This window comes from Hippocampus zosterae, chromosome 6 (assembly GCF_025434085.1).
Source record: "Hippocampus zosterae strain Florida chromosome 6, ASM2543408v3, whole genome shotgun sequence".
NCBI lineage: Eukaryota > Metazoa > Chordata > Actinopteri > Syngnathiformes > Syngnathidae > Hippocampus > Hippocampus zosterae.
This window is the reverse complement of record NC_067456.1, coordinates 953,644-1,225,159: the sequence shown is the minus strand read 5'-3', so window position 1 is coordinate 1,225,159 and position 271,516 is coordinate 953,644. Positions and strand designations below refer to the sequence as shown.

The window sequence follows — 271,516 nt, the reverse complement described above, 5'->3', positions numbered from 1 at the left end:
GCACCACAAAGGTCATCAAATTTGACCCGGCACGGGATAAGCGATCGCCTATCAACGGACACCACGTGATAATCGCTCAGGATCTTTTTGTCATTGTTGTTGATATCAAATATGTTTTCATTCGGCGTTTGGGAGAGACGATGGTGCTTGGTATCAAATCAAAACGATGAGAAATTAGGACAGCGCTGAAGAATGTCACATACGACCGTTGAATAGAAACAGATGTGGAATACAATGGACAAATAAAACCTGTCAGCGTGTCAACAATTAGCTTGTTAAATGCGCTCCCAATGGCAGCAGCGTGACTCACACCGAGCACGCTAACGGAGCTGTGTGGGTGTGCGCGCACACAAGTGTGTGCGTGTGTGTGTGTGTGCGCGCGCTGACATCTCAAGAATGATGTGGGCCCTCACTGGACTACAAGGTTATGTCGACACAACTCCTGAACGCCTAATTGCAAAAAACTTAACATGAATCTGAGTGTGTGTCACTTTTTACCAGAACTTCCCTTCCCTAATGATCTTTTTTTTTTTTTAATTTGTGGTTTTCTTTTACTTGTAATCATTATTTTATCCACCCCCCTTCTACTGAAGTGCTGGTGGAAGGACAAAACCTGCCCAGCGCAGGGAAGCTGCGAGGAGACACACACACACACACACACACACACACACACATTCCTGTAAGACTATATTTGTGAGGTCCGGGTAACTCCAGATAGGGAGTGAGGACCACCCTTTCTGATAGGTTTAGAGAGGAACTAGTCTTAGATTTGTACACTAGATGTCACCCCAACTACTTTCCCCACTTCAACTTCTTTAAAAAACAGAGCAATAAAAAGTAGACTTGAAACTGAAATCATAGCAGGAGTGAGGACTCTGAATGGGCACATTCAAAGTCCTCACTCCTGTTGTGACTTTGGTTAAAATATCTTATCTTTTTTGGTTTTGTTGCAGTTAAGCATACAAATCAACTTTTGGTATGGCCTTCAGAGTTTTTCCTCTCTTATTAACCTGCAATTACACAGCAGACATTTTGTATTTTAATTTTAAAAAGTGTGAGTAGTCTGTTTTATGAATAATTTGATAGTTTCAACTTAAGATAAGCAGAGTTCCTCATTTATACATTATATATCAATCACAACTTGAACCGATTGATTGCTGTACAATTACTACTACAATAAAAGTGACCCATGCTTTGGCCAATTAATTTACGGAACTAAATCAAATATATTGTAAAACTTTATAAGTACATGTCAACATTAAATCTCACCTCAAGTAGAACATTTTTAACAACACTGCTCAGGAAGAGTAGAAAAGAATTGAAAAAATACTCCAGCAAGAAAATTTAAATTTAAAAATGAAGAACTCGAGAAGCAGATCTTTTCTTGAAGTTCTTTACGTCTTTACAGGTTCTTTGACCCAAGGCCTGCGGCTCTTTCATTTTGCAGTCAGTGCATTGTTCTTGCTTGACACCCTTTTATAAGTCTCCCCAGGTGTTTTTCCACAGCAGCCTTTTCTTCTTCATTCCATGGTCTCCTCAAATTTGCTCTGGGAGACCCTAAATATGATGACAATTGCAATTTAATGATACTCACAAAGACCACCTTGTGATAGCTTTACAATGTGGATTTTATACGTAAAAAAAAATAAAAGTACTTGTCTTTTTCTCCAATTTAGATTTTGCCTGCTCTTTGGGTGTAAGGTTTTTTCCATCCATCCATCATCTACCGCTTATCCGGGGCCGGGTCGCGGGGGCAACAGCTTTAGCAGGGAAGCCCAGACTTCCCTCTCCCTAGCTACTTCTTCCAGCTCTCCCCGGGGGATCCCGAGTCGTTCCCAGGCAAGCTGGGTGACATAGTCTCTCCAGCGTGTCCTGGGTCTCCTCCCGGTGGGATATGACCGGTACACCTCACCGGGGAGGCGCTCAGGAGGCATCCGAATCAGATGCCCAAGCCACCTCATCTGGCTCCTCTCGATGTGGAGGAGAAGCGGCTCGACTCTGAGCCCCTCCCGGATGACTGAGCTTCTCACCTTATCTCTAAGGGAGAGCCCGGACACCCTGCGGAGAAAACTCATTTCAGCCGCTTGTATCCGGGATCTCGTTCTTTCGGTCACGACCCATAGCTCGTGACCATAGGTGAGGGCTGGGACGTAGATCGACCGGTAAATTGAGAGCTTCGCCCTTTGGCTCAGCTCCTTCTTCACCACGACAGACCGATACAACGTCCGCATCACAGCAGACGCTGCACCGATCCGCCTGTCGATCTCCCGCTCCCTCCTACCCCCAATCGTGAACAAGACCCCAAGATACTTGAACTCCTCCACTTGGGGTAAGATATCCTCCCCGACCCGGAGGGGGCACTCCACCCTTTTCCGACCGAGGACCATGGTTTCAGATTTGGAGGTGCTGATTTCCATCCCAACCGCTTCACACTCGGCTGCGAAACGCTCCAGTGAGAGTTGGAGAGCCCCGTTTGAAGGAGCCAACAGCACCACATCATCTGCAAAAAGCAGGGATGTAATACTGAGGCCCCCAAAACTGACCCCCTCAACGCTTCGGCTGCGCCTAGAAATTCTGTCCATAAAGGTTATGAACAGAATCTGCGACAAAGGGCAGCCTTGGCTGAGTCCTACCCCCACTGGAAACGATTCCGACTTACTGCTGGCAATGCGAACCAAACTCTGACATCGGTGGTATAGTGACCGAACAGCCCGTATCAGGGGGTTCGGTACCCCATACCCACGAAGCACCCCCCACAGAACTCCCCGAGGGACACGGTCAAACGCCTTCTCCAAGTCCACAAAACACATGTAGACTGGTTGGGCGAATTCCCACATACCCTCAAGGACCCTGCTAAGGGTGTAGAGCTGGTCCACTGTTCCACGGCCGGGACGAAAACCACACTGCTCCTCCTCAATTGGAGGCTCGACTTCCTGACGGACCCTCCTCTCCAGCACCCCTGAATAGACCTTACCAGGGAGGCTGAGGAGTGTGATCCCTCTGTAGTTCGAACACACCCTCCGGTCCCCCTTTTTAAAAAGAGGGACTACCACCCCGGTCTGCCAATCCAGAGGCACTCTCCCTGTTGACCACGCGATGTTGCAGAGGCGTGTCAACCAGGACAGCCCACAACATCCAGAGCCTTGAGGAACTCCGGGCGGATCTCATCCACCCCTGGGGCCTTGCCACCGAGGAGCTTTTTAACCACATCGGTGACTTCAACCACAGAGATAGGAGAGCCCACCTCAGAGTCCCCAGGCTCTGCTTCCTCCAAGGAAGGCGTGTTGGTGGAGTTGAGGAGGTCTTCGAAGTACTCTGCCCACCGGTTCACAACGTCCCGAGTCGAAGTCAGCAGCGCCCCATCCCCACTGTACACAGTGTTAGTGGTGCACTGCTTCCCCCTCCTGAGACGTCGGATGGTGGACCAGAATTTCCTCGAAGCCGTCCGGAAGTCCGCTTCCATGGCCTCACCGAACTCTTCCCACGCTCGGGTTTTTGCCTCGGCGAACACCGAAGCCGCGGTCCGCTTGGCCAGTCGATACCCGTCAGCTGCCTCTGGGGTCCCACAGGCCATAAAGGCTCGATAGGACTCCTTCTTCAGCTTGACGGCATCCCTTACTGCTGGTGTCCACCAGCGAGTACGGGGATTGCCGCCACGACAGGCACCAACCACCTTACGGCCACAACTCAGATTGGCCGCCTCAACAATAGAGGCACGGAACATGGCACTCGGACTCAATGTCCCCCGTCTCCCCCGGAACATGGGAAAAGCTCTGTCGGAGGTGGGAGTTGAAACTCCTTCTGACAGGGGATTCCGCCAGACGCTCCCAACAAACCCTCACTATACGTTTGGGTCTGCCAGGACGGACCGGCATCTTCCCCCACCATTGGAGCCTACTCACCACCAGGTGGTGATCAGTTGACAGCTCCGCCCCTCTCTTCACCCGAGTGTCCAGAACATGCGGCCGCAAATCCGATGATACAACTACAAAGTCGATCATCGAACTGCGGCCTAGGGTGTCCTGGTGCCAAGTGCACATATGGACACCCTTATGTTTGAACAAGGTGTTCGTTATGGACAATCCGTGACGAGCACAGAAGTCCAATAACAAAACACCACTCGGGTTTTGATCGGGGGGGCCGTTCCTCCCAATCACGCCCCTCCAGGTATCACTGTCATTGCCCACGTGAGCATTGAAGTCCCCCAGCAGAACAATGGAGTCCCCAGCAGGAGTACTCTCCAGCACACCCTCCAAGGACTCCAAAAAGGGTGGGTATGCTGAGCTGCTGTTTGGTGCATATGCACAAACAACAGTCAGGACCCGTCCACCCACCCGAAGGCGGAGGGAGGCAACCCTCTCGTCTACCGGTGTGAACCCCAATGTACAGGCACTGAGGCGGGGGGCAATGAGTATGCCCACACCTGCTCTGCGCCTCTCACCGTGAGCAACTCCAGAGTGGAAGAGAGTCCAACCCCTCTCGAGAGAACTGGTACCAGAACCCAGGCTGTGTGTGGAGGCAAGTCCGACTATATCCAGTCGGAAATTCTCTGCCTCACACACCAGCTCGGGCTCCTTCCCTGCCAGAGAGGTGACATTCCATGTCCCAAGAGCTAGCTTCTGCAGCCAAGGATCGGACCGCCAGGGTCCCCGCCTGGACTCGAATCTGCAATGAAATGGGACATCCCTGATTTGACACTCATTGTCAAATACGTTGCATGCATTTTAACTGGTTAAATTATGAAAAAAGAGATATAGTTCCTCATCCAAAGCTTACCATCCAATTCAGTCTTCCCTCTTTTGGAGAGATGCTTTTCCCTTTTTGGGGCTAAAGGTCGATACCACCACATGAAAAGGAGAACAAAGTGACACATTTTACTAAATCAGTGTTGAACAAAAATATGCTATCAAGGCATTCATTTAGTAACCCAATTCCAGTGAAATTGGGACATTATGCTCATCAATCAAAACAGAATACAATGATTTGCAAATCATGTCCAACCTATATTTAAGTGAAGCATTACAAAGACAAGACAACATTCAATGTTCAAATTGGTACATTTAATTTTTTTCCAATAATATTTAACTTAGAATTTAATGGCTGTAATGTGTTCCATAAAAGATGGAACAGCTAGCAAAAAAAATAATGTTGAGAAATGCTCATCAAACCCCTGTTTGTCACATCCCACCGGTGAACAGGCTAACTGTGAATGGGTGGGTGCCATGATTGGGTCAAAAAGTAGCTATCCTGAATTCACAAGCAAAGATTGGGTGAGGGTCACCACAAGTTGAATCGTTGAAGGACAGAGTTTCACAACGTATAATTGCAAGGAATTGAGGGATTACGTCATCTTTGGTCCATAATATCAAAAGGTTCAGAGAATCTGGACCAATCAGTGCATGTAAGCGGCAAGGCCAAAAACAGATAACATTCAAAGGCCATGACCTTCGACCTATCAGAGAGCACTGCATCCAAAACCACCTTGTCCCAGCTTGTTTGGAACGTGTTGCAGCCATCAATTCCAACATAGTAGTGTAGCCAATTACCGTATTTTCACGACTATAAGGCGCCATTAAAAGTCTTAAATTTTCTCCAAAATGGACAGGACGCCTTATGGTGCGGAGCGTCCTTTATATGCGCTGAGTTCCAAAATCTGACTGACAGCCAACACGCTGTTTATATAGAGAAAAGGCGGAAGTGACTGTGAAAGAAGTCGGCCAATCAGAGAAGGGTGGGCGTGTATATATACATATATGGAGAGGGAGAGAGAGAGGGAGAGAGAGGACAGACAAGCTAGTCCGCCAATGGTGAAGGGTGGGCGTGTAAGTGGACGCCTCAAGCCAGTACCAACACTTGTATAGCGTGTGGCAATGTGCATTGTTGCAAAACAACTCCGGTTTTGGTTTCCAAGAACCCCTGAAAATAAATTCGACAAAGAGACATGCCTACGAAGCTCAGTTAAAACTTAAAGCCACCGGTTATGCTTTTGGCATGCGTGACCATCTCACAGCAGCGGTGAAAAATCAAGTCAAGCAAATGAACTCTGAGCTTGCCGTTATTCCCGGAGGCTTGACTAAAGAACTCCAACCGCTGGACATTGGCATCAACCGGGCGTTCAAAGTAAAGTTGCGAACAGCATGGGAACAATGATCGATGGCAAACACAACTTTACAAAGAGTGAGAGGCAGCGCTGGGCGAGTTACGCCACAATACGCAACAACGAGAGGGAACGCGGCGTTTTTGATGGATTACGGTACTTGCACAATTGTTCAATTCTTTCTACACACACACGCGCTGCCACCATGTTTCGCTCTGTTCTTTACTTTCAAATGTGGGAAAGCTTCACACGAGAGAAATGTTGACTTTGCTGTTGCTACTCCTTCTTTCCGCTCGGCAATGCGTAGCAACTCACACTAGCATGTGATGCATTCAATGACAACTGAGATGTGCAGTCCTCTGCTTCTGATACAGAGGATGAGGACTTTGATGGATTTCTGGGTGATGATTGATCGAAAACGTGAGAACATTGTACGATGGCTAAATAAAATACACCCGAACTCAGTTCTGCTTTCGTTGCCTTTTTAAAAACTTGTTTTTATCTTATCTGTATGTCTTGGCATGCTACCGTATGCTTCAAGCTAACGTGTTAGAGTGCGCGCATGCATGCCGTATGTTTAAGCTGGCGTATGTTTTACCACTGTAAAACTGCGGCTATTCGTACGATGCGTCCTGTGTATGTGTAAAATACAGAAATGTCACGCATTAATGAGACTGCGGCCATTAGTACGATGCGTCGAATAGTCGTGAAAATACGGTAAATAGAGGTTGAACATGACATGCAAATCATTGTATTATGTATTAAATACAAGTTCGTGCTTCCATTAAGAATAGAGAAGATTTACTGGGCAACATATAACATTTGAAAGGTATGTTACAAGAACATGTTGTATGATTTCATGCTAGTCAGTGTGAACCAACCGACATAATTACATTTTGTTAGACCAATGCAAATATTTGGCAGAAATAAAATACTGATTCCTGATTCAAAATAACTATCATCCATAAATTATCTTCCCCCTTCAAGTGCATTCCAGTGGCAGCCAGTGAACGAGCCTGGTCTCTATTGAACGCGAATAGCAGGGGTTTCGAAAAACATCTTTTATATTGATAGATTACATTGTCCAGTGTGGGCAATGCATTTGATAAATGAAATGGTAAGAACATGAATCTAAATACAAAAATACCCAAAACAATGCTGTAATCGATCGTGTAATATTGTACAGTAGAAATTTTTGTTGTATGTCATTTCATAGTGCTTTAGGTGCTAGAGTGAATTTACGCCGCATTATTTCCCCCAAGAAACATTTGATTTATAACGGCTAAAAATACACAAGGATTAAATATAATTTATATATGTTCCTCATACTGCGTGACAACTGACCGGAACAAAATATGGAGAAATTAAAACTCTTGACATGTCCATTCATCCGTTCTGCCCCCCCCCACCCCAAAAGCCGACTGCCCCCATGTCGAGCGTTGCCACGTACAAAGTTACACCAGTGTAGCCCCTGAAAACAGCTTAAAACGGAGCAAATGTAACCCTGCTCAGGAGGTGGTTTAAACATTTACTCTGGAGTAAATGCTAGTATGCGGGGCAGCACCGATATAAAATGGGACGTGTGAACGCTACAGGAGTAGACTTGCTACGCGTGAAAAGAGTTGATTAGATACGGGTAGAATGTGTTGCTTTCGTGCTCGTTTGTACTTCTGTCATCTTTCCTTTTGTAGGAGACTGCACCGTCTCAGAGTTGATTGTGTAGTTTGTTCCTTTATGTGTTCACAAACCCCCCCACAGAATTTATTTTGTGATGCCTTATGTTTCCTTTCCAATTGCCTTGCCATCTTTAAATTTGATTGGCCACAGTAGAAGCAATAATGACTTCTGTGCCAAACTCGTTTGCCTTCCCTTTTTGTAAATGCTTTTATGGTTAAAGAAGGATCTTCTTTGCTCATCTTTTGTTTTTACATAGGTTAATGGGTTACTACCTTCTTTACGAATTGCAGACATGACTGTGCTCCTCTGCTTCATATGTCTGATGACTTGTAGAGTCTTCACTGGATGTATCATAAGAACAATTTTTCTACCTTTGGATGGAATATCTCCTCGTCATCACTCGACTCAGAGGATGTCTTAGTTGGTTTGTATTCCTCATCTGATCCAAAAAGACTTGAGTCAGAATAATCACCATCTTCAGTGGGATTGTCCATCTGTTATTTAAAAAAAAAAAAAGATCAGAAAATACCATTGCAATTAATGATGTTAGAGAATAGTACTGATAATTCAGGCTTACATGACAATAACTGGTTTGACGTTTGAAAAGTCAAAGTTTCAATCACCACTAATTCGGCTTTGCCAATAAGGATATTTGGGATCAATAAACGATGAGCGAGTGTGGTTACAAATCGCAAAGGTTGATGACAGTGACAATGTATGTTGTCACAAAAAAAATCATCAAAATGTCCCCATAAAATAGTAGAAAGCTTAACAAACATAGAAAATATGCATCTCTCCTCATATAAGTGGGGGGGTTTTCAGCCCAAAATGCATAGGTTTTGGTGATCCACACATTTAACCTTTATTATTGTTTTTTATTCATTTATTATTTAATTTTAACTTTTGTGTTGATAATGGTTCACAGTATAATATTTCGTTCAACCCACTTTATCTGTAAATTGCTTGGTATTTTACATCGTCTTTTTGCAGTTACTTTCTGTATATGGAAAGACACTGGTTCCATTTGCAACTAATTCTCTGCTCAACTAAGATGGCGGCGGCGGCGAAAGACGCTGGGTCATTTGCAACTAATTTTCTGCTCAACTAAAATGGCGACGACGACGACGGCGGCGGGGGGGGGGGGGGGGTGTTAAAACTTCATTTTACCACACCAACGGCCTATTCTGTGGCGCTGTATTGTGTGTCTGACGGCCTATTGAAAGTTTATTGTTTGAGAGGAAACTTTCTATCTTGGTGACAACTCCTTAGGTACAGCATAGTAGAGTTATTCATATAGTTGGTTTCACTCTAATGCTGATATAACACGAACCTTTGAGCCTGCCCGAATTACTTAGAATAACTAACTTGTAAGAAAATATTCAAAACTTGAGTGTCTTACCTGCTTTAATTCTGAAGTATTTGTCACTTTCTGGGGTTTTCTCGATGATGCTGACTCGTACGCTCACTCTTCTCAACGCCTTCCTTTTGTGCAGGTAGCAAAGCGCGCGTTTCCTAATTGATGGTCAGCGAGTGTGATGTGGGGGAGGGTAGCTGTAGAAACTCGTTTCCTGCAACGTAACTGTGACGTTTTGGGGTGTGAAAACAGCCCCGCCCCTTCATAACCAAAACTCCTTCACTTTTCCTCTGAGGTCCGTTTTGAAGTGGGGCATAGTAAATGTCAAGCAATATCAACATATTTTATGAACTCTTGTTTACACCAATGTCATGTACTCCTAAAATGAGCACAGCATATATACATGTGTGTGTATATACATACTGTATATATATATACAGTATATACACACACACACATATTTTAAAAACGACTTAAAATATTGTAATTGTTCTGAAAGCAACATTATTCCCAAATGCTAATATGGAATTGTGATGAAACATCATTATTATTTACTTATTGGATGCAATTCGTATTATACAGTTTCGATGTCCAAAGCAGAATAAAACGAATTAGATTTTCTGGGGACACGACTGCAACACTCAACTCTTCTTGCAAAGCTTTGTTGCTGCTGTATGAACCGCGCTCCTAGTTGATCACGTGCTCAAACTAGTGTGGGGGAGGGGAGCTGAATAAACTAGGTTCAAACAGTGCAACTGCGAGGGTTTGGAGCTGGGAACAGCCCCTCCCCCCTTCATGGCCAACGATAAACTAAAATTGCTCAGCCTTTAACTTTTATTTTACTCTGCGGTCTGTTTTGAGGGGAGCATGATAAATTTCAAGCAACATCTATATGTTTCAGCAACTGTAATAACACAAATGTATATACCTGTTCATATTTTTTAAACCAGACTTAAATATTATAATTGTTCAATGAAACATAATTACAGTAAGTATTGCCATCTATTGACTTCTGTCAAACGAAAATTCCCTCACCCAGAATAAAAATCTATGCATTATACATTTGAGTACGATATTACATTATATGATTGCTTCAGGAGTATGAGGTACCGAGTCCCCTGATGCGGGCACTTTGGTCCCTCCACCACAGATGTCAGAATTTGGTTCACATTACCGGCAGTAAGTCAGAATCGTTTCCAGTGAGGGTTGGACTCCGCCAAGGCTGCCCTTTGTCATCGATTCTGTTCATAAACATTACGGACATTGGCAATTTCTAGGCGCAGTGTAAGTGTTGATGGGGGTCCATTTTGGTGGCCTCAGTATTACATCTCTGCTTATTGCAGATGATGTGGGACTGTTGGCTCTTTCAAGCAGGGCCCTTCAACTCTCACTTGAGCGTTTCGCAGCTGAGTATGAAGTGGTTGGGATGAAAATCAGTCGGAAAAGGGTGGAGTTCTCTCTCCGGGTCGGGGAGGAGATCTTGTCCCAAGTGGAGGAGTTTAAGTATTTTGGGGTCTTGTTTGCAAGTGAGGGCAGGAGGGAATGAGAGATCGACAGGCGCAGCGGTGAAGCGGCTGCTGCTTGCTCTGCGCGCTTTGTATCGGTCAGTCGTGGTGAAGAAGGAGCTGAGCCAAAGGGCGAAGCTCTCAATTTACCGGTTGATCTACGTTCCAACCCTCATCTACTGTCATGAGCAATGAGTCGTGACCGAAAGAATGAGATCCCAGATACAAGCGGCCGAAATGAGTTTTAAAGGTGTTCCGGGCATGTCCCACCGGCAGGAGGCCCCGGGGACAACCCAAGACACGCTGGAGAGACTGTGTCACTCAGCTGGCCTGGGAACGTTTCAGAATCCCCGGGAAGAGCTAGGAGAAGTGGCTGGGGAGAGGGAAGTCTGGGCTTCCCTGCTAAAGCTGCTGCCCCTGTTACCCGACCTTGGATAAGCGGTGGAATATGGATGGATGGACATTACATTAGTGATCGATTCATAACAACGGACGAACGTTCCGATACCTGGAACCTGGAAGCCATACGGAAGCTCGAATTAGAGCAAACTCAAGCAAGTCCCGTTCGATACCGCGGAATAACTGTCTGCACCACTTTTTACTCTCTTTGGCACAAAAACAGCAGAATCTCTCTATTAGCATGAGTTTACTGGAATCGTGAACGACTTTCTATTCCATTCATTTACATTTACGTCCTGTCGATCGTTGCATCCAAACAAAGGAATGGTAATGACTGTGGAAGGGAACATGGAATGCATCCGATTAGATGCTCAAAGCAAGTTGCTTGTGGCTCGACGGACTGTAGAGTAAATGAACGTTTCCTGGAATGCTTGACCTGCTATCATGCTAACTCAACTCAACATTATTTATAGAGCACTTTCAAACAGCCATCGCTGCATACAAAGTGCTTTACATGGAGCAATTTAACATATACAACAAACAGTAACGCAGTCTGTAATAAATACGGTAGAAAGCACCGAACAGCAAAACCAAGAACAAATCTAAGTCATGGTGAGTCAAATGCCAAAGAATACAAGTGAGTTTTGAGGTGCGTTTTGAAGATGGGCAGCGAGGAGGCTTGCCGAATGTTCAGTGGGAGGTCATTCCAGAGAGAGGGACCAGCAACAGAAAAGGCTCCATCCCCTCTGAGCCTCAGTTTAGTTCTTGGTCCTTCTAATAATGTCTGGTCCGCAGACCAGATGAGGTCAGCGAGGTAAGGTGGCACGAGGTAATTTAGAGATTTGAAAAGGTCATTTAGAGATTTGAAAACAATTTGCGCTAACTGGAGCGCTAATCAGAGAGAAGGCGAGTTCCATCGCGCTATGGGCATGGAGGACTTTGAAGGGTCCCGTGGATGCCTTCAGACATTTGTTGCACAACATCAGCTGAGCAACGCTGTCTTGGGTGGTGATCGAGGGGAGGTCAAGTTCGAGATAGTGAGTGATTGGAAAGAAAAGCCACCAGCTGTTATAGGTCTCATTTTGGAGCAAAGAGCCCTCATTTTGTGACTACTCTTGTTATAATGTATTTTGTTCATATACCTGTACAGTATACTACCGTTTTTGTGTTATTTGTGTTGTTGGAGCATATATTTTTGCATTTTACTGCTTGTGTTCTTACACATGTATTTTGTTAACACACTTGCATGTTCATAAAGGACGTGTACCGTAGTCATGTCCCACATAAGGAAATTCTGTTATCAAGACTGATTGAGCAACGCAAACATGATTTCTTACTAAAGAATACTTACTGTTGTTACTTATTGGATGCAAATCATAATGATCCAGTTGAAATGTCCAAAGCAGAATGAAACAAATTGGATATGCTGGGGACACTTCTGCAATACAGTACCTAATTCATTTTTTCTTGCAAAGCGTTGTGGCTGGCTTCTGCGCAGCTCTGCTAATTGAAATGTAAACAAACTCATGTCTGGGGGAGGGGTGCAGCAAAAACTTCGTTTTGGAGCAGGTAACAGCCGCTCCTCTTCATGGCCAATGACTAAGTCAATTATCAAAATTGCCATAGCCTTTTTGAACTTTGAGGTCTGCTGTGAAGGCGAGCATGATAAATTTTGAGCAACATCTACATACAGTATTTGAGTAACTAGGCTCACCAATGTCACATACTCCGCGCACACACAGTATATTTAAACTGACTTACAATTTTACAATTGTTTTTAAAGCAACATAATTCCAAACTCTAATATGGAATTTAGATGAAACAATTATTTACTTATTGAATGCAAGTCATATTTTCCAGTTTCAATGTCCAAAGCTGAATGAAATAAATTGGATATGCTGGGGACACTTCTGCAATACAGTACCTAACTCATTTTTTTCTTGCAAAGCGTTGTGGCTGGCTTCTGCGCAGCTCTGCTAAATGAAATGTAAACAAACTCATGTCTGGGGGGAGGGGTGCTGCAAAAACTTCGTTTTGGAGCAGGTAACAGCCGCTCCTCTTCTTGGCCAATGATTAAGTCAATTATCCAAGTTCCCACAGCCTTTGTGAACTTTGAGGTCTGATGTGAAGGAGAGCATGATAAATTTTGAGCAACATCTACATACAGTATTTGAGTAACGAGGATCACCAATGTCACATACTCCTAAAATAATTACAGCAAATAAAATTATATATATGTTCACAAACACAACCGTACACACAGTATATTTAAACTGACTTAAAAATTTACAATTGTTTTTAAAGCAACATAATTCCAAACTCTAATATGGAATTTAATCGTTTCTTGGTTTCTTGGAATTGGAATTCTTTACTTATTGAATGCAAGTCATATTTTCCAGTTTCAATGTCCAAAGCAGAATAAAATGAATTGGATTTTCTGGGGCCCTCCGTGAGTCGTCACCTTACCGTGGTGGAGGGGTTTGTGTGTCCCAATGATCCTAGAAGCTAAGTTGTCTGGGGCTTTATGCCCCTGGCAGGGTCACCCATGGCAAACAGGTTCGAGGTGAGGGGCCAGACAAAGCACGGCTCAAAGACCCCAATGATGAATACAATAAATGGATCTAGGTTTCCCTTGCCCGGACGCGGGTCACCGGGGCCCCCTTCTGGAGCCAGGCCTGGAGGTGGGGCTCGTTGGCAGGCGCCTGGTGGCCGGGCTTACACCCATGGGGCCCGGCCGGGCACAGCCCGATGAGGCAATGTGGGTCCCCCTTCCCATGGGCTCACCGCCAATGAGAGGGGCCAAATGGGTCGGGTGCAATGTGAGCTGGGCGGCAGCCAAAGGCGGGGACCCTGGCGGTCCGATCCTCGGCTGCAGAAGCTAGCTCTTGGGACATGGAATGTCACCTCTCTGGCAGGGAAGGAGCCCGAGCTGGTGTGTGAGGCAGAGAATTTCCGACTGGATATAGTTGGACTTGCCTCCACACACAGCCTGGGTTCTGGTGCCAGTTCTCTCGAGAGGGGTTGGACTCTCTTCCACTCTGGAGTTGCTCACGGTGAGAGGCGCAGAGCAGGTGTGGGCATACTCATTGCCCCCCGGCTCAGTGCCTGTACATTGGGGTTCACACCGGTAGACGAGAGGGTCGCCTCCCTCCGCCTTCGGGTGGCTGGACGGGTCCTGACTGTTGTTTGTGCATATGCACCAAACAGCAGCTCAGCATACCCACCCTTTTTGGAGTCCTTGGAGGGTGTGCTGGAGAGTACTCCTGCTGGGGACTCCCTTGTTCTGCTGGGGGACTTCAATGCTCACGTGGGGAATGACAGTGATACCTGGAGGGGCGTGATTGGGAGGAACGGCCCCCCCGATCAGAACCCGAGTGGTGTTTTGTTATTGGACTTCTGTGCTCGTCACGGATTGTCCATAACGAACACCTTGTTAAAGCATAAGGGTGTCCATATGTGCACTTGGCACCAGGACACCCTAGGCCGCAGTTCGATGATCGACTTTGTAGTTGTATCATCGGATTTGCGGCCGCATGTTCTGGACACTCGGGTGAAGAGAGGAGCGGAGCTGTCAACTGATCACCACCTGGTGGTGAGTAGGCTCCGATGGTGGGGGAAGATGCCGGTCCGTCCTGGCAGACCCAAGCGTATAGTGAGGGTTTGTTGGGAGCGTCTGGCGGAATCCCCTGTCAGGAGTTTCAACTCCCACCTCCGACAGAGCTTTTCCCATGTTCCGGGGGAGACGGGGGACATTGAGTCCGAGTGCCATGTTCCGTGCCTCTATTGTTGAGGCGGCCAATCTGAGTTGTGGCCGTAAGGTGGTTGGTGCCTGTCGTGGCGGCAACCCCCGTACTCGCTGGTGGACACCAGCAGTAAGGGATGCCGTCAAGCTGAAGAAGGAGTCCTATCGATACTTTATGGCCTGTGGGACCCCAGAGGCAGCTGACGGGTATCGACTGGCCAAGCGGACCGCGGCTTCGGTGGTCGCCGAGGCAAAAACCCGAGCGTGGGAAGAGTTCGGCGAGGCCATGGAAGCCGACTTCCGGACGGCTTCGAGGAAATTCTGGTCAACCATCCGACGTCTCAGGAGGGGGAAGCAGTGCACCACTAACACTGTGTACAGCGGGGATGGGGCGCTGCTGACTTCGACTCAGGACGTTGTGAACCGGTGGGCAGAGTACTTCGAAGACCTCCTCAACTCCACCAACACGCCTTCCTTGGAGGAAGCAGAGCCTGGGGACTCTGAGGTGGGCTCTCCTATCTCTGTGGTTGAAGTCACCGATGTGGTTAAAAAGCTCCTCGGTGGTAGGGCCCCAGGGGTGGATGAGATCCGCCCGGAGTTCCTCAAGGCTCTGGATGTTGTTTGGCTGTCCTGGTTGACACGCCTCTGCAACATCGCGTGGTCAACAGGGAGAGTGCCTCTGGATTGGCAGACCAGGGTGGTAGTCCCTCTTTTTAAAAAGGGGGACCGGAGGGTGTGTTCCAACTATAGAGGGATCACACTCCTCAGTCTCCCTGGTAAGGTCTATTCAGGGGTGCTGGAGAGGAGGGTCCGTCAGGAAGTCGAGCCGCCAATTGAGGAGGAGCAGTGTGGTTTTCGTCCCGGCCGTGGAACAGTGGACCAGCTCTACACCCTTAGCAGGGTCCTTGAGGGTATGTGGGAATTCGCCCAACCAGTCTACATGTGTTTTGTGGACTTGGAGAAGGCGTTTGACCGTGTCCCTCGGGGAGTTCTGTTGGGGGTGCTTCGTGGGTATGGGGTACCGAACCCCCTGATACGGGCTGTTCGGTCACTATACCACCGATGTCAGAGTTTGGTTCGCATTGCCAGCAGTAAGTCGGAATCGTTTCCAGTGGGGGTAGGACTCCGCCAAGGCTGCCGTTTGTCACTGATTCTGTTCATAACCTTTATGGACAGAATTTCTAGGCGCAGCCGAAGCGTTGAGGGGGTCCGTTTTGGGGGCCTTAGTATTGCATCCCTGCTTTTTGCAGATGATGTGGTGCTGTTGGCTCCTTCAAACGGGGCTCTCCAACTCTCACTGGAGCGTTTCGCAGCCGAGTGTGAAGCGGTTGGGATGAGAATCAGCACCTCCAAATCTGAAACCATGGTCCTCAGTCGGAAAAGGGTGGAGTGTCCCCTCCGGGTCGGGGAAGAGATCTTACCCCAAGTGGAGGAGTTCAAGTATCTTGGGGTCTTGTTCACGAGTGGGGGTAGGAGGGAGCGGGAGATCGACAGGCGGATCGGTGCAGCGTCTGCTGTGATGCGGACGTTGTATCGGTCTGTCGTGGTGAAGAAGGAGCTGAGCCAAAGGGCGAAGCTCTCAATTTACTGGTCGATCTACGTCCCAACCCTCACCTATGGTCACGAGCTATGGGTCGTGACCGAAAGAACGAGATCCCGGATACAAGCGGCCGAAATGAGTTTTCTCCGGAGGGTGTCCGGGCTCTCCCTTAGAGATAAGGAGAGAAGCTCAGTCATCCGGGAGGGGTTCAGAGTCGAGCCGCTTCTCCTCCACATCGAGAGGAGCCAGATGAGGTGGCTTGGGCATCTGATTCGGATGCCTCTTGAGCGCCTCACCGGTGAGGTGTTCCGGTCATGTCCCACCGGGAGGAGACCCAGAGGAAGACCCAGGACACGCTGGAGAGACTATGTCACCCAGCTTGCCTGGGAACGGCTCGGGATCCCCCGGAGAGAGCTGGAAGAAGTAGCTAGGGAGAGAGAAGTCTGGGCTTCCCTGCTAAAGCTGTTGCCCCCGCGACCCGGCCCCGGATAAGCGGTAGATGATGGATGGATGGATGGATTTTCTGGGGAGCGGCCTGGTGAACTAGTGGTCCGCGTGTTGACCTCACAGCGCAGAGGTACCAGGTTCAATTTCAGCTCCGGCCACCCTGTGTGAAGTTTGCATGTTCTCCCCAGGTCTGTGTGGGTTCTCTCCAGATCCCACATTCCAAAAACATGCATGGCAGGCTAATTGAACAATCCAAATTGTCCCTCGGTGGTGAGTGTGAGCGCGGATGGTTGTTTGTCTGTGTGTGCCCTGCGATTGGCTGGCAACCGGTTCAGGGTGTCCCCTGCCTACTGACCGAAGACGGCTGGGATAGGCTCCAGCACCCCCCGTGACCCTTGTGAGGATAAAACGGATCGGAAAATGACTGAATGTATGTTACAATGAGAACTCCGACATGCCTGAGGGCGTAAATATGCTTACAGCTTTAACTTTTTTAATTTAATTGCACTTTCCTATTTCTATTTAATGTGGTAGTTTGAAAATATAAATAAGAAGTTGTTCACCAATTACTCAGTACTTGTGATTCTTTCACTACGTACATTCATTCATCTTTCGAGCCGCTTGATCCTCACTAGGGTCGCGGGGGTGCTGGAGCCTATCCCAGCTGTCTTCGGGCAGTAGGCGGGGGACACCCTGAATCGGTTGCCAGCCAATCGCAGGGCACACAGAAACGAACAACCATTCGCACTCACACTCACACCTAGGGACAATTTAGAGTGTTCAATCAGCCTGCTACGCATGTTTTTGGAATGTGGGAGGGAACCGGAGCACCCGGAGAAAACCCACGCCCGGGAGAACATGCAAACTCCACACAGGGAGGCTGGAGCTGGAATCGAACCCGGTACCTCTGCACTGTGAAGCCGACGTGGTAACCACTGGACTACCGGGCTGCCCCACTACGTACATATTTACTCTTATTCAAGGACTCTTTTTTTTTTACATGTCATATTTTTCAGAAGTAACACTAATACAATTGAGTGCACATTTATTCTGCCACCTCTGTCCTTGTGTCCTTATGGAAAAGATGAGACTGATGCCCTAAATATAATAGTAAATAATAGTTCCATCAGTAGTATACAATAGAATATAAAACATTACTCAGTAAAAATACTCAGAGAGCTTTGCTTAATGTTAGAAATGTGCACTTCAAATTACAAATGTGGAGCTATGAAATGACAACTAAAACCTCAATATGTCACAAATGGAATAAGTGTGTACTTCACTAAATTATTTTAGGTTTTTTATTTAGTGGTTTGATTTAAGATGTAATTTCGTGTGGGTCTGAGGCCATATTCCAGATTTGGGTTTGCATAACAAGTTCTATTTCATAACAAGATGTTTGTTAAAAAAGTTAAACTTAGACAAATATTAGATATAATAAAAAATACATCATTGTTTTACTTTCTAATAAGCCCATGAGACTGTTTTCTATAGTTTCAGTTTTGTTGGAACAAAAATATTTCAGAAATCAATAGGTGGCGGTAGTGAGTAAAAAGTGTGTGTATTGAATTTAAATGAAAATACACACAAAAAATCATTTTTGGTATATTTGTGAGGACCTCTCTGAAACTTTGAGAGATGCCTATATAAACCCTCTAGAGGCCTTTAGAATGAAAAACTTGTGAGGACTGGCCTAAATGTCCTCACTTGTCAAAAATGTCCTCACTACGTTGGTCTTATAATCACAGTGGTCCTCACAAGTATAGCCGTACAAACACACACAGACCCTAGCTGCTGGCTGTGTGTGGTGGTGGAGGCTTCCTTTAAAGGAAGCAGTGGGACACAGCTGTTAGTTGGGGGCATGGAAGTTGTCAATGTGCGTGCGCGTGTGTGCGGGAGTACATCTGTGTGGGTGTGTTAAAAGTGTGTTATTGTCGTCGTGTGTGTGTGTGTGTGTGTAAAGGGCATTTGTCCACAGGTCTTTGTCTCGATTCGACTGTATTTCTCGAGCGCTTGAAACCAACCTACAAAGTGCTCTACATAGAGCAAAAATCATTCACGGCATAAAACAATAAATTAATAGCAAAGGCGGTAAAATGCACAAAAACAGTCCAACAGGTAGGGCCAGGCCATTTCAAGATTGGAAAACAAATCGGAGGATCTTGAAAAGACCTCGAAAATGGGAGCCAGTGACGCGATGCAAGAGTAGGAGCGAAGCGCTCCCTCTTACGAGTAGCAGTTAAAAGGCGAGCGGCAGCATTCTGGCGCAACTGGAGACGCTTCATGGAGGATTGGCTGACTCCAGGGATGAATGACACTTTCATTGTGCCGTTGAGAACGCAGAGGTGTCATTTTAGCCAGCTGCCCAAGATGAAAAAAGCTCCCTTTGACAACGGCACCAGTCCAGCTTTTTCCATCCTCGGTTTGTAAATGTAGTTTTGGATGTAAAATGTGTTTCGTGGGGGTTTTTTTGTGTGTCTGCATGGACATACAGTGTGTATGATGTTGATGTTCCCCTCCGGCAGGAGCTGGATAACGATCCCGATGATTTGAATCAAATGTGTTGGAGGAAGAAAACTTAAAAAGATGCAGGGGTAGTGGCCCTCGAAGACCACATCTTCTGTGGGGGGGTGGGGTGTGGGGGGTTCTGTGTGTGTACAAAGGCATCTCCGCATGTGCAGGGGGGCGTGCACATTTGTTTGTGTGAGTGCCTAAATATTTTGCGCAAATGTGTATGTTTATCCAAAATGTGTTTATGTTCAAGTGTGTGTGTGTGTGTGAACTAAAAAGTGGTCCCCACAAATCACATAAACCGGTCTGTGTGTGTGTGTGTGTGTGTGTGAGTGTGTGTCAGATGGCTTTGATTTGTTGTTTTGGTGTGCGGCAGGTTAGAACGAGGTGGCGGCGTGTCACTCGGGCAGCTGATGTTGTTGTCGTACGCGAGGGGCGTCCGGGGCAAGGAGCCGCCGGCCCTTCCCGAAGGCCCGCGCGGCTCGTCATGTGTCACGCGGCTTCCCGGCGCAGCATCAAAACAAGGCCTGGCTGGCGCGCGCAGGGGCCCCGACGGCCACGTTCAAACGAGCTTTGTCATGAAAATGAGCTCAGCGACGTGAAGCGCTACACCAAACGTGCAAAAAAGGGGACAATGAGAGGCTGGTAGGTTTGAGCAGTTGTTGTTGTTTTTTATGATCTCGCTTTTCATATACTAGTCAAAATAACAATAATAAAAGACGTCATAATCACCAGAGATGCTGGTTGTGAAAAGTATTTATGTGTGCAAATGGCCGCAGATGTGTTTTCCAGGTGTGGAACAGGTTTGCTCTTGACAACCAATCAGTAGATGGAAAAAGGATGATGTCATCAAGGGGCAGCGCGAGGTTGGAATTTGAAATTGGAATTCAATAAAGAAACAGTCCCGATGCCAAATGAGTTCAAGTGGGCAGGCCGTGGGCAGATTACATCGCCACGGCAACACAGCATGAAATTTGATTGGCCGATTAAAAACAACTTGAAGGCGAGCAGGAATGTTTCGCCAGAAGACTCAAAGACAACCCGGCAAACCATTTTTGACACAAAATGGCATCTATAAACCTAAAACATCTATAAATACCAAACATTTCTTTAATAATTGTCTAAAAAGATTTAAACTTAAGAGCAACCAACTCCTCAGTCTGTTGACATCATACATCCTGTCAAAAGTCTGACCTTCCAAACAAAAGCTCCTATTATAATAACACGGTTGCACCACATTTTCCTGGGCCGCTAAGTGAGTTTTGTAACCGTCGCCGTCAATCAACAGGCATCAAATAGCTCGAGGGCGACTGCAAAAGAAGCTTCCACGGGGGCCAAAGAAAATGTGGCGAAGCCGTTAGAATTGTGTGCTTTTATTTTGAAGGCACAACTTTTAATGAGGAAGTTTGTGTGCGTGCGCGTGCGTGTGCGTGTGTATGACGTTGATGTTGCCCGGTAAAAATCTACTCAAGTATTTGTACCGGGTTACTTCCCACCACTGTTGTCGCGCCCACTTCCGAAAGACATTGAAGAAGAAAGTTTGAAACGCAGTCGGAGCGAATCGGCCCACTTGCGCCAGACGAGTCGACGGCAGGGATGGGCCGGGCGGTCCTGACATTGGCAGACGTGCGCCTTTTGCGCGCGCGCGCGCGTGTGTTTTTGTGTGTTTTATGGAGGACGCCCCGAGGCCAGAGAGGCTTGGAGACATTAAGTGTTGCCACGGCGCCTCAGTGCACCCCTCAGCCTTGAGCCGCTCTGGCAGCTGGACTGGGAAAGATGGGATGCGCGGGATGGATGGAGGCTCGGGTTTGAGGAACGAAAAGGAAGGCAACAAGAGGACAATCTACCCTGAAGGAGGTCCCTATATACACTTGACCCTTTTTTTTCCCATTACACAATTGTGCTTTCCAAAAAGCAGATATTCTGATTTTTTTTTTTAGATCCCGTATCCCTTTTCTGGATTTTCAACCTTTTTAATTGACAGATTAATTAAAAAGGTTGATTAATTATCTGATTAATCATCAGATTGTCCGTATTAGTTCCGATGAGAGCATCCCTTCAAATCTGAGTGCGTTAAATGATGGTGTTGTGTTGGCTGTGTGTGTGTTATTTGCATTGATGTCTGTCCGTTGCTTTTATTCTATATACTGTATATATTATCTTTTCGCAAGTTCGATTTGTGTGCGTGTGCGCGTGTTGTGGAGCTTGGTGAGCCACCATGTGAGCGTCTTTCATTACCAACCCCCCCACCCCCCAATCTTCTTCTGTGATGATATGAACCCTCGCCAGCCTTCCTCACTCCTCAAGCAGAGCCCCCCCCCCCACCCCCACGTCCCCACCGTGCTGGGGCCTGGTTGTGTTTTTGGCAGTTGCCGCTGACCATCACGGACGTCATTGCCAATTTTAGTGAAAAGTGGCACATATGGCAGCTGAAGTGCCATATGTGCCCTACACAATATTTCTTGGCCGCGTTCCCCCTTTTGGATAAATCGTCAGTTTAAACGGGGGGGGGTGTGTGTGGGGGGGTTGCGGGGGTTGAGTGGTTTATTATTAATTCATCTTTTTTTTTCTTAAATCCCCTTTTTTCCTTCCTCTGAGGTATTTCGACGATTTGCCTCTGGACAACTGCCAGTCACCCTTGATGGGTTCATCATATTTGTACACGCAACAAACGCAAGCATTTGCTTTTAAAATTAGTATTATTAACATGGCATCCGTTGATCCATCGTGGTACACAATTGGTCAATTAGTACGTACCTAATTGATCACAACATACCAGAAAAACAACATCATACTAACAGTCAAACATGGTGGTGGTCATGCATTGGTTTGGGGCAGCTTTGGTGCTCCTGGACCTGGACGACGTGCTATGATTGATGGAAAACTGAATTTCTGCTCATTAACAGAAAAATCCTGACGGTGAATGTTTTTGGGTGTCTGTTTGTGACCGCAAAGTGAAACGAAATTGGATTGTCCAGCTGGACAACCACACAAAGCATACAAGGAAGTGTTCTATTTAGAGTTATATTTTTTGAATTTGGGGTGTTTGTTTGAAGTTTGAGTGCTCTTTGTGTGTGTCTGTGCATGTGTTGTACTCTATGTCTGCTCTGTGGGGGTGTTGTATACGTGTATACGAGGATATTTTTTGATTTGTATGACAAGTATGCTTCGGTAGCACTGGATTTTTTTTTTTGGGAGGGGGGGGGGTCTACATATAATTAAAACCACACGAGCCGCTTTCGGGAGCATTCTGTTTGTTTGGCCGTTTTGATTTATTTAGAATAATCCCAAAAGATGAAGGTCTTATTTGTTTATGCGGCCCCGCCATTGATCTGATGGATTTATGATGGAACACAAGGGCAAACACCTAAAAGGACGAGACATCTTCAAATTGTATCATTAGTCGCCTCAAGAGGATCTTGAGTGGAAATTATTGAGCTAAAAAAGTGTGTGATTACACTTTAATACCATCATCAATTTGTCATCATATTCCTGCCTTTAAAAGTGCTTATGAATCATGCACTTGACATCAAGGTATTAAAAAAAAAAAAAAAAAGGAAGGTGTGTGTGGGGGGGGGGGCTGACTCGCCTCACACAGCCGGGAGCATTATACGTTGGCGCCCCCTGAGTGCGCCTCCGGGTATTGCCGGAGAGCGGACCGCCGCCTCCACGTCTCCGGCGGGATGCTGAGCAGAGCAAGGCCGCGTCGGGAGCCTCCTGAGTCGGCTTCGGCCGGCGGGCGGGGCCGGAGGTGGAAACTGGGATGGAGGAGAAGATTGTTTGGCAATTAGAGCATCGACGTGTGTGATAGAGGTCATAAACGCTCAAATCGGATCAATATTTACAATGATCTATGAAAATAAATCGACATACTGCTCGGTAGCGGGCCACCGTCCATAAGTGGCGAGATGCGAAGCTGAGAGAGGCCGTCCGAGGAGCTTCCGGGTGTTCGGGATGGGGAAGGTTGAGGCAATTCGAACGTAATAAAAGATCGAGTTCGCTCACTATTATTTACGGCTTATGGTTTTCGATGTTTGGCAAGAAGGGAGTGCACCTAAAAAAACGTGGCCTTGGACTTGCGTTACGAGGCTCCTGGGCCGGCTTCGGTGGACTGCGGTGGACCCCGAATAAATTTGAGATGTACACAGTCACGACTTTAGGCAAATTGAGAGTGAGAAAAGCCCATTTGAGTTAGTTCGAACGCGTGAAAATAAATAAAGAGGATTGACTTTAGTGGCCCGCCGCCGTAGCACTCCTGCGGGACGCTGAGCCGAGACGCGCCCGCTTGCGGAGTCCCCTGGGCCGGCTGCCGCTCACGGGCTGGATCGGCGCCCTGGATCGGGATCCCGCAGGCGGAGAAGCTTCATATTAAAAAAAAAGACCCCGCCTGGTGGTTTGGCATCGCGTAATGAGTGACTAAATTGGTACGCACACAGTTCGTGGACTACCACCAGTCCGGCAGGATACGACGCGGGACATGCCGGCTGACGAGTCACCCGAGCCGGCTTCCGTTGGCGGGCAGCACCGGTGCAAGGAGGTGGAGATGGTGGTGGTTGATCAAAAGTCTAGTTACCTCCGTCGTCATTACGAGACGGTTAAGAAGATAAATAGGAGCAAGAAGACATTTCCCGGGTGAAATTAGACTTAAAATTCCATTTACCCCAAAGTGAGTTAGTAAGCATCAAGGCTTTTGATGAGAATTATAATAATAATGAGGGGTGGGGGCGGGTTGATGGGTGGAGTGGGGGCGCGAGGGGCAGGGGGTGGTGGTGGTGGGGGGGGGGGTTCCCATCATAAGAGGCGTCAAGCGGCAGTCGGCCAGTGAAGAGTTAAAAGGAGGAGACGCGGAGTGACACGCCTCATTGGGGAGATTATGCGCGGCCAACAAAACCCGCGCGTCGCCCCGCGAGTCGTCCGCAGCATCCCGACACGTCGCCCGGGCGCGCACCACCGGGACAGAGCGCGACGCGTCCTGCTTCTGACACGTTGAGGAAACAAACGCAACGTCCTTCCCTTTTTTTTACCCCCCCACCACCCCTTTGCAGGCTTTACTTATTCGTCGCTTCTTGTGGCTCCGCTCCGGTTGTGGATTATTTGGTTCCGAATCTGCGTAAAAGGTAGGGGCTGAAGACGCAGAAACAATCATCATCATTATGAGAAATAGAATAATAATTGTAATAATTATAATAATAGGATGATGATGATGATGGGGTCCGGGGGGGTGTCAAAAGGCTGATAGGCCGAACAGGGGTCCGACTCGTCCTCGAGCACCCCGAAACCGTGATTCCGATCACGGCTGTGCTGCACCGCGGGGAAGCTCCTCGTCTCGAAAAGCAGTCAGGTTCCGTGCCAAGTCATATCAAATTTCGAATCCTTTTTTTTTTCGACCTCAGTTTGTGTCAAAGCTGACGAAAAGTATTCCATTGATGATGAAGATTTTATTTTATTTTTTGAATGACGGTGTTTCCTCGTGTATTTTTAAATCGATACATTTTTTTCCGCCGTTCTACCGGTGCGGAAATCCCCGCAAAACGGTCAAATTCTAAATTTTCACACAAAACCGCATCATTTCGGCACTCGTTCCGCCATTCAAATGAGTTTCATTTCATTTGAAATAAACGCTCGAGTAAATAAAGCGATGATTGTTGTTTCTTTTGAAATGTCTTGTTTGTAGTTGTGATGACATTTTGCGCGTGTTTTAGGGGGGGGGGCAGGTTTACGCGAAGGGTTTCGCGCTGGGGGGGGGGGAGAAAGAAAAAGAAAAAAGAAATAAATCATCATCATGATCATCATAATGAGGCGTCGGTGCTGCTTTAATTACTCTCTCCCATGTCGGGTGGGAAGTGGCGGATTATGCAAATGAGGCTGGTGGAAGGAGCGAGGAAAAGAGGATAAAAAAAAAAGAATGCACGCCTTTATGACGGGATCAGGATTAAAACGTCATATTTTTATTTTTCTTCAAAGAATGAAAATCCCGCACGTGCTTTTGTATACGGAAGCCTGTCGCCTACAATAATATATCAATTTTAAAAAATTATATATATAGATATATATGCAAATAAAATGGAAAAAAAAGATGCAGCAATGCAATTTCAAAAATGTTTGGTTCATTGCAAAAATACACTCAGGATGGAACGGCAACTACACGCAATTGCTTGAAAATTGCACCCCATAATAACGCAGATAAAGTTCGCCTTAAACTGAAGAATATTGCACCGAATAAAGTAGAAAAGAAATCCTGCACATTACAGCTTATTGCTCCCATTTTTGGGGGGAGTTATAATTTGCGATGTAATTTACACGTGACGCAAATCCCAATGAGAGCCATTTCAGGAGTTTGTGCGGGTCCGTGCGTATTTTGAACGGACTTTTTTTTTTTATCAACGTGTAAAAACACAAATAAGAGCAAGAAGAATTGTTACGTTCATCGTCGTTTTGTGTGTTTTTCAATGAATGTTTGGAACCAATGTTATGACCTGTTGTTGTTGGTTAAAAAGACACGAAATCATCAGCATATTATCATTATTTTTTATTTGCCGTGATGAGGTTGAATTTGCAGTGACGTTTGTTGTCCCCCCCCCCCCTTTTTGGGTGTCTGAAGAAGCGCTTTTTAAATGTCTCCTTCGTTAATATTGTCATTTGTTTTTATTATTCGGCGCGCAGGGAAATACAAACACTTCTCATGTGTTTCGGTGAACCAAACCAAAATGATTGTTTCTCTTTTGTGGTCGCGCAAATGAGGATCTATTTGATTTCATTTTTGTCTTGCGCTTCCTAAATGCACGTGAACACGCGCTTGTTTGTGTGCCACGCAGAGGTCGGCGGCCATGGAGGAGTCGAGCTCGCAGCACAAGGCGCAGCTGTGGGACGGCGATGCCAAGGCGGTGCAGCAGTGTCTGACCGACATCTTCACCAGCGTCTACACCACCTGCGACGTGCCCGAGAGCGCCATCTTCGGGCCGTGCGTGCTCAGCCACACGTCCATGTACGACAGCATCGCCTTCATCGCGCTCAAGGCCACCGACAAGCGCACCGCGCCCTACATCTTCCGGGTAAGAAAAAAAAAGTATACCGTCACACCGCAAAGACGTGTTTTACGGGAAACATTAACTAAGCGTGTTGCTTGACTCACCGTACACACACACAAAAGTTTATTATCGCCTTATATGTTATGAATGTACATTTTAAAATAGTACGTTTACGTGTTACGTGATTACGTTTTCACGTTAAAACTTTCACTTCCGCATTTGGTAAAAATCAAAGGAAGTCGTTGCTTTCGGTTCAGGTGACTCGCGGAGGTCTTGCTTTAAATCCTAATTATTTCTAAACATCCAGCCTCATTTTCTTTCTCAGCACCTTTTGTGTTTTTACAGTGTTTTAGAATCGCGGCAAAGTTACGTAACGCCGAAGTTTGATTAAACGGTACAATAATGACTTCCGCTCGTCACCTCAACCGGAAGTCAAACTAATCAAATGCTAACGTGACACTTCATCGTGTTTTACGTGATAAATTGTCTCGTTAAAAATGGACATTTATCACATTTAAAATGTGAAAACTGTGAAAAATGTTTAACTGATCACGTTACATGCAATTTATCATGTTGAACTTTATTTTTCCTGCCATAGGAACGGAAGAGTTATTTGCGATATTTTGCCAGTCGTGACATCACGATACGGCAAAAGAAGGGCAAAATCTTTTTTTTTTTTTTTAATTTATTTATAAATTTAAAATTTTCAATTTTAATTTAATCTCAACCCACAATATCATAACAAGATTTTGCTCTTCTGAAAATCATGGTATTGTGATAATTAGTACTGTATGCCAAAAAAAAAAATCCTATCATGATATGTAGGCGAGAAAACAAAACAGTCTCATTTTATGATATTTGGATAGTTTGCTGACAAAGATATTCCGACTTGGGAATGACGTGATGATGGAAAGCAACTATTAAGGCAATGGAATATACAGTTTTTCAATATTTTACCAGGAATTGTAGCATGATAAGTGACAAATAATATATTTGGGAAGGGCGGGGGGCATCAAGATATTTAATTAAGTGAACCTATCTCATGTGACCATATTTGGATAGTTTGACAATGCTGCTATCGGGACATGGTGACAATCTTAGTATAGAAAATACATGAATGATATGATGCAAAAGAAAGGAGGAAAAATGTAATAATTCAATATTAGGGGAGTGGAAAATAAAGTGTAAATTGTGATATTTTTGCAATATTTTGACAAAATAAAATCCTGATTTTCAAGTCAAGTCGTGAAATACATATGGTGTCTGGTCTCGCTTTTGTCAGGTGGACACGTCGGCCGCCAACAGCACATCGGAGGGCCTGATGTGGCTGCGCCTGGTTCAGTCGGCCCGCGACAAAGATGAGCAGAACCTGGAGGCCTACGTGAAGAACGGTCAACTCTTCTACCGCTCGCTCAGGCGCATCGAGAAGGACGAAGAGCTGCTGGTGTGGTACGGAAAAGACCTGGTGGAACTGTTGCTGCTCACCGCCGCCAGGGCGCCCGTCAAGAGCAAAGGTGCGATTTGCAGCCACTACAAAGTGCTTGCGGAGCAACAGCGGGAAGGGAAGTGGTTTAGATCCGTTCAAAAATACTGCTGGGAGGTGGAGGTTTTGGTCGCTATGTGATCTAAACTCTCGAGCGGGGGCGGGCAATTCCGGTTCTGGAGGTCTGGAGGTCGGTTCTTGGTGGTATTTATACGCCTCCCTGGTCCGACCCACCTGATTCGAATGATCAGGATGCTTATCCCGCTTCTGCAGAGCCTGGAGATGATCGGAGCATCCGAATGAGGTGGGTTGGAGCGGGGTGACATCGAACCCTCGAGGACCGGGATTGTGAATCCAAAAATACAGTTTTCAGGCGTTTGGCAAAGAAGGAGAAATGATTTGGTGGGTGAAAGTATGACGTGTCATCAGACAGTAATGATACTGCAAAGTGCTTGCGGAGCAACAGCGGGAAGGGAAGTGGTTTAGATCCGTTCAAAAATAATGCTGGGAGGTGGAGGTTTTGGTCGCTTTGTGATCTAAGCTCTCGAGCGGGGGCGGGCAATTCCGGTTCTGGAGTCTGGAGGTCGGTTCTTGGTGGTTTTTATACGCCTCCCTGGTCCGACCCACCTGATTCAAATGATCGGGATGCTTGTCCCGCTTCTGCAGAGCCTGGAAATGATCGGAGCATCCGAATGAGGTGGGTTGGAGCGGGGCCACATCAAACCCTCGAGGACCGGGATTGTGAATCCAAAAATACCGTTTTCAGGCGTTTGGCAAAGAAGGAGAAATGATTTGGCGGGTGAAAGTATGACGTGTCATCAGACAGTAATGACGACGTCTTTGTCTCCAAAAAGGTTCATCCCAGCACTCGTGTCCGGACTGCAGTCAGAGGTTCCAGTTCGAGTTCCCGTTTTTGGCGCACCTGCGCTTCCGCTGCACCAAAAGACTGCAGAGCTTGACGGGACTAGACGAGGTGGAGCAGCCGGGCAGTGAGCGCAGCCCGGAGCGGCAGAACACGACGTCCGGCAGGTGCAGCCCCAAACGCGGGCGCGGCGAGGGCGACGTCGGCAAACCCTCCACGGACTTTCACAACCTGGCTCGGGACATGGAGAACAACCGGACCGGCAGCCCGCCGAGCGACAGGGAAGCCGAGGTGTGCAGCGAGAGCTCGGGGAAACGAAAGTTCTCGTCCGCCGACGAGCGGGACTGCCGCCGAGCGGGCCCGCCGCAGTCCAAGTCCAAGGAGGAGTTGGCCACGTCGGCGCAGAACTACCGAGGGGTCTACGGCTTGGAGGAGAACCACCAAGTCCGGTCGCTTTCCTCATCCGGTTCCTCCGAGACCAAATGCAGCGCCTTTACCGAAGTCAAGAAGGCGGTCCAGACGCTCAAGAACCACGGCGGCAGTAAAAACTCTGAGAACAAAGACCGTCCCGGCGGCGGGCCCCCGGACAAGCACCCCAACGTCCGTCAGGTTCTGTCGGAAACGCAGCCGCCCCAGAGCCTGCCCATGGCGAGCGCCTTCACCTCGGTGAGCCAGGCAGGCGGCGGCGGCGGCGGCGAGCGCAAAAGCGCCTTCAGCCAACCGGCCCGATCGGGCTACTCGCAGATCTCGCCCTTGGTGATGGCGCCCAAGCTGCTGGACTGCCACCCGGCGGTGGGCGAGGCCATCTCGTCCGCTCGCCTCTACCAGGCCGACCACCTGGCCGCCAAGCTGCAGGGCGCCGAGCTGGGCGCCAACTGCCCCGTGCCGGGGGGCGTGGCCAAGCAGAGCCCCTTCGCCTACGCCGCCGCCGCTGCCGCCGCCGCCGGCGCCACCTTCTGGCCCAAGAACTCTGGCGGCTCCGTCCAACTGCAGATGCCCTCGGCGCTCACGCTGCTGCCGCCCTCCTTCACGTCCCTCTGCCTGCCGGCCCAGAACTGGTGCGCCAAGTGCAACGCCTCCTTCCGCATGACTTCGGACCTGGTGTACCACATGCGCTCGCACCACAAGAAGGAGTACGCCATGGAGCCCCTGGTCAAGCGCCGGCGCGAGGAGAAGCTCAAGTGTCCCATCTGTAACGAGTCCTTCCGGGAGCGCCACCACCTATCTCGTCACATGACCTCACACAACTGACTCGGGGGGCCCGGGAACTGACGGCAGGGAGTCGTCATGGATTGGGGACTGGGGGGTGGGTTCGGGGGCGGGGCCGGGGGGGGGAAGCTCTCTGCTTTTGCGAACCCCCCCCCCCCCCCCCCCCCAAGAAACAACAACAACCACAACTCTCAAATCTGCAATGGCCCCCCTATCAGTTATGTCCCCTAAGAGGCTCGGTTCTCAAACTTTTTGAGGTTTTTCCCGATCGTCGATGTCATCGATTGGAAAAAAAAAAAACAAGCAGCCAAAGTGTGTGTGCGTTTGTTTGTACGTACAGCGAGCAAAGACTTTTTCGTTAAGTTCTTTCCCGAACAACCTAGCTAAAACGCGGCTCCTCCATCTAGTGTCAATTGGGATACCGCTAGCAAAGTTGGACGCGATTGCACTTCCATCTTGGCGGAAAGAGCGCAAAAATAGCCGATAGGCCATCGTCAATCGATTAATTTTTCAGTCGAGATTTAACTTTGATATTTGTGGAAAGCTAAAAATTCCCAAATGCGATATTTAGCCATCGCTCGATCACGCACCAAAGCGCATTCGACGTAGCCCACGTAGCCGTTTGGTGGCTCAGTTTTGCTTTCTTGATTGGCTTTCAAAAATGTGACGACGCAGCAAAAAACTAATTGGCTTCAATTTCAGGGGAGGGGGGGGGGGGTTGAGTATTTGGAACTATCTCTTGGAGATGGGAAGTAATAAGCGAATTAGCACATTTCCTGCGCCTGCTCAGCCGTGGCTCCTTGAGATTTTTTTTGGGGGGGTGTATCAATTCGCGAAAGACACGCCTACCCGAGGTAATTTATTGAAACAAGTTTTAGGCGGTGAATTGTCAAAAATCGCCTAAAATACGTCAGGCACACTTTTTCCGTCATGGCTATTTTTGGCGTCTCTCCTCGCGGTACGGCGTGTCGACCAAAATTCATGCTGCTCAAATAAATTTTGCTAGCTTGCGATGGGGAGCTAAATTTAGCCCGGGTCGTTAGCGGAAGACGTTCTGGTCATTCGTTGAGCGTGTCTGTTTTTTTGGGGGGGCTGCTTGCATATGAATTTGCTGACTGTCGGGGTTGCGTCGGGGTACTCCAATTTGAGAACCACTGCCTTAGCGTCATCATCACTGACTTCACCGCCCTCCTCACGGCGACCCTGCCCGACCCCCTCCCCCGCCGCCCCCACCCTCCTTTTCTGGAAGGCTCCTTTTTATAAAAAAAACAACAACAAAAAAACCCAAATGTCCCGTTTAAAATGAATCTATTTATGAAGCACTTACACGTCTACTAAGAGAAAATGGAAATATGTGTAAATGTACAGTGAGTTGTATTTTCTATCCTACACGAATATCGACACCACGTGTGCGAGTGGGTGCATGCACGACGACGACGACAAATCTTATCCACGTTACAGAGTGTGATAATGATATTAATCTTGATAATAAGCATATTTTGTGTCCGTGTGGGGGGGTGGTGGGGGGAGGATTTCGGTGTTTCATTTCCGTTTGCCGGGAAAATTTACTACGTATGACAGTTGATCTAATCATGTTGAATGCAATGACAATAAAAAAAATAAATAGCTTTATTTTCAAATGGCACTCCGCTCTTTTTTCCTCTTTAGGAATTTATGGATTTTTTTTCATTTTTTTTCTTCACACAAAAGGAATTCTGTTTAATTATGACACCTTCTTTCTGACTTATTACGCGACAGATCGTTAAGCATTAAAATGATAATGACGCAAACCGGGAAATGCTTGTTGCCTGTTGATGCATAATTATCGAGCTAATTATACTGCACGGCGACAGGACTAATTAAAGAAATGCTACGTTCGATTCTAATGGTTCATTATATACAATTAGTTGTAATGACGATACAGCCACCGCTTCGAGCATTTTGAGACATTTATGTCGTGAAATAAACAAACAAAAAAAACTGTTTTTTTATTCATGAAAAATGCTGAGGGAAAAAATTTCATTCAACGTCATTATAGTTACAAATGATGCATCACTCAATGTATTCGAAATGATATGGCCTCATAATTTATATATAATATTACATACATACAAAAGATTAAATATACAAAAATAAACATGTAACATTCAATCGTGATCCTAATCGTACGGTAATTTTACGTCGAAAGATACAGTGAACTCTTCGTTGAAAATGTAACCCAACATTTAACATCTCTAAATGAGGCATTCGTAGGAATCATAAAAAAGTCGTTTTTTTTTAATCGCATACAAAGACCGTCATTTATCATGAAATATTATGCGAGTGAAATATGTCTTTATTACACTATTAAACATCTTTATTATGATACACATTCGTAAAAAAAATAATACAATATGCAGGTTGCGCAGCGGAACATTAAACATTTCGAATCTCATGTTTATTTACAGCGAAAAATGCAATATAATCAAACCTGACGCCTGAGGACAGAATTTATTTTTTCACATTATAAAGAAACGCAAGGTCGCATCCTGGACTTATGATAAACGACACCATAAACGTTTTTTTTAATACGTACTATATAATAACAGCGTTCAGACACGAAAAGAAAAATACATTTTCATCCATTTAGAAGGCGTCAAAGTGACCGACGTTGTGGCGACGACCAAAGCACGGGGAAGAAAGGAGTGGAAAAACAGATCAGCAGCGCCCTCATGCGGAAGATAAAGGAAATACAGTCAATATACAAACTAGTATGTGCAAGTTGGTATAATTTAGGCATTTATAATTTATGTGTGCTTATAGTATAAGCACAAAGTCCGGCCCGCGGTCGAATTTCATCCGGCCCTCGGCCCCTGTCATAAAATCAGTGCCGTCTGGCCCGCAGGTTGGGCGCAATGGAACACGTGTTGCATTGACTGAGGTCTCGTAGACTGGTGAGTGATGTTTCATGGAGTACTGCTTCCCTCTAGTGGCTAAATGAGTAATAGCATTCACTAAATGAGTAATAGCATTTAGACACTAGAGGGCATCACTCACGAGTTAACAAGACATTACTGCGTGTTTATATTGACTGATATGTCATATTTCAAATGATCCTTTCCAGTTGTGGATATGTGTATTGCTTGTTCATTTCCCTGTTGTTCGAGTCAAAGGTTTTGTGACTATTGAAAAGTCATGGTGATACATCTTATGTTTCAAATCAATCAATTTGCACTCAGGAGACTTCTGTTTAAGAAAAAGTCAAGTGAATAAGCAGTTGCATGTGATATACCTGTTTCAAATGAACCAAAATAAATTCTTAATATTGTTGAAATTAAAATAAAAATGGAAATGTGAAACAGACTTGCTTACTAAAATTTGTTGAACAATATTGTTGTTCAATGTAAAGAATGCCAGCCAAGGTCGGCCCCCCGACATTTTACCACATAAAATATGGCCCCCTTGGCAAAAAGTTTGGACACCCCTGGCTTATACCATATATATATATGGTATATATATATATTTTTACTGACCTTCCACATGCAATTACATATGCACGCTCACATGCATACACACAATCTCTCCCAAGTGGCAACCTCAAGTCGACGCACCCACAAACAAGCACGCATGGCCGGGTGATATTTGGTGACCTCGTGCTTTGTGGCTTGTGTCATGGTCCGTCCTCGGCACGCCAACGCGAGGACACGTTCTATCTGTGCTAAGCTGGCACTTCCATTTGGCCCCTGGCCCTGGCCGCTCACGCTACATTTTTACCCCCCTGCCTCCCCCCCCACTACCACCCACTGTGCTGACGCGGCCTAACGTCTCCACTCCAGCAGGTTGCCAGACCCAAAAATACAACACCTGCGACAACACACACACACACGATGAAGCGTCCTGCTATGTTGGTCCTGTTTTTACAATAAAATACGTTGTTGTGCTACGACGTCACGCTAATGTCACACAATACTGTCATGCTGGCCGATCGTGATGTCATCGTATGAAAGTCATTTTTTTTGCGATGAGCATTTGTTGTTGTTCAGCTGGCGAATGTCACATGACAAAACTCAGAAACCAGCTGAGTGGCGTTTGGTCGTTACCTGAGCGCCGAGCAAATGTGATGTCATTTTCAGTGGACGGCAAGTGACAAAATGGCCGCCCCTTTTGAGATGGATCAAAATGGCAACATTTGACTGCCTAATTCATTTCAAACGGGTTCATTTCTGAGCTCGGTCGGGCCTTCCTGTGCTGAGTTAGCGGGTTCTCCCCGTGCCGGCGTGGGTTTTCACCGGGTGCGCCGGTTTCCTCCCACATTCCCAAAACACGCATGGCCGGCTGATTGATCACTTTCAATTGTCCCTAGCTGTGAGTGTGAGCGCGGATGGTGGTTTATCGAAGTTGGGTTGGGAGTCATATTTTTATATCACAAAATCTGGGGGGGGGGGTAGACTTTGGGTGGGGGAGACGCTTGGCTTCGTAATGTGATACAATTTGTTGTCAGAATTTGATTTTTGTTGAAGAGACCTTTGAATCAGCAAAACACACTCTGGGTGAATGATGAGTAAATTTAAGGTGTGTGGGGTCGGAGGTCAGGGGGGGGGATGTTTCGGGTTTAACGGGATGCTTTTTATAATTGATAGAAATGCACTATGTTCTATTTCTAGCCTGAACTGTCATGATTTGGTTTGGGACCAACAGGTGGCACTGTAGGGTTCCCACTGCAGTTGCGCACCTGTTGGTCATTATGTCATTATGAGTTGTATAAAAGGACTCCTGCCCGAACACTCAGTGTTTTATCAATACACCCTGCTCCTCCCCCCCCCTGCCTGCTTTTTGGGGTCCACCACCACCACCACGCTATGTGACAAAGACAGAGCGGGGGGGGGGGGGGGATGCTACGAGCCGCTCGATCAATTTCATGTGATTGGACAAGATTCCCCCAAGTTCTTCCTGAGACTCTACCCGACATGAGCCTCCTGCAACACCCAAAAAGTCTCGGATGCAAAACCGGCCAGCGGGGGGGTGTTAAAAGACGGGCTCAAGCGGGGACGCCCCTTCTTGTTTACATGACCGGGGTGGGATTAGCCTGGGGGCTAGCGGAATGGCGCTACATTCGGAACAGTGGCTCGCTGTTTACATAGCGGGCGATGCCGACCCAGCCCGACCCAAGCTCAGCTGGCCGCGGACAATTAGTTTAGCTTTGTAATCCAGCGCAGGGGGGGGGGGGATTGAAACTTGTCTGACAACAGTGAAAGACCCGCTTTGAAGAACTTGTGACACTGCAGGATGGTTTTTGGTTTCCTAAGGAAACGACAAAATCGAGTTTTGAGGAGATTACGTCATCATATCAAGTCAGATTGGGTAAGCAACGGCGGATCGGGAAAGCATTCGTCGCCGGCTTTCATGCGAGCCGTCGCTCCGTGTGCTTTGTCACGTTCTTTTTATGAACCGCTTCACACCTGCGACGCGTGCTACCCGCTCAACAACGTTCCCTCTCGTCTTCCACGCGTCCGAGCATTCACACAAACGCCGAGCATTCAACGTGAGCAACATGAGATGTGCGCATGACGGCCAAACTAGGATCACACCTGTGCAAAACATCACATCGCAACACCTGATATCAGGGGTCACCAACGCGCTGCTCCAGGACACCAGGTACCCCCCCCCCCCCAAGGAAAACATGAGTAGCCTAAGGGCCTGTTCAAAAAAAAATGTGATGGCAGATTATTTTTTCGGGATGTTGCATTTGAAAATGTGAACCCTGGGAAAGATTCCTGAAAATAGTGTGTGTGTGTGTGTGTGTGTGTGTGTGTCAACGTATGCGTCAAAGCATGGAAGAACAACTGAGTGGGCACCCTCAGTCGTGCTCCTGAAACCGTCAGGGAAGGGGGAATGGTGTGGTGTCCAGTTTGCAGATTGGGTGGAAATAAAGGAAAGCGTGTGGAAATATAACGTGTGTGTGCGTGTGTGTGTGTGTGTGTGTGTGTGTGTGTGTGGTTCGGGCCGTGTGACATCACCGGCGCCGAGAGGGTGAGAAAGGTGTGCAGTTGCCTCGAAATGACAATCACAGGTTCCCATCGGCGTTGCATGTAGTCCGTGTAACCACGTGACCATGACGTCATTACGCCAGTTCAGGACTGAGGAATGCTTGAAGATTTTTGTTTCCTGGGATTTGAAGCGAACTTTTGTAAGGTTGTTTCTCGTCCATGCGTCCATTGCGCAATCTCTGAAAGCTTTCAGTCAAGTCAAGAAGTTTTTTTTTTTTTCTGAGAAGTGCCCCGCGCCTGAAATTACGCAGCGGTGCAGCGTTCAACTGACAGTAAACACGTCACACGGATGAACTGGAGAGCGACGCGCACGCAGGGTCTCGTCGACCCCCGTGCGCCCGGCCCGGCGCGCGGGAGGCTTTGCACACGCGGCGCTCCGGCGGCCGCCGGCGGCGGTCGCGTTCGGAGGCATGCCCGGAGCGGTGAGATCATCAGCGGTATAAATATCCGCTGACGGCTCGGCAAGTGTGCGTGCGCGCCCGCGGGCGAACGCGCGCGCGCGCGCGTGTAGGATTTCAGCCGGGTAATGCGGAGGGCTTCGACTGGCGGGTGGTCGAGCATGAACGTCCCGCTGTTGTACCTGCTCACCGTCGCGCACTTGGTGGCCGCGGCGCGTGGCCCGGCCGCGGCGGCGGCGGCGGGCCAAGAGGCGGAGGAGGAGCAGCGGCGGCGGCGGAGGGAGGAGGACGAGGACGACGAGGAGGAGAGCCGTTCGGGGCGCAGGACTTGCCGGCTCTACTGCAGGGTGGGCATCGGCTTCCACCTCCAGATCCACCCGGACGGCAGAGTCAACGGCAGCCACGAGGCCGACCGTCTGAGTGAGTGGACGCGCGCGTCGCTTGCGCGTTACGCGCAACCGTTGGCGTGACATGCGCAACACCTCGTCTTTTGTTTTGTTTTGTTCCCTTGCATGAGGCGAAACGTACTTCACACTTGGGAGCCCACTGACGAGACTAACTTCAAAGTGGGGGTTCGATTTTTTCAATTCCGACCCAAGTTCGGAACTCACCGGAATCCAGTCTCGAGGACCGAGACTTAACATCCGCCATGACTTTAAAACGCAAAAAAAAAAAAAAAAAATGGAATCCAAATGGTTTGAATCTCTTGAATTCTGTCCGAAAACCATACTTTGGAACAGCAATCACAGCTTGCAGCACGACACCTGACTATGTCCCGAAACCCCAAGGCTCAGAAACCCCACTTTGAGGCTTGAGCCCTGTTTGGAAACCCTAATCCTTTTCCAGCCACTATTCCAGGTTTGAAACCTTACTTTGAAGCCCAAACGCTCCTTTGAAACCCTAACCCTTTCTTTGAAGCACTAATTAAGTTTTTTTGAACCCCGCCTTGAAACCCTGATTTGAAACCCTCCCCTCTTCACGAAGAGCTCATTTGGGCTTGAGGCCGACTTTCAAGGCTTAACTTTGCCTTGAAAACGCAACATTTTAAACGGCACTTTTTCAAACAGCTAATCCAGTCTTGAAATCCTTTGAAGCCCGAACCCTGCTTTGAAACCATAACATTTGTTTTAAACCCTAAAAAAAAACCATTCACCAATGATGGGCAAGTTAGCAGTATGGCGCTTTGATTTTTACAATATTGGAGGCTGCCACCGAAATTAAATTTTAATTTATTAATTTTTAAAATTTAATTAATTTTAGGCAAAAAAAGAAAGAAAGAAATCTCAACGAGAAGATTGTCATCTAGTGGCATTTTGTCTCTAATCCTAGAAATAAATAAATAACAATCATAAAAAAATAGTCATGTGACTTTTTTGCAATCGTTTGTGATTGCAGGTGTTCTGGAGCTGTTTGCCGTGTCCCAGGGCGTGATTGGCATCCGAGGAGTGTACAGTGACAGATTCCTGGCCATGAATAAGAAAGGACGCCTCCATGCCACTGTGAGTGCTATCACAATGCTACGCTAACATGCTACGTCGGCTAGTTACAGCAACCTCCGCTCAGATATTCTCGCTTTTGGCATTAAGCGAATTTGCATTTTTATTTTGGAGCCTGACCTCCGTTATTTGCTGGAAAAACATTGATTGCTAGTGTGCTGTTTATGGCTTGAAACCCTATTTTGGAACCCTAATCCTGCTCTGCAAGTGTTACCCGGGCTTAAAGCCACATTTTAGCAACACGCCAGCAAATTCAAGAAAAGTGTTTTTAAAAGCGCAATTGATGAAAGTTTACGATTCTATATTTGGCTTCAAACCTGGTGTAGCGTAACGTAGCTTAGCGTGGCTTAGCATAGCATAGCGGCGGGAATACGGTCGGGCGAGCGGTCCCCCAGCTAGCTTGTATTTGCGGGCAAGGAAGATTAAAGCCTGTCTGGGATGTTTGATAAGGCGCGGCTATAATGGAAGTCAATACACAGCGAGTAAAGACGATTAGAGGGGAGGCCCCCCCGGGAGCCCTTACGAGCATCCCGCTTTTATAGCAGCAAATCCCGTCAGCCGGGAGCCCGGCGGCCACTTCAAAGGTCTGGTCACAAATTGACATGAATTCAAGTGGTTTACCGATTCAACGTCATCGGTAGTGTTGAAAACAAAAGGGAATTTGGACGGCAACTCGGACAACTTTCATGGAATTTTTATTTTTTTACCGCAGTCAAAAATGTGACATTTCTCTTCTAATTTATAAAAATTAAATTTTTCTTAAACTGGATTATTTTCTCCCTAAAACTCATTTTAAGGCTATGATTAAAAAAAAAAAACATTCATTATAACTAAAAAAAATATATTTTTCTTGTGTAAAAAACAAACTTTCTCTCTCGCTCTCAATTCAACTAAAATGTCGTCACATTTTGTTGTGAATGCTCCAATTTAATCTTTTTTGACAGCTTGACTTTGTCCTTTACTTTAAAAAAAAAAGACATTTTCCGGTCATTGCAGGTGAACATAAATAATTTATAATTTATATATTTATATAATTTATTATTTATGTATAATGTATTCATTCATGTATTTATTTATAAACTAACTAACTGCGACTTTAACGCTGTAATATCGTCGGCCATGTTTCTCCGCCGCCGCCGGGGCTTCAGTTTCCGCTTGGCTGCGCGTGAGCGGCAAACGTTTGTTTTGTTTCGCAACCTCCGGCACCAAAACGGCAAGAACACCCACGGTTTGGTTTGGTTCCCACCGGAGCTATTTTTAGCCTCCAAACAAATAGCAAACACGAGCGCGCGGCGGGATGATTCTAGCGGTTTGTGTTAGCGGTTAGCACGCTGAGGGCGCGCAATTAGCTTCTGTTTACGATTGGGGATAATTTGCCTAATGCGGGTTAATTAGGAGGGAAATGTTTGCGAGAGTGTCGGGTAGCTTCCAGAGCTCCCTCGTAAATGTGGCGATCGTGGACGTGGTCTTTGCCTGACTTCGTAGCGCTTAGCAAACGGGAAGCTAGCACGAGTTTGCCTTGGAGATGGCGTGAAAACGAGACACAAATGTACGTGAGGATGAGAAATAAAAGGAATATATGGGGAATGAAAAGTCCTAATCGAACAAGGTTAAACCTAAAAAAATAATAAATTAATTTTAAAAAGCCAGGTTAATCTTTTAAAGTTTAGCCTGCCCCCCAAAAGTGACATTGTTGTGATTTATTTTTCCCCTTAAAAACATGATGATTCTATTCCTCTCATTGGCTGCGATTTGATCTAGACGTCATTTACGGACGACTGCAAGTTCCGCGAGCGTTTCCAGGAAAACAGCTACAACACGTACGCCTCGGCGCTCCACTGGAACCGCAGGACCGGCCGCCAGTGGTTCGTGGCCCTCAACAAGCGAGGCAAAGCCAAGATGGGCTCCGGCCCGCGGGTCAAAGCCCAGCACGTTTCCACGCACTTCCTGCCCAGACTCGACGACGATGACGACGACGGCTACGGACGCGGCGAGCGGGGATTCGCCGTCACGGACGGGAAAGGTGACGAGCGGAAAAAAACGCCGCCCGACCCGCCGTTGCCCAAAGCCAAGGTCCAGGTGGGGACACGACCCAAAAAGGTCAAGTACTGGCCCAAATATCGCTTTGGATAGAACGCGGTGCTTCAGAAAAACTTCACGGCATTCCCGACATCGTCAAGCTCAAAATGTCTTTGGTTTGTGACGAGGACTGATGTGTCGACGCTTGCCAAGTTTTGTGACGCTCTCCGATATGGAAATGGTAGCTATGGGGGGGGGGGGGTGGACTGTTTTGTTGCAATTCGGGAAACTAACTGCCATTGTAAAAATGGGTCCAAGACATAAAAAAAAAAAATGTAAATCCTATAAGGAAAACCTCCCATCTTCAAAATCAAACTTACTCGCTACATCACCCCCTCCCGAAAATGTTAAAAAGGATTTTTGCTTTGAGAGAACCCCCCCCGATATAACTATATAACTCATAACTATATTATTATTATTATCTACAAATATTTTCTTCTATTATTTTATATTTTTGGGATAGAAAAAAATATATGATTAATAATACATATTTTCTCCGATTATTTCATATTTTTGAAAAAAAAAAATGGCTGACTATTACAGAACTATAATTGAGATTTTTCAGTACATAAAATATGCATTTGCCATTCAGCTCAAATCAGGTTGTCAATATTGGTGCATGAAAGGGATAATTAAAAACAACTTTTTTTTCCTTCACAAAAAAAAATATATTTTTAATAGGACTGTAAAATAATGACAATATTCTTACCAATGCATGATTTTTTTTCTCTTCATTTGGTCCAGATAATGCTATGGGAGACCAAATAAAAAGTCAAATTAAAAAAAAAATCAAATCAAATACCAAGAAAAATGTGCCTGAAAGAAGGTAAACAACCTTTTTAGAGCTTTTATATTTTCAAAGTGAAAATCTCACTGCCATGATGTCGACACATAACTGCATGTGAAAATTTTTTTTTTGTACTCATGTTTTATAAATAAAAACATTCAGATGATGTTGACGAAAGCCTTTACTTTTCTTATTCGTTGTGGCTGAGACCTTTGCGATAAAATCAACCCCAGAAAAAAAAAAGAATAATTGAGAGCATCAAGATGGAAACGCTTCCCACAGAACAATCAACAGCTGGCCTAAATGAGGTGTGACGACTTTCATAAAAAAACACAAATCCAGGATTTGGGTGGCCACCGCCACATGGAAAATTCGCCTTTTGCTCATCTACTTAACCAGCAGTTGAACAACCCCAAGGTCAAACCCCCAAAAGTTCGTATTGCACAATATCGTAAACAAATACAGCATGGATCAAAAATATTTGGCTGCTGTAAATTGTAATATTACAAAAATAAGATTGTCATTTTGAGAGATTAAAAAAAATGTAATATTACAAGAGTACATTTTCAGTTTCAAAAGAAAAAAGTCATAGTATTAAAAGATTATTCAACTTTTTAAAGAAAAACACTCCCATTTTAATAAGAATCAATTCAGATTTTTTTTAAAGAAAATTAAAATATCACAAGAATACAGACATAATTTTCCTGAGAAAAGCAACATTATGTACATTAGAATAATATTTTTTACATTTGTGTAGGCCTGGATTCATGCTATTGGTCACAGTTGTTCAGTATTTCACACCACAATTAAAGTTCACAGTGCAACTATATCAAAAATAGATGTAATAACAGTCAAATGAAACATAGGTCTGACCTAATTGTTTACATACATTGATAGGAACCCCATATTTGGATTGTCTGTTTTGAAAACTTTGCATTCTCGACCGGGCCTCCTGATTGGGCCAGGTGAATCCAAACTTCTGCTTCCGGTAAGCCGTAAAGTGTCGTAAAAAAAAAAAGGGAAAGTGATTGCCATGGCAATTGTACAACACACACCGGGAAATGGAGTCAAACACAAGTGATCATTTTCAAAAGCCGGTGAGCTCCTTTAAGGACTACGAAGAATATTTGGACTCCAAGGTGACGCCGATGGATTTGCTTTTTCTCACGGTGAGTCGCGTGTGTTTCTGTTTTTAATGTTGGTTTGCTCGCCTAAACCAAACTGCGTTCGCTAAACTGCGGGATGAAGTCACATTTTGTAATATCTATCTCACGATGCATACACCTTCTGCCGATAAAATGAAAAGTGAAGTTTTCTGAAAAGACACGCTTAAATTCGGGCTGTAATGCTCACACATGAGCCTTTTATTAAAAAAAAAACATTTTCAGGTCAGCTACAGCTGCTTGTTGCCTAATAGCTTCTGCGTCCATCCTTGGGTATGAACTGTGAACATAACTTTCCGAGAGTTTTTAAACATATAATTATCGTATAAAGTAAGCCTTATTGAACAAAAGTTACAGAAGATGGTGGAATGATTTTAATAGGACACGCTGTAGTGGTTAGACGCTACAGATTTGGAGGCAGCTGTAAAATCCCCCCCGATTGTCAACCGACTCTGGCAACGCGAGACCGTTTTGTCGATGTCATCTTCCGATTAAACGCTAGAGGGAGCAATTGTCCGATTGCAACAGAACGGCAGCGAACGGCTCCTCTGTGGTGCATTTATCTCCACTGCCACGAGATGGCGCACGCGTCAATGATGTCCTGGCGGGCTTTGTTGGAACACCTGTGTCCACACTGGGCACCAAACCGGCCCTATCTGACCTGCTAATCAGCTGTCGTCAATCACTGTTTAACTGGCTCGGGTCGGCCGGGTCACCACCACGCCGACGAATGGCCGCCTCTGATACGTCGGCCCGACCGCCTCTGACCTGTTTTTCCTGGCCGCCGCTCTTTGGGGCTTTTCAGATCGGCGGGAGAGGTCACGTTACAAAGTCATCACCTCGGCTGCGCCAGGATGGATGTTGCGGGTAGGCATCCAGCATAAAGGGGAAGCGGGTTCGGGGCCAACTTTGGGACTAAGGGATCGTTTCTGCTGGGCCGCATCAAAAGAGCAGTTTTGGGGGTGGGAGGGCGGGGTGGGATACGGGCTTTCCGGATGGGAGCAGCAAGCTGACAGGCCGCAGCAGTCAAACTGACAGCTCGGTGTGCAGTTTGGGCGCCGACGTCAATGACGCTTCGGCCCCCCCCAGAGCACCTGCACGGAAAGGCAAACAAAGCGCTCCGTTCAGGGTTTGAAAGTACAGTTTGTGGGGAAAAAATAGCGCTATTAGTCCGTGTATTGTGGAAAACAAACAAGCCCAGAGTGTGTTTAACACGTTTCAGAAATTAGCCAAAAATGTCAGAATGCTCCCCCCCCCCCCCCCAAAAAAAAACGTTTGCAACCGGAGCAATCACCTCAAAGACATGGGCGTTTAACTCATTTAATGCCAGCCATTTTTTCCCTTACATTTTTGACCATTTAACCCATTTTTGAAGGCCTACACAAAATTTAAGATAAGATAAGATAAGATATCCTTTATTCGTCCCACAATGGGGAAATTTACAGCCTCCAGCAGCAAGAATGTAATTAATTACTAATTATTAATTGTGTCTATATAAGCCTGCAACCTACCAAAGGAAGTTAAAGGTAGTTTGCAAACCAACTAAAACCAGCGCCCCCTAGCGCCCCCAGGATTTTTTTTTCTAATGTATGATTTGTGTAAAAAGATTTATTCAGGCTCCGGGGATCAAACTGGCGGGGGAAAAAAATGCTCCATAACGTTAGAAAGTCACTCAGTCCGGATTCATTCAACCAACAATGTTTTTTTGGGGGGGGTGGGAAAAAAAATGTATGATGTGACAACACTAAGTGTTCCAGCTGGATTTGTGAGATACATATTGAATCGTTTTTCAAATAGAGACGTTGCTGAGAATTTGTTGGTTTCTTTAAATGTAATGATTTGGAAAAGATTAGGCTTTGGGGGGGGGGGGCTTTTACGTGTCTGCAATAACCCCAAAATAGGTGAATATATAAGACGAGATGTGTTTGAGTCATTAGCTAGTTAGCTAGCCAGCTAGTTAGCCGAGGTGGCATGAACAGGCCACAGCGACTCACTGTTGCCTCTTGTGGAACAAAAACGCACTGCACGTAACGCTTGTTAACCCAAAAGAAACTCATAAAACCGCCATCTTTTTCATCAATGAAAGTTGTGATTATTATTATATATTTTTTTGTGAATGTTTTATTAAATACGGCTTCAAATGGACAATTTTACTCTCTTCCAGAGAAAGGAGTCCGCTCGCAAGCTGGTGGAGCACGGACACAAGGGCACTGTGCTGAGTCGGCAGGAATTTGAGCAACGCAAAGCGGCATCGCGCATCGGCGACCCGCGACCACCGGAAGCGGACCACGTGAGTTTTACTCTCACGCGAAGGCGTCATCCGGCTTGTGACTAAACGCGCGGAAAACCGCCCGTGACATATCTGGAAGCGCTTTCACGCTGTGAAATCTTGATGTGGCTGTGTCTGACTATTTGCGTGTGCGGATGCAGGAAGCCGCCGGGTATCAGTTTCCGCAACTCTTTCGCTTCCAAATACAGTCGCATGACAGGAAACCGACAAAACGGTTTTGACGCAAATACAAAATACAGTAACACTCTTGGACTGTGGGCCTTTAGTGTGCCCCATTTGTTGATTGGTTGGTTCGTCCATGGACAACTTTTGGGTTTTCTCCGGAGCACCCGGAGAAAACCCACACAGGCCCGGGGAGAACATGCAAACTCCACACGGGAAGGTCGGAGCTGGAATCGAACCCGGTACCTCTGCACTGTGAAGCCGACGTGCTAACCACTGGACTACCGGGCCGCCCTTTCGTCAATAGTTGAGTCAGTCAATAAAACGGGCGACCGGTTGCTTAGTTAGTTTGCGTGACACGCTTTTGCCTTCCTCGCAGTGGCGCGCGGGCACTTGGAGCTGACAACAAGGCACTCTAAAAGCGGCAACATGTCGTTTCAACATGTGTTGTCTTGTATTATTTTATGTTATCTTTTCTTTTGATGGTGGCGCGGGGCACATGCGGTTGCTCTTGTTGTCTGTTTAAGAGGGAGGAAATTTCACAATAAAGTTCTACATGACTCACCAGGAACCACTGCTGTTTTAAAAAATAAAATAAAATAAAAATGATTGTCCTTCCGGCAAAGCTCCCTCGTAGCACCTGCCAATGGATCACGAAGCGCTCCAACACAAAGAGAACTTTTTCCTGATGGCTCCACGTTGTTCTTGTTGTTGTTGTCGTCAAGCCTTTTGCACCTGCGAACACCAAAGCCCCCCCCCCCCCCCCCGACCCCCCTCGCCCTCCACCTCCTCGCCCTCCTCCGCCCTGCTGTTCGGGGAACGTCTTTCACCTTCCAGCCTGGTGTCTTTTCTCACCATTCTGTCACAGTTTTTTTTTTCCTCTGCCCCCCCCCCCTTCTCCTCCCCCCCCCCCCCCTTTCCATCCATCGTGCTCTCCCGGAGACCTTTAGTGCCTGCAGGTGTATAAATAGAGCTGTTTTCAATTAAGCCCGGCCCGTAGCGTGCATCTGATCAATGCGTGCGCCCCCCCCCCCCCGCACCCCCTTCTCCCTCCCTCTTTTACCCCTTGCACCTGTGGTAATAAAATACGCGGGGGAGTGGAGACGTTGCCCCGGCGTTGGCCCGCTCTCCTCTTCTCTCCTCTCAAGGACGATGCACTTCTCCCCCCCCCCCCCTCGCACGCTAAAGAGTGGATGAAGAAGAAGAAGGAAAAAAAAAAAGACAAAACAAAGAAGCTTCCAGGGCAGTGAAATTCAATAGCAGGGAATGAATGGGATGCTTAGTCGTCGTCGTGTGCTTATTTGGTTAGCAAAAAAAAAAAAAAAAAAGGAGCGGGGGGGGGGGGGGGGGCTGCGCTACGACGGGAATCCGCTGCTTCGACTTGGGATGGGAGCCCGAAATGGAGCTGGAATTAAATAAATACCATCGCCTTTTTATCCAGGCACGTTCAACCTGGAGACCACCTAGCGTGACTGACGTTTCGCATTTCTTCCCCCCCCCCGCCCCTCCCGTGCAGCTTTTTTGCTGTGTCATGGAAATTGTGTACGGCGGGCCGCTACATGCGATGGGATAATCACGTCCTTTCGACAGGTCGCTGTAAACGAGTGTATGTTTGCGATCGCCAGCCGTCGCCACGGCTACGGAGAAGGCTGACGGCAGCTGCCATTTTTCTTCTTATTTTGGCGGGATAATCGACTGACGTTTCTGGTGAAAGGATTTCAAGAAGGGGTTTTAAGCTAGGTTCAGGTTTTGGACAAAGCTAAGCGTTTCGAATGAGGCTCTGTTGCCAGGATTGGAGTTTCAAAATCGGGTTTCAAGCCCGAGATGGGATTTTCAAACGCGGCACAATGAGTATCGGTATCGGTATCGGTATCGGGCTCTCGCGGACGCTGCCGATACCAGCCACCGATACAAAAGCTCCAAAAACTTTTCTCATCTAGTGAGTCCTCCTCGGCAGTCGTTGACAAAATACTGTTGCAGTCTGACATATCAATGATTGATTCAATGAACTTTTAGCCCCTTCCTCACTTTTCGGCTCGCTGGTGTGGTTTCGAGGGTTTCCATCACGACTCGCCCGTGAGTCCACACCACAAGGTTTGGTTGCTTGCCTGTGTGCTTTGGTCATCTGTTTTGTTTTAATTGATTTTGCTGAAACAGTTGTTTGTTTGGGTCTCTCGATTGGCCGATTGCAATGTTCACCAAAGCAGCGGGTTCAGGCGGGGGGGGGGGGGGTGGGGGGGGGACGCAGCATTCAAACAGGCCCTAGTGCAATCAGTCTATCTTTCCTACACAGCGATGCCTCTGGGGAAGCTGTCCTCCACCAATCCTGTTCCATTCGGTGGATGTGGAATCCTTTGGGCCTCACCGGGCCCACCTCTAGAGGAGGAGGAGGAGGAGGAGGAGGAGAAGGGGCAGTAAAACAGGCACCCGTGTAGTTAGTCCACTGTGGAAGTCAAAGTGTAATCATGACATGACTGACGCAAAATCCACATTGTGACCCCGAATCCATTCGCTAGGGCTCAACTGGAGCCGTTCCTCCGCAGTCTGAAAATCTGGCCAGGCTCCCCCCCCAAGCAGATTCCTCATGATGGACAAGACCATGTTGAACGCTCGGCAAGATTCTTCCATCTGTGTTTCTTCAAGCTTCTTTGTCATGTTTCCACTTGTCCTTCTCCATTTCTCCCCCCCCCCCCCTCTTTTTCTGTAGTGATTTAGCAGGGATTATTTTTATGGTTCCCAAAATCTGATGCCCCCCCCCCCCCCCCCCAGCCCGCGCGCCCCCGCAATCCCTCGCCGGCCTCAGTGGTCTGGATGAAGGGCAGGAAGCGGTTTCCACATCTTTATAACGGACGAGCGGCCTCTTCTGCGTTTTGTCTTTCAAGTGCTGCTGATGGAGTCTGACTGATTGACGCCGTGCGTAATTATTGCCACCTTGTTGTTTTTATTGGGTTTCAAGTGTTGCCGTTTAAGGGCCAAGGAGTGGGGGGTGACGGGGGGTGGGGGGGAGTTTTTTTTTTTTAAATCGGGCTCTAAATGAAATCGGGTGTCGCTAGATAACGAGCTGACGAGGCGCAAAACCGCAAAGATCACATCTGTGACGCAGGCTGGGTTGTGCTCTGTCGTCTTCTTCTCGGTTCATTCTGCAACGGTTGAAAAGTCTCACTAGTGACGCCGACAGGCCTCGAGCTGAACAGCAGCGGCACTTTTGTGCCACGTCAAGCGGATGGCGTTGACTGTAGCCTACTTCCCCCGCCCCCTCCGTAATAATTTCACGGGCCATCTGCTTTGACGGCGTTGCGGCGCAAGCTAATTAGCAAGTCGTTAGCCGCTAATAATGCTAATAACAACCGAGCAATGTCAACATGAGCCTGTGTTTTTAAAAAAAGAAGCAAAAAGGGGGTGTTTTGCACCGGTGCCGTTCACTGGCCGTGACTTTAGAAGTCCCCCCCCCCCCCCCCCCCCCCGCCACCTTGCCTCCTCAACACCTGTGTTTACTTTGGGGCCGCTGGAGCACCACCTGGTGCACCCCCTGCCCACCCCCGCCTGACCCGCAACAAGATGGCGTACGCATGCAGCCTTGCAACTATTTGCTACCACTGCACTTTTTTCCTTCAAAATTTTTTTTGGTAACCAGCATGAGACTCCCAACACGCAAATAAATCGCAAAGTAGTTTGATTGCTTGTTTTTGTTGGAAGGTGGAGGGAGAAATGTACAAGATTCAACAATAATCTGTTCCTGTCGAAATGTTATTGATCCAAGATGTCTAATGATAAACAAACCACCCAAATCACAAGAAATATTGTGCGAACTATCGTAACTGTGTAGCGGCAGCTCGCCTTCTACCTCGCGCAGTAGCCGCTGTCGCGCGAATGCTAAAAAACATGCTAGCACGTCATGATTACAAACACGCAAGTGTTGATTTATAACGTTCACATTGAGCGACGAACCAAATGCTGCGTCAGCTGCTGTTCAACTGCTCGTTCCAACATGCTAACTACTTTGTACTTCTTCAAGGACACTGGCGAGCTCGGGATGTGACATCCGGGACAACTTCCTGAAGGAGCTAGCCCAGCGCGAGGAAGCCAACCGCGCTGGGAAAATGACGGTGAGTACGCTCACATTCTAATTGTCTCGTGAATTTTTTTGAAGTTTTGGTTTAACTTTTGACAGTTTCAACTATGTAGCACTGAGTTGTTGAGATACTGTATTTCACCGTTTGTTTTTTTTTGGGGGGGGGGCGCTGCATGAGTTGCCCCTCCCCAGCTACAGTAAACCACCCTCCGTTGTGGTTTCCAGATTTGCAGATATATGCAAAACTCATGTGGTTTTATTTTCGGTGTGATTCCACTTTGGGCCACTAGATGGCACCCATTGTTCGCCGCTGTGTACATTTGAAAGAAGAAGCGTGCAAAAAGGAAACATGTCAAGATCATCCTAGTTTTTGCTGAATGTTAAATCAGCTGGGAAGGGGCCATTTTAACGCACTAATAATTTTTAAAATTGAATGATAAGTTTCAGGAAAATTGAGTTTTATCGTTGAGCAAGCGCGCGGGAAGAGTGTCGCTTTTATTTTGCGGTCGACATGGTGATTTTGATTCCACACACAATGTGACGGCTCAAGTCCGTTTTCGCGGCGCAAACTTAGCATTGGAGTGCCTTCAGGGGGAGGTGGCGTCACCTCGCAGTCGCCAACTTCCCGTTCTGTTAAAGGAAACGCTTGCGGCAGCGGCGTGCCGGGATGCCCGCGACGCGTCCAAGTGGAGGTAAAGCCCCGGACAGAATGTCGGGCAGGAGAGGCGGGGGGAGTCGCATATTTGGGAGGTGGCAAGTAACAACATTGGAAAGCTGCTGTTGGGACAAGGACTTGCCCGCAGGACATTGGAGGTGGCCCGCCTCTTATTGGTGTGCGCTGCTGCACATTCCGGAAATATTCCCGGGTGGCGGGAGATTTCCTGACGCACGTCGAGCGTAGCTGTTAACTCGGCAGGTGATTTCCTTCAGCCTGGCCGATTAAAAAAATAAAAAATCATATTTATTCGGCAAGGTGATTTTTATTATCTGTATCTATGTATTATTAGTTCAATGCGTGGACTATTTTGAGTCACTTTTCTTCACCCGTTTCTGTTGTGCAAGATGCCAATCACTGCAGATTTTATCTGACTTGTGTGGATTGTTCAGTTTTTCTTTCATATCGATGATCTCCACTGTACTGTTGGTGTCATATTTGGTTCATTTTGCTTCCAACCGTTTTCGAGTTTCATTTTCGGTGATCTTTCAAGACCAAAGACAAGTTTTTTTTTTGCATCCTTTCTCAATCATCAATGGAAAATGGGTTGGTTTCATCCGATATGTTTTTTCAAATTTTCTTAATTTTTTTTTTTTTTTTACAAATGTTTACAATTTTTATTTTAATTTTCAAAATATATTGTCAATTTTTTTTTCAATTTTCACTTTTTCCACACGTTTTTACAATTTTAATTTTTTTTCACAATTTACTATTTTTTAAATTATGTAACGTCTTATCATTTTTTTTAATTTTTCAGTGTTGTTGATTTTATTTTTAGCATTATGTTTTAATTTTTCAAATCATTTTCCTCCATTTTTTTTTTTTAAACCAATTTCTTTTCCTTTTCCATTTTGACACATCACCTGTAGCGGGTGCTGCAAACTCCAACCGCCGATCATGTCGAGTGGCCAGTCCATCCGTCAGTCTCGGGACTGACAGCCGGATGAAGCCCCCGTTTGAGTGTCCACAAAGGACGACTTTGAGGCACAATAATTGTCATTCCTCGCCTCCGAGGACACTGCCATTGTTGCCGCTTCGTGTCATTCGTCATACTTTTGTCCCGCCGCCTTTCAACAAGCCGGTTTGAAATTACAGCTGTCAGTTCAACTGTTGCCTCAGTGCAGCGCCCCCGCGCCCTCTACCCCCCTCCCCCGTAAACGCTTCATTCCAATACAGCAAATTCATATTCATGGTCTGGAAGCTCTAATTTAGAAATTGACATCGGATGTTCACGTAATGTTGTCGTCTGTAATGTACTGTCCACGTGTGCATCATAGTCACTCATTCATTATGGGCTGTAATCTTCTGTACACATTGACATCATATTTGTCGTACTTTTGACTCGTACATAAAGCTGCCCCCTGAAAAACATCGCCTTTATTTGCACAAGGTTCGAAGCGGCTTAAAAAAAAAGAAAAGGAAAAAAACTTTTTCCATTTAAAAATTCTTCAATCAATTCAGGTCGCACCTGCACGGGGTGCCCCAGGGGGTGTCCATTGTTTGTCGGGAGGGAAGGCGGGGGGTGGGGGGGGGCGCGTGTGAAACTGAAGGTGAGCTTGCCTCCCAGCAGGACAGAACGACACATTCAAAGGCGGTTCGGCTTCATTGAATAGCCTCAGTAAAGTGGAGTCAACACATGTAAATTGAGCCTGAAATGGTTGCCTTTCTATGGCTTCTTGAGACTTTTTTTTGCGGGTCTACTCATGACAGACATACACACACCAAATTTGATGTTAAGTTGAGCCGGCCTTTGAGGTTTGAATTTGCAAAATTTTTGTGCTTGTCTTTGAAAAACACTTGATCAACAGCAACTCGGCTTCAAACCAAAATAGCTTTTTGCTTGAGTCTTTTGGGAAAAGCCTTTTTTTGTGCGGCTCGACTCAAAGTGATATTTTTGTCACAGAAGAGGGCCAAAAATTAATCGCTACTTAAAAACAAAATGGCTGACTTCTTGTGGTCGTCAGGCTGGTCTTTTTGTAACTTTTTTTGCGGGTCTATTCCGGATAGACATTTTGACCAAATTCCATTTCGTCATGTAACACTGGCAGACTTCCTATGAGACTTTTTTGTGCGTCTACTTTTGATCGACCTGCCTGCCAAATTTCACGTTGCGACATTGGCATCGGTGGCTGAATTTTCAACATTTCTCCCGGTGGAAATCAGCTTTGTAGGACGTGTGGAAACCACCAAATGTTCTATAAATATCCGCTTCGAACCAAAATATCAGACTTACTGCATCTTTTTGGCGTGGCTTCTTGAGACTTTATTTTCGGTCTACTCCTGGTAGCCCTGCCTACCAAATTTTTGTTGCAAAGTGAAACGTGGATCCGAGGCTGGATTTCCAAACATTCTCTTGGAGGAGTTTCTCTGGAGAAGACTTTCTGTACCGTTTTCAGGCATTATTATTTCTTGAGACGTTTTGGTGGTTCTACTCGTGATCAACATCCCCACAAAATTTCATGTTGCTCAGGGCAACGTTTTCACAATCTCTTGGAGTTGTTTGTCCCTGGAAATACTGTTTCTAACCCAAAATTGAAGATTTTGGTTTTTTTTGGGCATGACTTCTTGAGATTTTACGATAGACACGTCTTCCACATTTCACGGTGGTATGTGAGACTGGTTTCAGGGACTCTATTTTTGAAGAATCTCTCGGTGGAAGCCGTCTTTGGGGGGGAAAAAAATGAAATCAAAGCCTAAAGTGTCTTTTCAGGCATAGCTCTTTCAGATTTTTTTTGTGGGTCTTCCCATCATAAACAGGCCAGCCAAATTTCATGCTGCTAAATGATACATTCGGGCATGAACTTTCAAAAAAATCCTGGTTGGTGTTACCGGGTCAATTTCCTCTGATTAAAATGTATTTTTGTTCTGCTTGGACCACTGTAGGGATTTTTTTTTTTTTTTGGTCTCCCGTCGAGGAATTTGTCAGCTGGGCCTGCGCGGCGTGTTCCGTGCCCCGAGGGGACGCGGCGCATAAAAGAAGTGTTTGTCTTTCAGGGAGGCTGTGCGCCTGGCGGCCAGTCGTGTATTGATAAGCTCCTGTCACTATAGATAATAAGCTGCTCGCTCATGCGGCCCGCAGATCAAGTGTAGCATTGAAATTAAAGAGGAATTCCCAGCGCTATTGCGTTACACGCCCCTCCGTTTGTGTGTGTGTGTGTGTGTGTGTGTGTGTTTGTCCTTTGCGGCGGCCATGGGCAGTAAAAAAACAACAATGGCAAGTTTGATTTCAAAGGCGAAAAGGTGCAGGGCTATCATGTGACCTTGACTTGAATAGCATCATGGAGTGATCCTGGAGTGGGCGGGATCCAACTCATCCACAATCATTTTTTAAAAAAGTGTTTTTTTATTAGACTTTTTCCAGTTTTTAAAAAATTAAGAACTTTCTCCATTTTTTTTTACGTTTCTTCCGTTTTCTTTTTTCATAAAATGGTGTTTTCTGTTTTGAATATTTCTATTTAAAAAAAAAAAAGATTTTATTATTATTATTTTTACAAGATCAAAATGATCATTTTGAGAGCAAAAAAAAGAAAAACATGATCCTGGAGTGGGCGGGATCCAACTCATCCACAATCATTTTTTAAAAAAGTGTTTTTTTATTAGACTTTTTCCAGTTTTTAAAAAATTAAGAACTTTCTCCATTTTTTTTTACGTTTCTTCCGTTTTCTTTTTTCATAAAATGGTGTTTTCTGTTTTGAATATTTCTATTTAAAAAAAAAAAAGATTTTATTATTATTATTTTTACAAGATCAAAATGATCATTTTGAGAGCAAAAAAAAGAAAAACATGATCCTGGAGTGGGCGGGATCCACCTCATCCACATATATATATATTTATATATTATAATCATTTTTTTCATTTTAAAAAAAAGTGTTTTTTTATTAGACTTTTTTCAGTTTTTAAAAAATTAAGAACTTTCTCCATTTTTCTTTTTTCGTAAAACGGTGTTTTCTGTTTTGAATATTTCTATTTTTTAAAAAGGATTTTATTTTTATTATTTTTACAAGATCAAAATGATAATTTCGATAACATCCCCCTAATTTTGCTGATTTAACGTCAGGCCCATGTATTCAATAAAAACCCTTCCTGCACCAAAACAGTGGATACAGGTGTTGCGATGGCCTGTGGATGGAATTACTTCCATTTCCATGATGTCCCACCGGGTGGGGGTGGGGGGGTTGGGAAAAGAAGTGTTCCGTGATTGTGGATCATGGGTTTTCAATCGACTTGACGTGCGTCTGGCCCGCAAGTTCCATGTGTCCTCAGGCCAGGAAGGGTAAATGGAGGGCCTGCTTGCGACGTGTCTTTGGCGGAACGTTTTCCCCGCGCGCATCAAGGTCGCGTGCAGATGTAATCTTGGAAGCATCCGCCGCTGCAATCCATCATCATTTAGGCTTCCTTGCACTCACTTTCTACAAAATGAGCAAATGTCGCTACTTTTGTCATTTTTTTTTTTTTTTATGCTCGGGTGCCTCTTTGCGATCCTCGACGCGGCCCTTTTACGCTCCTCCACGTGCCACTTGGCGCTCCTCCATCCGCCCCTCTCCCTCGTTTGCTGCTTTGCGCGCTTTCCTGGACGTGACGCGTCTTGGGTGACACCGTTGAACAGAATATTCCAGTACTTGTCTAGGGTGGGGGGGGGGGGGGTATTGTTTTGAACGCAAAGTGTAATTAACCATTCCTGTGCAAAATAGATGACTGCAAAGGGGGGGAAAAAAAACAGCCAAATGGAGGAATGTCTTATTTATCGGCGGAGCGAAACCATCTGCCTCGCGGCCATGACGGTTACGCGCAAACACGCCGAGAATCTAAAAGCTAAACCATTAGCTCAAATCTTTGGTATTTTAGCACAAGGGCACCCACGTTCACCTGACAACCCCATAGCAGGTGTGTATGTGTGTGTGTGTGTGTGTGTGTGTGTGTGCGCGTCTTGAGTGGGGTGAGTATGTGTTTTGAGTGGTTTGGAGTGTGTGCGTGTTTACATGTGCGTTGGGAGTGAGTGAGTGTTTAAGAGAGAGCGACCGCTGTGCACTATTTACTCAGGTGGAATAATACACTCCGGTTTGCGTGTGGTGATAAAACAAAAGCGGATTCCCAAGAATGCGCTCCATATGTTGTCCGCAGCAAATCAGCGGCGGGCTCAGGTGGCCGATTGCATGTCATTGTGTTCACCCCCCCCCCCCCCCCATGGAATTCGACTTCCTTAGCCGGCATTACAAGGCCAGGCCTTAGCGACGCTAGGCTAAAACACATCGAAGAAAGACCAACGAAGGCTCAAAACAGTGCTAAGAGGGTTAAAAGACACATCGCGTCTGTTGCATGACCATATTGACCAAATTAAGGAAAATAAAAATACGCTTTGGATTCACATTTGTGCTTGCTGGTGTGGCCTTGATGATGTCATCAAAGACTTCCTGTTGTGAAACATTGTACAGATTGTCTTTGTGTCTTACGGACACAAAGTTTGACTTCAACAACCCTTCACATTCAAAATCTGTCACAAGATTCGTCATTCTCACCCAACCATTTTCCCCCTGGAAGCTTTGTTTTGCCTGTTAGCCTTTCTCTTTGTTTTGTGTGTTTTTTCTCTCACTTAGGCAAAAGTTCAGCTAATTAGCCTTTGTTAGTCTTAAATCACTGATGCTGTAGTCGTACACTCGCTGGACTTGTGTGCGGGCAGCCCTTTAGCCGATGTTAGCCTCTTTGTTTGGGTTTGCAGTGTTGTTGAGTGCGTTACTCTTTTTAGTCCGTTTTAGCAATGCGCTAGCCTCTCTCACTCTCTCCCAAGCTAGTACCGTATTAGCCTCTCAGCTGCGCTGTTTGCCGTGCGTTTCTATGCTATTGTTGTTATCGGCGCTTTGTGTTAGCCTCGCTCAGCTGTTTAAGTCAAGTTATGATCCATCTTTATTTCCTGTGTGTCTCCATTAGCCCTCTTAGCCGAGCTTTAGCCCATATTAATGTTAGGCTGAGACACCGGGCAGGGGTTAAGATGAGGCTAAAATGGGTGACAACACAGCGAAGCGGGGGTAGCCGTATGCTAGCCCCTCTTCGCCGTGTTTTCATCCATGTCACGTGTTTGCCTCTCTTAGCCACGATAGCCTCATGTCGGTGTTTGCGTTGTTTGAGAACAAAGGGACTTGCCATCTTATCTTTGAAATAGAGCTTTTAAAACTGATAAAACTTTAATGAGCTGCGAAAAAGCTGGATTAGCGCACGCCTGTGTTTGCCGGAGCAACAATATGTCACTTATTTATCTAGTCTGTTGAGAGCAAATCATGTGCGCACTCTTTATATCACAAAAAAAGGATATGCTAGGCTTCAAAGCATGTATTTGACCTTAAATAGTAAATGAAAATGCTGGATTGAAGATGAAAGCTGCTCATTTACAATATATTTGGTCACAAAAAAGACCACAAAAACACCATGGTAGCAAAAGGTAATATTGGAACAAATAAAGCACAATTTGCCCATAAAAGACCCAATTGGACTATTAAAAAAAACCCGATAATATATCATAGTCTGCCTTAACAATTAAACATTATTACAAAGTTTGATTTTTGCTATACTGGAATGGTTTATGATCTAAAAAAAAATGTGTTCACAAAAAGACGATTCAGTGCAAAGGCTAATTTGACTACAAACTTTTTTTTTTGCCTGACAAAATTATTTCCAGTAAAATGCTAGATGTGGTATGTGGCGGTAGGTTTTTCTGTGTATTGAATGATATATTTGGTCTTTTTAAAAACGATTATGGGTTAGTCATCGTAAAAAACAAAAATCACCTGTGCCATTATTTGCAATTACAATACAATACAATACATGCTGATTTATATAGCGCTTTCACATCAAAAGTAAAACACTATTCACAAAAAGCGCTCTTATTTGACCACATAAATTGTCTTAACGGGCTTTAAAAGACCCTATTCTGCGATGTACGGGCTAGTTTCTGGAATTAACGCTTATTTAAGCCATTAAAAACATGTTTGTTCACAAAAAGGCTCTATGAGTTGACCCCCAAAAATGTATTTGTATTTGCTGTGTCAACACCGTGTGTCCAGGTGCTCTCATGTAGTGTTTACGCATTGCTCCAAACACACCTTCTCAGGAATCCTCAAACAGGAAGCGCTGCACTTTTACGTAATCTTGGACATCCGGATGAATATTTGGACCGCTACTCTTTCCTCGCCTTTGATGTTCTCCCCCACTTGTGATCGTGAAAAACTGCCGACTTCTCTTCCGCAAGCCACCTGACGGTTCAGATAAAGCTCCAAGCTCCCTCCTGCTCGCATCCATCCTGCTTTCCATCTCGTTTATCAGTGGCGTAGGCCCAGACGCCATCTGGGCTCGCTGATAGCATGACGGCGGCGACCGTTCACTTCGTGGAAATCCCGACCTTTATCTTATCGCTATGCTCTCCCCGTCCGAGTGTCGATAGCTCGGGAAGGACCAGATAAAAAGCTGTTATGCTTTAAAAATTGCATATGCTTTAAGAAGCCAAACTGTTTTTGATGTTAAAAAAAATGTTAGCTTTTCATGCTAGGTCATGCTAGGTCAATCTTTACTTTGCATCATCCAGAGACTACGCTCTTCTTTTAACCTCCTCGCTGCCCATCTTTAAAGCCCTCCTCAAAACTCGCTTGTATTCTTTGGCGTTCGACTCAGCATGACTTAGATTTGTTCTTGATTTTACTGCTTGGTGCTTTCTACCGCCTTCATTACCGATTCGTCTTACTGTTTATTGTGTACGTTAAATCTCTCTATGTACAGCACTTTGTATGCAGCGATGGCTGTTTGAAAGTGCTCCAGAAATACTCTTGACTTGACTTGACTTAACAAAAACGTGTTTGGGATTTTTTTATTATTATTTTTTTTAATTTTTTTTGTAAAAATGCATTCATCAGGGTAATAAGTGACAAAGGTGTCTTTGATGAATACAAATCAAATGCTAAATTCCTCAACAACTGAAATTGGAGCCATTCAAGGTGAAATTGGCTTTGTTCCTTCCAACTACTGTGAATGAGAGATCGATCGAAGACTCAAAATTGTCTTTGATGTTGATCAAAGTTAACAAAAAACATCATTTCAGATCTTTGGAATTTCCTACTGAAATGAAATGGCTTTTTTTGCCAGGCTAGTAGCTCTAGGTTCTTGCGAGCAATTTATGCGGAATCTTTGCCGAATCCTCTCGCTTGTGTGCTTGGCGAAGCTAATCATGTTTGGACACCGGGCGACACGCGTTATCTTCTTCCTGGCTCACTTACGTCTCCGTCTTTGATGATAGCAGCAGAGTAGACATCCTTCCCCCTCTGCTTGGCCATCACTGGACTGCGAGACCGCTGCCCTCCTGGCCGGCAACGGCGACCATATTTGCCTTGGCGGCGTTCCGGGCAATGAGGCCCTGCGGCGAGGCCTCCTGCCTTGAAACGTCATGCCCGAGTTCTCCGCGATAATGCTGACAAGTGCTCGGACCCGCTGGGCTTGATAAAACAAGGTTTTGTTTAGTTTTTTTGGTCGTCAAATACTAATGGATGACTTCTGGAGTCTTCCAAGAGGTTTTTTATCAACATCAAAGACAATCAATCAAACATCCTCTACACCAACATAATTAAGTCAAGTCAAGAGTATTTCTGGAGCACTTTCAAACAGCCATCGCTGCATACAAAGTGCTGTACATGGAGCGATTTAACATATACAATAAACAGTAAGACGAATCGGTAATAAAGGTGGTAGAAAGCACCAAGCAGTAAAATCAAGAACAAATCTAAGATTGTCTTTAATGTCATCAAAGACAATTCTTAAATCTTCAATGAGCCTAGCATGTGTGTTTTTATAATTATCTAGGAATTTAGTTTTTCGTAAGCCATTTTTACTTTTTATTTTTATTTTTATTTTTATAAAGATTGAAAATGTTTTATCGGAACATCAGAGACACGTTTGTCTGATTGATCAAACATTTCCACTGAGACGCCCTCCTTGTCATTTTCTTTCCGGTATGCATTTTTTTTTGTAAACTTCAAATTGTTGTAAACAATTCAAGACAAAACGGCCTCTCCAGCGAATGTCAAATCTCACGGGAGCAGAGTTGCATACATCAAAGATGAAAATGACAAGGTGAAGATAAAAAAAAAATCCTGCGCTTCATTACGATCAATTGAGATGAGCTGACACTTCCTGGCCTTGTTCATGAAAGAGCGACGCTAAGCTACGTTAAGCAGGCCCACCGCAAACGCTGTTTCCTTTCCCGACACGCCGCTCGCTGACACTCATTAGCCGGCTCGTAGTCGATCATAAAATCATGCCGGACGGGAGAATTGAAGAGTGTGGCGGCGTGGAGTCGAGGCGCTCTGCTTTGTGTCACGCTGCGCAGCGGCCATCTTGTGTTTGCTCAAGAGGTGGGACCACTTGACACGGCACCGTTGGGTCAAATCCCCAAAGAATTTTAAGCCGCTCATTAATGGCCACCGCGTATTTGTTTACGCTCGCTTTAGGGCCCTCCGTCAGTGGACGTCACTCCGGAGTTTTAGCAACAACTTATTGCTTTGCTCGTTGATTACATCCAAGATGGGCATTTTTGGAACCGTGATAGAAACTTTATCAACATAAAAAAATTATTTTGGGGGTGGGGGGGGGGTAAAATCAAGGTCATTTTGTCAACATTCTAAATGGGCTGTCACGTATGTGGCGCTTCTCAACCTTTGGTACACAAAGCGCTTCGCATTGTTACCCCAGTACCTACGAATGACGTGGCATCACTAGCAACTGGGGTGTCGGTATCTTGCTCAAGGACGCTTCCACATGGTCACACGTCGAACCCCCAACCTCTGGTTTGGGAAGATGCCGTCCCCCCCAACATCAAAGACAGCAAACACCCATCCATCTATTTTCTGATCCGCTTTATCCTCACAGGGGTCTCGTGGGTGCTGGAGCCTATCCCAGCCCGTCTTCGGGCGGTAGGCGGGGGACACCCTGAACCGGTTGCCAGCCAATCGCAGGGCACACAGTGACGAGCGATCATCCGCGCTCACACTCAGACCGAGGGACAATTTGGATTGTTCAATCGGCCTGTCGTGCATGTTTTTGGAATGTGGGAGGAAACCGGAGTACCCGGAGAAAACCCACACAAGCACGGGTAGAACTCCTCACAGGAAGACCGCAGGTGGAATTGAACTGTGAGGTCGACGCGCTAACCACTGGACCACCGGGCCGCCCTTCAGCCAATGTTTTTTTCGTATACCAAGACTGCAGACTTTGGTCCCGCAAATCTTAAACTGTGACAAATGAATCAGATGCTGATCATTTAATACTTTTTCGGGGGGGGGGGGGGGGGGGGGGTTGCTCTCCAAACTTCAGCTGCAAGCCGTCCATCACTCCAATGCGCAAATGTTTGGCATTGGCCCCTTTCACTTCTCTCTGCTAAGATAAACAAGGGCGTCCAGAGAGCTCAAGTTGGGTTTTTTGCTCTCGTGGAGCTCGTTACGCAAATGTTTGTTACGCAAATGTTTCCGCTGCAACTTAAGCCTCGTGTTAAAGAGGGAGCTCACCCGACCGTGTAACGTTTTAACTCAGGAGGAGGAAGAGGAGAAGAGGGGGGGGCGGCCCTCTCGAGTAAACACGACGAATAGCGGCCACTCCAAATAAACACTCGCTTGCTTTAAAACAAAATGGCGTAGCTAAAAGGGCTAGCTGAGCGGCGGCGACTTGGAGGAGAACCTAGCATGACTCGTGTTTTTCTCGGGGTGGGGTACACAACCCCCTTGACATGGACTGTTGGAAGTGTAACGGCTGTTAGTCGGGATTCATTTCCGATATCAAAGATAATTCATAGCCTTTGATGTAACCAATGTCAGTGTTTGTAAATATCAAAGACAATTTCACATTCGATGACCCAAAACATTAAACACTTGACCCTAGTAGATAATTTTTTTCAAACAAGAAGTCTGATGAAACAGAATGTAGTTTTTTTTTTTGTTTTAATGTAAACATTTGAAAACATTTGTTGTCTTCGATGACACTAATGGGACAGTGGAACTAAGCCTACATGTTTGTCTTGAACATCAAAGAAAATATCAAGTACAAGCCGCCGCTCGAAATAAACGTCCAGCATAACGTGAAAAATATGAGCTAAAACAAACTAGATTTTGTTGGGGGTTTTTTTGCGTAACGCTGCCATTGCTAAGGCTAAAGCTAAAGCGTCCATCAACGCGGGTGCACGCGTCACCATAGGGACGGGTCAAAAGAATTAACCTGGAGATCAGCGCTTTTGTTTGGAGGCGCCGCCCACACTCGACTTGATGATTGGGCAGATCGCTTTGGTATGTTTGACATTTCCTTGTTTCACGCTTTCTTTTTTTTTTGCACTTTCACCCGTTCCACCGCACTGCAAGCGGTTTTACAGAGCGGGTATCTTTTATTTTGAAATTCATATTCTTTCGACAGGGCGGCTCGGTAGTCCAGTGGTTAGCACGTCGGCTTCACAGTGCAGAGGTACCGGGTTCGATTCCAGCTGCGGCCTCCCTGTGTGGAGTTTGCATGTTCTCCCCGGGCCTGCGTGGGTTTTCTCCGGGTGCTCCGGTTTCCTCCCACATTCCAAAAACATGCATGGCAGGCTGATTGAACACTCTAAATTGTCCCTAGGTGTGAGTGTGAGTGCGAATGGTTGTTCGTCTATGTGTGCCCTGTGATTGGCTGGCAACCAATTCAGGGTGTCCCCCGCCTGCTGCCCAAAGACAGCTGGGATAGGCTCCAGCACCCCCCGCGACCCTAGTGAGGATCAAGCGGCTCGGAAGATGAATGAATGAATGAATTCTTTCGACAAGTGTGGCCACAAGTTGGATGCTTTTACTCTGAAATAACTGGCCTCACCACATTTTGGTTTGAAAACACGAGGATGCTTTTATTGTTGGGGGGGGTTCCCACATATATTGACCGTGGGCGACCCGGTGGTCCATTGGTTAGCGCATCGACCTCACAGTGCAGCGGTACCGAGTTCGATTCCAGTAAATGACCGATTTGCCATCCAGTAATATTTGGTTTCTGCTTAAATGTCGATAAATGAATATTCGGGTGACATTGTCCATCTGTACTGTGAGGCGCCGTCCAATGAGTTCTGAAGCATTTGGCTAAGTATGAGCAGATCCAGATGTTCCCCGAAACACTTTGGTAATTATCCTGCTGCTTTTGTCAGCAGTCGAATCGTCAATAATGACAAGATAACCCGTTCGATTGGCAGCCAGACGGGCCCGCATCACGGCACTACCGACACCGTGCTTCACTGTCGAGGTGGTACTTAGTGTGTAGTGTGAAGATTTAGCGCGTGCTAAACTAGCCACTTTGATGTGTTAATGATGTTTTGGTCAATTTGAGATCGTCTGGATAATCTCCAAAACATTCAGTTGGCAATTTGACCAAGCCCGCATTCTTTGAAGTCGGGATTTGTTTTGGGTCACGGCAGGATTTGCAAATCCAACACTTGGTCTTTGAATCGAGGGGATCGTGATTTCAACTCGACGATCTGTCTTTAGACAAAACTGGTCATTTTTTGGGACTTCAGGATTGGGATTCAAACCAAACAGAGAGTCTGCAGACCAAACGGTTTTTCGCTGGACCTGGCGTCCCGTGTTTGGATCAAAAAGGCCTTTAAGGAGTGTCATCAGGAGCCCGGACTTTGGCTCCCATCAGCCAGTTTCCACTTCTCTATGCTCTTTGCAGGTGTTCTCATTTTGTATTTGTGTCTCATACAAGGTACTGCTCCATCATTTAAAAAAAAAAACATGGAAGAATATGTGGTGCTTCAAAGATATCTACAAAGAAAAAAATACAAACTCAACCTAAGTCCTTAAATCCCGGAAAGTCTTGACTGACACAAAACGCGGTCCAAGACAAAGCGGTGCACCTTGCTGAGCTTTGTAGTACCCGTGTTTGAGCAGAAGTAAACCACAGGTCAACTGCAGTTCGAGTCCTTCCCATCATTGCTGCTGCCCCCCCCCCCCCCCCCCAAGCCCCCTTCTTTCTCTTTGCTTCTGTTTTCCACACCTGTGCTCCAGGGAAGATTTTTACACCTTGGCCGCCTTCCTCGCGTTGTTGAGTTGTTTGTCCGACATTTTCTCACATAAACTGTTGCGGTCCACCTACGCCCGGCCAATGTTTGGAGGCTTTCGCACCACTGCTAAAAGATGGCGAATGCCAAAAATTCATTGTTCATTGTGCTGAGCGGTCACACTGACAAGCAGTTTAGGCTAACGCTATCAGTTAGCATGTGAAAATAGAGGTCCTTAGTGGTCATGTGGTTAGCGAATGCTAACAGTTTCTGCACTGTGGTGACTCTGGCTAATGGTATCCATGTATGTAAAGTACAGTTACCTTGTGGCAGCGTTGAGTTCCCTGGCTAAAGCTAAAGCTAACATTTGTGTCATGCCAGCTGCCTCAAGCTATCGCTTACTGTGTCAGCTAATTAGCTAATGCTACGTTGTATCTGCGGTCATAGTAGCTGGCTACGGCTAACTGTGTTTGTAACAGAGGTTTGCGGCTGAAGCTAATTGTGTGTTTGGTATATCCCGTCTCGAAAATGGCAGTCCCGTCCATTCTTACGTCCTTGCGAGCTCATGGAACGTCATCGGTTGTAAAACAAGCCCTGCTCCAATTGAACGTAAACATCTACCAAGAATGGCGTGGATGCGCGAGCTGGTGACTTGTGAATTCTTGACTGGCAAAATATCCCAAGACGCATTTCACACGGCTATCAAAATGGTTCCTAAGACTGAGAAACCACTTATGTGAGTTGGCTAAAACTCATGCTAGCCTATGGAAAATAGAAGTGTGCTTTTGTTGTATCCTCTGGCCAAAGCTAAGAGTATGCAAATTAGAGGGCGTTAAAAGTCGAGGTAACGTTAACGTCTTGTAGCGGTATGTAAAATGGAGAAGCACGATGTCGGTTACTCTGCGAGAGCTTTTAATTGACGCCTTTTGATGTGTCCTAGCCAACTTCATGTCGTCGTCTCCTCAATTGCGGCGACTGCTCCCGGGTGACAGTCCCATTTGGAGTTTCCACGCTTGATAGGTCACCCTTTGAAATGACTCTTAGGGTCGCAGATTGGAATGTGTTTACGTTTGAAGTAAGCTAGCGTTAGCAACCCGGCTACCGTGTAATTTGGGCCTCTGATGGCTTTATGAGTGTGTGTCGCCCACGGGGGGTGACACTGACAAGGGGAGTTATTTCAACTTTGTTCATTGCGGAATTTAACCCCCAAAAAGACAAATTTTAGCGTTGAAAAATATCGACAAGTGAGAATAGTTGCATGGGACGATTTATTCAGTCTGACCAGAACTGTAATTTTAGTTGCAATGATGTCAAGCGACGTGGAATGGCAAGAACCAATGACAAAGTGTGATCATTCCACCAGGTCACCGATATTTGATACCAGACAGAGTGAAAATATTGCCGTCAGCGAGAGTAGCGATCTTATTTTTTTTCAGACGGTCATAAACGACTTCTTTTGGATGAGAATAGATGAGCGCCGAAAACCAACGCGGCTACCTTTAGCGCACATCAAAGAAAGAATGTGTAGGAAACGATGTCTTGAAACCCTCGTAGGGTCATTAAATTTTGCGAGCCAGGAAGGACGAGCGAGGGTCCGGTTCGTCCTCTCTCCGTCTCTTGTCCGCCGGATGATGGACGCTCCTGGCGACGTCGTGCAAACAAGCGGCGCTGGAGTCGGCCAAGGCGCGGGCGCTTTGCCGGCGTCAAACCGCAGTGCGGCACCTGCCTGGCACACGCCCCCTTTTTCACATGCGTGTACCACAGTGCGGGGTGCCAGAAAACAGCAACCGTTGTCCGCAAGGTCCGTGAGCATGCCAAAACCATCCATCCATCCATTTTCTGAACCGCTTAATCCTCACTAGGGTCGCGGGGGGTGCTGGAGCCTATCCCAGCCGTCTTCGGGCAGTAGGCGGGGGACACCCTGAATCGGTTGCCAGCCAATCGCAGGGCACACAGAAACTAACAACCATTCGCACTCACATTCACACCTAGGGACAATTTAGAGAGTCCAATCAGCCTACCATGCATGTTTTTGGAACGTGGGAGGAAACCGGAGCACCCGGAGAAAACCCACGCAGGCCCGGGGAGAACATGCAAACTCCACACAGGGAGGCCGGAGCTGGAATCGAACCCGGTACCTCTGCACAGTGAAGCCGACGTGCTAACCACTGGACTATCGGGCCAAAACCTCACTGTAAAAATGTTTGGGGTGTTTTTTTTTTTTTTCGATAAGAGCTTGAGCGGGAAAGAGATGAAAACATGGGAACGGGAATAACTGCAGCCTTTGAAATTTTGAGAAAAATGTTTGTGATCCTTCTTCCAAGTAACTGTAAATTATTGCGTGTTTGTAATCACGAGGCAGTTCCCGTTAAGTCAAAGGCCTTTTTTCCAACCCGAAAAAAAGCGACAAACTGCATGTTTGGCGATCGACACACGTGCGGGACAAAGGCACGGCTCCCCCCCGCTCTTTTCCCCCCACGTTCAAAGGAAAAGGCGCAGCCCCATCACGCGTCGGGTAAATCCATCGCCATAATTCCCTTCCCTTTTCTGCGGAGCGGGTATTTTGGTCCCTGGACTCGTATTCGGCTTCCCACTGGTAATTTAAAAGCCAGCGGAATGTGGGAAGGATTGTCGGAGGCGGGGGGGAAAAAAAAAAAGATACGGCGGCGAATGGCGTAGGACGCTTTTGCGCAGGGACCGCATGTGCCGAAGTCGCCTGCTATTCCCGACGACTTGGGCATGCCACACGTTTACTTTTCTCCTCTTTTTTCTGTTCCGGTGCTGGAATGGAAATGATGCCGCCCGTCAGCCTGACAGCTTATTTGGCAGCCCCAAAACACTTGTGAACTTACCCAGCTTTCCCGTCAGACGATGGTATGCTCTCACCTCAGCTCTCAATTCAAGCAAGCAGCAAGCAGCAGCATTTTGGAGCAACTGGACACGGTTGAGGGAGTATTGGCGGACTCCGAAATTAAGTACATTACAGTCATTGTCCACTTTCAAGGCCAGGTTCAAAACTGTTGGCTTGAGATAAAGCAGCGGGAGGCCCAAGTCAACAGCGCGGGATGAACAACTGGGACCAAACACAATAATGTCTGTTTTCTTTTCATAGAAATCCAAGAGGTTAATTGCTCTCCAGACCTTGATTTCCTCCAGGCGGGACAAAAGTGGCCTTCGGGAAAAAGAGTCCGTTTGGCTCAGCGGGACATAGATCTGACTGTCATCTGCAGAGCAGTGAAAGCAAATACCCTGCTTTCTTAAGATGGAACCAAGGGGCGGCAATTGCAATGAAAACAGCAGGGGCCCCCTAATTGAACCCTGTGGAACACCGTAAGACAGTGGGGCAGAGCGGTCCTCAGACTAGGCTAACACAAAAAGTCCCGCCCGCCAAGTAGAATCTAAATCACTTGAGAGCACTCCCGCTAATTCCCCACCTTCATCACAGGTGGTCATAATGTGGATTTACCGAGTTGCCATATCAGTTCCGTTGTCATAAAGTGGATTTACGCGGTTATATCGATGCTTAGATGAAGTGAATTTACATCATATTAATAAGTTGTCGTCAAACATATTTAGGAGGTTCCTTTTAGGCGTTACGCCAGCAGTTATGTGGGTATCGTATTGATTTGTTGTCGTATGTCGGCAGAAAGTGGATTCCTCCGATCTACTATGTTGCAATACGGTGGATTTACCCGATATTCAGCATTGTTGTGTTTCCATAAAGTGGACCCACAAACGTGACACAGGTGGAGGAAGAAGTTGTGGAAGTTTTAGCAGGGGAAAAAAAAAAAAAACCTTCCCAAAAAAAAGCCATCTAGAAATGAGTGATTGCGAGCGGCCTGTAATTTGGAGTGTGTGGGTTCAAGTCTCTTATTTTCTCACCGCGACTTGATGGGTCGCTCAAAGGCAAAGAGCGGGGTCTGATCCACCAAATGTCTTTTTTGGGTGTACGTGCACGGCAGCCCCGCAGGCTAACAAACCTCAGCAGGACACCTGCCCAACAGACGCAATGCACGAATCCACAAGTGCGCTGCAAAAAGTTGCTCCCAGAACACAACATCACCTAAAGTCACCGGATCTCCACATTTGCATAAAAACACGTCGTGAGTCTCCGTTGAGATAAAAGCTTGTCGCCACAAATATAAACTTTGCGTCACAAATTTGGACAACAGAGGTATAAGTTCAACTTTAGAGGACAAAAGCCTGTGAATTCAGTTCAAAACTTGTGTGAACTTATATAACAGACCCGTTAGATAACTCTTTGTACGCACAAATTTATTTTATAGATATAGATTTATATAGATATTTATTTTGGCCCACAAATTAGACCAGAACTTGTGATGGTGAAAAACATTTTGAAATAAAAATAACAAACGGGAAATTAAAAAAAAAAAAAAGGATTCTGTTCAATTTCTGTTCAATTTAGACTAATTTTAGTTCGTAAAATCGAGTACGGGTAGAAAACAAAAGACAACATTGTGAATTTTGATCAAAAACTTGAATTTAGATCGCCAACTTGTGAATTTCCATCGCAATAGCGTTTAAGTCATGTTGCTTATTTTTTATGTATGCAAATTCGAAGGAGCGCATTTGAAAGCGCACGCAAAAATAAGTGCGAAAGTATTTATGTGTGCGCTACGTGTGGAGTGCAGATAAAAACCTTTGGCAACCACAGTGCAACAAGCAGCGAGGTCCTTTTGAAACATCCTTTTTATTTTTTTATTTTTTATTTTTTTTTTGGTCCGCATTTTTTCTGTGCGCTGCCAAGACATCTGTCTACTGACACACCCTGTAATTACCAATGCCCGGATAAAAATACCCTCCCATTATTTCACTCTCCCGGCGCACAGGCGGAATACTTTTGTTGGTCATTCAAATACTTTATTTATTTCGATATTTATTTTGGCCCACAAAGTGAAACAACGCAAACGTATTCTGCATTTGTTTGTAGATGTCGAAAATAAAAGTGCTTTTGCAGTCGTGTGGAGGCTAACATAACATTGTGTTGACAAAACAGGCACTCTGGATTTGATGACGCTTGTTGTTAGCCTGAGAGAGGCAGCCTCCGCGCGGGTGTGGTTAGATCACAAAAAATGGCGAGATCGAAAACCCGTGAGCGTGAGTTTAGATAAGGCAGGTTTCGAAAAACGATTTGTGAATGTCATTTTAGATTTTTAAAAAAAGGTGTTAATTTAAATGCCCAGGTTTAGATAACAAATAGCGCATTTCGATAACAAACGTGTAAATTCAAGTCAAAATAACTCGGGAACTCAAATTTTAGTTTGCAAAAAGTTGCGAATTTAGATGGCGGACTCGTGAGCGTGATTTCAATAATGTCCATTTAAATAACAAGTTGAAGTCAAATAACAGATTTGCGAGCGTAATTTGACATGAAAACATGTTGATTTAGATGCCCGGGTTTAGACGACAAAAAGTGAATTTCGATCACAAAATTTGTAGTAAAAACTTTTGAGCTCAAATTTAGACCGCAAAATGTTGTGGATTCGATTGGAAGACTTTTATGCATGATTTTGAATAAAAAATATGTTCATTTGAAAGCATAAGTGTAGGAAACAAATACTTGTGCCCACAAATTTAGCGAACAAAAACACAATCATAAATGATATATGATATACTTGTCCCTGTGACCATTCATTTCGATGGAATGTGATTGTGAATTTAGATCACAAAAACTTGTGGGGGGGCAAATTTAAATCTTCTAATTTCACATCACCAAAATGGGACTAGTTTTAGTATTAGTTTTAGTTTGCTTGTTAATACATGGAAAGTGCACGGAAGAAGTCAGTGAATTTAACTTTGGCGCTCACGACTTTTTATGATCTAAATTCATAAGTTTGGGTTTTCTAAATTCACGCTCACAAATCTGTCGAGGTTCAGGATTTTTTTTTCCATGTCCAAATTAACAATTTATTGTCTCAAATCACACTCACGAGTACCTAAATTCACAACTTATTTTACCCACATTTGTGTTTAGATTTGATCTCAATTGCAAATCTTTTTTTTTTAATTTCATTAAATTTAAATTTTAAATTTAAATTTCCCCAGTGTGGGACGAATAAAGGATATCTTATCTTATCTTAATCGTAATGTCCAACGTTTTGTGACGTATACTCCCCCTCACAAGTCAATAGTGTTGGATTTCTGTGTTTGTTAGCGCATGTTTGCCTTCTGTCTCTGGGGTTTACGTAACCTTCATCTTGAAGGTCACGGCCCCCGTGGCGTGTAAGACGAGCGGCCATCTTGTATTGGGTGTCACAAAGAGCGAGAAGTCCACCTGGGACCTTCGCCTCGACGGGGGGCCGGGCAGGGTTGTGAGGTCACTGCACCTGTTTGAGTTAATTGGCGGCAGGTGACGTCAGGCGTGTTGCCATGGTAACGGGAGGGCAGTCAAAAACAACAACCCGACCCTGTTGTTGTGTTTTGCAGACCTCAGCCAAAGGCAAAATAATCCCAGATTTTTTTTGTAAACTTGAATGTCAAACGAAAACTCGAGACACTCTCGAGCATGAATTGATATCACAAATTTGACAGACGTTTGAGTAAGATTTGACACAAAAACGTCTGATTGTGACTTTCAAAAACAAAAGCATGAGCACAAATTGAGATTCAAAGCTTGTGAGTCAAACGCACCCTTAAATGGTCCGAAAACCACCTCGCATCCCCCAAAGCATTCCCAATCCTCGAGTTTGTATTTATGGATTGATGTTCTTCCATTTTTTCGTGTGTGGGAGTGGGCCTCGCCGACGCGAGCCGTCAAACGCGTCTGCCGCCGCGCTTGCCGGCCAGCAGACCTTTAAAGCAGATGCTATGAGTGTAGCGTAAGGCCCCGCCTGCAGACAGACGGATGCACGCACGCACGCACGCCGGCCAGTCGTTCCCGTCTTGAAAAGTCATCACACGCGACGACGGCCCGGCGGACTCCACAAAACATGCAACGCATACAAGACTCCAAAACAGTAATCAAGTCATTTTGTTGTTTAATGTTGTTCTTTGAACTCCTACCTTGATCCCCTAAACCTGTCTTGAATCTGTGACTTGATACCCTAACCGTGGCTCGAACCCCTACTTTGAAACCCAACCCTAATTTGAAACACCAATTTTTTTGGGTGAATTTTTTGCGCAATGTGCAAAAACTGCACCGAGCAATTCGGAAAATGGAGTTGGCCCACTCTAGTTCTGATTGGCTCATTTAGAAACCCTTACCCTTGTTTGAACCATTAATCCAGGTTTGAAATACTCATTTCGAACCCTTGACTTGAAAAGCAAACCGTTGTTTGAAACCCTACTTTGAGCTCCCGGGTGCCAGAATGGGCTAACTTGATTTTTCGCATTTCACAAGAGAGTGCAAAAACGGCGCCGATTGGCAAAGGGCATCAGTGGGCCAGCAAAAACTGAGTGAGCCCTCTCTAGTTGGTGAAATTAGAAACCCTGACCGTTGTTTGAAACGTGAACTTCAAAGCGTATTCCTTGGAAACACAAATCAAACCACTGAGAGGTAGAGTGGGCTAACTCCTAAAAGTCAGGCCCGCAAGAATAGACAACCAAAAACAGAATCAGGCCACTGTCGGCGTCTCAATTAGAACAGCAAACCGTTGTTTGAAACCCTACTTTGAGCTCCCGGGTACCAGAATGGGCTACCTTGATTTTTCGCATTTCACAAGAGAGTGCAAAAAACTGCGCCGATTGGCAAAGTGCATCAGTGGACCAGCAAAAACTGAGTGAGCCCTCTCTAGTTGGTGAAATTAGAAACCCTGACTGTTGTTTGAAACGTGAACTTCAAAGCGTATCCCTTGGAAACACAAATCAAACCACTGAGAGGTAGAGTGGGCTAACTCCTAAAAGTCAGGCCCGCAAGAATAGACAACCAAAAACGGAATCAGCCCACTGTCGGGGTCTCAATAAGAACAGCAAACCGTTGTTTGAAACCCTACTTTGAGCTCCCGGGTGCCAGAATGGGCTAACTTGATTTTTCGCATTTCACAAGAGAGTGCAAAAACTGCGCCGATTGGCAAAGGGCATCAGTGGGCCAGCAAAAACTGAGTGAGCCCTCTCTAGTTGGTGAAATTAGAAACCCTGACCGTTGTTTGAAACGTGAACTTCAAAGCGTATCCCTTGGAAACACAAATCAAACCACTGAGAGGTAGAGTGGGCTAACTCCTAAAAGTCAGGCCCGCATGAATAGACAACCAAAAACGGAATCGGCCCACTGTCGGGGTCTCAATAAGAACAGCAGCCCCTTGTTTGAAACTTGAACTTGAAACCCTATCCCCTTGTGAGTAACCCTAATTTGCAAGACAAATTGAACCACTTAAAACCTGACCCCTTGTTTGCCACCAGCGACTTGAAAGCCTCGGTCGAAATGGCAGCCTTGGCTCGAAACCCAAACGTGAAAGCCTCAACGTGGTTTGAAACCTGACCCCTTCCTTGAAAGACTCATGTCCAACCCCATCCGATTTTGAAACCCTCCAAGCGCTAACCGGAAGCCTGTCGCGTGATGGCGGTGGGGGTCGATGGTCGCATGGCTAAATGCTGTTTGGGGACATTCGTGGGGAATCTGTGTGCAGCCGCGGCCTTTTTGACAGGCGTGAGTGCCGGTCTGGTTGCATCTTTTCCTGTTTTTCTCCTTCTTTTTTCCCCTTTCTTGCTTTTCTTCTCCTGTCCTCTTTTTTTGCTCTTACTTTTCCCATCTTCATCCCCTTTTCATTTTCTTCTTCTGTCTTTTTCTTTTTGCTCTTTTCTCCTGCCTATCACATTTGTTTTTGCTTTTTAAATTTTTCTCTTTCCATTTTCAAACTTCTATTTTCATTTCTCTTTTCATATTTTTTTTGTCTTTACTTTTGTCATTGTTGTTTTGATGTTCCCCATCCTCATATTTTCCTTTTCATTCTTTCTTCCTAAGCTTGGCCCATCCTTTTTTCTTGTTTCCCGTTATCTTCCCCCATCTTTCTTCTGCTTGGCTTTTTCTTCTCCCGTCCTCCTTTTTTCATGTCTTGAATCATCCTTTTGTCATCCCCCCCCCCCCATCTTCCGCTTCTTACCTTGCGTGTCCGCAGTCGCTGATCTTCATCCGAGACGTCAACGCTGCGGGGCAGGAAGTGTCTGGCTATATCGACTACGCCCACAGACTGCAGATGCAGGACTTTGCTCCGTATTTCAGCGGCAGAAAGAAGCTGGTGCCAGGACCCCGGGATTTATGGTGAGTCCTGCTCGGACGAGGGGGTCCGCAGGGGCCGGTGGGTGGCGAGCCGACTTTTGAAGGGAAGGAAGGAAATCTTATTAGTGGACATTGAATGCGAGGAGGGAGCGGACGCAGCTCCGGCGCCGAGGCCGAGGCGCTCGGAAAAATGCGAGAGGGGGGGTGAACGGTTTCGAATAATTTCAGTCACTCTTTCGCCATATACAAAGCCGATTACTTATGAGGCATTCTTGACACCCTACTTCTCTTGAAATTGAAATGTTTGTTGAATCTCCGATCGTGGGATGTTCAAACCTTCAAAGTGGTTTCAACTTCTCCTCGTTTGAAACCCAAGAACTATTTGAAGACCCGAATTTGAAAGCGTGTTTGGAATAGCCAACGCTGACTTTTCCATGAATCCAAAGCACAGATTTGAAATCCTTCGACGAAACTGGCCTTGAAATAAGTATTCCGGAGCTGGACTTAATTGCCTCAACCTAATTTGAAATGTTACGTTGAAAGCCGAACGCCGGCTCAACTCAACCCTTTGTTTTTACAACCTTGCCTTAAAATCTGGAACCTGGGGAAGAAAAAAATAATTTCTGGAATCCCAACCCTGTCTCGAAACCCTAATTGGAAACTGAAACCATAAATCTGAAAGTCAAATTTGAAACCCTCAACCTGTCTTGAAACCGCAATTTCGAAAGCCTAACTTTTCGAAGGCCTTTGAAACTGAAATCTCAACCTGAACTCAGGTTTCAAATTCTAACTGTGGCTTGAAACACGAACCCAAAAATCCCCCAAATCCTGTCCTGGAACCACATTTTCAACGCAAGCCTTTGTTTGAAAGCTAAACACTGATTTGAAATCTTAAGTGGAATCTCTCACCTCGTCTTGAAACCCTACTTTGAAATCCTAAAACCTGCCTTGAAACCTGAAATAGAAATCCTTATTTAGAACCCTACCACTGCCTCTTGACCCAAACTTGAGACCTTCACCTTGACTTGAAACCCAAACCTCAAATGGTTGCCTTGTGCGAAAACCATAACGCGGTCTTGAAACCCTACTCCGAAACTCAAAGCTCACGTGTGGATGTGTACACATTCTTTTAATGGAGTCCCGCGCGAGTTCACGTCGAGTTCACGGTTGTTTCAAGCAGTAAAAGCGAAGGAGCGCTGGTGTCTCGGCGTGACGCCGTTACCTCATCGCCGCCGCCGGTTGCTCTTTTCATTTCAAGGAGCTAGCGGTGCGACGCGGCGCAGCGGCAGCTCGCTCGTCGGTTGCACCGAGAGGTCACGACGTGGTCTGCTTCCAATTTGGGGCCGCGGCGCGGCGAGCATTAAAGCTAAGCTGCGGCTAATAAGTGCACGAAACCAAAGAAAGGCTCCCGCTGCTCAATAAATCCGCCTCCGTTTTACAGCCCGCAACTTGAAACCTGATAGGAGGGATGAATAATTAATCGAGTTCAAATTGACATTTCAGTGGAGTAAAATGCAATTTAGAAGAAAAAAAAAATTTATGGAGCGGCGAACAATCGCGAGTGTCGCATTCGCAAAGAAATAACCGGCTGCTCTCTGGCCTGCCGCCATCTTGTTTCATCACCGGACGCCAAAACTTGATTCATTTCAAGAAAACTTTACTAGTCTTCGGGGAACAATTGAAGGATGAAACATTTCTTCTGCCTCGCGTCCACTGTCGTTTGGAGACACGTCATTGCTGAGTCACGATTTAGAGGCTCATCCGGAGGTTCTGAAAATTCAGACCCGGAAGCCGCTTTTGACTCAGCAACATGACATTTGGAAGGCATGTCTGTCCCAAGGAGAGCCACAAAAAAAGTCCCAAGAGGCCATTTTCGGAAAAAACATGGCACGGGCGCCATTTTGGTTTGAAGTGGCCCTTTAAGAGATTTCAGGAGGCCTTTTCCTAGGGGTCCTTCAAGAAAAAAAAACTCCTCTTCGATTTTGGAAAATTCAGCTTTTCTTTGTTCCATCAAATTTGGTGAGTACATTCGCACAAAAAAAATCTCATGAAACAATCCGGGCAAGGGCAAACATTCTAGTTTCTGATTCATTGAATAAATGTCATTTTTGGCGAGTTGCAGAGGTCACCCAAGAGAGTTTTGGAAAATTCTGGGCCAATAAAAAAATGACATTTGGTGGGCATGTCTATAAGGAGACCCACCCAAAAAGTCACAGAAAGTCCCCCGTGTCTGTTAAAAGTTATTACGCCAAAGACAAACTCCTCAGACCAAGTTTTTGAAACGTTCACATTTGAAGCTTTTTGAAGGAAATTTGGTAGGCATGGTTAGAAGACGAATGAAAAGTCTACAAAAACGTGCCCAAAACCACACAAGAACTCTTTCAAAAAGCAACTCCTCTGAAAGAGTTTTTTTGTAAATCCAGCCAGCCCGTTTCCAGTTTCAAGTGGCAGGATGAGATTTGGCTGGCATGACAATCATGAATAGACCCACAAAAAAAAGTATCTGAAAGCCGTCCCTGGAAAGACACAGGAAGTCCGACGTTTTTGTCGGACGCAGCCGTAATGCGTCTTTTGCTACCAAATTATGAAAAAGGATTTTGTGGGCGGAGCATGCCGGCGATGACTTGCCATAAATTGCGAAGCCCTAACGAGTCCACTCCACATGGTCAGCGCTTAACCAAAATTCCTCCGCCCAATGGAAATCCAAGAAGGCTCAAAAAGAATGTGAAAACACGGCCGGGAAGCGGAACGCTGACTCGGCAAACTGACGCATGAAATTATAAGCTGGTCGAGGTTGGCTGGCCCAGCGCGCTCGCTCGGGTGGCTCGGGAATAGAACGCTTGCACTGCACTGGCCCAATTGTGGAATTCTAATTAAGGTTTTTCCCCTTCAAGGAAAATTATATTGTCTGCGACGAGTCCGCGGACGCACGCACACTTGGAAGCCGAATCTACGAAAATGTCATTTCTTCGGCCGGACTACTTTTGTTCGACGGTCAACCGCTTTGCGAGGCATTTGGACGGATGGGGCGTTACCATGGCAACCACCGGAACGCTCCCGCAGCTGGGCAGCGCCACACCCGGCGGTAAAAAAAAAAAATGTGACGGGACCGTTTTGGTGGAAACAATGACACAGAGGATTCCTGAGCTTTATTGTTTCCAACACCTGCACGTTTTCACCATTTTTTTTTTAGGCAGAGGCATCAGATCATATTGGCCGTGAAACTTTGTACACTCGACATGTGGACAATGCCAAATTACCCTCCAAATGTTGACTTTTGGTCAACGGTGTGCAAACGTTTTGATAACTCGCCTTCAAACTCAGAAGCTCCTCCGCACGTGGAATATTTTCACCTCCCCGGCAAATATTTATCAATCCGGTGCCACAAAGTGGGCCGAAAAATTCCCATTAATGCCGTGGCGCAACGCCGGAGTCCCACGGGATCCGCCATCGCTTGCAAAGTTAATGCGGGAGGACGGCGGCGCAAATGTTTTCACAGCGCGGAATGAAGCCAGGCACGCAGGTGCACTGCGGCCATGTGCTGTTTGTCAGCGGCCAAATTTCACGCCAAGCAAGCGAGCTGCCCCCCCCCCCCCCCCCGACCCTCCACCTCCCAGGCCCCCTCCGTCCGACCACAACGACCAGAAGTGTAAGTGTAAAAGTAGAAATATCAACTCTACTCATTTACTTACTGATGAAGCAAAATGGAGTCAATTCAGCCCCCAATTTTTTTTGTGGGTATAAGGTCAAGTCAAATCCGGTATGTTTCTATTTCGGTTCTACTCACGCTACCCAGGCCTCCCGAATTTTGTGTTCCTCATGTGAAACAGGCTTTGGGGTGGGGGGGGGGGGGTGGATTTTCCAAAGATTCAAAAGATGGCCCCAAAATGGCGGCTTTCAACTAAAATGGCTGCCCTCCCGTGCCTCTTGAAGTGGCTTCTTGACATGTTTTGGTGACTCTACTCATGGTCGACGTACCTTCCAAAGTCCACGTTCCCTACGTGAAACTGGCTTTGGAGGCTCCGTTTTCCAGATTCAAAGGACTCCTGGAAATCCCGAAATGGCTTCTTTCAACCAAAATGGCTGCCTTCTCATGTCTTTTCAGGGCAGGAGTTCCCAAAACATTTTTGTGGCTCTAGACATGCCGACCGAATTTCCGATGTGAAACGCTTAACAAAATGGAGTTGTGGGGTTTTATTTTTGTTTGTTTTTTGTTTTTAAGACCTGGAATTTATTAATAGCATTTCACTTCATTTCAGTGGCTAACACTGATTTGAGATCAATGAAAACGGTTATGGGCTTGGTCATAAGTCAAGGAAGTATTTTTAAGTATTTTTAAGTATTTTTATTGTGAGGCGGCCCAGTGCTCGACTGGTTAGCACGTCTTCCTCACAGTGCAGAGGTCGTGGGTTCGATTCCGGTTTTCTCTGTGGACTTTGTATCTTCTCCCCGTGCCTGCGTGGGTTTTCTCCGGGTACTCCACTTTTCTCCCATATTCCAGAAACATTGCACTGCAGGTTAACGTAACACTCCAAATTGTCCTTAGGTGTGATGGTGACGCAAATGATTGGCTGGCAACCAGTTGCTGGCTGCCTGAAGACATCTGGGATAGGCTTTGGCAGACCCCCGTGAGGAGAAGTGGTTGGGGATAATGGATGGATACTTCCTACCACTGCCGACAACCCAGAGGAATCTCGCGGAGGTTGCTTTGTTTTGCTTTGCTTTGCCTGCTTGGCGGAATCTTCAGCGAGAGACCAAAATAGTCGGCGGGGCGATTGTTTGCTCAGAAGGAAAGGGTTTTAGGTTCGACGCGACCGAGTGGGCGTCAGCCGCCGCTCGCTCACTCGCCGGCCAGTGGGCAGCGAGTGCATAAGCAGATGTTCACAAAACACCAAAGACGCAACGCTGATGATAAGCACGGATGCAAGTCATGAGAGCGACACAAGATTGGCAGGCCGGAGGGAGACAAAATGGCTTATGGTTACAAATGGGGGGGTGGGGGGGGGCAAAAAAAGGAGATCTTGGATCTCACGTGTCCGGTTTTGAAAGACACTCGGATGTCGTGTGAATGGTTTGATACATTTGAGTCCATCTCATCTGTTAGTTAGCGTGAAGTTGTACAGCGCTACGTTAGCTTCTTACGCTCTCAGTCAATATGTGAAGCAGCATTTTGTGTAGAAAAAACTCGGATTGTGGCTTCTTTACAACTGCGTATTGTGTATTCCAGTTGTTTAATCCTACTCGGGGATGTGACTGCTTTCACTTTGATCGATTTCGACCATCCGTTGGCTCCCAAAAACTGTTGGCAGAGAGTGTTTTTGTGTCGCGTTAGCTTGATGCGCTAGCCGCTTACGACTTGACTCGGATGTGGATCATCTTTCTTGGTGTTGATTTGGAGTCCATCTCCCCAGCGGCGTTCCTCAAAAGAAGGAGCGGCGCGTGAAGGGCTAACAAGCCGGCGTCCGCCTGTCAGCGGCCAAGTGATCCGGCCGGCCGGCGCGCCGGTGCGGCTCTCTCGCTCCGCGTTCTTCGTGGCTGCGGGAAGGAGGCGGAGAGACGGGATTGCGAGTGCGTGCGGTTTGGGGGAGTTTAGTGCAGCGAGTGGGCAGCATATCCAGCAGCATCTGCTCCCTCTTAACGCCAACCACATTACTGTTATTGTTCCCCAAAGGGGCAAGGGGGGCGGGCGGTTTAAGGGGGTGTTGGGGTTTGGAAGGGCCGGAAGTTGACATAGGAGCATTGGAAAGAGGACTGAACACAAGGTGAAAAAGCTTTAATGACGATTCCCTGTCTTGAGAAGCAATCGCGTTGATCTCGTCATCTGAGAAATGTCCTCAGTCATTGTCAGAATCTATTTGGGGTGTTGTTGAAAAGCCGTTTTTGGTACCGGCTAACTCCTCATACGTGGAGTTCAAGTACTGATACCGGGTAGCGGTATTGGGCCAATACTTATTTCAAGTTGTCGGGACTCGTCAAAAAAATTTTAAAAAGTCAGACGTCAAATGAATAAAGTGGTCGGTGAACGGTTCCGCAAAAAGAGTGATCAAAACGAGGTTACATGATGGGCTTTCTTCAGACAGCGATAGCATTTTAGCAACAGGCTTTGGGTTTCAAGTGAACTTTCAAGTCAACTTCATACCCGGGCTTCAAACCGTGGACGGTGTTTTAGATTTTGTTCTTAAAAGGGGGAACGGGGTTTTACGGTTTTCAAGCCGCAGTTAGTCTTTGAATTTAGAGTGTCAAGCTAGCTTTGGACAAGACAGGATTAGGGTTTGAAATGAGGATTTCCAATAAGGTTTCATGATTGGGTTTACAGTTTCAAGACAAGGGTTGGGCTTTGAAATAAACCGAGGTTACAAGCAACCGTTTGGGCTACTTGAGAGACGGCGAGAACCATGTAACTGCTTCAGATTCTGCTCTAGCGGCAGCTCCAAAATCAATAGCCTTCTGGCTAGCGGCTAACTGCTAACTGTGCGCGTGTGTGCGCGCGCCTTGTCGTCTGGCTGAACTCTTGAGCTGCCAACTGGCACTTGACCTCGGTGGCATTTTTAGCAGGTTAGCGAGATGTTGGCGTCGGGCCGCTCTCTGCGTTCCCGTGCGGAATGTGTCGGACGTTTTTTGGCCTGTCCTCGCACCCCCCTCCAAAAAAAAACGTTTCATGTCTTTCCACCTGACGGGATTTTTTAGCTGACGCGTGCAAGGTCGTCAGTTCACGCGGCCCGCCGTTGGCCAAGTGACACCGGCTTGAACTTGAGACGCGCGCACGCAAGAAACATGTTTCCAGGGAACGGGTACGGTCTTCAATTAGGGTTTTTAAGATGGGGTTAGTGCTTGAAATTAGACGCTGGGTGTTTAGGTCAGGTTTCAAGGCGTGATTAGGGCGTTTCCAATAAAGATTTGACTCATTCATTCATTCATTCATCTTCCGAGCCGCTTGATCCTCACGAGGGTCGCGGGGGGTGCTGGAGCCTATCCCAGCCGTCTTCGGGCAGTAGGCGGGGGACGCCCTGAATCGGTTGCCAGCCAATCGTAGGGCACACAGAAACGAACAACCATCCGCACTCACACACACACCTAGGGACAATTTAGAGCGTCCAATCAGCCTTCCACGCATGTTTTTGGAATGTGGGAGGAAACCGGAGCACCCGGAGAAAACCCACGCAGGCCCGGGGAGAACATGCAAACTCCACACAGGGAGGCCGGAGCTGGAATCGAACCCGGTACCTCTGCACTGTGAAGCCGACGTGCTAACCACTGGACTACCGGGCCGCCTAAAGATTTGACTTTCGGGTTTCAAACACGGGTTAGGGCAGCGGTCTCAAACTCATTTGGGAAACCGTACAAATGTTTAATCACCTCCACAGATTACATACGTAGCGCACAACAAATGGATGATCGAGATGGATAACTCGTTTTTAAATCAGAAGTCAAAAAGAATCACGATTATTGTGGATTACATATGACAATTTGAAATTTTGGGGTCAGAATTTAGCAAGCATTGTGGAATTTGACATGCTTGATTTGCTTTCGCCGGCCACATAAAACAATGCGGCGGTCCAGATCTGGCCCCCGGGCCTTGACTTTGACACCTGTGGATTCGGGCTTTAAATGAGGGCTTTCGAGCAATATTTTGGGAATCAAACCGAGCGGGATTGCAGCGTTAAGTTTGATCTTCAAACAAGTATTTGAAAGTCTTTGTATGTTTGCTTGTTTTGTTTTTGCTTTTGCTTTTGCTTTTGCTGGCAGTTACTACAATTGGAGCACTCAGGCGACGGCTTCCACGTCCAGCTCCAACTACGACGTCGTTTACGACCGACCCCGCGCGCTTCTCTTCAAGAGGAAGACGGACGGCGGCGTCCTCGACGTGGACCCGCGGGTGAGCGTCGCGGGAGGTGGTGGCTTTCGTGTTCGGGTTTGAGTCCTTGCTCAGGCTTTCAAAGTGGGCTTTTTAAGACAAGTTAAAGGGAAAGTCCCAAAAAAAAAATGTTTGACAAGAATCTCTTGACTTTTGATTTGTCCCGACGTCTCCCTGCGTGGAAGCAAACTCATTCCGATCAAGACCCTGTGCCCGCTTTGTGTCGCAGGTCCGTCCTGGCCGAGGCGTGCGGAGGAGCGCCGTGCAGTCGGACCTTTATGAGCATGTTGTCATCCTGGACCACGACAGCACACGCGCCAGAGTATAATTTGACGAGTAAGAAAGGAAAAGGTCGGACATGCGGGCGGGCGGGCCGACGTATCTCGCTTGCCATCAGGGCGGAGGCACGGCAACATTCCCTTTTTAACTCGCATATCACCGTAATCGTCAACAATGTTACTTCCACAATGTCAGAAGTTAGCATCAGCCAGACTCGCCTTTCATCTTTTCGCCCCCTTTTTTAGCGCAATTGGACTATTTTAGTCCACAATCAGACCCCGCAGAGTTGAGTTGGATGTTTTACAGCCAGTCATCAAAGCTTCCCCCGCGCCGCCTCGCTCACACGCAACGATGACAAATGTTTTGTTTTGCTTTTTGTCGGCGGGGGAGATGATTTTGTGTCATTTAGCTAGCTACGATACCGCCTTTGAATTTAGTAGCAATCTTTTGGGACATTTGCGGCTTTGCGAGGATAAACTGTTCAGATAATGGAGGGATGGAGATTCTATAATTCTATAATAAAAAAATCAAAAAAAATTTAAAAACGACTCAAAAGAATGTAATTGATTTGTCATTTGCTGACGTTTTAATTCAGTTGTTTAATTTTGACACCCATGCAATCGAAACGAGTGCACTCACTCAATCAATGTCAAGTTTTTTTTGTTTGTTTTGTTTTGTTTTTGTTTTTTTAGTTTCCAATTTAAGACAAGCATCACATTGCGTGCGCTGTTGTGGTTGTTTTGCGAGCGTAATGATCACTCTCCTCCGTCCCGTCCGTCTTGTTCTTCCGTCTTCGCCTGTTCCTGCTCAATTGTCTCTACAAAAATGAAAGACCAAAGTGCCCTGTGAAAATGGCTGAATGGTGGGGTGTGTGTGGGGGGGGCGGGGGGGGGTTGGTTCAGTTCATCAAATCTGTTTGTAGTTCTTTAGTCAGTCAGTTCATTCAGCTCGTTTGTCAGTTTGGTTAGTTAGCAACACTTTGCGGGTTGCAAATGATTTCAGTCGGCCCAATTGGCCTTATTTTAAGGAAGTAGTTCATCGCAAACGTTTGTTTGTTAGCTTGTGTTAGTTCACCATTTAGCTAGCTGCTCCGCGTTTATGAGTTAGCTATTAGTTTATTAAGTCATGTAGGTTGTGAGTAAGCTATCTAGTTTATCAGTTAGTTAGCTCGTTTGTTGGTTCGCTAATTGGCTCATCCGTCCGCTATTTCTTTCAAGTTTGTCCGATGGATTTACATCGCCGTGCTTCCGCTAGCTCATTCAAATTTGTTCTTGCTTGTCTTAAACTGTCCGAGCAATCGCATTCCATGTGCCACGTACTCATTAGCTTCCCCCGCGAGTGGTTTTCTGCTGTCCTTAGAAGTTTGAAAGGTCTTTGAAAGGCAGTCGACTCTCGATGAATAACGCGATAAACTGGAGCAACGAGACTGAGCGCTGCATTTAAATAGAAGCACCACAAAGAAAACCTCCGTGCTGGCATTTCCTGGTTGACCGTGCATTTGGAATTCCCGCGGCAATCGTCTGATGTGGCTAAGAAGCATCTGTGGGTCGTAGCTCGGAAAGAGTCCGTCTCACGTGGATGTAAATTGTCACGATTGGACAATAAAGTCATTGCTTTTTTTTTTTTTTGCTTTTATTGCCTCTTTTTTTGTGTGGGTGGTGGGGGGGTCACTTTGACTGAGTGACACTAATGACGCTGCCCACAGATGCAGTTCACATACTTTTGCTTTACAAGAAAAGTTCACCTTTTAAATTTAATTCGACTTATTTAGCTTGTTAGCTAAATAAGTCGAATTAGCTTGTTAGCTTGTTGAAGTGACAAAACGACTTGTTAGCTCGTTTTGTCACTTCCTTTGTCAGTCGCCGAGCAAATTTATTGTCCAAGATACCTTTTTCCACTGAATTAGTTTTCCCTTCATGAGTTTTCGTAACGTTAGTCAGTCATTTCTTCAATAAGCTACTTGATTAAGTTATCAATGAGATAGTTTGTCATTTCTTGAGTTAGCTTGTGCTTTAGTTGTTAGTCAATCTTTGGTTCGCTCGCTAATTATTTCATTCTGTTAGATAGTTCTCAAGGTCAACAGTTAGCTTGCTAGTGAGCTTTGCTAGTTCACGAGTTTATCGGCTAATTCTTTGGCTAGCTTTTCTTTTATGTATGGCTCGGTTCGTTGGCTAGTTTGTTAGTTGGCTAGTTTGTTAGCTGGCTAGCGTATTAGCTCACCGGTTTGTCCGTTATCTACTTGGTCTATGGTTAGTGTGTCAATTCACTCGTTAGTTAGCTTGTGCTTTAGTTGTTAGTCATTCTTTGGTTCGCTCGCTAATTATTTCATTCTGATAGCCATCGATAGTTCTCGAGGTCAACGGTTAGCTTGCCAGTGAGCTTTGCTAGTTCACGAGTTTATCGGCTAGTTCATTGGCTAGCTTTTCTTTTATGTATGGCTCGGTTCGTTAGCTAGTTTGTTAGCTTGTGCTTTAGTTGTTAGTCATTCTTTGGTTCACTCGCTAATTATTTAATTCTGATAGCCATCGATAGTTCTCGAGGTCAACAGTTAGCTTGCCAGTGAGCTTTGCTAGTTCACGAGTTTATCGGCTAGTTCATTGGCTAGCTTTTCTTTTATGTATGGCTCGGTTCGTTAGCTAGTTTGTTAGCTAGTGCTTTAGTTGTTAGTCATTCTTTGGTTCGCTCGCTAATGATTTAATTCTGATAGCCATCGATAGTTCTCGAGGTCAACGGTTAGCTTGCCAGTGAGCTTTGCTAGTTCACGAGTTTATCGGCTAGTTCATTGGCTAGCTTTTCTTTTATGTATGGCTCGGTTCGTTAGCTAGTTTGTTAGCTGGCTAGCGTATTAGCTCACCGGTTTGTCTACTTTGTCTATGTTTAGTGTGTCAATTCACTCGTTAGTTTAGTAGCTTTGTCTGACTTTTGCAATTAAGAATGAAGAGCAAAAAAAAAAACACTGCCGAGTTGCTCCTCGAAGTCAACTTGCCGAGCTGTCATGGTGACATTCTGCGCACTTTGTTGTGACATTTTCAGGCCTGTTTTCCACAAGCTGAGTGGCTTTCCACTGTTGTACAACATTGACGGATGCGCTTGAGTCGCTCCAGCTGGACCCCCTTCTCAAACCTCCTTTCAACCTCCTCGTAGCCCCCCGCATGCGAGGGCCCTAAACGCGTTCAGTGTGTGGACGACGTCGCATGTTCAAATTATTGCAATCAGATGTCAGAGACGAAGAAATGGCCTCATCGTTTCCTCCCCGGCGCCCCTGAAAGAGAACACCAGTTGCGGGAGGGGGGGGGGGGGGGGGGGGGGTTCGCGGCATCCGGACAGGAGTGTGATGCTGCAGGATGTGTGCGCTTAATGCCATTGAGGTGCGCTAAATGAGAGGCCGAGCCTTTAATGCGGACAATAAGCTGCTGCTTTCACATGCGTCAGGAGGGGTGGGCGGGGGGGGGGGGGGGAGGTCTGTCTGTAGGCTCGGACTCTAAATGTAGACTCATCCATGGCTTGTTTTCACTAAAAGGGGGTGGCGGGGGTGCCATTGATAGATTAAAAGTTATTGTCAGTGTGGTGTGACAACTACAATTTTGGTCAATAAAGATGCGTGCTTTGGAGGGTTTGTTTGTTGTTTTTAAGTGTGTGCGTGTGTGTGAAGATACCACTAAATATTTTTGGGAGTGTCTGCGAGTGGGTGCGCCAAAAGTTTGAGAAAGGTGTGCACCGGTTCTGTCGGGATGTTGACCTTGCTCAAGATTGGATGGAACATTTTTGGAGGGTGTCTGTGAATAATCGGTGGTGCGCTGAATGTTTTTCCCCAGCGTGTGCGGCGGTGCGCCGACTCTTCAGGTTTGGGGTTTTGAAATGACTATTGAACATTTTTTTCAACATCTCTGTAGATAATAGAAGGTATGTTGGGGGCGGATGCGACATCTCTGTTGGCATCTTGTAGCTGGTGTTGGAAAGATTGTACTGATTTTTTTTTTTGTGGGTACGTGCAAGGATGAGGTTTTGGATGAATATTCAAATGCTGCGTGGGAAGGACATCTATATTTCTCCCAAGTGTGTTGCATGGGACGAGGGATGTCGAACTGGGATTGGAAAAGACTACGAAACATTTCTGGAGGGTGTGTTCAGTTGATGCGGGTTGCGCCAAATGCTGTTTGTGAGGGTGTGCGGGGGTGCGCTTTGTAAGAAGTGGAACTTGCTACACCAAACACTGTACAAAACATCCTTGAGGGTCTGTGCGGATGACGCGTGGTGCGCCAAATGTTTGCAAGGGTGTGTGGGGGATGACGGGGTGCGCCGCCCTCTGTCGGGATGTGAAAGCAGTGCACCTTTTTGAGAGATTGCCCGCATGAGAGGTGGTGCGCCTGATGTTTGCAAGGGTGTGCGGGGGGGGGGGGGGGTGAAGTGGTTTTGCCAGCTCCGTCAGGGATTAAAGATGGCTTGAAAAGTACAACGAAATTTCTTGGAGGGTGTTTCAATTGGAGAGGGGGGTGCGCTGCTAACTCTGTCAGCATGTGGAAGATGTTCAAGTTTTAGAAGATATATATTTTTTTCTAAATATATTTAGAAAATATATTTTTATTTTGATTGCACAACTTTGTGAGAGGAGCGACAGGCGTCAACAAATATTTAGGCATGTGGAAAGAGGTGAGCATGTATTCAACTTAATGGATCGGCTGCTTTTCAAAGAGAGAGAGAGAGAGAGAGAGTGGGGGGGGGAGAGGGGGGGGGAGAGAGAGAGCTCGGACTACCCAGCTGGTCCCAGCAGCCTTATAATAGCGAGCTGAAGATCGCGCAGTTTCAACGCAAGCTGAGCCTCGGACCGGTCGGCTGCCCCCCCCTCGCTGCTCGGTTGGCCGCTCCTCACATCAGCGCGCAGCCGCCCGGGAGTCAGACGGCCCGGCCTCGCGTCTGCTTTGCGACCACCCGCGCTGGACTCCACCCCGGCTTGTGATGGTTCCCCGCTCGGGTGACACCCAGCCCTGCCGGAGATAAAGAAGCTCTTCTCGAAACTTGCGTGAAACTTCTCGAGAGCACATTCAGGTAGTCATTCAGGCTTCCGCCCCCCCACTCCTCCCCCCCGGGATGGCTTTTTTGGTGCCGCTCGCGCTCTTGGCGTGGACCTGCTGCGCGCGCCTCGGATACTGCGCCCTGCTCCCCGCCGAGGGGGACTTTACGCGCGCGGTGGTGGTGGTGGAGCGGAGGCAGCCGGCGGCGGCTTCCCCGATTGCTCCCGTCGCGGTAGCGGGGAGCCAGGGGGGGCTGCTGCCCCAGGACACGGTGACCGAGCACATGCACATGCTGTACGACAAGTACAACAAGGCGGGATTCCCCTTCGAGGACGGCAACACGGTGCGCAGCTTCAAAGCGCACTGGGGTACGTCGCACAAGCTCCATTTTTTACGCACGCACGCACGCACACACACACACACACACACACACACACACACACACACACACACACACACACACACACACACACACACACACACACACACAAAACTGTACAACGCGCCACGAAATGCATTTTAATGCACAACAAGTTGACTCTTTCTGCAACTTGCATGTAGTCCGTGAGTCACGGACGCTCATCCACCTGTTGCGGTTTGTTGCCTTCAGGAGGACAAATGCCCTCCGCCAGCAAAGCGCTCTCGAACCTTCTCTCCCCTCACATTTTTTTTTGGGGGGGGGGGCATGTTTGAAAAGGCTTGCATGTTAATTCCCCCGCATAGCTTTTCATCTCATTTTCTATGTTATTGATTTCAATTTAGATTTAATATATATGTATGTATGTGTATATATATATATTTTTAAATATATATCTATATATTTTATATATATTATTTATATATTTTTTTAAGTGTTCTTTACGATATCACGTTGGGTTTTGTGAAAACAATTCAAATCGAGTCAGTCGCGACGGCTTCTCAAGTCATTTTGCTTTTGGTTTTCTTGGCCTTTGCTGCCCCCTGTTGATTGCTACGAGACGTGCACTTTTGTTCGGGACACCTGCTTCTCTCAGGGACGTCCTAATATGACAAAAAAATAAAGAAGTGTCCTTGTGAAGATAATCCATGGCGGTTGTTTTATAATCTGACAATGAAGCGACTGATTGCTAATCTTTATTATTAGTGTGGTCAAAATGTCATCTTGGTTTGTTCGCAAGGGTGCTGGAGCCGATCCCAGCCGTCTCCGGGCAGCAGGCGGAGGAACACCCTGAACAGGCCGTCAGACGATCGATTGCAGGGCAGGCAAAAACAAAACTTTGTTTAACCCGCCATGCACGTTTTGGGGGGGAATGTGGGAGGAATCCGGAGTACCCGGAGAAAACCCATGCGAACTCCCCACAGGAAGGCCCCAGAATCGAATTCCGGAGCCTGTTCCTGTGAGGTGGACATGCTAACCAGTTGCCCACCGTGTCGACTACCTAAAAGAAGCCAAAAAGTTGTTGCGGTCCTTCTGTCCTGGATGTCATCTCTGACCGTCCCCGTTTGTACTTTCAGGCGTGATCAACAAGAAGCAGCTTCAGATCTTCAACCTGACGTCACTCACCAAGTCCGAAGACGTCCTCTCTGCCGCGTTGCACTACTACATCGGGGACCTCCGCAACGGCAGCGGGTACTGGACTCGACCCCAAGGCCGCGTCCTTCACGGCCCCCGCAGGCGCAGCCACATCCAGGCCGTCATCTGGAGCTTCGCCCCCGAGGCGGACCGGATGAGGACTCTGGGCCAGTTCCGCATCAATGTGTCCACGCACTACCAAGACTTTATCTCCTGGCAGTGGAAGGACATCACCCGGGTTGTCAACCAGGCCAAGGCGCACCAGCAGCTCCTCATCGGCATCGAGGTGACCTCGGGCGGACCCCGGCCCTGGAAGGAACTCTTGGCCGACCGCTCCCCTTACATCCTGGTGTACGCCAACGACTCTGCAATCTCGGAGCCCGAGAGCGTGGTGGCGACCCTCAGGAGGAACCCCTCGGCAGGGGACCCCAAGGCGGGGCAACGTGGGCGGAACGGGACGGAACCGCAGCGGAGTTCTTCCAGATCCAAGCGCTCCGTCAACCTCCCGCTCCCCCTGCAGAACAACGAGCTCCCCGGACCCGAGTACCCCTACGAGACCACCGGTTGGGACGAGTCCAGTCCCTACGAGCCCTTCCGGAGCAAGCAGGCCCGCCGGCCGCTTCGGAAAAAGAGCCGCAAGAACCCGAGGCACAAGATGCCTCTGCTGCAGTTTGACGAGCATACCATCAAGAAGGCCCGGAAGAAGCAGTGGAACGAGCCCCGCAACTGCGCACGGCGCTACCTCAAAGTGGACTTTGCCGACATCGGCTGGAGCGAGTGGATTATTTCGCCAAAGTCTTTTGACGCCTACTACTGCGCCGGATCCTGCCAGTTCCCCATGCCTAAGGTGGGACTTGCTGCCAGTCTCCCTCATTGGCATCTGTCTTGCGTGACCCCGCCTTTTAGCATCAAGATCTTTTAGTCGTGTGACGGAAAAGCCAGCGGAGAACTGCACATGACACCGAAATATTTTTTAACTTCCTGGTTGATGATTGGTGGGTAGATAGATCTGTCAAAATTGCTCGAAACCCGTTTGGAAGGTGGGTTGCTAAGACTTATTACTGGCCTGCTACTGGGTCCTGCTAGTTCCCCGTTAGTACCTCTTTTGGGGACCTGTCTGACTTTGCTGGTCTACGATTTTGCGTCTCGATTGGATATGCTGTACTTCGCAGTCTACCGATGATATCTCATTTTAAGACGCGCCGCACACCGAACGACATACCTGAACTCGACGCAACCGGACTCTGGCAAACGATTGACAGGACTGCGACACCGAGCAACTCGGTTGGTTGGGTGGGGAAGTCTAAAGGTCATGCCGACTCTGTTTAAACGTCAGTCCCACCTTGACCTTGCATCGCAATGCTAAGTGACGACATGCTAGCATGATTGACGTGACATCATGATGGGTGGCTGGATTTTCGAGGGAGCTAGGTGGCTAGCCTAGTAAATAGGGAGGTTGAACGTCGATCGGTGGCTAAGTAGCTAGCTTGTTTTGGTACAACAGCGAGGCGCCAACTAACATTCAGGAGGATTGGTGTCACAATGCTAGGTAGCTACATGTTAGCATCACCAATGTCACACATTTCACCTGAAATAGTCCGATTTTGTACATGCGCTCAAGAAAATGATACATTTGCGTCGCTATACTGGACAACAGTAGCATGTGGCATCATGCTAACAACCACGTTTCCGCTTTGAGCCCATGTGGCCCCCAATCGAACGCTCCTCAAAGGCATCCTGTCATGTTTCTCGTTAAGCAAAGTCAAAAAACACAAACGGGCTTCCGATCTGATAAGACGGCAAACATTTGAAACGTGGCCGGAATGTTGCGCCGCTTAATTCCCTCCCTCTTGGAGTTCCTGGCCTTTGTAGTGTGCGCTAATTCTTCCCAGGAGTGCCCTGAGGCGTGGCGCTCCTCCACGCCCGCAAGGGTTGCTGTATCAAAAAGTGGACTCGCCCCCTGAAAAAGCGCACCGATGGGTGGGAAAAAGACGCAAAGATCCACTCGCAGCATTCCGCAACGTTGACTGCAATTTAGTCAAGGCTGAACCAGACTTTTGAATCTGTCGGCGCACCCCTTTTCCCTTGCACACACCTTAAACTTGAGTCGTTGCGTACCATCCTCAACATCCTGATCGAGTTGGTGCACCCCCTCTCTGATGCTCACAGTTTTTTTAAAAAATCGATCGAGAAAAAAAAATTCTGTCGAGGTGCGCACCATCGTCACACAAATTTCACATACCGATAACCCGCACACACGCGCACCCTTACTTCTCCCCGCAGACCCTGAAACTCACATGTATGTTAATCGCACCTTTCCCAAACACTTGAATCCATGCATCCCTTTTCGACAGGCCAACAAAGTTGGCGCACCATTCGCACACACTCAAGATAGTTTTGTTTCTAACTTTAGTAGCTGGCGTTTAGAGCTGGCGCACACCATTAAAAAATCGTCGTGTCACTAAACTTTTTCTTTGTGGGTGGGGGGGTGCGTTTTACTTCCAGGCCCTGAAGCCTTCCAACCACGCCACGATCCAGAGCATCGTGCGGGCGGTGGGCGTGGTGCCCGGCATCCCGGAGCCGTGCTGCGTCCCAGAGAAGATGTCCTCCCTCAGCATCCTCTTCTTTGACGAGGACAAAAACGTGGTGCTCAAAGTCTACCCCAACATGACGGTGGATTCGTGCGCGTGCCGATAGTTCCCTTGGTGCACCGCCCCTTTTCACCACGGAAGCAAGTCCCGGAAAGATTCTTTCCTCTCCCGTTTCTTTTTGAAATGCCTCACATCAACAAAGGACCCGACTGACTGGGCACTGCGAGGTGGTGCGCAATGCGGTTCCGGGTGATCGGGGTGCGGCGGCAGGAAACGACGGCGTTTCAAGGAAGGCGACGGCCACAGGATGGAGGAACACTGAAGGGTGAATCCATCGGACAGGGTGCACCTCTTCCCATCGGCCGTGTCCGTCTTACCCCAAAGTTTAAAACCACAAACTTTTTGATTATGCAACAATGATTGAGTGGACCTGAAATAACAATTTTTATCCTTTGCACCTCCAGGGGTACGCATCCCACGGTGAACCCCGTTTTGGTGTACGTTTCCCATTCACGCTACGTTATTTTATTGCGTCATTTTGCCGATTCGAACGCTGACACAGACCGATGGCCCGAAAGGGGTGCGCCTCACCATATCAGCTGTCAACGTTTGAAGCCGCAAACGCCAATCCGGCTGTAAAGTTTTCAAACGACGCACCAGATTCAGAGTTGGTGTATCATGCTCAAGTAGAATTCAAATATTTCCATTCTTTTAAACGCACACACCCCTTTCCTTGACATACTTCCTACATACCCGCATAATCTTAAAAAAGCTCAAAACAAGGCCAATATCAAGGCAATCCAGTGGAATTCAAACGTGGCTTTTAAAAGATACCCGCCCCGGATGTGCGAGCACCTCTGTTTTCGCCACGTCAGCAAGTATGTACCATTCATTGTTACATAACTTTATCGCTCAATTTCATCGTTTCAAAAACTGAAAACAAGACCTGCGGTCCCCTTTGGCCACTGCACTCCCCTCCTCCCAAACATCGGAGAGAAAATGTTTGTCGTGGGCGCACCACTGTTTGCTCGATGTAAGAGTTCGGAACCGGTTGATTCAATATAGGAATGTATTTCACTCTGATCGGGATTCAACTGATACGTTGGGCCACTGCCTCTGCGGGGGTGCACCTCTCACGTTGCTAGCTTAGCCTTATGGTTGGTGTACCCACATGCCCCCGAATCAAGACATCCCATTCAATCCCGCAAAGGTGATTTTTTTTTATCCACACCTTTTGACATTTTATCCGCACCCCCTCAGTGAGGTGCGCTCCACCAATTGGAACCCTCATGTCTCATTTGTTCAACTTTATTGGATCATCTAACAAATTCCAAAACGGTGGATTCCTCTTCTTATCTTTTTTTTTTTTAATACTCATCCATGCAGCACCATAATGTAACGCACCAGCACCCCCCCTTAAAAAAAACAAAGTTTTTCCTCACTGAAACCAACTTAACGAGGCAGGTTATCAGCTTTTTTGTTAAACTGCTAAAGCAGCGCACCCTCGCCAACATCATCAGCCCCCTCCACCCCCCCCCCCTTTTTTGTCATCGGGTTGTATTGAAAGCTAAACACACCAAAACAGCTATTTATGCAGACCAAACATTCCCCGCGCGCGCTCTCTTGTACATTTGACTGTTGACAAGTGCCTTTTGTTTCCTCATCGGATTGTGATGAAAAGCTTTTATTGTGGAATTTGTTCAAAATATATATATTTCAAATAATTTTAATCCTTCAGAGAACCTTTATTTTGTGTTTTTTTGTTTGGGGGAGGGGAGGGGAGGGAGGATAACTTTTATATATTTTGTATGTTTTGTTAGCGAACGCATGCCAAAGACTCACTGTGGCCTTTTGTTTTCTTTTGTGTCAATGTTAAGAATACGCTTGTACAATAAGCTTGCTAAAGTATATTTGTACGTGGAAATGTCTCCAAGCTATTTATTTTTGTCGATCCGGTGGAGGGGGTGTGGCCTGGTGGATGAGGGAGGCGGGGTCTTTCCACGTGACTTTGGCCTCTCAGCCCGGGCAACGCCCAAAACTCGCAAAGTATTCAAAGTAACGAATAAAAGGATGCCAAAGTCAAACGTTCACTTTCAAATCGTTTGTTGTGTGCGCCCGAACGGAGAAAATTGATCCGGAAGAAAATTTCCACATCAGTGATCCGATTAATTTTCTCCAGGAAACTAAAAGCCACATTTTTATGTATTTATTCGTCACGAAAAGAAAATATTGTGTCTGATGATTTTTTTTCCTTCCCTTCTCATTTTTGTTGTTGTTGTTGTTGTTGAAATGAACAGGTCCTATTTACAAAACAATCCACTCTGACACTTCCACAAAGGCGACAGATGCAAAAAGATTTCCTCTTCCTCTTCTTCCGTTTTCGGCGTCGTCACGGGATGACGAGCATGGAGGAGCTTGGAAATCGGCGTCCCATCCTGAGAGCTCGTCGGGAGGAATTTTGTCATCGGGAGAGGATACACGTCAAAGTGCCTGTGTACACCTTTATGTAATGTGTGTGTGTATGTGTGTGTGAGTGTGTGTGTGTGATGACTGTCCGTGTGTATGTGGCGCTACCGCCAGACGCTGAATGAGCCCACCAAAGATGGCGGCCGGCGTTCAATCAATACGCGTCACAGGGCCACGAACGTGCATGATGAGCAACTTTGCTCAAGTCACCTCCCAGGAACAAGCACGGCCTGGAATATTGGGGGAAAAGTATTCCGGAACAATGTCCAACGTAACCTGTCGAGAACAACAACAACGTTGATTAAGAATAAAGGCACATATTTGGCGTGTGGCGTGTGTGCGCTGAAAGCCAAGGTGACATTTGGCGGAGTCGTCAGACAAAATGTGTGAAAAAATATCGGCAAAATGTTTCTTGGAGTTTTTAAAAAGGTAATTTCTTGAAGATGGCAAGTCGCTTGTCGACCTTTGGACCCCTGCCCCCTCATCTTGTGTTTCCAACGGGTGCTGTCGGGTGATGTCGTCACAGCATGGGGTTGGGGGGGCAGTGGCGAGTGGTTTCATGCAGTGACATATTTTGGACTTACAGGGGGCGCCAAATAGCCATTTGTCGATTCAAGTGTTACTCGCTCCAATGGCTATTTTTTTTCTTCCTGAATAAAAAAAGAATTTCACATTCGTCATCACACGTCGTTGATAAACACATTTCGATGTTTTACGTCTGATCTGAACGTGCCAAATTAAACGGAGTTGGACTGCGCAGTGTAACGCCAAATTACGAAAACAATGGCTTATTTAAAAAAAAAATGTTTAAATCTTCTCATGATATTGTAAGATACATTTTAAACGCACATAATAGCAAATTCAATTGCTCAAACACATTTTTCTTTTGCATTTGATTCCAAGAGAACGTATATTCAGATGATAAATATGAACATGTAAATTGTCTCCCCGAAAATGAGGTAATCATTTCATTTCCGTTCCAGTACATGAATGTCCACAATTTACATTACACTGAAGAAAAAAGGCAAAATAGAAACAAGGAAAATCATTTATGATCACCTTTTAAAACTGTAACATATGAAGATTAAAAAAAAAACGACAGCCTGTATAATTACATGTAGCTGTTCTAAACTATAGCATTTAATAACCACCAAAAAGTCATTTCATCTTTTTTCTCAATTAACTCTCTCGGTGACAACAAAATCGTTTCTGCGTTTGTGAGGCTGATGAAGAGAAAACACAAAAACATCACAAACTTCACAGGAATTCAAAACGTGAACTCAAAATCCTCCAATTGAGGTCATAAATAAGGTCAACGGCAACATGGTAACTCCACATCAAGATGCATAAATAAAACCTTTTTTTGACATCAAGGATGTTTTCGCAACAAATTCAACGAGCGCCACAATTGGCATCGAGATGCTCAAGCTTATCCACTGTGTTGTGACGCTAACATGCTAGGTTAGCATCCGAGGCGTCTCTGAAATGCAGCCCGCGCGTTTCATTGATTAAAAAAAAAAAAACGGTACCCACCAAAAACAACAGCTGGTCTTGGTTTTAGCTGTAGCGGTGTGGCCCGCGCTAGCTAACCGGCAGCTAGCGTGCGGCTCTGCCCTTCGCAATAAAGCGGGCGAGAAAAGTCTTCCAAAGAGGTGAAAAAGCAGCCGTTAGCCAACGCGGCCATTCGCGCTAACGCATCGAGGGGCTTTTGCGGAGGACACTTTGCTTCTGGGGGGGGGGGGGGGGGGTGGGGGATGACATCTCGGGTCGTCTTCGTGTTTATGCTTGACGTAGCAGCGTGGATCTGCAAAGACCACCCGAGACAAATAATCCGGGTCAATTCGACAAATGGATGAACAAAGATATTTTGAGTACGCTTTACGGCGGCACGGATGGCCGACGATAATTACCGAAGCGACTTCCATCGGTCCTTGTCGACGTTGTTGTCGGGCCCTTCGCTCTCGTACGACGCCAGACACAACGCTACAAATAACAACGAGGGGGGAAAACGTCGTGAGAAGAAACACGAGCAGAAGCCCGCCTGATTTTTTATTTTTTAATTTTTTTTGCTTCCAATGAAATGGCAGAACGACTTTGTGGGTGTTTGCTCGCGCGCGTGCGTACCGTCTTCGCTGTAGACGGGCGCGGTGAGCAGGTAGTGCAGAATCTTGCGGTCCTTGTCGAAAGGACACTGGACGGCCTTCCAGCTCATGAACTCGCTCACTTGCTTGGCCAACTCCCACAATTTCTACAAAGCACAAAATCAAAATTTAAATAAAAAAGTCATTTCATAAGACGGAGCCGTTTTCGGCTTTTATGCGGGTAAATTTGTTTTTTTTTTTCCTTCGTGTAAAATGAACCCTGTGTTTTCTCAACCCCATCAGGACTTTTTCCATCACCCGAAGATTCGATCGCACAACTCTATCAAAATCCTGCGCGCTATGCGGGTGTTCGGCCGCGCCGTTTTTTTGCCCCCCGCGACGCTCGGGTTCGACGGCGGGTATCGTCCGAGGCGCACCCTTGGGGTCGCCTCTATCGGCCGAGCAAATGACAATTTTTACCCCCCCCTCAGCCCCCGCTTGTAAAATGAGGACTTGTGCCTCAATGTCAGATTTGGGTGTCTTTCTGTGAACAAAATAAAGGCCATAGAAATCGAAAACGGAAGCTGACGACGACTGGAAAAAACGCCCCCCCCCCCAAAAAAAAAAGTCCACACACGAGTGGAAAAGACCCAAAGTGTGACAAAGGACTTCTCTTTTCTGCGTGGAGACGCTCTTTGGGGAAGTTGACGTTTCAAGAGACGGGAGGAAATCAACCCCCTCCGCCCCCCAGCCCAATGAAAGCCCCATTTTGGGGTGGGGGGGTTGTTTTGTTTTGTTTTGTTTAGTGTGGTCACCTGGAAGTTGATGTGGCCGTTGTGCAGTCGGTTTGCGCAGCTTTCGTTGAGGAAGTAGATGTCTTTGATGAGCAGGCTGAAGAACGGGATCACCATCTGGACAGACGGGCGAGAGTCACGCGCGACAAAAATCAGGGGCGGAAAACCACCGAAAAATCACCCCCCCCCCCCTCCCCAAAAGGTCTAATAAAGAGTCCAGCTTGACGTGTTGGCGGTCACGGTGGCGGGTTGTGTCACAGCGAGGTCACGCGGGCGTGTTTGAGAGCCACGTTGTAGTTATTTTGAAGACAAGGCGGTATGACAGGACGGCGCGTTGCATAAGCGGAGCGGTCGCTCCGGCCGGACGGCCGTTGCCGCGCGACCAAACAAACAAAACAAAACAAAACAAAACAACTGCCAATTCTCATCATGTGAAAATGTCAAAGTGGGGACGAGCAAAGGTTCCGTTCCTCCTTTTTAACGATAAAAAAAACAAAACAACTTTTTTTTCCATCAACAATTTAAAACGTATAATTGCTTAAAATAATTTGATTATTTTTTAAAATAGTACTGTATTTTTTTAACATGTAAAATAATGAACATGCGCTTAAAATTATACATTTCTGTGTGTAAAAAATACTTTTGTAATTAAGCTAAACAGATTTTTAACGGAATAATTACAAAAACATTTTTTTAAACATGAAATAATTTGTTCAAATCATCAAAAATACAAAAACAATACGAGTGAGTTTTGTAATTATTTAAAAGAACATTGAAGAAAAAAAAATATTTGACAGAATAAACGATCTTAAAAAATCTAAACACAAAATTAAAACTATTAAAGAATTTACATTACACATTTTTTTCCTAATCACTAAACACAAAAATATGAGAATCAACATTTATGTCAAAAATGTTTTAACCTTAAACATTACAAATGTGGAAAATTACATCTAAAAGTTGTAATTATTTGAAAAAAAAACTATTCATCAAAAGATTCACACATATAAATCGAAGGTCTTACGGGTGGCAGCAAGAGGAACGTAGCAGACGAGCCGGAACGTTCCACTTGGCGACCCCTGACCCCTGACCCCTGGCCCGCTTGCGTAACCTGATCTCTTTAAACAAAGCCCACATTCCTCATGGGGGGGGGGGGGGGGGGGGGGCGCAGGCACAAGATATCCAAAGTGTTCCTTACGTCGTGGCTTAAATCAAAATCAGCATGTGATCCAATCAGGGGGGGGGGCACCATCCGTCTTTATTTTCAACGAGCTTCGGTTTTCTTTATAACGTAACTTTCATTTCCCCGACCATTTGAGATCGTGGCGAGAATACTCCCAATTTTTGAAATACCCGCCGCGCCGCGTCGCGTTTGCGACACCCCCTCACCTTCTCCCTGCTGCTGTTGGCGGTGACGGAGCGCTGAGTGGCGCCGCGCAGCGCCGTCCTGTAGTTGTAGAAGTTTCCGGAAGGATCCATCTGGTGCTGCGGAGAAGCAGGGGAGACAAAAAAAATGGCACCGTTGTAGACAAAAGTATTGGGACGCCGCCACCGCGTCGACGTGTGACACGGACGAAAAAAACGGCGCGGCACCTCCAGGATGTCGAACTTGGCCGTCTTCACTTTGCTCCACGTCTTCTTCAGGCGGGACACGGGACTCATGTTCATCCCAGCTGCCACGAACAATGAAAAGAGATATGCGTGTCAAACACCCCTTTTTCTGCCACATGGGGGGGGGGGGGGGGGGGGTGCACATTATTGGTCTTGTAATGGCTTTTATAGGGGTTAGCAGACTTAATGGTAGAGACATTTCGTTTGCGTCTCGCACACTCGGTCACTCATAGGCAGCTGGGGTCGGCGGCCCCGCCTCCACTTGACACCCCCACCCAGAAAGAAAAACATCTTGACCCCTTGTTGCGTGCGATCGGACTTTCTCCGAGCGGTGTTGACCATCTGCTTTTTGATTGTTTGCGCACCCCCGCCCAAGGCTGTCCAGATGTCCAATGCAGTCACCCCCCCCCCCCCCCCCCGTCCCTCCTCCTGATACAGTGAGCTCAGCACCAACAGTGTAGATCTCATGTTCTTTGGCCCTTTTTCAAAAGCCGGGGCGCGCTAACCCTCCCGATGAGTACGGGGGGGGGGGGGGGGGGGGCGGCTGATGAGCAACTTACAAATGATGGCCATGAGGGAGTTGAAGTTGCCGATGTTGAAGCATTCGCGCGCCACGTCGATGAAGAACTCCACCACCCGCGCGCGCTGCTTCTTCTTCATGGGCTGCCAGGAAGATGACGCCCCCCCCCAAAAAAAAAACACATCGGAGAAAGAGAGCGTCAAGCGACAAACCAAACGCAAGAGTTTGATCATGCTAAACCCGATATGTCAACAGGAGACTCACCCGCAGAAATAAAGTAAATGTTAAAACGTTTCAGCTAATTAGCGAAGAAAACGGCCATAAAGTCCGACACTAGCGTTTCAAAGCTAATGCTAAATGTCTAGCAATGCTAGCCAAACATTCAGCTCATTCAGTAGCAGCCAATTCTAGACCAAGTCTGAAAAGACGTTTAAAAACGACAACTACAATCACATTTTTAAAAAAAACGTGATTAGCTTGAAAGCTAATGCCTTTAAAGTTTATGTTGACTGTCTGCGAAAATGCTAACCACAACAGAAATGAGACTTTTAAGCGGGTCATGAGTCCGATTGAAAACGAGTTAGCGTTTGGAAGGATCGAGTTCTTTGACTACTTTAGCGCCGCGATTCAACATTAGCTCCAAAGTGAACGCCTCAAAGGTAGTGCTAAATGTATAGCGATGCTAGCGAAACATTAACTCATTCAGTAGCAGCCAATTCTAGACCAAGTCTGAAAAAAACGACAACTACAGTCACATTCAAAAAAACGTGATTAGCTTGAAAGCTAATGCCTTTTAAAGTTTATGTTGACTGTCTGCAAAAATGCTAACCACAACAGAAATGAGACATTTAAGCGGGTCATGAGTCCGATTGAAAACGAGTTAGCGTTTGGAAGGATCGAGTTCTTTGACTACTTAGCGACGCAATTCAACATTAGCTCCAAAGTGTAATGCTAAACATCCGCTAAGACTAGCCGCGACTTACGAGTCAATGCGCCGCAAGTAAGCATTCTGGGCATTGACGACCATTAGCGGCGGGCGTTACGATCTTTAGTCCCTCACCATGCAGATCTCCGTCGCCACCAGGTAGCTGAGCCTGTTGAACCAGTCCACGTAGGCCTCCAGGTTGGCGGCCTTCTTGCGCTCGCCGAAGTGGCCCTGCACCGAAAACGGCGACACAAACGTTGAATTTCCGCTCATCTTCTTTAGCTTAGCATCGCTAAGTGCCATCGGAGGGAAGAACAATAGAGACTGGAGTTCATTCCTTTGGGTGAAGAGTCCAATTGCACACATTCCTTAGGCCTCGCACCTCTTGTGGGGGTGAGGGGGGGGGGCACCTGCCTTTTCTTGTGGGGCTCATTGGGGGCAACGCGGCAACCTGGCCCACCCCTCCTCCCACTTCATTAACTCGCATCCCAAATCAGCCTGTTGCCTAGCAGCCCGACAGCCTGACCAGACAAGCGCGCACCCCCCCGCACCCCCCCCCCGGAGGAAACTGTGGTTGCCAAGCGATGCCCATGTAATCCAAGATCCCGCCGAGGCTGGAAGGAAATTTCTTCTTTCCGTTTACACGAGCTCGGCAGCGGATGGTTCTTCGGTCTTCGGTGCGTTGGTGTCATCCGACCCTGGCGTGAACCCGAGACGCTCGCCCTGCGTTTGTGGGCTTCTTTACCTTGTCGTTGTCCACCGGATCTTTTTGGACGAACGCTTGGACAAACTCCTCGGGGCCGATGTAGCTGAGTCTCTCCTAAGAAAGAAGAAGAACAGCAGCCTTCAATGAAACTTCAAATGTTTTTGTGACGGCATTTGGGTCCCTTCCATGAACGACTGAAAACCGTCGGTAAAGCTTTTGCGATTTGGGAAGTCACGCTTGGTTGTGGTTTTGTCTCTCACCAGTTCTATGTGGGTCAGCTGCTGGGCCAGGGTGAAGGGGTCGTTGCAGACGGACAGGATGTCCCTGTGGACGTGGGCTTTGGTCTTGAGGACGGTCAGACGCTCAGCCGCCGTGGCGTTGATCTTGACCAGAGCCTCCTCGTACTGGCTGAGGACCGTCAGCCTACGGATCAAACCTTGGCTCAGCTGGCTCGCCGCCTTCCTGTAAATCTGACACATGGGACGGGGAGAGGGGGGGGGGGGCATTCAGTCAGGCGGTTGCGCCCCACCTTGGTCCGATCAATAATGAAGAGCTCGTGCGCATGTCAAACGGTTCAGGATAGTGAAGGGGGTCAACATTTCTGAGACCGCAAGGGGTGAAGGAAACCACTTGAAGCCTTGCATCTGGTCCTTCCCCCGTTCCCCGTGACACACTTCATTTGGTTACATAAGCGGGGGGAGCGGAAAAATAAAAAAAGGGCGGGGGCGCACACATGTTGGACTTTGTGGATTTCTCACCACCACATCCTGCCCAACTCGGAGGCCAAGTCGGGCTTCCCAAGTCTGCGAAAACAAACCCTCGCTAAGACCGCGTCAACAACCTCCACCGGGGGAGGAGCGGCTGCAATTTTATTATTTTTTTTTGTGTGATGACATTTTGAGCCAGACTCTGCGCTTTCCCATCAAAGGCGGGAGACTTTGGTGATTCAAAGTGGGTCCAATTTCCCAAGATGGGAACTACGGGTTGGACTGGATGTCGCGGTCTGGCCGCACATCGCAGCAGATGTTTGCAAGATGCATAAAATGGCTTCCAAAGAAGTCGCCAACGGGAAACAACGTAGTAGTACTGATGGGGGGGGGGGGGTGTACGGGGAGTTCGGGGGCGGGGGGTCTCCTATTTTGACATATGGACGTTTGCCTTCCCCATCTGCTCTTTACAAACTCCTCCTGCTGCTTTATTGTTCTCATCCGACACCCCCGAAACACACGCGATCAACAAACAAGCGGCTCCCAAAATAGAAACGCACAGCGTGTGCTAATTAGTAGCACAAGGCTAACCGGTGACTTGATGCGGATGCTACTGCGCTGAAGACTACTTGTTATATGGCTTTCAATACATTTGGTGAGCAGGCTAGCTTAGCATTAGCATCACAGGTGGCTAGCAGATGCTACTGCGCTGAAAATAGCAAAGACTATTTGTTATATGGCTTTCAATACATTTGGCGAGCAGGCTAGCTTAGCATTAGCATCACAGGTGGCTAGCGGATGCTACTGCGCTGAAGACTACTTGTTATATGGCTTTCAATACATTTGGCGAGCAGGCTAGCTTAGCATTAGCATCACAGGCGGCTAGCAGATGCTACTGCGCTGAAGATAGCAAAGACTATTTGTTATATGGCTTTCAATCCATTTGGCGAGCAGGCTAGTTTAGCATTAGCATCACAGATAGCTAGCAGATGCTACTGCGCTGAAGACTACTTGTTATATGGATTTCAATACATCTGGTGAGCAGGCTAGCTTAGCATTAGCATCACAGGTGGCTAGCGGATGCTACTGCGCTGAAGACTACTTGTTATATGGATTTCAATACATTTGGTGAGCAGGCTAGTTTAGCATTAGCATCACAGGTAGCTAGAAGATGCTACTGCGCTGAAGACTACTTGTTATATGGCTTTCAATACATTTGGCGAGCAGGCTAGCTTAGCATTAGCACCCCCCCCCCCTCACCTCGTCTCCAGTGGAGAGCCGATGCGTGAGGTCCTTCAGGCTGCGCATCATCCGATCGTCCCGGAAGTCGTAAGGGAAGGTTTCCGTCCACTCCGTCAATAGCTGAAGGATCTTCGGAGCGATCTTCCTGAGTCGTATCTGGAACGGTATCCAAGATCCGTGAGCGTGGGGTTGGCTAAACGGTGTCGGTCCAAGATCCCGAGCGCAGTGCCCACCTTCTCCGCTTGGGGATCGCCGAGTCGTTGCTGTTCCACGCACAGGTGGCACACCTTGGACATGAGCTCGTACGGGTGGACGAAGAGGCGAGAGCTCAGCAGGAATGTGAAGATGTAGGTCCTCTGCGGGGAAAGAAACAAATCGGGTCACAAAGGGCAAACGCTGGCCGTTTTTGACGGAGCCCTGGAAATGCTCAAAATGGAAGACTTCCTGTCTGACCCCAGGCATGGCTTCTTGACACTTTTTCAGCGACAATGGACTCTGGCAAAAACTGTTGGCAGAGAGCCATCAAAACGACTCATAAATACGACAAAAATGAACCTAAAATGGCCGTCTTCTTGCGTCTTTTCAAGCACGGGCTCTTGAGACTTTTTTGGTGGGTCCACACACACGAGAGGCACGTCTCCCAATTTTAATTTGGCTTTGGGGGCTGCATGATCAAATCCTCCAAATGACAGCTGAAAAGGATGAAAAGCAAAAATGGCAGACCTCCTGCGTCTTTTCGGGATTGGTTGTTATGACTTTTTTTGTGGGTCGGGTCATAATATATATAAATGGCTCCAAAGTGGCATGTTGCTCAACGAAACTGGAGGCAGATTTTTTATTTTTTTGGGTTTAATGATGACTGCAGTTGCATTCCAAGTTTTGCAACAGCTGCTTCAAACCAAAATAGCAGACTTGCCGTGTCTTTTCGGGCAGGGCTTTTTTTTCTGGGCCTACCAAATTTGCTGCCAAAATCAAACAGGCTCCGGGGGCTGAACTTTCCCCAAAAATCTTGCAATCCGATCACACTCACATCTGGATAATAGTCGACTGTGGGCAGCAGGTGCCGTATGAGGGCCTCCAAGGATCCGGATACCAGGTTGTTGTCATGGTAATAGAGTCCAGAATAGAGCTCCTCCTTGGCCTGGTAAAAGTTTTTGTTGTAGCCTCCGGCGCTGTGCGGTGTCTGAGGCATGTTGTTGTTGTCGTCCTGCAAAAAAGCAAGACAAGCGGGGGTCAGGACCGCAGACGCTGACGCAGGACGGTCGGAAAAAAAAAATGAACAGCCAGCGTAGATGATTTTGTTTGGGACGCATAGTGGACCGCGTTTAAGCTAACGGCCTTTCGGCTTTGCTTTGTTTGAAAAAACGTCAGTTTGCAAGAGCAGGAATGCCCCGCCAGATTAGAGATCGAGCACTATTGCGCCTCGGAGCCGTCCAGTCAAACTGAACCCTATACGACCTCCCCGATAAACCGCAACTTCCGCTAGAAGCTTAACGAGGACCAGCTGATGCGCCAAAAAAAGGCAAAACAGACCCCCCAAAAAAGACTCCGAACAAATGACTGTTTGCTCTTTGGCACAAGAGACCCGTTAAACGCACCCGATAAAGTTTAGAGTTTTTAAAAAAAAAATTGGTAACTCAAAAAAATTTTTTGTTATCCAGATTTTGCCCCAAATTGTGGAAATCTTTTTGTTGTTGTTTATGGTGACAGCTAACCAAGCAAAGATGTAACCAAATCTCGCTCGTACACGATATAGAGAAAGATGAAAATTCAAAAATCCTGATCGCTCACAGACCAAAGAACAATCTGACAGTCTTGCGTTTCATGTACAATAACTTTAAGCACGGGTGAAGTTTGCTAGCTAGCTAGCTAGCTCCGAGTCAAGAACCACGGGACGTTAATCCGAAACATTTTCAACAACGGCTGTCCGTCCGGCTGTCTCTTTGGGCTTTGTTACGCTTTTTATCCACTGGTGCAGCAGCTATGCTAACATGCTAAATGTTAGCATGTCAACAAAGAGGCGCTGTTTTGTTTTTTAACATTGCGTTCTAGTTTGTGCGAGCGTAGCTGCCGCATGACATGGCAGATGTTCCCGCCGCCTGACTCCCTTTTCTCATGGAAATGTCCCGCACTGGAGACGCACGTGGACTTCAAGATGTGGGTAGTGTGTGTGTGTGTGTGTGTGTGAGGGGGGGGGGGGGTTTCATCACGTTGTTGTTTGTGTTTGAAAGGGTACATTGGTTGGCTTCATACAAAAACACTCATGACTTAACACTTTTTTCAGTGTTAGGTCTCAAGCCACGTTTTTCAGGCTTTTTGCGATATCTTTGTGGCTCGACTAGACATGTGGACCAAATTTCATGTTGCTGAGTGAACCTAAATGTGAGAGCTGCATTTTCAAATCATAGCCACAAAAAAACAACAACCTGAAAATGGCCATAAAATGACACCTTCAAACCAAAAGGCTCGACATCATGTGTCTTTTCAACTATGGCTTGCTGGCTTTTTTTGTGGGTCTTGTCATGATAGATATGTCAACCAAATGTCATGTTGGGTTTGATCCCCCACCCCTCCAAAAAAAAAGAAGAAAGAAATCAAGTGATCCTGAAGTGCCCGATTCAAACAATGTCAGATTTCCCGCGTCTTCAAATCTGACACCTAGAGACCTTTTTGTTGGTTTTCTCATGACAAATTTACTACATTTCTTGTTTCGATGTGAAAAAGTGGTTTCGAGAACGGAACTTTCCAATACACCCTAAGGACCCGTGACAGTGATGTGATTTGGGCCTAAAATCGGCTTCGATTCAAAACGGCTTCCTGAGCGTTTTGGAGCACGGCTTCTGGAGACTTTTTTGTGGGTCTATGAATGATAGCCACGCCTGCCAGATTTCATGTTGCTTAGTCAAACTAGATTGGACACGACTGAATTTTCCAAGATGAAATCACCCCGAAATGCCCAAAGTGATCATAACATGACCGCTTCACCCAAATTCTTGATAGCCTTCGGCGCGCTGAGACTTTTTTTGTGGGTCGAACTCATAATAGACACGCCAACCAAATCTCACGCTGCCGAGTGACGCTGGCTGCGGTGGGGATGAATTTTCTTGGACCCAAATTTTTCTGGGACGAGGTCTCAGGTGTTGCATTGTTCTGTGCTTGTTTGATCCGGCCGAGTGGAGGAACCCCAAAGGGAATGTCGTGTGTGTGACATCACTCTGGACGGAGAACAATCGCAAAGCGCCTGAGGCTGGATGATCTCATGTGAAGATAAAAGTGCTTTTTGGACACACGACACCACCTCCTTGGATTGGATCAGGTGTCGTACTTTGATCGAAGGCCTCATCCAGTGGAGATCAATAGCGCCATGAGACGACCGTAACAAAAAGTCTTTGTTTGAGTCCGACGTTACGCGGTCAAAGGAGTTTTATTTTCTTTCATCTTTAAAATGTCAGACTAATGTCGCTACTTTTGTGGTCATACATAAACTGAAATGGCAATTAAAACGAGTCAACAGGTGCTAGCTAATTAGCATGTGGCTACCAGGTGTTCGGGGGAGGGGGGGGGGGGGCTCGGGTAGGGGTTATAATGGCTTTCGGGGGTGGTGCCTCGAGATTGACGAAAGCTTTGTTTCGGCACGCTGCTGTTGCTTTTGCTGGTGGGGGTGGGGGGGGGGGTTGTTTACATTGTGTGTGTGTGTTTAGCCATCTGACAAATTGGAAGCATTGTGATTAGCGCCCGGGTTCAAAATTTAAGAAATTCAACTCACATAACTCAATTTTGGAAAATACAAATGATGACGTTAACTTTTTTCACATGAGTGAAAAGTGCTGAAAATGTGCCGATCATTTGAATTGACTTGAGGACCGCAATTGATCCGAAAGTGAAGCGGATCTATTTTCAAATGGCAAATATGAACATCCATGTTACTTTTTGGAAGAGGATTAATTAGCACTGAACAAGTCGAATTTTTTTTCCAAGCCAGTCCATTTTCTTCAGCGTTTTGCAAGCGCATAGAAAATGAAATGTGCCCAAGTCGAGACGATGTTGGGGATTAAGTTGCAGGCGAGGTGACGGGAATCCTCTTAGCCAGAAGGTTGTGTGTGTGTGTGTGTGTGTGTGTGTGTGTGTGTGTGTGTGTCTCCAAACAAACACGAGCATTGAAAACACACTGCCATTGATTCAAATTACAGTACGCGTGTGTAATTTGTCATTCAAGTGAACTGCGGTTAAAAAAAATGAGTGATTTTGCATCACTACGGAAGCCCAGAGTGACCAAAAAGGCACATAATCAATATGCTATTAATTTAAGGGGAGGAAATTAAAATTAATTTCCACCCGGTGCTTGATACTCATTTTATTTGATTTCTGACTTTTTCCTCTAAAACCTTCATTTGATTTTTTTATTTTAAAAAAAATTGTATTTTTTGCCTTCACCTTGGTCCTTGCTATTTTGTTTTTCTTGGCATTTATGCTTTGCTTACATTTTCCTTTTAAAATTTGGGTTTCTCCCCTCTTTATTTTCTATATTTAGTTTTTGTTAATGATTTAAAAATATTCCCTGGTACATTCTTTTGGTTCCTTTATTGATCCTATTTGTTCTTAATTGTATACTGCGCCTTTCCATTTATTTGCATTTTCCCTCCATTCCGTTCAATGCATATTTTCGCTTCTTTTTCCCACTTTCTTCCCTGCAAACACACTCGCACGCACACAAATACGTGTTAATCAGTTTACCTCAGGTGCAGGCAGCGAGTGCGTCCTGTCCCCCTCCAAAAAGAACCTCCGAGTGTCCCAACACTCCTCAGGGTACTTGCTCGGCCGACAATGCAACCAGAAAAAAAAAGATGCCCCAAAGTCAGCGTGGTGACCGCCGAGTGGAAGCCACGTGAAGGTGCGCGGTGTCCGGCGTGCAAGACTGAAAGAGCGGCTGAGTGAGTGAGGGGAGCGATGGCGCCCTCCCGTGCGTGTCTCGCGCTCGCTGTGAGCTGAGCGCGACGCCGCCGGCTTTTAAGTGCGAGGGCGGCAGCCAATCAGAAGAGAGATAAGTCGTCCGGCCACGCCCCCTCCCCCTCGCCAATTGGTTTCTCTTTCGTTCTATTGTTTCGGTGTTTTTTGCCCCTTCGGTTGGTTTTTCCACCACTCTCGCGTCACTTTTCCTTTACGTGCCAGTACCTGTTTCACCAAATTAATTCCGAAAGAATTGGTTCTGCAAAAAGGTTTTAAAAAATTGCGTTAAAAACATGCTTGCTTTGTTTTTGGTGTTTTGGGGGGTTTGGTTCCCAGTGATGACAAAGTGAGATGACTTAATCCTAATTTGGACACATTTCATTTGTATTTAGGAGAGGCATTGCTGCATCCAGTGTACATGTTGCATAAAATGGTATTAAACAGTAGAGATTAATCACCGCAGCACCCCCCCCCCCCCCCCCAACGTACAGCAAACAGAATATTAGACGAGTCCTCCCGTCGGTAAGGACACCTGGAAAGGGATGAAAAAGAGCCACTTCAAACAAAGACTTCCCGTCTTTTGGGCTATTGCATCTTCTTGAGACTTTTTTGTGGGTCTGCTCGTGAAAGATGTGGCGACCAGATTTCAAGTTGTCAAAGTAGAACTGGCTTCAAAATATACGGAAAAACGGTCTAAGTGACCATAAAATGGCCACTTCCAAGCAAAAACGGCAGACATGTTGATTGAGATTTTTTTTTTTGCAGGACTACTGATGAAAAGCAATGGGGGGGAAAACGGTTGCCGGTCTGCGAACATACGCTCGTTTCAACTGGTCTGTGATGCAAAAAAGGTGGCCACAGACCCCCCCACCCCCACAAATTTGGAGTTGCTAGGTGAAACTGGCTTTGGCTTTTGGTGGGTGACCATGACATGGCTGCCGCAAAACCAAAATGGCAGAAATTGCTTATCTCATTGGGCATTATTTTTTGACAAGTCTACCAAATATCACGTTGCAAAAAAACAAACTGGCTCCAGGCGCCGAGTTTTCAAAAACTGGGACCGTGACACGGCTGCTGCAAATTAAAATGCCGTTTTTCGCCAGGCATGAGAATTTTTGGAGGACTACTCTGCGGTTCCTAGTTTGGGTGTAATGAGGCCAAAGATGACCCCAAAATCAGCGATTTGGAACCAAAATGAGAACATTTTGAAAACTGCGGGCGGGGTCGACCGCCGCTGCTGACTTTTGACGGCAATACGGATCGACATCGACATCGACGTGGCGACCCGGACGGAGTCGGTTAATGGCAACAAAACCACATGAGCAGTCGAGTCAGTCGCGCTTGTGGCGTTTAATGTCCGTCCACGTGCTCAAAGGGGACATTTGAGGCCAACGGAAATGTCAGTTTTCGCCTTTGGTGTAAATGTGGTGGAATTGGCTGGACACCTCGGCGGCCCGCGCGCTGGTGGTGTTGGCGACGCCGCCGCCCGGGCATTTGCACACCTGCTCGCGCACCAGGCAGGTGAGCAGCTCCAGCACCTGGATCTGGTGCTCCATGTGGGCCTTCTCCCGCCTCTCTTCCCTCTCGGCGGCTTCCCGCTGCCTCTGGAGCCACTGGCTCAGGAGCTCCTGGTGCCAGCTGGCCTGCTCCTGCCGTTGCTTCTCCAGCTGCGCCAGGAGGGCCCGCGTCTCCGAAAGCAGTTGCTGGTAGCAATGCGCCAGGTGCTGCAGGGCGGGCTCCAGCCGGAAGTCATCGGGGGGGCGGGCGGCGGCCGCCGCGCCGTCGTCAGCGGCGGCGGCTGCGGCCGGGTTCGCCACGACTGAGGCCGGGGGAGGAGAGCTGGCAACTTCTAAGGGTGGTGCTGAGACACGAGGAGACAAAAAAAAAAAGGAGACAAATGAGTATTCTGCCCCCTAGTCTCCAATTTGCCGCATTGCCCGGTTTCCGCCCTGCCCTCGCGCAGAAGACCACAAACGGAAGCAAACGAGGGGACCGGTGGCCCCTTTTCTGTCGCAGCGGGTCTTCCTACAATGGCAACGATGGTCAGGAACAGATGGAGCGCCCTCTCCTGGTCGGGGACGGGATCTTCCGCCAAGCGGAGGAGTTGGAAGTATTTTGCGGACTTTCGGTTTGCCGCGGCGAAGGAGTTGAGCCAAAAGGCCAAGCTCTCAATTTACCGGTGGATCGTGGGTTCCCGCCCTGCCCTCGCCTCTGGTCACGAGATCCGGGTCGTGACGGAAAGAACGGGATCCCGGATACAAGCGGCCAAAGTGAGTTGCCTCCGCAGGGGTGTCCGGGCTCTCCCTTAGATATAAGGCGAGGCTCGGTCATCCGGGAGGGGCTCAGAGTCGAGCCGCCTATCCTCCACGTCGAGGAGCTCGATGAGGTGGCTCGGGCATCTGATTAGGGGGGCGTCTCCGGGGAGGTGTTCTGGGTACGTCCCGCCGACAGGAGGCCATGGGAGGGTCTGATGGAAAGCATCCGGTGGAGAGCTTACGTGTCCCCGTTGGCCAGGGGGTGTCTTAGGATCCCCGGGGAATGGCTGGGGGAGGTGGCACGGGAAAGGCTGAGGGAGGTGGCTCGGGAAAGGGATGTCTGGGCTTCCAAGCTAAGGCTGTCGCCCCCACGACCTGACCGATAAGCGGTAGAATAGGGATTAAACATGGTCGGGTCACTGACTAAGAGCCAAATGTGAATCACAACCTCCATTTTTTTTGGGTTTGAGTACAAGAAGGAGTGGGCATAAATTCGATTTTCATTCAGCCGTGAGGCAAAGCAAGACGTCTGCGGTTTTGCCAGTTGCGTGAGCTAAAGCTTCCACGAGTATCGTGAAATAGACGCGCTCTCGACCCGATACCAATTCATACCTGTCAACTTTTCGGAGCGCCAACCTGTATGTACCAAAAAAATCCTTATAAAGTACCAAAAAATCCTTATAAAGAGCAAAAAAATCCGTATAACATACCAAAGCATGCTATATGTCAAAATAACGGCATTTCCAATGATATTTTTTGTAGATCTCCATAAAACAATGTCTGGTTAATGTCTACTCCTTGTATTCCTGCGTTACTTTTTTTCACCAACTCCAAATACTGACCCTTCGGCTCGAAGTTACAGCATCCGTTCATATTTACTTTGCACTGCAAAAATGATGTTTCTGGTGCAAGCGATTTTCGGATATCTGTGTGAAGAGAAAGTTACCGGAAATGAAAGCATTCGAGTAGACAAAAGCAAACGGAACTACCTGTTAGGGGGGAAAAAAATAAACGCTGGAAATTTTCAGTATCCGTATGATTTGTGCGATACGGTGCAATATACGTAAGATTCACCACAAAATCCGTATGAACTATGGCTAAGCCGTATGAGTTGACAGGTATGCTAATTACTTGTTATTTGTCCCAGTCAACATTACGGGGAGTCGGTGCATGGCGGCCATCGCATACCAGTGCCGGTCACGAGCTTCTTTGCCTTCGCCCTGATCATCGCAGTAGTCCGCATTCTACTCCGACTAATTTGCAACGGCGAAGGTATTTATAAGGATGATGAGTGCTTTCATTCTTTCCTAAACAGACACGTCATCGCTAACATAACTCGTGACATCATTGGTTATTATTTTTTTTGTCATCGACAACAAGGCCTTGTGACCTTGGCTATTCATTAAACGGGCCGTTTTGGGCTAATGTGAAAAACCGTCGGCCATCGTTCTCCTTAGCCTCTCGCTGCGCTTCCGTGCTTTGGACGCCGCTGGAGTTTTATGCTCCGTAGTATCCACTTTGTTTTATTTAATATGATTTATTTCGATTTTTAACTACTTGTCTCATAAGGCAAAGTACCACTGAATGAAACGAATTGGAAGTGTTTTGTTTTTTTACACATCAAAGGATGAAAGACTTACCAGCGGGTGGAGGAAGGACAGTCGCACCCAAATCGAGGTCCTGCTGTCTCTCTTGCGGGGGCTCCTGGAATCCGGCATCGCTGAACTCTGAATCTTCGCCGTTTTCCATCTTGACGTGGAAGTACGACGGCCACGGAGGGCGGCTTCCCTTTTCAGAGGAGGAGCTCAGGTGCTCTCTCAATTCGTGATCGCCAAGTTCCGGCACCGGCGCACGGAAGCGAGGATCACCTCGCGAGCTATCCGCCGGCCTCCCCAACACCGCGTCCATTTCATCAAAGTACTTGAAGGTGCACATCTGGGATGAGTCTGAGCTCCTCTGCAGTTTGGCCCTGGCGTAGTTGGCCTTCAGCGTTTTGACGCGAAGGCGGCACTGGTGGGGACTTCGGGAGAAGCCCATGTCGCTCATGCGGGCCGACAGGTGCTTGAAGACGTGACGGTTGCGCAGATTTTCCGACAAACTCTTTTGAACGCGCTGGTCGCTCCAGGCGCAAAGCAGCACGGTCGTCTCCTCTGCCGTCCAGTTGACCGAGCGCTCTGCCTCACGCTTCCCTAATTAAAAAAAAAATGGAATGAACACCTATTACACACGAGTGCAATATAACGAACAAAATCTGGGCTATTATATCCGAGCAAAAATATTTTAACTTAAGGCAAAAAAACAAAAACAAACATGCATTAGTACCTTAACAAATAGACTATCCGCATACAACTCCAACAGGAAAACACCTACTTCAAATTCGAGTAAAACACGCGGGTGATGATCACGTTTAATAAAGCGTTCGGGGGTGGAAGGGGTGAATATTGATCACAAAATGTCGAGAAAAGTAACAAGAAGTCTCGCTGCTAGCAGTTGTTAGCACAGTTAGCCGCATAAGTCGGCGGAACAAGAAGTCTCGGTGCTAGCAGTTGTTAGCATAGTTAGCCGCATAAGTCGGCGGAACAAACATTAAGTGTTCAGTTTGCAGGAATAATGATGAAACATATATATGAATAAAAGACATGCTTACGTCTCGTGTTGCACACAGAAGTGGTGCAGTTGATGGTCGGTAGGTTCATTTTGGGACGGCGAGCTCCGGGGAAAGTAAACACGAGCGCCGCTACTTCCGAGTGAAGGAGGCGAGCCTGCGACGTCATCAGACATGCGACGGAACCAGTAACCGCACACGAATACGTCAAGTGAAAATGGTTTTTCAGTCCTGTATCTGCCCCGAACGTATATTTTACAAACAAGAAACCTTTATGTTTGCCTTTGTCTTTTTATCTCTAATAACTCAAATATATAGTGACTGTCCCCCCGCCCATGTTGAGATATTTTTTATTTTGTGTTTCATATCTACTATATTTTGCTTTATTCAACATTTCATTAATTCATTCATTAATTTACCGAACCGCTTAATCTTCACTTGGGGGGGGGGGGGGGTGCTGGAGCCTATCCCAGCTGTCTTCGGGCAGTAGGGGACTGAAAACTGAAAACCAAATTCCAAATAAAAATGTTGCCGTATGACACTCTGGCGCACGTACTAGTTGAATCCAGTTAACACCGCGGCAGGGTATATTGGCAGGGCAAAATCGCTCCCTGCGGGGGGGACATCTAAGACAGAAGAACAGGAATCATTTTGGTCAGGCCGGACCCTCTGCCACATTGAGCAGAAAAGGCTGCAGGCCCATCTCCTCAACACCATCTTTTTGAAATTATAATCCTGTCTTCTGCTAATTAATGTTAGTTTAGCAAGTATTGAGGATATTTTGGGTCTCCTAATTTATTCCAGAGCTGTGCATGATATAGATTTTATGGGTGCCACATTTTAAAGGTTAGTGGATGTGTGGATTTTTATTAAATAAAATATGGACATCTTTTTTTTTAAATGTATGCCATATAAAAAAAATACAATTGTAATGACATGCCAAAAGGCTTCATTTGTCCAATTTCTCATATTCAGCGACACAAGGCAAGCGAAATCAAGCCGGAAGGAAAGTGCGAACCGCAAAGCCGCAAGAATGCCGGCCATGCGCATTTATTTCCATTTCTTTGTGTGAAACGACGCTTGCAGACACACTTCCAAATGCGTGTTTTGAATATCAAGGAAGGAAACGTCTCCCGCGGGGGGTGTGAATGGCTCGTCCCTCGCTGTCTGAGACGTGTCCTGCTGCAAGCCCCCCCCCCCCCCCCCCCACTTGCAACACCACAACCTCCCAAAAAAGCGAGACCCCCTCTTTCCACAAACAATTGGCCTGCGGGGAGGCGCAATTAAGCGAGCGCGTCTGATCTCCCGCCGGAACATTTGCATGTTCGCCATTCGGCATATCTTCTGTCGATCAGCAGGTGAATCTACTTAACCCCCCCCAAAAAAATGTTGACATGAAATAACGTGGCTTGGATTAGCAAAATAGCATGCGCAATTTTAAGTGAATTCTAAGGCAACACCAAACGGACGATTGTAATCTGCGGGAGCAATCTGAAAGCAAGCGGCAGGCCCGGATTGACCTTAAAATGGGGGAGGGGGGGGGCACCCTGAATTGTGACACCATGAAAGACAAACAAGCGTTCACACTGACATTCACGCCGAGGGCCACCGGATTGTGTGCAACCCCCCGCCCCCAAAAGAAAAAAAATCCTTCTGTGCATTAATTGTTGACATCTCACTGTTTAAACCCTCCTGCCAAACGGTTGGGGGTATAGCTCAGTGGTAGAGCATTTGACTGCAGATCAAGAGGTCTCCGGTTCAAATCCGGATGCCCCCTTTAGCCAGAAGTGACAAAGTGAAACTCCCCAATGACATTTTTTGCAAAATATGCCTGAGCTCTATCAAGGTTTGGAAAGACTCCAAGTCAACAAATTCGGGGGCGCATCAAAGTGACCGCTGATGGACTTTGATCCAATTGCGACTATTTACGATCCAATTTGACCCTTTTCCAATGTCATCGCGCCAAAGCCCCCGTCGGGTGGTCAAGCCGAGTTGAGCATGAGGCCGTCCCTGCAGGCAACTCGACAATTCTCGGCAAGCCCTGAAAGAATTCCGTGAATGCGGAGGGGGGTCTTAGTTGTCTGTTTGTTGTGGAAACTGGATCCAAAGTGGGCCGAGGAGCAGGAGGAGGGCTGATGTTTTTTGTTTTGTTTTTTTTTCCCTCACAGCGGGACAAAGATTCTCCCGACCAAAATTTTTTTTTTTTTTGTCGGGATTACAGGTTTGAAGTGACAAGCAAGCTTTGTCAGACTCTGTGGCGCAACGGTAGCGCGTCTGACTCCAGATCAGAAGGTTGCGTGTTCAAATCACGTCAGGGTCATTTCGCCTTTTGATGGGGGGGTGCTCGAGAATTCTTTGGTTGGAGTCCAAATGTGGCAGCCGATCAAAAATGCTCAAAGCGCATCGTTTCAAATTTTCGATGCGACTGAGACAAGCAACTTTGAACAACAGCTCCAAGTAGATTTTTGCTCTCTTCGAACCTCACGGATTTTTCACATGAGCAACTATGAGTCTGGGGGGGGTTAAAAATTTTCTAAACTGACCCTGACGTGATTTGAACACGCAACCTTCTGATCTGGAGTCAGACGCGCTACCGTTGCGCCACAGAGTCTGGCGACGGGTGAGTCCATGTCGCGAACGACACACACGACACACCACCGACCCACCCACCATTCCATCGACCCAACAAAGCCACCATCAATCTAATCTTCCCACCAAGACAACCCCCCCCCGCCCCGCCCTCACCACCCTGGAAGGTTGCGTGTTCAAATCACGTCAGGGTCATTTCGCCTTTTGATGGGGGGGCGCTCGAGAATTCTTTGGTTGGAGTCCAAATGTGGCAGCCGATCAAAAATGCTCAAAGCGCATCGTTTCAAATTTTCGATGCGACTGAGACAAGCAACTTTGAACAACAGCTCCAAGTAGATTTTTGCTCTCTTCGAACCTCACGGATTTTTCACATGAGCAACTATGAGTCTGGGGGGGGGGTTAAAAATTTTCTAAACTGACCCTGACGTGATTTGAACACGCAACCTTCTGATCTGGAGTCAGACGCGCTACCGTTGCGCCACAGAGTCTGGCGACGGGTGAGTCCATGTCGCGAACGACACACACGACACACCACCGACCCACCCACCATTCCATCGACCCAACAAAGCCACCATCAATCTAATCTTCCCACCAAGACAACCCCCCCCCGCCCCGCCCTCACCACCCTGGAAGGTTGCGTGTTCAAATCACGTCAGGGTCATTTCGCCTTTTGATGGGGGGGGCGCTCGAGAATTCTTTGGTTGGAGTCCAAATGTGGCAGCCGATCAAAAATGCTCAAAGCGCATCGTTTCAAATTTTCGATGCGACTGAGACAAGCAACTTTGAACAACAGCTCCAAGTAGATTTTTGCTCTCTTCGAACCTCACGGATTTTTCACATGAGCAACTATGAGTCTGGGGGGGGGGTTAAAAATTTTCTAAACTGACCCTGACGTGATTTGAACACGCAACCTTCTGATCTGGAGTCAGACGCGCTACCGTTGCGCCACAGAGTCTGGCGACGGGTGAGTCCATGTCGCGAACGACACACACGACACACACGGCACACCACCGACCCACCCACCATTCCATCGACCCAACAAAGCCACCATCAATCTAATCTTCCCACCAAGACAACCCCCCCCGCCCCGCCCTCACCACCCTGGAAGGTTGCGTGTTCAAATCACGTCAGGGTCATTTCGCCTTTTGATGGGGGGGCGCTCGAGAATTCTTTGGTTGGAGTCCAAATGTGGCAGCCGATCAAAAATGCTCAAAGCGCATCGTTTCAAATTTTCGATGCGACTGAGACAAGCAACTTTGAACAACAGCTACAAGTGGATTTTTTTCACACGAGCAACTATGAGTCTGGGGGGGGGGGGGGGTAAAAATTTTCAAAATTGACCCTGACGTGATTTGAACACGCAACCTTCTGATCTGGAGTCAGACGCGCTACCGTTGCGCCACAGAGTCCGCCGACAGATGAGTCCAAGTCGCGAACGACACACACGACACACACGACACACCACCGACCCACCCACCATTCCATCGACCCAACAAAGCCACCATCAATCTAATCTTCCCACCAAGACAGCCCCCCAACCCCACGCCCCCGCCCTGCCCCTCACCACCCTGGAAGACGACGTCTAAGGAATTTCCATTTTGACTTCTCATTTCCTTCCCGCAAAGAGGAAGCGCTGCAAGAGGCTAAAACGGGAAAGAGAAGTTCTAAATTTACACGCCGGGCCCCAGAAATGTCACCATGTTTGGAGAAAAATCTTCTTTCTTACATAAGAGCCTTTACATAATCCAGGAATGTAGGTCGGACCAAAGGCCAGACTCCACGCTGGCGGCTCACACGGCACAAAGCGGTCAACGTTTTCCTTCGTGTGTGTATTTAAATATATATTATTTTTATTTTTTTTAAGAATTAAAAGGAATATTTGCCCCTATTTTTTTGTCAAGAATGGTTTAAAAGCTCGTTTAGTCGTATAATTTCCAAGGAATTAAAAAAAAAATTATGTATTGATTTATTTCAGGCGGCCCGGTAGTCCAGTGGTTAGCACGTCGGCTTCGCAGTGCAGAGGTACCGGGTTCGATTCCAGCTCCGGGCTCCCTGTGTGGAGTTTGCATGTTCTCCCCGGGCCTGCGTGGGTTTTCTCCGGGTGCTCCGGTTTCCTCCCACATTCCAAAAACATACATGGCAGGCTGATTGGACGCTCTAAATTGTCCCTAGGTGTGAGTGTGAGTGGTTGTTCGTCTCTGTGTGCCCTGCGATTGGCTGGCAACCGATTCAGGGTGTCCCCCGCCTACTGCCCGAAGACGGCTGGGATAGGCTCCAGCACCCCCCCGCGACCCTAGTGAGGATCAAGCGGCTCGGAAGATGAATGAATGATTTATTTCACATTGAGAACCATGTTGTTCTTCTACTTCTCCCTTTCGTAATTTTGCTGCTGTAAATTTCTCCATCGGGAGACAAATAAAGCTTTTCTCATCTTATCTTCTTATTAGCGTGTTAGCTCAAGCCCAACAAAAGCCGTCCGGCTTTTGAAACCTGGCAAGGTGGAACGAACAAATTCCGACAAAAGCAATTGTACCAAAATCCAATCGCTGTTAGCATGTTAGCTTGTAGCGTGGCAAATTGAATCGCATGACCGTCGGTTGAAAGTTGAAAGAAGGTCAAGCGTCCCGTCAAGTGGACGAGGACGTTCGCGGAACGCACGCGCGCATTCTTACATAAGCGAGTACTAACACGAATCACGCTCGATATTCATACGCTGAGCCGATCGTTAATGAGATTAGCATGCGGCGCGTTATCGAGGCTAATCGCTTTAAGGCGGACGGCCAAACGTCGCCCCAGCAAATTCATTTTCCGGAGATTGAAGACAGAATCACGTATTTTCACTTAAAGGGGAAAAAGAATAAAAAATTGAAATATCACAAATGAAAAACACGGAGGAATCGATTTGTGTGCATCGTCTTTCTGCAAAACGCCCGCTTGCAAGCAAACACGCACACATGCACACACAGTGTATGAATGTGACATTCCCAGCTGGCTAATTCCTTTCTCGTGCTTGAGTGTTTATGTGCAGACACACACACACACACACACACACACACACACACACACACACACACACATTCCTGTAATTGTGCACAGTGAGGACCAAGTTTAAAAAAAAAGGTTGTTCAGACACAATCAGCTTGATGCCGTTACATAACCTGTGCTTTCAGACCACTCTGTCCTTTTGCCTTTCCCACAAAACCCAACAGAGGCGAGATGTTAGCACGTGTGTTGCGATACTGCACAATATTACGCCAATAGATTGTTGGACAACGTTTGACCTGGTAACAGATTACGAGAAAAGCTCAGCATTGACCTTCTCGACCCCCGTCCCACCTTTCACCCGGTTACACTTCGCCGTGCCGTTCCACTGCCTGTTTCCCCACGTGGCAATTTTTACCATTTTTGGTGATATGTATGCTAACATATAGCGGCGCAAGTAGATGTGCCATTGATTAATTGGTTGATTGCTAGTTTTTTTTTTACCTTAATCTGGTTGGACATCTTTCATTTCATACTCCGTGCACATGTGCGCGCTCACACAAACACGCTCATGTGTACACACACATGCCACAAATCAAGCAGATTGCGATGATGCCTGACGGATTAGCAGCTTTGCCTGCGCTGTTTATGGATTACAGTTTTATGTGTGTGTGTGTGTGTGGTTATGTAATGTCCAGCCACTCCAATTCCACGTCAAGACATGACAAACGAGGAAAACACAATCTAAGGAGTGACTCGTCGTCTCTTCACAACAGCCTGTTGCTTTTTCTTTGGTTTTTTTTCTTTCGCTCCATTTGGCCAGCTTCTCTTTTGCCTCATTAGATTGTTTCAAAAAGTAGTCAATCGCAAGCCACGAGGGCAAGCGAGCGAGCACATGGAGAGAGAAGAGCTGTCAATCAGCATCCTCTTGCATCCTTCTCATGTTGCCATGGCGACAACTTCAGCATCACCAAACAAAGACCGACACAACACGCCGTGTGAGGAGGAGTCCTTACCTCCGGCATGGGAAGTGCACATCCCAAGACTTCTGCCAGAAACTTTGCCATCATGGAGCACCCGAGAAAGACCAGGAAGAGCGACAACGTGATGACAATGATATTGATGATAATGATGATGATGATGGATGAAGAGCATCTGTCCAATCCTCCCCGGTGGTTATGGGTGGGGCCGTAAACCTACAGGGGGGGGGGGGCTGGAGGCTGTAAAAATAATGAGAATTAATAATAAGTATGTGTGTGTGTGTACGCGCGTTCGTGTAGCTGCTTCAGAGAAAGTTAAATGAAGCAGCATTTAGAGCACAGCTATGAGGATAACATCATTGAGTCGACCAACAATCCTTTAAAGCTAGCATGTCACAGCAACCTCGACATATTTAGGGGTTTTGATTTCGTTACGTAACTCTTATTGTATATGATATATTTAATATTTTTAATATTAAGAATTAAATAAATCAAGTGATCATTGCTGTGTTTATATGGTTATGAATATATGTAGAATATGTTTTGTTACCGAGTACTGTAGTTCACTTTTAATCACTTTTTTTGTTGAAAACAAATCTGTGTCCACATGATCACTGACAACAGACAGCTGTCTCCCTCTAGAGGCACAAAAGTTACACTACAACTCTTTACCGAGAAGTGGTGTAAATACAGTATTCAAATGTAATTCACAGATGTTCTTATTTTATTTTTAGTCAATAAAAACACTTTTATTTAATAGTGGGCTAATTACAAATATTTGAACTAAACGAGTAAGACAACGGTCTCTGTTCGGACGCTGGTATGACGTTTCATACTTCCGCATCAGGTTTTCCCGCCCCCTGAGGTCACCTGACTGTCAACAGTTTGTTTGCAAACAGAGCTCCGCGATGGACAGACAGGAAGGTGACGACCATGCGGCGCAGGAGGAGCAGCACGTCGGCGAGCACGCGGTAGAGGAGCTGGATGCCTTAGCCGTGTCCACAGAGAGCCTCCTGGCCGCCTCGGACGACGTCGAGGAAGAGGAAGCTCACGGGGGCACGCAGTCCTCGCACCGGCTGCTAGCCTACAGCGACGCGCTGCTCTCCATCATCGCCACCGTCATGGTACGACAATGAGCTGGGCACAGACCCGGAAGTGTGTCGGGGAATGGAGAAGCCGCCCAATGGCGAGAAGCAGGTGCTTGTGACGTAATAAAGGCGTATGTGTATATTTAGGGGTGGCTATACAACGGCGGGAGAGTCGAACGTTTTCTTGCAAAGTTTCCACCTAAAATGGCCGATGTGCTGTTTTGTGTAATATCAAATTTGATTATAACTCAGTTTTATGTAATGGTTTCAGTCTTTCTTTCAGTTGACTGTACGTCCAAAATGGTTCACATGAGCTGTGCGTCATGACACTTTAGTCATACTATTCACGATTCATAAACTCTCTTTTAATATTTTTTGCTTCCTTGACATCTAGTGTAGCCATCATGAGCAACACTGACAAATGTGTGTGTGCCGGCAGATTCTTCCCGTGGCCCACACCAAGATGGAGGTCGACGAGGTAATGCGTGACATCATCGATGTTGTCAAACGTTACCGTGGTAACGATGTCTCCATTTCAGGAGCTAGATGACAACCTTCAGCTTCTGCTGGGCACCAAGGTGGCCGTCTATCTGATGACCTTCCTCATCGTCACTGTGGCCTGGGCGGCGCACATCAGGTGGAAAAAAAAAAAGAAATCCTCATCGCAGCAACGGCAGCTTCCTGTTTCACACCTTCATTGTTGTCCAGTCCAACTCTGGACATTGCACTTGTTCTTTTTCCACTTTGAGTTGTTCTTGTTCCTGCCCAGCTATTTGTCTCCCCTTTTTACCCAAAGTAACCTTTTGTAGCTCCCGTCTGACCCGTTCTTGTTCCTGTTGCAGGTTATTCCAGGTGATCGTGCGCATCGACGACACTCTCGCCTTGCTTAACCTTGTGAGTAGAACAACTTTGTGCATGACCCTTGACTTGAGGTTCTTGTTCCAGGCATGTTGTTGTTCCTGACGCAATATTCTTAATGTTTCGATGTTGGGGTTTCAGGCGTGCATGATGCTGATCACCTTGCTGCCGTACACGGTCAGTCTCGGTCCCGCCATTTGTTGACAAATGACATCACCGATGACATCACAGCAGAGGTTTTCTTGTCCTTGTAGTTTTCGCTGATGGCCAACTTTCCAGCGCACGTTCTGGGAATTCTTCTGTTCTGCGGCTGTGTGATGGTCATCGGTCTCATTCAGGTCTGGTGTTAGCATGAGCATCTTCGATTCCGCCTCGTCACTGACGCCGTCGTTGTCGTTTTTGTTTAGTCGGTGATTGTGTTGTACGCCTTCGGCCGTCCATTCCTGCTCCAGCATCAGATCCGATCATGTGAGGATCGCTCCGTGTACAGACATCACATCCTCAAAGTCCTGCTGAGGGTTCCTGTCATGTGCCTCCTGGCTGCAGTTTGCTCCTTCTTCTGCTACCAGCTGGTTGGTCCCGCCTCCCCCGACCTCATGTTGTTGTTCCAGAAGTGAGGTGGCTCCAATGTTGCTGTTCCTGATGATATGTTGCTCCTCATGCGTTACCGTTTCTGGTTTGACGTCGTCATTTCAGACTTGTGGTTGTCGCTTCTGATGTGAGGGTCCCGATCCTTCCATGAGGTTGTTGTTGCTCCTGACTCTCTTTAGTTCCTGATGTGAAGTTGTGGTGTTGTTTTTCCTGACATGAGGCTGTACCGGATGTGAGGATTTTGCTGTTCCTGGTGTGCTGATTTGAGGCTGTTCTTGACGTGATGACTTTGTGGTTCTTGACCTGATGTTGTTGCCCAGGATGCGATTTTTGTTCTCTTTCTCGATGTGATGTTATCCGTGTCATGTTGTCCCTGACGCCGTGAGGTTTTTCTCTGTGCGTTTGTCAGTCGTACGTGTTGCTGGCTCTGGTCATCTTCCTTCCATACATCTCCCAGGCCATCCTGTGGTGTCGAGACAAACTCCTCGGTAAGCGCCATCTTTGTTTCTCCCGACGACAACTCTCTTGAAAATAATGTCCGTCATATTTGAAGTGTGCGATTGGGATGTTTTCGAGGTCCTGCGCAGGAGGATCCGGAACAGGTTATGTTCTCCACCTTCCTACCCAGCGAAGCCCTAAGTAAAGAACGCGTGGAGGCCTTCAGCGACGGTGTCTATGCCATTGTGGCCACGCTGCTCATCCTGGACATTTGGTTGGTACCGAAAATCCAATTAAGAGTCTGGATTGTTCATCGGCCAAATCTTTTTTTTTTTTCTTTTCTGTTTTGCAGCGAGGACAACGTCCCCGAGCCGGCCGCCGTGCAGCAGCGCTTCAACGGCAGCCTGGTGGCGGCGCTGCGTTCGTACGGGTCGGTGTACCTGGCCTACCTGGGCTCCTTCGCCACGGTGGGCCTGCTGTGGTTCGCGCACCACTCGCTCTTCCTGCAGGTGTCTCGGGCCACGCGCGCCATGGGCCTGCTCAACACGCTGTCCCTGGCCTTCGTCGGCGGCCTGCCGCTGGCCTTCCGGCTCACCCACGAGCTGCCGCTGGCCGAGCTGCGCGCCGAGCGCCGCGCCGTGCAGGCCAGCTGCGTCCTGGTCTTCGGCGCCGGCGTGTTCCAGCTGGCCACCTGGGTGGCGGCGCTTCAGGGCGGCGGGCGGCGGACGCTGCGGCCGGCCGTGCGCTACGGTGGGCCCGAGCACGTTTTCATGCTGGCCAAGCTGGCGCTGTACCCGGCCGTGGCGCTGGCCGCCTTCCTGCTCACGTGCGTGCTGAGCCGCTTCAGCGTCACCATCTTCCACCTCATGGAGATCGCCACGCCGCTCGCGTTCCTGCTACTCCGGTTGATGGTGAGATTTGCCTCGGCCCTCCTCCGACACCTGTTTTGGCCGCAAAGCGGACAACCGGACAACGGCGAAGAAAACGTCCAATCGAGGGTGCCGTTTAATCCGCCGGTAATCCAGTGACACGTTCCGTAGGCTTAAACCCGTGGCACCGCTATGCACTGCTAGTACACTAAGCGGTATTTGTATTTATGAATTTATGAAAACATTTAAACGTCTAGGAAAGCATAAGGTGGAAGAAATGTACACTAAGGCCGTCAGCGGAGTATATTTGTTTTCCGATAAATGCAGTGCACAAAATAAATTTACAGCCGATCCCCCGCTGACTCACGGTTTTGGCACAGATACATTTGCATATTTTTTACCGCCCCCTAATATTTAAAAAAATATTTGTATATTTTTGCAGGGGGTGTCTCTCCATGTACCTCCAATGTAAAAACACCAACATCCAAATAGTTACATTAAAAAAAAAAAACACGAATCCTGTAAATTTAACGAGTTCTACTACGTACAAAGTATGAACCCCTGGAATTTGCGACAAATGGCTGCTTACCTTCAAAAGGGCAGACTTCCTGTTCGGTTGAAGGGTCCTTCAGACTTTTTCACGTCTCGTCACAATCAACTTGTCCGCCCAATTGTGTGTTGATGGCTGAAACTCAAGAATTGACACAATGATAACGAAAGCGCCATAAAAATGTCATTACGCCATCGCATCAAATTGCACTTTTCGGTGAAATATGCCGAATTTGTTTCCCGTTTTTGTTTTGGAGGTGAAATTGCGCAATTATAAACGTCCACCGGTAGGGGTCGTCCACAAATGACTTCAAGATCAAAAAGCACTTTAAATATCAGATGTTATTGGTCGATGTTGTTAAAATTGACACGGTAATTTTAATGTTTGCTTTTTTTATTTTAAATTTTCAGGCATCTGGAATGTTTTTCAAAGTGAATTTGGAGATTTTGTGGCATTGTTTAAAGCACGAAATTTGTCTCGTTTTTATGTTCTGAAATGTTTACATTTCAATTTTTTTTTTATTTGTGTGGAATAAAAATGTTACAGTAAACAACAAAACACAAGTGATTTTTAAAAAATTTTTTTACCCCGTGTTCATCTCAAACCCATCATCATCATTTTTTTTCTCCATCTTAATATTCAAATTAAATGCTCACAATGATAAATAAAAAGCAACACCGTCTCTAAATGTTCCAGTTCGTGTTCTTAAAATTATTCTGTCTGAAGGAAATAAAATAAAATAAAATAAAATTAGACAGAATAATCAAGTCAACTGACACATTGTTATTGTGCGAATCTGTCAGGACAACAGAAATGCACATTTTGGGTCCAAAACATACCCTCCACCTCCTCCCAGCAAAGACGCACTTTTCCTCGATAGAAGAGCTTCCCGAGCTTAATATTACAGGGAACCGTCTGTCACTTCTTTTCAAGTTTAGGTGGGAGTTGTGACAAGCAAGAAACAAGACTACTTTATAAAAACATTCCATAATGACATTGAAATTATCTTTTTTCCTCCTTCATTTCATGATGCTGTTTCTGGTGTTGACACCCTGGCCATCCAGGGGCAAAACAATAGACAGGTAAAGATGGAAATGGGGACACAACACCTTCATAAACTGCAGTATTATTCGTTGAGAAGAAAAAAGATTTTTTATGTCTACATGTATTGCTTCACCGTTTGTGTTAAGTATCAGTTGCTCCAGAGGTGAAAACAATGTGACACGGATGGTATTTGTTGGCCCGCCTCTGCTGCTTTTGTTTGTTGAAAACAAAGCGTCATTTAAGATGCAAACAAAACTGGCGAGATGTGCCCGGCCGTTGGCTTAAAGTCACGAGTCTTGTTTCTTTGTCACATCTCGTAATGTTTTTGGCTCAAGATTTCAATGCTAATTTGGGTCAGGAAAGCCCGCTCGCTCTGCTTTACATAGGGGGGGGGGTCTTCAATCTTGTTCCTCGGGGGCTGCCGTCCTTACCTGTTTTCCATCTCTCCCTGCAGTAAAGACCCAATTTAGCGATATACTTTTTGTTCTTCTACGTGTCCCTTTCATAATTTTGCTGCTGTAAATTGGGAATTTCGATACAAATAAAGGTTTTATCTTTATCTTATCAATTCAAATGATCATGATGGTGATTCAACTTCTGCAGACCTTAGCGATTACCTAATTGGTTGAATCACAGACATGTGACAGCAGGGAGATGTGGAAAAACTGGCAGGATGGAAGAGCCCCCCCCCCCCCCCCCCTGCTTTACATCAATAGCCACACATTCAAAATCAACTCAATGGGCAGTTGTGACAGGAGGCGGCATTCTTTTACAATAAAAGCCCCTCATGTGGTCCCAGTAGCACTTTTCAAAAATCAGTCCATCTGTAAAACAGCATCTGAAGTTCAAAACAATAACAACAACAACAACAACAAAAAGGCTTTGGTAAACCTTTTCTCCATGCCCCCCAAATCGAACATTTGGAGAAAATTTGCATAAAATATCTGCAAAACATTTTGCGTTAAACATTGTTTTCATGGCAAACAACATTCATAAACATCCTTAAAACATCTTATTTCACACAATAAAACCCTCTCAAGAAGTGGTGCTTCGTGCGGTTAGCATTGTTAGCAGGTAGGGACATTTTAGTGCTTCTTCATCAGTAGTACAATGCCAACGGGTTAGCAGTTAGCAGCCAGAATAGCCTTATGCCACACTCCCCCCCCGCCCCCCACACACGCAAAAACTCCCAATATTTTCAACTGAACAAATTAGCGCGTTGGGGATGTAAGTGACAAACTAGCAGTCAAGAAAATGTTATTTACTGAAAATCACAAAGTGGAGAAAAAAGTGCCTTTTAGCTTAGCACACACGTGACTCGCTATTAGCACCCGTGGTGCAAAGCGGGACAGCAAGCCATAGCGCAACCTTGTGCTAAATTGCGAACGCAAGCGACTGTTTCAAAGCTTCCAAAAAAAAATGTATAGTTTGAGTTGCTTGATATCCTCTTTGCATGGCTACTAATAGTTAGCATGTTTTCGTGCTCGGTGTGACTAGCGAACATATATTGCATCTTCAACAGTAGAATACTACTGGGGGAATTCAGCGGTTAGCAACTCGACTAGCCTTGCACACGCACGCGCACAGCGACTAAGCTATATGCAAGAATTTTCCCACTCCAACATCGAGCTACTCTGAAAATATATATTTTTAAAAATTCCACCTTCTTAATGTTCAAATCTACTAAATGCGTCCATGCTAGCTTGCTACATACTGTACATACATTTTATTTGGTTTTTTTTTTGCTATTATCATCATCAATAGTATATATTAGCTCAACATTTCCTTATGTACATTAGCATGTAGCATGCGTGTGTTCTACTTTGTTGACTTTAAGGGCACACGGGCTAAAGTGGGCCGTCATTGGTTAGCGCGTGATAGGCCGCTAACCGACGAACTTGATTCATTGGCGGGTCAGTGCAATGTGGGCTTTGACCGCTTCTTGGTCAAAGATGGCGGTCGGATGCAATACTCCAAAACCGGCGGAAGACTTTTTATAGACTACATTTGACCCCCCCCCAACCCCCCTCCCTCCATTTTTATTTTTCAAGTCGGATGGAGAGTTACCAGGATCACACAAGATGTGTTGTTGTTGTGTCTATGTTGTGTACGTAGTTTTACCATCACACACAAACACACACACTCTTGCGTCAACCCCCCTTTTCATGCTGTGGGGGGCAACAGGCCACGGTCCTTCAGGTGCGAGGTGAGCGTGTTGAAGATGCTAAGTTGCTGCTCCGGCTGCAGCATGAGCAGCTGCTGCAGGACTTTGCTGGGATTGGGGCCCCTGGGAACAAAAAGAAGATTCGACCCAATTGACGGACTTCCTGTCTTTTAGAGCACAGTTCCTTCAGACTTTTGGTGGGTCTTCTCATGATCCTCTACAAAACCAAGGACATTTCAAGCTGCTGAATAAAAAATGACTTTGACCTGATGAAGCTGGCGATGTAGACGTGGGTGAAGGTGGCCATCAGGTACTGACAGTCGAAGCGGTCCATGATGCCTCCGTGTCCCGGGATGGTGCTGGCGAAATCCTAGCGTGGCGACGTCGACGTTCAGCACCACAAAAACTTGACACCGGACTATAAACACTTGATGCCGTAATGGCACGAGACGGAGCCGGCAGGTGGACGTACTTTGATCTTGAAGGCTCGCTTGAAGCCGCTGGCGAAGAAGCCGCCAAAAGGGCCGATGAGCGATGCGAAGGATGACAGGAAAATGCTGTGGATCTGGAACGGGTACAATGTCACCGTTTCCTGAGAAGGAAAGACCAGCCAAAAAAAAAAAAAAAAAAAAACGTGTTACCTTTTGAGAATGGATTGTTTCATCTAATTCTGCTTGATCAGAACAAATGCTACAATGCAACATGCAACAATTTGGCTCCCTGATTCACTGAAATACTATGCATTTTTTTGGGGGGGGGGCATATCAATAATAAAATCAATATTTATCTACTCGAAAAAGTGAGGTGAATAAATGACATTGAAATATATTGCTTTGACACAATTTTAATCTTTTTTTTCCAATTGAATTTGGAAAAAAAATTTCATCATTTTTAAATCTTCAAAACATTTGTTTTAATGACATTTATTTAACATTAATATTAATATGTAAAATAATAACATGAATATGTCATTATTTAATGACATTTAAACATGTGTTTTACTATTGGTCTTGGCTGTACAGTGTCCTTGAGTGTTGTGAAAGGCGCTTACAAATGTGATGTATTATTATTATTATTATTATTATTATTATTATTATTTTCTGTTTACTTCAAGTATATCTACTTTGGTCAACTTAGCAAGTCAAGTATTTTACTTTACTTTACTTTAGTAAATAAGATAAGATAAGATAAGATAAGATATGATATCCCTTTGTGGGACGAATAAAGGATATCTTATCTTATTTTAAACTTTAGCAAATAAGATAAGATAAGATATCCCTTTGTGGGACGAATAAAGGATATCTTATCTTATCTTATCTTATTTGCTAAAGTTTAAAATTCTTTCTATTTTTATGTGTTCATTACCTTCTTGACGTTTTGTTTTTTGTTTATTATTATTTCCCCCCCCCCCCATCCATTTTATTGTCCATTCCCCATTCCATCAACGAGATACGAGGAGCATTTTCAACAAGTCGAGTTCCGCCCCGCCGAAAAAAGATGCGCCCGCAAACACGTGGCAGAGGATCGGCGGCCCGCCGCGAGGAGCTCACCCACGACAGCGCGTTGCGGACCAGCGCGGGCAGTTTGTACTGCTGCAGCACAAACAGGTCGGACGGCTCGCATTCCACCGTGAACAAGCTGCCGCTCTCGCTGCTCAGGCCCACCGGACACACAAAGTACTGGAACTGGGACAGCAGCGACGACAACTGCGCAACACAATGCCACGCATTCATCATATAGGAAACACAACGCTCAAAACGTTTTTTACGGCGGTTTCCATCAACCAAAGGTGTCCGTCAAAAGAGGCCGTAGAACATCATATTGATTGATGACCCTCGTATTTTGTTGCATGCATGTCGGATGTGGTTGCGTGTTTCCGTCAGTGGCGTGTCAAGGGGTAGGTACATTTTTGTAGAAATGGTGTCGATTGGTCGCGGAACGTTGCCAAGCTGCACTCACAATGAATCCAAAAACGACGGTGGAGAAGTAGCCTCCGATAAATCCTTCCCATGTCTTCTTGGGCGAGAGCTGCACACACACACACACACACACACGCCATCCGAGTCAAACTCCCGGCTCGCAACCCGCCGTTGTCTCGTCATCATGTCACCTTGATGAGTGGCGTGCGTCCAAAGAAGAAGCCGAACAGGTAGGCGCCAATGTCGTTGCAGATCACGATGGAGATGGGCACGATGAACCTAAAAACAGAATTTCATTAAACTCTTGCCATGTTCAAGCCACGTAGCGTGACCCCATACCCCCCCGCCCCGCCCCCCAACCCCACTCTCACATTCTCCAACTTTACTTTGTTTGAGTAAAATGCTCGCTCGCGCATTTGTGCGGCGTCACGTCCGTTTGTGCTAGCGCTATGATGCTAACTATCAATATTGATTGGATTTGAAGCCATTTTGGGGCAGGGATCGGCGACCGCGACCCCTTTTTGTGGGAGGAGTCAACGACTCGTAACCTTTTGCCGCATTGTGTTGAGCTTACCAGATCATTCCTTCAAACAGGTTCTGAATGACAAGGTGCGACTGAGTCACCACAATCAACAGCGTCACATGGGTCCAGGCAAACTGGAATGGCAAACACACATCCAAACAATCACACACACACACATAGTGTCACAACATTGGAATGTGGCAACACGCATTTCGACCCGATATTTGAAGACAGATGAGTAAAAGCGTATCAAAAGCACGACGATATACAGATTGCACATCAACGAATTATTTGCTGGAGTCGGAGGACATTCTTTGCCAATCAATGAGTCATTTCATTTGTTATAATTCATGACATCTCGTGTAATTCCGCTTTATCATAACAAATGCTGTGAGTTGGGCGTTAGCGATCGAAAAAATAAAGATGGAGGCACGTATGTATCGCTGTTTGTATACACACCATGTAAAACTGGAGGCGGTAATGTTTCTTCACTAAACTCAGCACAAACATGCAGAAACCTAAAAACAACAACAACAAGAAAAAGAACAACATGCCATCAGCATCATTAGATAACCTCAAATATGTCCAAGATGACATATGTGACAACATTAATGACAGGATATATGATGTATGTTTCTTTCTCGTGGAGCCTGTTCCACACGGTATCGCGTTTGTAATCTGAGAAGACGAAACATACTTTTTTAAACGGGAAAGTTAGCTTTAGCCGGCTAGCATAGCACACCAGTTAGCCTAAGTGCAGTTCAGTTAGCTTCAGTAAGCCATACCTCCGGATTTACATACACCCCCGGCGTTAGCTTTAGCTAGCTAGCGCAACCACAGCACACAACGCCAATCGCTTTAGCAACACCGCATCTCTATTTCACATAACGTGACCACAGCTGGCTCGCCTGTATTTAGAGGGTGTACATTGTCAGCGTTAGCTTTAGCCAGCCAGCATGACCACAGCGCAACACACCTTTTTAATTAGCATTAGCCAGATAGCCACAGCGATTATCTATCTGACATAAACCGGTAGTTTGAGACCGATACAATGACAACAGCGTAGCACATCATTCATGCTAACTGGAGCTAGCTAGCATGACCACAACATACATCTATTTGACATACAGTTAGCTAACTTTAGCTAGCTAGCATAACCACAGCGCACACATTTGGAGAGCGTAGATAAGGATTTTTAAGCGTGAAAAGTGAACATTTTGACTTAAAATTATCAAAAAAAAGTGACCTCGCTACCTTTGTAAAACTAAATAAATAATAATAATCAAATAAAATGCGGGCATGGGTGTGAGGTGCACCCGTTTGCTTACCTGCCAGGTACAAGGCAAAGGAGATAAACCTGTGGTAGCGAGATAAGAACTGCAAGGGCTCCTCCCTCCGCACCAGCGCGCCAAAGTAGTCGGCCAGCGTCTCACCGTAGAAGAAGTAGTTGACGCACACCAGGAAGTACCTCAACACAACGATACGTACACCTTTACAATCACATACTGTACATCAGGGGTGTCAAATTCATTTTTGTCGGGGTCCACATTGTCAAATTTTGTCGTTATGGATTAGATATGACAATATGGAATTTTGATTCAGACTTTAGCAAGCATCATGGAAGTTAGCATGCTTGATTTGCTTTCGCGGGCCACATAAAATGGTGTGGCGGGCCAGATCTGGCCCCCGGGCCTTGGCTTTGACAGTTTGACATACATAATACATTTATAACCTTCCCACAAGACAACGCGGTAATTTGAGTTATTCAACCATCTTCTACGTGGACATCTGTACACTCTCCTTGACTTCCAACACAACAAGTGATCTTTGAACCCGTTGCTACACGCTACACTACCGTGTGTGTGTGTGTGTGTGTGTGTGTGTTCACGTGCGAGGGCTCCTCTCCTCACCAGCTCAGAGTCCTGAACCAGGGCAGGTCGTATGAGCGATAGACCTTGTAGCCGATTGTAATGATTTCTTGGAAACACTTGATTTGCACCGTCATCACCTACCACCACAAACAAACATGTTGTTAAGCCCAACCAAAATGTTTTGGTTACAACAGTCCTAAGATTTCAAATTGCACGAGCACAAGCAAAAATAAGAGGTGCTAACAATAGCTCAAAATGTAATTAAGTCATTGGAATTCCAGTATGATAAAAGGAAAGGGTGCGTACGATCAAAATGAGAGCAATTGGTCCCAGGTAGATGATAAGGAAGAAGCCGCAAATCATTGCGAGAGACAAAACTCCTCGGATCCAGTAGTTCTTCCATCTGTGGGCAGCACAGAATAAAAGAAATGTCATTCATTTACACTCAAGAGGGCAATAACAAAGCGAGCTGACATTTCTGTCCTGTAAGAATAATTCGTTTTTGGATTTGGTCGCGTATTTAAAAAAAAAAAAACTGTCAGTGTAGTAGCTTAGCGTCGACTAATCAGCGTCACACTAAAACCTAGCAAAACATTTAATAAAAGGCATGGGTGTAATGTGCATGCCAGGCCACTAGTTGGCGATTAGTAAAGAAACAGGTGAAAACACCAATTTGTGTTTGCCTGTTCATGCAAATGCATGAAAACAAATGAAAAGATCCAAAACGATCCCGGTTTTTCACACGTGCGGTGAAAAATGGTCTGGTGTCTTGAGCACAGACCTTGACCCAGACAAAATTGTGGCCACCAACGTTTGTGATGCCGCCCCGCACGTCCGGGTCGTAAACGAAGACGTGGAGGCGTACCTCGGCGGCAGTCCCTCCAGGGCCTTGTTGAGACACTGCGGCGTGTTGTCGGTGTCCGCCGTGGACGCCGGCACGTCGGCGGCGTCCGCCTTGGTGTCCACGTCGCACTCTGCCTCCGTGTCGCCCTGCAGGCCCAACAACCTGTCGTCCTCGCCCTCCTTTGCACCCAGACAAAACCAAAGTTTGAGTGAGTGACATTTACAAACACATGAGCGCCACGCTGGCTATGAGGGTGTCGTGTCGTTTTTAAATATTTTGAGGTGCCACAAGAGCAAAACCTGTTAGCGCAAAAGTCACAGTTTTGATGGACTCAGTCAAAGCGTTTGAGATTGCAGCCGTCTTTCCGCCATTTTTTTTTTTTTGCTTTCATTTAAGATGCAAAGACGCCAAGGACTGCCTAGCATGGTAAGATATAAATTAAATCTAATATAAAATGCTAAACAAAGCAGATAATGTTAGATTCTTTTCATCGAGACATAAGCAGTACTTTTAAAACCTCGCTTGAAAAGTGGTAGGTCGCGCCCAATGCCATTCCACTCCACTGCTGCGGGTGGCAGTAATGTGCATAACAAAGCAAACAAAAGCCTCTGCTTTTGACTCCTTCAACACTTTTTTTTTTGTTTCCTTGCACCAAGCGTGTCCAAAAAAGGCACACCGAAGGAACAGGTCCAGTTGGCTGGTCACATTTGACAAATTAGCTCACTCACTGGAGCTAGCGCTAACGCTTGACTGCCGCCGGGATCGCGTCGGGCGGCCAGAGACAACCTAAAAAGGGAGGTGAAGCAAGAGCCGGGGAATTAGCGCATGGATGGATGGACATTATCTCTGACTAAATATAGAAATACATATTTAAAAACTCTTGTCTCCACGGGTTTTGACTGAAAAAAAAAGGTTGGATTGACCTGCTGATACTGAAAGTTTTTTTTTTCACCCCAGAAATTTGTAATATGAAGAGTAATATAAAGACTTTCAAATTCACAAGGTCCTGGTTGCTTTAAAAAAAAAAAATCTTGGAAAAATATGACTCCGAAAACATGAATGTTCTGACTAAATTGCATCGTTTTCGCAAAACACAAACTTAAAAAAAAGTGTCTTCGGGTGAAAACTCCCATGCAAACCACCCACCAAAAAAAAAAAAAAAAAAAAAAAAACACCCCTCCAAAATCACAATTTGTTTCAGAAAAAAATACATTTTTGCTTGTAAAATACAACTTTTTTTGTTTCTAAAATAAATTAATAAATAAATATTATAATAATATAATTTATTTATTAATTACAATTAAATTAAAATATAATAAACTTTTTTTACAAAAAACTTTTAAACCATTATTCAAAAGTTAATTTCTAAAATTAAAAACAACTTTATCAACAAAAAAAAACCATGAATTGTCTCAACCTTGCGACGATACTTCTCCCGCAAAAAAATGGAATCAAGTCAAAGATCGTTCAGCTGTTACAATACAATACAATCCCCACCGCACTTATTCATTCATTCCTTCTTTCAAACATTGGAGTCTTTTCATTCCAAAATGAAGAGCGCAAATCCTCGATGATGTTGCCACCATCACATGATATGTTCACCAAAGTTTCAACACAAACAGCCATCAGATGACGACAAGCACTCAGGGCCCCAAAGAGCGCGCCGTCGGCTCACGGGCCACGCTGCGGATTTTCATCAACTTCCCATTTTTGCATTTTTTTTTTTTTTGCGATGTTGCTTCCTATCTGAAAACAATGACCATCTGACACCGTTGTGCCCAACCGTGACGAAATTTTGGCGCACGCGCGCTCCTCATGACGGGGCGCGTGGAAATGATCACAGAAGGGATTTTGGACGCTTGCCGTTTGGACGGAAGGAGAGAAATCTTCTTCAAGAGTCTTCCTCACTCATCTAACTGGTACAAAGGTCGTTCAGTCAACGCGGCACAAGCAGCACACCCTCCCGAGCGAGGGGTAAAAGGTCAACACTCAGCATCCCGCCAACTCTTGAATGCGTTTCACTGATATCGATGACTCATGATCACTGGGCTCATTTATCATTACGATGTGACAACAGGACAGGACAGGACAGAATAGAGCAAATTATGAAATATGAAGGAAGGCTTAATTAGTGGCGCAATTTAGCTTTTCCAGCAGCAAAGTGGAGCTGACTATTGTGACGATAGATCATAATTCTTGTTGTTGTTTTAAAAATGGATTTTTTCATAAAATAAATATTTTTTCTCTCGCATGATTGCACATTTTTTACAAAAACGATTTTAATCCTTTAAAATACATGCAAAAAAATATGACTTTACAACTTTTCTAGCCCAAAAAAATACTTGTAAGGTTGCAATTTCTTAGAAGAGTTTTACTTTTGACTTTAAAAAAAAGTAGAAATTATTCTGGGAATAGTTTATATGGTTTTAAGGGGTCGGGGGGAGAAAGGGGAAAATGATTGTAATTTGATAAAATTGTGACTTGAAGAAAAAAAAAAGGCAGCCAACATCATGACTGTGACAGTTTGGGCTAGAGACAAAACAGAGGCGCTGCATGAGTATATTTATTATTATTATTATTTATTGTTTTGCTTTTTCAATTGTACTGCACTGTTTAGATATACAGTGGGCCCCTGCATACTCACGTTTGGCACCTGTGAATTCACCCAGTCGGAGATTTTTTCTGAACATACATTTTTTTGTTTGTTTTTTCTACAGGAATTTCTTGTTGGGGGTTGAAACAAGTTAATCCAATGCACTATGGTTCACTTACATCACGAAATGTCCTTCCACACCCATTTGTCATGTCCTTGTTTATGATGATACTAATGCAGCGTGTTATACCGGAGACGAATTCCTTGTGTGTTTTACATACTTGGCCAATAAAGATGATTCTGATTCTGATTGTGGCAAACATGATGTTAAAGTTAAAAAATTCAATTTATGAGATAATGATAAGGCGCGAATGTTCACTAATAACAGGGGTAGAGACTACTTTTTTTTTTTAATAAAGTTTAGTGGAGTCTTTGAATTGTTGTTCGTAACTACACTGAGACAACAATTTCAGAGATTTGTTTTCTTATTTTAACAACTACAACAAAATCCATCTTGGTATGTAAGGTTTCGTGAGTAAATGGTGTGGAGTTTGGCATATTTGTGAGGAGGATGTGTTGTAAACATTGAATCAAAGCGAGTGCGGCTATTTTTAAACCAGCGCAGGGATTAGCCACTTAGCTCGCTAACAAGCTAACAGGCTAATAATTCGCCTCCCGTCCCGTCCCACTTCGGTTTGACAAACTCGACCACCAACTCGTCCAGCCGACGGGAAGCTTTTTGATAATTAAAATAATTATTTTCACCTTGTCAGTCATGTTGTCAGTGCTGTCCGGGTCCTCCCCGCCGCCCCCTCGTCGCCGGAGCTCGGTCATATTGCTTCCGCCGCTTTCGAGTAAACCGCCCCCCGAGGAGAAGTGAGGGGACGCGGGAAAGTAGGGCTCGCAAGGACGGTCACCAGCTTTCTCGCCCTCGCCTGGGTTCCTCTTGAACGGTTGGTCAAAGGTTTCGCGGCGTCAAAGGCCACGGGTAGCGAGCGAGCGAAGCGAAGTCAGGGAACCAGAGGTTGTCCGCTAACTATGTCCAAAAAAGCTCCACTGACGTCCCCGCAGACTGGGCTCAGACTGCGTGTTTGTGTTTATCACTGCAATCCGTCATCAAGACAGCGTCACTGTTGCGGAAACCAAACCCTAAATATGCGGACTTTCAAAGTAAAGCAATCGGCTATGATAATGCCTTAGGCGCAGATTTCATTTAGTGTGTGAATCAATGTTCGCTTCCCGTATGGCGCTACAAGCGTTAACTTGATCCGTGGTTGCGGCAGTTAATCCTGACTGCAGATGATAACTGCGCGTGCGCGAGACGCTTTTGACGTCACTTAGCAACCAAATCAAAACACTCCATGAACGGAAATGTTTGGTGCTTATTGATTATTTCTTTGATTAAACAATATAACCCGAATAAATAATTATATACAGGTATATGAATGACGAGGAACTTGTTATATTCTCCTAAAAAAAAGACAATTTTTGTTCATGTGACCGCTTAAAGTTAAACAAAAAACGCAACGACTTGAAAATGACTTAAAAACTAAAACATTGCGGTTCCTTTGAAAGTATTTTTAAGGAGACTTTGAACAAATAGTACTTATTCTTGAAAGGTGGACTTTCTTGGAACTGTACGACTGTATTTTAAGAAATTAAACCTTTTCTTTACCGAAAAAAAATTACTGATTTAAAATGGCTTAAGATTTTTTTTTTCTTGAAAAGTATTTTCCTTCAAATGTTTTTGTCCAATAAAAATAAGGGTTACCTAATAATGTGACTTTCTTTCAAAAAATCAACAAAAAAAAAGTGAGTTAAAAAAAATTCATCTTACTTTTAAATGTTGAAATGTTCTACTTTTTTCTTATAACGTCTTTTTTTCTTTGAAACTACGTTGCTTAAAAAGTGATGCATATTTTTTTTCTTGAACCTTTTGACTTTTTGTTGAAAAATGTAAATGAACGAGACATTTGGTGGTAAACAGCAATTATTTATTGAAAGGCTAAAGAATAAGTATCAGCTCTATTGCATTATTGTAACATCTTGTTTCCATGAGGACAAGGGAGTAAGATTTGTTCTTTTTTGTTGTTGTTTTTACATGATTTGTGGTGTGTGAACACAAACACACAAGAAGAAACATTCATGTAGCACGGATTGCACAGCAGATACTCGCAAAGTGTTCGAATAGCAGAAGCCCCACAAGCCGCACGCTACCGTCTTTTTTTTTTTCCATTTTCCAGCGGGCCATGGGGTAAGTCCTTGTGAGTGTCAAGTGTCGGGCCCAGCCCACCAAAAAGTGTCTTTTTCTTGCAAAAATGTGACAAACACACACACACACACGCGCGCGCGCGCACACACACGCACACACACAATAACAGACGACAATGGCGACAGGAAGAAGAAAGTCTCGTTGTATGCAATGTTCATGCAACAATCTTTCTTAAAAAAAAAAAAAACAAACAGTCATTGCATAAATACTTTGTACAGTGAAATGTCATCAGGGAATGCGCAAATATTTCATATAAAAACAAAAAAGTCAACAACAACAACAACAAAAATAAAGATTTTGTACACTGCGGATTGACAAGGACGCCTAATGCTATGACATCATCAAAAATGGCCACCGTGTTCGTGAACCTGGTCATTTCGTCTTGCCAATCAAAACTATGAGGTGACCACCGCATCTTGTGTCAATCTGCTTTTTGTGCTGAGAAACACGATTTAAAAAGAGGCTCAAGTGTGCACTGTGATCTGGCGACACTTTGATTTTTTTTTTCAAAACAACATTTGAATAGTATGTGATTACAGTGAGATTTTTCAGAGGAAAAAAAGTTGTGATATTACAAGATTAAAATTTGCCTAGAATAGAATTGTAACACTCCAAGATGAATTCTATTTTTCTTGAATCAAAATCGGCATGTCATGATGAGATCAAAACCACATTTTTCAACAAACGTGGAACCTTGATTTTTCCAAGAGTTATGTTTAAAAAAAAGTGAATACAAATAGAAGACATTTTGAGAGCAAAAAAAAAAAAAGACTCGTGACATGATTCGTTGTAAGATGAATAAAGATAATTGGGAATTTCTCCATCGCGAGACAAATAAAGGTATTCTTATCTTGGAAAGAACAATCTGAGTTTCTACTGCTAAAATTCCAACTTTTGTTTTTTTTTTTGGGGGGGGGGGAAATGTATCTATTTTTTTGCTAATACTTGATTCTTGTACGGTACGGATGTTTTGTTCTCACTGTGACTTTGTGTCATTCTAGTCAGTGATGGTGTCAGTGCTGTTGAAAATGGATGGATGGATGGATGGATGGAGTCTTTCGTTGATTTTTGGCACTCACAGTAGGCGGCAACCAGGTTCCGAGCATGCAACCCCTCGCAAAAAAAAAAAAAGATTAAAATGATAAAACCTAATAAATGACGTGTTTAAATGTGTGGTCATTCCTTCTGTTTGCAACCGAAACAACATGTTTGTTTGATGATGATGATGGCAATGAGAATCCTGCCCGTGGGCCCGGTCAACAAATTATATTTTTATATTAAAAAATAAAACAAACAAACAAGAAAAACAAAAAAAAAAAACATACATCGAAGAAGAAAAAAAAATCCCTTTTGGTAGAAAATCCTGTACACTAACTCAAGACTGACCAAGACATGATTAATATTAAAGTTATTTCAACAGATAAGATATGAGACTCCAACATGTCCGTCCAGTCTTTTCAGGAAGCAGCAACTCAACAATTTTTGAAAAAAGAAAAGAAAAATGGTGGACACAATTTTTGCATAACGAGTGACATTATTATTCATGAGTGACATTCATATCTCTTTAACGTCCGCCTGCTCGCTGCTATGTTACATTTGACCTTGTTTTTGTTTTGTTTTTTGTTCAAAAGGCCGTGGATACATGTATGTACACTATAGACACCTTGAGGAGGAGGATGATGAGGATTGGGGGGCGCGTGGGTGCGCTCAGTTCTTGTGCTTGTCGCCGGCGGCCGTGCGCTCCTCCTGCAGGTTGCAGTAACAGTTCTGGCACACGCGCACCGGGGACGAGATCTTCAGCCGCTTGATCTCCGACTGGAAGCGACTGCACCTGCAAACGGTCAAAAGGTCACAAAAGGTCAAAACGCGTCACAAAGCTTTGCCGTTTTATTTTTTTTTTTAAATATTGGAGGGTGTGTGCGGGGTGACACGGGGTGAGCAACCGTCTTTCAGAACAAAAAAAATGCGACTTTTTGAAAAACTTCCTTTGCCCCCCTAAAAAAAGTGACACGTCTTGCGTTCCCCTTGAAAATAAGACGTTTTTTTTTTTAAATGTGCCTTTTGACATTCTCTCTCTCTCAAATAAAAAAAATTAAACAAACCAATTAAATGTTGTCTAGTCTTACAAAAAATGTTTCACACGTGTTAAAATCAACCCCCCCAGCACAACCGCTTTCCAAAATGTGACTACTTTGCTTGAAAAATAAGACTTCCCTTCAAAATAAGACATACTTTTTCCTTGAAAATTTTGATTTTTTTTTAATTGAAAATGTTTTTTCCCTCGAAAAATGTCAAATTGGTTTCAACTTTATTAAACTTTATTTTCTTGAAAAATGTATTTTGAAAATAGTACTTTTTTTAATGACTGACAAATTTAAACTTTTATTATTAATCCTTAAAATAAATGTTTACAGTGCTTTTCTTCCTTCCTTCCCTTTTTTCTGTTATTTTCTCCTTGGAAAGACGACTTAATTTCCAAATCATATTTTTAGGGGTGTGCGCAAAAAAAAATAAGCCTTCCCAAAAATTGAGGGTGGCTATCTGCCAACTCATGAGGGAAAAGAAAATCCATTCAGAACGATTATTTATAATTTGGGGGCTTTTCCATCCAATTTTGCGCGACACTTACTTCTGACAAAACAGCTGTCCGCAATTGCGGCAGTGGTGGCGTCTCTCGGTGAGGGAGAATCGCACGGCGCACCCCGAGCAGCTGTCCACCACCTCGTCCTTCACCCAGTGGTCCGCGGCCGAGCGCCCCGGCTGGTCGCTCACCGACCAGCTGAAGACGCGACCGCGCCCGTCGCCCACCAGTATCTTGCTGTGGTCCCTTGGAAGGAAAGAACGAAAAAGCTGACTGGCGGCAGATGCGAAACCATCCATGCGCTAGCTAGTACGGCTTTTTTGTCCTCATGACTAAGACAAAACAGCGCACCACTAGAACGAAATTTCCATTACCAGTGCACATTAGTTTTGTGTCCACTTAGAAGCCAAAAACGGATTGAGTAGATAGTAGTGTAAAAAAAAAAAGACAAAAACAAAACGTCGGCTCACTTGGAGATGGCGAGTGCGCTGATCTCGGCGGGGTGCGCGTTGTCCTTGCGGTCAAATGCCGTGTGCATGGTGAGTTTGCTGCGGAAGACCAGCTGGCGCTCCCACCTGTAGCCTGTCGACACGCGTTAGCGAGGTCGGGGTTAGCAATTTTGACTGACTGTCGAAGGGGCTGTGAAAGATATTCCGATAGCTTAAAAAAAAAATAACAGCTATCCCAAATTTTTAAAAATCGGTTATGGTTTTCTTCCTGTGCTGTGGGAGGAAAAAGGTTGCAGCATGAAGGGGGTGCGCATCTTAAAATTGTTGGCAATTGTGTTTGTTGGAACAAGCGCACGCACCCCCGACAAGTCAATAACAATACCCACCTGCCCGGAGCTGGTTCAAGGCACGCGCCTCCACAGCAGGCGGGTTCAACAGCTGATTGCTGGTGCTCCCAAGACCGTGGGGGTGCGCGTGGTGGGGGTGCGCAACCTTGTGTTGTCCTTCCGAGTAATTGACAAACACGAAGCCGTCCTTCTCGTCGATGCTCAGGCTGTCGGACCAGCGGTGGGAGTCGTCCGAGCCGCTGTCCATCGACCATGACGCACCACCTCGTGCGGATGGACCTTGAGGGGGAAAAAAAATGTTGACGCTTAATTTCAGGCAACCGCTGTGAGTACGGCAAGGACCCCCCCTTGGTGGTTGGAATGTTACATATGATCGAGTAAATAAGCTTTGTTTGAATTTTTGTGGGTAGAGGTGGGTTGTGGTGACCGGGAAAGGGGTGCGCCAATTCCGTTGGTGTAGGTGAAGCAGGCGTGCACTTAAAACTAGCAAAGACTGCTACAAATTGAAATCAAAATAGAGGCTTCCATCATTGTTTTCTATTTTTGTTTGTGTCTGTGGGATTGTGCTTGGAAAGTGGGGGTGCACCCCCCCCCCAAAAAAAACCCCCAACAACTCCCCCCCCCCGCTAATCGCAGAGATGAGCTTTTTGCCGGGTGTTACCTCGAGGTCTGTGCACGGTGCTGCTCGGTTGGCTCCCCGGCTGACTAGATGGGTTGCGTTCCGCTTTATGTTCCTGGCTCAGACTATTTCCTGTTCCTCCTCCATCTTCTCCGTCTGATTCGCTGCTGTCCTCATCACCGCCCTCTGAAGGACCAGAGGGGAAAAAAAATCACATGATACATCCTGCCAAAAGGTGAACACTTAAAGTGTTTTGTTTTGTTTTGTTTTTGGTTTCCGGACTGACCGAGCTTGTCGTCTCCGCAGCAGTCTGGAACATCGGGTTCGACAGGTTCGGGAGCGGGTGTCTCTGGCACTTGGAGGAACTCCATCCTCCAGAACTACAACAACAACAACAACAGAGCGCTCATGTTTACGGAGGCACCTTGAACTACCCATTCCAAATTAGCTTCTGGTGTTAGCCGGCATTTTTTTTTTTTCATTCCGTTTTTGCACGCATTTACCCTGACGACGCCGTCCGAGTGTCCCGTGACGATGACGTTGTGCGTGTCCCACTCGTTCATCTCGGATACGCAGCAGCACGAGATGTTCTGGCTGCGTCCGGTGAAGGTGTTGGCGCTAGCGATGGGGCTGCCGTTGATGCTCCACACGTGGATGTACGTGCCCGCGCATGACACAATGTCACCCTGCACACCCCAGCTAGCATTAGCATGTTAGCAATCGTCACAGTTTTATTATTTTTTTTAGCATTTTAGCATTAGCCACAGGAAGGCTTTTGGGATGCAATTAAAACACAAGCTTCTTTAAATCATGGTCTCCCCCCCATATTTGTCTTTGCGCCCACCGTGAGTTCGTTGATGCAAAGCGCGGCGACGGGAGCGCGGTGCCCCCGTAGCTGCGTGATGAAGCAAAGCTTGTTGAGGTCCCACACGATGCAGGTTCTGTCCCGAGAACCGCTCACCACGATGTGGTACGCGGACGAAGCCGTCAGACACGTGACGGCGTCCGTGTGGCCAAGCAGCGCCTGCCGAGACACGCGGGAGGGAACGGCGGGTTGGGGGGTATTGTACCGTGGCATCGCGTGGTGAAAAATCACAAGTTTTTTTTACCTGCTTGAGCGTGAGCGTCTTGGCTCGCTCTTTGGACGTGCCCGTCTCCCAAACGCAGATGGCCGTGCTGGTACCACCTGTGATCACCAGCTTGGGGTTGGGGCAGATGGCACACAAGATCTGACCCCACTCGGACAAGCACTCGTACACCACCAACGCCTGGGGGGGCAAAAAACACCATGCGCCGCATATGGAAATGTAAATTATTTTTGTTGAGCTCCGGACCAAAGTACCTGCTCAGATTGTGCCCCATGCGCATTTATTTTTACGACTTATTCTCTCTTTATGGATGCTAATGTAGAAAGACCCGCCACTGACCTTATCGGACTCGTAGTTGGCCAGGCGGCAGCTGAGGTCGGCGTAGCCCCACGCGAAGGTCTTGTTCCACGTGGGCGGAGTCAGCACTTTGTTCTCCTCCACGGCCAGGATGCCTTTGTCGGTGCACACGATCTGACCCACCGGCTCCTTCAGCTCTGAAACAAAAAACAAACAATAACATTTGGAATATTTGGTGTTGTTGTATCGTAGGCGTGAGTATGTGTACCTTTGACCGGGGCTAGCGAGGGTCTGAGGTTGTCCAGGTGGTAAAAGAAGATCTTCTCGCCGGTGGAGCTCGGCGGTATGTTGATGGGGTCACCGTTGGCTTTGCTGCGCACCCGTTTAGGTGGGTGGGGCTTCTTAAAGAGCTGCGGCACATGCGCGTCACACGTTTGTGATATAAACATTGGCCAGAGCGGCGGTGTTTGGAGGTTAGCATTAGCCACCATACAGTTGCTGTGGCGCTATCGTTCGCTAAAATTGCATTTAGACTGTGGCAGTAGCAGCAGCGGCATTTTGCGCCATTAGTGTCAACTAGCAATAGCCTTAGCATTGAACAACACTTTAGCATTGATTACATGACACATTATCATTAGCGACAATAATGTTTTTAGGCTGTTAGCATTAGTGGCAATAGCAATTGTCTGACACTGGCCGGATTTCATGACTTTCTGTCATTTAAAATGGAGGTTTGGAGGTTAGCATTAGCCACCATACAGTTGCTGTGGCGCTATCGTTCGCTAAAATTGCATTTAGACTGTGGCAGTAGCGGCAGCGGCATTTTTGCGCCATTAGCGTCAACCAGCAATAGCCTTAGCATTGAACAACACTTTAGCATTGATTACATGACACGTTATCATTAGCGACAATAATGTTTTTAGGCTGTTAGCATTAGGGGCAATAGCAATTGTCTGACACTGGCCGGATTTCATGACTTTCTGTCATTCAAAATGGAGGTTTGGAGGTTAGCATTAGCCACCATACAGTTGCTGTGGCGCAATCATTCGCTAAAATTGCATTTAGACTGTGGCAGTAGCGGCAGCGGCATTTTGCGCCATTAGTGTCAACCAGCAATAGCCTTAGCATTGAACAACACTTTAGCATTGATTACATGACACGTTATCATTAGCGACAATAATGTTTTTAGGCTGTTAGCATTAGTGGCAATAGCAATTGTCTGACACTGGCCGGATTTCATGACTTTCTGTCATTTAAAATGGAGGTTTGGAGGTTAGCATTAGCCACCATACAGGTGCTGTGGCGCAATCATTCGCTAAAATTGCATTTATACTGTGGCAGTAGCGGCAGCGGCATTTTTGCGCCATTAGCGTCAACCAGCAATAGCCTTAGCATTGAACAACACTTCAGCATTGATTACATGACACATTATCATTAGCGACAATAATGTTTTTAAGGCTGTTAGCATTAGTGGCAATAGCAATTGTCTGACACTGGCCGGATTTCATGACTTTCTGTCATTTAAAATGCTACTTAAACTAGCCACGTTAGTGATAGTTCCTTGTATTTTATTCTTTGGCTTTTGACTAAGCATGAGAGTTGATTTTTAGTTGAACTGTTTTTGTGCTTTCTACTGTCTTTTGTTATTAATTTGATTGTTTGAGTGTTTGTTGTTGTATATATGATCTGAGTTGAGTCATGAGGTGTCGGCATGAGCATGAACACCTGCTTTGGGATCTGCCCAAAGTTGTTGATGAAGCCGATGGTGGCGGTCTCCTTGAGAGGGTCGTTGATGTTGTAGATGTCAACTTGGCCCTCGTAGAAGAGATGGTGGAAAACGTTGACGGCCTCCACGGCAGGAGGACCTTGCTGCTTGTAGCCAAAGATCAGGTCAATCCACTCGTGGAGGTGCGCCGACACGTACTCGCATTCCAGCGCCTGTACAGAAAGATGCGAGAATGAACGCAGAATAATCACAGGCAAAAAACCCCAAAATGTTTGACATAGAACAGGCATCCTGAACCGTGAGAGTGCGTGAGATTGAAAATATGCTAACGGCGCACCTCTCTGTGCACCCGGATGAACTCCCGGGGGTCGCCCTTGGCCCACGGAGGCAGGATGACGTCGCCCAGCTTGGTGCCATTCTGCTTGGCGCCTATTTGCGTCAAAGAGATAGCCGTTAGCATCACTGATGCTAACGGTTTGTTAGCATGTTAGCCACTACTGACCCAGATCAAAGTTGTTGGAGTTGAGCAGAAATTCTGGCAGGTAGAAAAACTCGGGAATGAGCTCCTTGACGTCGGCCATGTTATGCTTGGCGGCGGACAGCCAGGCCTCGCGCACGCTGTGGAACATCCTGTCGGCCAGGTCAAAATGGCCGCCCTGGAGTGTGGGGCCCGTTGTGTTAGCTTAGCGGTGTTATCTACGCTTTATCCAAATAAGGATTTCCTCACCTGTAGTCTAAGGAAAATCTGTGTGAAAGGCTCCATGCGCACCAGGTAGGAGGCCACGATCATGGCGGACGAGTAATGTGTGCCATAGTGATAAGCGGGGGTTTCGCCTGCATGGGGGGAAAAAAGTAAGTGGACGGTCTATGTGTCGCTCATTCGCTCGGTGTATCCAGTCAATGGTCGGTGTACTTGTCAGTCATTACCGTTGGGGTCCTCCCAGTCCTTGTAGCGTTTCTTGTACTGCGTCAGCCTGTCGTCCGTCTGTGCCCCCATGGGCTTGGCGAGATTGCGGAAGGTCTTGGGGTTGTTCAAGTCCAGCTCCTTCGTCACATAACAAACCGGAGTCAGCGCGACAGGCTTCCAGACAGATGCCCGGCTGCGCCGCCGCACAGCACACCTCGGAGTCAAAGTCGGCCAGGATCCAGGGGAAGACCGGGTACTGCATCAAGTCATTGTAGGAACGCCCCGCCAGTGTGTTGAGGTGCATCAGATACTGGAAGTTACTGATCTCCCCTCGCTGGAAAAAAAACCCCCAAACAAGTCAGGTTTGAGGATGAGGGTCTGACACGAGACACCAGAGGCTTCTTACCTCCCAACGCTGAGTCACTGACTTCTCACCCACCAAAGTGCTGAGGAGACCAGACCTGATGACATGACGGACACACGAGACGGTTAGCCTGATTTGAGCATTAGCAACAGTTGTAGTTTTTCTGTTGCGAGCAATAGGAACCGTATCAGGATTTTGCATTAGTGGCAGTTGTAGTTTTACTGATGTTAGCATTAGCAACAGTAGTGGTTTTGGGATGTTAGCATGAGTGATATAACAGTTTTTGTTGTGTTAGTATTAGCGGCGGTAGCCGTATTTTGTATGAGTTTTATTCAGTTTCAAATCCAGGTCTGTTTACCCCTTTCTGTTGGCATAAGCGGTTTTCTTATGTTTTGTGAGTTAGCATTTACATGTTCGTCCGATGTTAGCATTAAGAAAACCTTTATTAGTCTTGCAATGGAGAAATTCCAGATCATCTGGATCATATTTTCTTGTTACTAGCATGAAAATAGGTTGTACGTTTTCTGATACCAGCACGAGTGATGGATGCAGTGTTGCTATTGTTAGCATCTGCGACGGGCGCATTTCTTATGCAAACAAATGCGCCAGTTTTAGCATTAGATGTTAGCATTAGATATTAGCATCAGTTACCATTAATGATTTGCAACATTAGTCGTGGTTTTGTGACACCTTCATTACAATATAATTTCAGTTGTTAGTGAGCTGCGGTGCAGTTTGCTGCATATTCCCCCCCCCTTTCATCTCATAAATATGAATAAAACGCACCCTTGCTCCACGCTGGTGTTGGGCCTCTGTCCTGATACCGACTCAGAGCTGTCGGCCAGCGACGGCACCACTGCCAGGAACCTACGGGGATCGGTATTATAAATAATACAGTGGCCACTCAAAGTGGAAAAATAAGGGTGCGTTCAGTACCTTTGATAGACTTTGTTGCGCACCCCTTTCTGGAAAGCCAGTAGGTAGTTCCTCCCGTCAGCGGAGAACACCTCCACCGCCATTGGCTGCCACAGAACAACGCAAGACCCTTTTTTTTTTAAAGCCACGCAGCCCCGTCAACACCCTGACAGAAATGGCGCACCCCCATAAAGCCAAAGAACAAGTCGTACCTGGAGCAGGTAGCGTCGCTTGTGCACCTCCTTGATGTCCTCGTAGGCGAAGATGCTGCACGTGCGCTTCAGCTGACTCTGACCCTGGCGCGCACCCCTGGGGATGATGGCCTCGTGCAAGCTAACGCACAATGACAGTCACAGCATTAGATTGGCTTTTTTTTGCCAGGTGCGCGTGGGAGACGGGGGGGGGGGGGGGGTGCACCACCACAGACTACGAGACATTTTTGAAAGCTCAGTTTAGTGCAATGGGTGCATCAAATCTATTGGTATGCTGAAAGGGTGCCCGCGTTTTTTGGGGGAAGGACTGTGCCATGCTTTTTTTTCAGGGTGTGAGTAGGGGCAAGGTGGTGCGCCACATGCTTACGATGTTTGGGGGGGGGAAAAAAAGTAGTCAAGTGCAAAAGTACTTGGGCGGCAGCGTGTCGATGTCCCTGATCTCTCTGGACACGGTCATAGTGTAGCCGTCAATGACGTAGAAGTGTTCTTTTCCAAAGAGGAGCAAACCCTCGCTGGTGTCCAGACCCTGAACCCGGGCACAGCGGTACATGTGCTGGATCTAAACACACACACACACACACACACACACACACAAAATTAAAACTACAACAATAAAATGACATTTTATTCTAGTAAATTGGCACAAGACAGCCGCCAAGCTGACCTTCTCCCCTTCCTCCAGCAGTCGCAGCAGAGCGGTATTGTCAGTCCGCTGCTGCTGCTCCTCCTCAGGTCCGCCCAACTCCGGTGGCTGATCCTGGATCTGATCTTGAGCGTCCTCGTCGCCGCCGTCCGCCGTTGATCGCGAGCGTTTCAGCGGCGCCTTCACAAGACCTGAGAAAATAAAAGCTCTTGTTTAAAATAGACGGTACCGGTCGCCCTTTTTGCTCATTTGCGGTCTCAAGCGCCTGACCTTTGACCCTTGCAATGGTGTCCTCTCCATGCTCGGGTTCGTGCCGGGTGGTCTCGCCCTCGCTGCTGTGCTCCACCGAGTGTTGGTACATCCCCGGGTTGCCCGACAGAAGGCGCATGTAGTATTCTTTGCTGTCGGCGCTGATGGCGCGACGGTAGCGAACCGGCTTCTGCTCGGGAAGGAGAGAATGAAAAAAATTACATTGAACCTTTTTTAAAAAATTATTATTCATCATGACATCCCATTTCTTTTTTTTTTTTTAATTTTAATTTTGATATTTGATAGAAATGCTGCTGGTGTGGAATGTGCCCATTTTTGGGGGGTTCTTTGGGGGTACCAACAATGGTGCCTAGCAACAAGTGGCTAGCTGGGCATAGCTGAAATGATTGTTTTAGAAGTCTTTAAAGTAAAATTAAAAAAATACAAAGAGATGAGTGGTATACAGTATGTCATTTATGACAACGATTTTGGGTCTATAAAAGCGTTTCCTAGCCGGAAGGCGCAACCGAGGGACGCGCAAATGGTAACGCTAGTTACTTGACGGTGAGAAGAAAGACATAAAAGGCGCACCTGTGCCGAGTTGGTGTTGTTTTCCGTCTCGGGGATGTAAGGGTAGTGGATGTAGAACATGTCGTTGCGCACCATCTTCTTGCGCATGCGGCACGGCCCCTCGGTCATCTCCAACATGAACTTGTCCAGGTGGGAGCCGATGGGCGGACCCCACAGGCCTCGCTCGCGAAGAAGCTCGTACTCGATGGACGCCCACTCCTCTGTCACGTACTTGAGCGCATTCTGCTGCCGCTGGGAGACGACAAGACGCAAACGCCGCAGATTAGCGGATCGCATATTCTGCCTGTTGTTAAAAAAGGGCCCATTTTGGACAAATTCTGTCAAGCAGGAAAAAAGGCCCGCAGGATGTGACGAGTATCTTGCAATTTTGGGGTGCAAAGGATGGTGATTCCGCCTAGCAACAAGTGACCTAGCGGTGGGTGAAGGATATGTGTCAGTTTTCTATTTGTCGTTTGGTGGAGCAATAAGTGTGACCCAGAGGAGGGCGACTAGCATAACTTGAAGAATTTTGGGACATTCCACGATCCATTGTGTATTTTTGCACATTCATAAAAGTTGTTCAAATCGGAGTAGCTACCTCTTGATGCTCTTTGTACTGCAGGGCCACCAGGTCTCTCACCACGGCGATGTGCGTGAACATCCATTGGAAAGCTTCCTGCGGTGTCAAAACAAAACAACGCAGAGTGACATTTCAGACTTTGGAGGCCCGATTCGGATTTGGACTTGAAACTGGCCTGTGCCGAGGGGCTGTTCTTGTTCAGGTTGTTCTCCTTCTTGTGCCGGCGCACCCCCGTCAGCTTGGACAGGCCGAAACCGCTGCTGACCCTCGACAATTTGGACTGGGTGGCCGCGGCCGGCGCCGCCGCCTCGCCGCGGCTGATGCACTTCTTCTCGTGGACTGAAAACGACCACACTTAGGTCCTATGACTGAGTAGGGGCTGGGCGGGTGTGTTTTTTTTTTTTTTTTTTTTTTAATTGAGTGGAGCCCCGAGTTAAAATTTTCAACTACCAATCTGAACTACTGATTTATACACCTTGTCTTGCAAAATACGAAATTGTTCCTCACCCAGGTGGTTCTGCCAGCTCTTGAGCGCGGGCTCCTCCAGGGCGGGGCGGGCCGTGGCGATGTCCACGTGGCCGCGGTCGTTGCAGGGCAGCGACACCTTGAAAATGTCCTCCAGCATCTGACGCTTGCTGTGCATTAGCTCCGTCCACACGCGGTTCACCGCCTTCAGCAAAAGCTGCCGCCCTGCAAAAAGCCAATTCATTCCCGTCGAGAACCCCCACTCGGGCCAACTCCATCCATCCATCCATTTTCTGAAGCGCTTTATCCTCACAAGGGTCGCGGGACTAAGGCCAAGTGTGCTCTCAAAATTCCCCGGTCTTACCTTCGCTGACGTCATGGTTGTGCGTAGCGTCGCTCTCATTTTCGGGTGACATCATGACATGCCACGTGGTCATACGGGCTTCCGCCTCCAGTCCAAAGCCCTCCACGCTGCTGCACACACGCACACATACACACTTTAGAACCGGACCAGAGATGGGAATGTCCAACTATACGATGTAGGATTGAGCACTGATTTGAATTTTTACAGCAATATTTACAAAATTATACTAAATCACTCAAATTCCTTTTTTTAATTTTCTTTGTATTTTTTAAACAAATTATTTGTATCATTTTGTTGTGTGTTAATACAACATAAAGGACAGTCACCAGTCACGCTCACAAGGTCAGTCGTCTCCCATAACCAATAAATCGGTATGAAATAAGCAAATACATTTGGCAGACTCTCAGCCACTGTGTCACTTGTTGCTAGGCAGAATTAGTTGAGCACCATCATTCATGCCCCACTGACCAATTAAATATTATTTACAAGTTGCTCATGCCCATTAGGTAGCTTGTTGCTAGGCAAAATGCGTCACGCCCCGAAAGACCAAGAAATACTTGACGTATAATAAAAGTCAGTTGTTGGCCAGCACAGTTGCGCAAGCGCCATCATTTGTGGTCCAAAGACCAATAAAAAAAAAAAAAAATGCCGGTTGTGACACCAACCAGGTCGCTTGCAAGCACCAATGACCAATGAGAATGCTTTTTTTTTTAATTTAACTATAGCTCCAAAGAATTTAGCAGTATTTCGTTACTGTACGACAAGAATGAGGAGGCTGTGATAAGCCTGGAGCTACCTTGCGGGAATTTCAAGCGAAGCAACAGACTGCCCCCGAACGCGTCAGCATCTGCCGCGGCCTTACCTGCCGGCGTGCAGGCAGATGAAGCAGTGCGCCAGGCAGGCCACAAAGTCCTGGTCGTGGTTGCCGGGGCCGAGCACCAGGTTGCGGTTGACGGTGAGAACCCGTAAGGCGTCCAACAGCGCCACCTGCTGCGCTACCGTCTTGTGCGGCCGGCACAGCTGGTAGAGCACCGTGCGGTTTAGGCAGTGGTACACCGCGTCCAGGGACAGACCCTGAGATCGCCTCTTGGACTGAGGACCAGAAACATGTGCAGTATGTTCATCAACCATGTGCGCAACTCGGGCGAAAATATCGTTTTTCTTGTGTCTGTCCGCACCTGTCCGATGAGCTGCACGATGAAGTCCACCACCAGCTTGGAGTCCTTGTTGAACATGCCCTGCCACAGCTTGTCCACCACACGCTGGCAGAAGTAGAAGACGTTGTGCACCAGGATCTGGTAGCTGCCGCCGCTGCTCAGGGGGAGGGACGAATCCTCGCCTGCGACAAGGGATTGCCGTCACAACTTGTTGTCTTTTGGGCCAGAGCGGGGGATGCTCGTGCCCAAAGACAACCCTGCAGGGGGGGGGCGGGTGTGATGGTCATGGAAGACCATTTCATCGCACGTGGATTCGCGCGTCGACTGCGTCTCACCCAGCAAAACGTCAGCGGCCAGCAGGTGCTCCATGACGCCATCCAGGATGTTGGACTGGAACTCCTTCTGCTGAGTTCTGGTGGAACGTTCAGGAGATGCCTTCGGAAACACAAAATAATCGGGGAACTTAAGAGAAGGCAGAACCCCGTCAATGTCAATCATTCAGAACTAAGATAAGATAAGATAAGCTAGGATAAGCTAAGCTAGGATAAGCTAAGATAACGAATAAAGGATATCTTATAAACTAAGATAAGATAAGCTAGGATAAGCTAAACTAGGATAAGCTAAGATAACGAATAAAGGATATCTTATCTTATAAACTAAACTAAGCTAAGCTAAGATAAGCTAGGATAAGATAGGATAAGCCAAGATAAGCTAAAATAAGATAAGATAAGCTAGGATAAGCTACGCTAGGATAAGCTAAGATAACGAATAAAGGATATCTTATCTTATAAACTAAGCTAAGCTAAGCTAGGATAAGCTAAAATAAGATAAGATAAGATAAGCTAGGATAAGCTAAGATAACGAATAAAGGATATCTTATCTTATAAACTAAGCTAAGCTAAGATGAGATAAGATAAGCTAGGATAAGCTAAGCTAGGATAAGCTAGGATAAGCTAAGATAAGATAAGATAAGCTAGGATAAGCTAAGCTAGGATAAGCTAGGATAAGCTAGGATAACGAATAAAGGATATCTTATCTTATACACTAAGCTAAGCTAAGCTACGCTAAAATAAGATAAGATAAGATAAGCTAAGATAACGAATAAAGATTATCTTATCTTATCTTATAAACGACGCTAAGATAAGATAAGATGAGATAAGATATCCTTTATTCGTCCCACACTGGGGAAATTTACAGCCTCCAGCAGCAAGAATGTAGGTAGAAAGAAGAAAAAAACTAGAAAGTGCAATGAAAAGTGGAAGAGATGTTATGGAGTGAAAACAAAAAAAAACAAAAAAAAAACATTTGCACAGGCGGCTCACCTCGAGCAGCAGGTCGATGACGGGCGTCTGCTTGGTGGCGGGCGTGACGCACATGTTGTCCATGATGAGCGCCCTCATGAAGTCAAAGACGTACTTCTTGGCCGGGTGGTTGGTGAGCGACGTCTTGGAGCCAACGTTGCAGTACTCGGATTGGCTGCGGTTCATGCCCGAGTCTGAGCCGAAGGCCTTCAGCTCCTCGATGGGCGAGCCCGCCTCGTCGTCCAAGTCACTCACCTGGGAAACGGACGCACGTTAGCGCCCGTCGGCGTCTTTAGTAGCACTGCGCTCTGCTTGTGCGTAGCTTCGCCGTGTTAGCATTGAAGGAAAACGAAGGGAAGAATGAATAAGAAAAAGTGACTCAACCGAGTCATGAGAACCTCAGTTGGATAATTATTACGTTCAATATCTTGTGACCTATTTTCATCTCACACTTGACAAATACCCCACAAATTATGCTAATAAATTAATACTTATTAATTTAAATTTTAATTTAAATCTGCTGTCAGGCTGATGAATAAAAAATAACAATCATAATAATAATAATTAAATGATGTGAAGGAAAATTGTAAATAGTACTGCGATTTATCCATTTTGTGTTCACATTGCACTTAATTGAAAGATGTTTGTTGTTTTTTTTCTCTTTCTACATACATTCTTGCTGCTGGAGGCTGTAAATTTCCCCAGTGTGGGACGAATAAAGGATATCTTATCTTATCTTATCTTATCTTAATACTAAAACTAATAAAAATGAAACTAAAACAAAGCATTAAAAAACCAAACAAAAATCTGATCTTAAAACCAATTCAACGGAAGCATATATTCTATTATTGTAAACGTGATGGGAAGACATACAGCGCCCCCCCCCCCCCCCCACTCCCCTCACACAGAGTTTCTCGTCGAGAGGAGCGAGGCGCCGCGTGCTTCAAAGTCAACGTTACCATCTCGGAGTACGGCCTCATGTTGAAGGGGAAGACGGCGGCGGCCAGGGCGCACAGGAAGTCGGGACCGTGCCACATGGGGGCCAAGTCGGGGACGTTGTGGTACAGGTAGCGGAAGAACTGCATCAGCGTCACCGGGTACTCTCGGAGCCACGAGCCCTCCTCCTCCGACTGCCACGGCTGCCGCAAATTCCGGAACCGTTTCATCAGCTTTTTTTTTTTCTATTTCAGATTTTTGCCCCCCCCCCCCACTCCACCCCCCCACTTTTTTTTTTTTTTTAAAGTGGCCCCCTAATGTATTGACGTGTACTTTGGTCTCACCAGGTTGAGCATGCTGCGCAGCATGGCGAGCAGCAGGAAAGCGGCCTCGGTGCAGACACTGTGGACGGAGCCCACCACGGTGGCGCCGGACGCCGGCACGCCGAAGATGAACGTCCACATGGAGTCCAGGTCAAACTGGGCCACAAAGCCGGGCGCAATATTTCACATGAATATTCATGAGGGGCATTCATCTCATTCGTGACGATGTCGCGGAACCTCCAAAGCTGAACGGCCGGGGGACATTTTTTTTTTTTTGCGGGGCTGGATGAAAAAGAACAGTCCTGATATTGCGATTGTTCCGAAAATACACGAGAAGAGGACTATAATCAAAATAATAAGGGAAATAATCATTTTAAATCGCATTTCTATATGTGCCCAGCCACTTCTGCCCGAAGTCAGCAGGGATAAGCTCCAGCAACTCCCCGTGACCCTGTTCAGGATAAGCGCTTGTTGAAAACGGATGGACGGACGGTTTGGCTCTATTTGAAAACGCTTTTGCTTTTTTTTTTTCTGGCTTTAGTTTGCGTTCCACTCCGGACATCCCGCGTCATCATAAAATAGTAGAAAAGGAAGGTTTGCGGTACTGACATGTACCTGCAGGCTGTCCGGCAGCTCAGTGACGGGCTGCTGCAGGAAGAGGGCCATCAGCAGGAAGTAGAGCTCGGGTACGTTGGTGTGCTTGGGCAGCAGCGTCTGCAGCACCGGGAAGCCCGGGAAGTGGCACGCGTCGCGGTTGATCTCACGCACGGTCGAGCGGCCGCCGGCGCTGCGGCCCACGTTGAAGCCTGGAAAACGCCGCCGCCGCGGGGGGGGGGGGGGGGGGGGGGGGGGTTAGCTACTGGCGTACTTTGACTCGAGTTTCAGGGTTGAGTTGCTCGTGATGTTGCGGCTAGCAGGGAACGCACAGGCAACATCCAAAGTATTCAAGCATAAGGCCCCCGGGGGGTGGGGTGGGGGGGTAATTTTTCCAAACTACAGAAGCAATAAAAAAAATGACTCAAAATAATTCTGGATCCATTTAGCCGGTGTGAGTGTTATTTTGCTTTCGGAGCTAGCCAGTGACATTTCGATGCGGCCGAGTGGCCACTCGGCCATTTACACTCAACGCAAGCGTTAGAGGACGTAAAAGTCGTCACAGTGTCGCCGCTCAATGCACGTCGTCACGGGGGGGGGGGGGGGGGGGGGGGGGGTCTATTTTAAGTGCACGACAGCAGGAAACTACGCGGGATGAAAAGCGACACTTTTCGACTCCAACATCGGGGCTCTACGGCGGGGTTGGGAAAAAAATAAAAATAAAGTGACAAACCAACCCATGTCCATGCGGTGAACAAACCGGGAGCCCAAGGAAGCCCCCCCCCCCCCCCGAGACCCAGTAGGTCGCCACACACTCACCAAGCACGGTGCCGATCTTGTTGGTGAGCACCGAGTCGGTGTGGTCCAGCCAGCCTCCGCCGCACGCGCCCTCCTTGAAGCGGTGCAGGACGGCCGCGTTGGACAGCAGCACGGTGAGGATCCACAGAGCCGCCGCCACCGTGCTGGAGTGAAGGTGCTCCTCCATGAACATCAGCAGCCAATCGAGGCCCAGAGTGCGCACCAGGTCCTCGCACGCCCTAAGGGAGGCCGGATGGAACTGAATCGCATTCCCGATCGCAATGCAACTCAAGTCTATTAACTGCAACTGGACCGTATTGCATCAAACAGCCATTGAGGATTTAATTCGGGTATCGTAACTGGAGAGGGCCGCAACTCATAAAATCAGTGCCGTCTGGCCCGCAGGTTGGGCGCAATGGAACACGTGTTGCATTGACTGAGGTCTCGGAGACTGGTGAGTGATGTTTCATAGAGTACTGCTTCCCTCTAGTGGCTAAATGAGTAATATCATCCACTATATGAGTAATAGCATTTAGACACTAGAGGGCATCACTCACGAGTTAAAAGACATCACTCCGTGTTTATATTGACTGAAATGTCATATTTCAAATTCCTGTTTCAAATGAACCAAAAGAAATTCTTAAGATTGTTGAAATTAAAATAAAAATGGAAATGTGAAACAGACTGGCTTACTAAAATTTGTTGAACAATATTGTTGTTCAATGTAAAGAATGTCAGCCGAGGTCGGCCCCCCGACATTTTACCACATAAAATCTGGCCCCCTTGGTAAAAAGTTTGGACACCCCTGAACTAGGGTCATTGGAATTCATTTCTGGATTTCAAATTAGGATTGCGGTGAATCGTATCACCGTTCGTGTGGGTGGCGTTCTAATCGGAACGTATCCTATGACGTGACATTAGCGTCGTATCGTATTACCTTGTCAACACGATTAGTGAGTCAAACCGCATTCCAAGTGAAGCGAATCGGATCGCGAGTGGTGAGCAATGATGGGATGACCGTAGTTAGAACGATTCGCATTTGCTCTTACTGCGCGTTGACGGCCGTCTTGTCCTTGGTGGTGAAGAGCAGCCTGAGCAGGTTGTCCAGCAGCCTGTTGCGCAGCAGGATGAGGTTGGCCGAAAGCAGCCCGCCAAAGTCGTCCTCGGCGCCGGCGTCCGTCTTCTCGTCGTTGTTGATCTCCATCACCACAAACTTCTCGCACACGGCGAACGTGGGCAGCGTGGACGAGAGGAACTGACCGAACCTGCCGTGGGGAAAACGCACTATGTCTTTGGGAGGTCGATATGATCATTTCTTGACTTTATTTTTTTTTTTGAAACATGAAAGACATTTAGATTTTTTTTTAAGACATTAATATTTTAAAGGTTTTTAATTATTCATATTGAAAAGTAAAATCCCTGTAAAATGTTGTTTTTCACCTTTCTGCTTTTTAAAATTTATTTTATTTTTAATTCATTTATTTTTCTTTGTTTTACTTTTTATTTAAGACAAAACATATATGAAAAGTATTTTATCGTGTTGATTCGGGTCTTGTTTTATTAGATTTTTTTTCAGACCCCTTTTATTTTTCCTTTTTCTATTTGATTTTATAAGTAGCATTTTTTTGATTTTTCTTTTTTTTTTGCATTTTAAAACAATTCTTCAGAGCTTTCGGATTTTTTTAAGACAAACAATAAATTATTTATTTATTTATATTAATATTATTTATTTATTTAATAAATAAAATACAATATTGTTTGAAGAGTTTTAATTTGTGTGTTTTTTTTAGATCTTTACAAATGATCTTTTAGAAATACATGAAAATGAAACCAAAATGTTCTGACTGACAATCGAGTCGGCGTCGAAACGTGTGTCTGACCTGAGCAGGTCGTAGGGGTTGGGGAATCCCTGCAGCAGCAGGCTGAGCACGTTGCTGATGGCGGCCACGGTGGCCTGCGACAGCGACGCGTCGCGCAGCGTCAGCAGCAGCCTGGGCACCAGCTGGAACTCGCGCAGCAGCCTGGCGTTCTTGGCTGCCTCGCTGCGAGCGGACGGCGCTACGATCAAGAACGGAAAACGCGGGGACGGCGCGCGATCGGCGGGAGAAGGGGGACGCACCTGGACTCGGTCAGAAGCTCGATGAAATGCTCGAAGAGAGAAAGGTGAAGCTCGTAAGGGGCGTGCAGCCAGACCTGCAGACACAACGCATGATGCGTTATTTACATTACTTGAGTTTATGTTGGATTAAAAATTAAATGTGTCTTTTGGTCTTTTGGGGTTGCCCACCTCAAAGTCGCAGAGGAGGTCCTGGAAGGCGGTGGAGTTGGGTATGATGGAGGTCTCGTGCCCGCTGTCCACCGTGCCCACCAGGGAGAAGGTGAGGTGCAGGATGTGGCTGTTGAGCAGCGAGCGCTTCTTCTTCAGCAGCATGGCCAGCAGCTGCAAAAAAAATAAAATAAAATAATAAAAGAGCACATCAGTCACTACAGTGCGTTCGTTCTTAATCAGCTAGCTTTTCTCTGCACCAAAAGTCGAGGCGTGACCGATGTGTCTCACGGGGCATCGGTCACGACGACACTTTACCCAACCAGCCAGTTTGAGAAGGAAAAAAAAATACTCAATCAGCGATAAAATCAGACGTTTACGCAGTCACTACAGTTCAGTATTGAGTTGCACATCAGTCACTACAGTGTGCAGCTACTTGACAGAAGGGCCAGGTCACTCCAAATTCGGAGTCTTCTTGTCAAAGCTTTTGTAGCGGTCACTGTGGTTGGTGGCTATTCATGATGAGTCTTGTGTCAAATGTTGTGCATCAGACACTACAGTAAAAAAATTTTATGAGTAATGATGAAAAGCAAACATAGAAGAGTTTTTCCTCCGTCGTGACCGATGGCGTCGCGGGTGCCCAACCTGGTATCCCTTGATGCGCTCCATCTCCTTGCTGGCCAGCGGGTTGCTCTTGACCACGCAGACCAGCGCCTTGACGGCGGCGTACAGGCCCTCCACGTCCGACGCCATGGCCACCAGACCCAAGATGGCTGCCGCCCCGCCCACGTACTGCAGGTTGGTGGCGACCAGCTTGGGCGAGAAGGCGCGCACCCCTGGGAAAAAAAAAAATAATAATAAAGTTACCACAACCAAAAGCTTGTCAGCTTAAAAAAAAAGCCTGTTAGCTTCATTAGCGCCGTTTGCGTCATTAGCTTTGTTAGCGTCGCGCGTTTCATGAGCTCGGTTGGCCTTACCCAAATAGCCAATGACAGCGGCGCCGATGGTGCGTGCGGGTCCGTTGAGGTGGCCGGCCGCGTTGTGGATCAGCTTGACCGGCGTGGCGTTTTCGTGCGAGGACACGGCCAGCTACAGGAAGGAAGAAGAAGCGCCAGAAGTGCTACGCCATTGTAGACGAGTAGCCTATAAATCGGAAAGGCCGTTTGCTGGCGAGTAGCGAGCGTCACCTGCTTAGCGATGGCCTTGCTGTCCAGCTTGTTGTAGACCTTCCTGATCTTGGCCACGGTCAGCGTGGAAACGGAGACAGCAAATAGGCTGAATGACACCTTCTCCTCGGGCACCAGCGCCACCGGGGCGGGCGGCGCCACCTCCGCCTTGGACTCCTTACCTATACGCGGGGGCCGTGAGAGACCGTCAAGGGAAAAAGGGGGGCTAACCTGAAGGCGGGGGGTTGGGAAGGGCACTCACAGGGCAGGTAGACGGCCTGCAGGCTGCCCACGTTGGTGGGGCCCAACTCGAAGATGGCGGCCACGCTAGCGGCGGGCAGCGCCTCCTCCAGGAAGTGGCACGGCCCAAGACGCCACACCAGGCCCGATAGCTGGCGCTGAGCGGGCGGCGTGCCCACGTAGCCGTAAACGGTGCTGGACACGGGGGGGTTGGCTGAGCCCGAGCCCCCCGGCACGCTGTGCACGTAGTGGAGCTGCAAGACAACCGCCGAGATTATCTCGAAATCGGTAATCATTCGCAACGGAACTTTCTGTAGGCGTAAAAAGCAGGATTTCAGCACGTGCTTCCTTCTTGATGGCACTCGCAAAAAAACTTTTTTTAAAAAAAGCACAAATGCGGCGCAAAAATGAACAGGATGGAATTTTCCATGACCATGGCATAAAAAAAACGGGTTGTCAGCATGTTGCTCTTATCACTTTGTCCCGACAGGAGGCGGAGTCTCGCCGTTTGTCCGGGAGACAACAAAAGACACATCCTGTCCACGCCGGCCGACCAACAAAAACTCTTTGGGGGCGCTTACCTTCACGGTGTTGACGAGCTGCCCGTCCAGGTAGAGCGAGGCCATGCTGTTTTTCAACATGCCCTTGCTCATGACCAACACCAGGTGGTGCCACTGGCCCTCGTCGATCAGCTCGCTGCAGCGGAAGCGGGCGCAGCAGGGAAGGATCTCGTAGAAGGACGCTTCTTCGCTCGACTCGTCCGCTGGGGGGGGGACAATTTAAAATGAATACCTCTTCCATTACATCCCTGACGTGGAACGAAATCAACCAAAAAAATGTCGAAACGATCGAGCGAAGGCCTCACAATAGGTCTGCAGCAGCTCCTCCTTGGTGGAGACGGTGAGCGAGCGATCTTTGGTCGACAGCACCACGGCCAGGCACACGTAGTGCTGCTCCGACGACGTGGCCCGCCGCACCACCGTCAGCAGGCGCACCGGGTGGTTCTGCGGCGGTGCGCTGAAGCGCTCCACGCAGAACCAGCTGGAGTAGCTCAGGCCCGACGGCGGGGGGAACAGACGCTCACCTGAAGGCAGACGCGCAAACGACAAAGCTTATCGTCAGCACTCCGCCAAAGCTGCACACTCAGAACTCATTCACTCCCAAAGACGTATTCCGACGTCTTTTCAGAATCCTCGCATTCAATCCCAGGTACTCGTTTTTTGTTTTTGCGAGAATTAGGGTAAATTCATTCATTCATCTTCCGAGCCGCTTGATCCTCACTAGGGTCGCGGGGGGTGCTGGAGCCTATCCCAGCTGTCTTCCGGCAGTAGGCGGGGGACACCCTGAATCGGTTGCCAGCCAATCGCAGGGCACACAGAAACGAACAACCATCCACGGTCACACTCACACCTAGGGACAATTTAGAGTGTTCAATCAGCCTGCCACGCATGTTTTTGGAATGTGGGAGGAAACCGGAGCACCCGGAGAAAACCCACGCAGGCCCGGGGAGAACATGCAAACTCCACACAGGGAGGCCGGAGCTGGAATCGAACCCGGTACCTCTGCACTGTGAAGCCCACGTGCTAACCACTGGACTACCGGGCCGCCCTTGAATTAGGGTAAGAAAAAAGCAAGAGGTGATGTCGGGACCACGTAAGGGGATGAAGGAGCGGCTGAAAGGTGTGTATTGCGGTGGCCGGGCCAGTGATGTCATCAAGGCGCGCCGGGCAGTACCTGTCCCCATGCCGCTGATGACGTCGCCGTCGCCGACGCATGACGAGTTGCTGTTGTTGCCGGGCGCGTTGTGGGGAGCCAGGCTGGGCAGGAACAAACACCTGCACGAGGCACACACACAAGTGGAAAGGAGTCAGTCGAGCAACTGGAACGACAAGAGGAAAAAAAAGAAAAGCGGCGCTCGCGCTATTAGCATCAATATTTCATGCTGCCAGATGGGAGAGCGGGGAGGGCTTTGTGTGCGTACGCTGCCGCTGCGCAGAAAGTGGGCCAGCGCCGCCGTGTCCCCCGGTGCTGCTCCTAAACGTTATCTTGCATTCGGTGGCTATGAAAACACTGACGCATCCGCGCACGGCAGCAAAATAAAAAAAAAAAAGATAAAGAAAAAACAAACAAAAACGTGCTTTACGCGAGCTTCCGGTGCTAACGAGGTGCGGCGCGCGTACGTACCCGAATCCCTCGAGTGAGGCGTCGAACTCGACGTAAGCGGGTGTGTCGGCGGAGCCGTGCAGGCGGATGTCGTGCGGCGTCGTCATGGAGACGAGACACTTGACGCGGGTGAGCGGCACGGCGCTGGCCTCGGCCGAGCGCACCAGGCTGCGGCTGATGCGGTACTGGTCGCCGTCCTCGGCCGGCGTGGCGAACACGCTGTCGGCGCCGAAGCCCTCCAGCGACGTCGTCATGCTGCCTGTTTTGGGTAAAAAAAAAAAAAGACAAAAATTAAAAAAAAAATGTGTCAGTGATTCAATTTTGAGAAAAAAAAAAGAAAAGAAAAAGGTAATCTTATTCACTGACTGATTAATTGAGCGGCCAGCATTAGCTGGCATATTTTATACAATCAATTAATAAATTTTATAGAATCTAATTAATTATTATATAATATACTATATAATATATAGTTATAATTACAATAATTATAATATAATAATTATAATAAGTATTATATAACTATATAATACTATATAATTAATAATTAATAGACTCTACTTATTGACACCCCCTCATACACACATTAAAATCTAAGACAAACATTCAAACAAATACCAACGCCACCAAAAAATTTTTGCCAAAAAAATAATTAATAACAAAAAAAGTTATAAATTGCTCTGTTGTAGGGTATAGAACAAAATATTGTAAAACCGTTGATCATGTCTTTATTTGTTATAAACATGACGGGACCATTTTTATCATCAGTCCAAAAATCATTTAGCGCTATTGCCAAATATCAAAATTGGCCACAAACAATCCATATTGGTCAGTTTTTTTATGAACATCATTGTTTTTTTTTTCAGTCATTTCTATGCCACCTTCCGGATGCAGTCTGGCGCCACAAGCTGCAACCCCGCCTGTGCGCGTGAGTGCTAATTAGCACCATTTTTAATCTCCGCTCAGCGGCGGCAAATTAGCGTCTTGCGCAAACTCATTAAGACGCGCTGCCTCCGTAATGAGCCACGTCGACAGCTGTTAGCGTTAGCGTCTGCCTTTGACTTAAACGCGGGCGGTAGGGTGCCCACTTCAACCGGCGTGCGTGCGGGCGGGCGTCTCACCTCGCGCGTCGCCGTCGTAGCTGAGCGAGCTGGGCTTGTGTACGCGGTACTGCTTGAGCAGCTTCTTGTCCCAGGCGCCGCAGTTGAGCGGGTTGCCCAGGCGCAGGAACTCCCTGCCCAAAACACACACACACACACACACACAATAAAAAGTCAGCATCGGCGTTTCGGTGGAGTAGCACGCACATAACAAAAGATGGTGGAATAAGCTAGGCGTGGCGATGCATGCGCGTACCTGAGCGCCAGGGGCTGCAGCGCCTGCGAGGCCAGCCTCTCGAACGTGCGCTGCAGCGGCGGGTGCAGCGGGTGGTCCTCGTCGCCCAGCGCCTGGCTGCAGCGCTGCAGCAAGCGCTGCGGCAGAGACGCCTCGCATAGCACCTGTTGGTTGCGCTCGCTGTTCACCAGCAGCTGAAGGATGTTGGCCACCGCCAGCTGGAGGTCCAATGCGTGCTGCCGGGAACAAGGAACCGGCGTCACTCGTCGGGCATGAGCTCAAGATATACGCGAGCGAGGAAAGTCGGTGGAGGCGGCCAATCTCGCCGGGTTACGCACTCCCTTCACCTTACGAGAGCTATTGGGCTAGCTAGCTTCCGGCCTCCCGCCCATCGAGGCGGAAAACTAGTCGGGTGCATTTATTTCCAAGAGATATCACTGCCCTTTTGATCCGCTGGGGTTTCAAGCTATGCGACATCCCGTCGAGGCGTCACTCGTCGGGCATGAGCTCAAGATGTACGCGAGCGAGAAAAGTCGGTGGAGGCGGCCAATCTCGCCGGGTTACGCACTCCCTTCTCCTTACGAGAGCTACTGGGCTACCTTCCGGCCTCCCGCCCATCGAGGCGGAAAACTAGTCGGGTGTGCATTTATTTCCAAGAGATATCACTGCCTTTTGATCCGCTGCGGTTTCAAGCTATGCGAGATCCCGTCTCGACGGCGCATTGTATAAATTCCAACATTGACAGGTCATCAAATGTCATCAAATATCTTTCCGTTCACGTTGAGGTATTGAAAAGCCCGTTTAGGCGAAAAACGAGTCTAGTATGAGGTCATTCTGCTCACATGGCACACAAGACCTGCCAACCTCATTCCACTTAATTGACATCGCTTTCCGTATTACTGCCACAGAGCACGCTCTTTGGCAACCCGTTTAGGCGGCCAACCCGTCGGGTACATTGAATCCGCAACATTTCCAAGATGTCCAGCGATATTCATCCATCAGCGACCGCAGCGCCCTCACCTCAGGCTGGCTTTCGGAGCAGACAGAGGGCAGCAGGTCCACCATGGCCAGCACGGCACCCGGGTGGATGACCACCATGTCGCCCCCCGAGGACGAGGCCGTATGGACGGGGTTGGAGGCGTGCAGTTTCGGCTCTGTCAGAAGCTTGACCGGCGCCGGGGGGCCCGATGAACCGTGGTAGCCGTGCCTGCTGACGAGGAACAGGGCAAGTCGGCTTGCGTTTATTTCCTCTTTTTTTGGGGGGGGGTGGGGGTTGTTTGTTTTGCTCAAAAGTTGTCATCAAACATCACTCGCTAGGGGGCACACTCATCTAAACAAAAAAAAAAATCATCAAACCTCACTGCCTTCATGTTTAGGTTGATATCACGCTAGTTGGCGACCCGTCTAGGCAGGTCAACTGGTCGGGTTTGGAATTATTTACCAACAATTTTTAAAAAACTGATCATTTCCCTCCAAATCAATTGAGCAATCAGTCAGGTCTGAAATTTATTTCCAACATTTACAACCAACTTTCTTACTTCTTCATCTCCCTCTTCCTGTCATACATCGATTTCAAGCTGTAGGACAGCAAACTAGTCGGGTATGCACTTGCAAGGAACACCGTTCTAGTTTCTTAAAAATGTATAATCGCATTTCACTCTCTTCTTATTCACTTTGCTCTATAAATACTGTTGACTTGACTTGACTTTGGTTTCAAGCGCTCAAACTTCCCATTTAGTCGGGAAACCGCTCAGGTCCGAATTGTGTGCATAAGGCTTGGTGGCTGAGGGTGTGTGAAAAGGGGTGAGAAGGAAAGGTGAGGGCGGGAAAAAAAAAAGCAGCAGAGAGCCAAGCAGCTAGCTACTACCTCTTGCGGGCGAGAGCGGGCGTGCCCCAAGGCGAGGGCAGCGAAGTCTCGTGAGTCAGGCACGGGGGAACGTGCTCGGCGCGACTGACGGGCGGACATGGATACGCGGGGTTAGAAGAGGAAGAAGAAGAGGAAAGAAGAAAAGTTAGCGGGGCGCAGGAGAAAAGACGACGAGCAAGGAAGCCTCGCCGCTGGCGTACCTGTCAAAGGAGTCTGTGGCCATTTTGTACAGGAAGATGAAGAGCTTGGCGCAGTGTCTGAGGGTGGGACACACGCCGTCGCCACCGGGGGGCGCCTCCTCCTCCAGAAGCCTCTGGAAGGGCTCCGAGTTGGACGGGAAGACGGCGGTGGGGCCCAGCTTCTTGTTGTCGGAGAAACAGCCCAGCAGCCTGGCGGAGGGGGGCCGGCGTCAGAAAAGGAGGCGGGCGGGGGGTTTGGTTTGGTATTTCGCCAAAGCAAAACACCAAGCGTGGGTCGCAAGAGTTTTCCAGGCCAAAGTACCTGACGGCGTCGGCCAGTTTCTCGTACTGGATCTCGGTGCGGAAGAAGTGCGAGTTGGCGGGCTCGTAACGCATGGCGGCGGTGAGCGTGCAGAAGACGGTGTGCAGTAGCTCGAACACTTGGTTCTGGTTCCGGATGGGGGACTGGCTCTGGTTCTGGTGGTTGGCGAGGTGCCGGGAGGCGAGCGGCGCTTGGGCCGGACACAGGGAGCGCTCCATGGCCACCAGCAGCGACGTCACGTATACGAAGCCGCCCACCTTGCGGAAGACCGTCCGCGTGCGGTGGCTCTCGCGCAGCACCGACAGCAGGGCCTGCGGGTGAAAAAAACGGGCAGCATCTTAGCATGTATCGGAGCGGCGGCTGAGGGTGGGGGGTTCAATGTAGGGTTGTGAGCCTAGGGTAGGGGTTTAGGTTTCAGGGTAGGGTTCCAAGTCAGCTTTCGGGCTTCAAAGCCTGGCTTACAGGTTCAGAAGGCTTTCGAACCCCGGCAAGGGTTTTAACGTCTGGTTTCAAGCACGGAGTGGGGTTTTAAAATCGTGTTTCAAGCCTGGGTTATGGTTCCAAAGTGGGGTTTCAAGTGAGAATTGGGGTTTTCAATGACATAGGGTTTGGGTTTCGCTAACCCAAGCCAGGGTTAGGGTTTTAAGCCTGGGTTAGTGTTTCAAAGTAGGGTTTCAAGCCACGGGTAGGGTTTTAAACCTGGGTTAGTGTTTCAAAGTAGGGTTTCAAGCCACGGTAGGATCCCAAGCCAGGGTTAGGGTTTCAAGCCTGGGTTAGTGTTTCAAAGTAGGGTTTCAAGCCACGGTAGGATCCCAAGCCAGGGTTAGGGTTTCAAGCCTGGGTTAGTGTTTCAAAGTAGGGTTTCAAGCCACGGGTAGGGTTGCAAACCTGGGTTAGTGTTTCAAAGTAGGGTTTCAAGCCACGGTAGGATCCCAAGCCAGGGTTAGGGTTTTAAGCCTGGGTTAGTGTTTCAAAGTAGGGTTTCAAGCCACGGGTAGGGTTGCAAACCTGGGTTAGTGTTTCAAAGTAGGGTTTCAAGCCACGGTAGGATCCCAAGCCAGGGTTAGGGTTTTAAGCCTGGGTTAGTGTTTCAAAGTAGGGTTTCAAGCCACGGGTAGGGTTTCAAACCTAATTAAGGTTTCAAAGTGGAGTTTCGATTTCGACTTGAGGTTTAAAATGTGGCTTTCAAGCCACGGTTAGGGCTTCAAACTCAGGTTGCGGGTGTCAAACGGAAGCTTGGATGGCTTACCCTGAGTATGTCGGCCTTGAGCTGCAGTTCGGCGGGCGGCGCCGAGTGCATGAGTCCCAAGAGCGTTCCCATGTCGTCGTCGCCGCTGGGCGACAGCACCAGCTGCTGGATGATGAGCAGCGCGTGCTCGCGACACTGCCGGTACTTCACGATGTTGTGCACGCACCGCGCGCCCCCAAATTCCCTGAACAAGGCTGCATGAGCGGAAAGTTAAAAGTTGACTGTGAAAAGAGAAAACATTTCAAATGAACTCAGTCACTCCCAAAGACGTTTTTAAACGTCTTTTCAGACTTGGTCCAGAATTGGCTGGTACTGAATGAGTTAAAGGTCTTGATGAGGACTCTCTATTTTGGTCAATAAACTTAAGTACGGTGACCCCCAAAACAGTTCTTTTTAACCCCCTGAACCCCTCCCTAAACAAAAAAAAATAATAATAATAATGTGTCACCTGCGTTGGTGTTCATGGTGTGTGAACCCTGCAGTAACACGGTGAGCGTCTCCATCACCAACCAGGCCAGCTGTTTCTGCTCCTCGGCCACCGAGTTGTTTTTACACTCGGCTGCGCAAACACACACACACACACACACACACAAAACACACACACACACACAAATTCCTGTAATTGTGGCACAGTGAGGACCAAGTAAAAAAGGCCTGCAAAGCGAATGATTTATCTTATTAGCGACACATGTACAAGTGGAAAAGCAGCTTTGTCTGAGTCTTATTGATTTGATCCCACCCCCGAAGCAATCTGCAAATATTGACTGTTTTTAACGAAAATGCACTCAAACGAGACAACCTTTTGGACTTTTCGTCGAGTAAAACTAGATCGAAACGATCAGGAATTGGAACAACTAAAATGTGACGATAACGAACGAGCATTTTTGCCCAAAGAGACAAGGACCAAGAGAGCGCCGTGTAAAACGCAGCCGGATTTGCGCTCACCCTGGTCGTTGTGGTGCTGCTGCTGTTGCTGGGCGGCGGGTTCCTTGAGGAGGGCGGCGTACTTGTGCAGCAGGTTGACCAGCACCTCCAGCAGGCCCACCTCCCTCAGCACGTCGGCAAAGACGGGGTCGTGGCGGGCCATCCTCAGGAGGGCGCGCACGGCCGTCACGCTGCAGGCGTGCGAGGCGCTGGCCTTGAGCAGCACGCTGACGCTGAACAGCTCCTTGCACGGCACGTAGTTGAGGCTGAAGACCACAAAGTCCAGCAGCCGGAAGTATTTGGCCTGCGCCTCCTCGGGCAGGCGGGCCACGCGCTCGGCGAACTGCGACAGCGTGTGCTGCGACTCCAGGATGAAGTAGTTGGCCGGGTCGGCGGCGTAGACGCTGCCCACCGCGTCCAGCAGGGCGCAGGCCAGACGCCCGCTCTTGGCTTGGAGGAAGGCGTTTTGCAGCACCGAGAAGGCCTGGATGTTGCGCACCGTTTGGCCTGCGCGCGACATAACAACAACAAAGAAGCAATCTGCCTGCGCTCGCCAAACTGCTTGGAACGATCTTCAAATGCTAAACTGAAACCCTACCGCACGTTGCAAACGCCAATTTGAAACTCTGCCGTGGCTCCAGAGCCTCACCTTTACCTTTTCCAGAAGGCTGCGGGAGGACGAATCCCGGCAGCAAGAAGGGCGCTCCGGTGGTCAGGCCGGCGGGTTTGAGCTCCGTCACGCCGTAGGTGGTCAGACACGTCACCAGGTTGACCAGATCCTTCAGGGCGTCCCTGGACTCGTCCTCTTTGGCCTGCTCCAGCCTGGTGTCACCCCCACGACAACAAAAACGTACCCTTGAAAAACACTTGAGAAGTGTTGTGAAACTCCGCCTCTTTTGTCACTCTGCGGGAACCGCGCAATATGATGTCAGCTCAGGATTGCGACGATGGCGTGTGTGTGTGTGTGTGTGCATACTCAAGGCCAGCCAGTCAGTCAGTGCATGATTTTTTGTTTTTGTACTGCATAACTAATGACTCTAAGGGTTGAGGAAGATGATGTAAGCACAATTAAAGATTTAACACACAACAAACATTGTTTGTGAAACTCCGCCTCTTGTTTGTGAAACTCCGCCCATGCTGGTTTGCATCAGTCAATGATAGCAAGTATGATATGAACAGCGCAATGTTTGGTCAATCAAGATAACGCCGACGGCGGCAATATTTAAAGGAAACCGAACCATTTTGAGGTGGCTTGGGCATCTGATTCGGATGCCTCCTGAGCGCCTCCCCGGTGAGGTGTTCCGGTCATGTCCCACCGGGAGGAGACCCCGAGGAAGACCCAGGACGCGCTGGAGAGACTATGTCACCCAGCTTGCCTGGGAACGACTCGGGATCCCCCGGGGAGAGCTGGAAGAAGTAGCTAGGGAGAGGGAAGTCTGGGCTTCCCTGCTAAAGCTGTTGCCCCCGCGACCCGGCCCCGGATAAGCGGTAGATGATGGATGGATGGATGGATGGATGGAACCATTTTGAATTCAATCAGGTCAGCTCTGCTAGCTTAATGCTAATTTATCGTGCCGCAGAAGGGCTAACGTATCCATGTTCTGCAGAAAAAAAAATTCACCTATTGCTAATTTCCCCTAATGTGGCATAAATGTCTCCAAATTATTATTCCCCCCCCCCCCCCCATTTCCGCAGCAAAATCCCATCCACAGTACGGATACCTGAGCATGAGGTTGCACAGGAAGTTGTAACCCTGACACATGCGGAAGTCGTCCAGCAGCGTCTGCGACACGTCGCTGGAGTCCTTGAGGAAGCAGGAGAGGCCGGCAAACATCTCCACGATCTCCAGCGGGGAGAGATCGTCAGACTGCTGCATGTTTTGCACGCAGGTGGACAGGCATTTCTTCTCTATGGACACAAGAGGGAGCAATTTCATTCGGGTGCGGTCTAAAGGGGCTGCCAAAGAAGAGGGAAGCCGTGCCAGTGTGCTCGGGCTTCGAAACAATCAATCATCGCGTTGATTCATTGTGAAATTATATACGTGATTTCCCCCCCCCCCCCTCCACCATTAAGAAAGGGCCACGCCTACCGTGTATGTATTTGACCACGTTGACGCTGAGTCCGTGTCGCGAGATGGTGGTAAGCACGTCTCCGGCGCTCCTCCTCCAGGGCAGGTTGTGGGGCGGGCACCAGGACGTGATGGCGCTGAACAGCAGGTGCAGGTCGTCCTTCTGGGCCAACTCCTCCGCCGGAGACACAAAGGTGCACAATTTCACCAGGATCTGAAAAACGCACAAAATCAAAGCGCCGTCCGGAAACCCTAATCCGAGTGGGAAATCCTCATTTGAAGCCTGAACCCGTCTTGAAAAACTCAGCTCTTGTACCTGGACAAAGACTTTCTGCAGCAGCGCCCTGCGATCGGCCAGCGGCAGCTCCGTGGGAGGTTGGCCAGGGCCCGACGTCTTGTCCTGGGAGGGTGGTGGGGAGGTGGGCGGAGGCGGGGGCGGTGGGGGCGGGGCGGGGCCCACCGGGGCCTCCGCCATGTGCGGGAGGTCGAAGAACAGGTAGAGACATTTGACCAGGGTGGACGGCACAGACATGGTGGTCATGCAGTCCACCGTTTTCTGAAAAGAAAAAAAGCAACACGTGGGGGAGCGCACGCACGCACGCACGCACGCACGCACTCGCGTTACAAAGGACGGACTGACGGAATAAAATGTCGCTTGGTCATGAGTGAGGAAGGAAGGAGGCAGTGACAACAGCCTGAATGCAGGCCAGAGACTGACAGACTGCTTTGTTGGTTTTACACACACACACACACACACACGCACACACACACACGCACACACACAGAGTCCGAGAGTGACTGGAGAAAAAGATTGTCGTTGTTCTTTGAAACACGGAGCCATCTGTCTTAGCGGACGCGCTAGCGCTGCAGCGCGCACACACAAGCACATTGTTGTGACACAACAAAGCGCAAACGTTAGCTTAGCATCTGATGAATGACCAGCAGCCGGCAAGGTTTTCTTTTGAAACGTGCCCCGTTTGTCCCGAGCCGTCTTTGTGGCGCTCTCGGCCTTGTCGAAGGTGGCGTTGCGCTCACCTGCCCCGAGGAGGCCAACAGGTTGATGGTGGTGAGCAGCATCCAGCCGCGACTGGCCTCCTCGCTCTGGTTCACCTCCAGGAATTGAACGATGGCTCGGCTAGCCGCCTCTGTGCGCACAAACACGAGCGAGTGCATTTTAATGCGTGGAGGAGGACATCTCAGTGGAGGAAAAGCTGAAAAATCATCCTGCGAAATGTGACGTGTGAAACAAGGGGCCTTTCGGCTCCTGGGTTGAGCGGTTTTATATCAAATGAAACGGGATTACAGCTTGCTAATGTGTCGGACTGTTTTGTGGATTTTCAAACAGCACATTTTATATCTAAAAAATATTTTTATATTTTTATAAAAAAATAATAAATAAAATAAAAATGAGGGGAAACTTCTTTTTGGTTATTCGGCAATGTCTCATAGAATACGTGCAGTCCTTCAGGTGTGCCTGCCTTGGCCACTAGGGGCAGTATAATACAATGGCACAGTCAACACTACTCGAGTGACTCAATAAATTATAATTTTACTTTTTTTTCAGAGGATAAAGAATATATGACTGTGAGTACTATACCGTCTTTCCACGTGTGCTGCTCCGTTTTAGTTGACGCAAGTTCAACTGGGAGTGGCAATAAACCGATTCAAACCTCTTTTTTGATTAATTGTTCAATATTAGCCAAAATGCCGCTCACTTTTTTTGCGTCAGTAAGTTGTCCTTAGCTTTAAACATGAATGCTTGTTTGTCTATACATGCCCTGCGATTGGCGGGCGACCAAACTACGACGCACTGACCAGTGGATTTGTTGGAGGCCCTGCGTCTGATCTCGGTCACCATAAGACGGGACACCTGCGTGGTGAACTGCAGCAGGTCGGCGAACTTCTCCATCATGCTGCTGGGCGCCGCGTTGCCGAACACCTGAGAGCGGACACACGTAAAAAAAATAACATAAATAATAATTAAATAAATACTATCAGCGGCCCGGTAGTCCAGTGGTTAGCACGTCGGCTTCACAGTGCAGAGGTACCGGGTTAGATTCCAGCTCCGGCCTCCCTGTGTGGAGTTTGCATGTTCTCCCCGGGCCTGCGTGGGTTTTCTCCGGGTGCTCCGGTTTCCTCCCACATTCCAAAAATATGCATGGCAGGCTGATTGAACACTCTAAATTGTCCCTAGGTGTGAGTGTGAGTGTGAGTGCAAATGGTTGTTCGTTTCTGTGTGCCCTGCGATTGGCTGGCAACCGATTCAGGGTGTCCCCCGCCCACTGCCCGAAGACAGCTGGGATAGGCTCCAGCACCCCCCGCGACCCTAGTGAGGATCAAGCGGCTTGGAAGATGAATGAATGAATAAATACTATCATAGCAAATTTGTAGAAACCACCAGAATGCACAGACGGCACTGTGCCACAAATAGGATCTGGAGCTGCGCCCCCCCCACCCAAAAAAAAAATCATCCAACATCAAATATTGTAAGCAACACAGCTTAGAGGAAGACTGCAAAAGGAAGATAAAAGACTATGGGGAATAAATCAATACAATTATTTGACTCGATTAGAAAAATAATTTTATAATATAAAACAACAACAAAAAAGTAATTTCTCAAGCTCGTGAGGTGCACGTATTAAAATTATAGTCCACACTTGGGGTCTCCATCCTCACGTTGAACACGGTAGAGAATTATCAGTGACTTTTGAGCGCGCATGGCTTTAAAACGCTGGGTACCGGCCCGGTGAGTGACGTGGGTGTCAGCAAATAAAAGCAGCTCAGGTTAGCGGCTGGCTGCTAACTGGCTAACCTTAACCAGCCCTGGGCATCGGTTGGGGCTTCACGTACCCTGTTGAAGACGGGCAACATCATGTAGAGCTTCTCCTCTTGCTCCTTCTGGGTCATGTGTCGGGGAGGATGGCAGAGTTCGGAGAAGAGGCGGCGCAGGTGCATCAGGCCCAGGGCGTTGTCCTGGGGGCTGCACTCCTCCTGACGCGGCCGCCCCATGATTCTCTTCACCATGTTCATCTTCAGAGGCTTGCTCAGGACGAAGCTCGCCCTGAAGGCAAACGCAAGACGCCCGTTTAAGACTCGCGCTAGCTTTCGGAAGGCTACGCAAAAAATGGTCATGAAAATTTAGGGCGGGGGGGGGGAGGTTTTTGCACATTTGAGCGTATATGTGAACGGAAAGCAACCAAACGGGGTCGTTTGTGTTTGTCTGCCTTTGTGAAATCCCAGGTGGGGCGCAACCCATTAAACCAACAGAACGGCGTCCACGCGTGGCTCCTTTAATGCTTGCGTCCGCAGTGGATCAGGAACAGGAAACGCTTGAAAGAGGATGTGAAAAAAAAAACAAAATCTGCTGCTATTGTGGTCCTCAGTTCCTCAAATTGATAAAAAGGGACAGCAAGTGAACTTTAGGATGGGAATGACTGACCCATCAAAGAGCTCGAGAACTCTTGACTTGGATCTCATATTCAGATCCGGCAATGTTACACCCACAAAAAAGCCGAGCAGCTGAGCAGTTAGCGTGACAGAAGCCAAAAGAGAAAGTTGCAAAGGCTGCCGGCTCAACACAAAATGTCTGAAAAAGAAATTATGACAACCGGGGGGGGGGGTGTTAAAAAAAATCGGCATGATGCTTCCTGAGTCACGGCGGGGGAAGAACATGGCGCAAGAGGGACAGACTGGCGTCACGGCACCTGGTGGCATGTTAATAATAGACCCTGATTCGGCCAAAAGAAAATCCCTCGCGAACGGCGCCGTGCGAGATGTTTCAAGCGACGCGTCCAATAACAAACAAACGTGTACATGCAGACGCAGACGTTTGCCCATAAATAAACGACACGAGCGTCAACAACACCGGGCAACGGGGCCGGGACCGCGCGGCGGGCCGAACAAATGTTACGCAAGACGCCGCGCGTGGACGATCAAGAAGAGGAGAGAGAGAGCGAAAGCTATGCACAGAAATCAATGCACAAAAGTACTAAAACACTAAAATACTTTTTTTAATTTTTTTATTAAGCCATGCGGGCGAAGCTAAACGAGTGAAGCCATGCGCATAAAGCCCGGCGGATAAATACAAACGTGTGGCCAAAGCTCGCCGCGTGAAGGCAGGTGGACTAAGCGATCCAGAAAAAGCTAAAGCTAAAGCTAAAAAAAAAAGCTAAGCCAAAGCTACGCAATCAACGCTAGGTGAATGATAATATATGGACAAAGCTCTTTTTGAGTATTTGGTCAAATAAATAATAAACACACACACACACACACACACAAACACACACACACATTAGCTTGTATTTTGCTTGGTTAAAGAACAATTACGAATACGCAAAATAAAATAACAAATGTCACTTAGTCGTGACCCAGCAAGTGATTTTTTTGTTAACATTTGTTTCTAACATTTGTTTCCCCTGATTTTAAACCGTGCAGAGCAGCACGCAAAAGAGCAGCAAAACCTACTTTCTATTCTAGAAAGATGACAAAGTGAGATTTTAAATTAAGCGACATCAGAACCTCGTAGAACTAAAAGATTGGAGTAAACCTAACGTGTTAAAAAATTGCTCAGTGGGAACTGAAACTGCGTCAGGTTGTCAGCAGCAAAGTGTGCGGGAGTCCTTTTGGCCTATTCGACGGCCTTCGAAAAGGAGTCCAATGGTTCTTGCGAGGGGGACACGCTAAGCCGATAGCCGCTAACCACTAGCGGCTAACGCCGGCAACCGGCGCTGTATAATACGTCGTCAGTGTACTGTAATCAACTTGAGTTTTTTTTTTAGCGTTCTTAGTTAGCGACTGGACATGGTTTGGGGATGACGTCATGTTGACGTTGGTCAGGTGAGGCGCTACGCCACTACGCACCGCCAGCAACAACTTCAAAATAAAAGCCTTAAGTAATATTTGGACAGATTTTATTTTCACACTAGCTAGCGGCCCGTTCCTATCTATCTATCGCTGCTCTTGCTAGCTTGACATGAATTTTGTAAATTCAAGATAGTTGTGGACAAACGACTTTTGATCTTGGTCCTGTTAAAAGTTCCGCAGCAATCAAAACAAGTCAGCGGAATGCGCCCGCGGAACGCAAACTCCTCGGCGAGCCTCCCGACGCTGTTCAAAAGTGGACGTCAAGTGCGATGAGCGTCTCCCGCCGAGTTAGCGGCGACTTGTGAGCAAGATGAAGGCAATGTCCCGGAAAAGTCTTCAAAGGGGCGCGAGAGTGAGCGAAATTGTGACGTAATGGCGGGAGAACGTGGACGCTCCGGGGGAGCTCCGGCTTGATAAAAGGCTAACCTGAAATTCATGAACACGCCGCGTACGAACGTCACGTGGCCCCGCACGCTGACTTTGGCGCAAAACAATCCAAAATCTGACTGAGAACCATTCCAAACATTCTGAAGAAGTTACTGTAGGTCGGCCCGCGATACTTTTTTTTACGTGTCTGGCACAGAGGCAGTCGACCTGGAAGCCTCGGAGTTTGTATTAACAGAGGCGGGGAAGATGGCGGTGTTAAAGGGGAGAGCTCACAGAAAAAGTGCAGAAACGTAAAAATCGTTGACATTTTCGAAAACAAAATCAAAATGCCTTTCAGCAGTAAGAGTATTTAGTTCTCTGGAAATAGAGTAGCCACTCCGCTGCCTTGCTAGTGGAAATAAGCTAATGTTAGCCCAGCTAGTTTGCAATCTTACCTGCCTCACTAGCCAGGCTAACGTCGTTAGCTATTTCTCAATTAGCATTCTTCCTACGTCCCTGTTAGCTTGTGAAACCTCCTCGGTAGCAGCTAATTGACCATTCTGCCAGACACTACGGATAAACCGAGAAGGCACGGAACACTCAGGAGTTGTTCTTATCAGCTAGCTTAAGCCAAGGACGGATAAACCGGAAATACCCGAGATTCATTTCTCGGTTTTCGACCATAATCCGTTCCAGAAAGCTGTTCGAAAACCGATTTGTTCAAAAACCAAAGCCATGTTTCCCATTATAGTCAAGGTAATACATTTTAATCCGTTCAAAGTTGAGAAAAACACAAACATTTTGTACGTTTTATTTTGACCAATTTTAATATAAACATTAACATTGTAACATAAAAATTCAAGTAATCTCTCTCTCTCTCTCTTTCATCGTGACAATTATATATGACATTATTTTACACCTCGAACTAATAAACTCTAATGGCTGCAACTATGGACTCTCTCTGCAACCCTACGCTACGGTATGACGCAACATCCCGCCATCCATTTTCTGACTCCACACAAGTCCAGTCTCGTCCAGATTAAAAGTTTGCTGGGCAAGATATGCCTCGGCCTTGATGAGATTTTCAAACTCAACTTGAAACTTTTCAGCGGCAACCCGACCCTTCCTTGGCAAGTTGCGTATTCTGCATTCTTCAAACTGAGAAATTGGAGACTCTGTTTGAAGACAGCGTTATAGTAATACCGTTTTAATTTTTTTAAAAAATAAAAATAGCTTATTTCCACTTTGATGGAGGGAGCATCTGCTACTAGCTTGGACCTCGACAAAACGGGCGGCCATTTGTTGCCACCATTTTATAGCCGTGACTGTCCTCTCCACCACAAGCACAATACGAGGCCGTCTAGGAAACACAGTGACCGGTGGTTGCTCCTCGCTACAGAGACGGTGCACCTCATCATCATCATCAGCGTAATGGTTTGTGACTGCCGGAGTGCTCAAGCAGACCATCTCGCTGCGCCCATGCTAATGTCGGACCAATGCGCCGGAGTCCAAACGGGAGAAGCGAGCCGATTAAAAACAAAATCCACGGCGGACCCGCGCCGCAATCACAGTAAACACCTTGGTCACCGCGGAGACAGCCTGTTGGGGTGGGGGGGGGGGGTTGTTTTTTTTTTAAGGCCGCCCTACCTGCTGTTCTCTCGGTGCCCGGCCAGCATCTCCACACGTGGACAATTTTTTTTTTTTCCCTTTAAAGAGGCTTCACTTCCGTTCCGTTGCTTCCTTCTGCGATGTCTTTTCGACGAGAAGAGCTTTCGGTGACGGCGGTGTCATGCCTTCCCCTCGCAGCCGTGTGAGAAGTGGAGAAGCATGGCAGTGCCAGTGGCTTTGTTTGCCAGCTAGCCTACTGCGTGCGTGTGTGTGTGTGTGTGTGTGTGGCCTGCAGGGACCAGTTCAGCTGATCCCTTCCTGCACGCTGGCGGCTTTGGAATAAGAACGGTTGGAGGCAAGTCGCCAGTGCGCCCGGAGGAATGGGCCATTTACTGTAGGTGGCAAAACAAGGGGGTGGAGCACTTGAAGTGCAGTTATCCACAAAGTACCCCCCCCCCCCAAAAAAAACGGTGATGGTCACTTTTAAGAGCTAAAACGAGTCCAAGTGTTTTTGAAATCGCCATAGCAATTTGCCACAGCCGATTGTTTTTTCTTTTTTACACGTTAGAACACCGGACAAAGATGATGACATTCATACATACCCTCTCATAAGTAAAAAAAAAACAACAACAAAAACAAAAACATGATTGTTGCTGTTTTTTCTCTCTGTTGTAAAGTTAAATAAATCCTAAAAAGTACAAAGTAGTGTCAAACGTTATCCCTATGATTCATATCTTTATTATTGTAAGCAGTAAGGCCCAAACCCATTTTGCCGAACATCAGAATCAGCACCGCCCCCCCCCTCAGCCCCCCCAAATCATTGGATTAAAGATTGATTTTGCATCATGACAGCATGCATTATTTGTCTCCACTCTGAGTTGCTATCCTCACGTTCTACTGTCGTATCTGTGACTTTTGTGTGTTGTATTGTGTGTGTGTGTGTCTTTAAAAGGCGGGCCCTGGCTATGGTGAGCGACTTGGGCATCAGCGAATCAGAGTGCAGAGCTGGCTGGTTGTAAACTGGTGAACCCGTCAATCGCCGTATTGAGTGAACGCTGCTGCGGCAGTTATAATAATTTTTAAAATAATAATAATAATTTTTAAAAAATAATAATAATTTTAAAAATAATAATAATAATTTTAAAAATAATAATAATTTTTAAAATAATAATAATAATTTTTTTTAAAAATAATAATAATTTTAAAAATAATAATAATAATTTTAAAAATAATAATAATTTTAAAAATAATAATAATAATTTTAAAAATAATAATAATTTTAAAAATAATAATAATAAGAATTTTTAAAAAATTATAAATTCGGGGTGTCACCCGCCTACTGCCCGGAGACAGCTGGGATACGCTCCAGCACCCCCCACGACCCTAGTGAGGATCAAGCGGTTAGGAAGATGAATGAATGAATGAATGAATAATAATATTAATAATAATCGGTGATTCAAGGGAATTTGAGCAAAGGCGCCATTTCAGACGTGCGTATCAAAACCAGTACGCCGTGCACTAATCAGCAGCCAAGAAGTATCTCTCAGCTTTCAAAAGGTCGCTGACCCCTACAGGAGACCATTAACTCGCGTCGTTGAGACTTTCCTGGTGTCCGTTGCCATGGTGATAGCCTGGAGCAAGCCTACTCAATCCAGACTAAACTAAACGATACGGAATGTTTACTTCTGTGTAGTGGCTTGCGTTTCTTGACCAGCGTGTCGTTTGCGTTGTTTCATGTGTCCGGTGACTGCAATCCAGTCAACGTCACATTAGTATAAAAAAATGTAATTAAACGGTAATTAAGACCGTCGGTGCAGTTCCAGACTTTGACTCGGATCCTTATGTGCATCGGCTGCCCCTCCTGAGGAGCCTCGCAGCAGCCTCTCCCCTTTTGTTGCGGCTGCATTGGCCTCCCCCGTCATGTAAGTCGGGCGCCGCCCGCCCGTCAGGCCCGTTTGAAGCCTGGGCCACACCCGCTCCCTAAACCGAGTGCTGAACAACCGAGAGAGGAAATGAGGTCAGACCAACCTTGGCGCTCACCTTGCGTTCCTGATCTCGCTAGCGCTCTCATGTTGAATAGTCATGATGATTAAAAAAAAAAAAAAGCACGGAACTCCAGAGAAACCAGTTACAAAGCACCCGAGGCCGCTTTCTTGTGATTGGAGATGAAATCTCAATCCCAGCAAAGACAAACTCAACGCATATCGCAGTGATTCCCAGCCACTGTCGCACTCGGCACTCGGCGATTTTCCGGAAAATCCCAATGGCCGGCTCGCCATCTAAACATTTTCAACATGCAGATCTGAATTGTCATCGAAACTGATTCCAACCGCCACGAAATAAGATTACGAACACAACTCGTTGCACATTGCAACACATATTTTGCTTCTTTTCTTTTTCTGCTCCGGTGACGAGCGGGACACCGAGTTCCCCCGGGAACTAATTAATTTTTTTTCTTCCTCTCACGCTTTCACGGACGCCTCTTCTCGAGGAGCACAACAAGCAGCAGTTCACTCACATACGCGCGCGAGGGAAGATTGTATCGGCCGCAAACGTGTCGACGGAAACATGAGAGCATATATTAAACTTGAGTTCCAACTACGGTAAACTTGAACAAGCTTAATCTGTGACGATTTTTGCATTGTGGAGCCGACACGCGTTTCTACGAAAGGTTGCCGATGCACACGGGACGTTTTTAGAACACTCGTATGCGTTTCTAATACGCATGTCAAAAAAAAGTGGTTTTGTTACACACGTAGAGCATCAGACTGTACGAATGTAACGGTCCACGTTTGCAAAGTACGCCCCACCATGTTTCCAGCCCACATGTAACACATGTTACTATGACACGCTAATCACATGCTTATGCTAAAAAGTAAGATCATGTCTAACAATGCGTGTAATACAACATACACGTAGGTTTCACACACGTGACGCACCATGTGTTTTTAATACCATGTAAGCGCTAACATGCACGTTACACGTGTAACATGTTGCTAACATACATGGAAACAATCACGTTTCTGTTACGAACGTTCTGTCGCAAGTCGAGCTTCGTATGTTGGCGATATGCCCCTACCTGTGTTTCTTATCACAATATACATCAGGCGTCTCAATCAGACAATCACGTGCTTCTGTTACGCTTGTAACAGCTCACTCGCGCGTTGGTAACGCTCATAGGAATGTGATTGGACCTCGCACAGGTGACCAATAAAACGTTTCTACCATTACATGTAACCAATCACATGAATGTCACACATAGATGACCGTGTGCACGTCACACATGTGTTTCCATTACGACACGTAACAATCCCGCCGTGTCCGTTACACACGTAACGCATTCGTGCGAATCCACTCCGCGCACATTTTTCCACCGGGCCGGGGCTCGTCGCCGCCGAGAAATCCCGCAGCGCGCCCCACCGCGATGAAACCGCAACGGGGCCCGACGTAACCGGACTAAAATGCCAGTCATTGCCTCTAGAACGTCACACTCGAACCGAACCGAGCCAGCAATCCGGTTCCGTGAGCGTATCACCCCTCCCCCACTCGCCCCCCCCCCCCCCCGCCACCCCAGTTATGTTTGTCTGGTAAATCAAAGAGGCGTCACTGCGCACCGGCTGGCTGCTCGCTCGACCGCCTCCGTAGTCGCGACGATTCGGGCACCGCCAAAGCCCAAAACGCCTCCCCGCCCGAGGCGGCTCCGGAGGCGGCAATCCCAATTATCAAACGGTGCGTTTGTTAGCCACCAGCTGATTCCCGCTAGCATCTCCAGCGACACATGAAATTGTCACCCCCCGACATGAAAAATAAACTCGTAGATATCACAACATGAACGGTTGAAGGAAAATGTAAAGTCGACGAGGGACAAGGTCCATTTAGGCCGACATTGGGTGTGGGGAAGTCGCCGAGATGCACAGCGCTCATTGAGGCTAACTCGTCCGCTAAGCACTTAGCTTCCCGGCTAAGCCTCCGTTTAGCACGCAGTACTCACCGGCCAAGTCGCGGTCACAGTAAAACACTTGGCCCGGAATGGGAGGGGAGGCGTGCGTCGGCGCGTCGATTAGCTCCGGGCGGGCGGCCTCCACGTACATCCATAAGGTTACACGGGACGCCTCGGACCGCCGCTGCCGATGCTTCACCGCCGGCCGGTGGCCATTTTTTCCTCGCGTAACATCCACACAACAACAACAAAAAAAAAGCACAGCTTAGCGCGGAGCTCCCGGTGGCCCCATCCGGTCGGCGAGCATCCCTCCAGCAGAGCCGAGCACAGACTGAGTGAGCGAGCAGCCAGCCTGGGACGACAGGCCGAGGAGCGCAGCTGACACCTGCTGGTGGGAAGGAAGAAGACAAGCCACGGTAAATAATGACGTTCACGGGTGACCACAAGAGGGCGCCTTTGCACTATTGTGAGTCAAGACGGCCAAGTGTCCATTTGAGCCAATCCACCAGATCCCGAACCCGAGGAAATCAAGTGGACCCCCGCATACTCGCGGTTGGGGCCCCTCTTCGCGATTGTTTGACAATCAATATTGGAGGGATGGATGTTTGTTTGTGTTTTGAGGAGGAACCATCCAGTTGCGAAGGCAGAATTGTTTTATTTTGAGAAGGTGAGGACCAGGGGTGTCCAAACTTTTTGCCAAGGGGGGCAGATTTTATGTGGTAAAATGTCGGGGGGCCGACCTTGGCTGACATTCTTTACATTGAACAACAATATTGTTCAACAAATTTTAGTAAGCCAGTCTGTTTCACATTTCCATTTTTATTTTAATTTCAACAATCTTAAGAATTTCTTTTGGTTCATTTGAAACAGGTATATCACATGCAACTGCTTATTCACTTGACTTTTTCTTAAACAGAAGTCTCCTGAGTGCAAATTGATTGATTTGAAACATAAAATGTATCACCATGACTTTTCAATAGTCACAAAACCTTTGACTCGAACAACAGGGAAATGAACAAGCGATACACATATCCACAACTGCAAAAATCATTTGAAATATGACATATCAGTCAATATAAACACGGAGTGATGTCTTGTTAACTCGTGAGTGATGCCCTCTAGTGTCTAAATGCTATTACTCATTTAGTGAATGCTATTACTCATTTAGCCACTAGAGGGAAGCAGTACTCTATGAAACATCACTCACCAGTCTACGAGACCTCAGTCAATGCAACACGTGTTCCATTGCGCCCAACCTGCGGGCCAGACGGCACTGATTTTATGACAGGGGCCGAGGGCCGGATGAAATTCGACCGCGGGCCGGATTTGGCCCCCGGGCCGGACTTTGGACATAGCTGTCTTATACAATTTGGCCTTAGTTCTTGCACCACGATAGTGGGTGAGAGAGTACCACAGTATTCTTCAGCTCTGCAGTCGGATTTGATCCTATTTTTGTTGTGGCAGCAGCACCGAACCAGACCGCGATGGATCAACACGGGACTGATTCAATGACTTAATTGTCTCAACAGCTCCTGCGGCAGGCCACGTTTCCTCAACAGCCTGGGGAAGTACCAGCCAAGCATATCCTCTGCTTGGCCTTTTTCGGGACGGACTTGATGTTGGTCTCCCGCTTCAGGTCCAGCGAGACCCGGGAATGTGAGGGACAGCCGTGGCGAAGGAAGTCCTGAAGTCCACGACCATCACTACAGTTTTGGATGTGTTCACTTCCATGTTTTGTTGGCCAGCCACTTCCTGTAGATTTGCGGATCAATGAATCACAATCACAATATCACAAAAAGCTACCATTTGAACAAAGACGTGCAGACTTTTGATATGCACAGTGAGTTTGTAACGTCATGTTAGTTACCTAGCAAAAGTATTCCTCGTTTGTAAACCTCAACTTTGACGTAAATTTGGATGAAAACGCGTAAACTTGGCTTCTCCTACCCGGAACAAACATTTGGACAGGACGCTGTAATAAAATATTTACATTCCCGTTCAAAATGTTTGTCAGCACTTTTCAGCGGGTTACGCTAAAATGCCCCCCACCTGCCCTCTATTTTTTTGTGTTATGTAAATATTAGGCTAATAGCCACATCATGTTTTAAGTTGCGCTACACACTTCAAAGCACAATGGCCAAATTCTGGTTGAATTCTTGATATATATATATATATTTTTTTTTGGCCCCCCCTTAGGACTGACATGCCCGCCAAATATCCTGTCGATCGGTGAAACCGGTTCCCAGGCGGATTTTTTATTATTTTTTTGTCTAACTTTCTAACCGTGCAAGCTGTGGAATTCAAAATCAAAATGGCCGACCCTCCGCTCAGTTCTCAACCGGAGTCCTCGAGACTTTTTCATGTGTCATGTTATGACTGACGCGAGCCCCCAAATTTTATGTCGATCAGTGAAACCGGTATCGCTGCGGCTGAGAGTGAAGAGTTTATTTATTTTTTGGTGGGTCCTGTTATGTCCACCAAATTTGTGGACAATCAGTGAAATCGCTTGACACGGCTGAGAGTGCAGATTAATTTTTTTTATTTTTGGTGGCTCCTGTTATGTCCAACAAATTTCATGACAATCAGTCAGATTTTTTTGGGGGGGGGGGGGGCTCCTGCTGTGCCGCCCCAAATTTCTCGTAGATTTGAGGAAAGATACAAGGAGATACTGTTTTCCCTGAAATCTGGACACTTCCAGGAATCCTCCCACTGGCTGCGACACGGCGTTTTTTGCACGCGAGGCTTTCTTTGGGATCGTTGTCAACAAGCACAACGGGAAGAAGAGATGCTGATTTTCACAGAAGAACAAAACATTGATATGAAATGAAAGAGAAATTGGTCATTATTTATATATTTGTTTTTTTTTTTGAAAGTGGGAGCAGCGCATGACTCTTCATGTTGTTGCTGATAATGACTGAAGTCTCCTCAGGGCGCTTTTCCAGTGGATTTTTCCATTGAACCCAAAACATTTCCTCTCAGAGTCTTAAATGTGACATTAATCAACCTTGTCAGTATTTTTTGTTTTTGTTTTTGACAAACAGAAAAGTATGTTTCATTTAAAAAAAAATTTTTTCAATTTTTTTTGTTGTTCTACTTCTTCCTTTCATAAATTTGCTGCTGTGAATCTGGAATTTCGCCATTGCGAGACTAATAAAGGTATTCTTAAACATTCTTAAAGATTCTTTTCTCAAATATTTTATGGATATTTTAAGGAAAAAACGTTTTTTTTTAAAAACAAAAAGTCCCATCAGGTCAAATACTGACACGCTTGATAACGTGTACTGTATTTGGTTTTAAGATTTTTAGCATTTAAAAAAGTTGCAATGTATTTTGTACTTTGACAGATAGAGATTTAAGATATTCTTGTTTGAGCCAAAAGTCACCAATTTTTTTTCCGCACCAAAAATGGTCGATTTTGGCGGTAGAAAAAAAAATCAAAGATAACCTTTACCTTTCTTTTAGTTATTTTTGTCAATGAGGAAGAAAGGATATATTCGCTTGGGAAAAGAAGTTCTATTAAAAAATTGAAAATGCTTAAAAAAAACAACTTAGCTAAACCAAAAACAACAACAAAAAAACCCACATTTCCACGTTTCATTTCTTGTTTTCAAAAAGAAGCTTTTTTTTTGGTGACATTCTGACTTAATTTCCAGAGATTAGACCATATTTTGTTTTTCCAGATGGCTGCCTAGCGCATATAGAGAAATTGTTTTTCGCAAGTTGTATTTTTTAATCTTGGTATTACGTTTTTTTTCTTCCTCAATTGCTTTTTTTGTTTGTTTTCTGTGTGTGTGTGTGTGCTTGGTTTACTCCGAAGTGAAAGTAAGGGAGAGAGTGAAAATCACATGATTGCCAAAGCAAACCATGAAATCAGACTTTGTCCTTCATCATCACCGCCTTGCTCCTGACGGATTTATTGAGCGGTTTCAGCAGACTTGGCAAGACTTTCTTCTTTTTTCTTCTTGATTTGCGTAATGATCGTTATCTGGGTGGCAGGCAAGCACAAACGTGCAGCAGCTGTGAAAAGTCGATACCTCTCCGATTCCAGTTTTTTTTGTGGGCAAAAAGAGAGATCGAGCACTGCAAAACCTTTCGCATGGGAGAAGTAAAAATAAAAGAGTGAGATGTGCCCAAGTGTGCAGACCCACGTAGAAGTGGAGCCCACATCGAATGGAAATGGCAGCATTCGGGTGTCTTTGATGTCATGGCTCGGCGTTTTTGTGGCTCTACTGGTGATTGACCATCTTGAAACCTGATTTCACGTTGCTCAGTGAAATGCGCAAATTGACCCCGCTCCAGATCAAAACGGCAGACTTCCGATCTCTTTTCAGGCTCGGCTGCTTCTTGAGACTATTTTTTTTTTTTTTTTGTGGGTCTAGAAATATTGCAAAGTGAAACGGGCATCCAACTCAACTCTGTGACCTGAAATATGTCTCCAGTGAGGCAACGGAGCCCTCAGGGCGAGGGAATATCCTGGAGGAGAAGACTTTTTGGCAAGGAAGTGAGATGGAGGCCCACATGTTTCCGTTCCCCCGGTTTGTGATGAGGAATGCGACTTTCACTTTCCACTGAGCACCTGCTGTATAAATGCGTCCCGCGGAGCGGCACGCAGCATCACACCTGCAAACAAGAGTCAAGGATGAAGCCTCAAGTTGTGGTTGTCGCTCTTCTGCTCCTCCTGGCACTGGTCTGCCGTCAGCCAGCAGCGGGTAAGCCCTGCGGGTGACCGACCACCTTTGTCCTCCCGTTTCTGACGTGCCTCCTTTTTTTGTTTTTTGTTTTCCTTCGGGCAGGTGAGAAGCTGATAAGCTGCTGTCTGGACACCAGCACCAAGTGCTTCCCTCGCCAAATCGTGGTCGGCTATTACCACCAGGAAGCCGGCAAGGGATGCCGACACAGTGCCACCGTGTAAGTTCTTTTTTTTAAATGCGGTATTTCTTTAGCTTTTTAAATATTCTCATCATTTTTTTTATATTATCTGCAAATATTTTTGTCATTTATAAAAAACATATTTGCTTTATATATATTTTTTAATTTTCTTTTAATTATAAAAAAAAGTCATGAAAATATTTGTGCGTTATATTATTATTAAACTAAAGCTTGGGTGTTTTCCACCAAATAAAATGGGCTCTTCTATTCAGTAGAAGCTTTATTTTTTATTTTTTTGTTATATGTGGAGTGAGTGAAATGTCATTATTCTAATTATTATATCTTAATCTTTTTTTTTTTCTCTCTTCTTCTTTCTACATACATTCTTGCTGCTGGAGGCTGTAAATTTCCCCATTGTGGGACAAATAAAGGATATCTTATCTTATCTTATCTTAATACATTCTTCTGTCATTTTTCTTCTTTTTCTTGTAGTTTTATATCCAAAGCTGGCAAAAGACTGTGTGCCCCGGCGCTTCATAAGAGCAAGTGCGTTCAAGAGCTGGTTGCCTTCCTGGACAAAAGAAGCAAGAGCAAAAAGCAATAAGACGTACAAGAGAGGGAAAAAAAAGGATTATGTATCAGGAATGACGTAATCATTTTGACTTTTAATGTCCGTTATCTTCCACTGCCGTTAAATTTTGTTTTTTGGTGTTTAAATAAATTTGACTGACATTTTAAACGTGACTGGTTCTGTCTTTTTAATTCATGCCGTGAATGAGTTTTGATTCCGTGTTCTCGCTTCAAAATTATGTAACATTTTTTCATCCTTTAAAATGACGTGTTTACTTTCGATTATTTAAAAAAAAATATGCTACTGTATTTGACTTTGAAGTGCGTCGTCACCTGTCACTCCTTATGCTGCTGAGATTATTTAAATAACGTTTGGGGACTGTGGTTTATTAACCATCATAGATTTGTATGTTGTTTGGACACATTGACTTCCCGTACTTTGTATTGCCATCTACTGCGCATGTGTGAAAGGTTACCTGGGAAGCCTAAGCACAATCCCCCACGAGGTTAATGATTAAAATGACGATTAAAATATCCAGTTGTATATATTTTTTCATAGTATATATTTTTTCATGTAGGTTGGGCATTGACGAAGCACCGTGGCCACGTTCGGGAGGGGGTTTCATCGCATCGGTTTTGGACGGGATGCGTCTCGGTTTGAACCGCTCCAATCGGTTTTGACTGCCAGTGACGTCATTACGCGACGCATGACCAATGAGATTCAGAAAACGTGCGGAGTGCTGAAATGGTGAACCCCGGACGTTCAAATTGCAACTCAGCCTTGATTTAAACCACTCCGCCGTGGTTCTCAATGGTTCATTTACACCCCCCCCTCCCCCCTCCCGAACATTTGGACCAAAAATGAAGAGGTGTTCCCTCTCGATGTTGCGTTTCCACGATTTGGCTGGCCCACGTCACAGGCTGTCTGTCATCCTTCACATGCAAGATGGCGGGTGGGATGGAAATTCCACCGCCCCCATGCGGGATGTGGAAGCGGGGCAGCGGGTGCAGTCGTGGAAACATGACATGGCAGCAACTTGCCCCGAAGGGCTGGTCGAGTGGGAAGGAAAGTGAAAAGAAGTGAAAGTTGGCGTCAACGGCCATTTAAGGGCCTGCGCCATCTCCTTTTGGGTCACAAGGTGCAGTCATGACGCCAAACGACTTCGTCGGCTTCTCCCTCATCCTCATCCTCCTCCTCTTCTTCTTCTTCTTCTTCTGCTGCTGCTGCACAGGCCAATTTATTAGGGACAACTCGAGTCCGTTCTCCCAGTTTTTATTGATTTAAAGCCGCGGTGCGAGGCCAACCGGAACCAGAAATCATTCAAATGCCACTTGCGTGTTAATTCATTACACTGCAAATTATACAATGCACAAATTATCGAACCGATAGTCAGAAATCATTTGATGTGTAACAGAACTTTTTAATGAATTGAATGTATTTTTGATACAATTTCAATGATTTTTTTTGGTCTTAATCAATGACAGTATATTTTTTACGTCATGATATTTTCATGGATTCACATTTTGTTACTGTTTGAATTTGTTTTATGACAGTACAATATTTCATGACATTTTTTTTTACTGCATTGGTGTATTCCAACATGACATTTTTGTATTTAAATGATCATGTTATTTAATCGTATTTTTTAAAAATACATTTGGTATTCGTTTAATAACATTATTTTAATCCATTATATAATTGAGATGTTAATATTTGCCTTGTTCATTTAAGAACATTAATTGGGACTTTATTGGATTGAATTCTTTATTTTATAGATTTGTTGAATGACATTTACAGTAATTGAACTTGTAATGACATTTACACATCATTTTCCATGAAAAATTGTTGAATAGAACTCATGCTTTGTTGAAGTGATTTGATTAACTTTGAAATTGAGTATTGAATGACGGTTTTAATTGAGATGAATGATAATGCCACATTATCATTCTGGCATTCCTGCCGCAATACCTGACTTTTTCTGTCTGAAAATATTAAGAAAAGAAATCAAAATGATCTCACAACATTGGCTGAGGATCTGATCCAATTTTTGTAACAGGCTCCCAAAAAAGTGGTGCCATTTTGTTCTAACTGCAAGGTCAAAGGTGGTATTGAAGATGTTTTTCTGTACAAAATGTCCAACTTTACCACCAAAACATACCCCGACATACACGCAGGAGTCACACTGTCACGTGGTCACACTTTAGTTAGCCACATTAGCCGATTAGCATTATACATACACAAGAAGATGATGAAGATACAGTATTTACAGGCAGGGTAGGCGGGGCCAAGACAGAGCGACCAATCACCGACGAGTGTCGCCTTCTTACGCTTCCTGGATAATAACATATTTACACTTGAATACCGGTGGCATTATTAAATAGCTTCAACTGTACAAGAAAAGCAAGCAAATAAGCTAACCTTCTCGATAAAGTGTCCAAACAGTGCAAAATTCCCTTCTGTTTTTCTTGGATGCTAGCTTGCTAAAAATGAATTTGAGACGTTCCTGTGACAACCGGTTGGGAGCCGAGAGGTGGAAATCCAGGAGAAAATCTAACGTTGATACATAAATGATCTGATCCTAGGTGAAACGCTCAACTGCGCAATGTTTCATGGTAACGTGCCAGCATTTTACAGGCGTACAAATACCCTCGTTCATGATGGCTGATGCATCCCATTTTGTTTACGTTCTTAATTTTCAAACGTCGGCTCCTTCAGTCAAGTGTAAACACAAACAGGTAAGCTAATGTTGCTAACATACTATGAACTTTCCTCTGCATCATTTTGATGTTAGCTGTTCCTCCGGAGCACTTTGTCACCAAAGCGCTAACCTTTATTAGCCTGTATGCTAACTATCGCTGACAAAAACAAATCAAAACACATTCAAACACTCGAGGAATCGTCAGCAAGCAACTACCGCCGCAGCCCGCCACAGGATGGTTTTAGCGTAGCATGCTAAGCTACTTGGGCTAACTCCAGTGACGTGACAGGAAGTACTACGTTCCCTTGATGGAGCCATGAGCATTCATATTCATTTGACTTTTATGATTGAAGACACGATTAATTGACAACCGCACATTTGATGCCCATTCCTTTGCTGTCCTCTAGTGGAGAATCGGAGTATAGCAGCCTCAGTCTGTGACATCACATGATGGCCCATCCCACTTTCACAAACACACGGAAGTAACTACCTGATGTATTTGTATTCACCATATTAATAATAATAATAATAATAATATTGGTGGGCACGATGACGGGTCCAGTTGGTGTGCGGGTGTCTTTGGGTTACGGATGTTTGCATGCTCACGTGTGTCAATGGAGACCGCTTCTTATTTCCTCTGGAGGGACTTCCGAGATCAACATTCATAACCGCCGCTGGAACTCCCAGCAGCGCCGCAGCTATCATTCGAGCCGACGCCCCGGCCGGCCCCATCTTGGCCGCCGCCGCCGGCCCGGCTCTCTCCCGTGCCGCAGAGGGAGACGTAGACGATGGGCACCAGGCCCCGAGCGGCGCCGACAGAACAGAGCAACCAGTCGGGATCGGCCTTGCTCAGCACTCGCAGGACGTCGCCCTTGTTGAAGCTGAGCTGGCCCGCCTCCGTGGCGATGTGGTGGCACAGCGCTCGCACTTCGCTGAGGGAGGGAAAAGAACCACTTGTTTTGTTTGTTTTGGGTTTTAATATTGCACTAGACACATTTAATAAAAAGCTAAAACTAAAACCAATACGAATGGGAAAACTAAACAAAAATGAAGTATTTCCCCCGCCACCCCCAAAAAGTGACACCGACTCAGGAGCGGAGGGCATTAGGGGTGGGTTTTAGGTCTCGGTCTCTGATGTAATGTTTTTTTTTTGGGGGGGGGGTGGGGGGCAGCATGTCGGGAGTTTTGGATTTTGAAGATGTTCATACCATGTCGAGAGTCTCGTCTCACTGGGTCGGGTGTCGTTGGGCGAGACTGCCCCAGTTGGGTCGTCGGCAGCCACGGACTCTTCCTTTTGCCCACCTCCGGCACCGACGGTCTGGGCCATGAGGCCCAAAACTGATGAGTCCAGGCCAAGCCAGCCCGACGGCAGCCTGGAAAATACAAAGACGTTGCTTTTTGTTGGAATGAAAGTCCGCCTGTGCCAAGGCTTCATCGTTAAAGGAGAGCGATTAGCTTGGGTGGCGTATTTGGGTTCATTTTGAAGGTACCTGCTCTTGTGAGCTTCCCCGCCGTCCGTCTTGGCGGGAGAGCCGACGCCGGCTCCAAAGAGCCGCCCCCAGCGCAGCCCCCGGTCCCGGGTGGCGCTCTCCAGCCGGACTTCGGCGGCCGGTCCGCCGCCCGCTATCGCCTCCTGGTTGAGGATGGACTCGGGCGGGCTACCCATCCAGGAGGGCGGCCCCGCGGATCCGGACTCGGCGCCCTCCACCACGCCCTCCCGGGCGGGCGGCGGGCGGCAGGGGCGGCGCTCCGCCGACGTCCTGCGCTTGTCCGTCCTGGCAAACTTGGAACCCTGCGCGGACCGGTCGATGTAGACTTGGGAGGACCGCATGAGCTGGTACCACCATCCGGCCTGGCGGTCTTGACGCTGCCGCCCCGCGTCCGTCGCTGCGGGGTCGTTCCCGACATCCGTTTCCTCGCTTTCTCGCCCTACCCCCTTCATCCTCTGGCCACCTGCGCCTCGGTCCTCGGACCCGTTATCGCCCCCCATCGGGGCACTTTCCCATCTGGGGGCTTCCGTCCCGGGCCAGGCGCCGCCTTGCCTGGGCGCCGCCCTCTCCTTCCCGCTGACCATGTCGCCGACGGCGGCGCCCCAGCCCCGCATCAGCTGCAGGGTGGAGCGGGCGCCGGACTGTCCCGCCGAGGAGAGCAGCTCCTTACGTCGCCTCTGCTGCTCCAGCCCCGTGGCCAAGAGTCGGGGTTCGAACAGGAGGTCCAGGTCAAACGGGAGGAGCGAGAGGGGCTGCAGCAACAGGAGGAGCTCGCTGAACAGATGCCGACACGCACCCTGGGCCAGCGGGACCAGGCCCCAGGCGTTGTAGTGGGCGCCGATGATGTCTGCAACGGCCGGCGGATTTCGGAATCAGACCAACGGCGTTGGGAACGAAGAAGCGACTGCATTGCATCATCGGGCTAGCCACGGCTAGCAATTAGCAATTAGCTTGTGTTTCTTTTCTTCTCTTTGCTAGCCACGGCTAGCAATTAGCAATTAGCTTGTGTTTTTCTTCTCTTTGCTAGCCATGGTTAGCAATTAGCAATTAGCTTGTGTTTTTCTTCTCTTTGCTAGCCATGGCTAGCAATTAGCAATTAGCTTGTGTTTTTCTTCTCTTTGCTAGCCATGGCTAGCAATTAGCAATTAGCTGGTGTTTCTTTTCTTCTCTTTGCTAGCCATGGCTAGCAATTAGCAATTAGCTTGTGTTTCTTTTCTTCTCTTTGCTAGCCATGGCTAGCAATTAGCAATTAGCTTGTGTTTCTTTTCTTCTCTTTGCTAGCCATGGCTAGCAATTAGCAATTAGCTTGTGTTTCTTTTCTTCTCTTTTCCGCTCGTCCTTCTTTCTCGGTCAACTTACCTTCGTGGCTCAGGAGGTGGTTGAGCCAAAACTCCAACGACTTGATGCTGGAAAAAGAAGAAGAGAGGCCAGATGAACGCCGGGCACAAAACGTGCGTCGACAAAACGGGAAAAAGGAGGACGGCTGACTTGAGAAGGCCGAAGATGAAGGCGTTGAGTCTCATGCTGTGGCTCGTCAGCTCCGAGAACTGGCTCACCTTCCTCAGCAGTTTGTGGAGGACGCGCGTGGACGGGCCTGAGGGACAAAAAAAAAAAACCACACCGGCGCTCGGTTTAGGGGGGGGGCGGCAAGCGAAGGGGAGGGCCCCCGCGCCGGTCCTTACCCAGCTGCGCCGAGGCCTCCGCCAGGCTCCAGGGATGACAGCGGCGCTGGCCGATGATCAGGTCCAGCACGTAGGCCTTGAGGCCGTCCTGCAGCACCTCGCGCAGCGCCGGGCACAAGTACTTGAGGATCAGGTGACCCACGTTGGGGCTCACCCAGCTGTTGCCGAGCTTGGCCTGGTCCACGGCGAAAAAAACAAAAGGTGAGCGCAGGCGGAGGGACGTCGGGAACGCTGCGGTGTGATCTTACTTTGACGTCGGGGTCTCGACTTGTGCCAAAGTGAGCCACGATCAGGTCGACGGCCGTGTTGACCGCCTTCACCAAACCTGCCGAAAGGCATCGACACAACAAATCAAAGTAAAAAAAAAAATGGAGGACTTACAGAGAGCACTGCAAAGCATGCTGGGATGTAGCAGAGCTTCACTCTGGTCGCTAGGAGCCCATTTGGGTGTTTGTTTTTTCCCTCCATAGCAATCCTGCGTTGTGAAATCTCACCTCTCTTGTGCGTCATATCGACGGAGATCTGCAACTGGGACGAGAAGGACGAAGCAGCGGAGGCGTCCGGCGAAAGGCAAAACTCCTCCGGCGGCCTCTCGCTCACAGAGAAGTAATCCGGCAGGAAGTCGCCGTAACTTTGCGGCGGCTGCTTGACTGAACACACCCAAAAAAAAAAAAAAAAAATTTTACACACCCAAACAGGAAGGCAGGTGGTCACATGAGCCCCCCCCCCCGCCCCCCGCACCATGATGGCGTCCCGTCGGCTGGCCGCGGGGAGGGAAATTGAAGACGTTGCGTCGGGGAGGACGCCGCCAATCCGAGGAGGAGACGCTAGGCGCTCTCTCGCCGCCGAGAGGGTTCTGACGTCGGTATTCTCGCCACTTCAATGCCTGGGGGGAAAGGCGGTGTGCTGCGGGGGTGTTCAAGGAGGGAAAAAAAGGTGGCCGGGGGGGGGGAAGAGGAAGAAGAAGAAAAAAGACAAACGGTGAGAAGAAGGACGACGGATGAGATCTGCCAAAAGATGACAGGGAAGATGTTCCGCTACCGTTGTGCATCCGGACAGCTTTGCTTCCATCCGCGACGCTCTCGGCCTCCGGGCAGCCCAGGGGGCTGAGAGTGTCCCGGTGCATGGGCGGCAGGGTGGGGGGCACCGCTCCCCTCTTGGCGGCCAGGCCGGCGGGGGGAGGGGTGCGGGGCGGCGGCCCCCTGTGCGGGCGGCGGGAGAGCTCGGGGGGCGGAGTCGGACTGCACGTGGAGCAGGTCCCGGAGCTGGCGGCTCCCTCCTGAAGGCGCGGCGGCGAGTAACTCCCGAGGGGCGACGGCCGGACGGGCCCGGGGGGAGCTGCGCATCTGGTTAGGCCCCCCCGATGCTGCTCGTTCTCAGCGGCGTCCTCGTCATCGTCAGCGCCGCCGGAGCCGGAGCCGGAGCCGGAGCCGGAGCCGACCCGCATGCCGGGCACGTAGCCGGTCAGCAGGGGCTGCGGAGGCTTGGGCTGGGGGGGCTTGGAGGCCAGCTGGTGGTGGAAGGTGAAGGGCTGGATGGGGAGGGAGGTGGGGCGCCGCTCTTTGCTGTAGCGCATCACGGCCGGAGGGACGTCAGAGCAGCTCGAGGGGCCGCCTGCATCAAAGGGAGCACAAACGGTCGGTTCGCTGGCCGCACGTGATGACCAGAAAGCGTTCGAGGCGGGAAAGCGGGGAGATCAGATTTAAAAAAAAAAAAATCCTAAAAGTGAAACGGTCGGCATTCGAAATCAGCAGCATGAAAGCAATGTCAACACTTGACAGTCTGGAGCGAACACGAGGACACGCTCGTTAGCGTCGCTTAGTTTCGCTCTGCCACATGTCAATCAAATTACAAATTACAAGTCATGAAACTTCTCAGACATCGAACACGCATGCACGGAAAACCCCACGGACACAAAAAACAAACAGACCTGAGGTTCCAACATCGGAAGAATTTCTTCTCTCGATACACAACAAGTGCGTACGCGTGTGTGTGCGAGACGCCTCGCGGCGTTGCGCAACTTGTTTGTCAAGTCTAAAGGCCGACCCGCTATCACTGGAGACGGGTGCAGCGCGATTGGCTGCCACATGGGGGCGACGTTGAGATATCGTGGCAATGGTGGAAGAGAGCAAGAGAAGGGAAGGGGGGATAAAAAAAGGACAGGAAGGAGGGGAGGAAATAAAAGACGGAACTAAGAATGTCAGGAATAAAGCCAGGAAGTGAGGATTGAAGGGATGAAGGAGGAAACGGAAGGAAGGGTGGAAGGAAAGAAGGACGGAGAGAAGATGGGAAAGAAAAGGAGGGGGGGAAAGCGGGGACCAAAGAATTAGTCCAAGACGGCAGGCAGTAAGGAAAGAAGAGGAAAAGTGACAGGAAGGAAGGAAGGAAGGAAGGAAGGAATGAATTAAAATCAGCGGGAAGGAAAGACAGAAGGAAGAATGTCAAGAAGGAGGGAAGGAAGGAATTACGAAAAAAATGGAATGAAGGAAAAAAGGCAGTGAGGATGAACAAAAAGGGGGAAAGGAAGACATGAAGGAAGGAAGAAAAAAAGCAGAAAGAAAGGCAAGAAGGAGGGAAGGAAAGGGAAGAGAGGAAAAAAAGGAAGGCAGAAATCACAAAGGACAAACCTTCAGCGTTGGCCTCACTGGCGGCGTCTCGGGCGCAACAGGCCGCATGGGGGGCCCCGGCCACCGCACCCTCCCGCCCGGGCGAGAACTCGGTGGAGGAAAAGGGATCCGCCTTGAGGGACGGCGAGCCGCCGTGCCGCCGCTTGCTGCGGGCAATCTCGGCGAAGGAGGTGACGCGGGGCGGGGGCGGCGGCGGCGGAGGGGCCAGGGCTCCGCCCCCTTCGCTGAGGCGCACCGGGCAGCTCAGCATGCGCTCCAGAGAGCCCAGGCGCCGCGCCGGCGACTTGTCCAGGTGGCGGTCGTAGCTGCGAGAGCGCGGACGGCCGGGGGCGGGGGCCTCCGGGGCGTCCCGCTCGATCGGCGGGGGCGAGGCGTTGACGTACACTTGGCCTTGGAGCAGGACGGGGGGAGCGTCTGGCTCCTCCAGCGCCTCCTCCTCTTCATCCTCAGCATCCTCATCATCATCATCTTTCGTGCGGATGTTTCCGGGCGGCTGCAAGAAGAGCGTGAAATGCAATTAGGGACATTCCCTGTCCACCTATCGGCACGTTGCACTCCGTCTGTCCCCCCCCCCCTGCACCCCCCTTTTAGTTGCCCAATTTGGAGATAACAACACAAACTTTCGGGGTTGCGCGAACACTGGCGCAACCCGTTCTGTGTTTTATTGTTTTGGTTCCTGATTGTAAAGTGTCCTTGGGTGTCTTGAAAGGTGCTTAGAAATAACATTCATTCATTCATTCATTCATTCATTCATCTTCTTAACCGCTTGATCCTCACTAGGGTCGCGGGGGGTGCTGGAGCCTATCCCAGCCGTCTCCGGGCAGTAGGCGGGGGACACCCTGAATCGGTTGCCAGCCAATCGCAGGGCACACAGAGACGAACAGCCATCCACACCCACACTCACACCTGAGGACAATTTAGAGCGTCCAATCAGCCTGCCATGCATGTTTTTGGAATGTGGGAGGAAACCGGAGCACCCGGAGAAAACCCACGGAGGCCCGGGGAGAACATGCAAACTCCACACAGTGAGGCCGGAGCTGGAATCGAACCCGGTACCTCTGCACTGTGAAGCCGACGTGCTAACCACTTGGCTACCGGGCCGCCCACATGTAATATTATTATTATTAATATAAACAAAGTATGAGTCAGGAAGTAGAAAATTAAGATATCTAGCAAGATTTTTTTTTCTAATAAAGTAGTAGAGGCAGATTATTATTCATCAAAAACAACAAACATGTCTTGACCACTCGATTAGCCTAGCATGCTAATGCAGATTGGCTCATCGAGTGGGCAGGTTGACATTATTTTTAAACAATACTCGATATCAAACAAAAAAAAAAAAATCACAATTGGAATTAAAAAAGGAAAACAAAAATCAGCATCAACTTACAGAAGTGAAACAAATCAAACTCAAAAGATACAAATGAAATAAAAATTAAAAGGAGAGAAAAACTCGAGAATGAATAAGCAAAAATGGCTTTGGTTTCATTAAAAAAACGACTTTAGAATATTTTCTAAATCAAAAATAAAGCAATTAATGAACTGAAAAGACAAATTAAAATATGCTTTAGTCCAACAAAATATATGTCTCCATACTTTGAAAATAAAATTTGAAAATTGTTTGAATAGCACTAAATGAAATTGTCCAAATCAAATGGCGCACCCACCGTCACGGTCTTTTCGTCCTCCTCTTCATCTTCCACTTCCTGGTTGTCCCTCTGCCGGAACAGGAAGTACTCGCTGGGCCGCGTGGGGCTGGGGGGGCTCGCCCCGCTCTGCTCCTCGGAGCCGCTGTGGACCGACGAGCCGGCGGGGCTGGGCGAGGACTGAGACCACAGGTCGCAGGTGACCAGCTTGTAGTAATTCTGAGTGGCCACCACCAGGCGGGCTTGACTCTGCAGGCAAGAGACGGCCCCCCCCGCCGACCCGCAGGGCGGCGCGCAGTAAGAGTTGCAGTTGGCGTCCAGCTGCGGGCCGGCCCGGTGCTCGGCCGAGCAGGAGCAAGCGGAGAAGGCGGACGGCGGAGGCTCGGCCGGCGACGTGAGGAGGTCCAAGTAGAAGGCGCCGCTCGTTGGGTCCTGTCGGTCATCCGGCGGGGGCCGCTCGGCGGGGCCGTTCAGATTGCCCGCCTTCTCGGGGACGCCGTCGTTCATCTTGTCGTAAATGGCGCTGAAGTTGACCAGCACGCCGTCCGAACTGTTGCACGACGAGTCGCTGCTGTAGCCCCGCGGGCACTCGGGGAAGGCGTCGGGGAGGTCCCGGGGCAGGTCCCGGCACAGGCTCCGGGTCGGGGCGCAGCAGGAGCAGGGCCGCGTCGAGAAGCCGGAGGAGTCGCGGCCCGTCTCGCCGCCCCGCCCGCACGGCATGGGGTGATCTCCGTCTTCGTCGTCCTCCCAATCGTGCTCGCCGCCGTCCACCGACATGTTGGAGCCGCCGCTGCCGAGCCGCCGCGGCGGGTCCGGATCTCGGGTCGCGCGGTTCCGATCGAGGTCGCGCGGGCGCAAGGGCGGCGCGGCGCCGTCGGTGCGGCCGTGGAGGTGGAAGGAGGAGTCCTCGCGGTATCCGCTCAGGTCGTCGTCGTACTCGTCGTCCTCGTACTCGTCGTCGTCGTCGTCGGTCTTGATCAGAAACGGGTTCCGACGTAGAGGGTGGCGGCTCCTGGTTTTGACTCGGGGCAACGTGTGAGCCGCCATCGGTTGCTCGTCGGAGATGCTGGAGGCGAAAGAGGAGTCGTCGCTGGCCGTGCTGCCGCCACCGCCGCCCTTCCTCCGGGGACCCCCGTCGCGGGCGCGGCTCTGCACCAGGCTGCTGTAGAGCAGCCCCTCCCTCTGGAGGATGTCCCTCTCCGGGAGCGAGGTGGTGCGACTCAGGCCCAAGTTCTCCGGGGGGCTAAACGGGTTGCCCCCCCCAACGCCGCAGAGCCCCTGCCGCCGTCCCGACACCTGGCAGTGCACCAGGGGGATGTGGTGCACAATCAGGGTCTCGCCGGACAGCTTGGGGTGTCCGTCCATGGCGGGGAAGGAGCGCCGGTTGGGACTGAGCCGAGCGTGCTCGGGAGGGCGACGTTGCCGCTCGGGCTCACCGGCGGCACGCCGGATGGAGCTCCGGAGCGTCGCCGGCGACTTGGAAGGAGATGCCGGGGGGCTTGAGGGCACGCTCGGAGTGAGACGCGAAATCAGAGACGGGGAGCCACATCTGGAGACACAAACCGAGACGACGCGTCACTAGTTGGACATTTTTACTTCGTATGGTGCCTCACGCATCGACTAGTTGCACAGATCAACAAACTGTACTCATTGGCACAAATGAGCCCGATGCGACTATCTACCCGTCTTGCCGGTTCACTCTTGGCATCCATCAACTACTATCGCTAGTCAACGATTAACTGCCAACTAGTCACACGGGTGATCTGCTCACACAGGTCAGCCAATCACATGGGTCAAATGGTTGCACGTGTCAACTAGTCACCTCCCTCAATTTACAGTAGTTATACGCACACCAACTAGTTGCATGGGTCAACTAGTAAATGTGTTAATGGAGTAGTATCTCGTCAAGTATTGACTTTGTCAATCAGCCACACGGGTCAAGTTGTCGCATGGGTCGACTAGTCGCCCGCGTCATTCAGTTAGAAGTGACACAATAGTCATGTAGGCTTGAGGGCAACTAGCTACTCTCGTCAACTAATCTGACGAGATGACTAGTCTATCAATTTGCCAGTCCAGCCGCAAGTGCCAAATACTTGTCGGGATAAACTAAACGCACTCAAAAAGAAGCGAATCCAGCCTTCTCGCCAAGACAATTAGCGATGTCTGATTAGTATGTTGGCGGGGTCTGTTTTGGCGAGAGGACAATCTCTCTTACATCACTGCGGATGTACTTCCAGGAAAAAGGAGCAGAGTGGGAGACGCGGGCCAAGTCCACCCCACCCACCGCCCACCACCCCAGAGAGGGATTCCATGATTAGAAGTCCCAGTTGACGTGCAACCAAGGCAGAGCAACAAGATGCTAAAAAGACGCCAGGCCAAGTGCCAAAAGACAGAACGTAGCGAGCTAACGTTGGCCATCGCTGCGTTAACTCCACCTTGACTTGCACTTAGAAACGCCCTGCGAGTCACGAGCTGCACTCCGCCCTACTCGTCTTGTTGCCAACTAGTCTATTTATTAAGCAGTCTCTCAAGCCAACCCATCACAACTGCCCATTAGCTACTCTTAGCGTCGACTAGCAACACACGCAACAAGCTAAAGATTTCCCAAATGCCTTCTTGGGTTTTGTTCCCAAACCTGAATATGTGCCCTCAAGTCGATTATCTTAACGTTGCTTACATAAGAGGGGAGCGCCGTCGTCACGAGCTGCCATGGGCTAGCACCCCCGGGTTAACATGATCCTGTCTCGTGGACAATGAGCCCATGGGGGAGACACTCTGCAGCTGTAGGAAACTATTCATGGACATACAACAGGCCTTCGTGAGTGACATCAACACACACGCAAAATTGAAAGTATGCACATCCGCCCAGTGCAGGCCGCCGTTATGTAACACAAGGAGAAAGAAATACTTCAAGAGGCGAGCAGCCACTAAACGCATCTTGACACCGTCTGCAAGACAGACGCGGACCACTTGGAAGAGATTCACAGATGACACGTCACCTAGTTGCACTTTTCAACTAGTCACACGTTAGTTACCAAGTCGTCATCGAGCGATTTGGGCATGAGTCGCGCCCATCAACTGGTTATACCCGGCAAAAACTAGTCACACTACTCCACTGGTCACATTTGCTGAAAACTAGTCAAACAAATGGAACTTGTTAGCAAGTCACACTTGACGACAAATAGTTGCACGTCTTTAATAAGGTTTCACTTATCGATGAGTCACACTGGTAACATTCTCTTCAGGCCGGTTACTATCCTCAACTAGTTGCATTGGTCATTCTTGGCAACTTAGCGCAACCATCAACTACAAAGCATACAGGCTACACACCAAATGATCAAATCTACAACTAGTTTCCTATGTACACTAGTCGCATTGCTCAACTAGTTGTCGTAGTCAATGTTGACCTTACGTAACGTGGAAGTGACGTAACGCTGCTGCTCAAGAATCCAGGTAGACACATCAGCAGGGATTAACCTACATCGACAATAGACAATATTCCTGGACCACAAGGAACGTCCACAAGATTGACTTGAGACGCATGTGAGTGGCACGTCCGTCTTGATTTCAAAATAAAAGAAAACAAGGAAACTATCCTAACACTCGGAGCTCATTCGAAGCTTGTTAAATCGAAGCTAATTTGATCGAGAACGAAATGGTACTTTCGTTCATCTAAATACAGTAATCGTTATGAGATGATCGGTAATATGCGTCCGAAACCTTATTAGCTTTTATTTTCCAGGATGACAGCGGAAGCACTATTTACTGGTTCAAAGAAACTTGGCAGAAGGTTTGTTTCTGTTATGTAGAGATCAATATGTGATCAAATTGAGTCTTGGCCCTCTGGTGGGTTATTAATCGAACACCGTAATCGAATATAAACCGATAACGGTGTGTTTACGTCTCATAAGCTGTTGACAACAAAGCGTAACAAATCACGTTCCTGGTAGTATTGGCACAAACGTTCCTTTGTTTCAATGCGATAAAAAATACCCACAATATGTACGCCACCACAGAACCGAACTCTGCTCTCTTTTCAAACAAAATACAAACCGACGTCTTCCACGACGACAAAGGTTGTCGTATAAAACCAGACGAGAAGATGGAGGAATGTGGAGAAAAGGATGTTTGGGGAGGAGGCTGAGAGAGGCGTCGTCGGTGCGGTTCGATTGAGTCCACAAGCCTGCCGGGCCGAGCCGCCTCGAACGGTACTTCGCTTCTAACCCTTTTTACCCTCGACGATGTCGACATCAAGAAATAAAAATGAAAAACACTCACCTTGTCACGGATGGTCGTCGGTGGAGCGAAGGAGTCACTGGACTGGGTGTACACGCGCGTGCATGTGCGGCTGCCCGCCGGACTACGTCGACAGAGATGCTTCTTGTCGATTTGGCGGACAAAACACATTGCGCATGCGCCAGGATGCGACCGGTTTATCAAACCCGCATCATGACATTCACTTGTAGCCTTGAAATAGATTGCTTTTATTGTCATTGTGCCTAATAATAATAACAACCTGGCGTGAAAGGAGTTACTTAAAACATACACGTTTCAATATAAAAAACGACGGTTTCCAGAATGTTCTGGTGTGATGTGTTCGCCCATGTCGTCGTTTATCCCTGACGTCACGAGTGGGTCTATTTCAGACATACCAACAACATGAAAAAGTAAATTAAAAAAAGGCGAAGCAAATTGCTGATTAGTGTAGAAATGTGTAAAATGCAATGAATGTAGGAAACACAATTGTTAAAGGACTGTGATTGTCACTTCACGTTATTTGCCACTAGATGGAGTTATACGAAAATAAATGCAACGTAAACAAGAGGAGTGATTTAAATCCACGTGTTGGCTCACTGAGAAGGCAGCGTAATATGATTATATACTGCCAGTGTAATCGCGCCATTGCCTTGGTCATTTTTATTTATTTTTTCTGAAAAAAAAAGAAAAACGCACGCACACAAAAATCTGTAAGCAACCGTTGCAGATTACCATGAGAGTTAACGCGGAGAATCCACACATAAAGATATATGTATATATATTTGTATGCATACATATATACATATACATACAATGAAACTCTACATGATAATTTTTATCACACAACGTCTGGGTTAATAATAAAAGAGTTTGATACAATTTTAAAAATATGCAGCATAGGTAAGTATTATTTCCCATGGTGGGTATGTTTATAAACGCACCCCAGTTCACAGAAAACAATGCAAATGCCGAAACACATCAAAAATTCAAATTCCGAGCTCTTCACGCCGTTGTTTGAATGCAACAGAAGAACCGCCCAGCTGGTCGGATTTGATCCTCCCTTTTAATCGTTTGCTCGTGTGCGCGCGCGTCAATCACAGTGTGACAGACAAGCCAGTCATCCACGCGACAGCCGAGAGCCGCTGCGACGTGAAGGCGGCAACAATGTCGACTTTTTTAGTCCCATTTTCAGTCCACGTTGAGTGGCGGGACTCGAACGTGTGTGGAGGCTGAGGTGATGTGCAACAAGTGACTGACTGAAGGAGCAAGTGTGTGCAACTCCTCAAGACACCCAAAACAACCCGCTACGATGTCGCTGCTGTGTGTCAGAGGTGAGCGTGTCCAGCCGGCTAAAGTCATCGTTATAACGGAGGGCTAAGCTGCTTGTTGTAAGGGTGAAGTTTAAAACTCCGATTGTCCTCGGAGTGGTCCACCTGTTCCATTTGCCAGTCGTGTGGAGAGGTTGACCGGATTTTTAAAAAAATCAAGTCAAAGTAATCGCACTTCAGCACTTGACGGCTGTGTAATAGACAATACTTTCCTGTAAATGCTGTAAATTTCCCCAGTGTGGGACGAATAAAGGATATCTTATCTTATCTTATCTTATCTTACAAATGTGCCGACTGATTGGCCATTTTCACCCTCGTCGATATCGTTATGGTTTCGGCGGCGTCCTGGTTCTGTTACACTCGTTTTCAATTTTGGCTGTGCTTATTAGCATCGTTGTGGGGTGAAAACTAAAATAAAGTAAAACTCCTCACACTTTTCCTGAGAGACGCGTAATGGTCACGTCTGTAGAAATGTGCCGTTTGTAATGGTCGCATTCATGCTAGCCGTAAGCCACAGTTTTTGCTTTGGTGCTCGTCACATTTAGCGTCTGCTTGGTAAAAGTACATTGTGTATACAATTAATTGTATTGGTCATGGTGTTGTCCACTGAGGGCTGTACTACGTACAGTTAGAGTAGAAAAAAAGCTTGAGGAAAAAGCGCTAGTGATGTGACGAGTTTCCGATTGGCGTTTTTTCCCTACCACACCCTGACAGACTCAACTCAACTCAACTCAACTGTATTTATAGAACATAAAACAGGTTTGTGCTGCCCCCCCCACACACACACACTCTCACAAATAAGTGTGTGCTCTCATTGACGCGTGGACACCATTCATTCACAATACCATATTTTAACAAACTGTTGCTAACATAATTAGCATGTAGGGGCTAACAATTAATGTGAACTAGTCAGAGCTTCCCGGAAAGTCTAAAACGCTTAATGTACGAAATCTGAACGTGGTTTAATGTCAGAAAACTTTGACCAATCACCCTCAAAGTATATGTGCACACAAATATCAAAACGATCGCACTAATATTTGAGATTTTATGGACATTTTCCTCTTCATAGGTGCCCACTCAAGCTTAATGTTGCTTAATGAGAAAAACATATCGCAGCGTTTGTTTTGATCGAAGTGAGAATTGGTAGACATGTTCATGTGCATTCTGGTGGTGATTGGTTGTCGTTTTCTAACATGAAGGTACTGTACATTCAGTTTTTTTGTAAGCGTTTTCCACTGTCCCAAGATTTCTTATGTGAAAAATACAATGAAATCCAATTAAATCTGACCTCTGGTTATCATGTTGTTGAAATTGTCTCCAACACCAGGGTGAGTTGGCGGCGTTTTTGTTGTTGTTGTTGTCACTTTGTCATCTCTGGACACGTGTTTGTCAGCTTTGTGTGATTGATGCCCAAGGCCGGACTCGTCCGTTCTGGGCTACTGCGACTGCAGCTATGTCTGCTGTTGGATCAATAAAATATGTATGGGACATCTTCATTCTGAGTGTCCGATAGACACCGATAACACGCTATAAACGTCTCAAATGTTTCCTTGTGGGGACAAAGAAACTCCATCTTGACAAACCGGAAAAGCGGCATCTTCACACTTGGTTCTCCCGTTCTTCTTCTGGCTTCTCAGGTCTGGGGGACCTTGAGAACAAATCGAATTCAACTCAAAATGTCCGTTTTGGGGTACCTATGTTCCCTTTAGATGTCAGTGTTATCATCTACTAAGTCAGGTGCTCCCTCTTGGGCCAGTCTGAAACCGCAGCATTTCTCACAGAATAACCAAATGTTTTTGGTTACAGCTACAAAACAATCTAAACCAACCAACCCCCCCCCCCCCAAAAGAACAGGAAGTGGTAGGTGAGAATAGGAAAAGACCACCATAAAGTGGCACACGACCACTCGGAAGTGACAGGTACGAACAGGAAATGACCACCAGGAAGTGAGGTCATAGCAGGATGAAATAAACAAGGAAGTAAGCTTCCTGCGCGGTGGCAGGGGGGTCAGCGGGTAATCCCTTGGCCATCTGCTGCTGTTGTGTGCCCGTGCTATTTTTTTTTGTGCGTGCGTGTGTGTGTGTGTGTGTGTGTGTGTGTGCATTCCATCGTATACGACTTGTGCGTTGGAATGTCGAGCTCACGTGGGCCGGTCGTCTCATGATAATTCCATTTCCTGATCATCAAAGTTGTCCGTGCTGTCATTCCCGCACACCGTGTTACGTTCAGGAAAGCAGGTTGCCAAAAGCTGATGATGCTAAAAATAAATTCCCTCCTGTCTGACCGTCTGCCATGACTCTTGCTTTTTTTTTTTTTTTCCTTTTATAAATGTGGATATTTTAATGGGGCAGTGACCCCGCGCAATCGGGAGGTGTGAAAAAATCTACCCACCCACCATGACATGTTTTTCTTTCCATCTTTTCCGATGACTTGCTTAGCGTAGCGTGCGCGCGTTGAAGAATACAACATCATAATTCTCTGACCATTTTAATCCCTTGCATGACTCATCACATGATCAGATTACAGTTCTTCCCTCCCTCAGAGGGTCCCGTGTTGACTTTTGCGAAGTTGGTCTCGCAGCTCAGTGCAGTCTGCCCGCGAGCAAGCCGGCTAGCTTCGCCGTTAGCCTCGGCGCGGCGCTTTAAGGCATTATCCTGTCAGGATTATCTGCTTGCCCGCTGTCACACAATTGCAAAGCACTCGCGCGCTTGTAACCTGCCTCGGCCGCCTTCTAATCGCAGCGTGGCCCAAAGCCACGCTAACCTTTGATTCCCACCGAGTGTCTGACTCTACTTTGACAGCTGTGGCCAGTGGACATGGCCGCAGAGTCTACCTGGTCTCCCTACCGACGTATCAATTTACTAACCTACCTTCGTCGTTACGTAGCCACTTGCAGTAGCTATTGTAATTATGTCTATTGTCTGAACCAGGGACTTTTTTTTTTTTTTTTAGCCCAGAAGTTTCAGGCTCACTTTAGCCTATCCATCCATTTTCTGTAACGCTTATCGTCATTTTTCTATAGGCGATAAACGAGGTTCCCCCTGAACCGGTCGGCAGCGAATGGCAGCGCTTTAGTTCACGTGGTAGTGAACATATACGATACACTTTGACCCTTCTTAGTGTATCAATCTAAAATGGTTCACCATTTCCTCCAAAGATAAAATGACAAAACGGGATCAGCAATCAGTAAGGTTAAGGTTGCTCACACTGCACTTCCTGTTTGTGCTCTTATTTTGAAACTCATTCAGATCACTTTGTGGATGGCACACACTTTCTTGTATTTCAGTGAAAAGAAGACAGATGTGACGGTGTTTGGTCCTAGTGGCCCTTGTCAATCCCATCCTGCGGACTTGGGGCCCCTGGCTCCTTATCTTTGGGCGGGGGGGGGGGGGGGGGGCAGACGATGTTGCACTTTCCACGGTGACATTTGGGCTTCGGAATAATTTTAAACCTGATGTCAAAGACAGTTTTGTTTTTTTCGGGGGGTTGCTCGCTTGCTTGTCTTATTTTTTTTTTCAGCATGTTCATCACTTTTCCACCGTGATTGAATAAAATGTTGAAACGGATTTGCATGGAAACCTCATTGAAAGTAGCCCTTTCGCTTCAATGGCCAATTGACTTTTTCACATCAAAAGTCATTTCAGGTTTGATACCTTTAATGAGAACACCGCATGTTAAGCTTGATCTCACAATGATCATGTTTGATTGACAAAATGGGGAGCAATAACTTTTTTTTTTTTTTTTTTTTTTTTTTTGACAGTGAAGAAAGCGAAGCTTCACGGGCCTCCAGGTGAGAGCTCTTTATGCTTGTTTCCTCTCTCATCTCTCTTTGCAGGAAGACAACCATCATCTCGTATTGTTGCAGTTGTTACTTGGCCAGGAGTACGAGCTGGCAAAGCGGTTATGAATCAAATTAACGTTATAGTTAGCATTGGCTAAGCAAGACTTCATGTTAGCATTGGCTAACTATAGCGTCACTAAAACCGCAGGCCTCAATAAACATTCAAAGTTCGAATTCACATTTTTGCTCATGATGTCATCACGCGGGGGTGTATCGACAACGTGCTTGCAGTACCGTAATGTGCTCATTCATGGCCTGTGACTCAAGGCGCTTCGTTAAAAAAAATAAAATAAAATTGCGGGAAAAACTGCAAATTGTCCTTTCAAGATTTGGCCATTGAATGTGGTGTCCCCTCGTGGGAAACAAGGACAAGTACAAGAAGAAGAAAAAGAGGCGTCCCAGTCTGCTGTTCCACTTTAGCAAACTTAATCTGATTTTTGCTAATAAGCGATATGTTCGGTCACCCAGGAGGGGGGCGGACGCTCAAATCCCAGAGGCGGGATGGGATGTCCCTGGGGGGCTGATTGGCCTGGAAAATGTATCTGAAGAAGCCATATCCAAAAAGATGTCGAAAGACTGTCACTTTGGTTTTAATGAGCCCTTTTTGGGTCATTTTGCCCATTTTGTTTAGCAATAAAAGGCTCCAGTAAATATAGAAATTCATCTGAAGATTCTCCCGCCCCTTTGCTAATCTTCCATCACTGGTCATGGAGCGGGCGGCCCGGTAGTCCAGTGGTTAGCACGTCGGCTTCACAGTGCAGAGGTACCGGGTTCGATTCCAGCTCCGGCCTCCCTGTGTGGAGTTTGCATGTTCTCCCCGGGCCTGCGTGGGTTTTCTCCGGGTGCTCCGGTTTCCTCCCACATTCCAAAAACATGCGTGGCAGGCTGATTGAACACTCTAAATTGTCCCTAGGTGTGAGTGTGAGCGCGGATGGTTGTTCGTCTATGTGTGCCCTGCGATTGGCTGGCAACCGATTCAGGGTGTCCCCCGCCTACTGCCCGGAGACGGCTCGGATGGGCTCCAGCATCCCCGCGACCCAAGTGAGGACCAAGCGGTTCGGAAGATGAATGAATGAATGAATGAATGGTCATGGAGCATTTGCTACCCACGAGCATTGACTAAATGTCATCTCGGCGGGCCGCGCTGCACACGTCCATGTGTGACGGAAATATTTCCTAAGTGATCGAAGCTTTATTACGCCCGTTGCTTCCCCAGAGAGGCCTACTGCATGCTGGGATACGCCCTGCTGCTCAGTGAAGGAGCGTGCCTATTAGTCAAATACACAAACCAGGAAAAAATGAACGTGATGTGTCAAGATAATGAAATTCGCTAAGTGAATGATGGATGATAATCGCCTGGCATGAACTCTTTCGCCCGCCGGTCGCCAGCCTGCTGCATTTGAGTCCTCATTTTATAAGAATCTAGTGCAGTCACAGCAAGACAGGGAAAATATCTCGGTAGAATTCCAGCTCAGCCTGACGAGTAAATTTTTATGCTTGGCCCTTGGCAAACCTGTTTTATCATCATTAAGAAAAAAAATAAAAATAAAATAACGATTTCATGATATCTTTTATCTTGACAGATAAGTTCAACGCCTACGTGACACTCAAGGTTCAGAATGTGAAGAGTACGACCATCGCGGTACGCGGCAACCAGCCGTGCTGGGAGCAAGACTTCATGTTGTGAGTGGAAAACAGATGCTAAACGCTAACGCTAGCAGCAGCTAACGTGCCACTTCTACTTTATGATTTTGATCTTTGTCAAAACACATTCGGATCACTTCCTGATAACGTTGACGAGTCCAGACGCCGGTTGGTTGTGCTCTGAGGACTCCTGTGGCTACATGGCGCTAACATGCTAATTATCGCCGCTTCTCTCATTAGCGGCGGTGCGCGGCAACCAGCCGTGCTGGGAGCAAGACTTCATGTTGTGAGTGGAAAACAGATGCTAAAGGCTAACGGTAGCAGCAGCTAACGTGCCACTTCTACTTTATGATTTTGATCTTTGGCAAAACACATTCGTATAACTTCCTGATAACGTTGACGAGGCCAGACGCCGGTTGGTTGTGCTCTGAGGACTCCTGTGGCTACATGGCGCTAACATGCTAATTATCGCCGCTTCTCTCATTAGCGGCGGTAGGGCGCGACAGGGGTGGGTGGCGGTTGGCGGGGGCTGTTTTTGTGAGTGGCCTCCTGCAGATGACAGCCGTCAATCACACTTGACAACGGGACAAAAAAAGCTAGGGAAATGCGTGTGCGTGTATGTTTTGTGTGAGTGCGCGCACCCGCACATGAGCTGTGATGACTGACAACCAAAGTTAGATGATGTGAACGTCCTAAATATGTAAAATGAAGAGGTCACAGCCTGGATGCTGCTTCTGTCTTGAAACCTCCAATTGTACATTGGGCCACCAAATTGCACCAAAACGCAGTCATCTTCTATCTGCGCTAGTTGACTTGACCATTTCGGACAAGTGTCTGCGTTTGAAAGATGACGCTAATTTGGAGTCGTTGATGTCTTGGAATTATGGCCTGCCTGAAAAATTGGTCGATATTTTTAACAGTAACTCTTCGAGGTAGCGCCGTATTCATTTTTGTGCTTGTTGTGTAGTGAGATACGTCATCAGAATTCCCCCCTGGTGGCAGAATTGTGGAACAAGGGTTTGATTTGGGACACGTTGATAGGCACGGCGCTCCTACCGCTTGATGCCATTCACCAGTCTAACGAGGTAACACACACACACATACACACAAACACACACACACACACACAGGGCCTTCCAATGTCTTGCGTGTGTTCCAGGAGGGTCCTGGCGAGTGGACTTGTCTGAGCTCAGAGGTTCTGATGAGGGCAGACGAGATCTTCGGCACCGCCAAGCCAACTCCACACCGAGTGCTGCTGGACGCACGCTTCGAAATTCCTTTCGGTCAGTTGCCCTAACAGGGGCGTCGGCAACCGGAAAAATCAATTTCAACCGTCAACCGTCAGAATAAATCACACGATGACCTGCTAAAACGTCTTAGCATCTAAAGTGAGGATAAATTAGGATTTAAAGTAGGGTTATAAATCAGAGTTAGGCTTTTGAACCTGGTTTAAGTTTTCAAAGTAGACTTTGAATCCTGGGTTCGGGTTTTGATTTAGTCTTCCAAGTCTGGACTTGGGTTTAAAATTATGGTTTCACACCAAAGTTGGGGTTTCAAATTAAGGTTTAAAGCAGGAGTTAGAGTTGCAAAATGAGGATTTTGGTCCTGGGAAATGGTTTCACACCAAGAGATTAGGAATTTAAGACATTGTTGGGAGGTTTAAATTTAAGTTTCAATACAGGTTTGTTTCATCGTATTTCTATACCGTATTTGGTCATGGAATTCATTTATTTGTTGTTTCTTTATGGTTGTGTTGTTTCGCAGACATTCCAGAGGACGAAGCCCAATATTGGACCCGCAAACTGGATCGCATTAACAACATGAACCTTGACGAGCAGGACGTGAGTTCGCTTCTTTTTCCTTTGCTGCATTCTACTGACACCTACAGGCCAACACGGCTCATGACATGTGCCATGAATATGAAACGTGCCTTTTTTTTTAAAATTTTGCCTCAGTATCCGCCTCCTGACAACCCCATTGACAGGGGACGGATGGCGTCCGCGCCTTCGCCGTGCTGTGAGTAGCAAACGTCCGACTTCCTTAATTCGTAGTAATTAATCCGCACTCACTGGCCACTTCATTAGGTACTCCGCTGCCTGAGCTCCAGTTCCTTCTTGTGTTGAGTGTCAATTTATTTATCAGTGAACGTCTGCATCGTTTCCATGTTTATGTTGGTGCCTGACGATTGTTTTTTTTTTCATCACTTTTCATCACTTTTTTATGACATCACTGCTTTGCTTCTCACCATCTTCCTACAAGCGCACAAAAAAGTTAAGCACAGTTAACAATCGTCAAACTTTTACGACTTCTTAGGGTTTAAGATTACGGTTTGAAGCCCGGTTCGGTTTTCAAATTTGCGTTTTAAATTTGGTGTAGTGTGTTGCGTAAGGGTTTGGGTTTGAAGTTAGCGTTTCAAAACAGGGTTGTGGATTAAAACTAGGGCTTCGTCTCATGGTTTCCAATATGGGTGAGGCTTTCAGACATGTTACAGTTTTTTAAATGGTGGTTTCTAGTTATGGTTTGAAACGAGGGCTTGAAAGCAGAGATGGGGGGGGGGCTGCAAAGGACAGTTTCAAGGCAGGTTAATTTTGAGTTTCCAACATGAGTAAAACATTCTTCAAATAAGTGTGTCTTTTCTGGGTTTGGGTTTCAAATTTGAGTCGTCACTGTCACACTCATGGAAAACAGAATGTCTCCATTGAATGAATTCACAGAATAAACGTCCGGTGTCCCTTCTTCTTCTCTTGCTCCTCCTTTTGGAGGGAGTGTTGCAAAAAAGCTTCCCTGTCAACATCATATCTGCTCAGTCATCATCTTCATCTTCATCTTCATCAGTGGTCTTTATTTTGCGGAGTGACTTTTCTTGTTGTTCTTGTGGTTTTCCTGCTTGCTGGCCCCCAGGCAACTGGACTTATTTTGGATGGACTGACCAGCAAAGTACGTACCTACATTTTAAAATCGGCTTTCAAGTCGGTGTTCTTGTTCTCAACAAGGGGCAGGACTTTCCAATCTGGATTAGGGTTTCAAATTAGGGCATCAAACTTTGTCAGGGTTGAGTTTTCAAGTATGAGTGTCAAACTAAGTTTCGAAGCCAAGGTTAGGGTTTCAAACAAAGGTTTGAAATTAGGGTTTCAAGCTTCAATTTGAGTGTTTAATGGCTTTCAAATGTGGTTTTCGTGTGTTATGGCTTTAAACAAAGATTTGGGTTTTCACATGGGTACAATGCAAGTTTTGGAGTTGCAACACACATTTTCACCAGCAGAGAGAAGCATTTCTCTAAATGCGCTTTTCAGCCACGTTTCTCAGTAGTCTGGAAGCTCACAAACACTTGTTCAGCTGGTTTAGGAGTTCATGCAAATTTGATCAGAAAAGAATTTTTTTTTTTAATGAAGAAAGCAACTCAGCCAACGTGACCTTTTCCCAAAGGTGTTGTGTAGCTTGTTGTTGTCTTTAACACAGCTTTCGACGACCACGACAGCGTGATGGATGACCATGACAGTGAAGCGGGCGTCCGAGCACTGCCGCCGCGCTACCACAATGTCTCGCAGATCAACTCGTCGGCCCACCAGTACCCTATCCCAGGCCGGGTGCAGCGCCAGCGGGACTCGGACTCTGTGCACAGCTTTGAGATTGACTACCCAAACCTTCGGGGTTCCAGGTAAACAAACGTGAAGTACCGTGATTTTTTTTTTGTCTTCCTTTGCTGCTTTCTTCTTTTCTGTCTTCCATGCTAAACACTTTCTTTTCTTTGCGTCATCTTTCATTGCTGTCACACATTTTCTTTCCCTTTGGATTCCCGCCCAGGCGGTCAAGCAGCAGGCACAGTGTAAGAATAGTCCCGGTGGACTCAGGCATGGGCGTAGAGGACTGGGAGGGCCAGTATAAAGTGCCCGACTCAGGAGTCCTGGATGACGATTTGGATCAGGAGCAGAAGATGTGGGAGGACGAGGACGAGAGCATCATCTATCGCCTCACAGATACACCAGCAGCGCATGAGTCCAGAGGCAGCAGATTCTACCAGACAGTGGAGTGCAATGCGCTCTCGCCCGAAGACTGCGAGGTGCAGCGCCGACCACAAAGTTTCGACACTGGAGACATCCGGTTGGTTTACCGGGAAGCCGGCAGCTTTGAAGACGAGTTGTCACCTCCAGAGATCGACATCATCCCGTCCATCAAACGCCACCACCAGCATGTGGACCGGGAAGGTCTGCTCTTTAAGACCAGGTTGTGGGCCAAGACTGCATTGGAGGACAGCTACGCAGCGTTCCGTGAGGAGGAGGCATCCCGAGAAGTGGCCAGGATCAGGAGTGAATTTGGATCTGTGGGTTCTGACGAAATGCAATACTCCTTCGGATCAGATGAGGAACTTGAAGACCTGATGCTCAGCGAGACGGATGTCACATACGAGTATGACTCGTACCAATATCCAAGCGGGTATGCGCCCCACTTTGGAGGGTTCACAATGGCACCAGACCCGAGCATGTTGCCCGAGGATGAGTTGTGTGAGGACTACATTGACCCGATGGATGAGCTCAAATGCTTGGTTGACTCCGTTTCGCAGTACTTGGCCGTGAAAGAGGAGGAGCTCATCAGCTATGAATCACAGCAGAAACCGGTGAGGCGAAAACTTCCGTCACTGCCAGTTGTGCCACCCGAGGAAAGTAAAAGCAAAGACGTCAAAGCCGAGGATGTCAAAGCCGAGAACGTTGCAGGCGTTAAAAATGTCATGACGTCATTGTTCAATACAATTACAGGATCCAAAACCACAACTGAAGCCCAAACCACAACTGAAGCCCAAACCACAACTGAAGCAGAGGCTTCACAGCTTCCCAAGGCTCCCGCTGCTGAAGGTGGTATCTTCAAATTGCTATCCATGATTCCAAAAAGTAGCCCTGAAGCCACGGAAACCTCCGGGGCGTTGCCCGCAGACCCACTGTCCTCTAAGGTTTTCCCCCAGGCTGAGTCTGGCATCTCCAAGCTGCTTTCTTTCATTCCCAAAAGCGGCGGTACGTCCCCGCCTGTGGCCATCGTTCCCCCCGCTTCCCAGGAGCCCACCACCGAGAAGAAGTTTTCCCTGCAGTCTCTCATCCCTTTCCAATCATCAGACTCCTCTCAGCAAGCTGAAGCTAGCCAGACCCATACAAGTACAGAGGCCCAAAGTATTAACCAGACCACTTCTGGTTTAGAATCTGTGCTAGGGAGACTTAGTCCAATGAGGCTGTTTTCCAGCACACCACCATCAAGAGAACCATCACCATCCAGAGAGTCTTCTCCTCAAGCATTAGAACAACAAAGTACATCAGCTGCCGGCAATGACCGTGCAACCCCAGTCCCAAGTCCTAACAATGGTTCAGAAACACAACCAAGATCTAATTCTGGGAGTGGATCCATTGAGCTATTTCCAGACACAGGAAGTGGATCAGTAGAGCTTCTTCCAGAGACAGAATCATCTGGTGAGTTAGCGGATATTGTGCAAACAACTCCCATGTTATCAGAGCCAAAACCTGAACCCGCCCCGGAAGAAACAGGCTTGTTCAGTCCTTTTAGGAAATCTCTCGCCAATTTGATATCCACTAATTCTTCTGATAGCTCCGCAACAAACCCCAAACCAGCAGAGGAATCTTTTTTAAGCGGCAAACTCAAGATCCCGTTCTTCTCCGCAGAAGATCCTCCCATCACAAGCCAAGCAAAACCCGAAGGAGGGGTTCTCTCTGGGTTTCTTAAGTTTGCCACCGGGGAGGACACCAGTGTGCAGCCAAAGAGTCCATCCCCTAATCCCGCGAGAACTCCCTCACCGATCCGCGCGGCACTGCTTGAAAGCGCCCCAAAAGGAAACACTGAAACAGGCTGGTTTTCAAATCTGTTCAAAGTGACTCAAAGTGAACCGGCAAAGGAACCTGCAAAATCTCCGGTGACTCCCAGTGTGACACTCACCAAACCTAGTGGCCTAACAGAACCACACACTGAGCAATCAGAGGATTCTGCTAGTAGGATAGAAACATTGCTGGACAACAATCGCCAGAGTCAGACTGATCTCCAAACTAAGGATCATCTAGAATCACGACCAGAAACTCCACAGCCTCAAGGGTTTTTGTCTGGGTTGTTGAAACTCGGCCCTACGGAGGAGTCTAAACAGACCCGAGGAGGGGAAAGTCAGCCTCAACAGGGTGGGCTCTTTTCAGGGATATTTTCCTCACCATCTCCACCTTCACCTCAGACGCAGAACCCTGTGTCTCAACCATCGGCAGGACTCTTATCTGGATTCTTAAAATTTGCCTCTGATAATATGTCGGCCCCGACAAATCAGCCACCGGCAAGAGAGCCACAAAGCCAGTCTAGCCAAGTACTTGGTCAAGGACAAGCTGCAGGTGTGCAACCCCCAATTGGTGGACGGTTGTCTGGCCTGTTAAAAAGACCCACAGATTCTTCTGTTACTCAGCCTAGTCAGGAAGTGAAAACAGATGTGGCAAATGAAATAACTAAAATGAATAAAAATGATGAAAACTTTTCTCAAGGGACACCTGAGTCTCTGGGTTCATCAGGAGAAATCAAAATAGGTTCATTGGAAAGTTCTACCCCTGACAAGCTGGACCAGCAAAGAGAAGTTGCCTCAGATCATCAACAAAAACCACCAGCAAAATCCACAGCGGCAACACTACAGCCACTGAAAGGAACCTCACCAACCCAGGCTGCGCACTCAGCAAATTTGTTGTCTGGGCTTTTTAAAAAGACTGTAGAACCTCCCACTGCATCACCTCAACCACAGCTAGCAACTCCTCAACAAGGAAGCTTCCTCTCTGGCCTTTTTGGACTTGGGAGCCAAGACCCAGCCCCTGAAAATTCACAGAATCAGCAGCAAAGTGGCACACTGGGACGGCAACCGTCTCACCAACCAGGCGTCAGACCGAACTTACACAGGCAAAACCAACTTCCCCCACAGCAGCCCCCAAGCAGTCCTGCAGGGATGCTCACTGGATTTTTGAACAAAATTGCAGATGTGGGAACTCTGCCGACTGCCGCTCCGTCGGGTACTCAACAAACTCATCAAAAAACACAAACAACTAGTCCTAAAACAACCCAGCAACCTTCTAATCAACAAGGTTTCTTGTCTGGACTCTTTTCATCAAGTCCTCCTACTCAAGTTCAGCAGGAGCAGCAACCACCTGTGTGTCCTTCAAACAGACAACCACTGCGAAGGCAAAGACAGATACCCCAACAACAATCTGCAGCCCCAGTGGCAGAGCCGCAACAAGGTGGTGTGTTGTCAGGGCTGTTCAGTAAATTTACCGCCGAAAACGCACCACAACAACCGACCCCGCAGGGGGTGCTTCAACCAGGCGCTAAAACAAACACTGCTGCATCTCAGCAAACTACAGGTCCAGCTGGTAACCAGGGAGGATTCCTGTCTGGGCTGTTAAGTCAAACTGCATCTCCGCAGCAGCAACCGTTGAGTAAAAATGTTCAACCTGCCGCATCAGAACAACCCAATCAAAGTGGAGGCTTACTCTCCGGCTTTCTGAAGCTTGCATCTGGTGAGAATGCAGCTCAGGAACATCATGCACCCAAAACTGAGGGCAGTCAACCCAGCCAACGTACAACCAAATCTGAATCGAGTGGCATATTTTCTGGCCTGCTCAACAAAATTTCAGCTAATGTGGAGCAAACACCAACTGTGTCTGACCAGGCAAACCGTAAAACGATTCAGCAGCAGCAGCCACTGCGCGGGGGACAAGGACATCCTCAAATTCAGAGAACAAAACCAGTGGAAATGCATTCCGCACCTGATGTGGTGGGAGAGGACTCAAAAGATCAAAAGGGCTTCCTTCTAGGTCTGTTCAGTGCCACAGAGGAGTCCTCCTCAAAAACCTCCATCCTCATAAAGGGTGAATCAAAACCACCTAATACGATTAGCACGTCCCCTGGTCTGTTGTCAAGCATTTTTAAAACCGGCCCCAGTGAAAAGAGTGTTTCTGCCCATGAAAAGGAACAAGGAAAAGTCCTTCCTAACCCTTTGTTGCCCAAGACTAAGGAGGATACACCTTTAAGCACAGTAACAGTCACATCTTCTTCTGTTACCGTTTCAGTGGGTCTCAACCCCTCAGAAGAACTCCCGCCGCAGGTTCCCACGGTCACCCCCACCCAGCGATACCTTGAGGAAATTCAGCGTCTTTTGTACGGGACAGCAGGAGAGTATGGCTACAAGGATCTTTTGTATAACTTCACAGAGCATGGCGTAATTCCACCTGAGCTCTACGAGCACCAGTGTCTCATTGAGGCGCTCCTGTGGCAGCAGCTCAATGACTATGCACTCGCCGAGGCTCTTGCCTCTCATGCCTCTCATGAAGGCTACCGGGAATGCCAAGCACCTTTGACAGCTGCAGGCAGAGCGCCCCAGTGTGACAGCCACCCATGGCTTAGTCCTCAAGAAATGGATATTAGTCAGTTTAATGTACCGTCACATCCATGGAAGGATCCTGTCGCCCAACTTTTTGAGACCAGAAACCGCTTCCTGGAACCGGATGAAGACCTAGTTTTGTTCGACATGAGCTGCAGGGAAAAGATGCCGTGGACCAGCTGTGACCACTTGGACGAATTTGTCAGGCAGCGCCAACCCTGGATTACACAGGGTGGGGGTCTAAATCTGTCTAGTGAAAAGTCAAAAAACAGACTAAACCGATGTCAGTCCCTCACAGAGTTCAACTATGTAGCGGAGAAGGCAGCAACATTAACAGATGTGACAGTCGCCGACTTTAGTTTGAAATCAGCTACAGACTTTTTAAAACAACTGGCCACCAAAAAAGGTCCGGTGGATCTATCTCGTGGCGTCATGGATTTAAGCAGATCAGCCGTGAGCTCGGGGCTCACAGATGACGAAATGCTTTTTGGGGACTCAGAATGGTACCAACAGTGGCTGTCACTACTGGAACAAGGGCTCTGGTGGCCAGCAGAAGCTGGGGACTGCGGATATTACGTGTACACCAATGGAGAATTCATTTTTTCTCTTTTAACCGACAGAGCTGGTCGACACCTTTATGCTTGCGCCGCGCCAGACGACCTACAGACACTCAGTAACATTACAGAAAACATTGCAGACATTCTGACCCAGAAAGACCAGGAAAAAGTAACCTTGTGTGGATTTAAAATCCCACTCTGCACGGAAGAAACAGCTCCTTGGTTTCCAGAGCAACTGAACACCAAATTGTGGCACCCAGATGGTCCACAGGATCTCACCTCAGCCCTATGTAAAGGCGAGAAAATCATGAACATGAACTTGGAAAGTTTCTCTCAGATGTTTCAGGAGTCCCTGTGTTCACAATTAGAATCCCCCGTGGACTTCACGCTGTATAAACTCAAAAAGGTCACGGTAGGAGCGGCAGAAAACCTTGACAGCCACTGCAACCCTCCATTGGAAGCCGCCGATCTGACACTAAACTCTTTTAAAGCAGCTCACGGACAACCATACTGGATGAATCAAGCTGTGAAAGATGTGCCTACATCCCCAGATCCACCTTCCCTGAGGTCCTTCCTGCCAACAACACCCAAGAAACATCACCAAATCCCTGAAATTAAGATTGGACATGTGGGTGATGTACCTGTGGACCAATCTCAACAAATAAACCGATCTGTCATTTCAAGAGGAAACCTTTCCAAGTCAAATGCTGATCTGAATCAGTCTCATCCACTTCCACCCACCACAACTCAGTTACCTAGTAAGCACTCCTCAAATGTCACCAGGACCCTTCCCCAGACTTCATCAGCATCAAAGATACCTGAACTGATGCAAAGGAAACTCCCCTCTTCAGCTCCTTTGTCACCAACAGCTTCAGTTAGTTCGACCACCGTGTCTTCTTCTCTGAGACCTCGACTAGAAAGGCAGCAATCTCAGGCAGACAAACCCAGATTATCACTGCAATCAACAAAGACTGCGGTCTCTGGCCCTGACAATGTCAGCAAAATCCTCTCCGCAGATGCTCCAGCTCCCATTCTGAAAGGTTCCTGCAAAGGAGCACCGCAGTTACACATTCTGAATCCCTGCACAAATGATGAATCCAAACTTTACAACAGAAACCGTTACATCGGCTCATCGACTGGCCCTAGGTCGGGTAAGAAAGTTTTGGACTTTTCCACCGCGGGCAAAAACAACAAGCTTTCAACTGAAAAACATCTCCAAACGAAAGCATTGAAGCAAAAAATGGAGGTGGTTGACTTTTCCACACGCAAATTGAAACGATCCAAGGAATCAGAGGAAGATGTGGTCTTGACTGACAAGGTGGCTGTCAATCTTACCAAACAGAGGGAGGAAGAGGAAAAAGAGGTGGAGTGCCATTTTGCAGAAACTGCAACTATTTCAGGACCCCCGCAGACCTCCTCCGCACCAGCTGATTTACGTTGTACACGTGGAGTGCGATCATCCAGTCATCAGATGCATGACCGAAGTCTCTCTAAGTCCAAAAGTACCGCTATCCCTGCGGATGCACATCATTACATTACATCATCTCCTAGGAAAGAGTCAAATCAAGTGGACTCTGTCACCCTGGCAGCAAAGCCGAACTCAATACAGTCCGTAGCAGACTCTCCTCAGATGAGTCCGATTCCGATGCAAGTCTACATTGAAAAACAGCAACCAAATTATGCTTTAAATGCGCATTTGGAACCACACACATCCTTAATTAGTGACTGGTCATCACAGCAGTCTTGTGTCGATAACAGAACAACCTTTACATCCACTAACCACCCATCTCGTGAAAACCAGGAGATTACCACACCGGCAAACTTGTTTAAAGCTGTACTAGATATGTCACCAAAGACCACAGCCCAGCCAAAGTTGCAAAGTAAAGAGACAAATCAAGTGGGATGTTCCACACCGACTGGATCAATACCATCTGCCTCATCTTTTCAAATGAGCCCCATTCCAAAGCAAGTCCACATTGGGGAACGGCAACAGAATTACGCTTTTAAAGTTCAGACGCAACCATGTGGAACCTTAGTTGCAGATTGTTTGGCTCATCAGACTCACATTGACAGCAGAAGAGCATCTTTTACATCCGCTTCAAGTCAGTCTCTTGAAAACCAACCCACTGTGCCAGCAAACTCTGCCAAAGCCGTACAAGACATGTCTGTTAATACAGGAAAACCCCCACCAAAAGGACACAAAAGTCTATCAAAACACCATGAGCTGATCAGTGAAGCACTTGCACTGACAAAGAGAAAATCTGTCAGTCTGGAACGAAAACACCCAAGTGCAACTCATCAGGACTCTCTTGACCTATCATATAGAGAAGTACCAGAGGTCTTGGGAGATCCTCTCGCTATTGATTCTCATGAAAACCATCAAAAACAATCGACTAGAAGAGAGGATATTCAAAGAGCCCGTGACAGGGTCCTCTTACAGCCCCGGCGTTCTTTCGATCAATCCCCTGACCAAGCCTCGGCACCTGCCAATTCTATCAAGGCTGTGCTTGACATGTCTTCGAAACCAACTATGAAAACTTTGGTACCAGACATGAGAACGGATGACTTTCTGACTAAAGGAATTCCCTTAACCAAAGGAAATCCGATCAACCGCCAAAGGGCACGAAACAATTCTGTTGGCGTTGCACTTATAAAAGACCTTCCCTCTCAAGAATCCTTTGAGTGGATTCAGTGTCTGGAACGACAGAGCACAGTTTCCCTCCCACCCCAGTTAAAGTATTCAGATGCTGTATCATTAGCTGTGCCCCACACATCCGCTTCCGTAATTATCACCAGGGGAGGTCCATTGGATATGTCACCGAAGCCGCCCAAGAACGTAACAATAAAAGCTACGGAGTCTTCATTCGGGCTTCATGAAGCTGTTTCACTCATTAATAAGCCAAGTGCACGAGCAATGGCTAGGAAAGACTCCGTTGGCCTCCCACTCATAGTGGAACTAGGATCTACATACCATGAGATACCTTCAGCCGAATCTCAACAAAGAAGGGTCTCTCTGACTGGACTCAACACAATAGAGACCCACCACATGCAGATATCGAACTGCCATACCAATGAGCGTTTGTCCTCCATGTACAAGCAAGTGCAGCAAGCAAATAAACTAGTGGACTTCTCTGCAAAAGACAGCATAAACACAACACATATTTCCAGTATTTACACCGAACGAGAAGATGGACTGCCCATAAATTTCATGAACTTCAATCCAAGGAAAGAATCTTTAGAAATAGAACAAACTGGTGGGCAAATCAAAAAGAAGCTACCGCAAGGTTTAGTGGACCTGACTATGGCTCCTCAAAGTAAGACCACAAATAGTCAGAGTGTGAGCGATCTTTCTGCACTTGCTTTGTATCAAAGCTGCCAATACCAGCAACAGGAGTACAGAACAGCCCACATCCCTCAACAAATCTTTAAACACTCACCCTATGATCACAATACTCAACCAGGTATGACTGACCTTTCAGGAACACAGCTTCACTTTGCACCAAAATCCAGTATTCAACCAAAACTCGACGACATGTATCCTCCGGCCAAGACAGTTGAAAGATTTAAAGCCAAGAAACTTGACCAAATAGATCCAAACATAACCCAAATCAGTCTTGAAGGCCACGGGACACGTGTAGATTCAGTTACTCCACTATCAATGGTAAGAATGTCGCAAAGACAAGAACCAAGTGTTCCGGTGAAACCCCAAATTCTCAACAAGCAGCTGACTGCGGCTACTTCGGAGGAAAGCACCTCGCAAAGAGTCACAGTAAGTCATCAAATGCCATCAGTTCCCCAGAAACATGTTCCTGAAACTATCAAGACCTCTCAACCTTTGAATTGTCAATCATCCCCTGTGTCCATTGTTATTCAAGAATCTGGAAAACCAACACTCGATAGTTCATTGAACTCTGTGGATACTCTACCTGTGGGGTCAATCACGCCCCCCGAATTATCAAAACAGCCTGACTCGAGACGATACCCTTTCAGTGTGGACCAAAGTCATATACCAAATGCACTTTCAATTTCTACCAGTTCTACTCAGCATGCACCAGAATTAACAGCACTTATCTCACAACCAACGGCCTCAAAACAAGAGCCTTTAAAGCAAACAAGGGAACAAAGTTTTAGACCTGATCTCCAAACAGGCGAACAAGTTATTAGACCGGAACTACAAAGACAGGAAGCAATGCCTTCACCCCAGTCAAAATCCTCTTGTGTCAAGGGATTGGTTTCATTGTTTAATGGTCAAGGTTCCCAGCTTCCTGTCAGTGGAAAACCAGCAGAAGTGACACCCCACCCCACTATAACCGGCTCTACGCTTGTGGACCAGAAGTCTCAGATTACCACGCAGAATGTTTATGGTGGGCATGTTGCACGTTCTCCTGATGCGAGTCTGTCGTCAGTAGTTAGTAGGTTATCATCTGAGCCTGCAACACCGCGGAAAGACTGGCCTCCTCGACCATCACTCACTTCTGAATCACATCGCAAAGTTGACATTTTCACATCCAAAGGCTTGATCACTCAAGGATCCGTGACATCACTATCCACCGTCACAGTTCAGCTAGCCCAAAAAACCTCAATATCAAGGTTGAATCTTGAATCAGAATCTTCATCATACGAACCAGGCAACACCGCACCTTCCAAAGTCACCCTCAATAGAGACACTCCATTGGAACCCTTGCTTAAATTGTCTGAGGAATCATCTGAAGCCATGCCAGAAGAACACAACACAAAGTCCCTTCATCAAAGCACTGGATGTGACCAATTGCAGGATAAAATGAGCCTGCCCAGAGCAATCTACATTGGCATTAATGCCCCAGACATGTCACCTGTTGATAAACAGATGGATCCAAGCGAGCCAATACAATATGTTAGACTTCCCCACATATTTGTCTCAGCTGCAAGTTCACCCGAAGAAGAGTCGACTGAAGACGATTCCAAAGAAGTCTGCGCTGATGAAGGAACCACTGCAGCTTCTGTAACCCCCTCAGAGCTTCTGAAGGATTCTGAACCTGCTGATGAAGATAAGATTGATGGCGTTACAGATGTCGTTAGCACAGAGAACACTCCTTGCTTTTCCGACAGGTTACCTCAGACGACAACAAATGATATGGATGCAGTTGACCAGAGCCAAGAAAAGGAACCTTCCTTCACGGAAGCCTTCATTTCAGAAGCTGATCTCAAAGCAGAGAGCCATGCCGTTTGTAAACCACCTGTTGACAAACCAATCGCACAACCAGAACCAGATAAACCACCAAGTAGCCTGACACCATCAGCCCAGGAAGCAGAAAAAAGTGCAGAATCTTCTGTTGAGGACAAGAGAACAACTTCAGAAATTGTATCACCTGATGACGAGTCTCTCAATAAACTGACTGAACCAATGTCGGACATAAAACCCTCTGAAGTCATCCAACAACTTGATGACAAGCCGGCAAACGATACCTCTTTTCCTGCTTCTGAATTCAGTTCTGTCAAAGAAGCTCCCAAGGAAGATGGTTCAGCAGGCTCGCTTGTTCAACCGCCCAATGAACAACAAGGTAAGGGTTTGTGTTCCATGTCTGGGAGCTCTCCTCTAAGCCCAGAACAGAATGATGGACTGTCAATACTTGGAGGCATTCTCCCTGCTTCAGCTACCAAAGATACAGCTGGTGCTGGTTTACTCTCAAAGTTTGGTGGCTCAAGTGACCCAGTGTCCCCCGAAACCAAAGGACAATTACCCCAGTCAACTCCACAAGAGCAACCAGGAAAAGGTCTGCTCTCAATGTTTGGTGGGTCACATCTCGCATCTTCTGAAACCAAAGGACCATCGCCATCTTCAACCTCACAAGAACCACAAGGAAAAGGTTTATCCTCCGTGTTTGGTGGGTCAACTGCCCCAGCATCCCTTGAAATAAAAGAACCCTTACCTCAGTCAACCCCACATGAGCCACTAGGAAAAGGACTCCTCTCAATGTTTGGTGTGTCAAATGTCCCAGTGTCCACTGGAACAAAGGGAGCGCCGCCTTCTTCAACTCCACAAGAACCACGGGGAAAAGGTTTACTGTCAATGTTTGGTGGGTCAAACATCCCAGCATCCCTTGGAACCAAAGGACCACCACCTGCTTCAACCCCACAAGAAACACAAGGGAAAACGTTACTTTCCATGTTTGGAGGGTCAAATGTACCAGCGTCTCCTGGAACCAAATCACCATCTCCTTCTTCAGCCGAACAAGAATCGCAAGGAAAAGCTTTGTTCTCAATGTTTGGTGCCTCCAATAGTAATCCACCAGCCGGGCCAAGAGGCCCAACTGCTGGAAGTGTGCCACCAAGAGGTCCTCCACCTAAAGAACCTCCAGGAAAAACCTTGTTTTCCATGTTTGGCGGACCTGTGTCCCAGCAGGGGCCAAGTCCAAGAGGTCCTCCTCCAGCTAGTGCTGGATCTTCTTTATTCGGCGGCATTCTACAAAGTTCTTTGAATAAGGAGAGCCCAGGAACGGGGCTGTTCTCCAAATTTGGAGGCCCCACATCCCCCGTTCAGAGTGGTCCAAGAATGCCTGCAGAAGGACAAGCAGCACCAACAGGACTCAGAGCTTCAGAGTCCCCTGGGAAAGGACTGTTCTCGATGTTTGGTGGCCAAAATCAGCAGAATCAGACACCTGAATCAGAGAGTACTTTCAAAGTTTCTTCTGTGTTCTCTCTTGGAGGCAGTTCTGACGGAAACAAAGCCAAAACTGGCTTTGGGATGTTTGGAATGTCTTTCGCGGAGGAGTCCAAAAAAGAGCCACAATCAATTGTTCTTGGGAAGGTGGCGAGTAGTACAAGCCAAGATCTAAAATTTCCAGGAAAAAAAGAGGCTATCCCGACAGAGCCTAGCCCAAATGAAGACGTAAAACCCCAAGAAATGAAAGAGCCTCTTGCCATGGAGCCTAGCCCAAGTGATGATTTAAAACCCACAGAAACGAAAAAGGGTCTTGAGGCGGAGCCAAGCCCAAATCAAGATGTAAAACCCCCTGAGACCACAGGTAATGTGGACCCTATGCCTCCCCCTTCACACCCGGATGACATTTCAACTGAAAAAGAACGTGAAGAAAACCAGGACTACCCAAAACAAACTTTTGACAATACCGTTCCAGCAACAGAAGAAGACGTAACTGATAAAATTCCACTGTGCACTGATAATAACTCTGATCTAGGGTCAGATACACCAAAACCGATTCTTCTTCGAGAAAGTGGCTCTTTACACGATAAAGAAGTTGTGGTTTTGGGCAAACAATCAGACCAGATGAGCAGAGAAGTTGGTGACATGGGAACAGAAATCAAAAGCCCTTCACTATCAGACATGAAAGATGGTTTTCTCAAATCTGAAACTATTACTTGCAATGATGCCAGACCTGACATTTGTGGGGAGAAGCATTTGCAAACTGGTATTGAAGACATACTGATTTCTGAGCTAAAAATAGAACATGAATCTGAAGGAACGCCAAATATTCTCAGTAAAGATGAAGAACCCCACATTGAGCAATCAAATCTGAAAGAACAAACAGTAGATGCGGAAAAGCCAACCAGTGAATCGCCTGGCGTTCCTGGCAATGAGGGTGGTTTCGAGGTAGAGGAAGCAACTGTCGTCAAAGCAGAGGAACCTACCACAGAACCAATGTCTTTGCTCGCACCTTTACCAATGTCAGCGACTGCAACAGAACCAATTCAGGCAGAATCTTCAGCACAACTGCCATCTGTACCAGACCAACCCCTTGATAGTTCTCTTCCAGCGGTTTTGACAATAGCTGAGGATAAAAGTCCTGGAAGAAATCCCCCAGAAATTATGCCGTCAGACACAGTGCATATTAAGTCTCCACCGTTGGGTCCTAATTTGCCTCCACCACAGCCCATACCCAGATCTTTCTCAGGTAGACCACCTGTCCCACAAGGACAAAGAATAGCAGCATCAAGACCGGGAGGCCCGCCACAGATGGGGGCACCGAGAATGCCTGGGCCCAGACCACCAGGGCCTTCGAAACCGTCTGAGCCAACTTCGTTTTCGGGCTTCATGTCTATGTTCTCCAACAGACCTAGCACACCAAGTAAACAAGCAACTGTTGGTGGATTCTTTTCAAGGTCACCAGCTTCTCTCTTCGAGTCATCTGCTCCTCGTCAAGACCAAAAAACACAACCACCACCACAAAAAAACTCATTTTTTAGCCTTCCAACCAGCATTGCCCCCGAATCCCTTACAGGAGACATTCTCAGTATGTTCAAGGGTCCGGAAGCAACCAAATCTGAGGAACCACAGCCTACATCGGAGACGAGAGAAGAACCTGTGAAGATCACAGAGGACTCCATCCCTGAAAAGGGTTCAGTAGAGGAAGCAGAACATGCAGATAAGAAAGATGGCAAGGAATGTCCTATCCCTGAACAAGACATGGAAGTATCATCAAAAAATTTAGAGGATGAGGAACACTCTGAGGTCTCTGACAAAGCAATGCCACTTCCTCCTCCTGCAACCCAAGACCCTGCATCTGACACCAAAACCACCTTTGAAATGCCAAACCTTTCTTCACCTAAATTTAGCCTTTTATCCGTTGCTACTGAGGGAACATCATCAATCGGATCCTTGTTCTTGACATATCCAACTGTGGATGCAAAACATTCTCAGCCCCCTCAGACAGACGGGGGTCTCTTCTCTGGATTTAAAAGTTTCTCAGTGGGCATTTTCCAGGATGAGAAGCAACCGGGAAAGGAAGAACCATCATCGGTGTTTGGCGCGAAACTTGGTTCGATTTTCGGAACTTCGGATTCTCCCAAGTCTACTGTTGTTATCACTGCTCAACCGCAGCCCCAAAGCCCGAAACCCACCGACATAGTGGACAAACTCTCCCAATGCTCGGGAGACACAGAGAGCGACACGGAAGGGCCTAGTGGGACTTCCAAAACCGGAAGCTGTGACAGCCTTGCGGAGTCACCGCAGACAAGATTCGCTTCCGAGTCGGTGTCCTTGGCAGAATGTTCGGATGAACCCCAGGTACGAGCGGTTCCATGTGAGGAAGATGGCGACGTTGCAACACCGCTGAACACTGAGCCGCCGAAGAACCTCCTGACGCATAAAACTGCTCCAAGGCTAGTGCTTTTCATCATGCTAATGCTAGCTTCCCTTTCCTTTTATTTTTCATTTTCTACCCTTCCTGACTTACTCCATCCTTCAGTTAGATGTCAGTGTTTTGTTTTTTTTACATCAACTTCACAGCCATAAACAAATTAGCATGTCACTAAGTAAAGACGGGGCCTCTGGCAAGACAAAAAATTCAAGGAACCGTACCAAAAGCTCTCTTATTATAGAAACGCAAAGCCTGTTTGCTTCAAGCTGGGGTTTTTTTGGTCACTCAGTTGAAATGTATTGGAAAACTGACACGAAATAACAACAGATAATGAAATATTGTTTAGACCAAAATGTTCAACCAAACCACATAACTTGTTCCACTGAAAGTCCGCTATCTTAACGTCAACATAATCTGAAAAGATCGTATGCTCATTAAAAAAATCATCAAACAGCAGCTACTTTAACACACATGGAGTAGCACCACGTACAAATGGAGCGAACGACAGTACTCACAGTACTCACAGTACTTAAGGCCTGCATTAAAAACCTTTTGGGGACGATATCTTGAAATTCCACGATAGAGCGGAGAAATCGACGACATAGTGGGGTTCAATTTACACTTTCGTGTCCAGCTAACAGCAGTTAGCGCTTACATGAGAACGTCACAGCTTTCTTGACAGAGACGAAGAGGCCGAGGATCTTTTTTATTTGTGAGGTGTGTGTAATTCGCCCGACGTGTACATTGCTGCGCACAGCGACGGCCAATTTCTTCTATGAATCAATGCGGGCGGGATAGATTCATGACTGCGTGGCGGTGCAGACGGGACTAAAAGGAGGGGCGGGAGCGGCTGTTTGGAGCGCAGCCAAGACAAAGTAAATCACCGCCACTTTCCTCGTTAGCCGTCGGCGTCCCGGCCCAGCCTTGCAGACGTCTGCTGGCTTTCACCTCTAAAGCTTTACTCCCAACATTCACATGTTGTCAGCAAGTCTAGCGTAGTCTGCATTGAGGATGTTTTGGAAATTCAGCCCCTGAAACCGTTTTCAAAGCGCAAAATGAAATTTGGGAGCGATGTCGATCATGAGTTAAACCCGCAGCAAAACCTCAATAAGCCATGCCTGAAAGGACACAGGAAGTCTGGCATTGTGATTTGAAGTGAACGTTTTAGTATAAATGGGGTCATTTTTAGGGGTCTTTCAAAAGCAAAGTTGTTCCACAGCTGGGGGGGAGAAAAATTCCTGCCTCCGAGACCGTTTGACTGAACAAAATGAAGGGATTTTGAAATGTCTGATCATTCAGCAACCAGAAACCGTTTCATTAAGCAACGTGGAATTTGGTTGTCATGTCCATCAGCAGTAGACCCACAAAAAGAAGTCTCATTAAAGGAAACGGGCAGTCTGCTCGTTAGGGCAAATTTGGTCAGCAACCAGAAACAGTTTCATTAAGCAACGTGGAATTTGGTTGTCATGTCCATCAGCAGTAGACCCACAAAAAAAAGTCTCATTAAAGGAAACGAGCAGTCTGCTCGTTAGGGCAAATTTGGTCACCAACCAGAAACAGTTTCATTAAGCAACGTGGAATTTGGTTGTCATGTCCATCAGCAGTAGACCCACAAAAAAAGTCTCATTAAAGGAAACGGGCAGTCTGCTCGTTAGGGCAAATTTGGTCATTTCTCGGCTTTCATCAAAAAGGAAATAGACTTTTTTCTTTCTTTTTTTGAGCCATTGAAGCCACTTTAATTTGGCACGCTGAAATTTGGTTGGCAGGCAAAAATGGCTCAAGAAGCTATGCCTGAAGAGACACAAGAAGTCTGACATTTTGGATAAAAGCTGACTCTTCCCTCCCCACCCCAACTTCCAATAGAAGTTACCCATCTAACCAGCCTAGCTCCCTGTATTTGGCCCTGACTGATATTTCTTTGTGTAGTATTTCTGTTCCGAAAAAAAAAGATTATTCCGCATGATACTAAACAACCTGATCCCCGCTTTCCAATAGTGTGACTCCGAGCAGTCGCTTGGACTCTTCGGACAACGTCAGCCGGAGCAGCTCCCAGCTCAGCTCCGAACTCGAGTCGGGCCCTCAGCCAGGGGGGTGCCTGGACCCCCCTCTCCAGGGCACCCAAGATCCCACGTGGGAGCAGGACAAGGCGGAGAGTCTCGCCCCGGACACCGACCTTGACTTGCGGGACACCTCCGTCCTGCCATCCAAACCCGTCTGGGACAGTGACGCTAACAAGACCACGACCGACATCTGGTATGCGCTAGCGATGCGAAATGCTATTGCAATATTTGGTCGAAATAATACGACGATTCCAATCGAACGTCGTCGCAACGTACCCCGAGGGACGAATCTGTACATTCCAACGGTATTGCTACTGTACGTTGAGAGCTAACGGTACCGTCTCTTGATATAATTCAAACCAAAGCAATGATGTCATAGTCGAAACGGTGGAGGAAAAACTGCTATGAGATAAATGAGCGGGGTGATACTCTGGATCCAGCCAATTATTCATTCATTCATCTTCCGAGCCGCTTGATCCTCACTAGGGTCGCGGGGGGCGCTGGAGCCTATCCCAGCTGTCTTCGGGCAGTAGGCGGGGGACACCCTGAATCGATTCATGAATTAATTTTTCTCCTGATCAGGTTGTCGCCGGACGATCCTCCTCGGTGTTCTCCTTCAAGGATCCACTGGCTCAAATCATACTTCAGAGTGAGGGCCAATCTCCTCCTGGTAGGACGACTTCACAATGTCCGTTATTTTCCCCCACCACCCGATTTTGCTTTCATTCCGACTTCGCTGTGGCTCGGTTGATTTTCTGCCAGCGATTTGCGGACACTTGCTCTTGGATTTAATGCCGATTGTTGCACTGCGAGTCTGTGGATCATTTCAGACGTGAATGCCGGTTGTTCTACTGCAAGTTGGTGGATTGCTGCGCTGCCGATGTGCAAATAGTTCGAGGCTTTAATTCTTATTGCTGTGCGGTGAGTGGATGGTAGCAAACTTTAATGCTAACTTTATTGCTGTACGTGCGCTGATAGTTTCGGGTTTTGAAGCGGTTATTTCCAGGCTTTATTGCTGATTCTTATGCTTGTGTGGCAAGTTCCTGGCTTTAATGCTGATTGTTGTTCAGAAAGGGGAGGAGTCGCTTCTTGGCTTTAATGCCGATTGCTACGCTGCAGGTGTGTGGAGAGTTCTTGACTTCAGCGTGGATTGCCGTGCTGAAAGTGTGAGGGTAGTTTTTGGCTTTAATGCTGTTGTTTTCTTGCTTTCATTGTTTATTTTGCTGCAACTGTGAGCAGGCTAGTTCCAGGCTTTAATTCTTATTGCAGCGCCATACGCGTGTGCTCTTCTCGTTTATTTTTCATGGCTTGTTAGGTCGGAAAATCAGAATTGAGTGGGGGTATTTTTTTCCCGGCGGCCCGGTAGTCCAGTGGTTAGCACGTGGGCTTCACAGTGCAGAGGTACCGGGTTCGATTCCAGCTCCGGCCTCCCTGTGTGGAGTTTGCATGTTCATGTTCTCCCCGGGCCTGCGTGGGTTTTCTCCGGGTGCTCCGGTTTCCTCCCACATTCCAAAAAAATGCATGGCAGGCTGATTGGACGCTCTAAATTGTCCCTAGGTCTGAGTGTGAGTGCGGATGGTTGTTCGTTTCTGTGTGCCCTGCGATTGGCTGGCAACCGATTCAAGGTGTCCCCCGCCTACTGCCCGAAGACGGCTGGGATAGGCTCCAGCACCCCCGCGACCCTTGTGAGGATTAAGCGGTTCGGAAAATGGATGGATGGATGGATATTTTTTTCCTCTCGGCATGATCGAAAATAGTCTTTTATTTTTCATTTTTTTGGTCTCCATGGTCCGTATCGGCATGGCAACCATATGACATTTCTGTGGCCCCCTCGACTTGCTGGTGGCAGGCAGCCGTTCTACTTTTATTCTCTTACTTGCCTCCTCACCTGCCGTCTTGTGCGCTTGAGTGTCACTTTCCATTCAATGAGTGCAAGATGGCCGTCAACAGTCATCACCGACCAGAGGAGTGATCTGTGGCCAACAACGTCTCGTGTTCTGTCATCGTACAGGATGAAACGAAAGCGTGCAATTAAAGCCGCTCTTTTCAAAATGGATGGGTCTCCGCCAAGGAGTTTTCTGTCATGTTCTTTTTGCGTTTGACTTATTATCAGGATGAGACAAAATGACTTTACGAATTTCTGGAACAACTTTGAGAGAGGAGGACGGTGGGAGGAGGTGCGCGGTGGTGCAGTGGGAGGGAGGGCGCGAGGGTGGAGGGCTTCAAGGGACAAGCCATTACATTTTGGTGGGGATCCAAGTTTTTTTTTTTCTTTTGTTTGTTTTTTTTTCCCACTTTTGTTCACTTTTTTTCCTTCTTGGCAGACGTCCGCGGTGCACGGCTGAGTGCTCTTCTTCTAATAAGTCATTTTATTGCATGGATGGATGGAAGCCTTCATAGAAGACTTCATATTGAATTCTTCGATGTTTTATGCAACATGAATAACTCGCAAGACTATGTCAAGTCTTCATCCCGCGCAGACGTGTCCCAGCGTCTGTCTGACTTTTAGGACTTTATTTATTTGCAGTCCATTTCTCTTTTGTGTTACGTTGGTTTTCTTGAACAAGTTCCAATTTCCAGGGAATTCCAGTTCAGTGTCTGACACGTCTATTTGACACGCACTTGTGCCATGGATTATTGCCCCCCCCCCCAAACTAGAGATTTTATGCATTATTTCAAGACATTTTCATGAGAATGGAGGTGTCGAGGAGGTGCAGACCCGCGAAAAGCAAATGTGAAGCTGGCACCCTGGTATAGAGAGAGAGAGAGAGAGAGAGGAGAGAGAGAGAGAGAGAGAGAGAGAGAGAGAGAGAGAGAGAGAGAGAGAGAGAGAGAGAGAGAGAGAGAGAGAGAGAGAGAGAGAGAGAGAGAGAGAGAGAGAGAGAGAGAGAGAGAGAGAGAGAGAGAGAGAGAGAGAGAGAGAGAGAGAGAGAGAGAGAGAGAGAGAGAGAGAAGAGAGAGAGAGAGAGAGGAGAGAGAGAGAGAGAGAGAGAGATGAGAGAGAGAGAGAGAGAGAGAGAGAGAGAGAGAGAGAGAGATGAGCAGCTCCCTCAGTGATAAGAAGGAAGAGGAGGAGGGAGGACAACGAGGATGAAGATGAAGATGGGCCTGGCCATGATCCCGATCGGACGTACAAACGGGTCGAAATGGATTTGATTGACAGCCCAACAGAAACATGCCACAAAATCCACTTTGGAGGATTTGTCCGGCAACTCTCGTGCCGATCGTCACGCTGCGGGTAAGTGCACGGCGACCTTTTCATTCATGAAGGAGAGGAGGCATTTGAGGAACAAACGCAAGTTGCACATCCTTACGGGAGAGCCCCCCCGCCCCCTTTCACTCCCACCCGACGCGCTGTTGCATCCTCAAATGCCAAGCGCTTTCTATTTTTAACCAATCACGCTGCACTTTCACCCTCTTGCGAATCCGTCACTTAGCAGCAGAGTGAGACATCCTGACGGGATCTTTGACCAGACGCGGATTTGTCTCGCGGCTTGCATGGGATGGCCCGGCGGTTCCATTCCCAGCAGTCGGGAAGACGGGCAAGAAAGTCATGACATACAGAAAGTCAGCCCTGGGGGGGGAGGGGGCGGGGCTTAGACCTCTGCCAAGGCTTTTGGCAGGCGCTAAAAGGGCGACAACTTGGGAGGCAGCCAATAAGAAAGCCGCAAGAGGAAGTAATGCAAATAACCGAAACTTCCAGGCACTTGGGATTCTCCGTCTCAAAAGTTCCCTGACCGCTTCAAAGTCCTACCGCCCCGGCAAGGAGTTTTTTTGATCCCTGATGAACTTCTCTGCAACCAGATAATAATTCATATAATCGTCAGAATAAAATTCCGATAACCGTTAAATTGGCTGATGGATTAAAAAAATATATCATTCTGTCCATCCGTTATCTGAACCGCCGCCAGCTTGTATTTTATTTTTATTTTTTTATTTTATTTTGGTGAGAGGAAGCTAAAGCCACTAGCGCCCGCGGGCTAACAGCTTGTCATTCACTTGAGTGGCGTCAAGAGGGAAGAAAAGGCTGATTGGATTACACTTCCCAGAATGCACTCTTGACGGACACGCCTTGAGTGCGTGCGTGTGTGTCCATGTGTGTGCGTGTGTGTGTGTGTGTGTGTGTGTGTGTAGTGGTGATGCTAACTCAATTAGCTTGCGTGGGACAACCAGGCTAATGAAGGCGGCAGACATGACTCAGTCCCATATTCATGTGTGTGTTGGTGTGTTGTTTTTGTCATCGTTGTGACGTGTGTGTTCTTGTACTCACTACATTGTGAGGACCGGCATGAGTTTTTAACCAACAGAGTGAGGACATTTTGACAAAGTGAGGACATTTTGGCCGGTCCTCACTCTGTGTTTGTGTGTGTGTGTGTAAAAGTTTCAAGTCCCAATCAAGGATCAACTTAAACTCCCGTTAAACTCTGGCTGTGGTCACTCCACCAAGACGTGTGTGTGCCCATTTCGGCACTCGGCCACTTTTTTTTGGTTCCACCTCTGCCACCATTTTTGTTCTTTCACTAAATTCCCCTCAACTAATCCCTTATTTCTTGTCATCTCGGAGATGTAGCGGCTCCCCGATGGCGTGCAGTTGTCACCGAGGGCTGTTTTTGTCTCAATTGAAGTTGAGCAGAGGACGTTTTCATATTGACGCCAGGCCTCTCTTCATTCGCCGCTCTTTTCTTTATTGCCTCCAACAGAAGGAAAAAAAAAGTCCGATTGATGGCTAGCGGCTGTCTTAAAAGCTCCCCCGTCGATCGTCTCGACGTGAAACGGTCGCATGAGCAAGGCCGCCGTTTAATGATGATCAATAATGTCTTGGGAAGGAGGAAATCGTGGGTAGAGGCAAATCGGAGTGTCGGTTGCGATTCGTTTGAGTGTCAAAATGTTGCCCCCTGCGCGCCCCCTCACAGCCGCAAATTTTGTACATGAAGAAACGCAAACGTGACGAGAGCGTGACAGGCTAACAGGCTGGTAATGCCGCCACATTAGCGCTTTAGTTGTCACTCCAAGCTGCAAATGAAACGTCAATTGACCCATGGATTTCTAGGTCTATATGGGGGGGGGGGGGGGGGGGGTCAGATGCTCCAAGGGAACGGAGCCTTTTCTGTTGCCGGTTAGGCGAGCCCACCTCGCACCGCCCATCTTTCAAACTGGTCTTCAAACTCATTTTTAGTCTGTCTTTTGACTCCGCATGACAATGTGTCTTGAAAGGCGCTTATAAATAAAATGTATTATTATTATTATTAATATTTAGTTGGTTTATTTTTTCTGCTTTCTATCATCTTTGTTACTCTTTGTTTGTTGTTTGTAGGAATTCTTTTTCCTCCGCGTCGAGCACTTTGTGGACAACGGTGGTTGTTTTCAAGTGCGAATGCAATCGAGTTGAGTTGAGTTGAGAAACCGAGCAACGTCCTCCTGCTGTCTTCAAAGATGAGTCGAAAACGGGCTACTCCGCTTTGAAAACGACGAGCAGTGAATGATTTCAACGCGTTTCAAACCACCCGCGCCCCCGACCCCAAAAAAACAGTCATCACATAGCTTCGCTTCACTGCTAGTGCTAATGTCATCCATTGGAAAAAGAGCCAAAGTGAAGTCGCCGCTGAGTGCGCATCCCAAAGTTTCAATTCCCAGAGAGACCAAAACCGCCTTCGGTGCCAGACGCAGCAAATTGAAAAACGACCAAATGTAGAACATCAAAGCGGAGCGTCGCGTGTCGAGATGAAAATGTATTTCAACGGGAATCAAAGTTAGCCCGAAGCTAACGGCAGTCAGCACATTAAGGCACTTTATGGATCTGCTTAACGACGTCAAAGTGCTTTGACGTGAAAAGCGCCGCTGAACCCCTTGAAGCCAGAAAAGTGCGGCTGTCGCCACGGCGCATTAGGTCGAGTGCGTGAACTTTTTTTTAAATGAAATGAGTTCTCTTGGAATTAAACTGTTGCTTATGTTTCTTATCAGCTTGGAAGCATTTGCTTTTCGCTTCTATTTTGAAGGCGGCGCGTCAAAAGGATTTGCGTATGTTGGAACAACCACCGCTGTGATTTACCTTCGCCCCCCCCTTTTTTTTTTTTTTTTGACAGCGAAGGACTTCCACAACGCTGACGTCCAATCAATGTGTCAATCAATGAAGATAATAAAAGAGTATTATGCGAGGACCGTAAGTCAACAGTCGCGTAAAAAAAGACGTGAAATATTCCCAATCTTCCCTCCTTGGGTGTCATTGCCAATTTGGGGAGTTTTCAACAATCGTCATGAAACGGAATAAAACGCATTTATGCATGAATTTAATTGAAGAAGAGTCGCCAGCTAGTCGATTGTAAATTTAAACTCGATGGTGGTGTGTGTTCGTGCCTCTGTGAGCGAGCAAGCTACTTCCCGGTTTGCGGTACACTCAATGACCTTTGACCTTTGTTAGCCACTCGGCCATTTCCTAATTTTTATGGTACAAAGGTTGGAAAAACGCTCGAAAAGGGTGAACCACCAAATGTCGGCCATTTTGTTAACTGGAGGTCTGCTTATTGCTTGGCGGAAAACGCCGGCGGTCTTCTTTACAAATTGATGATTGGTCACTGCACAACATTTTTCGGTGATCTGGAATCATTTTTTTGACAAACGTGAGCAAATCCACGGCACGTTTTCGCATAATGGTGACAGGAGAAGAAGACCTTGTCTACTGCATGACACGCGTCTGCGTATACTTGGCAAAAATTGCTCAAATTTGAAAGGAAGTTCATCTGGATCATCATTCCTCAAATGTCTCGATCCTTCTTGTTTGTTTGTCTTTACATACAAAATACAATATTTTATATGATGATATGAGTATGAAAATGCTTACTAAATATTCCAACGTTTTGTCTTTTTTTTAGCCCAATTGCGTCATGCTGACTTGTCGGGATATCGAGCGTACCTCCTGGAGGTCTAATTAGCGGAAAAATGGTAGCCACCTTTTGACAATGCGTGGAACACCATAAGGAACATGTTCTCCAGGAATCGCTCCGGTGGGCCACATGGAGCCAGCGGCACCAAGACTAAGAAACGAGCCCCCAACCCCAAGGTAGCCCTGGTCATCCGGGGCAAAATCCACCGCTTGATGCAAGGGTCCGTGGATCCCCAGAATTACGATGAGGAGGAAGCTGATCAGGAAAAATGCGCCAAGGATCACAGACAGTTCTATCCAAAAACAGCACCGGAGGATGAAGCCAGCTCTTCGGCCGTCCTGTCAAAAGGACACGCGGGACCATCAGGGCCACCACGTGTGGGTGAAGTCGAGCTGACTCGGGAAGGGTGTTTGCGTATGCCCTGCACTCTGCAGCGCAAAAGCGGCAAATCCCACACCAATCGGAAACGGATCTCCTTCGAGGGTTTGCTCCCGTTGTCTCCGGAGCTGCCGCCCACCACTGCCCTCCTCTCCGGTCCCGCCGGATCGGACCAGAACGGCATCTCGGTCGCTTCCCCCCGTGCTAGACCCAAGAGACCTTACTCTGCCGGGGACACCTTGGATTATGACTTCACTGCGCCTCTTCCAGGGCCATCGGCGACGCGGGAGGAGGAAGGGCGTCTGGGCGAGGAGGAGTCAAGTGCCATCATTGATCACATTCTCAAAGAGCTGAGGGGCATCAACAAGATCCAGGAGGAGATCTCGGACCTCAGGGATTACCTCACCTCGGTGAAGGGCTCTGTGGAGGAGGTGTCGTCCTGCGTGGATGCCGTTTTACTGGAAATTGAGGGTATTCGCTCCAGTGGGAAGGGGGAGAGGGGTCAAGGGGCGCGGGGTGGTACCTGGTCCGGTGCGGCACGCACAGATGGGGCCTCCTCTGGTAGGAGTCCGACTTGTGCGTACGGCAGTTTAGGGAGCGCAGCACCAAAGTCCAACCGTTTCCCCGACGACCGAGGGGAATTGCGACGACCGAGGGGGAAGGACTGCTCGGTATCTCCAATTGCAGGAGCAGTGAATCATCAGGACCCCGAGGAACTTGAGGATACTTCGGACCTCAGCTCGGACATCCCAGAAGGTGCATTTGCCAGAAAGCTGAGCTTTGGACAAGACTGCTTGAGCACCACTTCTTTGTCTTCTCAAAGCTCTAAATCCGAGTCGGATTTGGAGAGACCTACCGATCAGGCCAAAGATCACTGGGCGACCGCCACACTACCGCAGGAAGCTGCTGGTGAGCGTCTTTGGAACCGGGGACCTTCCTACCTGCAGGATCGTAAGTCAGAGGCTTCATATGACGAAGTACTTGGTTGTGATCACGAGTTCACCAGAATTTCCTCAGATTATGCCTTGGTTGGACCCCGGCAACATTACTCTAACTCGCCAGCCAGGAGATCCTCACGTCGGGAGGACTGGCAAACACGCAGATCAAAATCGCAGCCGGGATTTCACACAAACCTCGGAGATTGCAACGCAGATTGTTCCCACCCTAAAAGTTCTGGTTACCATTCCTTTGATGGACATTACGGACACTCCAATGGGTTCGACTATGAACAATCAAACAATCAGGTTGAAAGCCATTATGGAACTTATTTGCCATACGAAGCCTCGACAGCAGGGACGTGGATGTCGCAGGAGAAACCCTTTGTGCCAGAGACTGAAAAGAGACTCCCTCAACCTGGTCAGGAAGATCCCCATATGGGCTTCAACGTCAGGCGTATAAGTCGAGCGGTTTCCGACTTTAGTTCTGCTTTGCGTGGAGCGCTGCGCAAACTTGAGGTCCCCCCCGACCGGGATCTGGAAGATGCTACAGACTTTGACATATCCACACTTTCCGACATGCCTCCGAAATCTTTTAGCTGGGACCTTGTGAGCCAAAACATTCCCTTTGAAGTGTCTGGAGAATTTGCAGCCACCAGCCAGCATTACCCAAGTTTAGAGCTGGTAGCCTACCCCGAGTCCGAGTGCACCGTTATACCAGATCACGCAGCCGTTCCTGTGGAGTGGCCTCGGGAGCAAAACAGCAAGAGTCAGCTGTCTCAAGGCACCACCACTGAATCCTTGTCGGTTGCGGAACTGGAGGAACAAGGTGAAAACGTCAAGTCAGGCCTCCAAGCCGAGGAGCAAAACTTTGATATCAACCAGATGGACGAACGCAAGCTAAAATGCGTCAGGACTTTCCAGCAGATCTTACGAGAGAAGCGGGAGAGGAGGCGCAATCTGTCCAGTGTGTCCACCTCCTCTCGGGAGGGCTTTGAAGCAGGTAGTGTAGACTCTGACTCATCTGCGATCCAAATGAGGTAAATTTACCGCGTTGTGCTGGAATTGTAGGAAAATGAAGATCCCCGTGACCTGTTTCACTTAGCAACAGGAAATTTGGTAGACACGTCTGTCGTGAGTAGACCCCCTAAGAAATGACCCGAAAAGACCCAGAAAGCATCCATCTCAATGTGAATGGGAACAGTTCCAAGGTCCTTAAAAGTTGTACTTGACCATGAGATTTCTTTCAAATGCAGCCATTGAAGCCCGTTTCATTTCGCAACTTGAAATGCGGTAGGCTTGTCTCGTATGACTACACCTACAAAAATGTCTGAGGAAGCAAGTCATTGTTCGATTACTCCCAAATTTCCAAGTATGCCCTCTAGCCAAAGGGATGAAATCCGAATATCAGTGTACGGGGGGGGTGTTCTTTACCCAAATGAGCCCCACTATGATGTCACAATTCTGCAAAATTGAGGAAGACTTGCTTACAGGCACGTTCAAACATTTTTTGGTCAAATTCTTACATTTCAAAGCACCTTTGTGGCCATGAAACGCTTAACGCTAATATAAATTTGACGCTGTCTTTCTTGTCGCCTGCGCTAAAGCCAAGATTCCCCCCCCCTCCCCCATACGAAGGTCATCCATCACCAATTGCCGGCCCTCTTCTCCAACTGCGGCGGCCATTTGCTGAATTAGAACCGATGAATTATCTCTCCGGGAACAGGCAGATATCTTTTTTGTTTTTTTTAAATAGCCCGGTGGACATGTTAATGAACGCTGATGAGCTCAGTCAGCTGTTTCGCGCTTCAGCTTGTTTACACTTTGCTCTGTCTTGTTGCTGTCTCTGCAGGTGGAAGTCAAGATGGAGCTCAGGTTTCTGACCGTGTGGTTTTTCTGCCTCCCGACATTACTAACATTACATCCCCTCAAGATCTTGTTCATGCGTAATTTGATGGAATGTTTCTTTGATAGCCGGTTGCGTTCCAACTGTTGCGTCATCTCGCCAGATTGATGGCAACATCAGCGTCGGTGTGTTGTGTCGGACCTGCTGAGCATGTGCTGTCGAAAGTCCTCTCCGTTTCTTTGTCGTGATTATTTGGAACAGTTCATCCATCCATGTTCTTAATTCACCCAAAATTGGAATTTTTGAACATTTTGACCAAAAAAATGAAATCGATTCAGACCAAATTAGTTTAATTCAGCAGTATGAAACTGGGAATCTGTTGGCCACTTTCAGTGGTGCTTCAGAGACAAACTCTTCCTAGAGAGGAGCGTTTGATCATCTCAATCCCACGGCCAGTTTCGGTGAGAAACCTGAAATTTGGTTGGCACGTTTATCGACTGGTTAGCGAGCACATCGGCCTCACAGTGCAGAGGTGCAAGGTTCGATTCTGGCCTTCCTGTGTGGAGTTTGCATGTTCTCCCCCGTGCCTGGGTGGGTTTTCTCTGGGTACTTTGGTTTCCTCCCACATTCCAAAAACATGCTTGGCAGGTTAATGGAATACTCGAAACTGTCCCGAGGATGCTTGTTTGTCGGATTGTCTGGGCAACCAGTTCAGGGTGTCCCCTCCTACAGCTCGGTAGAGGCTCCGGCATGCCCTTGTGATGATGAAGCGGATTAGAAAATGGATGGATGATGGATGGATGGATGGATGAATGGATATTTATCATCAGTAGACCCGCAAAAAAGGTTTGACAGGAAGTGAATTTTTTTTGTCAGTGGTCCTAAAAATAAGAATTCTTCCCAGAGAGTTTTTTTGAAAATCCAGCCACGGCAGTTTTACTTAATCTAGAAAATTGGGTAGCATAAGAAGCCATGCCCATAAAGACACAAAGTCAGCCATTTTGGTTTGAAGATTTTGTCCTATTGCTCCCAAATGAAAGTAAAAAATTGAATCGATAGAGAGGATGCCACTGAATTGCAGATATTTTGTCTGTTCGTCATTTTGTGCATGACTTGCCATAAAACCGAAAAATAGTCCCTCTTTTTTGTCGCAACCTGTCGGAGTGACACTTCCATAGCATGCTGAGCTGAAAGTCAACCGAGCCGCCTCGATCCCGACTCACTTCCATGTGCATGCTCCTTGTGGCGTCCGTGCCACTCATCTGCCCTGAAATCTGTGACGATGGTTTGATTTTGTGTTTCAGAGCCAAGATGGCGACCCCGGCAGGCAGTCGTGGGCCAAACCAGGGTCAGTGAACGCCTCGTAGAGTCCGATTGGGAATATGGAACAATATAACCCGTTTTTATATTGAGCTGTGCATTTGTGTTTTGGGGCGTAGGGAAAACGCACCGTTTGGCATCGACAGCACGCCGGACCTCCAAAAGCGGAGGCCCATTCCCCTCGTTAGTGAAGTGGTGAGTTGTTATTTTTTTGTTTTGCAAAAATAAATCATTTTCCAATATAGATACACATCAATTCATCAATAATCCCACAAAATGCCACATCTACCTTATTTCTGTGCCTGTCAAAATATACCCTGCAAAAATATACAGTATATAAAGGTGTATATGTATATATATATATATTTTTTTGTATCTAGAAAAGGCTTACAATGAACTGGATAATAAAAGCGTCTAGGAAAGTGGAGATTTTATTGGCAAGTTGTATAAAAAAAAAATAAAATTTCATAAATAATAATAATAATAATAATACATTTTATTTGTGGGCGCCGTTCTAGAAACTCAAGGACACCTTTACAACAAGCGGTTAAAATCACGAGTACAGTGTTAAAAACAACATCAAATAAGATAAGATAAAAAATACTACAGAAATAAATAAATAAATAAAATAATATATTAATATATGAAATAAAATAAATAAATAAAAGAATAATAATAAATGAAAAGACAATGAATACTTTCACAATATTAATAATAGCACAAAAGAATGATTGCAAGCATCTGTACTGTCAGGCTAATGAATAAAAAATAACAATCATAATAATAATAATAATTAAATGATGTGAAGGAAAATTGTAAATAGTACTGCGTTTTATCTATTTTGTGTTCATATTGCATTTAATTGAAAGATGTTTGTTTTTTTTTTTTCTCTTCTTTCTACATACATTCTTGCTGCTGGAGGCTGTAAATTTCCCCAGTGTGGGACGAATAAAGGATATCTTATCTTATCTTATCACAAACGACTGTATGAGCGGTCCTCTTATTTTATGCATGTTCGAAATAAATTGTCCCCCCTCCCAAAAGAAAAAAAAAGTGGGAGCAACTTGGAAGAGAGGCTATTTTGAAAAATCTGCATCAAATACAATAAAAACATTTTTTTAGCGACTAGCTCATGTGTAACCTTTGATTGTCTTCCTCCTCCTCCTCCTCCTCCTGCTCCTCCTCCTCTTTTTGCTTCCAGGCTATGGTGAGTAAAGCACACAAACCGAAGTTGTGTTTTGAATGATGTGGGACGAGCTCGCACATTTTTTTTTTGCCTCCTTTTGATTTCTGACATATTCAGCGTCGAGACGCCCACACCTTTTGCTCTCTCGGGATATATGCTTCTTGCAAACAAAATGAAATCTCAAAAGTCATTACAGGGGAGTCCTTGCTCTTATCTTGAAGGAGATTTCCCCACTTGTTGACTCACGGCAAGAACTGCTTTCCAGTTGTTTACGCAAGAGCGTGTTATCACCGCTGCAGCTCGGCCTGGTATTTTGGCCGTTTTTCAAGTTTGGCTATTCTTTGTGAGATGCCGCAAAAAAAATTGCTTCCTGTCCCTCTATGGACCGCTTCCTAGTTTTGTGACACCTTATTATTATTATTATTCATTCATTCATTCATCTTCCGAGCCGCTTGATCCTCACTAGGGTCGCGGGGGGTGCTGGAGCCCATCCCAGCTGTCTTCGGGCAGTAGGCGGGGGGACACCCTGAATCGGTTGCCAGCCAATCACAGGGCACCATTCGCACTCACACTCACACCTAGGGACAATTTTAGAGTGTTCAACCAGCCTGCCATGCATATTTTTGGAATGTGGGAGGAAACCGGAGCACCCGGAGAAAACCCACGCAGGCCCGGGGAGAACATGCAAACTCCACACAGGGAGGCCGGAGCTGGAATCGAACCCGGTACCTCTGCACTGCGAAGCCGATGTGCTAACCACTGGTCTACCGGGCCGCCCTATTATTATTATTATTATTTGCCCTGTCGTAGTCAATATTTTGACAGTTTCAAAATCTTGTCCGACATCCACGGCAATCACGGCCTGTCACGTTTGCCCGTCGGCGTCACGCTCACGCCAATCGCATTGTGTCCATGACGGCCTGAAACGCGACTGCCGTGGCCGCCGCGATCAACATTAGCATTCGACAACGTTCTATGGGTGTTTCCCTTCAGCGAGGCGACCTGGCGTTATTTTTAAAGCGTATTTTATACAAAAGCAAGGTTACATCATTAGAAGTGCAACATCTAAATGCGTTTTAAAATTTGCCTGTCCCAAAATGTGTTGCCCGATTTCAGATTTTTTTTTTTTGACGATGCTGCTGCTCAATTGAAGGTCAAGTTGATGTCGACTCGTCGCTGATGATGTCATAGTTTTTTTTTTCAGGATTCGTTCATTTGAACAAATTACCGTATTTTCCGCACTAAATGGTGCGCTGGATTATGAGTCGCCCCCGCAATGAATGGCCTAATTTGTCATTTTTTTTCCATATTTTGGACGCACTGGATTTAAAGGCGCAATCTACAATGCATCCACTAGATGGAGCGACGCTGCTTCCGTTCGACTCGAGAGGCGTTCATGACCGCCTCTGAAAAACGTAATTTGACGATTACTCCGATAAAATTAGGAAAGTTGAAAACAATACATCAAAACAGAAAATCAAACGAGGAAATCACAAAGTAAATAATTAGTGACTAGTCGACATCACATTTTGTACCGTAGTAAAGTCGCCCAGTCCAACGAGTGTGTCCAACCCCTAATGTTCAACCGTTGGCCGTTGATTGAGAACCGAAGACCCTCATCATCCTGACTTTTATTTCTAGACCATGATCCAGTCCAGGAAAGCTGGGCTGTGCCACACGTTGGCGACGCGGACCTCCCTCAATGACCAAGAGCTTGTGAGTCAAGTTGCCCAGTTGTGTCGGGATGTCGTACAAAAGATCTCCCGTCTCTGAACATCCGTGCCGATCGGTTCCGGGTTTCACTGGCATCCGTTGGGTGTTTCCCAACAGAAGTGCCACGTGTACAAGAAAACGCTTCAGGCTCTCATCTACCCCATCTCCTGCACCACGCCGCACAACTTTGAGGTGTGGACCGCCACCACGCCCACCTACTGCTACGAGTGCGAAGGGCTGCTGTGGGGCATCGCCCGGCAGGGCATGCGCTGCGCTGAGTGCGGCGTCAAAGTCCACGAGAAGTGCCAGGAGCTGCTCAACGCCGACTGCCTGCAGCGTGAGCGGAAAAGAGCTTCTGTCGCCGGAATCCCCATCCGAGGTTTTCACATATGGACCCTTTCCCCCGCCGGTCTTCCTCAGGAGCCGCCGAGAAGAGCTCCAAGACGGGAGCGGAGGACCGAACGCAGCACATCATCATGGCCATGAAGGACAGGATGAAGATACGCGAGAGGAACAAGCCGGAGATCTTTGAGGAGATCCGCCGAGTGTTCAACATGTCCAGGACGCTCCACGGCCAGCACATGAAGAACATCAAGCAGAACATCCTCGACGGGACCTCCAAGTGGTCGGCCAAGATCACCATCAACGGTACGTTCAAGTCCTGCGAATATAGTTTTGGGCTTTCGAGAGAAAATTTAGGATGGGTTGCAAATTTACAAGCGGCCGAAATGAGTTTTCTCCGCAGGGTGTCCAGGCTCTCCCTTAGAGATAAGGTGAGAAGCTCGGTCATCCGGGAGGGGCTCAGAGTCGAGCCGCTTCTCCTCCATATCGAGAGGAGCCAGATGAGGTGGCTTGGGCATCTGATTCGGATGCCTCCTGAGCGCCTCCCCGGTGAGGTGTTCCGGTCATGTCCCACCGGGAGGAGACCCCGAGGAAGACTCAGGACACGCTGGAGAGACTATGTCACCCAGCTTGCCTGGGAACGCCTCGGGATCCCCCGGGGAGAGCTGGACGAAGTAGCTAGGGAGAGTCAAGTCAAGTCAAGTCAACAGTATTTATAGAGCACTTTCAAACAGCCATCGCTGCATACAAAGTGCTGTACATGGAGCGATTTAACATATACAATAAACAGTAAGACGAATCAGTAATAAGTAATAAGGCGGTAGAAAGCACCAAGCAGTAAAACCAATAGCAAATCTAAGTCATGCTGAGTCAAACGCCAAAGAATACAAGTGAGTTTTGAGGAGGGCTTTAAAGATGGGCAGCGAGGAGGCTTGCCGAATGTTCAGTGGGAGGTCATTCCAGAGAGATGGACCAGCAACAGAAAAGGCTCGATCCCCTCTGAGCCTCAGTTTAGTTCTTGGTACGTCTAGCCAGTCAAGAGGCGAGCAGCGGCATTCTGTACCAGCTGAAGGCGCTTGATGGAGGACTGGCTGACTCCAAAGTACATGGCGTTGCAGTAATCGAGCCGGGATGTGACAAAGGCATGAATTACTGTCTCAAAGTGTTCATGTGAGAGGAGAGGTTTTATTTTGGCCAGCTGTCTTAGGTGAAAGAAGCTGGATTTAACAACGGCACCAATTTGCCGATCGAGTTTGAAATCACTGTCCAGTTTAAGTCCCAAGTTTGAGACCGTTGATTTCAGATAAGGAGATAGGGGGCCCAAGTCCACAGGATGGAATGTACAAGGTCCACTGGGGCCAAACAATATCACCTCTGTCTTCTTTTCGTTGAACTTCAAGAAATTTTGTGCCATCCAGGTTTTGATTTCTTCCAGACAGGATAGGAGTGGCCTTAATGAGAAGGTGTCTTTCTTGCTCAGTGGGACATAGATCTGGCAGTCATCTGCATAGCAGTGGAAAGGAATACCATGTTTCCTTAAGATGGAACCCAATGGGAGCAGATACAGCGAGAACAGCAGAGGCCCCAGAATTGAGCCCTGTGGAACACCACATGACAGGGGAGCAGTGCGTGAAGTCTGGGCTTCCCTGCTAAAGCTGTTGCACCCGCGACCCGGCCCCGGATAAGCGGTAGATGATGGATGGATGGAGGGATGGAGGGTTGCAAAATGCCCGACCTAACAGCCAGCCTCTAGACCAGGGGGCCTCGGGCTCGTGTGGCCGCTTTAGAGTGCCCCGTTGTTGGCCATGAGTGCTGGCACTTCACAAAAAGAAACGGGGGAACATGTTTTCACAATGTACCTTTTTCCAAGTCTGACTTAACGGCAAAGCTTGTGGACCAGCAGTTCAGACGTGTGCAGGGTGACAAAATTAAAATTAAAATTAAATGTGGGACAAATAACGGATAGCTTAAAAGGGAGCCCCGATTAAAAAAAGGAAAACCTCAGATGATCTGCTGGCCGTTGTCATTTGTGAGCGCTGATGCACATCTCTGCACCGAAAACCAAGCCAACTTTACCTCGCCGCCGCCGCCTCCCGCGCATCCAGGGTGCCACTGTTACCACGGCAACCGTGACACGTGGCGGCATGCAGTGGTTGTTGCCGTGGCAACCGTCACACCTTGTCTCTGTGCTCCATCAAAGGCGGAAATATCATTCGGACTTTTGTTTGTTTGTTTTTCCCCCCCTCCCCTCACGCTGAGATCTTCATCGATGCTTGATTGAAGCTGAAATAGTTGCACAAGGTTGCTCAGGAAGTCGTCGCATTCATTTTTTTTTTTTGGTTACGCCTGAAGTTAGTCATGAGAGTTTGTGCCTGGTGTGTTGAAATGCAATGTGTGTCAGTTGTGAGCGCGCAGGGTCTCCAGGCCAAAGACCGGACCGGTTCCAGCGACCCGTACGTCACCATCCAAGTGGGCAAGACCAAGAAGAGGACAAAAACCATCTACGGCAACTTGAACCCGGTCTGGGAGGAGAAGTTCCACTTGTAAGTTCCCTTTTGTAATCCTCACCGGCGATTTCTTTGGGTTTCATTTTGAACCCGGCGCCATCTTTCTTTTCCCAGTCAGTGCCACAACTCGTCGGAGCGCGTGAAACTGCGCGTGTGGGACGAGGACGACGACATCAAGTCGCGGGTGAAGCAGCGGCTCAAGAGGGAGTCGGATGACTTCCTGGGCCAGAGCATCATCGAGGTCCGAACGCTCAGCGGCGAGATGGACGTCTGGTACCACCTGGGTACGGTTTTTGCAGTCGATGCTAAAGTGACGATGGCCGACGTCAGTTCATTGATGACATCAGCGATATTTTATTTTTATTTTTGATTGATTGATTGATTTTTTTTAAAAATCCCGCCACCACAGGTAGTTTTCATTCTGTAACTTGAGCTTTTTTTAGACATGTCCATCAAAACAGTCTCAAGAAACCATTCCGGAATCGGCCATTTTTTTGGGGGGGGGGTATGTTTGTTTATCGTTCTGCATTTTTTTTTTTTTGCGTTTTCAGAAAAGCGAACTGACAAGTCGGCGGTGTCGGGCGCCATTCGCCTTCAGATCAGCGTGGAGATCGAAGGTGAGGAGAAGGTGGCCCCGTACCACGTGCAGTACACCTGTCTCCACGAGGTAAGGCGCTCGCTTGCTTGCCGGTTGGGCTGCTCGGTGGAACAGTACCAAAGGGCCCCCCGCCCCCTTTGCGCTGCGGTCCGCTAGAACATTTTCCACTTGGTGACGGACGTGGAGGGCGGCGGCGCCGTCAAGTTCCCGGCGGCTCAGGGCGACGACGCCTGGAAGGTTTACTTTGACGAGGTGCAGCAGGAAGTGGCGGATGAGTTTGCCGCGAGATACGGCGTTGAGCCCATCTACCAGGCCATGACGTAAGGCTACCGTCGGTCATTCGCGTTACATTGACGAGGTTCTAAAAGGGGGGGAAATGACCGATACGGGGCCCAATACTCACAGGCATGAATTCTTTATCCACTGCGAAGACTTGTGACCACTTTACTTGACAATCTACTTATTTCCCGCGCGTGTGTGTGTCCGCCCAGCCACTTCTCATGCCTGTCATCCAAGTACATGCTGTCGGGCGTGCCGTCCGTGATGAGCACGCTGTTGGCTAACATCAACGCCTTCTACGCGCACCCCAGCGCCACCACCACCAACGTCGCCGCGCCCGCCAGGTTCGCCGCCTCCAATTTCGGGGTGAGTGACATGACCATCAAAACTACGCTAGGACGACGCGAAATAGTGACTATTTTGTTGAGTTGCCACCGAATGCAAAATTCGAGCCGTGCCAAAAACAAATGTGGTGCAATGCGGCCACAAGGGGGCGCCACATCGCCAAGCCTGTCGAAACTGTCACGAAGGACTCATCACAGTTCGACAGACGTTTGTAAAATTCAGCCCCCGAAGCCAGTTTCTCTTGACACGATGTTGTTTTGTGAATGCGTCAAATGTGAGTAGAGCCATAAAAAAAAAAAATTCTCAAAAAGACGCAGATTTGGTTTTTCGCCTCAAGACCGATGGGACCTTACTTATGCATCGCGGGCCTCGTGTTGTGTGGCGCTCGTAGGCCCGCAAAGAGGAAATATTTCAAGAGTTTGGCAGATTAGCTGGTCGGCGTTGCCAGGTAATGTCGCCATCGCCATTGTTTGATGCTGACATGAAACGAAAAAGGCGAAAGCCTCGCCAGCTTGTCGCTAAGCAACCGGCTCGTCTTTGGCCGCCCGATCAAAAGTGACGCGAGAGTTAACATAACAAAAATACTGACTTTTAATTTATTTCTTGCAGATGAATGGAGGGCGGGGGGCGCGGGGGGGGGATTGTCCTTCGGACTAACATTTTGTTATTTTTCTCCCCCCCCCCTTCCTAACAGAGGGATCGTTTTGTCAAGCTTTTGGACCAGCTGCACAACTCGCTGAGGATCGACCTCTCCGCGTACCGAGTGAGTTCGCACACAACAAGACGATGGACTTGGGGGGGGGGGGGGAAGTCGATGCGCTAGAAATCCAATAAAATGACTTTTTAGGAAGGGTTTACACTCATAATAAACCAGAAACATTGCTCTGAAAAAAATGATTTAAGAAATCGGATTCCAATCAGGCGGCCCGGTAGTCCAGTGGTTAGCACGTGGGCTTCACAGTGCAGAGGTACCGGGTTCGATTCCAGCTCCGGCCTCCCTGTGTGGAGTTTGCATGTTCTCCCCGGGCCTGCGTGGGTTTTCTCCGGGTGCTCCGGTTTCCTCCCACATTCCAAAAAACATGCGTGGCTTATTGAACACTCTAAATTGTCCCTGGGTGTGAGTGTGAGTGTGAGTGCGAATGGTGCCCTGTGATTGGCTGGCAACCGATTCAGGGTGTCCCCCGCCTAGTGCCCGGAGACAGCTGGGATAGGCTCCAGCACCCCCCGCGACCCTAGTGAGGATCAAGCGGCTCGGAAGATGAATGAATGAATGAATGAATGAATGAATGAATGAATGAAAGTCGGTGTGCGTGTGTGTCCTCAGAACAACTTTCCGGCCAGCTGCAAGCCGCGCCTGCAAGATCTCAAGTCCACGGTGGACCTCCTCACCAGCATCAACTTCTTCAGGATGAAGGTACAAAGCCGACGGCACTCGCCGAACTGCTTTTCTTCAGGCCCATTCGCTCATTTCCTCAACGGCGTTGCCTTGACTTACAACTCAAATTGATTCCCCCGCTGAAATTTGCAACTCAAGTCATATCGCTACATCGCTATCGCTAAAATCCATCGCGGTAGTGATCAACATCAGGAAATGCAGTCAGTTTATGTTAGCGGCGGGCTCCTCGAGAGTGTTTTCACTTTTTTACTCGCGGGTGAGACCGTTTGTCCCAATCGATCGATGACCTTTTCAATTCGACTTTGAGAACCTCCGCCGATGGGAATGATACAGTCATGTCCGTGCGGTCCAGGTCCTGGAGCTGCAGAGCCCGCCCCGGGCGTCTTCGGTGGTCCGCGATTGCGTCAAGGCCTGCCTCAACTCCACCTATGAGTACATCTTCAACAACTGCCTGGAGCTCTTCCAACGCCAGTTCCAAAGCGCCGCCCCCGCCGTCAGTAAACACCTTAGTCCCCCCCCCCCACCCCCCCCGCCAAGCATGTCAAATGATAAACAAACGGGCCTTTTGGAATGGAGAATTCACAGTCCGTCGGTTGATTTTTTTTCTTCTTGCAGCCTGAGCCTGAAAAGAAGAAGATGGAGGGGGAAGATGAGGAGGAAGAAGAAGAAGAAGAAGAGGAGAAAGACGAGAAGAAAAAGGAGAGCCAGCCTCCGGAGGAACAAGGCCCGAGCATCCAGAATCTTGACTTCTGGCCCAAGCTCATCACACTGATCGTGTCCATCATCGAGGAGGACAAGAATTCCTACACGCCCATCATCAACCAGTCAGTCTTCCTTCTTCTTCTTGCTTTTCAACGTCTTGTTTTGATCAAGTCGCCCGTCATCGGTGACGATGCATCCAAACTTGTCTTGAGCATTTCAGACTTGCCAGGAAAGGCTGCCTATTGCAAAAAAAAATAATAATAATAATAATAATTGCCTTGAATGAGCCAGCATAACACAACTCATGTGCCCCCCCTTCAGGTTTCCTCAGGAACTGAACGTGGGAAAAGTCAGCGCCGAGGTGATGTGGACGCTCTTCGCTCAGGATGTCAAGTATGCTCTGGAGGGTAAGATTTGCTGCGCGTGGGTTTTTTTCCGTATCTGTGCGCGCTCGTTCTAGTTTGTTTTTGCTCAGTCTCGTTCTTTTCTTTGCTAATCTGTCATCTCTCTCCAGTTTTGGCTAAAGGCGGCCGCTATCGCGGGAGCGTAGGTGAGCGCCGCTTGTTAGCATTGTTAGCATATTAGCCGTCACGTGAGTGTTCTAGAATGTATTCCGTCTCGTCAAATTTTTTTTTTCCCGCTGTCGTATCGGCGTAAAAAGAAATTCATCGCAATTAATGTTCAACTTGCTATGCTAACCGCTTTGCTATGAGATTTTTCTATTCGGTTACATTTTGTTCAACTCGATTTGTGGCACACTTTGTCATATCAAATGCAACTCAAAGATCCCAACCCGAGGAGACGCAGGGGAACCCCCCCCCCTCCCCACCCCGCCCCATTCACCGAGCCAGGACCTCCCCATCGGGAATTTCGGAAAAAATATTGTTTGATATAATGATATAATGTCCCCAAACGGCCGCAGCGTTTCCAGGCCGGTCGTCGGCATGGCGGCCATGTGACAACCCCCCGCCAGCACTCTTCGGTCGCCGATCATTTTTTGACCGCCGCACCCGTCCACCATGTCACCGTCGCTTTGATGGCTCTTAATAACGCAGTGTTGGTGTGTCGTTTGTGTCGGTGTGTTAGAGACTGCGTTTGGATCGCAGCCATCCATCACGGGAGCGTTTTCGCTTTCTCCATCAAGTTTTATCATCACCATCCTCCTCCTCCTTTTCATCTCTGCTGTCATTGTTTTTTTTGTTTTTTGCTTTCTTTTTGTTATTGTTTTTGCCGTTCTGTCGCCATGGCAGCAACAGCTCCCGGCACCTTCCGCATCCGCAGAATAGACTTCCACGATGGTAAGCCCGCGGAATGGAGATTTCGGAAATATTGCACATTGTAGTTGTTAGATCAAAGGATGATTACCTTTGTGCCTAAAAAGAAAGGAAATGTGGGGGGGGGGGGATTGCTGGTAAGTATGGGAAGGGGGTTGCTAGTACAAAGGTAGGTTTAGGAAAGGAGATTTGCGTGTATATTTAGGAAAAAAATGGTCGCTGGTAAGTCAAGTCCAAGTAGCATTGCTAGCCAATTCAGGGTTAGCCGGTTCACTGTGGAAAGAGGCGATTGCTGGTAAGTAAAGGGAATGTTGGGTGTTGCTGGTCAACGAAGAAAAGGCGCTTCACTGGTGAGTTTAGGAAAGGACTTGCTGGTCATCTTCCAATCAGATTGTTGGTAAATTTTGGAAAGTAACTGGTAAGTTCGAGCAAGCGCTGTTGCTGGAGGAGTCGGGGGGGGGGGGGGGGGGTGAATTACTGGTCAATTTTAGGGAGGGGGTGGGTGGAGTTGTTGGTAAATGTGTTCAGGAAAGGCAATTGCACGGGAGATAAGTTTGCTGTCAACTTGTCTTCCCCCAGAGCACGATCGTCATCGTCTGTGCAAGCCTTCCGATTACATGAATCTTCACTTCAAGGTCAAGTGGCTCTACAACGAGTACGCCTCGGACCTCGCCGCCTTCGCCGACGCCGTTCCCGAGTATCCTTCGTAAGACGCCGTCTTCCCGCATGCCATGGCTCCGTCACACCCACAACGCTGTCCGAGTCCCCACGGCCTGTTGTGTGGTCGGTCTCCAGGTGGTTCCAGCCCTTCGTCCTGGCCTGGCTGGCCGAGAATGAAGACGTTTCCATGGAGTTTATGCACGGGGCGCTGGAGAGGGACAAGAGGGAAGGAGTGAGTCCAAAAACACACACAAGTTGTTGCTTTCCCAGACATACCGGCAATCTCCCATTTTCTAAACTTACCAGCAATCTCCCATTTTCTAAACTTACCAGCAATCTCCCATTTTCTAAACTTTCCAGCAATCTCCCATTTTCGAAACTTACCAGCAGTCTCCCCTCCAAAGCATACCGGCAACTCCCCCTTTGCTAATCTTTCCATTGTGAAAGTACCAAGAATCTTTCTTCTGCTTTCTTCTCCCATTCCTGAAATGATACCGCTTTTCTAACTCTAGCAACAATCTTTGCCGAACATCCTAGCGATCTCTGATTCCGAAAGTTTGCCAATCGTCCCTTTTCCAAAATTTGTCAACAATCCCTCGGTTCCTTCATTTACCACCAATATCTTTTCCCAAATCTGTTAGTGAGCGCCCTTTCCTGAAACGACATTCCCAAACTGACCAGCAATGCCTCTTTTCCTACACTTACCAGCAATCGCCCTTTCCTAAACTTGACGATTTACCAGCTACCGCTAAATTTACCCTTCCCTTCGCCGTTCTTTCCTAAATCTCTCAGCTTACCCCCGTTTCTAAATTTACCGACGATGTCACTCAGCTGACCAGCAATTACCCTAATCCCTAAATTTAGCAACAATCTCCCCATTTCCTAACCTTACTAGCAAAGAAAAGGCACGAGTTGAAACCGCTTTAACAGTGTCCGTCAAAGTCGACAGATTTTTTAAAAAGTAATTTCTTTTCTTCTTTGTCGTCTGTTGTTTTATTTTTGCGACTCCCCAGTTCCAATCGACGTCGGAGCACGCGTTGTTCTCCTGCTCGGTGGTGGACATTTTCACGCAGCTCAACCAAAGCTTCGGAATCATCCGCAAGCTGGACTGTCCCGACCCCGCCGTGCTGGCTCACTACAACAGACGATTCGCTAAGGTGACGTCGGGAGCTGTGAAAGGGATGATTGCCCATCCCAGATTGTCGCATCTCAATTTATCGTCTCAGTTGTCGCATGAAGAGATTAGCGTGATCACGGCTGTTAGCTCGAAGGGAAATTAGCGTCGTTAAAAGTTGTAACATTGCATTTTTCAGATCAGAAATTAGTTTGAATGATATTCTTGTCGTTTATTGTCGATATTAGATCAAAGTTATCATCTCGGTTCAACGTGATTGTTACAGCAAATGATTATCGTCGTTTATCGTTGTTTATCGTTGTCGTCAACTCAACCGCATGTGTTAGCGTGATCCAAGATGTATCGTTCGATCAAATAAATATCATCGTAGGTGTCAAAATCAATAGATGAGCGTTCTCCGATATGCAAGAAAGGACTTTGATGTTCTCACGATGCCCCGCCGCGCTTCTCGCGCGACGCTAGCCGCTCGCCGTGCTAACGTCCTGAGCTAAAAGTGATTTTTGAGCTGTGCGCTTGTTGTCGTTTTTTTGTTTAGACCATCAGCAAAGTGCTGCTGCAGTACTGCGCCCTGCTGGCCAAAAACTTTCCATCCTACTGCGCCAAGGAGAAGATCGTCAGTACACGAGCGTCACCAAGAAGTCGACGAGGTCTCGGGAGGAGCGCGCTTCATTTTGTCTCGTTTTCTTTTTGTGTTGTCGTGTTAGCCGTGCGTGCTGATGAACAACATCCAGCACATGAGAGTCCTTCTGGAGAGGATGTTCGAGTCCATGGGAGCAAAACAGGTCAGTAACCTGCGGTTGTCCTGCTCGTGTACCAAAGTTCTCCTCCTAATGAGCGTATGAGGAGATGAACCTTCCCCTTGATATGGAGGCTGTAAATTTCCCCATTGTGGGACGAATAAAGGTTATCTTATCTTATCTTATATCGAAGGCGGTACGAAAAAGCCAAAAGTGGTACGAGCAGTGGTGGAAAGAAAATGCAGCCTATCTCCAAGTGTGCCCGAGTTATTCCACGAGTGCGCGGAGAATTGTCTTTCGGGCAGAAGGTGTGCTAGTACTTGGACTCCATGAACTTTGGAGTAAATGCTGATCGACCGTATGAAGACGAGTGACCACTTTGCGATGCTTTTCAATCTGCTTTGAAGACGTTTGGGATGACTTTCCGGTGTTTCATTTTCTTGGCAGTTTACGGTTGAGGAGGAGAGAGTAAGTTCCTTCTTAGATCCCCACAGCCCAGGCCTCTTTTCCGCTCTTGATCCTTATAATAATCCCTACGTTGCTAAATGTACAACAGTTCCGCTTACTTAATTGACAGCAATCAGCCACTCCCTTCATCTGACCCTGAAGTTACTTCTTCTTTCACACTTTTGCAAATTTATCCTGAGTGTCTCCCCTTTTCCTACATTGACAGCAATCGCCGTTATTAAGAGCTGCAACAATCGCTGCTCTCATTAACAACAATACAACTTTCCTGAATTGAGGAACAATCTCCCTTTTGTAAACATAGTCATACCCCCCTGATCGATATTGACAACAATCTACCGTTTCTCAGTTTACTAACGATCCCACTCTCCGAAACTTACCGACAACCCCCCCCTTCCCTAAATTTACCACCAATCTCCCTTTCCTAAATGTATCACAAATCCCCTTTTTACGAACACGTGCTATCCCTCGTACCTTAGCTTGCTAGCAACACCCGTATCCTCAATTTACCACCAATCTCCCTTTCCTAAATGTATCACAAATCCCCTTTTTTACGAAACGTGCTATCCCTCTTACTTTAGCTTGCCAGCAACACCCGTATCTTCAATTTACCACCAATCTCCCTTTCCTGAATTCAACAGTTTCATGATTGGATTATCAGTATCCCTTTCCTCAACTCGGCAAACCTTCCTTTCCCTCATTTGCCAGCAAATTCCACTATTGCGATTCTCTCTCTCATTTCCCAGCAGCCCACTTTTCCTTACCAGAAATCCCCTCTCTTGAATCTACCAGCAATCAGCCCTTTCCTAAACAGCAGTCTACCTTTCCATTACTTGACCAGTACCCCCCCCCTCCTTTCCATTACTTGACCAGTACCCCCCCCCCCCCTCCCGCTCCCACCCCCATTACATTGACTTTTGTTGTTCATTTGATGTTGAATATCGTTGCTTCTTTGCAAAAGTTGGAGGAAGAGGAGGAATTGGATGACGAGGTGGGTGCATCTGTCGCACGATCACATGACTCCACCTCCTCTGTAGCCGGGGTTCATAATTCAAACATTTTTTTGTTGTTTGTGTTTGCTCAACTCGCCCCCTACAGGCCAACAATGACATTGAAGGCTGTGATGATGATAATGATGACGTGGTGGGTATGCTATGCTAGCTAGCTCGTGACACGGCAGACTTTTGAGGTTATTGTTTTGTCTTATTACTGATTTTTTTTTCTATCGGCTTCGATTTTTGACTCAGTCGAGCTGCTCGGACTCGGAAGGCTCGAAGGTCAGTGTCAGCGGTGATTTTTAGCATTAGCACGGTTAGCATTGAACAACGACAAGGGAGGAAGCAGGAAGTAGAACTAAATCTGTTCTTGTATGTCCCTTCATTGTTTCATCTCTGTTCATGTATACGCTCAGATGGACAACAAGGACAAGGAGGACAAGGTCATAGTGTGTGTGTGTGTGTGTGTACGCGTGTGTGTGTGTTGGGTCGTGCGTGCGAGCGCGCGCACGCGTTTCCATTGTGAACATTTATGTGAATGTTTTTTTTTTGTTTTTGTTTTTTTGTTGTCGTCCAAAAGATTGAAGAGGAAAAGGTGAGCTGCCGCAACGAACAATTAACAAAATAAACAGATTATTTGACGTTTTTTTAATTATGATTGATATCCTTATTATCCATCGTGCAGTTCAAATAAGATGCATTCATGTCATTCCTCTTTTTTTTTTTTATCCCATTGCATTTGTCCAGCTGAAATCTAGCAAGGAAAAGGTGTGTTTGTGTGTGTGTGTTTTGGTAGATATTCTCTTATGAACGGTGACATTTCATTTTTTTTATGTTTTCTGTTTCTTTCTTATTTTCACTTTTGGACAGTTGCAATCTGAGGAAAAGGTGTGTGTGTGTGTGTGTGTGAGAGTTGTCGTGTCGCTACAGATCAATGTGTCTTTGTTTGCATCTGTCGAGAATAGCGCATGTGTGTGCTTTTGTATCTTTTTGAATCGGTTCCTCCGCTTTGTGTGTCGACGGGTGTGTGTCAAATCGTTCTTCAATTGGGTCCTACGTAGTTTTGTGTTCAATATTTTGTGTACGTGTGTGCGTTTTAAGTTTATATAGTTTTTGTGTTTATAGTGTAGTGTGTGCGTGTGCAGGCTCGGGGAGGACCGGAATCCATGTAGCGACGTTACGTATTCAGAAATACAAAAAAAAAACAAAAAAAAAGGTTTTCTGTTTGAGCTAGAGAAGAAAATGACTGATGTGATTGTTTTGGGGATTTTCACAATACAAACGTATATTGCAGCAATTTTTATTTTGTCTTCATGAGCAGATTTGGTGTGGGAGTCATCTCAAAGTATTTGAATATACTTCAATTATTACTTTAATATGATGGCACTCCGGTAGTCCAGTGGTTAGCACGTGGGCTTCACAGTGCAGAGGTACCAGGTTCGATTCCAGCTCGCTCCGGCCTCCCTGTGTGGAGTTTGCATGTTCTCCCCGGGCCTGCGTGGGTTTTCTCCGGGTGCTCCGGTTTCCTCCCACATTCCAAAAATATGCGTGGCAGGCTGATTGGACGCTCTAAATTGTCCCGAGGTATGAGTGTGAGTGCGAATGGGAGTTTGCATGTTCTCCCCGGGCTTGCGTGGGTTTTCTCCGGGTGTTCCGGTTTCCTCCCACATTCCAAAAACATGCGTGGCAGGCTGATTGGACGCTCTAAATTGTCCCTAGGTGTGAGTGTGAGTGCGAATGGTTGTTCGTTTCTGTGTGCCCTGCGATTGGCTGGCAACTGATTCAGGGTGTCCCCCGCCTACTGCCCGGAGACAAATGGGATGGGCTCCAGCACCCACCGCGACCCTAGTGAGGATGAAGCGGCTCGGAAGATGAATGAATGAATGAATGAATGATGGCACTCGGCTTACGTTACGAACTGCATTTGAAAGCAATCTGCCGCTTTCTGTAACTCGGTAACTGCGCTCGGCGTGAGTGACGCGTGTGCGTTGTCTTGTTTCAGGGCGAGAAGAAAGACAACGAGAAACAGGTCTGTTGCTTGCCGTTGAGTTTTTCACGTTGTTGTCGTCTTGCGTCGGCGCCTTCCTTCCCGCCCCCTCGTCTCGTTTCCTCCCTCGCTTCCATCGGCCGCGTCTGGAAAGCAGATTGAAAAGCGTCCAAGGCGGACGAAACACAATAAATGCCAGCCGCCATCCAAACTGTCACCTCAAAGGTTCCCGGTGTGTGTCGTGCTGTCCGACCCACTCCGGATGACCTTTAACCTTTGCTCAGAATCACCCCCGGGCTGCGTCTCTTTTGTGTGTGTGTGTGTATGTTCCAGTTGGACACGGAAGCGGCGGACATCCTCAACGAGCTACAAATGAAACTCAACGGCGTACTGGACGACTTCAGTGTTGCCTTTGCCAAGAGGTACACACTCACGCGCACCCCCCCCCCCCAAATGAAATCAAATGAAAGTTCTGGCGAGGTCATTTCCACCCTCTGCCGTGTTTTGTTTGTTTCTTCCCGCCCGTGGACGGCGTCTTGCTTTCTTGCTCGCCTTCAGCTTGCAGCCGCGCATCAACGCGTGCATGCGTCACATGTCGGAGCTGCTGTCCCAGATGAAAGGCCCCCCCAACCCCGACACGGCCGAGGCGGAGGCCGACGCCATGTTGAGGCCGCTCGTGGACTTCCTGGACTCCAAGTACGCCCCCCCCCACCCCCCCACCCCCCGCTTCCCTGACAGCGGCGCGGCCTTCTCAGTTTTTGTTTGCATGCGCGTGCAGTCTGAGCGTGTTTGCGGACGTGTGTGAGAAGGCGGTCCTCAAGAAGATCCTGAAGGACTTGTGGAAGGCGGTCCTGAGCGCTCTGGAGAAGAGCATCGTGTTGCCGCAGAGTAACGACAGCTTGGTAACTGAAACCCCCCACCCACCCCCCACTTGAATTCTTGAAATGCCACTCCTTCTCTGAAACCAAAACCCGAGTTTGAAACCCTAATTTGATACGGTAAGCACGTCTTGAAACCCTAATCCCCGTTTCAAACCTGCATTTGAGAATTGAATCCAGTATTGGAACCCTACTCTGAAAACCTTATCCCTGCTTGAACCCCCAATTCGAAACCCTAACACTACCTTAAAACCTTAGTTTGACACGCTAGCCTGAATTTAAAACCTTAACCCTTGATTACAGTTCCAAGCCATTCTTTAAAGCTTCATTTGAAAGCTTCACCCCATCTCCAAACCCTAATCCGGGCTATAAATGCTACTTTGAAACATGGTTTGAAGCCTTTCCTTCAAACTTCTAGCCCTACCTTGAAACCGTCATTTGAAATGGTGACTCTGTTCCGAAACCTTCATTTCAAATCCCAACCCATTCTTCCAATTTCGAACCCAGGCCCAAAATGCAATTTGAATTCTAATTTGAAACTTTAAACCTTGTTTGAAAGTTTAAGTCTGTCTTGAAACCATAATGCGGGCTGGAAAGCCAATTTAAAAAGGCCAACCCTACCTTGAACCTGTCTTGAAACCCTAATTTGAAGTCCTCACCCAATCTCAAAACCCCAGTCCTCTCTCGAAAACCGAATTGGAAATTCTAAACCAGGTTTAAAACCCAATTTAAAACCCTAACCCTTCATTTTTAAGGGTTTTAACCCGATTTTAAAGTTCCTGTTTGTATCCTTCGCCCTTTCCTGAAACCCTCACCCAGACTCAAAAATTGCAATTGGAAACCATAACACAGAAAATCAAACCCTCCCTTGATACCCTGAACCAATCTTGAATCCAGGTTTGAATCCCAAACTTGTTTGCAAGCCCCAATTTCAAACCCTAACTTGTCAGTGTCTCTTCAATACTTCTTGTTAACGCTACGCCGCATGCGGTTTGACAGTAGAGGCTTTCTGCTGCCATCTGCTGGGGGCCATTAAAAAAACACTCTGTCGGCGGTTTACACTGGGTGGGAAAATGAAAGCAATTCCAAAAAAATCAATCAAATCAATCATTTGATCGCTGCTGTCTGTGACTTTGCAGGGTGCGCAGATCCTCACTGCCGCCAAAGGACTCTCCAACCTCAAAGTAAGTCCTCTTAAGATGATGGCGACCACAACGGCCACCAAGACGTCGACGAGCCCCGTGTTTGCGTTTCAGGGCAGCGCCGGCGGAAGCGGCGGCGAGGCCAAAACGCTGACGCCCAAGCAGTGCGCCGTGGTCGACGCGGGCCTGGAGAGTCTCAAGGTAGGCGGAGCCATCCTGTCACATGACCCCCGGGCTTCAAACAGGTCCGACATTGTTGGCGTAGTGGCGCGCTCGCTCGCCATAAGCGCCGTCGACGTCTTCGGCTGAATGTGATTTTTTTTTTTCTTCTTCTTTCCCAGCAATATTTCCACGCCGGCGGCAACGGCTTGAAGAAATCTTTTGTGGACAAAAGTCCCGAGTTGTCTTCCCTGCGTTACGCTTTGTCGCTTTACTCGCAGAGCACCGACGCCCTCATCAGAACTTTTGTCAGCACGCAGCGGGAACAAGGTGACCGCGCGCCCCCCCCCCCCCCCCCCCCCACCACCACCACACACACACACACACACAATAACCGTATGTGTGTCCCTAGTGCACAGCGGCATGGGCATCAGAATCACGGCCAATGAGAAGGTTCGACCCGATCGAGGTGAGCCCTTAAGCCCCGCCCCCCCAAATGATGTCATCTGTCACTGTCAAAACATTTTGCGCACCAGCAAACAAGTTCGGGCTTCACTTTTACGGTCTTCCGTAAAGTATCTGAAAGTAATACTCGAGTAAAAGTATCTGAAAGTAATACTCGAGTAAAAGTAGCTGAATGTGATACTCGAGTAAAAGTATCTGAAAGTAATACTCGAGTAAAAGTAGCTGAATGTAATACTCGAGTAAAAGTATCTGAAAGTAATACTCGAGTAAAAGTATCTTACAAAATGCGACTGAGATGGTTAGGAAATGATAGTTTCAAGTTGGGGTGAACATTTTGAATTGGGGTTTCAAAGTAGGGTTTTGAAATGGGGTTTCTGGCCTGGGTTGGGTTTTTAGGTCAAGATCGAGCTGAAACTTTTCGGGTTTCAAATGAGGGTGTGTCCTTTTCTGTTTGAGGTTCGGGAGTGGACAACCCGATCGGCGAAGTCGTGCTGCAGGTGGACGTGGTCGCCAAGGAACGCAGAGTCGGCGTCAAAGGTGACGGCCGCTCCGTTTCGCATTTAAGAGCGCGACGGCGGCGCCGGGAGACTTACCGAGCTGTCGCCGTGTCGTCCCTCAGTGATCGGCGTCAACGACCTGCGCTGGCAGACGTCCGGAATGTTCCGGCCCTTCGTGGAAGTTTTCCTGCTGGGGCCGGCGCTGGCCGACAAGAAGCGCAAGTTCACCACCAAGTCCAAGAACAACTGCTGGAGCGCCAAGTTCAACGAGAGCTTCCAATTGTCAGTCGCACGCGGGTCACCTCACACATTGAAAAACGGGTCCGGTGTTAAACGCCGTTTGAGTTTGGGTGTGGATGAGGCCTGGGTTGTGCTTTCAAGACGAGGTTAGGGTGCCGAGAGAACGGTAGGAAGTGTCACGTGAGAGTTTAAAACAAGGCTCGCGCTTTCTCATTAACGTTTCAAATTAGGGTTTTGAGACAGCGCTATGGTTTCAAAGTAGGGTCTCAAGTGTGGCTTTTAAGTTTGGATTTGGCTTTCAAACAGATTTAGGGTGAGAAATGACGGCTTTTGGTCTGGAACAAAGGTTATGGTTCCAAGTTAGGATTTCAAACGAGAGTGAGGAGTTTGTCATTTGGTTTCAAGACTGGAAAAGGAGGGTTTCAAGCTCGGCTTTGAAGCCAGTGTTTTAAGGACCGGGCGATGGGTGTCAGGTTAGGGTTTTAAATCAAGGTTGAGTGGGGTTTTGATTTAAGGTTTTCAAAGTAGAGTTTCAAGACAAGATTTGGGCCATAAACTAGGTTTAAGGGCAGTGTTTGAAAGTAGGGTTTCAAGTTAGGTTTTGAAACCGGGGTTGGGGTTAAAAAGTAGGGCTTCCAGTCTGCCTTAGGGTTTCAAAATCAAGTTTCAAGACCAGGTTAGGGTGTCAACTCAGGGCTTGAAACAAGGTTTGGGCTTTCAGATTCAATGTGAGGCCATTTGAAAGGACAGTTTCAGATGAAGGTTTAAAAGTAGTCTTTTCGGCCGGTGTTGGGGTTCTAAAGTAGGGTTTCAAGACTAGGTTAGGGTGTCGAGTAAGAGTTTTTAAGAACAGTTCTCGGGTTTGTAAATAGATTTTCAATTGCAGCTTTGAAGCCAGGTTTTGAATTTCAACGTGAGAGTTTGAACCCTGAATGAGGGTTTCAAAATAAGGTTTCAGAACGACTGCAGGGTTTTAAACAAGGTTTAAGGCTTGAAGCCAGGGTACGGTTTTGAAATGAAGGGGCCCCAGCAAAGTGCATGTCCCTTTTGTTGATTGCTGGCCCTTGTCCGAGTGTGTTTTGCACTAACGCGCGCGTTGTGGCTCCTCGCCAGTGCGTTGGGCAAAGAAGGCGGCGATTGCTGCGAGCTGCACGCCTCGGTCAAGGACTACTGCTTCGGGCGGGCCGACCGGGTGGTGGGCGTGGCCGTGCTGCAGCTGCGCGACCTGGCCGGGCGCCGCGCCTGCGTCTGCTGGTGCCCCCTGGCTCCCGCCGTTCACACCGACCAGACGGGCGCCACCGTCCTGCGCATCCTGGCCCAGCGGACCAACGACGACGTGGCCAAGGAGTTCGTCAAGATCAAGTCGGAGACGCGGCCCCCCGAGGAGGGCAGGTGAAGGAGGAGCCTTTCCCAACGGGGTCCGCCGACCGCCGGTACCGCGGACAAAAACAGCATGCGGCTTTGAAGGACTCCTGCGTGTTGGCACCGCGGCAATTATTAGCAAAACCTCAACTGAGAGCGGGTCCGGGAAATGCAAGTACCAAGATCAAAAAGGTTTCAGAAACTTTAGATGGAACGAGTAACTTTTATAGGCCCTCTTGTGTGTTCGGATCCTTGGAACTCCAAGACTAAAAGATCACGTTCCTACATGGCTGATTGGAACCCATTAGTTCCGGGAACTACAAGAACCAAGAACTCAAAGTTCCAGAAACTTTAGATTGGAACGAGTAACTTTTAGAGGACCACGACTGTTGGGACCATTGGACCCGTTGGCGAAATCTAGAGCCAGAAGTTAACGCTTACAACGCCCCTAAAGGCAACCTTTTAGTTCCAGGAACTGCAAACACCCAAAATTAACGTTTCTGGAACTTTTAGGCAGCTTAGAATTACCGTTGTGTGTGTGCTCCGCAGGAATTATTGCTAAATATCGTGCGTCCTTCGGAGAGAGATCTAACGGTCATGAACCAAGACCCAAAGCTACCTGGATCTTGAAGACCATCCGGACTTTGGTTCAAATTTTGGGGCTAGTACTTTCAGCAAGTCCAGGAGCATTCAGGCAAGTTTAAAAACCAGGAACTGTAATTACCAAGAAGTAAAAGCTCCTGGAACTTTAGCCTAGATTTGATAGAACAACTTGAAGAAGAACCAGAAGAAACAGAAGAACCAGAAGAACAACTTGCATCAGGGATAGTACTTTCCAGAGTTCCAAGAAACCTTGGGAAGAAACACATGTCCAGAAACTACTGGTAACAAAAACTAACAGTTCCAGGAACTTTGCTAGAACTGTGAGTAATGTCGAATGAAATAGTTCTGGAGTAATTTATCACGACCAAAAGAAAGGTCTGCTAAGTTTTAATTTTTGAGAAGTCCTGGAACTAGAAGGATCAGCAACTGAATGGTCCTGAAGTGTTGTCCACATTCAGTTTCGGGGTAATTTATCTGAGCCAAACTAAGACATTCCTCCAAAATGCCCATCATAATGTTTACAAATATTTTGATTTCTGCATTATTAGAAGAAGCTAGCCAGTTAGCTTCAAAGTGTGCTCTTACGTGTCATACCTTGGACGGCAACCATTTTGCAAACTATTGCCGCCATTTTGTTGGTGGAAAACAACATAGTAGTTCATGAGCGCTTTAAGACATGAGCGCTTTAAAATGTCATTTGATGTGAAAGTTTTCTGGACAGAATGAGTTGTAAAAAAAAAATAAGAAAAATGTGGCTGTGACGAGGAGCAGAGTCCGCATCGGGCGGCGAGTTTGAGTACCTTTCTTCACTCGATGTCCTTAAAACTGGTGCTTGACGGCAACACTTGTGGATTTCAAAAAGCAGGAAAGCAAACTGTTGCTTGTGCTGCGTTATGGACATGAATCGTCATGCCTATTTTCTTGCTGCCTTGTATCCAAACTGCGACGACTGCTGCCAAAACGAGGACAAACGTTCAACTTTGTGACTTTTCAAAGTCTCCGTGGACATTTTGAGTTGGATGTCGACATGTGACGTTATTTACGACGCCATGTGTGTTTACAACGTGCCAAGTCATCCAAGGTACACATGAAGCTAAAGAAACAAAAGCATGTATTTGAACAAAGTGTACAAACGGTGGAACCGGTAAACACTTTTGCCATGAATGTAATGTGACTCATGGGGACTGATCAAATATGTAAGTTATTCAATTCAGTCAGTCATTGTGTGATATAACAGTGGAAGATTTTGTACATAAAATATTTATGAATGAAGGCAAAGTGGGATCTTTTTTTCGACATCATTCAACTTCGAAACAAAACCTGATGCGAACAACTGACGTACTTTGTTTTGCTGATAAGCTTCTCAAACATTCAAAACTAGTTAGCTAGTTTTAAATGACGGCGAAATGCGTTTCTTGTTTAACTGAAAATGCGTATTTCAATCCGACGGCAAGTTTTGAAACTGATCATCGTCTTTTCGTCAGAGACGAAACCGGAAGTAAGTCACGGCACCCTCTTGCATGGCGAATCATCCTTTCTCGAACATGACAAAGTACCGAAGTTACGTTAGCTGGCTAAAATGCTTGTAAAAAGCACCCTTAAGATTATTAGGTAGGGCATTGCATTTCTGTCGGCCTAAAGGATGAAAAGTATTCCGTCGTCGACCGAATTCAAACACAGGCCCCAAAGTGCCTATGAGAATGTTCTTTTCAGCCCTCGAACCGCGCCCAAGTTAGAAATGGACATTAAATGTTCAGATATCACAAAGCGTCATGCGCCATGCTTCTTCGTGATTACAAATTGTATGCTCGTCTTGTGGACGTAACTGATGTACTGAATTGCGCGTGAAGGTGATGAACGTAATCCTCTTGCACGGTCCGCTGTGGTCCTGACCGGAAGTGCTATTCGCTTGTTTACGTTCTTTGGCATTAGAGCTAGCAAAACAATGACTGACAGTTGACCGACTCATTGCAAAATAGATGAAAAGTAAATCAATAAAAGTCTCTTGGAGACACTTTAGCTCTTAAGCTGTCGAACTGGATCACCATGGCGTCCCCGCTGGCGATGCTTCTGTGGCCGGGGCTGCTGCTGCCCTTCGCGGAGGCGGCAGGAGCTGCTCCGCGGGTCGCCGTGGTGGAGGTCTACGCGGAGCAGCGGCTTAGTGGCGCTCTGCTCCGCGGGGAGGTGATGACAGCCAGCCGGAGAGAGAACAGCGAGGCCCCCGGTGAGGACCCGGAGAACCTGGAGGGAGAACTCGTTCTGGTCGGAGCGTCACATTTACGCTTCTTTGAGTATTACGGAGTAGGTGCATATATTGAAGTCTCGTTGGTGCGTTAGATTCGCGACGCGGAGCCGCAGCTGAGCGGAGATGCCCAGGAGGAAGGGGAGCTTTGGATCGGCGTGATGCCTGTGGAAGACCACCAAGGATCCGCCGGGAAGCAACACGAGTCCTTCACCGAGGCGGTCGTCAGCAGGGTAAATATTATGAACATTTTGGTTATGCGGTAGACTTGTGGAGAATTTTGGAATGAGAAGAGTGGTGAAAATGTGTGGAATAAGAATCATGTTATGAGTGCAAGCTGATAACGTTTTCCTCTTGACCAAAAGAACATGTTCTCCAATTTTGTTGTGTAGATGAAGCGAGCGTTGGTGCTTGGCGCCTCGGCGCTCATCATCCTGGCTCTTAACCAAAATACCGTCAGAGAAGTAAGAAAAAAGTGCGCGTGCGTGCCTGTGAATAAAATAATGATCAATGTGTTTGTGTTGTGCTTCAGATGGATCTGTCTCAGGTTCTGTCCAAGCCTGTCATTGTCATCCAGACGTCAGAGAACGTCACCAGGCTCATCGGAGCGCTGCTCAGGTCTGCTAACGCGCTAACGTGCTAATATGTAAACATGTTGATCCGTTTTTCGATCCTCAGGGGTCTCCATGCGAGCGCTAAGATTACCTTCAGCAACGTCCTACATGACAACCTGGTGAGCGTCAGCCGTAGCCGACCTTGGCGGACAGTCATTCGGAGATTGTGTTTGCTTGTTGTGCGACAGGGCGCCACGCTGACGCTGTGGTCAAGCTGCGGGCGCTCCAGAGGGGGGCGCTATGGAGAGTGGCAGGGCGTCATCTGCACAGGGGAGACCAACTCGCAGGTGCAGGTGCGTGTCATCCTGCTACTTGTTAACATGATGGACTTGTAAGACCAGGCCCAGTCAGCAAAATTGGTCTGGCCCAGCTCTGGGGCAGACATGACGGTACACTCTACCCACATATGACGGTCCTGCAGTGGCCCACGTCTGGCATCCATGATGTGGGCCGCATTAGGCAAAATTAATTTCATTGTATTTCAGTGCAGAAAGGGTTCTTTTTGGCAGCACCTCTGACTGTTCAATCACCTACATTTTCACAAGTGATGTGTCGGTCGCGAACGAGCCGATACAAAGAGTCAGCTCTTTGAAGTGAACGATGAGCCGTTTTTAGACGAAAAAAACGACCTTGTGTAGTAAGGCGTTTTTAGCCCGAAAAAAACGACCATGTATTGTAAGGCGTTTTTACCCGAAAAAAACGACCATGTATAGTAAGGCGTTTTTAGCCGAAAAGAAAAGACCATGTATAGTAAGTCGTTTTTAGCCCAAAAAAACAACCATGTATAGTTAGGCGTTTTTAGCCTAAAAAAAAACGACCATGTATAGTAAGGCGTTTTTGACCGAAAAAAACGACCATGTATAGTAAGGCGTTTTTTGACGAAAAAAAACGACCATGTTTAGTAAGGCGTTTGTAACTGAAAAAAACGACCATGTATAGTAAGGCGTTTTTCGACGAAGAAAAACGACCATGTATAGTAAGGCGTTTTTTGACGAAAAAAACGACCATGTATAGTAAGGCGTTTTTCGACGAAGAAAAACGACCATGTATTGTAAGGCGTTTTTACCCGAAAAAAACGACCATGTATAGTAAGGCGTTTTTTGACGAAAAAAAACGACCATGTTTAGTAAGGCGTTTGTAACTGAAAAAAACGACCATGTATAGTAAGGCGTTTTTCGACGAAGAAAAACGACCATGTATAGTAAGGCGTTTTTTGACGAAAAAAACGACCATGTATAGTAAGGCGTTTTTCGACGAAGAAAAACGACCATGTATAGTAAGGCGTTTTTGACCGAAAAAAACGACCATGTATAGTAAGCCATTTTTAGCCGAAAAAAAAACGACCATGTATAGTAAGGCGTTTTTTGACGAAAAAAACGACCATGTTTAGTAAGGCGTTTTTGACCGAAAAAAACGACCATGTATATAGTAAGGCGTTTTTGACCGAAAAAAACGACCATGTATAGTAAGGCGTTTTTGACCGAAAAAAACGACCATGTATATAGTAAGGCGTTTTTACCCGAAAAAAACGACCATGTATAGTAAGGCGTTTTTTGACGAAAAAAACGACCATGTTTAGTAAGGCGTTTGTAACTGAAAAAAACGACCATGTATAGTAAGGCGTTTTTCGACGAAGAAAAACGACCATGTATAGTAAGGCGTTTTTCGACGAAGAAAAACGACCATGTATAGTAAGGCGTTTTTGACCGAAAAAAACGACCATGTATTGTAAGGCGTTTTTACCCGAAAAAAACGACCATGTATAGTAAGGCGTTTTTTGACGAAAAAAACGACCATGTATAGTAAGGCGTTTTTGACCGAAAAAAACGACCATGTATAGTAAGGCGTTTTTTGACGAAAAAAAACGACCATGTTTAGTAAGGCGTTTGTAACTGAAAAAAACGACCATGTATAGTAAGGCGTTTTTTGACGAAAAAAACGACCATGTTTAGTAAGGCGTTTGTAACTGAAAAAAACGACCATGTATAGTAAGGCGTTTTTTGACGAAAAAAAACGACCATGTTTAGTAAGGCGTTTGTAACTGAAAAAAACGACCATGTATAGTAAGGCGTTTTTCGACGAAGAAAAACGACCATGTATAGTAAGGCGTTTTTTGACGAAAAAAACGACCATGTATAGTAAGGCGTTTTTCGACGAAGAAAAACGACCATGTATTGTAAGGCGTTTTTACCCGAAAAAAACGACCATGTATAGTAAGGCGTTTTTTGACGAAAAAAAACGACCATGTTTAGTAAGGCGTTTGTAACTGAAAAAAACGACCATGTATAGTAAGGCGTTTTTCGACGAAGAAAAACGACCATGTATAGTAAGGCGTTTTTTGACGAAAAAAACGACCATGTATAGTAAGGCGTTTTTCGACGAAGAAAAACGACCATGTATAGTAAGGCGTTTTTCGACGAAGAAAAACGACCATGTATAGTAAGGCGTTTTTGACCGAAAAAAACGACCATGTTTAGTAAGGCGTTTTTGACCGAAAAAAAACGACCATGTATAGTAAGGCGTTTTTGACCGAAAAAAACGACCATGTTTAGTAAGGCGTTTGTAACTGAAAAAAACGACCATGTATAGTAAGGCGTTTTTCGACGAAGAAAAACGACCATGTATAGTAAGGCGTTTTTGACCGAAAAAAACGACCATGTATAGTAAGCCATTTTTAGCCGAAAAAAAAACGACCATGTATAGTAAGGCGTTTTTTGACGAAAAAAACGACCATGTTTAGTAAGGCGTTTTTGACCGAAAAAAACGACCATGTATATAGTAAGGCGTTTTTGACCGAAAAAAACGACCATGTATAGTAAGGCGTTTTTGACCGAAAAAAACGACCATGTATATAGTAAGGCGTTTTTACCCGAAAAAAACGACCATGTATAGTAAGGCGTTTTTTGACGAAAAAAACGACCATGTTTAGTAAGGCGTTTGTAACTGAAAAAAACGACCATGTATAGTAAGGCGTTTTTCGACGAAGAAAAACGACCATGTATAGTAAGGCGTTTTTCGACGAAGAAAAACGACCATGTATAGTAAGGCGTTTTTGACCGAAAAAAACGACCATGTATTGTAAGGCGTTTTTACCCGAAAAAAACGACCATGTATAGTAAGGCGTTTTTGACCGAAAAAAACGACCATGTATAGTAAGCCATTTTTAGCCGAAAAAAAAACGACCATGTATAGTAAGGCGTTTTTTGACGAAAAAAACGACCATGTTTAGTAAGGCGTTTTTGACCGAAAAAAACGACCATGTATATAGTAAGGCGTTTTTGACCGAAAAAAACGACCATGTATAGTAAGGCGTTTTTGACCGAAAAAAACGACCATGTATATAGTAAGGCGTTTTTACCCGAAAAAAACGACCATGTATAGTAAGGCGTTTTTTGACGAAAAAAACGACCATGTTTAGTAAGGCGTTTGTAACTGAAAAAAACGACCATGTATAGTAAGGCGTTTTTCGACGAAGAAAAACGACCATGTATAGTAAGGCGTTTTTCGACGAAGAAAAACGACCATGTATAGTAAGGCGTTTTTGACCGAAAAAAACGACCATGTATTGTAAGGCGTTTTTACCCGAAAAAAACGACCATGTATAGTAAGGCGTTTTTTGACGAAAAAAACGACCATGTATAGTAAGGCGTTTTTGACCGAAAAAAACGACCATGTATAGTAAGGCGTTTTTTGACGAAAAAAAACGACCATGTTTAGTAAGGCGTTTGTAACTGAAAAAAACGACCATGTATAGTAAGGCGTTTTTTGACGAAAAAAACGACCATGTTTAGTAAGGCGTTTGTAACTGAAAAAAACGACCATGTATAGTAAGGCGTTTTTCGACGAAGAAAAACGACCATGTATAGTAAGGCGTTTTTGACCGAAAAAAACGACCATGTTTAGTAAGGCGTTTTTGACCGAAAAAAAACGACCATGTATAGTAAGGCGTTTTTTGACGAAAAAAACGACCATGTTTAGTAAGGCGTTTGTAACTGAAAAAAACGACCATGTATAGTAAGGCGTTTTTCGACGAAGAAAAACGACCATGTATAGTAAGGCGTTTTTTGACGAAAAAAACGACCATGTTTAGTAAGGCGTTTGTAACTGAAAAAAACGACCATGTATAGTAAGGCGTTTTTCGACGAAGAAAAACGACCATGTATAGTAAGGCGTTTTTCGACGAAGAAAAACGACCATGTATAGTAAGGCGTTTTTGACCGAAAAAAACGACCATGTTTAGTAAGGCGTTTTTGACCGAAAAAAAACGACCATGTATAGTAAGGCGTTTTTGACCGAAAAAAACGACCATGTTTAGTAAGGCGTTTGTAACTGAAAAAAACGACCATGTATAGTAAGGCGTTTTTGACCGAAAAAAACGACCATGTTTAGTAAGGCGTTTTTGACCGAAAAAAAACGACCATGTATAGTAAGGCGTTTTTTGATGAAAAAAACTACCATTAGACGAAAAAAATGACCATGTACAGTACACATTTCGTCCAAAAACGCCTTACTATACATGGTCCTTTTTTTCGGGTTAAAACGCCTTACTATATACATGGTCAAAAATACAAAAACGACTTCAATAAGCCCTTCTTATCATGTTGGTCAAAGAAAGAAGGGATATGGTTGCAACTTCTGGGGATTGAACACTCAACCGCTAATTTGGGACATGGTTTTTCTACCCCTGAGCCACACCACCACATAACTGCTTGTTTGTTTTGTGTTGTCTTCAATAAAGCTGCGAATAGTGGTTCAAGAAAAATGTGACCTTGTTGCAAGCACTGAGAATCGAACACCCAATCACCGGATTTGGGACTTGAGCTTTCTACCACTGAGCTAACACTTCGCAATGAATCTTTGGGTTGTTTTGGGTTTTTCCTCAAATAAGCTGTATATGGTGGTTAAAGAGTAGACATTGTTGCAACAAGCAGGGATCGAACACTCAACCGCAGGTGTGGCACTCCATCACTCTACCATTGAGCCAAAGTACCACTTTGAGCATTGGGAGTTTTTGTGTTTTTTTATTAATCATGGTCGTTTCTTTCGGCTCTAAAACGACAATGCATGGTTGTCGTTTTTTTTCCGGCTAAAAACGCCTTTCTACACATGGTAATTTTTTTCGGCTAAAAACGCCTTACTATACATGGTCGTTTTTTTCGGGCTAAAAACGCCTTACTATACATGGTGGTTTTTTCCCGGCTAAAAACGCCTTACTATATACATGGTCGTTTTTTTCGGCCAAAAATGCCTTACTATACATGGTCGTTTTTTTCGGGCTAAAAACGCCGTACTATACATGGTCGCTTTTTTCAGCTAAAAACGCCTTACTATACATGGTCGGTTTTTTTCGGGCTAAAAACGCCTTACTATACATGGTCGTTTTTTTTCAGCTAAAAACGCCTTACTATACATGGTAGTTTTTTTTGGGGTTAAAAACGTCTTCCTATACATGGTCGTTTTTTCCAGTTAAAAACACCTTACTATACATGGTGGTTTTTTCCCGGCTAAAAACGCCTTACTATATACATGGTCGTTTTTTTCGGTCAAAAACGCCTTACTATACATGGTCGTTTTTTTCGGGCTAAAAACGCCTTACTATACATGGTAGTTTTTTTTTGGGTTAAAAACACCTTACTATACAGGGTCGTTTTTTCCAGTTAAAAACACCTTACTATACATGGTGGTTTTTTCCCGGCTAAAAACGCCTTACTATATACATGGTCATTTTTTTCGTCCACAAAGGCCTCACTATACACCGGTGCCAAACTCATTTCACATGGTGGGCCACATACGGCCTCGGTAGATGTCAAGTGGGCCGGACCATTAAAATGATACCATACTTTGCAATAAACAACCAAAACAATACGTCTTTCCTTTGTTTTGGTCTAAAGAAGCACAAGGACATTTGGAAAATGTTGAAATGGAACGAACGTATCTTTTACAAAACAATTCGAGTTGCATTTTTCGATCCCTTCCAAACGGTCCGTTCCTGTACGCCCGGCTTCAGAAGTACCTGCAGCGGCTGTGGGACACCATCCTGTGGGTGGCGCTCATCCTCAGCACGGGCGTCATCCTGCAGGCTCGCCTGCAGGCTAACTCCGAGCGCCACCTCCACGGCAACATGGAGGTGAGTCCCCGTCCGGGGGGGTTGGGGGGGTCGACAGCCATCAAATCCATCACGAATGACCACGTCTCCTTCAGTCTCTGGCTAAACAGGACGTCCTGAAGACCATGTCCTCCCTGCGGACTAAAACGTACCGAAGGCCTAAAGTGCGGCGCGGCGAGACGGACAACTGCGCCGTCTGCCTGGAGCCCTTCAACCGCAATCAAGTAAGACGGGCAAACCTCGGCGAAATGGCAAAAAACGAGAGCGTTGACGCGCGTCCCCCCGTCTGCAGTGTCTTCGCGTGTTGCCGTGCCGACACGAGTACCACCGGGATTGCGTGGATCCCTGGCTGCTGCTGCGTTACACCTGCCCGTTGTGCAAGCGCAGCATCTTGGGTGAGCGCCACAGAATCTCGCGCAAGCGATTCATGACGCGTTGCTCAAAAGCAAATGAAAAATGAGGACATTTGGGGGAAAATAGGAGCATCAAGAATAAGTGTGTTCCATCAACGTAAAGTCGAGCACATGGCGCATGATGTGACGCTTCCATTTCAAATGGTTGTGAAACGCAGTGCTAGTCGTCTTTTTCTTTTTTAATCAACTCATTTACTGCCAAAAGCTGAAAATACGTTTGCAAAAACACAATCGTTTAGGATCAAAATGTATAAATATGTGTGGGTGCTTTTATTTCCAGAATCTTTTGTTTTTGATCAGTATCAAGGCTGAGGGAGTGATTTCAGTCTGATGAATGGCCACTAGATGGCAGGAGATCGCAATGTTTATCTTGCAAGAAGCTGTTAGTTTGCAATCAAAATGACATTTTTTTGGTCGATAAGAAGAAAACCTTTATTAGTCTCACAATGGAGAAATTCACGAGTCCCGTAGCGGCGCTCGTCTCATTTACAAAATTTTTCCTTTCTTAGGCGGCGTCCACAGAGACAAATAGCGGTCACCGTGGCAACACTCCATTTTTATTTGTTTGGAGTGCCGCCTCAATGGGATCCCAAACGGTTTCATGGGAAATTTTCCTCCCCCCCTTTCAACCCGGACAACATTTTGGACACTTTGTGCTTTTGTATCCGCGACGGCGAAAACCTCAGCCGGCAAGTCGGGCACGGGTGGGTCGGCAACGACGAAGCCCTCGAGTGTGTTTTAGGCGTGAGCAATGAGAAGCGGGCGCGACACCTGATCCGACTTTTTATTTTCAGCGTTTTCATGTCCTGCGGTTACAAAGTGCCAAGGGATCGGGCGCGTGTACAAAAGTTGTAGTTTGCCGAGGCGCAAAGCGGTGCGAAGCGTCCGCTACGTCCAGATGTCAAGACTTTGCTTTTTTCATTGCAAAAATAAACCTTTCCGGACTGTTGCAGCACGTTGGTTTCCAATCAAATAAATTATTTGTCCAAACAAGAGAGCGGCAGTCATGTTTTTTTTGTTGTTTTTAAGTCCTCCTGTTCCTGGGAACGTCCCTTCACGAGGGGATCATACCTTTGTTTCTCTTGCGGTCGGCCATGTTGCGGCGGTTGTGGTTGGCCCCGCGGCTCTTGTTGGCCTCCTTCTTGCGTCTGTCCAGGAACGTGTCCAGCGTCTGTCCCTGGCCTTTGGGACGGCCCGCCACGTGGCTGGGACGCTCGGGCTGGATGCTGCGAAGGGATCAGCGGACGCTTAACGGACGGACGGACGGCGGACGGGCGTTTGTCGGTCGCCGCCAGTCTGGCTTGCGGGCGCCTCACCCTTTCCTTTGCTGCGCGGCGGCTCTTCTGGCCTCGGCTCGCTCCCTCAGCAGCGCCGGGTCCTGAACGAACTGGTCCCTGTTCATGTTGCTCTGCGGGACACAACAAAGGATTTTGGATTTCAGGCCCTGGGCGAGGCTCTCGCGTTGGGGTTTGAATGATGGACTTTGATTCGATTTCAAAAGCAGGCTGAGGTTTCAAGCGGTGCCAAATGATTTGAAAACATCCTCTCGGCCGACCTGCGGCGCTTGGTCCTCTTCCTGCCGTTCATCGTCGTCCATCTCCTCCGCTTTGTCTGCTCTCTGGAGGACTCGAGGCAGCGTGAACGGTCTGAAGGGGGGAAAGAGTCGAAATGGGTGCCGAGAAGTCACCACGCCGAGGGGAAGGTTTTATGATGTAATGGTCCGCAGGTGCCACAAGAGGGCGCCAAAGACGAGCGCGGTGCAGTCTCGTTTGAGGGGGATTGATTACCTTCTGCTCAGCAGGGCGTCTCCGTCCAGGTCGTTGGCGCCCACTTGGTTGACGTCGTACGTGTCGTCGTACTCGTCGTCGTACTCGTCGCCGGCGCCGTAGCGAGCCGACGCCCCCGCCGCGTCTCCCGCCCGCAGCTCCACCTCGTCCACCACCGTCTCGTAGGCCCGGTAGCGAGCGCGCTGCTCGGATATGTGCCGCTTGTCGCCGAGCAGCTCGTCGGCGCTCTCGCCTTTCCTGTTGCGGGGGTTGGGAACGGCGTGAACTATTCGGGATTGTGTTTTTGAATCACGTTTGTGCGCCGGCGTGCGCTCTCTCTCTCTCTCACCTCCTTCCCTTCCAGATGCGTGTCATGTCCACGCGATCCCTGCGGAAGACGTCAAACTCGTCGTCGTCGAACACGTTGGATCGGCTGTTCAGGACGGCGGGGAGAGCTTCTTTCGCCGCCCTACAAACGCACAACAACAGGGGGGGGGGGGGGGCGGTTCCAATTTGGGGGCAAGCACTTTTTTTAAGCGCATTCCAGAAACAGGCAGATTGCGTGCGACGCATTTGAAGCAGTTGCCGGAAAGCTGCTTCGATTTCATGATTGCGTACCATATATTTTTTTTTTCCGCGGTGCGTTGACTAGAATGGGAATTTGGAGATTCACTCGCTTCTTTTCCCTCCGGCCTCTTGTCGGGTTGCCCGGCAAATTGGCCCATTCCAAGATTTAAAAGTCCAGCCGCGTTCTCATTGTCGAGTGTGATGCAATATGGGGCGGGGCTCACCTGGGCATGGCGCGGTCCAGCGCGTCCAGGTCGGGGGCCAGGCGCCCCTCCAGGATGTTGTTGATGACCAGCTCCGAGTCGTAGCCGTACCGCCGCAGGCACGCCAGTAGGAAGCCCTCGCCCAGGTCGGGCAGCAGGTCGCGGATGCACGACAGCAGCGACTCGAGCTCCGCCTCGCTCAGCGGACAAACGTCACCCTGGGCGCAGAGGCAAGCGGGCGGACAATCAGATTTGTCGCCATTTTTTTTCTTTCGGGGGGGTCGAGCATACGTTGCTTCCTCCATGGGGGGGATCCGAGATGGCCTCGGCCACGCCGGGGCTCTCCCTGCCGCCTTCTGCTTCCCTCGCATCCCGAGCGATGGAGAGCGAAGCCCCGCCCACCGCCCCCCGCTCGTCCGACGGGGCCCCCGCGGCCGGCGGCTTGCGTCTGCCCGCGCTCTCCCAGGCGCCGCGGACGCCCCGCAGCAGGTAGGACGTCCTGGTCTCGTCGCTGAGGCGCACAAGTTGAGGCTCTTCCTTTCCTTGCTCTGACATTCCTCGCTCGGCTCTTCCTGACCTTTCACGCGAAAGGCGACACCGGAGGCCATTTTGTTTTTTTTTTAATGAATTAAACGCGGCGTTTCCCTGGCGACGAGAGGATACATGGCAGGAAGCGCTTGTTGGAGGAGGCTGACATCGTCCTCGATGGGAAACAGCTCGTCGTAATCGCACAAAAACCTAGAAAGACAAACCAAAAAATAAAAAATTAAAAAAAATACTCGCGGCATAACAAATCGATCCCCGGGGAGGAAATAGCAAAGTGGCGCGTTCTCACCTTTTCTCCGACAAAAACGAGGTGAAGTGTTGCAGGACCTCTTCGGCAAACGTTGGCGTGTTTTCCGCCCTGCATGATGTTAGCATTAGCATTAGCATGGACGCTTCGCGCGAGACGGCGGTGGCCTCACCCCTCCAGAATGGGTTGCAGGCAGGTGTGGTGCAGCAGCAGGTGAGCCGTCTCCAGCATCCGGCGGCGCGAGTGCGACAACCTCCGCCACACGTCTTCCTGCAGACTGCAAAGAGGCTTTCAGCACAATATCAGCACCCCCCCCCCCCCCCCGGGCCAATGAGGCACCTTTTATCCTGAAACGTCCTCTTGGTCAAGGCGTTTTCCAGGTCGGGCACGACGCTCTCGTAAAAAGAGGCCAATCTGCAGCGGGACGAAAAGGCAGAGACGCCGTTGTGAGCGCGAGCGCGCCACGTCCGAGCGGCCGGAGCGCGTCCGTCTACCTGCAGAGGAAGCCGTGCGAGTGGAAAGTGGCGCAAGCGGCGGGGAAGACGCTCAGGAAGGCGTGCAAGGTGCTGCTAGCGTCGCACAGGTACAGAACAATGTCCACAAAGTCCTGCAAAGACCAAAAAAAAAAAAAATGCACGGAAAGCCAGACGTGACGTCAAGCGGGGCTTTCGGCGTTCGCTGGCGTCTCACCTGCTGCGTCATGTCGACGGCGCTCGGCTGCTTGTGGGCGTTGAGCTTCACCGGTTCGGCGGCGGCGCAGCAGCGCAGGCCGCACCTCTCCAAAATGGTGTCGAACACCTGACGGGCGACACGCTCCACCGTGAGCTCGAGCCAATCGACTTTTCTGCCGACGTCAAATTTCCTTGACAAGAAAATGTTGCACGCGCCTGCGCGAGTCTAAACACGGCATTCCGATTCATGCGGTGGTGATGAGAAATGAGTCAAAGGCGGCCATTTTGTCCATCTCGGTTGGCGGCCATTTTGACATAAAAATGACACACGTGGCAGTCGCTCAGGGTGCGGGTAGCGACCAATCATGACCCGCTCGTTCTCTGAAACGTTATGATTGGTCGCTACCTGAGCCCCGACAACTGTGATGTCATTTTCAGGCGACAGAAAGTGGCAAAATGGCCGCCCCCACCGCGTGAGGCGAGATCGGACACGATAATGTTTTTCAAATGTTGGGGTTGACTCCTGATTTGGTCTCACCTCCAAAATAGTGGGCACAGTGTCCTCCAGGTCTCTGTAGTACGACGGCTGTTGAAGGAAGATGTTCTCTGCACGCAAACGAGTTCAACAAAAGGATGCCGTCATCCACACAGAGTCCAAAAAGGGTCGCCGCCGACGGGGTGAGGCGGCAACGGTCACCGATCATCTTGCGCAGCAGCACGCCGTTGCCCTTCCCGAACAGCGCGCACAGGTCCATCATCTTGGGCACGTCAAACAGGAAGTTCTCGTACAGGATGTCCCCAAACACGGCGGGCGTTATGAAGTTCTCCTGAAGAACAGTAACCGCAAACTCAATTAGTATTAACGAGGTATTCGGTCGTTAGGCCGCTGGCACCTTGGACTCCTTGTGAGTGGCCATCCGGAGGAAGGCGAAGAAGACGGCCCGGTGGAGCGAACGCTGAGTTTCCGCCACCGCCGGAGACGACGGCGCCGAGGCCAGGTCCAAGCTGCGAGGGGCGTGGTGGACGTACGAGTCCAGGCAGTTTTGCAGCGACCTGTCAAACACGACCTGAGAAAAGAGAAAAAGCGGCCATGTTGCCGTGTTTTGAATTTCAGATGAAATGAACGGGCGACACCATTCAGCCAATGGAATTCCACAAGATCAAGTCAATCGGGGATTACGTCAAAGAACTTGAGGGGGGCCAATCAAAACCTCTTTCACCTGACACCAAAACTTGTCATGCGGCAGGCCGAGTAGCCATTCCAGATCCTCCAAGATGAACCTGCCGCGTTCCAAGAACTCCTCCACCTCGGCCGGACAGGCGTCGACCGACAGCGCCACGTAAGGCACGAAGAGGCGTTCCCGCTTCCTGTCCGGGTGCTGAACAGAGAGATGGACGCTGATGGTCAAAGCAAGCAGGCCAGGCTCAACGAAAACAAGAGGACGGCCGCTCACCAGCGCGGCTAGCGTGCGTTCCCTGCCCAGCTCGTCTCGCTCGGTCACCTGCTGCTCGTCCAGCGGTACCAGGGCGCAGGCCATGGCTCTTCCTTGAAAAGTGTTTCATATAAAAACAATACTTCGGGATAGTTGCTTTTGTGTTGGATAACATGGATACCCGCATTGTAAAATTTGAAAGACATTAAGAAGACAAATTAAATGGATCACATTGTTTGGAATGGAATGACTTTCAATTTGTCCTGGTTAGCAACTTCGCCATTTTTGGACATGTCAAGTCCCAAACTTAATTATCACACACTTTTAACATGATGTACAGTTCATCCCGCTCTGTGCGTGTCTAATTTTCACCTCCACGAATCATTACGTTTAACGCTAATCTGTATTTGAAGGTCGCGTGGCACAGAGATAAGCTAATAAACTAAAACCACCTTTAATGAAAGCACGTCATTCAAAAACACGAGCAAAGCGTTAGCATAACGTGGCTAAACAAGCCGAAAACTTTGCCGTGTGGCCGAGAAAGAGACAAGAAATCCACCCACCTTGTTCTGATCAGCGTCTGCCACTCTCGGAAGTCATCCTCGTGGAAATGTCGTCACTCTTGTGAGCTGTTTTCACTTTTTTAAAAATGTTTTTTTTCCTCAATTTTTGTCCGGCGTCTCCAGCTGGGTAGAACACGCATGCGCAGTACAAGCGGCTCCGAGTTTGTTCTTCGGCACTTAGCGTAGAAACACAGCAGCTCTTCGTTTATTTACCGCCCTCTAGTGTGCAACCGGGTAGACTACAGCATTCTTGGTCAATGACAAAATCAACCGTGAAAACAAATCAGGATTTACATTTTCTTTCTAGACGGCCATATAAAACGTGAGTATTAATTTAAATCGCAAAACTCACAGTAAAAGGTAACAAATGTTATACTTATAAAACATGTACATTTACATATTTTATTTTTAATTGAATTAAATAAAAATATTAGAGGGTATAATAAAAGTAGCACTATGCTCTAGCAAGTGAAAGAGTTCAAAATTATTAGAATTCATAGGCACTGATGCAGAATGTCTGCCTTTTACATTTTGTTCAAAACAAAAGTAACCGGACACATGCATGGAAAAACCTTACTTTTATTGGTCAAGTATAAAGTCCGCATAAACAGCACAGTCTTGATTTTCTTGGAAAATTACTTCCCCCCCCCCCCCCCATATAAACAATGTAACTGAATGAATGGTGTTTTGTGACAGTTTGAATAATCGATCACAAATTGATAATTCTATCAATCCAGTTGATTGGAATTCACAGTAACACAAAGTATG

General features: G+C 47.3%; 13 protein-coding genes, 2 long non-coding RNA genes and 6 other non-coding genes across 40 annotated transcripts; 11 read left to right on the top strand and 10 right to left on the bottom strand.

Annotated features, from left to right (window-relative positions):
- Positions 1-22,469: 22,469 nt before the first annotated feature.
- On the bottom strand, positions 22,470-23,344 carry LOC127602798 (uncharacterized). The gene is made up of 2 exons (XR_007962877.1): positions 23,146-23,344; positions 22,470-23,030 (listed from the first exon to the last, which is right to left on the bottom strand). It is a non-coding gene; the product is annotated as an uncharacterized LOC127602798 (long non-coding RNA).
- Positions 23,345-24,100: 756 nt separating this feature from the next.
- prdm8b (PR domain containing 8b) lies at positions 24,101-29,949 on the top strand. The gene is made up of 4 exons (XM_052068957.1): positions 24,101-24,389; positions 26,088-26,324; positions 27,583-27,814; positions 28,638-29,949. Exons 2-4 carry the CDS (start codon positions 26,100-26,102, stop codon positions 29,894-29,896), a joined length of 1,716 nt encoding a protein of 571 aa, XP_051924917.1. The 5' UTR covers positions 24,101-24,389; positions 26,088-26,099; the 3' UTR covers positions 29,897-29,949.
- A 6,262-nt stretch (positions 29,950-36,211) lies between these two features.
- fgf5 (fibroblast growth factor 5) lies at positions 36,212-40,208 on the top strand. The gene is made up of 3 exons (XM_052069093.1): positions 36,212-36,698; positions 37,674-37,777; positions 39,536-40,208. The coding sequence occupies exons 1-3, from the start codon at positions 36,407-36,409 to the stop codon at positions 39,905-39,907; spliced, it is 768 nt and encodes a 255-aa protein (XP_051925053.1). The 5' UTR covers positions 36,212-36,406; the 3' UTR covers positions 39,908-40,208.
- Positions 40,209-41,407: 1,199 nt separating this feature from the next.
- Positions 41,408-79,891, top strand: cfap299 (cilia and flagella associated protein 299). Its single transcript, XM_052069100.1, is given in 7 exon segments — positions 41,408-41,809; positions 43,968-44,057; positions 44,059-44,093; positions 48,271-48,361; positions 71,150-71,292; positions 78,997-79,126; positions 79,335-79,891. Coding segments are annotated over 7 exon segments (696 nt in total). The 5' UTR covers positions 41,408-41,701; the 3' UTR covers positions 79,434-79,891.
- Positions 79,892-84,068: 4,177 nt separating this feature from the next.
- bmp3 (bone morphogenetic protein 3) lies at positions 84,069-89,629 on the top strand. The gene is made up of 3 exons (XM_052069008.1): positions 84,069-84,764; positions 85,891-86,795; positions 88,454-89,629. The coding sequence occupies exons 1-3, from the start codon at positions 84,473-84,475 to the stop codon at positions 88,643-88,645; spliced, it is 1,389 nt and encodes a 462-aa protein (XP_051924968.1). The 5' UTR covers positions 84,069-84,472; the 3' UTR covers positions 88,646-89,629.
- Positions 89,630-92,753: 3,124 nt separating this feature from the next.
- On the bottom strand, positions 92,754-122,061 carry rasgef1ba (RasGEF domain family, member 1Ba). 5 transcript variants are annotated; one of them, XM_052068993.1, is made up of 16 exons: positions 122,005-122,061; positions 120,383-120,484; positions 115,986-116,189; positions 100,622-100,798; positions 99,825-99,947; positions 99,610-99,747; positions 97,903-98,112; positions 97,682-97,756; positions 97,072-97,167; positions 96,052-96,154; positions 95,474-95,553; positions 95,270-95,365; positions 93,902-93,997; positions 93,130-93,253; positions 92,916-92,988; positions 92,754-92,809 (listed from the first exon to the last, which is right to left on the bottom strand). In XM_052068993.1, exons 3-16 carry the CDS (start codon positions 116,037-116,039, stop codon positions 92,785-92,787), a joined length of 1,470 nt encoding a protein of 489 aa, XP_051924953.1. In that variant the 5' UTR covers positions 116,040-116,189; positions 120,383-120,484; positions 122,005-122,061; the 3' UTR covers positions 92,754-92,784. The 5 variants fall into 5 exon arrangements, with proteins under 5 accessions (XP_051924953.1, XP_051924951.1, XP_051924952.1 ...); XM_052068991.1 differs by lacking the exon at positions 122,005-122,061 and having other exon boundaries at positions 120,383-120,832; XM_052068992.1 differs by lacking the exons at positions 120,383-120,484; positions 122,005-122,061 and adding an exon at positions 116,820-116,956.
- trnac-gca (transfer RNA cysteine (anticodon GCA)) lies at positions 111,104-111,175 on the top strand. The gene has a single exon. It is a non-coding gene; the product is annotated as a tRNA-Cys (tRNA).
- trnaw-cca (transfer RNA tryptophan (anticodon CCA)) lies at positions 111,647-111,718 on the top strand. The gene has a single exon. It is a non-coding gene; the product is annotated as a tRNA-Trp (tRNA).
- On the bottom strand, positions 111,938-112,009 carry trnaw-cca (transfer RNA tryptophan (anticodon CCA)). Its single transcript has one exon. It is a non-coding gene; the product is annotated as a tRNA-Trp (tRNA).
- On the top strand, positions 112,165-112,847 carry LOC127602799 (uncharacterized). The gene is made up of 2 exons (XR_007962878.1): positions 112,165-112,234; positions 112,695-112,847. It is a non-coding gene; the product is annotated as an uncharacterized LOC127602799 (long non-coding RNA).
- trnaw-cca (transfer RNA tryptophan (anticodon CCA)) lies at positions 112,404-112,475 on the bottom strand. The gene has a single exon. It is a non-coding gene; the product is annotated as a tRNA-Trp (tRNA).
- Positions 112,871-112,942, bottom strand: trnaw-cca (transfer RNA tryptophan (anticodon CCA)). Its single transcript has one exon. It is a non-coding gene; the product is annotated as a tRNA-Trp (tRNA).
- Positions 113,325-113,396, bottom strand: trnaw-cca (transfer RNA tryptophan (anticodon CCA)). Its single transcript has one exon. It is a non-coding gene; the product is annotated as a tRNA-Trp (tRNA).
- tmem175 (transmembrane protein 175) lies at positions 116,858-120,067 on the top strand. Of its 3 annotated transcripts, none has more exons than XM_052068984.1 (10): positions 116,858-117,073; positions 117,477-117,515; positions 117,577-117,674; positions 117,880-117,931; positions 118,037-118,072; positions 118,150-118,233; positions 118,303-118,467; positions 118,896-118,974; positions 119,063-119,198; positions 119,277-120,067. In XM_052068984.1, exons 1-10 carry the CDS (start codon positions 116,858-116,860, stop codon positions 119,950-119,952), a joined length of 1,581 nt encoding a protein of 526 aa, XP_051924944.1. In that variant the 3' UTR covers positions 119,953-120,067. The 3 variants fall into 3 exon arrangements, with proteins under 3 accessions (XP_051924944.1, XP_051924946.1, XP_051924945.1); XM_052068986.1 differs by having other exon boundaries at positions 116,936-117,073; positions 117,432-117,515; XM_052068985.1 differs by having other exon boundaries at positions 117,005-117,146.
- A 1,342-nt stretch (positions 122,062-123,403) lies between the features above and the next one.
- cds1 (CDP-diacylglycerol synthase (phosphatidate cytidylyltransferase) 1) lies at positions 123,404-132,436 on the bottom strand. Its single transcript, XM_052069010.1, has 13 exons — positions 132,067-132,436; positions 128,730-128,887; positions 128,171-128,267; positions 127,904-128,001; positions 127,322-127,461; positions 126,453-126,511; positions 126,045-126,127; positions 125,662-125,749; positions 125,511-125,579; positions 125,102-125,257; positions 124,024-124,143; positions 123,818-123,921; positions 123,404-123,674 (listed from the first exon to the last, which is right to left on the bottom strand). The coding sequence occupies exons 1-13, from the start codon at positions 132,133-132,135 to the stop codon at positions 123,551-123,553; spliced, it is 1,365 nt and encodes a 454-aa protein (XP_051924970.1). The 5' UTR covers positions 132,136-132,436; the 3' UTR covers positions 123,404-123,550.
- Positions 132,437-133,273: 837 nt separating this feature from the next.
- wdfy3 (WD repeat and FYVE domain containing 3) lies at positions 133,274-175,968 on the bottom strand. 6 transcript variants are annotated; one of them, XM_052068882.1, is made up of 66 exons: positions 175,663-175,968; positions 167,685-167,895; positions 166,650-166,773; positions 165,870-165,979; positions 165,151-165,390; positions 164,856-165,048; positions 164,488-164,674; positions 163,422-163,588; positions 162,788-163,273; positions 162,291-162,401; positions 161,843-162,036; positions 160,594-160,904; positions 160,293-160,481; positions 160,093-160,176; positions 159,246-159,435; positions 158,247-158,461; positions 158,012-158,124; positions 156,915-157,152; positions 156,465-156,565; positions 155,596-155,814; positions 155,312-155,493; positions 154,753-154,984; positions 154,512-154,672; positions 154,302-154,413; positions 153,970-154,160; positions 153,346-153,498; positions 153,178-153,251; positions 152,939-153,100; positions 152,108-152,323; positions 151,080-151,297; positions 150,276-150,472; positions 149,688-149,822; positions 149,367-149,546; positions 148,429-148,662; positions 147,442-147,541; positions 147,128-147,288; positions 146,812-147,041; positions 145,950-146,059; positions 145,628-145,810; positions 145,292-145,459; positions 145,139-145,212; positions 144,562-144,792; positions 143,992-144,160; positions 143,743-143,912; positions 143,489-143,637; positions 143,079-143,199; positions 142,888-142,973; positions 142,738-142,818; positions 141,994-142,048; positions 141,802-141,921; positions 141,608-141,725; positions 141,408-141,514; positions 141,183-141,336; positions 141,018-141,109; positions 140,680-140,892; positions 139,223-139,364; positions 138,997-139,151; positions 138,679-138,837; positions 138,414-138,593; positions 138,073-138,255; positions 137,856-137,949; positions 137,612-137,755; positions 136,990-137,229; positions 136,625-136,736; positions 136,203-136,400; positions 133,274-135,404 (listed from the first exon to the last, which is right to left on the bottom strand). In XM_052068882.1, exons 2-66 carry the CDS (start codon positions 167,862-167,864, stop codon positions 135,281-135,283), a joined length of 10,722 nt encoding a protein of 3,573 aa, XP_051924842.1. In that variant the 5' UTR covers positions 167,865-167,895; positions 175,663-175,968; the 3' UTR covers positions 133,274-135,280. The 6 variants fall into 6 exon arrangements, with proteins under 6 accessions (XP_051924842.1, XP_051924839.1, XP_051924841.1 ...); XM_052068879.1 differs by lacking the exon at positions 175,663-175,968 and adding an exon at positions 171,711-171,888; XM_052068881.1 differs by lacking the exon at positions 175,663-175,968 and adding an exon at positions 171,711-171,888 and having other exon boundaries at positions 150,282-150,472.
- Positions 175,969-180,162: 4,194 nt separating this feature from the next.
- Positions 180,163-181,097, top strand: LOC127602777 (C-C motif chemokine 19-like). The gene is made up of 3 exons (XM_052069124.1): positions 180,163-180,320; positions 180,405-180,519; positions 180,973-181,097. The coding sequence occupies exons 1-3, from the start codon at positions 180,251-180,253 to the stop codon at positions 181,082-181,084; spliced, it is 297 nt and encodes a 98-aa protein (XP_051925084.1). The 5' UTR covers positions 180,163-180,250; the 3' UTR covers positions 181,085-181,097.
- A 2,139-nt stretch (positions 181,098-183,236) lies between these two features.
- Positions 183,237-195,600, bottom strand: rusc2 (RUN and SH3 domain containing 2). Of its 3 annotated transcripts, XM_052068885.1 has the most exons (14): positions 195,473-195,597; positions 193,872-193,985; positions 191,216-192,743; positions 189,549-190,041; positions 187,963-188,535; positions 187,663-187,827; positions 187,416-187,571; positions 187,170-187,246; positions 186,922-187,096; positions 186,728-186,833; positions 186,599-186,645; positions 185,240-186,086; positions 184,958-185,122; positions 183,237-184,681 (listed from the first exon to the last, which is right to left on the bottom strand). In XM_052068885.1, the coding sequence occupies exons 3-14, from the start codon at positions 192,557-192,559 to the stop codon at positions 184,405-184,407; spliced, it is 4,425 nt and encodes a 1,474-aa protein (XP_051924845.1). In that variant the 5' UTR covers positions 192,560-192,743; positions 193,872-193,985; positions 195,473-195,597; the 3' UTR covers positions 183,237-184,404. The 3 variants fall into 3 exon arrangements, with proteins under 3 accessions (XP_051924845.1, XP_051924846.1, XP_051924847.1); XM_052068886.1 differs by lacking the exon at positions 193,872-193,985 and having other exon boundaries at positions 195,473-195,600; XM_052068887.1 differs by lacking the exon at positions 187,663-187,827.
- A 941-nt stretch (positions 195,601-196,541) lies between these two features.
- LOC127602624 (protein unc-13 homolog B-like) lies at positions 196,542-254,848 on the top strand. 6 transcript variants are annotated; one of them, XM_052068873.1, is made up of 44 exons: positions 196,546-196,782; positions 200,540-200,569; positions 202,204-202,303; positions 203,232-203,349; positions 203,424-203,547; positions 204,029-204,105; positions 204,220-204,280; positions 205,166-205,201; positions 205,724-205,922; positions 206,069-220,312; positions 222,286-222,543; positions 222,933-223,020; positions 233,695-233,738; positions 233,830-233,905; positions 236,538-236,612; positions 236,727-236,946; positions 237,030-237,257; positions 239,353-239,494; positions 239,573-239,742; positions 240,010-240,125; positions 240,213-240,376; positions 240,548-240,701; positions 241,375-241,443; positions 242,005-242,094; positions 242,429-242,569; positions 242,692-242,900; positions 243,100-243,185; positions 243,293-243,328; positions 244,029-244,076; positions 244,632-244,758; positions 244,848-244,944; positions 245,726-245,869; positions 246,383-246,460; positions 246,552-246,629; positions 250,365-250,453; positions 250,590-250,727; positions 250,810-250,933; positions 252,049-252,093; positions 252,166-252,252; positions 252,393-252,540; positions 252,623-252,679; positions 253,132-253,212; positions 253,295-253,454; positions 254,526-254,848. In XM_052068873.1, exons 1-44 carry the CDS (start codon positions 196,761-196,763, stop codon positions 254,806-254,808), a joined length of 19,161 nt encoding a protein of 6,386 aa, XP_051924833.1. In that variant the 5' UTR covers positions 196,546-196,760; the 3' UTR covers positions 254,809-254,848. The 6 variants fall into 6 exon arrangements, with proteins under 6 accessions (XP_051924837.1, XP_051924833.1, XP_051924834.1 ...); XM_052068874.1 differs by lacking the exon at positions 205,166-205,201; XM_052068878.1 differs by lacking the exon at positions 206,069-220,312.
- Positions 254,849-256,667: 1,819 nt separating this feature from the next.
- On the top strand, positions 256,668-265,767 carry rnf215 (ring finger protein 215). 2 transcript variants are annotated; one of them, XM_052069051.1, is made up of 10 exons: positions 256,668-257,639; positions 257,715-257,852; positions 258,012-258,083; positions 258,152-258,237; positions 258,298-258,352; positions 258,422-258,526; positions 264,241-264,360; positions 264,435-264,563; positions 264,632-264,734; positions 265,262-265,767. In XM_052069051.1, exons 1-10 carry the CDS (start codon positions 257,424-257,426, stop codon positions 265,282-265,284), a joined length of 1,047 nt encoding a protein of 348 aa, XP_051925011.1. In that variant the 5' UTR covers positions 256,668-257,423; the 3' UTR covers positions 265,285-265,767. The 2 variants fall into 2 exon arrangements, with proteins under 2 accessions (XP_051925011.1, XP_051925010.1); XM_052069050.1 differs by having other exon boundaries at positions 258,298-258,526.
- On the bottom strand, positions 265,519-270,914 carry ascc2 (activating signal cointegrator 1 complex subunit 2). Its single transcript, XM_052068933.1, has 19 exons — positions 270,749-270,914; positions 270,207-270,298; positions 269,973-270,131; positions 269,646-269,819; positions 269,450-269,579; positions 269,291-269,358; positions 268,772-268,879; positions 268,576-268,688; positions 268,421-268,495; positions 268,254-268,358; positions 268,124-268,192; positions 267,952-268,026; positions 267,580-267,799; positions 267,310-267,506; positions 266,868-266,987; positions 266,540-266,776; positions 266,308-266,398; positions 266,069-266,160; positions 265,519-265,978 (listed from the first exon to the last, which is right to left on the bottom strand). Exons 2-19 carry the CDS (start codon positions 270,288-270,290, stop codon positions 265,807-265,809), a joined length of 2,289 nt encoding a protein of 762 aa, XP_051924893.1. The 5' UTR covers positions 270,291-270,298; positions 270,749-270,914; the 3' UTR covers positions 265,519-265,806.
- Between the last annotated feature and the right edge of the window lie 602 nt (positions 270,915-271,516).

Bases quoted from the DNA above. Each gene is read 5' to 3' on its own strand.
- prdm8b (XM_052068957.1), top strand. From the start codon at position 26,100: ATGGAGGAGTCGAGCTCGCAGCACAAGGCGCAGCTGTGGGACGGCGAT. The intron at 26,325-27,582 runs GTAAGAAAAAAA...CGCTTTTGTCAG, and splicing joins CCGCGCCCTACATCTTCCGG to GTGGACACGTCGGCCGCCAA. The intron at 27,815-28,637 runs GTGCGATTTGCA...GTCTCCAAAAAG, and splicing joins GGCGCCCGTCAAGAGCAAAG to GTTCATCCCAGCACTCGTGT.
- fgf5 (XM_052069093.1), top strand. From the start codon at position 36,407: ATGCGGAGGGCTTCGACTGGCGGGTGGTCGAGCATGAACGTCCCGCTG. The intron at 36,699-37,673 runs GTGAGTGGACGC...TTGTGATTGCAG, and splicing joins CCACGAGGCCGACCGTCTGA to GTGTTCTGGAGCTGTTTGCC. The intron at 37,778-39,535 runs GTGAGTGCTATC...GATTTGATCTAG, and splicing joins AAGGACGCCTCCATGCCACT to ACGTCATTTACGGACGACTG.
- bmp3 (XM_052069008.1), top strand. From the start codon at position 84,473: ATGGCTTTTTTGGTGCCGCTCGCGCTCTTGGCGTGGACCTGCTGCGCG. The intron at 84,765-85,890 runs GTACGTCGCACA...TTGTACTTTCAG, and splicing joins CAGCTTCAAAGCGCACTGGG to GCGTGATCAACAAGAAGCAG. The intron at 86,796-88,453 runs GTGGGACTTGCT...TTTTACTTCCAG, and splicing joins GCCAGTTCCCCATGCCTAAG to GCCCTGAAGCCTTCCAACCA.
- rasgef1ba (XM_052068990.1), bottom strand. From the start codon at position 108,511: ATGCCGGATTCCAGGAGCCCCCGCAAGAGAGACAGCAGGACCTCGATT. The intron at 99,948-100,621 runs GTGAGTGTGATC...CTTTCCCCGCAG, and splicing joins CAGTCGACTATTATCCAGAT to AGGACCTACATCTTCACATT. The intron at 95,366-95,473 runs GTGCCGCGCCGT...GCTTCTCCGCAG, and splicing joins CCAAGTTCGACATCCTGGAG to CACCAGATGGATCCTTCCGG.
- tmem175 (XM_052068984.1), top strand. From the start codon at position 116,858: ATGGACAGACAGGAAGGTGACGACCATGCGGCGCAGGAGGAGCAGCAC. The intron at 118,234-118,302 runs GTCTGGTGTTAG...GTTTTTGTTTAG, and splicing joins TGGTCATCGGTCTCATTCAG to TCGGTGATTGTGTTGTACGC. The intron at 119,199-119,276 runs GTTGGTACCGAA...TCTGTTTTGCAG, and splicing joins CTGCTCATCCTGGACATTTG to CGAGGACAACGTCCCCGAGC.
- cds1 (XM_052069010.1), bottom strand. From the start codon at position 132,135: ATGACCGAGCTCCGGCGACGAGGGGGCGGCGGGGAGGACCCGGACAGC. The intron at 128,268-128,729 runs GTACGCCTCCAC...TGCTGCCCACAG, and splicing joins CTGGAGGGACTGCCGCCGAG to ATGGAAGAACTACTGGATCC. The intron at 123,922-124,023 runs GTACGTCCACCT...TCGCCACGCTAG, and splicing joins AGCGAGCCTTCAAGATCAAA to GATTTCGCCAGCACCATCCC.
- wdfy3 (XM_052068879.1), bottom strand. From the start codon at position 171,739: ATGCTGGCCGGGCACCGAGAGAACAGCAG. The intron at 145,811-145,949 runs GTAAGACCGGGG...GGCTTTTTGCAG, and splicing joins CAACCATGACGTCAGCGAAG to GGCGGCAGCTTTTGCTGAAG. The intron at 140,893-141,017 runs GTGCGCCGTTAG...CTTTCTGTACAG, and splicing joins TCATCCGGGTGCACAGAGAG to GCGCTGGAATGCGAGTACGT.
- LOC127602777 (XM_052069124.1), top strand. From the start codon at position 180,251: ATGAAGCCTCAAGTTGTGGTTGTCGCTCTTCTGCTCCTCCTGGCACTG. The intron at 180,321-180,404 runs GTAAGCCCTGCG...TCCTTCGGGCAG, and splicing joins CTGCCGTCAGCCAGCAGCGG to GTGAGAAGCTGATAAGCTGC. The intron at 180,520-180,972 runs GTAAGTTCTTTT...TTTTTCTTGTAG, and splicing joins TGCCGACACAGTGCCACCGT to TTTTATATCCAAAGCTGGCA.
- rusc2 (XM_052068886.1), bottom strand. From the start codon at position 192,559: ATGGACGGACACCCCAAGCTGTCCGGCGAGACCCTGATTGTGCACCAC. The intron at 190,042-191,215 runs GTGGGTGCGCCA...CTCTTCTTGCAG, and splicing joins AGGACGAAAAGACCGTGACG to CCGCCCGGAAACATCCGCAC. The intron at 184,682-184,957 runs GTATGAACATCT...TCCCTCCCTCAG, and splicing joins GAGACGAGACTCTCGACATG to CGAAGTGCGAGCGCTGTGCC.
- LOC127602624 (XM_052068873.1), top strand. From the start codon at position 196,761: ATGTCGCTGCTGTGTGTCAGAG. The intron at 204,106-204,219 runs GTGAGTTCGCTT...ATTTTGCCTCAG, and splicing joins TGAACCTTGACGAGCAGGAC to TATCCGCCTCCTGACAACCC. The intron at 242,570-242,691 runs GTCAGTAAACAC...TTCTTCTTGCAG, and splicing joins TCCAAAGCGCCGCCCCCGCC to CCTGAGCCTGAAAAGAAGAA.
- rnf215 (XM_052069050.1), top strand. From the start codon at position 257,424: ATGGCGTCCCCGCTGGCGATGCTTCTGTGGCCGGGGCTGCTGCTGCCC. The intron at 257,640-257,714 runs GTCGGAGCGTCA...TTGGTGCGTTAG, and splicing joins TGGAGGGAGAACTCGTTCTG to ATTCGCGACGCGGAGCCGCA. The intron at 257,853-258,011 runs GTAAATATTATG...TTTGTTGTGTAG, and splicing joins CCGAGGCGGTCGTCAGCAGG to ATGAAGCGAGCGTTGGTGCT.
- ascc2 (XM_052068933.1), bottom strand. From the start codon at position 270,290: ATGGCCTGCGCCCTGGTACCGCTGGACGAGCAGCAGGTGACCGAGCGA. The intron at 269,820-269,972 runs GTGAAAGAGGTT...CTCTTTTCTCAG, and splicing joins ATGACAAGTTTTGGTGTCAG to GTCGTGTTTGACAGGTCGCT. The intron at 268,027-268,123 runs GTGAGAACGCGC...TTGTCTTTCTAG, and splicing joins TCGTTTTTGTCGGAGAAAAG to GTTTTTGTGCGATTACGACG.